This window comes from Girardinichthys multiradiatus, chromosome 13 (genome assembly GCF_021462225.1).
Source record: "Girardinichthys multiradiatus isolate DD_20200921_A chromosome 13, DD_fGirMul_XY1, whole genome shotgun sequence".
In the NCBI taxonomy this organism is placed as follows: domain Eukaryota; kingdom Metazoa; phylum Chordata; class Actinopteri; order Cyprinodontiformes; family Goodeidae; genus Girardinichthys; species Girardinichthys multiradiatus.
The window spans coordinates 36,339,190-36,600,183 of record NC_061806.1 but is presented as its reverse complement, the minus strand read 5'-3'; the positions used below and the strand labels follow the sequence as shown (position 1 = coordinate 36,600,183).

At 39.5% G+C, this 260,994-nt stretch overlaps 15 protein-coding genes, 2 long non-coding RNA genes and 1 pseudogene across 27 annotated transcripts in view; 11 read left to right on the top strand and 7 right to left on the bottom strand.

Moving 5' to 3' along the window:
- Positions 1-9,377: 9,377 nt before the first annotated feature.
- mrpl24 (mitochondrial ribosomal protein L24) lies at positions 9,378-16,385 on the bottom strand. Its single transcript, XM_047384360.1, has 6 exons — positions 16,229-16,385; positions 15,823-16,009; positions 14,365-14,460; positions 11,307-11,410; positions 10,705-10,835; positions 9,378-9,816 (listed from the first exon to the last, which is right to left on the bottom strand). Exons 2-6 carry the CDS (start codon positions 16,003-16,005, stop codon positions 9,680-9,682), a joined length of 651 nt encoding a protein of 216 aa, XP_047240316.1. The 5' UTR covers positions 16,006-16,009; positions 16,229-16,385; the 3' UTR covers positions 9,378-9,679.
- A 1,318-nt stretch (positions 16,386-17,703) lies between these two features.
- On the bottom strand, positions 17,704-27,100 carry hdgfl3 (HDGF like 3). The gene is made up of 6 exons (XM_047384575.1): positions 26,650-27,100; positions 22,258-22,334; positions 21,736-21,874; positions 20,877-21,035; positions 20,634-20,804; positions 17,704-19,223 (listed from the first exon to the last, which is right to left on the bottom strand). Exons 1-6 carry the CDS (start codon positions 26,734-26,736, stop codon positions 19,203-19,205), a joined length of 654 nt encoding a protein of 217 aa, XP_047240531.1. The 5' UTR covers positions 26,737-27,100; the 3' UTR covers positions 17,704-19,202.
- Positions 27,101-29,201: 2,101 nt separating this feature from the next.
- prcc (proline rich mitotic checkpoint control factor) lies at positions 29,202-36,531 on the top strand. Its single transcript, XM_047384318.1, has 7 exons — positions 29,202-29,969; positions 30,055-30,102; positions 31,018-31,506; positions 31,670-31,765; positions 31,894-32,040; positions 32,219-32,284; positions 35,203-36,531. The coding sequence occupies exons 1-7, from the start codon at positions 29,670-29,672 to the stop codon at positions 35,287-35,289; spliced, it is 1,233 nt and encodes a 410-aa protein (XP_047240274.1). The 5' UTR covers positions 29,202-29,669; the 3' UTR covers positions 35,290-36,531.
- Positions 36,532-37,315: 784 nt separating this feature from the next.
- On the bottom strand, positions 37,316-40,585 carry mrpl9 (mitochondrial ribosomal protein L9). Its single transcript, XM_047384319.1, has 7 exons — positions 40,316-40,585; positions 39,088-39,247; positions 38,875-38,999; positions 38,729-38,782; positions 38,492-38,593; positions 37,903-37,986; positions 37,316-37,644 (listed from the first exon to the last, which is right to left on the bottom strand). The coding sequence occupies exons 1-7, from the start codon at positions 40,394-40,396 to the stop codon at positions 37,393-37,395; spliced, it is 858 nt and encodes a 285-aa protein (XP_047240275.1). The 5' UTR covers positions 40,397-40,585; the 3' UTR covers positions 37,316-37,392.
- A 2,063-nt stretch (positions 40,586-42,648) lies between these two features.
- LOC124878865 (transmembrane protein 272-like) lies at positions 42,649-47,227 on the bottom strand. The gene is made up of 4 exons (XM_047383033.1): positions 45,077-47,227; positions 44,947-44,997; positions 44,683-44,874; positions 42,649-43,770 (listed from the first exon to the last, which is right to left on the bottom strand). Exons 1-4 carry the CDS (start codon positions 45,117-45,119, stop codon positions 43,514-43,516), a joined length of 543 nt encoding a protein of 180 aa, XP_047238989.1. The 5' UTR covers positions 45,120-47,227; the 3' UTR covers positions 42,649-43,513.
- A 145-nt stretch (positions 47,228-47,372) lies between these two features.
- Positions 47,373-62,391, bottom strand: LOC124878864 (1-phosphatidylinositol phosphodiesterase-like). 2 transcript variants are annotated; one of them, XM_047383032.1, is made up of 4 exons: positions 62,340-62,391; positions 54,410-54,486; positions 51,368-51,938; positions 47,373-47,998 (listed from the first exon to the last, which is right to left on the bottom strand). In XM_047383032.1, exons 2-4 carry the CDS (start codon positions 54,445-54,447, stop codon positions 47,642-47,644), a joined length of 966 nt encoding a protein of 321 aa, XP_047238988.1. In that variant the 5' UTR covers positions 54,448-54,486; positions 62,340-62,391; the 3' UTR covers positions 47,373-47,641. The 2 variants fall into 2 exon arrangements, with proteins under 2 accessions (XP_047238988.1, XP_047238987.1); XM_047383031.1 differs by lacking the exon at positions 62,340-62,391 and adding an exon at positions 54,821-54,981.
- A 1,776-nt stretch (positions 62,392-64,167) lies between these two features.
- rpz2 (rapunzel 2) lies at positions 64,168-66,682 on the top strand. Its single transcript, XM_047383696.1, has 2 exons — positions 64,168-64,322; positions 65,746-66,682. The coding sequence occupies exon 2, from the start codon at positions 65,773-65,775 to the stop codon at positions 66,457-66,459; it is 687 nt and encodes a 228-aa protein (XP_047239652.1). The 5' UTR covers positions 64,168-64,322; positions 65,746-65,772; the 3' UTR covers positions 66,460-66,682.
- On the bottom strand, positions 66,384-69,266 carry LOC124879253. Its single transcript, XR_007040984.1, has 2 exons — positions 69,129-69,266; positions 66,384-66,455 (listed from the first exon to the last, which is right to left on the bottom strand). It is a non-coding gene; the product is annotated as an uncharacterized LOC124879253 (long non-coding RNA).
- Positions 69,214-77,757, top strand: krit1 (KRIT1 ankyrin repeat containing). Its single transcript, XM_047383694.1, has 17 exons — positions 69,214-69,420; positions 71,770-71,939; positions 72,042-72,195; positions 72,271-72,363; positions 73,765-73,894; positions 73,985-74,228; positions 74,319-74,434; positions 74,558-74,701; positions 74,799-74,955; positions 75,064-75,171; positions 75,454-75,610; positions 75,780-75,931; positions 76,022-76,188; positions 76,301-76,388; positions 76,483-76,689; positions 76,769-76,885; positions 77,433-77,757. The coding sequence occupies exons 2-17, from the start codon at positions 71,838-71,840 to the stop codon at positions 77,520-77,522; spliced, it is 2,226 nt and encodes a 741-aa protein (XP_047239650.1). The 5' UTR covers positions 69,214-69,420; positions 71,770-71,837; the 3' UTR covers positions 77,523-77,757.
- A 3,539-nt stretch (positions 77,758-81,296) lies between these two features.
- On the top strand, positions 81,297-86,972 carry LOC124879251 (lanosterol 14-alpha demethylase). Its single transcript, XM_047383695.1, has 10 exons — positions 81,297-81,600; positions 81,682-81,780; positions 82,680-82,856; positions 82,941-83,067; positions 83,872-84,046; positions 84,173-84,292; positions 84,360-84,555; positions 85,551-85,646; positions 85,760-85,928; positions 86,012-86,972. The coding sequence occupies exons 1-10, from the start codon at positions 81,439-81,441 to the stop codon at positions 86,188-86,190; spliced, it is 1,500 nt and encodes a 499-aa protein (XP_047239651.1). The 5' UTR covers positions 81,297-81,438; the 3' UTR covers positions 86,191-86,972.
- Positions 86,973-88,017: 1,045 nt separating this feature from the next.
- On the bottom strand, positions 88,018-174,990 carry akap9 (A kinase (PRKA) anchor protein 9). 2 transcript variants are annotated; one of them, XM_047383692.1, is made up of 56 exons: positions 174,844-174,990; positions 174,328-174,612; positions 169,115-169,159; positions 168,515-168,577; positions 166,423-166,572; positions 164,955-165,110; positions 164,658-164,855; positions 161,787-164,579; positions 159,347-159,427; positions 154,248-154,395; positions 154,065-154,129; positions 153,853-153,973; positions 153,578-153,675; positions 153,215-153,320; positions 151,157-151,388; positions 148,189-148,249; positions 147,109-147,435; positions 146,552-146,821; positions 142,971-143,104; positions 142,652-142,830; positions 140,713-140,930; positions 133,673-133,835; positions 124,275-124,369; positions 123,310-123,427; positions 122,110-122,148; positions 120,368-120,600; positions 119,255-119,374; positions 116,882-116,902; positions 115,079-115,255; positions 114,521-114,625; positions 113,787-113,939; positions 112,898-112,984; positions 111,032-112,015; positions 109,825-109,959; positions 109,697-109,741; positions 109,469-109,609; positions 108,265-108,309; positions 106,938-108,158; positions 105,012-105,069; positions 104,668-104,789; positions 104,347-104,535; positions 101,181-101,351; positions 100,886-100,991; positions 99,409-99,601; positions 98,425-98,575; positions 97,989-98,333; positions 96,193-96,465; positions 95,878-96,110; positions 93,807-93,912; positions 93,421-93,615; positions 93,042-93,242; positions 92,711-92,943; positions 92,542-92,624; positions 92,299-92,446; positions 91,563-91,693; positions 88,018-88,556 (listed from the first exon to the last, which is right to left on the bottom strand). In XM_047383692.1, the coding sequence occupies exons 1-56, from the start codon at positions 174,940-174,942 to the stop codon at positions 88,513-88,515; spliced, it is 12,693 nt and encodes a 4,230-aa protein (XP_047239648.1). In that variant the 5' UTR covers positions 174,943-174,990; the 3' UTR covers positions 88,018-88,512. The 2 variants fall into 2 exon arrangements, with proteins under 2 accessions (XP_047239648.1, XP_047239649.1); XM_047383693.1 differs by having other exon boundaries at positions 95,878-96,107; positions 174,844-174,989.
- On the top strand, positions 162,038-178,228 carry LOC124879254. 2 transcript variants are annotated; one of them, XR_007040986.1, is made up of 5 exons: positions 162,038-162,172; positions 174,341-174,400; positions 174,483-174,512; positions 176,257-176,360; positions 177,383-178,228. It is a non-coding gene; the product is annotated as an uncharacterized LOC124879254 (long non-coding RNA). The 2 variants fall into 2 exon arrangements; XR_007040985.1 differs by lacking the exon at positions 174,483-174,512.
- Positions 178,229-197,970: 19,742 nt separating this feature from the next.
- LOC124879602 (transcription termination factor 1, mitochondrial) lies at positions 197,971-200,504 on the top strand. 2 transcript variants are annotated; one of them, XM_047384286.1, is made up of 2 exons: positions 197,971-198,099; positions 199,192-200,504. In XM_047384286.1, exon 2 carries the CDS (start codon positions 199,215-199,217, stop codon positions 200,352-200,354), a length of 1,140 nt encoding a protein of 379 aa, XP_047240242.1. In that variant the 5' UTR covers positions 197,971-198,099; positions 199,192-199,214; the 3' UTR covers positions 200,355-200,504. The 2 variants fall into 2 exon arrangements, with proteins under 2 accessions (XP_047240242.1, XP_047240244.1); XM_047384288.1 differs by having other exon boundaries at positions 197,984-198,028.
- Positions 200,505-202,182: 1,678 nt separating this feature from the next.
- On the top strand, positions 202,183-213,714 carry dus3l (dihydrouridine synthase 3-like (S. cerevisiae)). 3 transcript variants are annotated; one of them, XM_047384284.1, is made up of 17 exons: positions 202,184-202,471; positions 203,100-203,146; positions 203,242-203,347; positions 204,173-204,443; positions 204,540-204,891; positions 207,664-207,734; positions 207,839-207,934; positions 208,120-208,161; positions 208,627-208,779; positions 208,918-209,034; positions 210,708-210,773; positions 210,910-211,020; positions 211,428-211,524; positions 211,684-211,759; positions 212,820-213,008; positions 213,254-213,382; positions 213,474-213,714. In XM_047384284.1, the coding sequence occupies exons 3-17, from the start codon at positions 203,271-203,273 to the stop codon at positions 213,544-213,546; spliced, it is 1,920 nt and encodes a 639-aa protein (XP_047240240.1). In that variant the 5' UTR covers positions 202,184-202,471; positions 203,100-203,146; positions 203,242-203,270; the 3' UTR covers positions 213,547-213,714. The 3 variants fall into 3 exon arrangements, with proteins under 3 accessions (XP_047240241.1, XP_047240240.1, XP_047240239.1); XM_047384285.1 differs by lacking the exon at positions 203,100-203,146 and having other exon boundaries at positions 202,183-202,471; positions 204,543-204,891; XM_047384283.1 differs by lacking the exon at positions 203,100-203,146.
- Positions 213,715-214,981: 1,267 nt separating this feature from the next.
- On the top strand, positions 214,982-221,772 carry LOC124879664 (zona pellucida sperm-binding protein 4-like). Of its 4 annotated transcripts, none has more exons than XM_047384361.1 (12): positions 214,982-215,195; positions 216,667-217,074; positions 217,550-217,668; positions 217,788-218,139; positions 218,219-218,341; positions 218,428-218,597; positions 220,260-220,357; positions 220,446-220,600; positions 220,696-220,873; positions 220,948-221,083; positions 221,202-221,267; positions 221,344-221,772. In XM_047384361.1, the coding sequence occupies exons 1-12, from the start codon at positions 215,048-215,050 to the stop codon at positions 221,389-221,391; spliced, it is 2,001 nt and encodes a 666-aa protein (XP_047240317.1). In that variant the 5' UTR covers positions 214,982-215,047; the 3' UTR covers positions 221,392-221,772. The 4 variants fall into 4 exon arrangements, with proteins under 4 accessions (XP_047240317.1, XP_047240318.1, XP_047240319.1 ...); XM_047384362.1 differs by having other exon boundaries at positions 214,983-215,162; XM_047384363.1 differs by having other exon boundaries at positions 214,983-215,195; positions 221,202-221,225.
- A 547-nt stretch (positions 221,773-222,319) lies between these two features.
- On the top strand, positions 222,320-231,879 carry LOC124879653 (annotated as a pseudogene).
- Positions 231,880-236,022: 4,143 nt separating this feature from the next.
- Positions 236,023-245,994, top strand: LOC124878784 (cytosolic non-specific dipeptidase-like). 2 transcript variants are annotated; one of them, XM_047382888.1, is made up of 12 exons: positions 236,023-236,172; positions 237,360-237,437; positions 237,664-237,807; positions 238,067-238,229; positions 240,229-240,317; positions 243,399-243,599; positions 243,692-243,776; positions 243,877-244,037; positions 244,125-244,289; positions 245,002-245,143; positions 245,348-245,495; positions 245,642-245,994. In XM_047382888.1, the coding sequence occupies exons 2-12, from the start codon at positions 237,378-237,380 to the stop codon at positions 245,706-245,708; spliced, it is 1,425 nt and encodes a 474-aa protein (XP_047238844.1). In that variant the 5' UTR covers positions 236,023-236,172; positions 237,360-237,377; the 3' UTR covers positions 245,709-245,994. The 2 variants fall into 2 exon arrangements, with proteins under 2 accessions (XP_047238844.1, XP_047238845.1); XM_047382889.1 differs by lacking the exon at positions 236,023-236,172 and adding an exon at positions 236,296-236,448.
- Positions 245,995-247,452: 1,458 nt separating this feature from the next.
- Positions 247,453-260,994, top strand: part of recql4 (RecQ helicase-like 4) — a 20,487-nt gene continuing 6,945 nt past the window's right edge. The window contains exons 1-20 of the mRNA XM_047382885.1: positions 247,453-247,823; positions 247,941-247,974; positions 248,045-248,154; positions 248,792-248,935; positions 249,026-249,183; positions 249,330-250,320; positions 250,398-250,480; positions 252,263-252,362; positions 253,343-253,508; positions 255,991-256,101; positions 256,392-256,556; positions 256,649-256,741; positions 256,816-256,952; positions 257,042-257,125; positions 257,282-257,470; positions 258,520-258,702; positions 258,821-259,013; positions 259,849-260,042; positions 260,141-260,224; positions 260,843-260,980. Coding sequence (XP_047238841.1) covers positions 247,740-247,823; positions 247,941-247,974; positions 248,045-248,154; positions 248,792-248,935; positions 249,026-249,183; positions 249,330-250,320; positions 250,398-250,480; positions 252,263-252,362; positions 253,343-253,508; positions 255,991-256,101; positions 256,392-256,556; positions 256,649-256,741; positions 256,816-256,952; positions 257,042-257,125; positions 257,282-257,470; positions 258,520-258,702; positions 258,821-259,013; positions 259,849-260,042; positions 260,141-260,224; positions 260,843-260,980 — 3,441 coding nt within the window. The 5' untranslated portion in view covers positions 247,453-247,739. The remainder of the gene's footprint in view (positions 247,824-247,940; positions 247,975-248,044; positions 248,155-248,791; positions 248,936-249,025; positions 249,184-249,329; positions 250,321-250,397; positions 250,481-252,262; positions 252,363-253,342; positions 253,509-255,990; positions 256,102-256,391; positions 256,557-256,648; positions 256,742-256,815; positions 256,953-257,041; positions 257,126-257,281; positions 257,471-258,519; positions 258,703-258,820; positions 259,014-259,848; positions 260,043-260,140; positions 260,225-260,842; positions 260,981-260,994) is intronic.

The following is a 260,994-nucleotide window of genomic DNA, read 5'->3' as shown; positions in this document are numbered from 1 at the left end:
GGTTTCATGTTTCCATCTTGGACTCAGGCCTCAGTTTTAACATACATAGAATTGCTGAAGTAGTCTACTCTGACCTTTAAATGTTGCTAGAATAAAGGGTTTCCAATCTAAATAGGACAGAGAAAATCTTTCAGGCATCTGCAAATCATCCAAAATGCTGCTGCTAGAGTCCTGTCCAACATCAGGAAAATACAGGTCCTTCTCAAAATATTAGCATATTGTGATAAAGTTAATTATTTTCCGTAATATCATGATGAAAATTTAACATTCATATATTTTAGATTCATTGCACACTAACTGAAATATTTCAGGTCTTTTATTGTCTTAATACGGATGATTTTGGCATACAGCTCATGAAAACCCAAAATTCCTATCTCACAAAATTAGCATATCATTAAAAGGGTCTCTAAACAAGCTATGAACCTAATCATCTGAATCAACGAGTTAACTCTAAACACCAGCAAAAGATTCCTGAGGCCTTTAAAACTCCCAGCCTGGTTCATCACTCAAAACCCCAATCATGGGTAAGACTGCCGACCTGACTGCTGTCCAGAAGGCCACTATTGACACCCTCAAGCAAGATGGTAAGACACAGAAAGAAATTTCTGAACGAATAGGCTGTTCCCAGAGTGCTGTATCAAGGCACCTCAGTGGGAAGTCTGTGGGAAGGAAAAAGTGTGGCAGAAAACGCTGCACAACGAGAAGAGGTGACCGGACCCTGAGGAAGATTGTGGAGAAGGGCCGATTCCAGACCTTGGGGGACCTGCGGAAGCAGTGGACTGAGTCTGGAGTAGAAACATCCAGAGCCACCGTGCACAGGCGTGTGCAGGAAATGGGCTACAGGTGCCGCATTCCCCAGGTCAAGCCACTTTTGAACCAGAAACAGCGGCAGAAGCGCCTGACCTGGGCTACAGAGAAGCAGCACTGGACTGTTGCTCAGTGGTCCAAAGTACTTTTTTCGGATGAAAGCAAATTCTGCATGTCATTCGGAAATCAAGGTGCCAGAGTCTGGAGGAAGACTGGGGAGAAGGAAATGCCAAAATGCCAGAAGTCCAGTGTCAAGTACCCACAGTCAGTGATGGTCTGGGGTACAGTGTCAGCTGCTGGTGTTGGTCCACTGTGTTTTATCAAGATCAGGGTCAATGCAGCTAGCTATCAGGAGATTTTGGAGCACTTCATGCTTCCATCTGCTGAAAAGCTTTATGGAGATGAAGATTTCATTTTTCAGCACGACCTGGCACCTGCTCACAGTGCCAAAACCACTGGTAAATGGTTTACTGACCATGGTATCACTGTGCTCAATTGGCCTGCCAACTCTCCTGACCTGAACCCCATAGAGAATCTGTGGGATATTGTGAAGAGAACGTTGAGAGACTCAAGACCCAACACTCTGGATGAGCTAAAGGCTGCTATCGAAGCATCCTGGGCCTCCATAAGACCTCAGCAGTGCCACAGGCTGATTGCCTCCATGCCACGCCGCATTGAAGCAGTCATTTCTGCAAAAGGATTCCCGACCAAGTATTGAGTGCATAACTGTACATGATTATTTGAAGGTTGACGTTTTTTGTATTAAAAACACTTTTCTTTTATTGGTCGGATGAAATATGCTAATTTTGTGAGATAGGAATTTTGGGTTTTCATGAGCTGTATGCCACAATCATCCGTATTAAGACAATAAAAGACCTGAAATATTTCAGTTAGTGTGCAATGAATCTAAAATATATGAATGTTAAATTTTCATCATGACATTATGGAAAATAATGAACTTTATCACAATATGCTAATATTTTGAGAAGGACCTGTAGATCACACAACGCCAGTCCTTAAATCCATGCACTGGCTCATTTGTTTGTAAAAAAGAATGATTTTTAAACCTTGTTGATGATCTATAAGGTATTCAAGGGTGCTGGACCTAAATACATTTCAGTGTTACTGAGCAGATATAGACCAGGTAGATTCATCAGAGACCTGTTTATCCAGTGTCACCGGAGCCAGAAATAAATGGCTCCGGTGACACTGGACTCCATTCTGGAACAAACTCCATGAAAATGTGAGATGTGTTTTTCATCTCAGATTTTCAGGAAATTTGTTCCAGTGTTTAGCAGAACAAAACTCAATGCTGCTCAGGTGTGGAGCCAACTACCTGAACAGCTGAGATGTGCAGAACTACTGGCTTCTTCAAATCTGGACTGAAACATCAATGTTTACTGCAGCTTACCCATAAATGTAATTGTTTAATATGTTCATTTTGATCATTTCCATTATAACGTTACTTAATTTTAATGTGATTTTTACTATTGGTCTTTTGATGTGTCATGATTTGAAAGTGTTTGAGTTTTGTTTTGGGTCTTGAGTCTGATCATGATTGTCTTCCAGGTCGTGCTTTAGTTCATTCCTTTAAACTGTTCCGGTCATGGAGCATTTTAGTTCAGTTACTTTTACATTTATCTTTTGGTTTCATTGTCATGTTTTGCCTCTATTCTCAGCCTCTGCCTCCATAATCAGCTTCATTTGGTCCACCTGCCACATGCCAGTCAGTCTCCATGTTTTCACCTGTGCCATGCTCTTTATATGCCCTTCTGCTCTGTTTACCCTTTGCTGGAGTATGTCATTTGCTCATGCCAAGCATGTCCATGTCAATGCCTGCATCTGCTACCACCTGCCTCCTGTTAGTTTTCCTTTTTTATTATTTATTAAACATTTGTCACTTACCATGCTCCGTCGGCCTGCCAGTCTTTGTTAGGGTCCTACTCCAAGATCCACCCCTCTTTGACATGTGTTTTGTGTTTTTAAGGTATTTCTCTCATCTTTACTCCTTTATTTTGCAGTAAAGCACTTTGAATTACCCTATTTACAATGGTGCCTTGCCTTGGAACAATTTTTGTCTTTATTTAAAAGTTATTTAGGCAGGATAGCCACGTTGTAACCAACATCATAGTTTTCTTTGTCCACACTCACAAACACTAAAACATCCCTGGTAAACAACATTACGTATGAAAGGTTCTTTGTAACTAACCGATCGGACAGAGGGACAGCCAAGGGTTAGGAGGTCCTGAGAGCACAAGCTATAACTGCATTGTTTATGGCATATGAAAGGTGACAAGTATGATAGCAACAGAAATTGAAAGGAAGGTCATGGAGGTCATTAGTGTCAGATTTAATGTATATGACTCTCTATCATAGCCATTGCAGAAATAGAAGAAGGTTATTGACTGACGTTATTGTGGGCCTTGCAAGTGTTAATCCTCCTTACAGTTGTCCACATGTTGCCACATTACAACCACAACCTTCAATATATTTTGTTGTGATTTCATGTGATAGACCAACACAGAGAAGTGCATCACTGTGCAGTTGAACTAAAATGATACATGGTTTTATAACTAAATTTACAGATGAAAATCTGTTGCCTTCAGGAGTTGTGTGTAATTTAATCTATAAATTTTACGTATAATCCAGCAGTTTTGAGAAGGCCTCAGAGGTTTATAAAGGAATGTTGCTGAAAAAACGGCATCATGAAGACCAAGGAATACAGCAACAGAGTTCTGACTAAAGTCCAGTGTCCTAAAGCAGGTTTCTGTACTGCTGGGGAGTGTTCACCGGAGATCATGGATTGGAAAACACTCGTTAAGGAAATCAAAGACCACAGGAAACAAGAACAAACCCAACCAAGATGTTTATAGAACCAGAAAACAGAACATGACCAAAAGCAGATATAACACAAAACTTATGAACCCTATCGCTTTGTGTAGAGTATATTTGTGGTCTAACCTTTGGACCTGAAATTAAACTTCTCTTTTCCATTCAGAGAAAAAAATTAATGAACAAAAGACACGTCTGAAAGTTATTCAGCTATTTCTGAAGCCATGTTTCATTTCAGTCGTGTTCAGGCTGAACGTTTAGCTCTTTACTTTTAGGAATTGCATGCAGATTTGTGCATTTTCAGGGTTCGACTTGATTGTCTGCTGTGCCATCCAGTATGTTTATGTTACATTAAACACAGTGAAAAATAAGACTGGGAAAGTGTCTGCAGACAGTGAATGGGGCTTTGTGGTGGGTGTCCTTTGACTCAGCAGCATCTCTTGGCTCTGCACACCTGAAGAATCTCACACCCAGGTAACAGTCTGGGAAGGAAATGTCAGAGCTCAAAGATCAGGTGGAGATCAAAGGTCTTGCTTCCGACTTGGAGGAGCTGTGACAGTGACCTATATTGACTCCACAGGCAGCAGAATAAAAGAATACCTATGGTTGGAATTTCTTCTTTACAGAACTTGAAGAGAAACGTGAACTTAACATTTTTAAAAGAAGATTTTGTGAGCCAATAAAAGTTCTAAGCATAGCACAAAGAATAAGAAAATATGTGTTTGTTTGGTTGATTATTTATTGTAACAATGCTTCAAGTTATTCTTGAAATCCTCCATTGTAACTTCAACAAGATCACACTGCTGTACTTTCAGGTACTTTACTGGATAATGAAAGGGTGAACGGTTCTCGTGTTACTGCTTTTGATCAAAGATTTCAGAGCCTAGCTGTAATGGAAAAAGTTGGGTTTTGTCAGCTTCTTAAAGCCTGAGGTCATATTTTTTAACCACAAAAAGGTGAATTAATCCAAATACATTGGGGATCAGTTACTGCCTGAAGTGGTGAGGTTCAAGCATCTAGATTTTAATAAAGGATGAGCTGAGAAAAAAAAAAAAAAAAGCAAAGCTCTCGATTTAACAGTCTGTCAAAGTTCCTACCCGCTCCTGTGGTCATGAGATACGGAATATAACTGAAAGAACAATATCCTGGTTACAAGTGTCTGAATTCAGCACCCTAGGGTGGCTGGACTCAGGCTTGACATGAAGTGAGGAGCTCCATAATTCAAGCGGACCTCGTTGTGGAGCCACTGCTCCTCCACATCGAAAGGAGTCATTTCAGGTGTTTGGTCAGAATGTCTCCCTTTGGATATTTTCAGGAAGATCCCACTGGGAGGAGACCCTGGGACAGACCCACTAGAGAGACAAGATATCCATCAGGCATGGGAATGTCCTGAGATCCCTCAGAATGAGCTGGATATTGTTACTGGGACAGTGAAGGATGGTTGAATGGATGGGTGGATGAAGTTTTGTTGGGTGCAAAGGATTTATTAAGCATGCACACGTTCAGATCACAATAACAGTCAGTCATGAAAGGTCAAACTGTCACCAGACCTAAATCCTTCTTAAAACCTGTGAGGTGAGGTGAGGAGGAGCGAGCATGAAAGAGGACCTAAGATTCTGGAAGATGAAGAGAAACTGTCCAAAGAAAGATCCCAGATCTGATAATAAATGCTTTCTTTTCCAAAGGTCCCATGATTCATAGTTTAAAAAAAAAGATTTATAAAATAAACACATCTGTATGAATATCCATATTTCTTCTTCATAATTTACATTGTAATATTGGAACATTTCTTGTGAGCTATAAAAGTGAAATTATTAAAAAGCTTTTTCATGCTATTTATTGAGATCATATACAGACACATTTGATCAATTAGAATATTGTTAAAAAGTTCATTTATTTCAGTAACTCAGTTCACTAAGTGTAACATAATATAGATTAATTAAACACAAACTGATGTTTTCAAGCTTTTATTTCTGTTAATTATGATGATTTTCCGCTTACAGCTGATGAAACCATTTAAGATCAGAATATTACATCAAATATCAAAAACAATTTTAAACAGAAATTTGGGCTTAATGAAAGTATGTTTAATACCTGCTTTAAGGTTGTTATTTAAAAAAAAAAATACTGTCAACAATTGTCGTGAAAATTTAGATTTTACAATGGAATTAAAAGTTTGTACAAAATAAGTTTGTTTGATCATTCATGCCGCAATAAATTAGAGTCATATACAAAAATCCGCTTGCTGCAGACTAAGTTGACTAAACACAGTTAAATATGCAGACTCAGAGCTGCATACGGGCTAAAGTTACATTTTTCAGCAGCCTATAATCAGACTCTATCATTACACTGAAGCTGCAGCTTAGATCATGCGCCGACTTCAGCGCGCCACTCAAATTTAGTTTGAAACCGTCTTCAGATGTTCTGGAAGTCCAAGGTTTTTAAATCTGTGTTTTAAATGCATATCTTCCACCACTTTGTCAGTTCATTTTGACATAATCTGATGTTCTATAAGCAGTTTCTGCTTGTAAATTCAGCTGTTTTACATGCAGTCGTGCCCGCCAGGTGGGACTCATTAATGTATGTGGTCAAGGAGTGAATATGACTCAGCTAAACAGAAGCAGAGGCTCCAGCTTAATCTGTATGCATCCTTGATTCTGCTTGAGTCATGCAAGCAGTTTCATTTAACTGGATTACCAGAACTGCTGTCAACTCACCACAGGACAGAAATTATAAGATGGACAACTTAAGGCTAAAATCAGCGCTTTCTGTGAGCAAATGGAAAAAGAAAAGAGGAGACAAATGAAGTAATCCATCCATTTCACCATTACACCTCACCTAGCTGCAGACTCAAAACCATACAATGACAGCAGAGAAAACCAGCCTTAGACTCATTTTTCCTCCTATAAAGTTCAAAACCTCAAAAAATGTCCTGTTTCCGCTGACTGGCAGCTTTTATTCCCTCATAGACGCAGAGGAAACTGGTTCAGGAGGGGCGACTGTGGGAAAATCTGCAGCACTCATCCTACCACCAGGCCAAACCGACAACTCACCACGCTTTCTGCATTGCACTGACCAGAAATTAGGGTATAGGGATCCACTGTGAAATATCAACACAAATTTATGATCTGCAACATGTCAGTTTCTTCTGTTGATGAATGAAGCTATAGATGCTTCACCAGCTGAAGAGCTGGCATTAAAGTTACTTGGTTTCACAGTAAATCAATACCTGTGGTTGACCAGATGGAAAAAGAAACCTTCATAGACTGCTCCTTTCATACATTACACACACATCTTTAAATCACGTTGGAATAACTGGTTGTTTTATTCATACATATAAAGATAGTATTTATGGGAGTAATGGGTAAATGTGAAAATGTTGGCTTATTTATGAGCCTGTGTCCAAAATGTTTTATTTCTAGATGTCTGATTGAGATAAAATGGATGAATGGATGGAGCAAAGCAAAACAAAGAAGCAATGGTTCCTGCAAATGTTGATTATAACTCATTTTGTCTTCATGCTTCATGTTATTTTCTAATTAGAATTAAGATTTCTAAGTTTTAGCTCGGAAAGATCAAGTGGATTTTCCCATAAAGTCTTACGGTTCCCTTTAAAAATATTAACAACCCTTTTCACATTTTATCACATTAAAACCACAAACCTCTAGATATTTTCTTCAGGTTTTATGTGATTGGCCGACACAAAGTAAAGTTTAGGCTTCAGTCTAATTGAGGATTTCTGGCAAGACTTTAAAGCTGATGCTCTTCAATAAGATGGTTTTACAAATTATTAAATAAGGTGGCAAAATACACAAATATAAATGTTTTCCTTCTACTTTTTTAATATGGATGACTTTGTTTTGGCCCAAAACAAAAAATCCCAATAAAATAAATGTTTTGTGGTTGTTACGTCACAAAATGTGTAGTTTTGTCCAGTGGTATAAATACTTTTGCAAGGCACTTTAATTCTGAGTGGGAAGTCAAAGGTGTTTAATAAACCTCAAAATTCAATATGGCTGCTGCTAAAGTTATAAACCCTTTTATAAGCCCTACAGATGTTTTTTAACTTATTATATCAGTCATGCACCATAATAGTGAACATGCTGCTACAGTGTTTTTAATGCAGAATAGTTCTGCTGCAAATAAACTGTTAATTTCTGTAACTTTCACTGAGTTTGAAACTCTCTGCAGCCATACTGGATTTTAAACTCTGGGTTGCTCTAAAATTTTCCAAGTTTATTCCAGAAATTGAGTAGATGTACCTATGCAGTTGAAGTCTGAGAAACAATTATATTGAATTAAAGGAAGAAAAAAAAAAAAAAAGGAAAAACTAAAAATCTAGTAAAAATGGTGCCTTCTTGCTCAGTGCACCATAAGATTGTCAGGAAATTAGTTTTGTTGATTTTCTTGTGTTAATTGTGTTCTGTCAAAACTTTCACAGTGCCAGGTATGCTACAGGCAAAATAGTAAAGCATTTAGTTTAATTTAGACAAGCCTCTGTAATGAATAAATAAATACAAACAGTAAATATTCTGTACTAAATGCAACTGAAGGTGTTTTTAGGTAATGCCATCAATGAACAAACAGCTCAGCTGAAGCCAATTGTTTTTCTGCAGCCTCATTCCGTTCCTAAACTATTTTTACACTCATTGTGTTCATTTTCCACAGCTGGCAATACATTTGTAGATCAAGTCATACCTGCAAACGTTACCACGTTGCAGGTACAACCAGTGGTGCCAGACAGAAAAAGTCAAATGAGGTGAGTGAAGACTTTGTTGAAACAATCCAGTCTGTGTAGTCTTCTCCTCCCAGTTTCCAAGTCTTAGGTTTCCCAGACAGACTCATTTGTCTGATGGCTTTAAGTTTTGGAGAGCTGTGTCTGTCTAGGCCTTGGTAAAAATAAAAAAATAAGCCCATTTTCTGTCTCATAACTGATCCAAAACAGGCGGCACCTGTTTCCATTTCTGAAGCTGCCAACAGCAATAATAATAATCTAATTTTTTCTCATGGTACAGACTCAAGGATTCAACAGTTATTGCTGTTCTGTTAGTCTTGGCTATAAGATAATCGTATTCCTCACTGCCATCTGTTATAAGACATACAAAAGCTTAATGCTTGTTATGGTGACATTTTAAAACTCAGACTATAACACCATATAAAGGGTTGGTCGACGTGATCCACTTTTCAGCATCAGATATTTTATATTTAGGAGTTGAAATTTAAATATTTTGCTTGTTGGAAAACAGGCTAATTGAAGCTCGGGATCATGGATGGATGGAAAGATCGCGGGTCCCTTTCTGAGGTACACCAGTTAAACTGCTTGTTATTAAAAACATTAACTTAATGCATTTAGGAAGCCTCAACTTATTGGTCCTTTGGAGTTTTACTTTAACAATGAATTAGAAATTAAGGTGTTGCACTTTTAGCTTCAACCTTTTTGAGATTAGATCAGTTTTCAGCTCAAGCTCCGGCTGACCACCTTTAATATTGTTGTAAGACTTTTAGAGGAAACTTTTTGTTTCCAAATCAAGCAGACAGTAAATCTTTAGTCATTTTTGAAGGACGTTAATGTTTTTCTTTTGATCTAAATAAATTCCTTTAGCCTCTAAATGCAGCATCACATTCAATAGTCAAACTGATAATTCTACCCAAAACTTTAAGCTACATTGTCTGTGTACGTTTTCAACTAAAGAAAGAACTTCATAGTTCCTCTGTAAGCATGCACTTATTCACAAGTCTAATTTTGCACTTTGTTATTTAATAGATCTTTTTCTGCAAAACAATAAAACACAGGCCAGGCATTTATTCACATGATGACAAAAAATCCAAGTAATTCAGGAAACAAATGTTGTACACAGACAAGGTTCATGGATGAACTTAAATGCAACAACTGTATGTTTAAGTCTGTTTGGCCTCCTTCTGGGGTCTTCACACAGTTTCACACATTTCACCTGGACTAAGATTCCCAGCAGAGGGCGGTATGCTCAGCGTACCTGTAAGATCTGGACAGAACGAGGAGGCACATATCTGATGCTTATCTTTAGTACCAGTAGGACTTCTGGTGCCTCCTGTCCTCCTGAATACCCAGTTTCTCCATGACCTCCTCTTCCAGGGTTTTTAGAGATGGAACATAGGTTTTTTCGAGAGTGTCTTCAGGACTGGTGTCTTTGGGTCCATCTGTGTGGAAACAAAACAAAAAAATCCAGTTTCAAATGTTAGATTAATTTGTTTCAAAGTTCTCAGAGTGTTTGTATTCTTTAAACTTTTCCTATTTTGGAAAATATTACAAATTTTGATGGATCTTATGGGATTAACAAACACAAAGTAATGCATAATTGTGAAGTGGATGGAAATAGATGCAAGGTTTCAACATTTTATGATGTTCATTTGTATTCAGCCCCCTTTATTTTAATACCTCTAAATAAAATCCAGAGCAACTAACTGCCTTCAGACCTAACCCAATTAAAAAATACAGTCCAGCGGTGACCAACCTAAGAATGACAAGAAAAAGCTATTAGAAGTTGAGTTTGCCATGTAGGGCAGTGGTCTGCAGCCCTGGTCCTCAGGTCCCACTGTCATGTTCCAGCACACCTGATTTAACACGTTTCTGCAGAACGTGAAGGAATGCTGAGGAGGTAATGCAATCCTTTCAGTCAGGGGTGCTGGACAAGGGACACATCCAAAGCACACAGGACCCTGAGGAACTCTCTTAACACACCATCCCCAGTAAAACAAGGGGGCGGCAGAATGATGCTGTGGGGATTCTGCCACAGCCCGATGAGATAAAATCTAAATACAATACATAAAGGTTTGTTGGTATAACATGACAACATTTAGACTTTTTCCAATAGGGAATATGACTGCACAAATACACAAAAATATTTGGATCTATTCACAAAAACAAAAAAGTGACAACTCAAGACTAGTTTGACCAATTGCACTCCCTATGTGACTTTTAATTTGGGGGAAAAAAGGTTAACTTCATTAGGAAACTATCCAAATTTACTCTGTGTGTAGGAGATAAACCAGCTGGTTTTAATGTGACCCCCTCCTGCACCCCCTCACCTTTCCACTGCTGAGGCACAATGCCGTCTCGCCGTTCCACCACAGGTTTAGGGATGATTCGGCCCGTCCTGGTGGATACTCTTACCCTCTCGCCCTCTTCTGTGTACTTCCACTCAACCTGAGCGGGCTTCCTGGTGATCAATGATCAAAATGTTAACGACTGATGTGGACAGAGAAGATCTGCTCTAGCTGCTGAGTCATTAAACATAGGATTGCTTTAGAGAGACACATTTAAATTGGTATTATTTATTTTACCTGAAGTATTAAAATGCTACAGACAAAAAATGAAACAATACAGAAAGCAGAGCTAAGTAAGACATGACATTTTTATTGGTTGTTTTTAATGTTTGCTATGATGCTTTCTGCATGTCTTAACTTTATACAACATTTTACATCAAACCTCCCAATCATGCACTGTTTTTTTAGATATAGACAGTGCGTCTCTTTTTCAATCCCATACCTATGATCATATCAGGGGAAGAATTGTCTTAAACATTCTGCCACTACATTTTGCTAATCTAAGGAACACATTTCTTATGGTGCTCACATTGCTGGAAAAATGCTTGAAAATCAGTCCTGTTTTGTTCTTGTGTTTATTCTACCTGTCTGACGGGTCAATCAGGGCGACATCACGGACCAGCAAAGGAGCCTCACTGGCAATGTAGGTTCCACGGTAATCTCTGGTTTTCCCGATAAACCTGAAATGCTGCCACAGAAAAAAAAAAGCATTTTGCCAAACCTACTCAACTAATGAGGCTAAGAGCATCATTCAATCAGATATCTGGCTCCATCTAGTGGAGTGGAGGAGTTTTGCCACAAAAAAATAAATACTACTGAGTTTGTGGAGAAATGAAAGATCCAAAGACTGTTTATTTTCAAGCACTTTCTGAAGAAAAAAACTCAGTATTTAGTCATTAAAACATACAGCATATCTGCAACTCATCAACATGATTACATTTTAAAACACTCAAATATTAAAGCTCATTGAATTTTAATAGGGGTGAATTTAAGTCACAGTACAACAGGAAAATTAAAGCAATAAAATGCTAAGGTGCTTTTTTTTAAATCTTAAGTAGAAAACAATCTTCACAAAAAAACGAAACCCCCCTGTACTAGTGAAGGGACTCAAAGGTACAAAAATCTCTTTCATCAAAATTAAAATTAAAGAATTTGACTCCAGACTGAACAAAACATTGCTACTTACAGGCCATATGTCAAACAAAGGTTTAAATAAGATAATCCAAAACAAGGTCTGTAGTCTTATGTACAAAAAAATAGTAGAGAAAAAATGTTTTGTTTCCAATAATATGGCATTAATTTTATGCTAAATATAAAGTAAGTACAGAGCTGGACAACTTCTGCCAACTCAAAAAACACAAAATAAAAGGCAATAAAATGCTATATTTTGCACCTGGTGTGACATTGTTTGAACACTAGGTGGTGCTTCTTTAGAATCTAGCTCTGTTAATCTTTAAAGATGTTCATTTAACTGCATTAAGTAGTTTCAAAGTGTCTATGGCAAACTAGTACTAGTGGGGAAAAATTATGACCGCTATGAAGTGTCTAAATCAAATGCAGATTCAGCTTGCCATATATGACCACAGGGCTTGACTACTTTCCATTGTGTTAACATAAACTCTGTGGAGTGCTGCTTAAAAACAACCAATTGGGTCTTCAGCCTCCTGTGGGTCAGTACTACTAGCCATCCCTGCACTAGTTTGGCGTGGAGTGCTTTAGATTGTAGCTCAATGTGGTCGTTTTCAGTGGTTGAACCTCTTCTGGATGAGAGTGATGATCAACTGTCTGGGACCAAGGTATTCTTTGTCTGACTTCTTGAACAAAGCATTTTATTACAGTTCAGTTAAAATGTGTACTGTAACAGCAATAGTTTCTAACCTTGTAATATAAACCTATAAAAACCACAGAATTAAAGAATGAATACAACTCACATGACCTATAACCAACCCCCTACCTTCAGATCCTCCGCCTGCACTAAAGATCTCCGAGGAAGAGGTAAACAGGCTCTTTCAGCGCATGAAAACAAAGAAAGCTGGAGGACCTCATAACGTCTCCCCATCATGCCTGAAAGCCTGTGCAAATCAACTCGCTCCGATCTTCACCCGGATCTTCAACAAGTCACTGGAGAAATGTGAGGTCCCCTCCTGCCTCAAACGATCCACCATCATCCCGGTCCCCAAGAAACCCACCATCCTATGATTAAATGACTACAGGCCTGTAGCCCTGACGTCTGTGGTCATGAAATTCTTTGAGCGGCTGGTGTTGAAGCACCTGAAAGACATCACAGGCCCCCTGCTGGACCCCCTGCAACTTACTTACCGAGCAAACAGGTCGGCAGATGATGCTGTTAACTTAGGTCTACACTTCATCCTGCAACACCTCGACCGTCCAGGGACGTACACCAGGATCCTGTTTGTAGACTTCAGCTCAGCCTTCAACACCATCATACCAGACATCCTCCACCAGAAGCTCACCCAGCTCAACATCCCAGCCTCCACCTGTCAGTGGATCAACAGCTTCCTGACGGACCGACAGCAGCAGGTGAGACTGGGGAGCATCTTCTCCTGATCCAGATCAATAAGTACTGGTGCCCCCCAGGGGTGTGTTCTATCCCCACTCCTCTTCTCCCTGTACACACATGACTGCACCTCATCGGACTCGTCCGTGAAACTCCTTAAGTTTGCAGATGACACCACTGTCATTGGACTGATCCAGGATGGTGATGAGTCTGCATACAGACAGCAGGTGGATCGGCTGGTACACTGGTGCGGTCAGAACTACCTTGAACTGAACCCACTCAAGACTGTGGAAATGGTGGTGGACTTTCGGAGAACACCACCCCCATACACCCCCCTCACCATCCAGTGGGGATGGCGAGGGGTCCTCGGCTGTGGACCACTTCAGGTTCCAAGGAACCACCATCTCTGAGGACCTGAGATGGTCTTCGCACATAGACACTGTTCGAAAGAAGGTCCAGCAGAGACTGTACTTCCTGAGGCAACTCAAGAAGTTCAACCTTCCACAGGAGCTGCTGGTCATCTTCTACACTGCCATCATTCAATCTGTCGTGTCTTCATCCATCTCAGTGTGGTTTGGCTCATCCACAAAACAGGACAGGTCCAGACTGCAACGAATAATCAGGACTGCAGAGAGAATAATCAGGGCTGACCTTCCCTCCATCCAGGACTTATACAGGTCTAGGGTCAGGAAAAGAGCTGCTAAAATCTCTGCAGACCCCACACACCCTGCACATAAACTGTTTAGAGTTTTACCTTCAGGCCGCCTCTACAGAGCACTGTTTACTAAAACCAGCCGCCACAGAGACACTTTCTTCCCCCAGACTGTTTCCCTGTTGAACATTCAATAGAGTACAGAACAACAGCATACAGATGTTGCAAATGCACCTTTTTATATATGTATATTTAAGGACATAAAGATATATGCATAAATATATCTTATAATGTATATAAAAAAAAAACCTAAAACAAAAAAAACCCAGAGAGCAAAGTGTACCGGAATCAGATTCCTTGTTTGTATGTACGAACTTGGCAATAAAGCTGATTCTGAATCTATATGACTAAATGTTACAGGATCATCACGTCAGTGATGTCTTAAGAGAAAAAAATGAAATCACTCTCTTACGGTGTTCAGGCCTTCCAAGATGACCCAGTTTCTCTGTCTGAAGACTTGGGTCACCTTTCCCTGCTTCCCTTTGTCCTTCCCAGCAAGAATTTCAACCTGTTAAGAAAAACATTTTCAAACTATTTAACATTCATTACTTTCTTATAATACTGGTAAACCCAGATGTGTCCCAAAAGTAACTCTCAAGCTGGAATCACCAGGCTGTGTTGCATTAGCCTTCTGTCTTTTTTCCTTTAGGATAGTAAAGGTAGGAGAGCTTGGCTTAATGTCTTTTTAACCATATTTGGCATTTACAGTGCCATAAAAAATGTTTTCCTCCCTTACAGATTTCATCTGTTTTAGCTTTTTTTCACACACATTTTTAGATGGATAGATTTACATCACTGTGGAGGAATTTTGGCCCACTCTTCTTTACATAATTGTTTGTTTTAGTCAGCCACATTAGAGGCTTTTCAAGCATGAATTATCTGTTTAAAGACCTACCAAAGCATCTTGATTAGATTTAAATCCAAACTAGGCAAGCAGTCAAAATTTGGTGAACTTGCTGGTGTCTTTTAGATCACTACCCCGCTGCTTAACCCATGTTTACCAGGACTTAAGGTCAATCTATTATCATCCTTAAGGATTTGTGGTTTAGACCATAACTCATGGTTCCAACAGTTATGACAAGTTGTCCAGATCCAACGCAGCCCCAGACCATCACACTACCTTCTATGTTTTATTTGCAATTTTTTTTAATCTCCTTGATGTGTCATGTACTGTATGTGCCTTTAAGTAATTTCCATAAGCTGGGAAGGTTCACCGATATTATCCGTTTTCTCCCCCAGTTGATGATCAGATCAGGGCCCTATGATTTTACCAATGTGGAAAACGTGGACAGAAATCGGAGAAATTCAAAATAAAAATAGAATCTACTGTGTAATGCAGAAATGCTACGGTCCAGCACAGGTGTAATATGATCATAGCAATTGTTCTAGTCAAATGGCTTGCAGCTTCTGAATTGAGAAAATATCAAGTCCAAGAAAAAGGGGGATTTACAGTACCGTAATCCAAGCGAGAACTGAGAAGCATTAGTTGGACAAAACCTTTCCCTCACCACTGAGTTCTGTTTATCAAATTTAAAGGAACTGTCAAAGGTCACACCAATGTTTTCTGCAAATGAATGTGAATATGAATTAACAGACCAATGGCACCATCAATTACATTTACAAATCAGATTGCCCAAGTATAACAGAGAGTTCTAACTGTTTGATGAGATGGAGGTAAATTTGAGTATGCATGCATGCATATTCACATGCATGTACACATGTATGTACTGTATATTCCCATGTTTTGTGCTGTATTTTCAGTAAAATAAAACACTGTAGGAAAAAAGTCCAGCCAGCTCTCACATTAGACCATTAGAATGAGTCTGTGAAGACTTGATTATCCCTCCTGGATTCTGTGTCTGGTTCTCACCATGTCCCCCTTCAGTATGGTCCAGTCCTCTGGTTCCAGCGGCTCCACGAACACCTTCCTCCTCTTTTTTCCCGGAGGATTCCGCCTCTTAGCAGCCTCCGTCCACGGCCTGTTGGTGCCGTAACGGTAATCTTTGGGCACTACAACCCGGGCTGCCATCGAGAGGAGAGCGGTCAGCCTCATGGTGCTGTAGGAACCAAAGAAAGTAAAGCAATCTTTACCAAAGATATACAGACACACATACTAGGCTAACGTTAGCTCAATGGTAAACAGCCGTTAGCATTAGCTCTTAGCTACTCGCATCTATTTTGGCAAACACGTTACTGTAAAACCGCAGCCACTGCTTTTGTTTTATTGTAGAGGTGTGGGTTTCAAAGAAAAAATGGGTAGATTATAAGTTGCTTACCCTCTGTTGATGTCAATGTCACATGTAGCAGCAGCTCCGAGGTTGCTGTCTAGTTGTCGCGCCACCTGCTGGACAGGAGCGCCATTTCGTGACTTCACGCATGCGCAATTGCTGATTTGAACGTCAAAAGAAAAAGTGATCGATGCTGTTGAGCATCAATTCGTTTAAGTTTATATTCCGATTGGTGCATTTTTATCTTTAATTGCTTGATTCTTTTGAATTAAATTCAGTTTTTTGTTTCAACTACTAAGTACTTTTCTCCCTTCTAATTTTCTATTTTGTTGTACCTCTTGAACTGTGTCCCAAAAGTTCAGGTTAGGTTCCTTCAGACCAGAATGTTTTCCTCAAAGCTACTCCTTAGTTCAGAAATATAGAGAATGCAGATAACTCCTACATCTAGAATATAACCAGTTCTAACCCAAAATTCCTGCAGTGTCTTCAGTGTTCCTGTCTGCTTCATAGCATCCTCGCTAACCAATTTCAGTCCAGTCTTTTCTTCTGCTGTGGAGAAAATGTTCCTATTTTCTGCCATCACTGGGAAATGCAGTGTATATATAATGCTGTGAACTTGTTTTGCACTGTTGTCCTAATAACTGTACCAATAATCCGTATGATCATTTGTTACCTTTCTGCAAACCATGGCTTTAGGTGAAGGATGCCTATACATAAATGTCAGGTAAATCCACCTAGGACAGCTTAACTTTACTTCAGATTCCCTGTAATTGATAGATGAACGCTGAAACTAAACCAGAAGGTACTTCAACAAAGTACCTGTGGACTTTTGAAAGCCACTGTACATCTGAGTACTAAGGTCTAATATTGTTCTCCACAAATTTGGACAGAACTATGTAATGCTAACTAATAAATAAAGAGTTCAACCATAAAATTGGATTTATTTTTTAAACTTGGGGCTCAATTAATTACAAGACTACCTATGAAAAGATTACAAGTTAGCTAGCCATGATGGGTTGCTATGCTTAGGCTAAAAGACCCATAGAGAAAAAGACTTCAGTTTCTAAAACCTCTAATCAAATAAGCTAATAAAGACTGAAAGTTTCTGCTTCTAAGTATAACAGTAGGAACAGGTTGGTGGTTAAACACTGATGCCTTCACAAAACAGTGTAAATTCATCTGAACCTGATGGCAAACACAACTATGTCAGCTTGTTACTTTACCTAAAAAAGTAGCTCAGGTAACGAAGCCTTTGGGCCAAGGCTGTGCTGGAATGCCCTCTGCAAGGCAAATTGTGACAACGGTTTAGTTTCAAAGAAAAGCTTTAAAGTTCCTTTCATATACCTTAGACTTGAGATGACACTAGTTTGAAAAACTGTCCTTTTCAATGTTCCAGACGAGATGAAGGAGCAAGATTATCAGCAGTAGTTAGTTTGGAAAAAAACATGACTAGATAAATACCAGGAGAAAAGTTACCAACCTGTTTGTTAAATCTAATGATTGACATATTGACAGAAACAGCGTTTATTTTTGGTAATCAACATGTTTATTAAATTGACTGGCAACTACAATGGCAAACTAAGCAGCAGCTTAAGATGAATGTCAGCATCTAAAACAGAAAAAGCAAAACGCAAAAAATAAAATAAAATAAAAATTACACTTGCAAACAAAATTTACTCAATCTCCAGTAGAGGAAAGGATTTTATCAACTTTTTTTGTGGAACTTTCCCTTTTTTTATGACTAAGCCAGCGTTGGTAAACAGATGAAATTACACCGAAGCGATGAAAGAACAATCACATCCACTATTTGTATCACAGTGAAAACAATAAGACCACTGAAGTAAAATGACTCGTATTCCAGTTAAAAGGTTGGGTGAAAAAAGAAACAATACTTTTTTTTTTTTTTTTTTTTACAAATTCAACACACTAATAGTAACAATCGGATTTCTTAGAGAGAGAAAAAAAAATAATCAAATGTTAGCGTTTACAATTTCAGAGATACATTTCCGAAAGAGAAGATTCTATGCAGCTAATTTGTGAATGAAATGAATCTCAGTGACATGTTTGGGAAATGTAACTAGACATCGTATTTTGAGTTGTTGGTTTTGATGAGTTTCATTCAGATGATCGAGAAACTTTAAACACAGAAGGTGAGGAACACTTTCCACTCTTAGCATTTCAAGATCAAGCTGAGACAACCCTCAGGAATGTCTTTCTGCTTTCTACACCAGTCATCATCAGCTGAGTATGGACAAAGAGGCTAAATTAAACAGGGTTTGCATGTTCAATGTGTTTGGAAGCAAAGATGTCCACGTGTGGGAAAATGTACAAATTAGTCACAAACTTTGGTTGCCTCCAGTGACGCTTTCACCTCAAAGCAACAAGACCAGTGTTGCTAAAGATGTCAAGAGTGAACATTGGGAGAGAAAGTGCAACTCATCATGCATTCAATGACTGAAAGAAGGGCGGAACAGCAGGTTGATACAAACGGGGGTGAAATGGTTACAAATCAAATCTGAGTGTTGGTGAAAATTTGCTCTTTTATCTGTACATTACGTTTTAAAACCCATTAAACTGGAGTCATTCTCAAAGACATATTCGTGATTTAGATCTTTTGTGTTAAATGTAGTATATATTAAGTTTATTTTTTCCCTCAAACTGAAAAATGTTTTGACACCTATTATTCAGTCTTTCTAATTTTATAATTGCACTTGGAAATAAAAAATATATAAACACCAAAATCCTGTTTGTACACGAGCTTGAAAACGCTCAGTTCAATTCTTTGAAGTCTGATCAGTGAAGGTTTTATTTGTGGTTTTTTATTCTGGGATATATAATATCCCCAAAGTGGCAAATGGAAGTTTGTTTGTCTTTCAATACAAACATGTTTGTGTTTTTTTTTCCTCCAATAATTTGCTCATTAATTAAAACAGCTGAAATCTGGCATCCTACAAGTATTGATGTTGATGCCTGAAATCCGGAGAAAAGCATTGAGGGTTGTTGGTTTTCTTCTGAGTCGATGTTAAGCGCTGTCTGTCACAGGCTGCAGGGAGAAAAGGAAAGAGATTAGGGGTGTGGTTTTAACCTAAACACTGGAAAATGAATAAACGCCACACACACACACAAATGTAATGTCCTCAAATACTAAAATGAAAATATGATAAATGTGCTGACAGATGTCTTAGATTTATCATTGCTAGCTGTTCAATAGAGCTCCAGAGAAGGCTATTTGTGCAGTCTGGCTCTTTCCATTTTGACACATTTGGACCTGATTCTTATCTACCCCAAGTGGTTCTAGAATGGGATTAACGGCAGATCAGGAGAAAGTTTGTTGTAATAAATTCATCACCCAATTTTAGGTTTTGAATAATTTACTTCACAAAAAAGAGCCGCTTCTTAATCTCACAACAATAATTTATAGCTTTTTTATTTTATAAAACAGAAAACATACATAAGTAGGACTGAAACACATTTGCTCTCATTTACATTAAAATGTATTTATATTAAAACTGGGATATTTAGCTGTTGAACTGTTATAGTTAACCAGTTATTTTCACACACAGCAGAAAAAGACAACCATTTTTCCCCACTGCCTAAAATAAATCCAACAGTTTTCCTTAGCTATTTGCTAAATGACAGATTTTTTAGGAGAAATGTATTGCCACTTTCCCCTTTTTTTCAGTGAATGTTACATTGCTGAACATGGAATTCAGAAAAATGTAAAGGAAACCAGAATCCGGTGAGCTTCAAAACTCAGTGAGTAATTGCTACAAATAATTCCAATATTAACCTTAATAATTGTTACTACAATTGTTTCCCTTAATATTTGAGCAGCTCTGTCCTCATTTATGCATTAAAGCATCTGTGCCCAACTTTTATCTGATTTTTACTGAAAAAGCAGGACTTTCTATTTTGATGATTTAAACAAAATAAATAAATAAAATAAAATAATTGTTTTTCAGTATCTGAACTGCTCATCACCAGTCAAGAAGTGACTGAAATACTAATATAATTCTATCCTGGTTGTGCAACAGCTGTGTAACAATAGAAAAAGTCACAACATAGATTTTTCCTTGCTTTTACAGATCTGGAAGAACATGATTCAGTTCATTTAATGATGTGGCAGCTGAGACCCTCAAACCAATTTCTATAAGTCTGTAAAATTATACCAACTCTGACCAGACCAACTGCACCTATTTAAAGATGGTTACAAAGATGCATATTAATACCAGACTGGTAGTTTATGTTCTATCATAATATCAGCATGTTATATTCAATGAGGAAATCTTGGTACTATAGTCAGCACAAGTCCAACAACTTTGTGCTACTAATTGTAATTATCTATACATAATAGTTTGGTTTATCTGACTAATGGTATACAGTATCTAGACCACAGGTCCCAGAGAAAGTTCTAATAGTTCGATCATAACCATCATTAATGAACATGTTCCACCTTCTCTGCCGTTAGTTGACCCTCTGCTGGAGCGTTCTCCTGGCCTTCTGGTTTTGACTCGCTCTGCGAGGAAGGCGCTGTTGCCTTGCTTCCATCCACATCATTAAGCTTGGCCTCCATGTTGGACTTGTTCCCTTCTGCCTCTGTATCCTTTGGCCGCTTGGGGGATTCCTATGAAAGTGCAGCCAAGGGTCAGGACAGCCTAGGAGGAACCTAGGTGTGTCTGTTCAGGCTGAATCTCACCTCTGTGGACTCCTCTGCTTTTCGTTTAGCCCCTCCCCTCTCGTTCTTCTCGTCGATGACCAGGGTCCCTTCATCTTCGTCACTGCTGCCCTCGGCATTGGCTTTCTCCGAGCCGCCCGTGTCTCCAGCAGCTTCTGATGAGTTGTCCTTCTTTGCAGACTAAAAAGAGAAATTTTTGATGGGGAAAAACAATGAAAAAAAGTTCCCATTAATCCAAATAAAACAGGATAAAAAAGTATAAATTAATAGATTGTAATGTGAAAACAATGTAAACATGAAAATCTCCATAAAAACCAAGACTAGAGGTTAAAAAAGAGTGGTGTTTAATGTCTGTTGCACAAATCAGGATTACAGGCATAAACCAGGTTGATATTTTACCTAATAAGCAAAACCTTAAAACAACACAGACTTGTCGAGGTATTGGGGGCTGCACGACATGAAGAAAATATGCAACACAATGGTGGTAAAAAACAAAACATATTTTACTAAATAGTTTTAATGTCTGGCCCCAGATAGAGAGGAATTTGTAAAGCTACTGAAAAAGAAACAACCAATCATTATGTTCATCTCAACACTGGTTTATTGAAAACGTTGCATCTGCGTTTATTTTAATAAAAAAATAAAAAAATCTTGGCTGTAGTTTCGTAATAATTTCACCAGAACATTTCAAAGCTCTCCTACCGCTTTAAATAAAGCACCAGCAAATACATTACTGGCACAGAGAGCCTGAATGCTGGGTACTATTTAATGCACACTGAGCAGATCTTTGCTATATTGATATTCTGCACACTGACAACAACAAATTAGCAATATATGATGCAGCCCTAACAGGAACCTTTAATTCAGAGAGACTACCGACCTCATATCCTTCATGAGTGACAGTGGGGTTGTTCTCGATTTCCCAGAGTCCCTCACCAAAACCTTTCCTCTTATTGGGTTTTCCAAACTTCTCCTTGCATTCCTCATATGGGAAGAGATCCTTGGCCCCAAGGAAAGCCCTGTGATCATTGAACATTGGAGAGCAACAACCATGTGATTATAAGCACACAACAAATCATTTGAACAACGACAAAGCTATGCAAGCTACATATTTCATACACATGCTTTAAAAAGGACACTAAGTTATGTTCAAGGTTGATTTGATGCATTGTTTAATGAACGATTCTGCCAATTTGTATATAATTAGAGAAAAGAAGCAAAAGTTATCCAAAGCCTATTATTTAGAAGTTTTAAATACTGCATTTTTACAGTGGATATATTATTCCATTCTATGGACTGGCAAACTACACCATTACACACAAAAAAATAATGGAGGGTTTTAGGTTTCTGACATTTGTCCTGCACAGAAAAACTATTAAAAGGATAAAAACAAAATACTGACGTCTCATGTGTCCCGAAAAAGAACACTTGGTACTTGTTCGAGGGCGACTTCACGGCTCCTTCCGGTAACTCATCAATCTGGGAAACAAAACAGAAGCTCCCTATTAAGCAAATATGGTAATTCAAACAAAAATCTATAAGTTGGTCTCTCTCCATCAACCATGATGGAATATAATTGAGTTGCTGAACATCCTTTCTGGCCCTGTCAGTCTGCTGGCGTTAACAGTCTTTCAAAAGGGTACGGCAAAATTACAGAGGAGCAAAAACACCACCATGGTGATGGACAAGCATGGTGACCATTTGTTGCTGCCAGACGGGGCTTTTGGCATTCACCAGATAAGAGCCCTGTGAGCTGGTAGTTGGGGCAGGGCCCAAATTCTGTTGACATGGAGCTGATAAGACTGAGTAAAAGGAGAGAGAAGACACTGCCCAAAGTCACCGTTACGGGTGAAAGTAGAGAGTAATCTGTTTGCAATCCAATTTGTCTATAAGATTGGCAATAAGTAAAAATGGTCGATGTCTTTCTGCTTTGAGTTCACAGTATGCATAGAGCCCAGATCATGAGTAGTCTATCCAGATACTGAGGGGTGGGGGGGATAACAGGCATTATTTATCTCAACAACAAGATTTTATTGAAAAAGTTGCTTCTGGTTGGCATCTGCTGTGTTGGTCTGGAAACAATGGTAAGGCTCATTAAGAAACTACCAACTAACTCTTTGGATGCGCGTACCTCTTCTGTAATGAACTCTAAATCATTGCTTGTCAAACCTTTCGGATTCTGACCCACAAATTAACAGCAGAGGTGACTTGCAACCCCAAACAAGTTGAAATGTAACAATTATAACAAATGGAGCTTTAACATAATTTTTTGGGCAGTCATTTTCATTTCTTGAAACTATTAATCACATATTTGTACAATAACAAAGTGACACACAGAAGAACACCGGTCACAGTTTTGAGAACGACGGATCTAACTCTTGCATGGTCCACTGTTGGGACCCAGCCATGGATTTCAACATTAAACTCCGGTACGGACTTTTCTGGAACTTTCAAAAATAAATTGCATTTAACTGACTTCCAGCAACCGAGGAAAGGGGGGTAGCAGCGGACTTCCCGTGATGCCTCTGCCTGAATAAGAGCACCCCCTCTCCCACACCAGTGTTCATCGGGATAGGAGGGGGACAAAGCGCGCTAATGTCTTTTGCTGGCAAAAAGACAAACTCTTCAAACTGGATCCAAGAGTGTCATAAGATCACGCGATCATATGCAAAGTAAAGTATGAGTGAAGCACTGTTTGTGTACCCGGTGATTTCCTTCATAAAGAGGGGAAATTAAGGTATAAGCATTGCTGACTTTCTCTCCGAGCCCTGCAGAAGCAAACGGTGTTCGAGAGAAACCCCTGCAAAGACACGGTCTCCTAGTCTGGAAGGAAGACAGCAGAGACCGCATCATCGTGTTAACCCGTGTGTTCAGCGGACAGGACGGGCCGCCCAGCTACAGCTCCGGAGCGAATCCTTTTGTTCACAGAGTGAACGCACCTTCAAACCCCCGCAAAGCTACCGAGGTTAGCTGAAAGCTAACGGCTTGTTGACTGTGGACGTTTCTTCAAACTTCGCCCCTTGGACAACATCTCCTCACCATGGTCAGAGGTTAGGTTTGGGCAGATTAACAGTTAGGATGAAATGATCTGAACGTTTTCATTTTATGAAGTTTTGTTTTGTGAAACTCTGCTATGTTAGTGCTAGCAGGCTATCTGCAGCACACGTGCCCTGTTTGTGTGTTTTTAAGTTAAGTCAAACTTTACTTGAAGGGTGATTTTAAACACAGAAGATTGCTCATAACGCGCCATCTGCGCTTATGTATTTTAACCCTTATATTAACCAAGGTATTTCAAAGGTATGTGTTGATTCTGGTGCTAAGCTATTAGCTTCTTTTGTTAGCTCAACTGCTAACCGGTAGAGAACACGTGCTTGCTACTAAAGAGTATTTAACAGAAAGGTTGTTAGTTTTCAAGCTAGTGAATAATAATTCCTAAACATCATTTACTAAATTTGATAACTAAGTAAACACCATTAAGCCCAATTTCTCCAGAAAAATTTGGCTCTTTTCCAAAATACTCTCTTAATAATATTTCTTCAAATATTATTTCAATAAATAAAGGCAGCTAATTAGACACCGTTGAGAATTAGTCATCCAGAAGGTTGGTTTTACTCAGCAGATCATTATTTAAAACATTATTTTATTAAAATAATATTTTATCTGATCTTGCATTGTGAATGGTTGTCTAAACATTTGCCGGTTATTGCTTAAGTTGGTTCCAAGACTAACTTAACTTCATTTCCAGATTCTTCAAGATAATCCTTGGATCTCAAACATAAATATTACATGGTAATGTTGCATCACTCTTTTGGTCATGATTTTCAACCATCCTTAATCAACTTGTTTATATTGTACATAGCCCATTAATCTTCCTTATTCTTTAATTCTGCTTGGTAGTTTAGTTGGATTGTCTTAGCAAAGTAAAGAGTTTGTTGATTGAAAGATGTTTGGCTTTGAGTTGACTTATTTTTGTTAATAAATTCTTGTATTTTAAGAAATTGTGTGAATTCATTCCATGTGTGCAGAGTTTATGCTGTTCAATAATGTCAGAGCTCGTCTCACACCTTTCTATTCTGTCCTAATACCATCGCCTTACTGGGCTGGTATTCACAGGACAACCCTTAACAGACCGAAATATTATTTGATAAAATATTAATATTAAATAATATTCTCAGATTAATAATCACAACACCACCCATCTCATTACCTGATCCATCACATGAGTAGCATCTATCTACACTAACAACACTTTAGGAGTTTGGGTTGCATTGGAGTTAGCAGATAATGTAAAGAGTACACATGTGGGACCAACTTATTTGTTAAAAGTCAGAAATTTATCATATAGATTAGACCATCAAAAGACCTAATTACTTAGAGAATTAAACTGTGGACAAAATGGAAGTAGGATTGTAGTTTAAACAATTAAAGTTTTTTGCTCTCTCCTAGAAAAACTTGGCAGCAACATTGATTCTGATCAGTTTTGGAGTTCTTTTGTGTAAATTTGCTTATAAATAAATAACATCACCTTGGTCAACAAAACCTGCTCATTTATAGACTGCCATAGAAAAATATGACTCATCTTTTTTTTCCCCACTCTTTGTATATAAATGGCATTATTAACATCAGTTCCTACAATGTTTAACAAATAATCATGCATGTTCTCTTTTTACCACCTTAAATCAGAATGGTCCTGCTAATAACCTAATTATTTGTTTCAGGTGTGTTGAAGCAGGGACACCTGATTAATCCCCTTTGTTCATATTAGACATTTATAGGGGCTTTATCTGATCATGGGAGTTTCAAAAATTGTCAACAATATTAATCCTGGTACATTTTCTTCTGCAAAGTCAGAAAAATTAGAATGGCACAGCAGTGTATTACAATAAATGCGTTTTGAAAAGGGAGTCAATGGCACAAACATGGGGGAAGGGACAAAGAATTACATATTTCATTTAAAACGGGCAAGAAAAAAAATCATTAAAATGTAAAATTCCCTCAAACATGCTGGTCAAATTGGGTTCCACAGGCTTCAAAATTATAATAAAAACACACACACACGGATGTCCACTTTTGGATGTATCCCTGCCCCCAACACGTCTGAATCAACATAATTTCTCTCTTGGATTTAATAAAATATCTCTCTAAATGATAAACTAAAAAGACATTATGTGACAGATTATGTAAAAAAACAAAAAAAAACCAAAAAAAAAACATGAGAAGCAACATGTGACGCCAGGTGAGCACGTTTACAGACAGCAAACCATAAAAGTCTTAAGTCTTTATTGAAACAGCTATAAATAGAATAAAAAAACAACCACAGTGCATTAAATGAGAATATATGGCTTTTGGCGTTGTTGTAGCGTAGGTTCAGCTGTTAGCTAACGGTCAGCGGTTATCGGTTCGTGTGACATGACCGTCAGTCTGTGGCTAACGCGCTTCTCTCATTAACGGCTGCGAAAAGCTTAAAGTTGACGTTAGCCCCAACAGGCCACAAATGGACACGAAAGCGCTGCAAAACGAGCATTAAAAAGACGCTAGTGACAAAGACCGGTGTTAAATAAGATGACTGGATTTCTTATATGATGATGCGCCGGGGAAAAAAAGTGAAATCGCCAACTATTGGCTCTTTTCGTTACGCTAGCTAAAAACGGCGGAGCTAAGCTAACTCATGGTAGCTGCCTACTGTTAGGCCTCATGGGCGAACAAGTGGAAGGGAGCACGGCAGCAGCCGGACAGACAGGAGTTAGCAGCACACTCAACGCTGGAAGCTAAACAGGTAACGGCGGGAGCTTACCCTCGCAGGCCAGTGTGGATACCCCTTCATTTTAGCAAACACTAGGTCTCCGGGTTTGTATTCCTTTTGCCTGTTGGACCTCGGCATGATTTTGGATGAATATCTGAGATGTATTTGAATAAAAAAAATACTATTGTAGTTTTTTGTGGCTTAGTATCTTTTGCGGACACCTTCTGCGACAAAAACCAAAGCCGAGCGTCGATCACACATCCAAATAAACAAACCAGGCGCGGAAAATTTGGAGCGAAGACGCAGCGGGCGAATTTTTCTTCTTCTTTGGATTCAGAGCGACGAAAACAAACCACAGCCGAGAACTGTTTCTGCTCTAAGTAAATTTCCACACTTAGCACGGTATATCAACTACTGAGCAGAAACGCTGGCTCGCTGTCCGGACTATTTAGGTTTGAAATTGAAACCCGCTTTCCTCTACAGACGCGCCCCCCAGTATTTACATGGAATAAGAAAATAGCGCCCCTACTGGCCAGAACAAAACATCAAAGTAAATTGCTCAAATAAAAAAAATACTTTTACACTAAATCCATGGGTGACGCAGAAACTATACAAATCATCAACCGTTAGAGAATTATTTTGATTTTTTACACATTTGGGAAAAAAAAACTGTGCAATCAGTTTATAAATGATCTAAATCGACTCCACTTGAGTGTAATCTAATCTCAATATGAATACAGCTCTTCTGTGATGGCCTCAGAGGTATGTCAAGGAACATACACACACCAGGGACACACCAGACAGGTCGGGGATAACGTTGTGGTAGAAAAGTTCAAAGCAGGAATTGGTTATAAACAACATTTCAAGCTTTAAACATTTTGCAAATCACTGTTTAGTCTATTGTCCAAAAAGAAAAAGGGGCTATCGCACAACTGCAAACTTACTTAGACAAAACTGAACAAAGGAAAACAAATACAAAAACTGGTCAGAAAGGCTTACAGGAACCCTAAAGGAGCTGTAGGAACTTCTGGTCTGTACTGGTTGTGTTCTACATGTGACAGCAATTTATGGTATTCTCCACATTTCTGGACTAATGTGTAGATTGCAAATTGCAAGACAGAAGCATTTCCTGCCTAAGAAAACATCAAGACCTGGCTAAAATTTCCAAAAAACCTGTTTGGAAAATGTGCTCTAGTCTGATGTAACCTTGAACTTTTGGAGCGGATTTACAAAAGGTATGTTAAAGGGCATAAACAATATTGTGCTTCTTCAAAGGAACGTCATATCCACAGGGAAATATGGTGGCGGGAGCATCATGATTTGGGGTTGCTTTTGATCAAATAAACCTGTGTTTTTTGTCAAGGTGGATTAAATTATCCATTGTTCCAAATACCAGTTTCATCAAACCAAAGGACATTGCTAGACATATAGAATCAGAAATCTACAATCCTTGTCCCTGTGTGCATTTGCAAAATCCAATCTATCTTGTTACATTGCTTTTGGTATAACTGCTCCTTTCAGCACATGTTCACAGGACCTGCTTCACTGTAAATAAATTACCATGACATCCTCATCTGGGCTTTCCTAGTTTATTTTTAGAAAACAAAAAGAAATGTCTAAAAATTCTTACTTTCAATGTTTAACAAATAAATATTATTGTGGTTATCCTAACTGACCTGAATCACAAATGTTTAGTGCAATTTAATGTCAGACAGTGCCAAAAAGGTTCTCTTCCTATACAGTGTATGTAAATATATAATGTCAGTATGAGTCGGTCAGCAAGTCTTTATTTGTATATTTATTACCCCTCTTGATTCTGTTTAAAATACTGTTGGACATACATAAAACCTTTATTTTTATTTGTGAAAATATAAAACGAGCATTTAATGCCTTTTCAGAATGACCTCAACCATAGACTTTTTCAAAACTCAAATTCAAAATGTGAAACTCCTTTCTTATCTAAATTAATTAAAAACACGATATATTAAAAGCCCTTCAATTAATTTAGATGATATAACTTTAATGAAAAAATAGAATTCAGTTTCTCAGAAAATTTGAAGATTATATAAATCAGACAAAAAAAAAAAGACTTTTAATACAGAAATGTAGGCCTACTTAAAAGCATGTCCATTTACTAGATAGTATATGCTCCCAGTAGTTGTTTGGGACTCATTTCAGTGTGACAGGGAGGGGATCAGCCTGTGGCTCTGCTGAGGTCTTCAGCCACTTCTGACCATGGAAAAATGTGCCTCTTACTTGGGTAAAGGAGTTAAAGGACTGGTCGTTGCTCTCCTCCTCTCACATCAAAGTAAAAGTTGGATTCCCAGAGTCTGGAGGTTTTTTGTATAAAAAACCCTATTTTCTTCAGAGCAACTGAGTTTTCAGGTTTCCATCAGCTTAAAGCCATACACATTAAAAATAACAAACACTTAAAACATGTAACAATGTGTGTAATAAATATATACAACAAATGAGTTTTACTTTTTTAGTTGGATTACTGAAATAAATACAGATTTTGATAATCTAATATATTGAGAAGCACCTGTTATTTAGTTTTCAAACCTTTGTTGGTTCACAGCCGGACCCCTAGGGGGCACTACAGATTCGGTACGTCTGTAAATAGCAGAGGAAAAAGAAGACGGCGGTTGTCCTCAGTCAACGATTGATAGATGCGAATGTTTTGATGGAATCCAGGGAGTTATGAGCTCAGTTTATGGGCGCAGGGATACTTTAAAGTGACACAGTGTGTTATTTTTATTCAGTAGCAGCCATTACAGTTGAAATTATTTCATCCGGGTAAGAAACTGTGAGGAAATAGATAATGGTGGCCTAGCTAACACTAGCTAGCTCCGTGTTTCTAGTTAATCAGCTCATCTCGGGGTCCCGATTTAAATGCTCCATCTGCAGGTATTTTTTCACTGCGACTGTTTGAGCAAAGATAGCTGTACCTTTAAAACTGGGTTAGTCATCAGGAAATCAGTGTGTGGCTTCTCCAGACCAACTCAAGGAGACTTGTTCATCCATGTCCGCTAGTTCCTGCAGAGTACTAATCCTCGGTAACCTCAGCAAACATGTCTCTAGTCGCTTATGGTAGCAGTGATGAAAGTGACTCGGAGGAAACCTCGACCTCCAGCACAGCAAGTAGTAAACCAAGCGGAGGAGGGCTCTTCTCTTTCCTGCCTGCTCCTAAAGTATCTGGATCTGCAGCTAGAGGGAAGGAGGGAGCATCCAGGGCAACAAACTCTGCAGCAGAGGACAGCACAGTGAGGGAGGACCCCAGTCCATCTACAGGAGGGTTATCCGGTCTTCCTAAACCGAAGAAACGAACAGAGCCTGTCAAGATTACTGTGCCACAAGTCCGAAGACAGGATGTAAGTTAAATTAGACCCCTGGTCATATGTAGTACCACTTTGGTCTGAGCTGAGGTTGTAACTTATAATAATTTTTAATTTCCAGTCAGACTCAGATGATGATGAGCCGGCCACAAAGAAGCTACAAGCCCAGGTAGGACTGAGTCTCACTGAAGGCGATATAATCAATATATTCCTGAGAGGCTTTTCTTTCTCTTTCTCACAATAAATAAAGATTATATTTAGCTTGTCTGTATCTCCAACCCTTCCCTTCCAATATGCAGTGGTTTTTAAAAAGTATTTTATTACGTTATAGCAGCAAACTTAAATGTAGTTTATTAGGATTTTATGTTATAGGCCAAAACGGAGTTACACATAAAAAGTAGAAGTCATAAAGCAAATGGAGTCCACCTGTGTGTAATTTAATCTCAATATAAACCTAGCCATCCTGTGAAGATTTACGGGGTTTGTTAGGAACACAACAGACAGGTCATTGATAAAGTTTTGAAGAAGTTTAAAGCAGAGTTAGGTTATAAAACAACATCACAAACTTTGAACATCTCACAGAGTACTAATCAGTCCACCATTTGAAGCTGAAAGGAGTTGAAAACCTATCTAGACATGACCGTCCTCCTAAACTGACAGTTGGTGCAAGCATAGCATTAATCAGAGAAGTAGCCAAGAGGCTCATTGTAACTCTGGAGGAGCTCCAGATATTCAAGACTTGAAAACTGATAATTACAGATGCTCTCCATCCAATCTAACAGTTTTAGCTATTTTTCAAAGGAGAGTTGTCAACATTTAAAAACTTTAGATGTGGAAAGCTGGCAGAGGCACAAAAGGAAAAAAGGGGGAGTGCATACAAATGCATGCCACAATTTTCATGTTATATTTTGCTAAAGATTTTGAAAATCATCTGTCATTTTTCTCTGCTTCAGTTACATGCTATTTTGGGCTGCTCTTTTATATAAAATATTTCTAGTTTGTGGCTGTAGTGTCAGAACATGTGACAAAGTTTACGGGGTATGAATCTTCCCCATTTAACCCATTTCTCTGTTTCTCTCACAAGGGTGCAGGTTCAGGGTTGTCCTCCCTTCTCCCCAAACCCAAAAACCTAATGGTAAAGGAAACGGACAGACCATTGATTCCTCACACACTCACTAAACGTCAAGAACACAAAGCGCCCAAACCTGGAGCTCCTGCTCAAGGTCTGATCGGTTCCAGTGCGTCTCCCTCGGCCATCAAAGCCGCAGCCAAGTCAGCAGCCCTGCAGGTGGCGAAACAAATAGCAACAGATGACCAGGACAATGAGGAGGACATAACCCCTCAGAACTACTTTTCCCTGGAGGACAGCTCCCATCCTCTTCCTGTTGTCGACACGAGTGTGGATCTTGAGCCGACAGTCCCCACTGAACCCTTTCCTTCTGTGGCTGCAGATGAGCCAGGACAGTCAAATGCACCTCTGGACTTTGGGGGGAACCATGAGGGAGCGAGTGCATGGGAAGAGCAGTATAATCAGTATCAACAACCCATGGCTGGCCCAGAGGCTTTCCCGGAGGTAATACTAACTCCATACTTCTACTTATAGGAGCCAACTTGCTTCAAATGCAGAGTAATGCATCATGTGTTTAATTTGGTATTAGTAGAGTTAGTAGATTAGTAGAATCTGAGCCAAAATGTAACTAAAGCCAACACTTCAGCTGCCTTTTTTCCATTTAAAGGGATACTATAACGAGCAACCATACTACCAGGATCCTAACCCCGAGTTAGCAGAGGCCGAGGAGCCTGACAACTCAGCCATGTTTGATGATGAAGCGGTAAGAGGTTTTCTGAGTAGTAAATTGGTTCTATACCTGTGCCTTTTTTTCTATCCTTTTTTAAACCCATTTATGCTCCAGAATAAGTCTAAAATTAGCTAACTCCGTTTCATCTGCCTGCTCTGCAGTTTATGCGGCTGCAGGGGAAAAGAAACCGAGGCAAGGAGGAGGTGAAGTTCCTGGAGATTAAAGGGGACGACCAGCTGAGTGGGAACCAGCAGTGGATGACCAAGAGCATTTCGGAGGAAAAACAAACCCGCCAGTCGTACAGCAAGGTGAGCGTTAGCTGTATGTTTTGTATGAGCCGACAGGGTTGGCTAGTTTGCTGTCGGGTTGGTGCCTTCGGTTAAATTAATTATACCTGAGTATTTTAGTATTAAAATGGTAAGATAAACATATTAGAAATAAAAATGCATTTTAATCTAACTTTAGCGCTTTTTGATATCTCTGCAGCGAAGAGGAGAACAACCTACAGGACAACAGAGGCGAAAGCATCAGATAACATATCTCATTCACCAGGTGAGCAACCAGTGAGACGCTCAAAGCATTTAAATCCTGTGCCGAAAGCCGTTATACTTAACCTTTAATCAAAGATTTTTTTAGTGCACTGATCAGATTTTTACTGGCTGATACAGATTCAGGTTTCCTTTGAATTCTGACACAGTTTTCTTTTTTTTTAGGGCTTCAACACACACACACACACACACACAAAATAATTAGTAAGAACATTGATCAGTAAAGAAAGAAAATAGTGTCTTGTCAAAGTGTTTACATCTCTTCTCTCATTTCATATTCCTTTACCATGTTGGAGTGTATTTTACTGGGATTTTATATTCCACACCAGCACAACTGGTGTTTAATTGGGAAGGAAAAGGAAATGTAGTTTTCAAAAGTTTCAACTGTTTCAGAATTGAAACAACTTTGTTGTAGTTTCTTAATGACTTTATCACCTTACCACCTCTTTGCCTTCTTAGATTTTTTCATGCTGCATCAAACAAGTGTCAACAAATATATCGAAGGCCTGAATGCATATTTAAACAACTTTCCAGCATTTTAAGCCTTGCCACAGGTTGTCACTTTGATTTAGTTCCAGACTTTGACTGGGCCATTCTAACACATAATTATGCTGTGATCTGAAGCATTTCATTGTAGCTCTGGCCGTATGTTAACGGTCGTTGTGCTGCTGGAAGGTGAATCTCAGGCCCAGGCACAAGTTTTTAGCAGCCTCTAACAGCTCTTCTTCCAGGATTGTCATGTATTTAGTTCTATCCAACTTCCTGTCAACTCTGGACAGCTTACCCCTTGCCGAATAACACCATTCCCACACCATGATGCTGCCACCACCTTATTTCACTGTGGGGATGGTGTATTCAAGATGATGGGTAGTGTTAGTTTTTCTGCCACACATACAGGTCCTTCTCAAAATATTAGCATATTGTGATAAAGTTCATTATTTTCCATAATGTCATGATGAAAATTTAACATTCATATATTGTAGATTCATTGCACACTAACTGAAATATTTCAGGTCTTTTATTGTCTTAATACGGATGATTTTGGCATACAGCTCATGAAAACCCAAAATTCCTATCTCACAAAATTAGCATATCATTAAAAGGGTCTCTAAACGAGCTATGAACTTAATCATCTGAATCAACGAGTTAACTCTAAACACCTGCAAAAGATTCCTGAGGCCTTTAAAACTCCCAGCCTGGTTCATCACTCAAAATCCCAATCATGGGTAAGACTGCCGACCTGACTGCTGTCCAGAAGGCCACTATTGACACCCTCAAGCAAGAGGGTAAGACACAGAAAGAAATTTCTGTACGAATAGGCTGTTCCCAGAGTGCTGTATCAAAGCACCTCAGTGGGAAGTCTGTGGGAATGAAAAAGTGTGGCAGAAAACGCTACACAACGAGAAGAGGTGACCGGACCCTGAGGAAGATTTTGGAGAAGGGCCGATTCCAGATCTTGGGGGATCTGCGGAACCAGTGGACTGAGTCTGGAGTAGAAACATCCAGAGCCACCGTGCACAGGCGTGTGCAGGAAATGGGCTACAGGTGCCGCATTCCCCAGACCTGGGCTACAGAGAAGCAGCACTGGACTGTTGCTCAGTGGTCCAAAGTACTTTTTTCGGATGAAAGCAAATTCTGCATGTCATTCAGAAATCAAGGTGCCAGAGTCTGGAGGAAGACTGGGGAGAAGGAAATGCCAAAATGCCAGAAGTCCAGTGTCAAGTACCCACAGTCAGTGATGGTCTGGGGTGCCATGTCAGCTGCTGGTGTTGGTCCACTGTGTTTTATCAAGGGCAGGGTCAATACAGCTAGCTATCAGGAGATTTTGGAGCACTTCATGCTTCCATCTGCTGAAAAGCTTTATGGAGATGAAGATTTCATTTTTCAGCATGACCTGGCACCTGCTCACAGTGCCAAAACCACTGGTAAATGGTTTACTGACCATGGTATCACTGTGCTCAATATGGCCTGCCAACTCTCCTGACCTGAACCCCATAGAGAATCTGTGGGATATTGTGAAGAGAACGTTGAGAGACTCAAGACCCAACACTCTGGATGAGCTAAAGGCCGCTATCGAAGCATCCTGGGCCTCCATAAGACCTCAGCAGTGCCACAGGCTGATTGCCTCCATGCCACGCCGCATTGAAGCAGTCATTTCTGCAAAAGGATTCCCGACCAAGTATTGAGTGCATAACTGTACATGATTATTTGAAGGTTGACGTTTTTTGTATTAAAAATACTTTTATTTTATTGGTCGGATGAAATATGCTAATTTTGTGAGATAGGAATTTTGGGTTTTCATGAGCTGTATGCCACAATCATCCGTATTAAGACAATAAAAGACCTGAAATATTTCAGTTAGTGTGCAATGAATCTAAAATATATGAATGTTAAATTTTCATCATGACATTATGGAAAATAATTAACTTTATCACAATATGCTAATATTTTGAGAAGGACCTGTACTGTTTTACTGGTTGGTCAAAAAGTTCAGTTTTGGTCTTATCTAACCAGAACACCTTGTTTCACATGTTTGCTGTGTCCCCTACATTGGTTGTGACAGACTTCTGGTGGCTTTCTTCTTGCCACTCTTTCATAAAGGACGGATTTCTCAATTTCATGACAGATTTTCCTACCTGAGCTGAGGAGGATGGATACAGATGCTGCCAAACATTTCTGATCTTTATTTGTAAAAAGAATGTAAAACCATGTGAATTGTAGAAATTTGTTGCCAGGTTGTTGAGAGGGCTTGAGTACTTTAGCTTTACACTGTCCTTTAAATTGTGCCGAACTAAGCTGGTTGGACTCAGGCTGTCTTATTCTATTGTAAAAGACTCATACAGTTTAATAGATCAGTTAAACTTATTTAGTGCCTGAAACACAAACAGATCTTCTGAATTTCTTTTGTTTTTTTTCCCCCAGGCAAAGGAACGTGAGCTGGAGCTGAAGAACAGCTGGGCAGAAAACAGGCTGACCCGCCGTCAGACCCAGGCCAAATATGGTTTCTAGATCTTGTAGCTGTGGACTGCTGTGGCATACCGATACATTGTATCACAAATTACTGATCTTTCGCTTTACCCACTTCTTCTAGGAGCAAAATCAGTTTTTTTCCCTTCCTGCTCCTGCAACCTGCAAAGTCTTGAACTGATAATATTCTGTTTGATAAGGTGTTAACTCTGTCTGAATCCCAGTCACTCCTTTACAGTAAATATAAGCGCTATTCCTAAAGAGAAACCCAACCAGTGTTTTCAAGATACCAGAATCATAAATGTTTTTCTTTTGGACGTGTATAAAACATTCATGGCATTTTCTGAGTTTTGATTTCTTGTTTTTGTGGCAGCATGTTTGGTTCTGTAGGAATCCTTTCCCATATTTTTCGTAGTTATGATCTTAAGTTAGAAAGCTGCAATGTAAATTATTCACGGAATCAATAAAACATAAATGATGCTATAATGACGAGTCAGCAGAGAACCAACCAGGGGTTTGAATTTTATCATTTTCTTCACTGCAATAAAATTAAATGGTAGCATGATTTTTCACTGCTGCTGAATAATTTCCCATAAGGCACTGCTTATTTTTTTTCAAAAGGAGCTGCAAACATCTCAAGTTGCTTTATTTTGCTGGGAGTGTTAGAAATCTGTAACACTTCTTTTCTTTACTGCTCTATATTCTGCTCGACTTTCTTCTGTAGGCTTCAGTTGTTTTGGGCTCAATCTGAACCATTATAAATGCAGGAACGTTTGTTGGGAGAAAATCAGATGAACTAAAGTCGCCCATTCTGTCTAGCTTCGTTCTACTTTTCCTGATGGACACTGTGGCATTGTTTCTTCCTCCAGTCTTTACATTTTATGTGAATGACGAGCAGTTTTGTATATAACCCAACATTTTCCCCTGAAAGGCCAGATAAACCATATAATGTACTGGTTCTTGCCAGTAGGATAATGTTTCTTAACAAGATACAAGTAGGATTTCTTCAAAGACCTGTATATGTGAACTGATCCAACTCAACTCATTGTGTTGAACACATAAATATGTTGTATTGGCAGTCAAAGGGTGCATTTATAGCCAGGAATTTAAAGTTACAGAAGTAAAAATATGTATATATATATATATGTTTTCATGTGAAGCAGGATTACATTTAATTTTTTTAATTTGCATTTCAAAATTTCAAGTTGATATTTCACACCTCCCTTTTTTGTTTACTTTGTATGAGTGTGTCATTAAAATCCAATAAACTAGTTTTGAATTTTTCTCAGTTTTTTTTTTTTACCTTTGTAAAGTCTGTTTGCAGTTTCTTAATTTATGGCCACAATGAGGCTGATTACCCTGCTTTGTTACTGTTTACAGAACAATGATCCTGAAAAAATGGTTCTGAAAGGATAAATCAGATCAACTTCTGAAATGGCCACAAAATGCATGTAGTCAAGGTGAAACGTATTAAGGAACATTTAGTATTAGTGGGAGTATGTGTACAAATTAGAGCCTTTTTATACAGCAAAAAAAAAAAAAATACATCTCAGTGCAGCCAAGGTGGCACAGTTGGTAGTACTGGTGCCTTGCAGCAGGATGGTTCTGGGTTTGAATCCCAACATGGAATCTTTCTGCATAGAGTTTGCACGTTCTTCCCGTGCATGCTTGGGTTCTCCGCTTTCCTCCCACAGTCCAAGAATATGACTGTCAGGCCAATGAGTCTCTGTATAACCTCCCATAGTTAGGAGTGTGCATGGTTGTTCCTGTGTGTGTCGGTGCTTCCCTGTGATGGAATGATGACCTGTCCAGGGTGTACCCCGCCTCCCGCCCATTGACCGCTGGAGATAGGCACCAGCCCCCAGCAAGGACAAGCCAGTACAGAGGATGGATGGATATTGTATGATTAATCCACCCTTGGAAAGCCTAAAAGATATTGGATTAATGACCACAATGAATGGATATAAACTTCTGAACTGAACATTTCTTTTAGGGGAAATTCTCACTATAGTAGTAAGAAATAGGCTTTTATTTTTCACAATAAAGAACACATTAACTGACTCCAAAGTTGAATGAACATGAGCTCTCTGATTTATTCCACACAGCATTTTTGTTTACCGATACAAATACCATCACGGGAGTCCTTTACTTTTTATCTGAGTTTTCACTTGGTGGTGGCGTTGATCCTTGCTGGGTATGGCCAGGTGATGTCAAAGAGTCTTTACCATCGTGTGCTTGGTCTGCATCAGAAACGGCGTCCTCCTCGACGGCATCCTGTGAAGCGCGTTCGGCTGCCTCCAACTTCCGTTGCGCCTTCAGCTGCTTCTGGTAGATCGCAGACTGATCTTCGTGTGGTAACAGGGAAATGGGAATGCGAACTGTGTCCATTCCATTAACCTGGAAGACATTCATAGGCTAAGTAAGCACATCCACTGTTGGGTTTCTGTAAACTGGTGTATTTTTTTCAAGCACAAACGTCAACTACCCAGAACCTGCTGTAGTGACATAAAAAGTACAGAAAACCTTATTTTGCATGAAAGAATCCATTTGAAAGAATTGTAATAAAAATAAACTGTTTAGAAGTTGTTTTAAATGGATCTTTATGCAGATGAGTAAGAAGAACTCCATGTGAGGCACTGAGAGAGAAATACTTACTGTAACGTCACACCAGTAGTCGCCCAAGTCCTTTATTGGCTCAAACGGCAGACTCAATGCGTGAGGTGGAACAACAACTCCCAACTGAAGAGATGTTGTACAAACAAGGACAAATCATTTGCTTATATTCTCATTTGACAGTGTATTTTGTACACTGTTATCTAGTTCAAAATGGAAAAGACAAGAATATATAGTTCACGTAAGGCACATGTGTGCTGCTCTTCTTAAATCAGACAATGGGTACAGATACATACAGCCACCTGCCCTACTGTACAGTTGATGAAATACACATTTTTAAATTAATGGACAATAGACAAGGTAGGAATAATATATAACTGTATTTATTATGTTTATGTTTATCTCCATTTTGTCCTGTTGGCAAAAGCTGGTCGTACAAAGCAATAACAGTAAGGGCAGCATGTTGGACTTTTTTCCACCCGCTCTGAAATTAAAGATTATATTTTTCTAAATTTCTCAGCGTGAGAATATGCTGCTACAACAACAGATACGTTGAATAATTAATTAATATTTTCTTTTACACCAGCGCTGCCGTCTCCATGTACTGCAAACAAAACACAAGCAGACAAACCTTCTTCTCAAACTGTCTGCAGACAACTTCTTTGGTGAGTTGAAATTCATCACACGGCATTTTGTTGATATTTAGTTTGGAACGTTTAAGGAGCTCGACTGTCTGTGAAAACAAGAGGAAAGCTTTTAGTAAAAGCTGACAGCCATTAGTCTGTTATCCCTTTCACATCCCTGTGGTTGGGACCCCGGAGCAACGACAAGTCTGAGTAAATGAATTATTATTGCTAGATGAACTCACCAGTTGTCCTGTTCTGGTTTGTAATCTCTGATCTGGTTTGCCCTCACGCAAAAGCTGTGTTGAAACAAACAAAACGTGACAATGAATGGGTATATTTTCCTGTCCAACACCTGTGACAGAAATGAGTCAGTACGTCTAGTACGCACCCTCAGCTCCTCAGCAAACATCTGTTGATTCTCCGGTGACGGATACACCGCGAGGCCTTGGGCCAGCAGCTTATTTCGCCCAACAGACTTCCTCACACACACCGTATCGCCTCTCCCACCAAGTTCTGTTATTTCGAGCGCAAGAAGAAGGTTTTAATATAATTTGTGACTTTTCCTAAGTAAATTAACAACAAGGGGTCAGTAAATACTTACTTGCTACAGTTTGAGTCAGAATAAGCTCCATCTTCTCTTTGGGAGCATGTTTGGTGTCCTCGACCATCTTGTAGACTCTGTGTCTTCGGGGGTAAAGCCTTGGCGGACTGCCCACTTTGGACAAAGGGACCTGCCACCATCGCTCCACTACAACCGTGTGCTGTAGAGATTATTTAAATTAATTCAGCTGTCTTCTCATGAAAAAATACATTGGGGTTGCAAGATTACCTGGCAGAATGACACTAAACCGAACCGTGAATTTAAACCAGAAGAGAGTGTGGATAAATAAGAACTGAGATGATGAGAGAATGAAACAAAGTCAAGTGTTCCTAAACATTTTCCATTTCAAAATTCTGAACTTTTCCGGATTCAGATTTTTAATATCAGAATTTATTTTCAAACAATTACAAATATTTAATGCGATTTGGCGTATGGTGTTCAGGGTTTAGTATCACTGTGCTCTAAGCATTAAAAGCCCCGAAACATTCACACAATCCATGTGATAACCGACATTATTTGAGCTGAATTTTAGCTGAAATAATAATTTCATATTCTCATTATCTTGAGAAAACAATCTCTCAAGCCCACTTGATATGATAAAAGTTTCACAGTAGTTATTTTTAGATCAAAAGACCTCGTGATAAGATCTCAAACCATTTTTCTTCAGCAATATCAGTTTCACAATTTCATTATCTCAAGATCACAAGCTTGTTTTGTTCATAAACTCAGAATGTATTATTAGCTGCTTCATGATTTCTTAAAGATCTAACTAACGTATTTTGTGTAGGCGTGTTCATGTCACCATGGAGGTGTGAACAGAAGTGGACTTTTTATAATGCCTAATGGCACAGGCTATATTCTGTCCCAAAATGGTGGTCAAGGATGACTCCTAGGTCTTCAGGGAAGGTTTGTGATCAAGTACTGGAATTGGGGCAGGAATCAAAACATCAGGTAATGTCAGAGACGAAATTAAATTTATCTGAAAAATGTCAGGTAAAAGGAACACGATGAAGGAGAGTTGGAAAGAAAGTCAGTGTTTTTGAAGAAAAATCTTGAAAGACCTTCAGAAACCTGGAGCAATATTGATCCAGAACATTTCAGAAAAACTGTGGCTCAGGGATGGTTTCAGGCTTCTGCATGAATAGAGCCGACAAAAAGCAGTGGTTCCGCGGTGACAGCTGTTAGAGGTGTGATTGTATACCTTTAAAAAAACTAAAGTGGCACTAACCTGAGCAGGAGTCAGAGAGAAGCTCCTAGCAGCAGGATGTCTGAGCAGATCCTGAAGGACGAAGCGGCCGAAGCTCCACATTGTTGGATCAACACCGCAGCAGATCAGCGCTGCCAGCAACCTCACCGACCCAGATCCCTCAAAACTTCACCCGGGCCTCTGATCCAGAACCGACAACACAAATTCATCCAACAAGCTAAACTCTGCTAGCGACAGGCATGACTGCTCTCACTACCACAAACATGCGTCGGCTGTGTGATGTACAAGGCGTACAGCGTGTCTACCGCCACCTACCGTACTGGGGGATGTACTGCAGGTACTCAGTGAAAAAGAGTGACTGTATGTAGCCTGTTTCTGCAATATACAAGTCCTTCTCAAAATATTAGTATATTGTGATAAAGTTCATTATTTTCCATAATGTCATGATGAAAATTTAACATTCATATATTTTAGATTCATTGCACACTAACTGAAATATTTCAGGTCTTTTATTGTCTTAATACGGATGATTTTGGCATACAGCTCATGAAAACCCAAAATTCCTATCTCACAAAATTAGCATATCATTAAAAGGGTCTCTAAACGAGCTATGAACCTAATCATCTGAATCAACAAGTTAACTCTAAACACCTGCAAAAGATTCCTGAGGCCTTTAAAACTCCCAGCCTGGTTCATCACTCAAAACCCCAATCATGGGTAAGACTGCCGACCTGACTGCTGTCCAGAAGGCCACTATTGACACCCTCAAGCAAGAGGGTAAGACACAGATAGAAATTTCTGAACGAATAGGCTGTTCCCAGAGTGCTGTATCAAGGCACCTCAGTGGGAAGTCTGTGGGAAGGAAAAAGTGTGGCAGAAAACGCTGCATAACGAGAAGAGGTGACCGGACCCTGAGGAAGATTGTGGAGAAGGGCCGATTCCAGACCTTGGGGGACCTGCGGAAGCAGTGGACTGAGTCTGGAGTAGAAACATCCAGACCCACCGTGCACAGGTGTGTGCAGGAAATGGGCTACAGGTGCCGCATTCCCCAGGTCAAGCCACTTTTGAACCAGAAATAGCGGCAGAAGCGCCTGACCTGGGCTACAGAGAAGCAGCACTGGACTGTTGCTCAGTGGTCCAAAGTACTTTTTTCGGATGAAAGCAAATTCTGCATGTCATTCGGAAATCAAGGTGCCAGAGTCTGGAGGAAGACTGGGGAGAAGGAAATGCCAAAATGCCAGAAGTCCAGTGTCAAGTACCCACAGTCAGTGATGGTCTGGGGTGCCGTGTCAGCTGCTGGTGTTGGTCCACTGTGTTTTATCAAGGGCAGGGTCAATGCAGCTAGCTATCAGGAGATTTTGGAGCACATAATGCTTCCATCTGCTGAAAAGCTTTATGGAGATGAAGATTTCATTTTTCAGCACGACCTGGCACCTGCTCACAGTGCCAAAACCACTGGTAAATGGTTTACTGACCATGGTATCACTGTGCTCAATTGGCCTGCCAACTCTCCTGACCTGAACCCCATAGAGAATCTGTGGGATATTGTGAAGAGAACGTTGAGAGACTCAAGACCCAACACTCTGGATGAGCTAAAGGCCGCTATCGAAGCATCCTGGGCCTCCATAAGACCTCAGCAGTGCCACAGGCTGATTGCCTCCATGCCACGCCGCATTGAAGCAGTCATTTCTGCAAAAGGATTCCCAACCAAGTATTGAGTGCATAACTGTACATGATTATTTGAAGGTTGACGTTTTTTGTATTAAAAACACTTTTCTTTTATTGGTCGGATGAAATATGCAAATTTTGTGAGATAGGAATTTTGGGTTTTCATGAGCTGTATGCCACAATCATCCGTATTAAGACAATAAAAGACCTGAAATATTTCAGTTAGTGTGCAATGAATCTAAAATATATGAAGGTTAAATTTTCATCATGACATTATGGAAAATAATGAACTTTATCACAATATGCTAATATTTTGAGAAGGACCTGTATACCCTAATGATGTACTTATTGCAAGGTTTAAGGACGTTTTATGACCGAATTTGATCATTTATTGGACTCAAATTTAGAAGAGTTCCTTGTTAATTCTAATCTATGTTGACTGTGCAAATCAAAGGAATTTTTACCAATGTTACACACAAGGTCAGGGTTTCACAACAAAACATGCATGCATGGATAGATTTTTTTTATACTTATCTAGACCTGAAAAATACTTAAATTAAAAAGTTTCTCTATCTATCTGGGCAAAGGGCTATACTCTATTAAATACTTATTGTTTTTTTGTCATCATCATAAGGGCAGTTCAATCATATTCATTGAGAAAAATTATCCCCGTTATTCAACCTTTCTATTTTTCCATTTACAAAATCATATTTTAATGTTAGGAGTTGCTGCACACAATGTTAGAGGTATTATAGTACAGTGCTATAGTATTACAACACCTGAAAACTCCATCGCATTGAAACAGTAAGTGCATCAAGGAACAATATCAAGGGCAGTAAAGTCTACACAGGTTTCAAACACATTAAAGCAAAAACAAAAAATGAAATATATAATCAAAATGGAGAATTACAGGGATATTTTGAGCCATAGGAATAGAATCCCTTAAATGCAGTGTTAATCAGAGCCAATTTAGAGCTCAGAAAAAGCATGTTGCAAAAAGGAATCAATTTGTAATAAGGCTGTTATCGCTACAAGAAAATCAAGTTCATATCATAATACATAGAAAGTTCAGTCAGTCCTAACATAATATCAAAATATTCCTAATCACTTATATTTCAAATTCATACTGAATGTATGTGTTATTGCTGTACGTCCCATCTTCTTTTGGCTTCGAAATATTGAGTCTTTTGTTGGTATTAACAGGAAACGTGATCTAGCAGAGCTGTAATGTGGAGGAGATGTGGTAACTAATCAATTGGAGCACTGCACCACAACCTGCAAAGAATATCTGACACTGAGCTGCTGTGGGAGGTTGAAGCTATAAATCAAATATGAACTTTTTGCAAAACTCTCCTTTTCCTGTGAAACGAGCAGGAATAACAGGTAGGGTATAGTTGGGATTTCTGGCTGCAGCTACCAAGCATTTTTCTACATGTTGTGTAAGCTTCAATGATGTATAAAAAAAATCAAGGAACTGTCAGCACAATCTACACCATCATCAGTGTAAGAATCATCTCCTCAACCATTTTAAGCCATGTGCCTAAATTTAAATCACACATCCCCAGCTGCTGGTTCATGAAAACTTGTTGCACCATAGAAGCTTTTGTGGTTTGCTAACATGTGGCGTCCAGCAAATATAGTGGTGCAGAAGGTCAGCAGAGCGAAGCAGCAGGTGCAAACGAGAATCAGGGTCATGGCGACCCACATCAGCGTGGTTACAACAAACGCAAACAGGTAGGTTGTCTTGTGGCAGTATCGCTCCTTTCCAGAGTAGTTTGGAGCATAAACAGCATAAATCCATGAACTGCCTACAGGAAGAAAGCACAACAAGATAATATGTATAAGATTTTAATCAGGTGAAGGGTTAGAACCAAAGAAACACAATTACTTTACAAATTGTCATGCTATACATATTTCAAAGGTCTGAAACTAAAACAAAAGAAATGCATAAAAGGAGCAATTTCAAAAGAACAATGAATGTCTCCCTAAGTAAACATGAATCCTACGAAACTCGGAGCAATTAAACCAATAAAATACCTTAGGAATAGTTATATTTGCCATTTCTGCAGATTTAAAATCCACATTGAATACTGCTTTATATAAAATTAATTGAAGTATTTGGACCAAAAACAGTGCCTTTTGTCTTTACTGCATTCATCTGGAGAAATTTCTGAAACACTGACCCATCCACCTGATATCAAGAATGTACTGATACAGTGACTGTAATTCAGTGTTGTCTTGTAATGACCCAGAAATATAAAGTTTTGTGATAGCCTTGAGGAACCCTAAATATGTTTTTGTCATTAAATCTGAAGAAACGCAATAACTTAATAAACATTTAGGGATATATAAAATATTACAAATGAAACTCTTTGAGCATCTGAAATCCACTTAAGCAAGAAGCTTAAAAAAATTAGGCCTTTTAGTTCTAAAACATTAACTGTTGTTTTTGAACTGAACTGAAAGAGCACGTCCTTTTTCAAATCCACTCAGATTCCAAATTTAATACTTTGTGTTCTGTATTTCTTTTTAAACAGAATGAATAAAATTAAAATGGCTGCAGTTTGTATTTGCATTTTACACTATGTCTGAACTCCTCTACTAAGTGAATTATCGGTAAATACCATGACCTAATGCAAAGGTACTCCAGCATCTCTTTTAGCAAAATGCATAGAAAATCAGAAAGTGCTTTCATGCAAAGAGGTAAACATTTCTCGCACCTGCTATCAACCAGGCAAAACTGAAGATGTGCAGGACAGTCATGCAGGCCAAGCTCAGGATGTGAACGGCTCCATCTTGGTAGCCTCTGCTACTGTAGGTGAAAATCAGAGACAAGAGGCTGGTCGCTCCAAGCACGATCAGGTAAACAGGGACGTTGGGCTGCACGGGACAGTGATCGATATGCATGGCACCTGCACAGCAAATACAACAGTTACACCCATGACTGTTCAGAATTTAAGGTTTAAGTACAAAAGTTAACCCACCCAGTCCAATGGCTGCTATCATCAGCATCCACCAGATTATGTTCATCACAACTACAAAAAGAAAGAGGCAGAATGTTTAGTAACTTATATTTAAAATTAAAGGTTCTGAAGAAACAGAAGAATGCCTTACCAGTTGTTGCAATCAGTCCAGCACTTTGAGGTCTATTGTCCATCTTTAAAAATTAGATTTGAACCAACCAAAGTAGAAACTGCCGAGGCTGGGTTTTACTATTAAAGCTTCTTTTTTCTTCTAAATTAAGAGGTCTACATGAATTGCTCTTGACAAACTGACAACTTTGTCAACACTGTTTGCTGTTTAGGCAGGATGTGAAGTCATTTGGTTGAAGCAATTCAACCACTATTTTGCAACAGTCCCTGCTACTAAGAGGAAATAATGATAAAATCAGAAACTTTCGTCTGATGCAAACAATTAACAAGCAAAATACTGCCCTGTTTCAAGCCACCAACTCCTATGGAGGCCTTTCTTTCTATTGCAAATTTGGCTTTTTTTTTAACAGAAAGGCTCACAATTTATACATCAATATATTTTATCAAGATCACAACCACAGTGAACCCACAAGGTGCAATTTCCTGTTGTCTAAAACTCTCTGAAGAGTAGTTGGACACAAAAACCAGGCATGCTGCAGATGGTTGGACTGAAAAACTAAAAGTGAAAACAACTCTTATTTGGAAAATTTAGATTAAAAGTTGTATTTAACCCGGTTTTTACGTTTTTCAGTGTTTCTTGATGGGAGGTGTGGACCTATTTCAGCTTTTAAGAGAAGAGACAAGCACATACACCTACGGGTAACTTACAAAAGCCAATTAACTTAACATGCCTGTTTTTTTACTCTGGAAAGAAGCCAGAATATCTGGTAGAAACCCACATATGCACAGGGGGGAATATGCAAACTCCATGCAGAAAATATCTAGTGGGGGTCAAACCCACAACCTTCTAGCTAACAACTGCACAACTGTGCACAAAGTCACTAATTTGTACCTGTTATAAAATATAAAATAAAGAAAAAAATATGCTTACTATCCCTTTAAAGCCCATTCACTCTAAGCGAATAGGTCGGCAATGTTATAAGAGCCAAGACCAGGCCAAACATCTGCCTGGAACGTCATAGTACTGTCTGTATTTCAACTAAAATTAAGGATTTTTAGTACCCTCTGTCTTCTAAATCGGGTTTAAAATGTGCTAAAAAACTGTGACCATCGCAACTCTGAGCATCAAATAATTAAAAGACAGAAGCAGTGCCACCTAGTGTTGAGAAATGAGCACAAAAAAATACTGCAAAGGGTTTTGTATAACATCTCAGCTTCTTTCAGAACCACAACTAACAATAATGAAGGTGTTTGTCTGTCCTATAAACATGCTGAATAAGGATATGTTTTGCCCTCCAGTGTATTTCTAAAAAATGCTGTTTTTGTCTGGAAAACCAGTACATAATGACCACTAACATTATTTATGCCACCATATTTACCAGAAAACGTTGTTTATGTCTTTGCAGTAAAGTTTCTACGTTCCTGTAGTAGTTTTACATGAATAAACTTCAGCATAATTGAGATAGATCAACACAAAGTAGCGCATAGTCATAAAGCTGAAAGAACATGATGAATGATGTTTTTCTTCTTGCCTCTTTTCCACAGGAGATCGAATTAACTACAAGTGGAGTCTATTTAGCAGTTTGGTGCCTTCTTGTGACCGTTGGTTGCACTGGATTTTATTTACAGGTTGCAGAGTTAAGGGGACAGAAATGCACACCAAACCTTCCAGTTTTTTAATTTATAGAAAGATTTTCTAAACCATGTATCACTGTTCCTCCGCTTCACAGCATTGCACTTGTTTGTGCTGATGTATCATATAAAATCCTACTAAAAGACTTTGAATTTTTTGGTATTAATACTTTTTCAAAACATTATATTACTATACATAGATTTTTTGCACCAAAACAAAAAGCACAATTTAAAAACCTACATTTTGTTTTATTTGAATATTTTGGGATGTGTTATTTCTATTCACTAGTTGTAGGTTTTTGCTTTTTATTTTTTGCTACAGTTATTCAATGTTTATATCTTGTGAGTCTCTATTTGCCTACGCCTTATATTACCACATACAAAAGGACAAATAAAGGAATGTTCAATTTTATTGTACTTTGTTCTTTGATTATGTTAGACTGAGGTGAACTCAGATCACCTGTTGACACAGTCCCTTATCCTACCCCCAAACCAAAAAATCACGTAAGGTTTACTAGATGAGGTTATGTTTTCCAGCTATCAGGTTTGATTTTATTATTTGATGCATAGATTACTGTGATCACACAGATTATATCATGAACTTGAACTTTGACACCAGCGCTCACATTAATGTCTTCATTCACATGGCTAGATAAATAGATGTTAAGAAGAGCTAAAATCAGACATTGCTTAAGCAATTTCATTTATTTGTGAGAAGTCTTGTGTTTTTAAACATTTTTTTAAATAACAATTTCAGTCTTTTTAAAGGCTAGAAAAAAGAGGCATTTTTATCACAATATTTCCTTATTATGAAGTAAAATATTTCAGTTTTGCAAGTTTCATGTTCTTAACTTAGGCAAGTAATGATTAGTGAGTAGAAAACACGTTAAGCCTTGAATTTTTTGCTGAAAAGTCTAATTGTTTTCAAATTTCTGAGTTACAATGACAATATGAATCATTTCGTAGCAGCAAAATGTTTGATCATCTGCCTGAGTAAAAAAGTTGCATGCTCCAAATCTGGTTTGTTGGTTTTTACAACCTCTTTTAGTTGGAAATCAATGATCATTTGGATCATGGGAGCAGCTGGAAAGTCCATGCATATGATTCCAAAGCGCTGGTTCTGGTTGGCCTTGGCCTGCAGGTATTCGTACAGCTGTGGGTTGATGCCCTTTGCAACAGCTCTGGGGTGGGCGAACACACCAGCTCCACTGGCATAGGTAAGAAAAATCTGACCCATATTTCCTGATGGTGCAGCGTCCAGGTGTTTGTAGACACTTTGCCATTTCTCCTCCAAATTCAACAGTGTGGGTACCTGCAGGCAGCAGCAAACGTCTGTCACCTTAGCAATCATTCTGTTACCATTTTAGGGTTTTAAACATTATGACCCTGCATACAGATTATGTCAAAGGAACAGAGAGCAGCATACTAGTCCCTTCCAAAAGTATTCATACCTCTGTAATGTTTTTCACATTTTGTCAAGATAAAACCACAAACTTCAATGTATTTTACTGGGATTTTAACAAAAAGTAGAGCATATATGGAAGGTGGTTACTCTTATATTTCAAAATAACATCCAGTGCCACCAATGGCCTTTAGAAGTCACATACTTAGTAAATTGAGTCCTCCTGTGTGTGATTTAATCTCTGTAAATATGCAGCTGTTCACAGCTGTGAAGTCCTCAAAGGGCTTCTGTGAACAAGCAGCATCATGAAGACCAAGGAACATAACAGACAGGTCAGGGATAAGGTTATAGAGGTTTAATGCAGGGTTAAGTCATAAAAATATCCCAAACTTTAGACATCTCACAGAGCACTTTTCAATTCATTGTCTGAAACTAGAAAGAGTAGGACATAGCGGCAAACCTACTAAGATATGGCTGTTTGCCTAAATCAAGGCCAGATGAGGACAGCATGAGCAGAGAAGCAGCCATGAGGCCCAGGGTAAGTCTGGAGGAGCTGCAGAGATCCTTTATGAAAGAGGGGCAAGAAGAAAGCCTTTTGACAGAAACCCCTAAAAAGGCCAGTTTGCAGTTTGCCCTAGGCCATGTAGGGAACACAGCAAACATGTAGACGGACGTTCTCTGGTCAGATGAGACCAAAACAAAAGTTTTTGGCCAACATGAAAGAATTCTTGAAGTGGCAAAAACAAATTTTAGACATCACCCTGAACACACCATCTTAACAGTGAAGTATGGTGGTTGCAGCATCATGCTGTGGGGATGATTTTCTCCAGCAGGGACAGGGAAGCTGGCCAGATTTGATGGGAAGATGGATGGAGCTAAATACAGGCCAATACTGGAAGAAAACTTGCTAGAGGTTTAAAATTTGAGAATGGGGTGGAAGTTCACCTTTCAGTGGGACAATGACTCCAAACTTGCAGCTCAGCCCACACTAGAATGATTTACAGGTCCTTCTCAAAATATTAGCATATTGTGATAAAGTTCATTATTTTCCATAATATCATGATGAAAATTTAACATTCATATATTTTAGATTCATTGCACACTAACTGAAATATTTCAGGTCTTTTATTGTCTTAATACGGATGATTTTGGCATACAGCTCATGAAAACCCAAAATTCCTATCTCACAAAATTAGCATATCATTAAAAGGGTCTCTAAACGAGCTATGAACCTAATCATCTGAATCAACGAGTTAACTCTAAACACCTGCAAAAGATTCCTGAGGCCTTTAAAACTCCCAGCCTGGTTCATCACTCAAAATCCCAATCATGGGTAAGACTGCCGACCTGACTGCTGTCCAGAAGGCCACTATTGACACCCTCAAGCAAGAGGGTAAGACACAGAAAGAAATTTCTGAACGAATAGGCTGTTCCCAGAGTGCTGTATCAAGGCACCTCAGTGGGAAGTCTGTGGGAAAGAAAAAGTGTGGCAGAAAACGCTGCACAACGAGAAGAGGTGACCGGACCCTGAGGAAGATTGTGGAGAAGGGCCGATTCCAGACCTTGGGGGACCTGCGGAAGCAGTGGACTGAGTCTGGAGTAGAAACATCCAGAGCCACCGTGCACAGGCGTGTGCAGGAAATGGGCTACAGGTGCCGCATTCCCCAGGTCAAGCCACTTTTGAACCAGAAACAGCGGCAGAAGCGCCTGACCTGGGCTACAGAGAAGCAGCACTGGACTGTTGCTCAGTGGTCCAAAGTACTTTTTTCGGATGAAAGCAAATTCTGCATGTCATTCGGAAATCAAGGTGCCAGAGTCTGGAGGAAGACTGGGGAGAAGGAAATGCCAAAATGCCAGAAGTCCAGTGTCAAGTACCCACAGTCAGTGATGGTCTGGGGTGCCGTGTCAGCTGCTGGTGTTGGTCCACTGTGTTTTATCAAGGGCAGGGTCAATGCAGCTAGCTATCAGGAGATTTTGGAGCACTTCATGCTTCCATCTGCTGAAAAGCTTTATGGAGATGAAGATTTCATTTTTCAGCACGACCTGGCACCTGCTCACAGTGCCAAAACCACTGGTAAATGGTTTACTGACCATGGTATCACTGTGCTCAATTGGCCTGCCAACTCTCCTGACCTGAACCCCATAGAGAATCTGTGGGATATTGTGAAGAGAACGTTGAGAGACTCAAGACCCAACACTCTGGATGAGCTAAAGGCCGCTATCGAAGCATCCTGGGCCTCCATAAGACCTCAGCAGTGCCACAGGCTGATTGCCTCCATGCCACGCCGCATTGAAGCAGTCATTTCTGCAAAAGGATTCCTGACCAAGTATTGAGTGCATAACTGTACATGATTATTTGAAGGTTGACGTTTTTTGTATTAAAAACACTTTTCTTTTATTGGTCCGATGAAATATGCTAATTTTGTGAGATAGGAATTTTGGGTTTTCATGAGCTGTATGCCAAAATCATCTGTATTAAGACAATAAAAGACCTGAAATATTTCAGTTAGTGTGCAATGAATCTAAAATATATGAATGTTAAATTTTCATCATGACATTATGGAAAATAATGAACTTTATCACAATATGCTAATATTTTGAGAAGGACCTGTACATCAGGGGTCCAAAACTAGTCCTTGAGGACTGGTGTCCTACAACTTCTACATGTCTCAGGTTGAACACATCTATTTTAAATAATTAGGTCATAAGCCGAACACTGGAGCACTTCACTGCTAAAGACCTAATTTAGACATATTTATTTAAATACATTGGACCAGAGAAACATCTAAAAGTTGCAGGACTCCAGCCTTCGAAGACTGTCATTTGAGACCTCTGGTTTAGATCATAGCATAATCATATTCAGGGAGTGGCTCAGTCATTCCTGACCTAAATCCAGTTGGGAATCTGTAGCAATTACTATTGAAAATTGATGTGGTCCGATCCTCCATATTCAATTTGACAAAACTATTTTGCGAAGCAGAAGGAAATGCATAATTTTCCTTTGCCCTCACAATTACATTCTACGTTGTCTAGATCTACCACATAACATCCAGATAAAATGAGGTGAAAAGGTTTAAGGTGTGTGAAAACGTTTGCAAGGTCATGTAATGTTCTGGTTTCATGTGATTGAATTTGAATCCCACTGATCTGGATTTTTTTATCCTAACCTTTTGACTTTGGTTGAGCATTTTTCTATGTATTTTTCTATGTATCTGGAAAGCTACAGTTTGATTGTTGTTCAAGCCTCTAAACTAAAACAGAAACAAAACATTCTCATACCTTCCAGTCATCAGCTATATCCAGGGAACCATAGCGTATTCCCAAATCTGGCCCAGTGAAATCCTGCAGGATGATGAGCTTCCCTCGGGCCTCACCCATGGTCGGCACCAGTCGGCTGTGCCACAGCAGGTCCCAGTAAGCGTAGTGATGGATGCAGTCTACCACAGCACCGTATATGTTATTTGTCTCACTGAACTCCTCTTTTAGACGCATCAACACTGTCTCACTTGGGTATTCGTGCAGGAAATCAACCACGCCCTCTAGTACATGTCCAAAGTGAGCCCACTGATAAGACACCCCGTGGTGGATGGTGAGATTCCCATTGACGTGACGCACACGGACATCTAGAAAACGAACGCCGGCACGGAGCTGGGAGGCCAGGCTCCAGGTCTGACACTCTGCGTATACGCCGCCGTACAGGGACATGGTGTTGTGTGTTCCTGGCATAGTGATCGCAGACAATGGCTGATCATCGGGGATGCTGGCCATCCAGAACGGGTTCAAGAACTTCGGGTTTGGAGTGTCATCATAATCAGGTCTCTGAATTGCAGCAAAACTAAACCCAACGACTCTAAAAATAAGATATAATTAGTTTATTATACTGTGCAGGGAAGTACCAATGAAGTGATTAATGTAAAAATAATAGGACTCTGAAAATTAAACAAATACCAGGCAGAAAATGAACCTATGTTTTGGTTTTCTAAATACATGTTAATGTATGATCATTTTAGTCCATCCATCCATGTCTTTGAATCCCACAGTATTCCCAGGCTAGATGGGATATAGAAATCTCCAGTAGGACATTACCAGAAAACATCCAAAAGGGGATAACCAGAAGTGATCCCTATCAGATGCCTGAATTACCTCAGCTGACTCTTTTCACTGCCAAGAACTTGACACTTTACCCCAAGCTACCAAAAAGACGTAAAATCCTTCGGTTTTTTCCAAGGACAGAGCCCAGCTATCGTATTGGGGAGGCTCACTCTTGTTTGTTGTATCCGGGACATTTTAAGGTGGAAGGGATCAAACCATCCGGTGCCTGAAGAGATTCAAAGTGCTAACAAAAGGAATATAGTGCTGTTGTGCTGACAGACAGACAGATAGACAAACATGGTAATGTCCAGGTATCGTATTGTTCATGAAGGGGATGGGTACGGTGTCCCAGTGATAAATGGCTTTTGAAACTAAATGTGTGAATCAACCCCTAGAACAAAAGCAAAATACCTTTAGAAGATGCTGAAGCTGTAAGAAAGTGACACTATGAAAACAAGTTCTATACTGACATGGGCTGAAGGCCACTTAAAGTGGAAGAAGACAATTCTCTGAAAGTAAGTAAATAAGTAAGTAAGTAAGTAAAATTTCATTTATATAGCACCTCTCAAGACACAGATCACAAAGTGCTTCACAACACTAAAAGAAATTACAATTGGAATAATATATTTATTAAGCAATATGAAAAGCCAGAACATCCTCCCAACAGTACGAGATCGGCAGCATCATGTTGTGGGAGTGGTCTACTGTACTAGGGACCAGAGCACTCCACAAAAGTAGCAACATCTCAAAACAGCTAGGAAATTAAAGCTTGGACAGGATGACTACTTTTAAGGCTAGACTTAAAACTTTCCTTTTTGATAAATCTTATAGTTAGAGTGGCTTAGTTTATCAGGGAGGGAGCCTTCCTCCCTGATAAGTTATGGTTGAGGTGCAAACACACCTTCCATTTCTGCTACCTGTATGACCCCTTCTCTTTTCCAATGGTTATAATCAGTCTGACAGAGGGAGGTATCCCAATCCTTGTGGTTTTTAGTATAACAATGACCATCAGTGGGACCCTTTGTGGGGTTCCTTGAGACGACATTGTTGTAAATAAGCGCCGTTTAACTAAATAATCTGAACTGAAACTATCTGTGTAGTTATGCTGCTATAGGCTTAGGCTGCTGGAGGACATAATGACCACTTTCACCCTCTTCGCTACATTCTCACACTACTCTCCAATGTTGCATTATTTTCTGTTATTTCAGTTTTTAACTATGTTCTCTCTCTTTTCTCTTCCTAGAAGCTACACCTGGCCTGGCTCTGTGTCTACCTGTGACACCTTTCTGGAGAGGGGCATTGTCCAAGCTTCTGCTGGCAACAACTTAATGCTCACCCTCTACCGATGATCCACATGGCACTGTCTTTCAGTGTTCAACCCTTTCTCTCTCCTAGACATGGCTACTGACTGAGCTTTTACTGTAACAAACTCTATGTGCTCTCTTTCAGACTCTAACCTTGAAAACTGGCTCAGAGTTTATCTGTTCTTTCTTTCTAGATGAAGCCTCTAAAGGAGCTACATCCATTAACATTTACTTTTCCTTCCCATAGAAAGGACTCCTGGATCAGTGCTTCATTGTTCTCTTTGTGTCTCTGCTCTGTTCTCTCAAACCCCCAGGCGGTCGTGGCAGATGGCCGCTCGCACTGAGCCTGGTTCTGCTGGAGGTTTCTTCCTGTTAAAAGAGAGTTTTTCCTCTCCACTGTCGCTACATGCATGCTCAGTATGAGGGATTGCTGCAAAGTCAACGCCAGTGACTGTCCACTGTCTCTACATGCTCATCCAGGAGGAGTGACTGCTACAAGTCACTTACTGGACGCAATCTGCTGGGTTTCCTTAGATAGAAAAACTTTTTATCCAATTTGAATAAATAACTGAATCTGACTGCACTGTTCAATGGTTAGGATTAATTGGAATGTATGAACCTGACTGTTGTGAAGTGCCTTGAGACAACATGTGTTGTGAATTGGCGCTATATAAATAAACTGAATTGATTTGAATTGATGAACAAATGGATAAATAATACAGCCAAATTAGTTCCAAAGTGGACCATGGACAAGACAGTGTTTTGGAGTGGCCATTACAAAGCCCTGATCTCAGTCCCATAGTCTAACTATTAAAATAACTAACTACTAAAATAATATGTATCATAGACAGTTTGAACTTCCAGCTTGTGATTGTTTAAGTTTGTGTTCCCTGTGTCAGTGTGTGGCATGTTTAAATGTTCTCACCCCAGCAGGACCACCAGCTCTGGTAACAGCTTGTACATTTTCACTGATGTAGTTCCTTACGTGTGATTTTTCCAGTCCTAAAATCCAATGTCGGAAAAATATAATTAAATTATAGAAGCAGTGCCAGGTGCAATCTACTGTTAGTTTGTTCTTTTATTTTATCAAAAATAAAACAAACTAAATAAATGTTTAACATAAAGTTAACTAGCCTGAAACTATAAGGCACTTTCCCTTCATGGAAGTCTGTAAGGTATTATGAAAACCAAACAGTGGAAACAATTTGATTCCTGTTTAAAACAAGGTCAGCCTTTGCTCACCACTACTGATCACTTCAATAGCAGAACTAAACCCCCTAATCCCAAATAACTGAACCACCCCATGGAGCGCTGCTCAGTTCACTAAAGTTCATACCTGACACTACAGGGTCAGTCCAGTTGGTCCAGAACGGGTCCCAGTGGATGCTGCACGAAGCGAGCAGGACAGAGAGAAGGTCGGCCAAAATAATGACCAGAGAGTCAACCCGGGGTTTTATAGTGGGAAAAACCACGGCTGAGCTGAATGCTGCTGATCAGGGGGTGGGAGACCAGAGGGGAAAAATGCATGAAGGTGGGGGCTGAGGGGTCCACAAAAATTCTGTATTTATATGTACGATAATTTTAAAATTACACCTATGAAGCAGTTTAAAAAATTGACCAGTTTTTAGAATGAGCGGACTGGGCAGAGTCAAAACATGATCTGATACCTATAAGTCACATGTTTACTCAACCTGTCCATGGTGTAGCGTGGTTCTCACCTACTGGCTGCAGAGATTGGTTCCAGCACCTGAACATCTGGGAACATGATTAGACAGGTACAGAAATAGCTGGATATTTCTGTACCTCTGTAAATAGTCTCTACCAACAGACTATTTACACATCTACTGCGGCTGAGTGTTTTCCCACAAGATTTGTTTTATCATAATGCAAAAATGGAGGAATGTTGATAAGGTTTGGAATTACAGTGAATTGCAAAAACAATCTTACCTGTTGAACTTTTTCATGTTTTGTCACAATCACAAACTTCAGCGTATGGTTGGTCTATGTGATAGACCAACACAAAGTAGCACCTAGCTGTGGAGTGGAAGGAAAAGCAGTATTGCTGTTTTTGTTGTGCTGAAAGGAGAACTTCCAAGATGTCTCAGGTCTTTAAGATTCTCTAACATGTTTTCTTCCAGGTCTGCCATGTGTTTAGCTCCATCCCACTAACCACCAACTCTGACCAGCTCTCCTGTCTTGATTGATGAAAAGCATCCCCACATCATGATGCTGCCACCACCAGGTTTTATAGTGCGAATGATGTGTTCAGTTTAATTTGCAGTACAGTGTCTTGCATATCAGCCAAAAACCTAAACTGTGGTTACATCTCATCCATATGTTTGCTCTTCCTGAGCTACCATTGGCCCTTCTGGCTGCTTCTCTGATTAATACTCTCCTTAGCTGACTTTGATTTAGGTGGACAGACATGTCTCTGTAGGTTTGCTGTTGTTTCATGCTCTTTATATTTTGAGATGATGGATAGAACAGAGCTCTGTGAGATGTTTGCTTGGGATATCGTCTCAGAACCTAACTCAGCTTTAAACGTCTCCACAGCTTTCTCCGTGACCCATCTGCTGTGTTCCTCGGCCTTCATAAAGCTGTTTGTTTACTAAAGATCTTTAGCCAACCTCAGAGGCCTTCAGAGAACAGTTGCATTTATACCCAGATTCATTTACACAATTATGTTACCTCTAAAGCAAATTGGTTGAAATGGATTTTATTTAGGCGTACAAAACGAAGGGGGCTGCACAATTAAACACTATTTTTTGTTGATCACCTAAAATCCCATTAAAATACTTTGATGTTTATGGTTGTAACGCCACAAAACATGACAAAGTTCAGGCCTGTCGAATGTGCAAAGGTAAAGCATTCCATAACCTAGGGGCCTCAATACGGGAGGCTCAATCCCATCTAAGCTTCCGCTTCGAACTAGGAATGACCAGAAGCAGCTGGTCAACGGACCGACGTGACCAAGTGGGAGTGTAGTGGTGGAGAAGCTTAGTCAAAAAAGGTGGGGCAAGGCTGCGCAAAGCCTTAAAAACAAAAAAAAGGACTTTAATATGGACTCTAATGTACACAGGCAGCCAGTGGAGCGAAGCCAGAACAGGGGTAATGTGTTCCCTTTTACGCGTTCCTGTTAAAATGCATGCAGCAACATTTGAAACCAGCTGCAGGCGTGTAAGTGAGAACTGGTTAATTGCGAGATAGAGTCAATTACAGTAAACCAGCCGCAATGTAATGACTGCATGGATTACTGTTTCCAACTGTCGCCTTAAAAGAATAGATTTAGCCTTTGTTAGTTTTCTTAAATGGTAAAAACTAGACTTAATGGTGGCCCTGATTTGACAATCAAGTTTAAAATAACTGTCCATCTTAACATCAAGGTTCGTAACTGTGGACTTAATGAACATTGCCAGGGGGTCTAAATTACCAGGAGGGGTCTGACATGCTCCACTAGGTCCAAAGACAAGTACCTCAGTCTTTTTTTTCATTAAAATTAAGGAAATTTAAAGCCATCCAATGGAAGGAGATGCCATGTTTCCTAAAAATAGACCCCAGAGGAAGGAGGTACAGAGAAACAAGCAAAGGCCCTAAAATTGAGCCCTGGGGGACCCCACATGACAGAGGAGCAGAAGATGATTCAAACCTTCAACCTTTAAGGAAAATGTTCTGTCTGCCATATAGGTCCGAAGCCACTTCAAAATTGCAAAACCAATTTAATATCTATATATTTTATATATTTGAAAGGTTTGATGAGCCAAAAATAATAATAAAAAAACACTTGAATTTTTTATAAATTTGCAAGCCATCAGTTAGTTGCTCTGTGTTCTGTTCAATTCGTCACATTGAAATCTGGGCCCTACTGATTAAATCTGCAACATTCAACATAAATCAAATTGTAATTTTAATCATAGTGACACATACAACTACTGCCACAAAAAGAAAATAACACGACTCAATAATTGTTTTGGGGCAGGTTGTAATTTCACATTAGGTAGAACAATGGACAGGAGTAGTGTGTTTGCAGGTGTGTGTAGTATCTAGAAAAGCCAGCAGATGTTTTCCCTTTTCATCTCAGATCACCACCAAGGAAGTTAAATATTACACAACAGTCTCATCCATTTAAATAACACCATGTTTGATCAGTTGCCACAACAAGCTGACAGACTATGAGCTGCAAGCCTTATGGTTTGGATTAAAAATGTGAAAACACTAAGACAAACCACAAGATATAGAAATAAAACATTAAAGATTTTCAGTAAACATTATAGTATATTGTTCTTCTACTGCACACACTGCATTATTTTGGATACAGGTCCTTCTCAAAATATTAGCATATTGTGATAAAGTTCATTATTTTCCATAATGTAATGATGAAAATTTAACATTCATATATTTTAGATTCATTGCACACTAACTGAAATATTTCAGGTCTTTTATTGTCTTAATACGGATGATTTTGGCATACAGCTCATGAAAACCCAAAATTCCTATCTCACAAAATTAGCATATCATTAAAAGGGTCTCTAAACGAGCTATGAACCTAATCATCTGAATCAATGAGTTAACTCTAAACACCTGCAAAAGATTCCCGAGGCCTTTAAAACCCCAATCACGGGTAAGACTGTCGACCTGACTGCTGTCCAGAAGGCCACTATTGACACCCTCAAGCAAGAGGGTAAGACACAGAAAGAAATTTCTGAACGAATAGGCTGTTCCCAGAGTGCTGTATCAAGGCACCTCAGTGGGAAGTCTGTGGGAAGGTAAAAGTGTGGCAGAAAACGCTGCACAACGAGAAGAGGTGACCGGACCCTGAGGAAGATTGTGGAGAAGGGCCGATTCCAGACCTTGGAGGACCTGCGGAAGCAGTGGACTGAGTCTGGAGTAGAAACATCCAGAGCTACCGTGCACAGGCGTGTGCAGGAAATGGGCTACAGGTGCCGCATTCCCCAGGTCAAGCCACTTTTGAACCAGAAACAGCGGCAGAAGCGCCTGACCTGGGCTACAGAGAAGCAGCACTGGACTGTTGCTCAGTGGTCCAAAGTACTTTTTTCAGATGAAAGCAAATTCTGCATGTCATTCGGAAATCAAGGTGCCAGAGTCTGGAGGAAGACTGGGGAGAAGGAAATGCCAAAATGCCAGAAGTCCAGTGTCAAGTACCCACAGTCAGTGATGGTCTGGGGTGCCGTGTCAGCTGCTGGTGTTGGTCCACTGTGTTTTATCAAGGGCAGGGTCAATGCAGCTAGCTATTAGGAGATTTTGGAGCACTTCATGCTTCCATCTGCTGAAAAGCTTTATGGAGATGAAGATTTCACTTTTCAGCACGACCTGGCACCTGCTCACAGTGCCAAAACCACTGATAAATGGTTTACTGACCATGGTATCACTGTGCTCAATTGGCCTGCCAACTCTCCTGACCTGAACCCCATAGAGTATCTGTGGGATATTGTGAAGAGAACGTTGAGAGACTCAAGACCCAACACTCTGGATGAGCTAAAGGCTGCTATCGAAGCATCCTGGGCCTCCATAAGACCTCAGCAGTGCCACAGGCTGATTGCCTCCATGCCACGACGCATTGAAGCAGTCATTTCTGCCAAAGGATTCCCGACCAAGTATTGAGTGCATAACTGTACATGATTATTTGAAGGTTGACGTTTTTTGTATTAAAAACACTTTTCTTTTATTGGTCGGATGAAATATGCTAATTTTGTGAGATAGGAAATTTTGGGTTTTCATGAGCTGTATGCCACAATCATCCGTATTAAGACAATAAAAGACCTGAAATATTTCAGTTAGTATGCAATGAATCTAAAATATATGAAGGTTAAATTTTCATCATTACATTATGGAAAATAATGAACTTTATCACAATATGCTAATATTTTGAGAAGGATCTGTATATAATACTGATTATTTGCAGCATCTGCTCGTATGTCAGGTTTTTAACCCTAACCCTCCGCGAGGCAAACATAATGTTGTGCTGTCTATAAAATAACTGAATTGAATTAACTTCAGGATATTCTTTCCAAAATTAAAACTTAACTTTTGTGAGGTTGCATCTTGTTTTTTTAGTTTCCTAAAATGTAAATGCAAAAACATTTCTAAAATTGTTTACACAAAAAACACAATTTCCTTTTGAATAAAATGTTCATGAAAAAGAAGATCCAAGAATGCTAATAAAATTCCTAAAATAACAAGGAAAATGTACTGAAGAATCATTAAGAAAGTGAAGATTTAATAAAATAAAGAGTCCAAAACCTACAAAAACAAGAGATAGTCAGCAAGGAATCCGAACCACTGGGCAAAACAAGAAACATAAGTGGGATGCATGACGAGCCCAGAAACATGAGGGGAACCAACAGGAGAATCCAGCCACGGGCGATGTAAAGAGAAAGCATATATACACTGGGAGGAGTAGAGCAATGAATAGATGACTGCATGTACTGTAACTAAATAAGCTGTATCTGTGGAGCATGAACTGAGATACTGAGGAAGAATCGCTGAAAATAAAAATCATGTAAGCACCACAAATGAACACAGGAGAAAATAACTAAACAAGATATTCATAGCGGGTTGTGGGGAAGCTGATGCCTATCTCCAGCAGTGTATGGACAGGAGGCAGGGTTCACCCTGGACAAGTCACCAATCCATCGCAGGGCAACACAGAGACATACAGGACAAACAACCATGCACACACTCATTCACACCTAAGGGCAATTTAGAGAGACCAACTAACCTAATAGTCATGTTTTTGGACTGTGGGAGGAAGAGGGAGTACCCACAGAGAACCCACACATGCACAGGAAGAACATGCAAACTCCATGCAGAAAGACCCCTGGCCAGGAATTGAACCCAGGACCTTCTTGCGCCAAGGCAACAGTGCTACCAATTGTGCCACCTAAACAAGATAATCACAGAAAAATGAAGGGATTAGTAAACAAATGAGTAAACACGAGAATCTACAAAAATCTTTTCTAAAACATGCCATGCCCTGATTGCTTTCCAACCTGCATTTGAAATTAATTGTAAATTTCAACCATTTAGTAAATCTATTACGTCTTGGTTGGTTCAGCAACAAAGGTGCACTCATGCCTAAAGTTTTAGTTTTAAATGTTTTTATTATTTCCTTGATCAAGTTGTGACATTTTTTAATGCAAGTGATTTTCTAAAATGTGTTACATCCCCTGGCTTGGTCTAAGGGATATAAGGGACCAACATAAGTTTATAATTTTAGACAGCGAAATGAGGAGTCAAAAGGGCAGTTAAAGAGGTTTCTTTTCTGCTATTTTTAAGTTTATTTTCTGTTCAGACTGGTAAAAGCTTCAGGGAGAGTTCAGGCCAACATAACAAACCAAACACCCTGAGAAAAAAATAAAAGATAACTTACCTAACTCCAATAAAAACAAAATATACAAACCTACCTAACAAGCAGATAAACAGGAGAAAACTGGTGTTAAACAAAAGGCGGCTCAGAACAAATATACCAAGAGGCATTCAAGAATACACAACAAATAGGGGTGTATGGCAGTCAAGTGGCCAAAAGGCTTGGAGGGCAGCTTCACAGCCATTATATAGTGTGTAGGTAATTGCTAATTGGATTGAGACCCAAGAAGCAGCACCCAATCTTGGAGGAGGCGGAGCCTGGATCAGAACAAGGCAATTACTTCACTACCAAACAGAAACATCCACCTTGGGGATGTAACAAATGTTTTAACTATATAGTTTTATAAGCAGAGGATTTGTTTTGTTGCTTTTTTAGCTTTTTTTGAACTGTTGCCTTGCGTTATTCTCTCCAAATGCTCCAGCTTCCTCCACAGTCCAAAAACATGACTGCCAGATTAATCGGTTACTATAAATTTGTTTTAGGTATTAGTTGTTTATTCTGTGTGTCTCTGTGCTGCCCTGTGATGGACTAACGGCCTGTCCTAGGGGTATCCCGCCTCTCGCCCAATCACCGCTGGAGAAATGCACAAGCCCCCCTGCAACCCTGCAAGGATTTCATTTTTCTCTCTTTCAACAGAAAAACCCAGCCAGAGACTGCATTTGCAAATTAGCCAAGGGTTAGAATGCCTACGTGAAGGGCAAGAATTACTTTGAAACACTGGTTATGAGCTGTCCCTGATCAAATAAACCTAAATGAATGAATAAATGACATTACAGTAGGGCTCCTTATTGCTTTTCTCTGTCACACATACTGAAACAACACAATACCCACAAGGTCTAAAGTTGCTACATTTGAGTAAAGGCAAATCATGGGAAGAAAAAAGTACTTAACGCGAGCTCCATAGGAACAGAGATAAAAATGAGCTCTACAATAAACTGTCAATAAGGTCACCAAAGGTTTTAAAGAGCATAACCCAAGATGTACTTAAACATTATAGGTTTACGACTTTACAGAGAGCAAGAGAAAATGGTGCATCTAACCTTGCCATAATCGTGATTAATAAACCTGCTCTGAAGGTGGATAGAAGGAATAAACTCCTCAGAAAATATTTCAGGAGAAAGTACCACACAGATTATAGATGGCGGTAAAATGAGCTTCTGGATAATTAATAATAATCACCATTTTATTCAGCAATCAAAGGTTTTGTATTAAAAAAGATAAGTTTGGACTTATTTCAGGACGGTAGAGAAACTGCACAGACCAACCCATTCTTACAGTTTAAAAAAGTCACATCCACACAAAGCCTGCATATTACTGGTGTTGAGTGTAATTTGTTTTCAGCAGCACAATTTGACTTTTTGTGTGATTTACGAGTACGAGTAATTAGTAATGCTTTTGCGGGGGTCAGTAACAGCTTAAATACGGCAACACAAAATAATTTCAATAATATAAATGAATCAATCAACTCAACCTGTCTTTCCTTGATGCTGAAACTAGTGGGTTTGAAGAGGCTTTGAAGACGGAGGCTCATGCACCTGATGGAGAAGATTCTTCTGGTAACAAGTAGTTTCTTGAAGGGAATACGACTTAATCTTCAGTTTTCTTCCTTTAAGTGGCAGGTACTGATGCTCCAGGCTTTGATGGTTAAACAGGATCTTTGTTGCTATATGTCTCTGAAGACAGTAGTTTCCAGAGGCTGAAGAATTGAAGGAAACCCGGAGACATAAATGAGGTTGATTCAGGACTTCCAGAAGCCTGAAACTTACAGCAATCAGCTGTTCACCGATCAAGTTCACTTCTGTTGTCTGGATAAAAAGGCTTTAGATTAAATCAGATTCTTAATTTTGAGGCACAGTCCTTTCTGGGCTCACGGGTTGCTCCTCTTTTTAATACAGTCGATCAGTGGGGCTGTGTCTCTGTTCCTTTTCCATCCAAGCTTATCTTTTCCATCCAAGCATATCTTTTCCGTCCGATCTTGTTCGCTGGTCTTCTGCGAGGAAACAACCCCGTTTCTGCTCTCAGCATTGTTTTTATAGCGCTTGATGCCTTCACCGGTCAGGCCCTTATTAGGCTTCTTAGTTATTGCGCAACCTTTTCAGCTCAGCTTCTTGATTATTGCTCAATACTTTAGTCATGGTCATTGTGACCTACTGATTCTGCTTCTCAGCCTTGGAGATGCCAATAATAGCCACGCTGGTCTGCAGTCGCATCCTCCCGTCGCTGTCAGCATGCAGCTGGCTCTCATCACTCCTTGTCATCCTCAGTTCTTTCCCTAAACTGCTCAGTTTTAAACTTTACACAGTATTACACATTTCATTCTTCAGCTTTCAGCATTCACTTTAAAACACAGTTGCAAAACCATCACTTCATTCTTTTTATTCATGCTTTACAAATGATTAATGTTATATTTCTTTCATATATAGCTGATTGAGAATGTCAAACCTTAATGTTTTTTCCTCTAATTCTCAGTTCTTAACCACATTTCAATCATACATCTTTTAACTTGTTAATCAAAGATTACTAATTTTATTCAATACATGTGAAAGAATATAAAATCATCATACATCATTTCTTTGGATATACTTGTTTATATTTTTGTAAAAGATAAGACAGATCACATGTGGCAGATAATATGTGGCTCCACACAGGCCTCTCCAGCCTCTCAGCTCCAGAATATGAGAACATGCTTGTTTCTCTCCTCACTGCTTCTACTGTGTGTTTTAATAATTATTGCATGGATTACACAGAAGGATATAAGGATATTTATTGTAACTTTTATGGAGTTAACTGTGAGCAGTTACTAAATGTTGCATGGATTACATGGAAAGATCTCACCTTATTTTGACACATGGAAGCGCAGTTCGAAATACAACATAATGAACGATTTATTTTACATGCCAACAAATGCCGATGTAGAAATGTTCATGCACAAGAGCTGTTGAGGGAAACAAAATGAGAGAGATTTGGCTCATCCTAATGCTCTGTAACAGCATCTTCTGAAACTCATAATTAAAAATGACATCACTGCGATCCTGTGATTAAGCATGCACGCTAAAGTATGAGAAGATTTTTAATCTGCTGTAGGGTAGACGCAATGTATTTGTTAACTGGTTACCAAGTATGTTGTACTGTCATGACTCCTAACTACATATTTCCTTAGAACCTGGTCACCCAGTTTAGGTATGAGGATGAGGGAAATTTCAGTTAATAAGATGCAATGAAGAAGGTCAAATTGCCTGTGGTTAGAGCTCAAGTTCAACCAACGCTCTGCTGATGCCTATGAAGGAAGTCCTCCTCATCCAATCAGCACAGGACAACCCCCTAGTCACTTCCTGGTGTGTACACCCTTATTTGGCAATGAGGGGCTGGCTTTAGCTGACTAGTGTGGAAAATGGTGGAAAGGAGCGTCAGACGGCTGCTGTAGACGGACGGGACACAAACAGTTTTATCTCTGGTGAGTACACTAGACGGGCCTCTATGGCCTATTATCTCTGCCCTGAAGGATTTTAGGATCTTTGTGTGAAAGCAGAAGCCAGCTGGGGACTGATGGGAGCATGAGAGGTTTAGTCACGTTGACCAGCCCGGAAAATCAGGAAATGAGAGCTGGAAAACAAACACATCCAGAATATTCATTTAAAAAAATGCGACATACAACAGCTACCTGAGGCTGTTTTTAAGATGCTGAAGAAGTTTCATGAAACCTGTTAGCACTTATCTTGTTTCCAGTTTGGTTTGTGTTAATAGAAATGAAGACACACCCACTGTTGTTTCTGAGTTATTTTTCCAGCAGAACAAGATTGAGCGGGATGATTAATGCCAAAACTATGAGAGAGAACCAATACAACTTGATTTGCAATTGAGGTCCTAATAATTTGTCCCTGGCTGCTTTTTATTTAGTCATCATAAAAATATTAGACTGATTAAAAAAAAAAATCTCCCTCTTTATTTGCTTTATTTTATGGTTTCCTCTGAAAGCAAAACTAAGACACAAATGATACCAATATTTAAGTGGTGGGCTAAAACTTATGACAGCTACAGGTTTTTATGAAATTTTAGGGTAATTTATTTCTTTAAATGTACATGAAAGGTTGTGAGCTGGAATAAAAAAAAAGATTCATTTCAAAAACATCTTCATATACTAACATAAAATTCTCAATATATCTTTGACAAACGCTCTGCCTCTTTAGTAGTTAGAGCAACTTTTAGCAAGTTAAAAGCCCTTTATTCAGCTGTCTGTTACAGTAGAATATGATTTTGTTTAAAAACAACAAAGGATTTTCTGCTTTAAATGAAAATACTTTATTTTTTAGCATAAAAACTATAATATTCTTAAATGGAGATGAAAATAGTTTCCAATTTTTGACTTTGTCTTGACTTTGTGGGAGGCTATCAAATTATTCTCCAGGTCGTGCATCAAGCTCCTTGTTGTAAAAAATGTTGTAAAATAATTTAAGATCTGCCACATTTATCTGATTTATCATAATCAGATTTTTGTTTTTAAGAAACTAGAAGAAGGATCATTCTTTTCTATTGTTTTATGCCTCCATAAAATTATAAAAGCAAATTTCATACTTTTCACGACTTTGTGGGAAATCTGTACTAATAGTAAACCTACAAAATGATAAAAGGAAATTCTTCTAAGGACGTTTATTTTAAGTAAAGATTCCAATATTGCATTTTACATTGTTTCTGTAATATTGAAGAAAATATCTCACTCATTAGAAAACATTCACATTAAAATGAAATTGTCCTTTGCCCTGCATTCCAACACTAAATTGAAAAATTACATGAAGCAAATCAGAATTTAGACGTTCATCAAACAGCTTATGGATTTAGTTCAACGCTGTATAATGTAAGATTTTTTTTTTTTCTTGCAGAGTCAGTGTAGAAGAAGACTTGCAGTTATGGCTGATGCTCAACAAATTAAGAAAACTGCAGCCAAAGTGCTGTGTTGTGTGGAGAAGGTGTCTTCCTTCGCCTCCTCCATCGATCCCATTTTTGGCGTCGTCTCCTCTCTGGTTGGTGTGGCCAGAAAGGGCCTGACGGATGATGAGAGCCACGAACTGGACAAGGACTTCCAGGAAATCCATGCCAAACTGGAGAGCATCTCCGAGAAAAACCAGCAATGCCTGAAGAAGGTCCGCATTGATGAGGTGAATGAAACATACGGAAAGTACGAGGAGTACATCAAGCACCAGTACGATGCCTTCAACAAAATGGTGGCACAGGTGAAGAAAGACCCGGACTACAGCCAGAGGCACATGGGGACCTTTGAAAAGATTTACGAGAGGGACAAGTCAGATATGAGCCTGGATGTGTTCTACCGTGGAGTGATGGGCACAAAAATGCTGTTTGGAAGACCTCTGCTGGATGTGTACCTTGAGAACTGCGATGGAGACCATGCAGTTATGGAGCGTCGCTGCTCTCACATTGCACACCTCTTCCACATGGGCCTCATCGCACTGATGGGGTACACTGCTGTTACTGAGGACGATGAAGACGAGGTGCGTGAGAAGTGGGCCAAGAGGGTGCACGAAATCCAGGAGAAGATGCAGCAGGTTCTCAGTCAGTGTAAAAACAAGCCATCCTGAACAAAGACCAACAAAGAAAGGATGGTCTCTGGGTGTGCTACCAGCACAGAGAAGAGTCTGTAATCTCAGCAGGAAAAATAATCAGTTATGTAATATTTAAAAATATATATATATACATATATGACCAATATAACTGTATGCTGCTTGGTGTCACATCTCAATAAATGCTGATGTTTTCTACAATCTGTTCAAATAAATGAATAAATTATTATTGTTTAAGTTGTTCCGTATTGGCTTCTGGGTTATTTTCTCCAGTATAAAATCTGTAGACAGAAAATGCACATAAACCTGTTTGAGCTGGCTAAAACACTTAATCTGAAAGGATCCTGTTGAGTTCCCTCCCTAAAACCACTCTTCCTTTCTAACAAAGAGCTGATAAAACTCAGAAATGCATTCATCCATATGTTGTATAAAAACAGCTTTTGCTCAAAAGTGACTCCTAATCCAGCCATTGAATATAGTTAAAGAAAAACTGGTTGCAAAATATGGGAGGAACCAAAATACATGACTCATATTCTTAGTTTGGAGTTATTTTTCTGGTATTATTGAACATGTGATAATAGGCTGGAAGGATGTGCAACAATACAAGAAAAGTGTCATCGTGAGTTAATGTCAGGCTCAACTTCTATTTTTAAAGTTAATAAATTAATAATTGTTTTTATGTGGGTGTGTAAGCTATACGGAAACCCAAACTGCTCTTAGGTATGTGAGTTTTTAATAAGATGAAACTAGGCCTGGGCCTGTACAACATTCTCATTATATAAGCTTGAGTTAAAAACACCACGGTTTCATGATATCAAATAATTTAGATATCATTTTGATATTTTATTGTTACTTTGATACTGTTTAAGATTACAGTCTAACATAAAAATTAACACCTGCAGAATTTAATGTTAGATTTCAAGTGCTAATTGCGCAGAATATTACAACTTTGGCCCTTTCTACTCTTTATTTTAACGCTGACGGTATAACAAGCTGGTATTAGCTGGTTAAATAGTTGTGCTATCTGCACAGGCACCCGACCTGCAGTCAGCTGCTTAACAGACATGTTACTTCTCCAACTGGAGTTTCACAACAGTGCTGCCACCAACACTATCGTTGTGCATGGTTTTCATGACTGGAAATATTTCCAAACAGACAAATGCATCTTTGTTGTAAGCAAAAGAAAAGTCAAGGAGCACTCCTTTGGCCAGCTAACTGCCAGTGTCCAGTACCAGGTGGGGGAGGGGCATACCTACATTACTCTATGATCCATACTGCAGGAGAAATCTCTGTCTACTTCTGTGCTTTATCTGATCTCTCAGTAAAAACAATTTAAAACCATGAAAGGCTATGATGGAACATGTTAGTGGATACAGAACACATATCTATTTTTCTCAGGCTGAACAGGTACTACGTGGCTTTTTGTATTTTTTTTAGGTTCATTGAATACTACCCGTATTGGATAACCATGTGTGTCATAGCTGGGCCAGAAAATCAGTTTAAACTGCACATCACATCTAGAACCCATTTGGGTTCCTCACATGGGGCCATTACTGTATTTATAGTGCACAATCCCATTTGGGACCCACTTTTTCAGACCTATAAATGAATGCTCCGAAGCTCAGCTGTGTTTGATTAGAATCCAACTTAATATGCAAGGTTTCAACGTTTCGTTTGCTCTTAATAGACTAGAAGCAGGCGGCGCTGGTGGTGTAGGGGTGAAAGCGCGCGACCATATACAGAGGCTACAGTCCTCGAATGGCGGCTGTCCCGGGTTCGGGTCCTGGACCCGGTGACATTTACCGAATGTCTCCCCCTCTCTCTACCCCTCTTTCCTGTCTACCTACTGTCAAAAAATTGAAAAATAAAGGCCCCTAGTGCTGAAAAAATATCTTTAAAAAAAATAAAAAATATATTTAATAGACTAGAAGCTTCTGTGTCATCCTACTTTAAAAAATGAGGAACCAGTTGCTCCTTTATTATTTATTCATTTACCTTTCCACTTACAGATTAAGGTAGTTTACCTCCTGTTTTTTGTCTGTAGTGTTTGGTGGTTGCCTAGCAACTGTGCCAAGCTAAGTTAGCAACAGGCTAGTTTGAGGCTATTTTAGCTCTTTAGGGTAAGAAATAATAATAATAAAAAAAGGTATTCCAAACAAATAATTATCAGTCAGTCATTTTCTACCACTTATTCCATAGGGGGTCATGGGGAGCTAGTGCCAGCAGTCTATGGGCAAGAGGCCATGGACAGATCGCCAGTCCATCACAGAGCAACACACATACAACCATGCACACATTCATTCATACACCTAAGGGCAATTTAGAGAGACCAATTAACCTAACAGGCATGTCTTTGGACTGTGGGAGGAAGCCAGAGTACCTGGCGAGAACCTACACATGCACAGGGAGAACATGCAAACTCCATGCAGAAAGGGAATTGAACCCAGGACCTTCTTGTTGCAAGGCAACAGTGCTACCAACTGCACCACCATGCAGCCCTTATAAAAACACTTTTTTATTATTTTTACACAGTTCATTTTAATACGTTTAGAATCAATGTAGCGGAAAAGTGTTGCTTTTTTTTTTTAAAAACTACATGTTTCCTTTTTGGCCAAGAAAGACGTTAAATGTGAATGTTCCAGTGTTTTAACTAATAATCTGCGGTGGTTTTAGGGTTAAAAGAGTACCTCATCCTGCTGCACCGCCTCCACCTCACCACCAGAGGCCACTGTTGTACAAACCGCTGCTGCTGGCCGTCATGAAACGTAACGTGATCTCTCTCTGTTTGTGTCTGCACCCTTTCCCTCGGTGAAAAGGCCTACAACTGCTTCAAGCTCGCCAAAAACTCCGCTCTGTCCGGTCGGTAACCTGGAGTAGCTTCCTGGCCTCGACTTGCTTATTTAAACACACTGAAAGGCACCGGAGAGGCGAGGAGAAGGAGAAGCTCGGCCCGTTTTAGGCGCAGAATCGGCGGATTCGGTAAGTTTCAGCTGATTGAACTGCGGAAAACTGGGGGCGATGAGTGTAGCACCCCCTTGCTAAGAAGTAAGCTGATGGAGTTGAGAAATTGGACTTTATTTTTGGGTGACAAGAAAATATATGTAAACACGCTACATCTGACAGGACAGTATGTGTTCAAGAATAGAAAATATTTGTAAGAAAACAGTTTAAAGTTAACAGGCTGGTTTCCGGGGCGTGACCTTCCTTTGAACTTCAGTCGGTTTCTGTTACTGATGGTTATTTTCGTCTCCTTTGTGTTAATGTGTCATTAAATATTTAAAACCCGAAACGTCTAAATAAAAGCACAAAAAATGTTTATACTCTATGAGGTAGATTTTAGTGATTTATCAGCAAGAACTAAGGTAGTTTGTAGGTCGTTAAAAGCCTCAACGACTGTGTTGTGGTTGATATTAATTACGACATTTGACTCCATGTGATTTATGACTTTGCTTTAATACATTAAAGTAAATGTTTAAAGCAATAATTGCACCTGTTTCTGTATAATACATTCTCTTATACATGTTGTGCGAAATTACCCCTGATAAATGGTGGTTCATATGGTTTCCTGAAGGTTTCTCTTTGAACAGGATCACTTTTTGAAAATAATTCTCGGTCTAGTCAGTGAATCTAAACATTTTTAAATGTTTTTTACCACATATATAGTACCTTGCAAAAGTACTCCTCTGTAACCTTTTTTTTTTTTTTTTTTTTTACATTTTGTGGTATTACAGCTACAAACTTTAGTGGATTTCACTGGGATTTGATGTGATAGACCAACACAAAGTAGCATGTTAAAGACTATTTATTGCACTTTCATTTACTTTGGGATTTTACAGTAAAAAGGGCTGAATATTTTGGCCTTCACTGTTTTTTTTTTTTTATAACTGACACTGTCAGGTGTTATAAGGTCACAATACACCTTCAATGTCCAATCTTATTTTATTGAAAAACACTGAACAATACCCATGGAACAATACAAACTTGTTTTAACTGCACATGAGATAGTTCTATCACATATAAGTGAAAAGTTTAGAGCATTCCAGTTTCTTTAGTCGATTGCTGGATGAGATCAGTTTCATGTGTAGCATTGGCCTATTGCCGATTGATCGGCCAGCTGATCGATCTGTGCACCCCTAATATGAATACACACCACAGTTTTAACACCTGTATCAGTATTAATAAGGAAAAACATATATATTTTCCTTCCACTTCACAAATAAGAACTACTTTGTGTTTCTATTGCATCAAATCCCATCCATCCATTGTCTATTCCTGCTTATCTGTGCAGGCTTGCATGGGGGTAGGAAGCAATGTACACCTTAGACAGGTCGCCAGTCCTTTTCAGGGCAACACAGAGACACCCAAGACAAACAAACCAATATTCATTAGGCAATTTAGATCAACCGACCATGCATGCTTTTGGACTGTGGTAGCAAGCCGAACTACATGGAGAGAACCCACAGATGCACATGGAGAACATGCAGACTTGCATGCAGAAAGACCCAAGGCTTCTTACCCCAGGGCAACGGTACTAACAAGTGTCCTACAGAGCACAAGATCTCAAGAAAACACTTTAAGTTGTGCACAATTTCCAGCACCCCGAACAATTCCTTAAAAATAAATGTAACCAAGACATTTTTTACAACATTTTCACTTGTGGAAATGGATCATTATCTATGAACGTTTGAGCAGTAATATGTGACCTTCTCTGTCTCTGGGGGTATAAATGTGACATGACACAGAGGCACATTTGTCTTATCCACTCTTCAAAATGGGAAAAAACAAGAGAACATGTCATTCAAGCAAGGCAAATTTGTGTTGATCTTCACAGGTCAGAAAAGCAACAAAAAGCAGGGAAAAAAATAACTATCTTCAGTGGAAAAACAATAGCATCTTAAAATCACAACTAGAAAAAGGTGGAAATATTTTAGCGTAAATCTAACCCAGGAGCTGGGAAATGTATAGTCCTTTAAACCAGTTTCTTTTTGCTGAAGCTTGATTTAAAATGCTCTTTATAAGCATCACTCTTAAAGTTAATCTTAAGAAAAGGGAACAGAAACCAGATTTTGGCTAAAATTACGATCATAAATATTTATTTCTTGATGTGAATGTACATGGAGTAGATTCAGCAGTCATTAATGGTAACATGTAATTAAATTATGCAATAATTAAAAATTTCATCTCCCTAATAATCAGATTACAATATGACGAAGATAGTTGTCGATTGACAAATGAATCCATTGTTTTTTTTGTTTACCACTTTTATTAGGTTTTATCTAAATGTTTAATAAATTCTCTGCACAGTTTTGATGCTTTCTGTTGTTTCAGACATGCCTCTCCACAGTATTTGGCCTCCATGTTGGACGTTAACCTGCGTCTGAGGAAAACACGGCACAATGGGCAACGAGGACGGCTCAGAAGACGTGTATGTCGCTGTCATTCGTCCAAAGAATCAAGTCAGCTTGACTTCGAAGGAGTACAGGGCCAAAGCTTATGAGGTATGTTGAGAAATTGGCTAATTCTGCTTTTCTTGTCAAAGTTAAAGGATATAACTAAATGGTTTTTAACTGAATCGTTTTTTTCCTTTGGTTTCTGTGAAGATCCTGTTGAAAGAAGTACCTTTGGAAGGGAAGGAGAAGAAGCGGAAGAAAGTCCTTCTGGCGACAAAGATTAAACCAGGAGACAAATCTAAATCCATATTGGATTATGTTGATGAAACAATAAGACCAATCTCCAATAACCAAAGCTTCATAGGTGAGGTTGGGACATGTTTGCACAAAAACATGGTCTGAAACAACCTGAGATCATCTGAGGTGTTTTGCTTTGCAGGAAAGCGTGTGGTGCACATGAAGAATTTTCTTCTTGAAGGTGACAATGTAGGGAAAGAAGCCTCTCTTTTTGTGGTGCCAGTCAGCATTAAAGGTGAGAATAAAATAGCTTTTACTTAAATTTTTTTGGAAGACCTACAGTACCTTGACCTTTTTCACATTTTGTCCTGTTTCGACCACCAACCTCTGTGTATTTTACTGCGGTTTTATGAGATCGACCTACATAAGGTAGTGCATCATTTTGAAGTGGAAGGAAAGGAATACAGATTTTTAAAAAATGTATTAGAAATAAAAATCTTAAGTGTGGCTTCCATTGGTATTACCCCTGAGTACAGACCTTTCACTGATATTATTATTGAGATATGTCTCCATCAGATTTGCACATCTAGAGAACCAATTCTTTGCAAAGTCGCTCAGTCTCAGTCAGATTGGATGGAGAGTTTCTGTGAACATGAATTTTCAAGTCTTGGATTGGATTTGATCCGATTCTCAAGTGGAATTAGGTCTCGATTTTGACCAGGACATTCTGGAAAATGATTGGGCTTTGATCTCACCCATTCAATTCAAAAATACTTTATTAATCCCAAAGGGAAATTAAATGTTGTTGTAGCTCATTATGAGCTTGTTATTATTCCTTTCTACGGTCATTGTCCTGCTGGAAGGTGAACCTCCACTCCTGTCTTAAGGGTCTTGTAGCTTTTAAAATGTTTTCTTTCAGCATTTTGCTGTTTTAAGCCCCATCCATCTGCTATTCTGACCACCTTCCATGTAAATTGTAAGGACAAGCACCCCCACAGCATGATGGTTCCATCACCATGCTGTTTCATACATTTTTTTCGCAAAATCCGAAGGTTTCATGTATTGTCGGATAACAGATATGGTGGTGTGGGTGGAAAAACAGAGCAGTTATGAGGGGGAAAAGATAATAGAAAGAAACAACCAAACATTGCACAGAATAATTATTGACAGCTGTATCCAGTGTGTGCAGAGATTCTTTTATTTTTGATCAAATATCAGAAAACTCAAATACAACTAGAAGGTGAACCTTTGCTCCAGTCTTAAGCCTCTTACAGGTTTCCTTTGCCCCGTATTTCTCTACCCTCACTTTCACATCAGGTCTAACTAGCTTTCCTATCCCTGGTGAAGAAAGGTGTCCCCACAGCATTATGCTGCCACTGCCATGTTTCAAGGTGGACATGGTAGGTCCACATGACAAGTTAAAGTTATCCGCCATGCATTGAATTTCGCATTTAGGCCACAAAGATCAGTTTTTGTTTCATCTGAGAAGAGGACCTTCTTCCACATATTTGCTGTGTCCCCTACATGACTTGTGGCAAAATACAAATGGGACTTCTTATGGCCTTCTTTAAACAATGTTTTTTTTTTTCTTGCCACTTCCATAAAGGCCAAATTTGTAGAGTGCACATGACAAAATGGTAGACGACACTGTAGTTTTTGCTGCGCTGGCTCTAGACTAATGAGTCTTCCTGCACAGATAATAACAAGCCAATCCACAACTCTGGGAGCCCCAGCTTTTACTGTTTCCAAGACATCATGCGTGTCTGCAGTGAAACCAGCCCTCATTTCTGCTGCATCACTTCCAAGATGCTCCTGTCTTTAGATAAGTAAGGATGCCTCTGCATTATCCAGCTTTCTACACTGGGATGTGTTTCTGGGTAAAATTGGCTTGAGCCTTTCCTTCATTATCTCTGCAGATGGTTAGCAGAGCAGCACACTGTCCCTCACGCCATCCCCGCCCTGTTCAGACCGGCTCCTGTTGAGCGAGTCAAGACCAACGTGAACAACCCAGCCTACAGCAGCGAGGGAAAACTGAGCGACGAGGGTCTGCACATGGGTTACACCGCTCTGGAGATCAAGAGCAAAATGATGTCCCTGGAGAAGGCAGACCTGTGCATCCTGAATCCTCTGTTTGGCTCGGATCTGCAGTACACTAACCGGGTCAGGGATCTCATCACATAGAAGCCTGGTACTGTTTTCCTGCCAGCTTCTTTCTGTATTGGAACCTAAATAATCTCTCTCTTGTTCTAGGTGGATAAAGTCATCATAAACCCTTACTTTGGTCTCGGAGCACCAGACTACTCCAAGATTCAAATCCCCAAGAGGGATAAATGGCAGCATGGCCCCAACTGTGTGGCAGAAGACAAGTGAGGGTTTATTTGCTACATTAATAATAATAAAATTCACCACCAAATTTATCTTTCCAGGGCAAACCTGAATACTGTCCTCACTACGTTTCACCCATTTTTTCTATGTTTACCCTCATCCAGGGAGCACCAGTGGGTGGAGGACTTTCCTCTCCACCGCAGTGCCTGTGAAGGAGACACAGACTTGCTTTCTAAGCTCCTCGACAGCGGTTTCTCAGTCAAGCAGCTGGATAGCGATCACTGGGCTCCCATACACTATGCCTGCTGGTAGGTCAAGCTCACAGAGCATCTTTTCTAGTCTCTTGCTTTGTTGTGCTTTAAGGTGAATCATGCTGAAGTTTGACATGTTTTGGATTTATTTAAGGCACGGTAAAGTGGAGGCAACAAAAATATTACTGGAGAAAGGCAACTGTAATCCAAACCTGCTGAACGGCCAGCTCAGTTCACCTCTGCACTTTGCAGCCAGAGGAGGCCACGCTGAGATAGTGAAACTCCTACTGCTGCACACAGAGATCGATCGGGTATGAAGCTGCGGATTTGTCTCATAACAATGGTTTCTTCCTCTTCTCCTTCTATTGTTTTTATGTTTATTGTAAACCTAAATAGAAACTTCGGTTTTCTTTCTGCAGCACATAGAGGACCAGCAGAAGAGATCACCTCTCCAGGTGTGTGAGGAGAACAAACAGAATGAATGGGAGGAAACCATAGAACTTCTTCGGAAGGCTAACAGCAAACCAGTAAGTCACATACTCGCTACTTTTTTGTATAAAATTTGTTTTATAAGGGAAAATATCAGTTTTAAAAGCAACAACTATTACAAAATAATTTACATCCCTTGAACGTTTTCTCATTTTGTAAATTTACAATCACAGACTAATGTAACACTTACACAAAGTAATGCATCATTGTAATAGGACAAGTACACAAAGAATGATGCCTTCTTAGCCACTAGATGGTGCTGTTTCCTCAAACACAGTTTTAGGTCTGAAGTTTTACTCTTGGTTTTGTGTGTTCCCCAGTATGAGAAGGTGCGTATATACCGCATGGATGGCTCCTATCGCTCTGTGGAGCTGAAACATGGCAACAACACAACTGTGCAGCAGATAATGGAGGGCATGCGACTTTCTCAGGAGACCCAGCAGTACTTCACCATTTGGATTTGCTCAGAAAACCTCCGTAAGTCCCAATATTCATGTTTTGATAGCTCAGTCAATATAGAAAGCCAGATGTTTTCTCTTTAATATATTGATACGTATGCTAAAAAAGAAGTCCTATGTTCGTTTGAAATATTTTTAAGTGTTGACATGAACAGGTAGCGGAAAGATTGTGTGTGTTTGTATGTCAGACCTGCAGCTGAAGCCGTACCACAAGCCTCTGCAGCATCTGCGGATCTGGACGGAGATTGTGACAGACTTGACTGTGCTGGATCCTCAAAGGGAGACTCCTCAACTCTTCCTTCGCAGGGATGTCCGACTGCCTCTTGAAATAGAGAAGAAGGTACCTCACAGTTTGAGGGAAGCCTTTGTTTACAGCCTAGAGACACAACTTGTATGGAAATGTCTTGACCCTGCCACTGTTTGAAATAAGGTGGAAGATCCGCTCGCCATCCTTATCCTGTTTGATGAGGCACGCCACTGCCTACTGAAGGGCTACTTTCCTGCTCCGGACAGTAAACTGATAACTCTGGCCAGCCTCCTCTTGCAGATCATCTATGGCAACTATGAGAGCAAGAAGCACAAACAAGGCTTCCTCAAGTAAGATTGTTTCAGATGTTACAACCCATCACATGATCATCTAGTGTGTTACCGGTATTCAAAGGGAAATTATGGAACCTGGGACTCTAATTTAATTGTTTTACTTCAACAGTGAGGAAAATCTGAAATCAATAGTGCCGATATCAAAGGTGAAAAGCAAAGCATACCACTGGACCAACAGGATTCTGCATGAATACAAAGTACACGTTTTATTTATTTATTTCATTTTAGTCTGAAAATCTCATTCCTCCCTGATGTGGCCTGCTCCCTAACCCTCCACCTTTTTTCCCCCAGGCTCTGAGCACCAGCGAGGGAGTGAGCAAAGAGATGCACCACCTGCAAAGACTCTTCTTACAGAACTGCTGGGACATCACAACCTACGGAGCTGCTTTCTTCACCGGCCAGGTCTACACCAAGGCCAGCGCGAGCAACCACAAAGTTATCCGAGTGTACGTCGGGGTCAATACCAAGGGACTGCACCTCATGAACATGGAGACCAAGGTTTCTTTTCCATCATCAGATTTTGCAGTTTGCTTGTTTTGATACGGAGTTATGTTTAACTTCTTCTTTCCTGTCGCAGGTCCTTCTCATCAGTTTAGAGTATGGCACATTCATGTGGCAGCTCGGACATGCTGACCAGTACTTCCAGATCCACAGTGGGGACAACAAAATGAACTTCATTGTGCACACAAAACAGGTAACTGCTCCGGGGCATCAATATATTTAGCTGGATTTAGGTTTGAAATGTTGTATTTGTGTTTAAGGGTTTATGACTGAAACTTTTCAGAAATCACTGGTTGGTTTGTTTTGTTCTCAGCTGGTCTTCATCAGTAGTTCCTCAGACTTTACCTGAATGTCTTTCAGAGTTTTCCTTCCTTCCTCTCTTCAATCTGTACATCCCTCCATCCATTCATCAATAAGTGGGGAAATTTCACATGAAAAGTGTTTTGAACCCCTGATTAGAGCATTAAAAAACATGAAAAGGTAGTGAAAACCAGGTCACAATAAGAGAAAACCTTGAAGAACTTTGCTTAGGTCACCTGAAAAAATAAAATGGAAACACAAAAGTAACACAAGTTGAGTAGCTCAAGACCTTTAAAGTTATAGGCACAAAAATTAGATAAGACTTTATCCAGAAATGCCAGTCAAGGTTGAGGTGTTCTGTATTAAAAATGAAATCTGATCTTTAAAGATGAATAACTTTATCTTTAAAGTGACCTTCTTTATTTATTCTACTCTTCTAGGCTGGCCTTATTGTGAAGCTTTTAATGAAGCTCAGTGGACACATGACTCCAACTGATAAAGGCCCTACAGATAAATACGCCTACGGCTGAGGACATTTCAAGAAACCAGATCTGTCAAAAACCTGCAATCACATTCTTCAAACTGACCATCCCCAACTGACTGCAGTAATTCTGGGTGGAGAGGTGGGCTCTCCACAACGGCCTTATTTTCTACAGCATATTGCTACCTGTCCTGACTGATCTTTGTGTATTATACGAGTCCAGAATTTTGAATCTATGTAAATATGTTTTATTTAAAGTTTGTTTTAATAAACAGATATATGAAGATTTGTCTGTTTTACCACATCATCAATATAAAATAATGTTTTACTAGTAGATTATTCAGATAAAAGTATAACAACCTGTTTGATCTCAGCACTTGGGTCCATTCAGAGCATTTGTCGAGTTCTCAGGCCTTTACATTTGATTTCAAACGTAACAGTAAAGTCCATTATGAATTTACAGCAGACAGTTTTACAGAATGCAGGCTTTATATTAGGAACCTTCTAGAAACAAAAATAGGAAGCAAGGAAAAAAGACAAGTGGGACACAAGGAATGGATGAAGAAAATGTCACAGGCAGGGAAACATTGAATGAAAGAGGGACAGAAATAAGGGATGGGGAACACTAGGAAGAACACGAGAAGAAGGAAGGAAAGACGGAAGGAAGGAAGAACGCAAAAGGAAAGGATTCAAGGAAGGAAGGACAAAAGGGGTAAAAGATGGAAACAAGCAAAGATAATGTGGAAGGAAAGGCACAAGTAAAAATGGAGAGACGAGAGGAAGGAAGGACAGGAAAATAGTTCACAAGGAAGAAAAGATGGAAGACAGGTAAAAAGGGTGGGAAAAATTAAGGCACAAGGAAAAAATGAAGATGAGAGGAAAGAAAGAAGAACATATGGAAGGGAGAAAGGAAGAAAAGAAAGAGAAGCAAGCACAATGTGAGATGACAAGCAAGTAAAAATGGGCAGACATAATGGGAAGACAACAAATAGTAAATAAGTAAAAAAAAAACAAATCCAGACCTTGAGAATGGTAAAACTAGGTTGAAGACTTTTCCATACTGTGTTCGAACCCTGTGAAAATGCACAACTTAAGCTTTGGTACATGCACAATCATCCTTTGAAAAACAGAAAATGCAACTTGCTCCGGACATATTATGCACTGATTTCAGATCTATGGAAGGTAAAAAGACAGGGAGCCAGTAACATTACAGGAACCTCAGGAACATTACAAAGACGTAAATAGAAATAAACAACTAATGTTGTAATAAAACTTTCAAAGACTTTCATAAAGCACATATAATTACTGATACTAATAATTTAGCAGAGATCCTGGAACAGTCTGACCTTGGCCAGCCCCTTAACAACCACATGCATGAAGCACAAAAACACAAGTATAAGTGATCAATGAGTCTGCATAATAGATTATCTATAAACGCTGTCAGACAAGATACACTATATTGCCAAAAGTTTTTGTCTGTCCAGTTTAACATGTACATGAACTTTGATGACATCCTGTTCTTAATCTAAAAGGTCCAAGTTGTTGATGGACCCACCGTTGCCAGCAATAGCAACTTTAACTGTTCTGTAAACATCTTCCACAAGGTTTAGGAGTGTGGTGATAGTTAAATGAGAAAACCACCATTGCAGCGACAGCTCTAATTTATCCCGAAGGTGTTCAAGAAGGTTGATGTTAGGACTCTGTGCAGACCAGTGAAGTTTCTCCACACCAAACTCTATACATCTGCAGGCATGGAGGAGAATTCATTGATTTGGTGGTGTGACCCAGTACTTCTGACAATATGGTGTAGTTCACAGTTTTCAGTAACTTGATACAGAAGATTTACAAGACAATATTGAAAGTAGACTATGAGTGTTAAGAATGTAAAAACTGTGACCTTGGCATTTTCATGCTGCTTAATTCAAAGCTAACAGAAGACTAAATAATATGAAACCATGTCTCAGAGAAATGGCGGCAAAAATGCAATCCTGCGTGCTGGATGTGATGCTGTTTAAACTCTGAAGTTCCTGTTTTCCTAAAAGTGCATAATTAAACCCTGTCAAAGATGTGGAAAAAGTCTTAAATAAATGATCATTTATTGCAGCAGCATTTATTCGGCAAGGGAAAAAAATCAAATAGTTTTTTTATTTGTTAGATTTTTTTAATCAACAATGCCACTATTACTAGCGCATTATGTTATTCATATTTTGTACAACTAACGTTTGCTGACAGGTCGGCACTTAGTCTTCAACTATATCAGGTCGCAACGTAGAAATTTACAGAGAGAGGACATCTATCATACTCTACTCTCTTCAGCTCAGCCCACAAGTGTCCTATAAAATTTGAAGGTTGATTTTTGTGTTTGGTGGACCGTTTCTGAGATTGTTGTTCGTATTGTATTGTTTTGGATCATTATCCTGTTTGGGACTGCTGGTGAAACCCATCATACGTTTTCTATCAGAGGACACCAGAGTTTTATTGAAAAGTTTTTGGTATTTCAAAAGTTTTTGGTGCTGTATCCTCCAACAAGGTTCCTAGGGTCTTTGGGTGAGATTTAGGGCCACAGCATCATATATCCTCCACCTTACATAGCAGTTGGTATGGGGCTCAATCTTAGTCTTATATAGAGTAGCACAATATGTGAAATCACAGTTGCCATTGCAATATCAATGTGAGCAACACCACAATTGCAATGGTCATTTAATGCAATATTTAGTAGGCTATAATATTTCAGGTGCAATGCATCAAAACTGACCATGACTCCAGAGTTGGGTGACCTAGATGGCAGGTAGAGATGATGTTTACCGGTTGATATGATTAGGTGGTGACGCTCTGATGACCCCTTATGTGGCAGTTGTCCAACACTGAGGTTTGGAGATTTGGCTCAGGGGTAACAAGTTAAACCTGGGTCCTCAACCAGCCTGGTAGCCAGTTGCTAAAAGCAATGGGTCGCTGCCATATATACACCCCAGTGATACCCAAATCAACATTTACCAACTAATAGTTCCTAGGAACTCTGATTACAATCAGATTATTATTTCTTAACATGTAATAGTCCCCCTCTCACATGTCACATTTCAGTAAAACTAATGGTTTGCTTTTTAAAAGATTTCTACTGCAAGTTTATGCTATTAAAATAAAAGGTGATTCATATTAAGGCTAAATATACATTTTTACCAAAGGAGAAAATAAATGCTTATCGTGCTGTATATCTGAGCAAAAGCAAACAGAGAACCCAAAATGTTTTGAGAAATGTTTTCTGTTATTTAAAACAATGTTAGAGTTGTTAATAAACCAATTTGTTAGCTAACAAAATGGTTAAAGTTTATTATGGATAACAATATCCAACCTTTACAACATTGGATATTATTGTTGATAGTTTTTTTCTGTTTAAAAAATGCTTCGCGTATTATTTTTTTTAATTATGAAATTGTTTATTTTTTAAAGACTAATACCATGACGTACACAGTAATAATTTAACATGAAACTAGCGTATTTGATTAAATAATTTGAAAACTAAACTTGTTTCAGGAAATGTTGGTTACCTTTGTGGTTCGGCAGAATAAGGCGGGACTATTAACCAATTTATTTACCGAACTTATAGCGATGGGCGGGTTTTTACGCGTCAACTGAAAACACTTATTAAAGAAAAGTTAATAAAAAGTCAATAGAGCCGACGCTAGCATGACCTCATATAGCAAGACATCACTTCAGGTATCAACAACCAATCACAGCTACAGCTGCTTGACTGACACGTGTCCAGCAGCCAATCAAAAACCGCAAACGGTCAGGCGGGGGCGGAACTGGACGTGACCGGTAGAAACGGTCCATACTGAGAAGACCTTCGGATCAGCTGGATGGCGATAAGACTCAGACGTTAGAGTTCTTCTTGGTTGTTTCTACATCGGCTCTCGGAGTGTGAAGGAAGCCTTTTTGCGCTGCGGTTGCTGCTGGGGACCTGAAAAATGTCGACGCACTTGTACCAGATGACCACCAAGCTGTTCGGGGTCACTGTGGGTAAAATGAACGAGAACTTTACCTCCCTGGTTCTGGCAGCCTCGGTTTTCACTCTGACTGTGGGTTATTTCTCCAAACGGCTGCTCAAGGAGTCTGCAGACAGAGACGTGGTAATTCACCTCTGTGTTAAATATTAACTGTTTGGATGTTCTACTCTAAGTTTGACAATTGTTTATGTTTTCTTGTACCAGAAATATCCACCCTACATTCCCTCCAGCATCCCTTTCCTTGGACATGCCATTGCTTTTGGAAAAAGTCCAATTGAATTTCTAGAAAATGCATATGAAAAAGTAAGTATTTATTGATCCTGGATCTTTAAAATCTATACTAGCTGTTTTGAGTCTTCTGTAATGCCAGACTAAACAGGTTTGATTTTTTTTAGAGTATTTTCATGGTAAACTTTGGTGTAAACATGTAATACAGTGTTAAAAGCTTTTACATTTTATGTTACAACTTCAAACTTAAACTTTTTTTATTGAGATTTTATGTGATGGACAAATCTAAAGCAACACATCATTGTGGTTTGAAAGGAAACTAATACATGGTTTTCAATTTATTTTACAAATCCAATTTTAAACATATGGCATGCATTTGTGTTGAGCCTCCCCGGTTGGATTCAGGATTGGACTTTGCGCCATCTTAAAACACAAATGTGCTCCCATCAAAACCATCCCCTTGAAGTTGTGGTTGTATGTTCAGAGTTGTCATCCTCCTGGTTGGTGAACCTTCACCTCAGTTCTAAGTCCCCAGCCTCTAACAGGTTTGCTTCCATAATTGTCCTGTCCATAAGCATAAGCAGCGGAAAGGCAGTTTGAAGCTCCTCAAAAGCAAAGCTCAACATAAAACCACCTGTATAAATCGTGCAAAAAGGTGCATTTGGGCTGTAGATGTATTTTTACAAGTGCTATTAATAGCGACAGGAAATAAAAAGGGGCTTGAACTTGAGCCTTGGAGGACTCATTTTAAATTTTTCAGAATGGACTTATATGCAAAACACTATTTCTTCTACATGATGGTACTATGTACCCAACCAAAAGGCAGACTCAGTTTCAACCGAGACATTATAATCAACTAACAATTACATCAGTTTTCTTTCCGATTCGAGATTCTTTGCAAAAGTAAAATGTTTGAATAATGAATTTTCTTTTATCTCCTGAGCGTTGTTTCACCCCCTGCTTATCTCCTGCAGTATGGTCCCGTGTTCAGTTTCACCATGGTGGGGAAAACCTTCACCTACTTGTTGGGCAGTGAAGCAGCCACACTAATGTTCAACAGCAAGAACGAAGACCTGAACGCAGAAGACGTCTACTCCAAACTGACAACCCCAGTGTTCGGAAAAGGAGTAGCCTATGATGTCCCAAACCCTGTGAGTTTATATAAAATGCTTTAGAGGAAAAATGCAACTGGAGTTTAGATAAAATCATAAACCCACTTTTGTATTCTGTTGCAGATTTTTCTGGAGCAGAAAAAGATATTGAAAACTGGACTGAACATTGCTCATTTTAAGCAGCATGTCAAGTTAATCGAGGCAGAAACCATTGAGTATTTTAAGAGATGGGGAGACAGTGGAGAGAGAGGTAAACTGGTTTAATTGTTTAAGATCTATTTTACAGCTATGTGTTCGATACAAACCTGTAGACTGAGCTCCTATGGAGTCTGGGGAAAAGAAAACTGAGTATGAAAACATTTTAGTTTCTAGGCTTTCATCTTTATAATTTAAAATATATAATCTGAATTTTTAACAAGATATTTATATTGATATATATTAAAATAGCATGTATGCCTGTAGAGCCAACTGAGTAAAGTATGGTGTCATCTGCATAATGGTAAACCTTAGCTGTGACAAAATAATACCACTTTTATTCAGAAAAAGAAAAGATAACATGGGGGCCTAAAACTAGACCTGAGGGACTCCTTTTAAAATTCTTCAACACCTGGACCCAAAGATGATTTGGCTCATCACAGCTTGAGTATTTAATCAAACGTTTGGTTTGTTTTGGCATTTGGTTTAGTGACTGGAAAGCCAGGGGAGATGAAAACAGATTCATTTGAGCTCGAGACCCTGTTAGATCATGATTTTTAAACGGCACCTGTGGCTCCTAAATTGGGTCTGTGTTAGATGCCAAGCAAATCATTGAAATAGCTAGTTTGAATTTTCACAGAGTTAAGGTACCAAAATTCACATGCTGTGATTTAAGGAGTCTGTATTTAGCGTAGGATAGTTCAGTCCAGATTTAACAAGTCTAGGTGTGATAGATTTGTCTGAGTCTGAAAAGTTGTTGAATTTTCAAGAAGACAACATATAGGAGCTTTGCAGAAAACGTATTCTTTTTACATAAAACGTAGCAGCTTCTAACCCTCTGAACTCTTCATGTCTTAAGACTTATTTGAGGCTTTGTCTGAGCTGATCATCTTGACAGCCAGCAACTGCCTGCATGGGAAGGAGATCCGCAGCATGCTGAACGAACAAGTGGCTCAGCTCTATGCCGACTTGGACGGAGGGTTCAGCCACGCTGCTTGGCTCCTGCCCACCTGGGTGCCCCTTCCAAGTTTCAGGTAGGGTTTAGTTGCAGTTAGTGTTTTAACCACCTCTGAGGTTTTGGTTTAAAATGCAAAGAGCCTGAGAGACAGCGCTTAAACCTGCTTTGTAATGATTGCAATCTGTTGTTATTTTGGTTTTAGGAAACGAGACAAAGCTCACAGAGAGATCAAGAACATCTTCTACAAGGTGATTGAGAAACGTAGGAAATCAGGAGAGACAGCAGACGACATCCTGCAGACCCTCATTGATGCTAGTTACAAGTGAGTCGTCGTCATTATCAAACAACAAGTTAAACAAAACAAATTTTACATTGTTTCTTTTCTGCAGAGATGGACGGCCACTGACTGATGATGAAATCGCAGGGATGCTGATTGGTCTCCTCCTTGCAGGTCAGCACACGTCGTCTACAACCAGCGCATGGATGGGGTTCTTCCTGGCCCGGGACAAAGCTCTGCAGGATCGCTGCTACGCCGAGCAGAAAGCTGTTTGTGGACAAGATCTGCCGCCGCTTGACTTTGATCAGGTCAGAGGCTTAGAAGGTGTGCTGAACAGATCCAGTAAAGACTAAATATTTGAAGATACATCTGAGCATCACATTTTGCTTCTAATAATACAGACAATTATTTTTAAAATGATTATTTTTCTATTATTATTACTAAGAGAAAAACCCTTGTTAACCCAACTGTGATTAAACACATTTTTGTTTAAGTTTCACTATCAACATCCAGATCTGATTACTGGCGGACCTGCCAGAAATAACTTAAACAGAATCTGTCTGCCAACGTGATGTAGGCTGCACTAACTCTAGAAAAAGATGAGAAACAAAGTCACTGACATCCATCAGTTCGGAAAGGGTTACAAAGCCATTCCTAAGGCTTTCATACTCCAGTGAACAACAGTGACAGTTATTCACAAAAAACATGAAACAGTGGTGAACCTTCCCAGGAGTAGTCAGCTTACCAGCATTACACTAAAAGCGCATCAACGACTCATCCAAGAGAACTCAGTGACATCTACAGCAGGAGTCCCCATCCCTCAGACCAGACCCCTGATATTGTTACCGACCGGATGTGGAAGGTGACGGGGGAATTAACCCCACTTGTGTCGCCCCTCACCACTCTCTCCTCCATGCTGGCTCACATGGTTGTCTTCCCACTTCCTGTCACTGCGTATCTTACTACTTGTCAGGTGCCCCAGTAGAGGCATACAGATGTTTCTGGGTTGTCAAAATAAAACCGCTCACAAACTCTACTTGTATAAACCGTGTAAATTGATTTCTCAATAAATGGACCGGTATCAATAGAGCTATGATCCGATACCCGTCCAGGGCCCTATGTTTGGCAACCCTCGGATCTAAAGCACTGTAGGCCTTACTTTTCTCATTGAAGCTCAGTGTTGATGATTCAGCAATAAGAGACTTGGCCGAGATGTCATCAATGGGATAGTTAAAGGCCAAAATCACCGCTGACCAAAAAAAGCACCGGGGCCGGTCTCACAGTTCTTTACTCTGTTTTTCAGCTGAAGGACCTGAACTTGTTGGAACGCTGTCTGAAGGAGACCCTGAGACTCCGCCCACCTATAATGACCATGATGAGAATGGCTCGCACATCTCAGGTGAATTTAGGATTCACATATTATCTATGTTTCTTTTGGCTTTGCTCTCTACGTGTTTTCATTACTTCCAAACTCAGTTTAAAGAATGTTAAAGCCAAAACGTGTCCCCTCAGACTGCTGCGGGATACACCATCCCCGTTGGGCACCAAGTCTGCGTGTCCCCGACCGTCAACCACCGTCTGCATGACACCTGGGTGGAGAGGATGGAGTTCAACCCTGAGCGCTACCTCAACGACAACCCTGCTGCAGGGGAGAAGTTTGCTTACATCCCGTTTGGTGGCGGTAAGAGGAGCCACCGTGATGATTTTAACACCAACCACTCATTTGATGAGTCTGTAACCCTCACTGTTCTCTATCATTTTAAGGGCGCCACCGCTGCATCGGGGAGAACTTCGCCTACATCCAGATCAAGACCATCTGGTCCACGTTGCTGCGCATGTACGAGTTCCACCTGGTGGACGGATATTTCCCCACAATCAACTACACGACGATGATTCACACCCCGCATAATTCAATCATCAGATACAAGAGGAGGAAGCAGTGAGATGCAGGGCAGATAATGAGGAAACTATAGACTTTCATGAACTTGCAATGTTTTTGTTTTTAATGGAAGCTCTGGCAGCCTGGGACTTAAATTGAAGAAAATGCAGATGTATGCACTCTGAATGCTCCCAATGTCAACCCTGTTTTAGGTCTGAAGACTGTTCATAATCAGAATGACAGCATAACCGCATCATTTTAGATGCTTTCTGTGTAAAACACACAAAGCCCCAGCTTTAAAACTCATGTGAGTTTTCATAAAGGGAAATCAATGTGCCCTACAATGGGAGGACAAGTTTATTGACTTTTATTAAGAGAGTCTGAATATAAATGTTTTCCTTAACTGTTTCTCTGCAATCTCTTACTCTGTGAAATCTGAAAAATCAGTCAAACATCCACTTATTTGATTAAAAAAACATGTAAACAAGAGTTAGGTTGATGCATACTTCACACCTCTATTCATACTTTGCTTTAATCTGTACTTCTGTTGGTCCACCCTTCCTGTTTTTCTAAGAACACAGGAAAATTGTAACTACAGTGCCTTGCTAAAGTATTTACACCCCTTGAACTTGTTCTCATTTTGTCACATCTCAACCCCAGACTTCTATATATTCTGTTTAGATTTTTTGTATTAAACCAACACAAAGTAACATATAATTGGTGAATGGAAAGAAAATAATCAATGTTTGTTCTTTGCAAAAAAAATATTTTTAATTGTGTGGTGCTTGTATGTAATCAGACCATTTTAATCTTTTACACCTAAATAAAATCCAGTCCAATACATAATTTTCCTTCCACGTCATAATTATGCAGTCCATTTCAATTCATCACAGAAAATCGCAATAAAATGCATTGAAGTTTGTGGATTTTACTTGTTAAAATGTGGAAATGTTCAATGGTGTAAATGTTTCTGCAGCTGTTTTCATACCTTTGGTCTCACAAAGTACAGTTTTTAAGTTCTCATGTTCTCATTCTGCACCAGGAACCTCGGTTTTCTGCCCAGACGACTGCATTTAAATCTCATCACTGGTATAAATTTAAAGTCTTAAATTACAGTAATAAAGGACTAAGATTTTAGTGCAACATTCATTTGTTGAAAGGGAGAAAATGGGAATATGAACTATTTCAACTCAATTCAGTTTTTGCTCTTGGCACACTTTAATGTTTTGGATCATAATTTTTTAGACAAGGACAACCTGAGTAAATACAAAGATCAGTTTTCAAATTTTAATTTTATTTAAAGGAAAAAAGCTATCCGGTTGAAAATATAATAGTTTAAGCAATGAATCAAATTACTTCCAGAACTATAGAGTTAATATTCACTTAAATAGAGCTCGTCTGACAGGAGGAAGTAGGCTAAAAGATCTCAAAAGGCAACATGTTCCCCAGTCTAAAGTAGTTTAGATTTAGGGGAAAGTTGATTTTTCGCATGGGGCAGGGTGCTTTGGATTGATTCTTTAATAAATGAATTGAAAACAGCATTTTTTTTGTTTCCACTCAGGTTCTCTGATATTGAAATTACTTTGATGTTCTGAAACATTTTATTTGGAGAGAAAAGCAAACAGCAGAAGACACCTGTAATAAGAGGTTAATATTGTTTCACAACACTATACTGTAAATGCATGTATCACTATCTCAAAAACATTCCTAATATACCTTCGCAGGAAGGTCTTTAGCACACAGGCAGCTTAGTTGAGAGTTATCTGTAAGAAGGTTTCATCGTTTTCAAATCTACAGTAAATCTTGTTTTATCATTTTTTTAAAATAATCTGAGTATTCAAAAGTCGTAAAAAAAATCCACATAACTAAAACAAAATAACTCCAAGAAATCTTTGAAATAATGCAGTCCTCTTTATTTCAGTTTGACAAAATACCCCGAAAATTGAAAGCTCCTACGCTTTACAAAAATACGTTCTCTACAAATGTCTCCCTTTAGTCTGCCCGGTCTAAACAAAACACAGTGTAGTGAAGAACATCCAATAGCAGCCTCCTTAACAGTAAACCCAAACATTCTCAACACAACGCCGCTCCACCCACGCAACAACAAACATATAAATTAATCACAAAATGTCTTTAAATTAGCATCAGACAAATATACATGATTGAAGATCATCCACAACAAAGAGGCAGATTAAATTACAAACATTGCTGTGTTTCAAGTGTCAGCGACACAAAGCCTGGGTACAACATGTCGTACGCGAATATAAAAATGTGTTTTGGTCCACGTTGAGAGACATAGTCCACAGCAGGATGATAGAAAACAGCAGAGCGCTCCGCACGAGAAAAGGCAACTGAGTTTCTTCAAGCCAAAGCAGTTTGTCAGCATTTATCTTCTCAAGCCAAAGTGCAACTGAGTGTATGAAGAAGCACCTGAGGGAGTAAACAGACGACCAATGGAAATCTGGTTTAAGATGCAGTATTACAAGATTTATCTGGTCAGAAGTTAACATACAGGTCCTTCTCAAAATATTAGCATATTGTGATAAAGTTCATTATTTTCCATAATGTCATGATGAAAATTTAACATTCATATATTTTAGATTCATTGCACACTAACTGAAATATTTCAGGTCTTTTATTGTCTTAATACGGATGATTGTGGCATACAGCTCATGAAAACCCAAAATTCCTATCTCACAAAATTAGCATATTTCATCCGACCAAAAAAAGAAAAGTGTTTTAATACAAAAAACATCAACCTTCAAATAATCATGTACAGTTATGCACTCAATACTTGGTCGGGAATCCTTTTGCAGAAATGACTGCTTCAATGCGGCGTGGCATGGAGGCAATCAGCCTGTGGCACTGCTGAGGTCTTATGGAGGCCCAGGATGCTTCGATAGCGGCCTTTAGCTCATCCAGAGTGTTGGGTCTTGAGTCTCTCAACGTTCTCTTCACAATATCCCACAGATTCTCTATGGGGTTCAGGTCAGGAGAGTTGGCAGGCCAATTGAGCACAGTGATACCATGGTCAGTAAACCATTTACCAGTGGTTTTGGCACTGTGAGCAGGTGCCAGGTCATGCTGAAAAATGAAATCTTCATCTCCATAAAGCTTTTCAGCAGATGGAAGCATGAAGTGCTCCAAAATCTCCTGACAGCTAGCTGCATTGACCCTGCCCTTAATAAAACACAGTGGACCAACACCAGCAGCTGACACGGCACCCCAGACCATCACTGACTGTGGGTACTTGACACTGGACTTCTGGCATTTTGGCATTTCCTTCTCCCCAGTCTTCCTCCAGACTCTGGCACCTTGATTTCCGAATGACATGCAGAATTTGCTTTCATCTGAAAAAAGTACTTTGGACCACTGAGCAACAGTCCAGTGCTGCTTCTCTGTAGCCCAGGTCAGGCGCTTCTGCCGCTGTTTCTGGTTCAAAAGTGGCTTGACCTGGGGAATGCGGCACCTGTAGCCCATTTCCTGCACACGCCTGTGCACGGTGGCTCTGGATGTTTCTACTCCAGACTCAGTCCACTGCTTCCGCAGGTCCCCCAAGGTCTGGAATCGGCCCTTCTCCACAATCTTCCTCAGGGTCCGGTCATCTCTTCTCGTTGTGCAGCGTTTTCTGCCACACTTTTTCCTTCCTACAGACTTCCCACTGAGGTGCCTTGATACAGCACTCTGGGAACAGCCTATTCATTCAGAAATTTCTTTCTGTGTCTTACCCTCTTGCTTGAGGGTGTCAATAGTGGCCTTCTGGACAGCAGTCAGGTCGGCAGTCTTACCCATGATTGGGGTTTTGAGTGATGAACCAGGCTGGGAGTTTTAAAGGCCTCAGGAATCTTTTGCAGGTGTTTAGAGTTAACTCGTTGATTCAGATGATTAGGTTCATAGCTCGTTTAGAGACCCTTTTAATGATATGCTAATTTTGTGAGATAGGAATTTTGGGTTTTCATGAGCTGTATGCCAAAATCATCCGTATTAAGACAATAAAAAACCTTAAATATTTCAGTTAGTGTGCAATGAATCTAAAATATATGAATGTTAAATTTTCATCATTACATTATGGAAAATAATGAACTTTATCACAATATGCTAATATTTTGAGAAGGACCTGCATATTATCATTGACAGTTTCTAGAAAGCTTTTTAAAATTTAACGTTAATGTATCACCTAACTATGCATCAAAATAATAATAATATATATATATTTGAATAAAAGTTAAATAAACAAATATATATGTATTTTTTCCTTTAGTCAAAGCCAAGGAAGCCACAAAAAAAAGAGGCTGAAGAGTCGCATGCGGCTCTGGAGCCGCGGTTTGCCGATCCCCGGGTCAGGATGTTCTGAATCACCAATGTCAATCTCCACAGTAAAGTGTATTTACCTTCAACAAGGACTGAGTGTGTGCCGACCCGACCCATGCAAACATGACACCTTTAAGCTTGATGGCAGTTTGCAGCTGCCCATATTTTCAAGCCAAGGTCAGATGAAAAAATTATCAAGCTGTTTGGCCGTAGCGACAAGAAGTGTGTTTGGAAGAGACAAAGTGAGGCTGTAACAACACTATACTTACTGTCAAACATGGTGGTGGCAGTATCATGCTGTGGGGCACACAGAAATTGCCTTCAAACTCTACAACTGCGCCACAAATCAACAGCTAGATGATTAAAACATGGCCACAGCTGAGTGTTACAACAGGTCAATGATCCTAAACACTCACCAGAACTGGTTTTGGACCGGATAAACCAAGCTAAACTTAGGCGCCTGGATTGACCCCGACCTCAACCCTAATGAAAATGTCAGGACCATGTTTAAAAGCCATGTCTGTGGCAAGAAATATCACTACTGTCTCTATAAGGTGAGTGGTCAGTTATTCAGCCAGAATTATGGCAGAAGGTTGTTGATATGTGGAGATCTGCTGTGGGATTTTCTTTTTACTCCATTTTAAAATGTATCTTGTTATTGGTGAAGAGAAGCTGAAAGTTAAAACTTAAATATATCAAAATGTAATCTTCACAAAGTGCATTTTTGTATAATCTTGAAATCCATTTTTTCAGCATAACCATAAGAAATCTGAACTTTTACAGCAATGAACAAAATGATACCAGAAGCTAGTAGATGGTTTCAAGCGTGGTTTCGCTGCAACTTGATGAGGGACATTTATCAGAGAGACGAAATAAAGAATAAATTTAAACATTTTCATACAATTCTTGTTTTAAAAATTATTAAAGTAGTTTTTTCCCCATTACCAGTCTACCCCAGAAAAAACAAAACAAGACCAAACAAAGAAAATAAACAAATCAGTACAGTTAAATTATTTAAAGCCCAAACCCAATATGATTTTAACGTCTAGGTGTATGGTATGTGTGGTATTTAAAATGTTAACCAGCTTTTCTGTACATGAGGTCAAACTGTGACCTGTATATTACCTGACGTCACACTTCCCAGCCTCCTCTGTAGAGCCTCCAGCCTGGAGATGTAGTCGGTAAGTGCTCGGTCGGGGTCGTAGCTCTGCAGGTGTGAACAGGTGAGAGCTCCGTGATCCGCCGCCATGTGAAACCTGCACAAACAAACAACAAACACTTGACTAACCTTATAATTTTGTATTTGAAAGTTAACTGGTCAAACACATCCCAGCAAGGGAGTAGAGGGGAAAAGTCTTTGCGTATGGGGTTTCACAAAAAAACTTACATGTATTTTTATTAAGATTTTATCTACTAGACCAACACAAAGTAGGGAATAATAGTGAATCGGAGGGAAAATAACACATTATTTAAAAAACTTTGGCATAGACTTGAAATAAGTCTTATTTACTCATTTACTCCTAAAGTTACATGATTATTAAACAGAGTCCCTCTGTATGTGATTTAATCTCAGAATAAATCCAGCTGTTCTGTGAAGGTCTCAGAGGTTTGTTAGAGAACCAGTGAACAAACAACATCATGAAGACCAAAGAACACAGCAGACAGGTCAGGGATGAAGTGCTGGAGAAGTTTAAAGCAGGGTTAGGTTACACATTTCAGGGAGAGTTAATGATGTGTTTTTGTAACATGTATTGAGCCCGTCACCCACAATCCCTGTATTACACAAGGTACAAAAGTGATATCAAGTCTGTTTTCCATCTTATTTAGTTACTTAATTGTGTGAAAACATCAAAAGTTAAACCTGTGGTGTGAGCAAGAGACACCCGATCGTGGAGATTCTCGTCCACTTCTTCCTCTGCTGCTGGAGACTCCTCCTCCTCCTCCTCCTCCGTCTCTGTACACATCCACACTACCTGGGTGAAGATATCCAGAGTGTCTCACGTCTGAACCTGAAAGAGATAAAAGAAAAACAATGAATTTATCCTAAAATGACTGCAGGAGAGCACCAAAACCACCTGATTTTATTTGCTTGTATTTATCTGACCTGTTCCGTTCTTGCTGATGCCACAGGAGACCGTGGAGCTCATCCCCGTCGCCTTGTGCCATCGCTTTACAAGGAAACGCATTCTATATGTGAAACCCCCCCCCAAACATTTGGTTAATGCTTTCACTTCCTTTAAATGTCTACAATCGTGAGGCTACAAGCAGCCCACCTGGAGAGGGCGATGGATACTCGGACGGCTGAGCGGAAGCGAGTTAATCCCCGGTGGCGGTGGCTGAAGGACTCCAGGCTGGAAAGCGAAGGTCGGCCACCCATCCTGGACAGGAGCGACAGAGTGGCTTCCTCACACTCCTGAAAACCGCCAAGCAGTAACAGCAGATACTTCTTCTGGTAGATCAATGCTTTCCTAAAACTTTCGGCCCTTAGGTACTTCCCGTACATTCTCTGAGGACGGCAAGAGAAGAGAAGATGAGTCACAAACATGCTAAAAAGCTACTTCTGATAAAAGCTGTCACAGCAGCCTGCCAGCATGTTGGGCTCACTTTCAGTGCAGAATTGTCAGCCTCAGGCCCGGTTATCTCTCGCAGTGTGTCAGACCTGATTTCTCCCCTGAGACGGGCCAACTGGGACTGGGACAGATGTAAAGCTTTTTCCAGATGGAGCTTCTCTTGGGTCCAAGCTTCCCGTTCCTTAGAAAGGAGCATCCCTGCAGAGTCTGCTTTTGACACATCTCTCTTGCTGGGCTGCAGAGGAAAATAAAAATATTCAGTTGAATTCATAGAAGAGCCAAATTTCTGTGCTTTTCTTTGCCTATCCTTTATATTTAATATTTACCCACAGAAACCTGTCATTTTGAGTTACAGCTAAATAACCCTGTATGATTTCTGTTGATCAGAACATGTAATCCTGCAATGCCCCTACGTTGTCGCCCGATCCCGCTCCAGCCTGCCGATTGCGCCGCAGCTCCCCCTCCAAGCGTAGCGTGTGGTTCCTCAGATCGTTCTTCTCCTCGGTCAGACGGCTCACAAACCCCGTTAGCTCTGCGTTCTGCCTCAGCAGCCGCTCCATCAGGTTGTTGGAGGAGCTGGAGGAGCCTCCTGCCATCAGGGAAACACTCTGAGGGAGACAGATGATGAGCTGTCACAACCGAGATCCACAGATGCTGTTTTGAAAACACCGACAGCTGACTACAGCTCGTTCTCCCTCGCATATCCGCCTTCAAATATCTTGATTTGTGCCATTTACTCATTTACAATAAGCAGAAGCAACATTCTGAGATGACTTGACGAGAGGAAACAATAACTGACCTCTGAGATGGAGGGTAACCCTGGGGATTGCTGCAGCATGTTGATGACCTCATCAACACTGGATTGAACCCATGAGAGCTCCTCGCTGTCAACCTCCGCGGTCGACCTGCAAAGATCATCATAGTTAATAAATCACTGAAATTTAATCAAATAAATCTATTTTAGCAAAAGGCTACCAAAAAAAAACCAAACAGAAATACGTTCTGAGCTGCACAAAAATGACGAACTGATCGAATCTGATTGAGCAAACGACAAAAAAGATCAAATCAAGATTAAACCTGCTCATCACTTATTACAGGGTGTGTCTACCAACTAGGAGATGTATTTTATTTAGTCAGACGTGATCAAAGCAAACCAGTACAGTTCTTACGTTTCCTTCAAGTTTGGAAACAAATCTTAAATAAAAACTAAAATAAGCCACTTATTGTTTGAGTTAACTGTTCAGTTGGACTAATCTGTGAAGAATAGGACTGCACTCACTGTCCAGGGAACATTCAGCCAAATATTAGTTGTACTGCATTTACTTTTTATATCTTGTGTGTATAAGTTTAAATCATGTGTTTTTATCATAGTTGTTTTTATCATAGTGATAAGAAATAAAAACAAATTTGTTCAAACTATGCAGAGTTCTGACACATTTTCCATTTAACAATTTTATATTTTTCCAGATTCACTTTTCTAGATGTTTCTGGCAGAATTTACACCATGCATAAGATTACCGTATAACACATCTATGTAGTTGAGGTTTATTATCTGTATGTTCCACAAATAATGAACCAACACCATGCTGAAGCTGGCTTTGGATTAGGCAGGATGGTAAAAAACGATTTACCTTTTTTCTTGGATTTGGGCAAACGTTAATAAGCACCATTTCAAAATCTATGAAACAAAATCTATAAAACAAAATAAAAAAATTAATGTTATAATTACCCAAAACCAGAACCAATTTAGAGACCCCGGTTAGTTTAAAAGTGATCCAAGAGGGTCTAGAAGCAACTCAAGCAGTAAAATGGTCCTTATTTGCTTTTTGAATAAGTTTGAATTTATTCTGTCAAAATCTCAAAACCCAAACCATTAATGAGTTGGACAAAAACCAAAGTTCTGACATGGAGAATCAAAAATAAAAGACATATGATCATAAATCTATGTAAAAAGTAAATTTAAAAAAATGAAATAATCAATTTTGTCTTCGAATACAATGCAACGCAATAAGGATTAAGTCTGGAAGTTTTATTTTTCTGTACTTTTAACAAACCAACTATAATCAAATCTATTAAAGCCGTAGTTAAGAATTTCTACTACATGACAAATCAATAATTTATTTAATTGAGACCAATTCATTGTTATTGCAATAATTACAGCAACCTGCACATTTATTGGCTTCCCTGGTAAAGGTGTGTAAAAAGCTTTAAAATAAAATTAATCTTTCACTACAGTAGCTTAATCTTACACTGAAAATGGTAAAGAAAAAACTTTAATTTAAGGTATGAATGAATTCAGTGAGAAATAAATCCCACATTAAGCAGTAATTCATCTTTATTACAGATTGTTTTAAAATAGTTTTAAGTTGTTCAGGAACTCATAGTTTGTGACTAGAATACTACGAGTTCCTGTTTTCCTTTGGCATAAATATGATGTGACAGGGGCCCTGTTTTTTACCAGTCTTCAAAATGGGAAAAACAAGAGAACATGACATTCAAGTAAAGCTGATGTTACTTGATCTTCACAAGGGCTACCAGAAAATGGCCCAAATTTTCCCAAATCTACAGTCAGTCGGAGCAATAATAATAAAAAAAAAAAAAGTAAAACAGCTGGAAGTATGACAAGCCAGGCTGGACGAGGACACTAGTTTGTCTCACCACCACACAGTCAGGAGAAGGTCAAGAAGGTAAAGATAAAACTTCTCCACAGGTCGTCGTTAGGGACCTGCATTAAAGAGTGGCATCAAATCTCCATAAGAACCATTTATTTTAAGGGAGAGGCCACTCTTTAGGATCGTCATCGCTGTATAAGAAACAGTCTCCTTAATGGACCAAAGGTCTGACACCTCAGTCGTGGCCGTATTGATTACCTGCCCAGAGCCTTGCTGGCCATGCAGCGGATCTTTGAAGAAACAAGGTGGAGCTTCTCTACAATCCTGTCGACTGTGCGCCATGGACCGTGGTGTGGTCCGCCAGGGAGATCTGCTGGGGAACCCTCCATTTGAGGTGATGCGCTGGTGCTCGCTGACTGAGCGTTCCCACTCTTCTGCTGGAGAACCCAGTCTTTGGTTCGATCGTTGTGCTCGCTGGGCCCGACAGCCTGCTGTCCGGACAACAAGAATAGCTCTAATTGACCCGGCAGCATTGATCAGACACCAGGTACTGAATCTAACGCTGTTACTCACACTCTGAGGTCCACTCTCCTTCCTCGCTCCTAACTGGTGCATCCTCTCCTCCAGTCTCTCCTTCTCTTCCTCCAGACTCTTCCTCTTCTCCAGCTCTCCGTCCAGCTGCTGTTGGACCTTTGACATTTGCACCATCAGCCTTTCAAGATGGGCTCGTGCCTCCTGAAGCCCGTCCTGATCTCGTCTGGACTTCTGATTTGCTAGTGTCAGCTCCTCTTCGATTCGTACCACTTCGAGCCGCTGGGCCTCCACCTGACCGAGAAGATGGACCACCTGGAGATGGAAGAAAAACAGATGGAACAAGATGTTCCTCACCTCTACCAACAAGGTCTAAATCTTTGTTTCTGCCTTTAAAGAAGCAGTGTGGAAGATGTTAGAGGAAATAGTTGCAGAAAGTTACCAAGAAGACTCATCGCTAACTGTTCAGTAGCTTATACAGTGTTTTTGCCCCTAAATCTTTTGACATGACTTTTTATAACATTTCTGACAAACAGATACTCTAAAATGTCTCCAATCAGCAACAATATTATAAAATCAATTATTTTTTACATACATAGTATTACTTAAAGACATGCCTGATTAAAAAATTTAAAAAGGGGGATAAATGACACAAAAATCTTAAATAGTGATTTTATTTCCACAATTAAATTTAATCTACTTTTTGCTGTTTTAATGTGACCAAAAATCCCGCATAACAAAAGCTAACCTGGACCTTGCTGACATCTGTATTTCTGTTTAAATGACCTTATAGCAAGCTGATTAGAGCCCCTATAAACATATTTTTTGCAGACATTATGCAGTAAGTTATGTAGTAAAAAGAGCATGCTTCATAAGTGGTGTTAACATATTGGGGAAGCTTTGGACTTAATGCTGCTTTTTACAAGACAAACTGGAAACAGGCCCAGCTCCCTGCAGTGTAATAAAATGCTGCTCCTAGAACGAAAGCTGCAAACCTAGAAGCCTTTAACCATCAAAACTGAAAGATTGGACCAAGTTCTGTCTGCACCTCTGTTCTGTTTGTAGTGTGTGGGATGCTGCTGCAGGCAGGGAGTGAGACCAGATGTAGGAACAGCAGAAACAAGCAGAGAAATGAAGCGACACCTTCCATGCATGCAGGTTTGCTAAAACAGCGCCACAGATTTTACTTAGAATTTGGCCGAGTGACAATGTTGGTGGGCTGACGTGTTTAAACAGAATCGAGTATTGAAGAGGAACTTCTACATTTATGCACAATTAGTCCTAATGGGACACATTTCAGTCAGAATTTCAAATTCATTTTGCTTCATGAAGGTAAAAACAGGAAATTACATGGATGAGAGCCACTATGAAGGGAATTTAACCAATTTAAAATATAGTTTATGACAGGAAAGACTTAAAAATTCAAAAATAAGATGGCAAAGCCAAGCTGTAAATGTCAAGAAGGACATAATAATTTGCTAATTGGACCATGACATCACAGACTGTATTTCAGAAACAAATTTAAATAAAGAACGAACAAGAATTAGTTCATGTTAGGAGAAACTAATTCAGTTTTAACCCATGTAAACTGAACTTAGAACCAGTTCTGGTTTAATGGGAGCTTTGTATCTGAGCCATGCATTCTAACTGATAAAAAATAAAACATCTCAAGGCTCTAATATTTGAAATGTACTTTTAAATCAAATGGAAATTCACAAATGAAAAACAAAAAGAGACCCACTCCTGGTTGCATCAGGAGAGAGGAGGTGTTTAGAGGAGGAGAGGAGCTGCATTTTTGGAGCAATTCTTTCAAGTAAAGAAAACAACAAGCATCTCACCTGTGTGTGTTTGTCGTCCAGCTCCCTCTGCAGTCTTTCCAGCAGACTTCCCTCCGCTTCAGGCTCCCTCCCGTCCTCGTGGGCGCTCTCCTCATTGGAGGGCGCGCCGTCGGAGAAGACGCCAGTTCGCAGCTCCCTCTCTCTCCCCAAAGCAGAGCTCATCTCCAGGACTTTCGCTCGCTCAGTCTCCAGCTGGACCTGGACTTCCTGCAGGCGTCTGTGTAGGCCGAGGCGATCCTCCTCTGCTTGCTGGGAGAGCTGAGAGGAGGCCTGCTGCTCCTGTTGAAGGCTCTGAGTCAGTCGGTCTACGTGAGCCTTCTGCTCAACTAGAGCCAGCTGCAGGTCCTGAAGGAGAACATCAAAACTCTCCTTAAAACAAAAGTTTTACATTGAAACGAGATGTCTGTCGCACATTGAAGATGCTCTGTTGTTTTACCTCCAGTTCCTCTCGTTTGCTCTCCTTATCTCTACCAGATTGACACCTCTCCTTCTCCACTGTCCACTGAAGATCTCTGCTTCTCTTCCTCTCCTCCGTCAGCTGATCATTCAGAACATCCACCTCTACAGCTTTCTGGGAAACCTCCGCCCTGTTGACACATGTACACCATCTTAATGATGAGAATCCATCTGGCTTCAGCTTTTATTCACTTCTATTTACAAGCCAAAAATGGTTTTTTACCTATAAATCTTGTAGAACTTCATGTACTTTCTCTTTCCACAGACTAACATGCAGAAAACGGCTCACTACGTTCACACTTCACGACTTAGTTATAATGCAAACGACAACTAAACTGAATAAAGCTGTTTAATAATATTAACTGATTTTTTTTCTCATGTCGTTGCCACCTTAGAGCTTAATTTGACAAAAAAACTTGAGGTTTTCTAAAACAGCAAAAATACGTAATTTAACTTTTATCTTGAGTTCTTCTTCTTTATCAATGTTCTAAAAAGCAATTCAGCAATCTGAGAACTTTGCACTGGTGTAACCTCATCCAGGACATGAAAAGTCTCTGAACTGAAGGTGAAACGTCTTTATAAAACAAGCGAAGAAGTCCAGCTGCCTTCTACTTAAACACTTAGGAGATAACTTTGCAGTTTAATGCATGAATGACACCATCAGGGCGAAACCATCTGAAACTTTTTAGGTGGGAGCCAGATGTTTAAGTAGTGATGTGTTGCAGATCTGAAGAACGATCAACACTAAAGACGATTCATCCATCTATGAAAGATTATTCCATCCTACCTTATCAATATTTATCTTTAGAAATGTCAACTGAATTATTCACATCCAAGTTATATATATTTATTTCTTGCTTGACCTTCGGATAACTCTAGCTTGGCAGAACAAAACGACGCATTGAAACAAACCTGAACCATCTCAGATACTAAAACAAAAACTCATTTCTGCTTCATGTCCAACCTGAGTGTGTCCAGTTCTTTCAGGTGTTTGTGTTGAGCTTTAAGCGTCGTCTCCAACTCCAGTTTTGTCTGTGAAAGTTCAGCTTTCAGCTCCTCCAAGATCAATCTGTCTGCCTCAGCTGCTCCATCAGTGGCTCCTCCTCTCTGCTCCTTCGCGCTACGATCAGCAGCTAAAGACAGACCAGGCTGTGCGCCTAAACGATAAAAAAAACAGACTGGTGTCAACATTAGCACTTTATCTTATTTATACAAATAAGGTGGGTTTAAAATTGAAAAAACTTTAAATTTGTGCTTTTTTAGTCATAAATAGATATTTTGAAACTAAATAAAATATATATGTACAGTGGGTCAAATAAATGTGAAAAGGTCAGGTTTTAGTGACATATTTTGTGAAGCTCAACTGAAAAACAGATGTGAGGAAAATTTGAAAAAGAGAAAAAGCTGAAATAATTTTGTAGCATAAATGTGCACACCTTTAAATTAAGACTTGGTTCAAACACCTATTTATTCAGTTTTAGCATTCAGTCTTCTTCTGTTCACACCTGTCAACAATTATAGTGAATCCGATAAATTTAAATTGAAAAAAAGAAAATTCAGGTGCTCTAGGAGGATTTCCTCGAGTTTTTTTCTTCATCTGCATCCTTTAGCTAAACCAAAAGATGTTTGGATCAAAATGCTCTCATTTAACAAAGGTATCAGTCAGGAGAACCACACAAAAAACATCCACAGCACTAGGTGTTTACCACGGCACAGTAAAGACAGTCATCAGTCGCTGCAGAAAATATGGGACAACAGTGACAGACCGGACAACCTCTACATTTCTCCAGAACTGATGAGAGCACGATGTGGAAACTGACCAGGGAGTGTACTGAGGGGCAGACAGAAACACTGCAGAAGCTGCAGGCCTTTCTGGAGGTGCTGGTTGTGTTCAACACATCACCATGGTCTCCTGTATTCTCTGTGTGTCTGGAGTAAGGATTATTCTTCCAAAGAAACATCTGGGCAAGGGGAGAATCTTCTAAAAGCCTGTGGCAGAATGTGTTATGATGCGAGGATCCAAACTGGACCTCTTTGGCCACAACTCCAGAAGGTATGTGTGGCGTAAAGTTCCAAATAACCATCAGTTTGAAGCCAAAACCGTCAGAACTAATTCTCACAATCGAATACATTTGGACTTTTATTATGAGAACTTTTATATAAGGTAGAGTGGGCAAACATTGCTAAGCCAAGATCTGGGATGTTGATAGACGACTAAATCCTGAAATTGAACTTAAAAGGTATAAATCTACCAGTGGGCATATTTATAAAACCTGATTATTACACCTTTTTAATATTTTTCTGCCTTCAGCTAAATTGAACGGGATGAATGTTCAATTCCTTTCTTAAGTCTCAAAAAGCTGCAGATTTAACAGGACTGCCCACACCTTTCAGATCCAGGAAAAGATCAAACATGTTTCAATGTTTATTGGCTGATTTACTTTGATGAAGCTGCTCCAGTTGACCCCGGAGCTGACGAATCTCAGAGATGAGACTTGACCTATCTGCGATGTGGAGCGACCCCATGGCCTCCCTGTGGTGAGCGTCCTGCATCAGGATCACACAATCATCAAGTTAATAACCAGTTCAATCAGCAACAAGTGAAGCTAACAGAGAACAGCTCCAACTAAACTTTATTTCAATTATTAATTAAGTCAGATAAATTATATTATGAAAGCCTTTTGTCCTCCTTTGCACACCTGCCAACTTTCAAATATCTAATAAAAAGTTTCACACCTGTTCAGCCAGTCGGCGTTCCAGCAGATTGAGGTGAACGATTGCGTCGCTGGTTTCTAGCAGGTCCAGCTGGCTGTAGAGGGCGCTCTTCAGCACGCTCCTCTCCCTCACAAACACCTGCCGCACTGCATCCAGCAGCTCCGCGCGCCAGTCCGCGCCGCCGCCTGACGTCTGCGTGACGTTACAGACACACGCGATATGAACTCAGAGATAGAACAGGACGTTTTCACTGTTTTCTGTAGAACAATACGTCACTAAAAGACTTATTTTTGGTGAAAATCCGAATGAGACAAAAGCAGCATTGGTGAGAAAAAACAATTTTCAACGTAGAAATGTTTGCATAAAACTTTACCAATATTGACTGTTTTTTCATTCTGGTCTGAGACTGGAGATTCAGATACTTTTTGCTTCATTTTTTATTTAACATAAAACCAAATGACATAATCACAAGTAACATTTAACTTTTCAATACCCTTTGCCCTCGTGTTAAAAGACTCAGATGTGTCCCTCTGTAAGTAAATTCTTAAATTGAATTTAAGGTTTTAAAATTTGCAGTCACTTACTTTCTGCACCTTAACTTTATTATTCAATCTTTCCTCCTATTTTACTAGAAATGTTTTCACTGCAGCAAGTTACAGACACATGAAGAGATGAACAGAGAGATGTTTCCTCAGTTTTAGTATCAAAAACATGTTTCATGGAGTGGAAAGAGGATTTGTTAACATATTCTGCAAAATCTCAATCCATTCCTGACTTATTTATATTTTCTAAAAAACTAAATATCTAAATAATCTAAAATCAGACACGTTGTTATTTTCTGGCCCTTGGGGAGAAACATATTTCTGAGTTTTGTTTTTGACCTTAAGTTCTACTATCAGTTACCGTTTGGTTTCTCTTCATTTTTACCCCCTCCACAAAAAATGAGTAAAACAAAACACATTAATATAAAGTCTAAAAATTAACTCACATCATTGAAACTTACACTAAACTTTGAAATATTGTTTGCCCTTGCATTAAGATGCTAGAGGAGCAGCCCCATTGCGAAAGAAAAACTTAAACTCTCAAAAGTGAGAGTTTAGGTTTTAAGCTCTACAGGTCCTTCTCAAACAATTAGCATATTGTGATAAAGTTCATTATTTTCCATAATGTCATGATGAAAATTTAACATTCATATATTTTAGATTCATTGCACACTAACTGAAATATTTCAGGTCTTTATTGTCTTAATATGGATGATTTTGGCATACAGCTCATGAAAACCCAAAATTCCTATCTCACAAAATTAGCATATTTCATCCGACCAATAAAAGAAAAGTGTTTTTAATACAAAAAACGTCAACCTTCAAATAATCATGTACAGTTATGCACTCAATACTTGGTCGGGAATCCTTTTGCAGAAATGACTGCTTCAATGCGGCGTGGCATGGAGGCAATCAGCCTGTGGCACTGCTGAGGTCTTATGGAGGCCCAGGATGCTTCGATAGCGGCCTTTAGCTCATCCAGAGTGTTGGGTCTTGAGTCTCTCAACGTTCTCTTCACAATATCCCACAGATTCTCTATGGGGTTCAGGTCAGGAGAGTTGGCAGGCCAATTGAGCACAGTGATACCATGGTCAGTAAACCATTTACCAGTGGTTTTGGCACTGTGAGCAGGTGCCAGGTCGTGCTGAAAAATGAAATCTTCATCTCCATAAAGCTTTTCAGCAGATGGAAGCATGAAGTGCTCCAAAATCTCCTGATAGCTAGCTGCATTGACCCTGCCCTTGATAAAACACAGTGGACCAACACCAGCAGCTGACACGGCACCCCAGACCATCACTGACTGTGGGTACTTGACACTGGACTTCTGGCATTTTGGCATTTCCTTCTCCCCAGTCTTCCTCCAGACTCTGGCACCTTGATTTCCGAATGACATGCAGAATTTGCTTTCATCCGAAAAAAGTACTTTGGACCACTGAGCAACAGTCCAGTGCTGCTTCTCTGTAGCCCAGGTCTGGCGCTTCTGCCGCTGTTTCTGGTTCAAAAGTGGCTTGACCTGGGGAATGCGGCACCTGTAGCCCATTTCCTGCACACGCCTGTGCACGGTGGCTCTGGATGTTTCTACTCCAGACTCAGTCCACTGCTTCCGCAGGTCCCCCAAGGTCTGGAATCGGCCCTTCTCCACAATCTTCCTCAGTGTCCGGTCACCTCTTCTCGTTGTGCAGCGTTTTCTGCCACACCTTTTCCTTCCCACAGACTTCCCACTGAGGTGCCTTGATACAGCACTCTGGGAACAGCCTATTCGTTACAGAAATGTCTTTCTGTGTCTTACCCTCTTGCTTGAGGGTGTCAATAGTGGCCTTCTGGACAGCAGTCAGGTCGGCAGTCTTACCCATGATTGGGGTTTTGAGTGATGAACCAGGCTGGGAGTTTTAAAGGCCTCAGGAATCTTTTGCAGGTGTTTAGAGTTAACTCATTGATTCAGATGATTAGGTTCATAGCTCGTTTAGAGACCCTTTTAATGATATGCTAATTTTGTGAGATAGGAATTTTGGGTTTTCATGAGCTGTATGCCAAAATCATCCGTATTAAGACAATAAAAGACCTGAAATATTTCAGTTAGTGTGCAATGAATCTAAAATATATGAATGTTAAATTTTCATCATTACATTATGGAAAATAATGAACTTTATCACAATATGCTAATATTTTGAGAAGGACCTGTAAGGTGGCTAATTAATGTTTTAAATTTTGCATTTAGGTCAGTATTTGCAGAGCTCCTTAATTGTGGAAAGATAATCTATTATCGCAAAATTTTTATTATTATCACAGGTTTTTTATTACATATTTTCTTTTTTTAAAGACACTTATGCATGATTAAATCTAATACAATAATGCTATGCTAATATGAGTTACACAGAAAATATCAGAGACAACACATTTGTATTAAAAAAGACTTTTAAACCAACACTGTGATCCTTAAAGACTAAACTTTATTTTAAAAATACGTCAGACATAAAGATTTGAATAAAAAAAGTGAAAAAGCATGAATGCAAAATAAAACTTTAAAAAATAAAACATTAATTGTTTAAGATTTCTGACCGATCCTCCTCCTGTAAACTTTGTGGCTTCTGACTGGTTGAGCTTTGACAAACTGCTGCTGTATTTAGTGTTTAGGTTTCCTGTACCTGTGATTGGCTGTGTGTCTGCAACTGGGTGATGAGGCCTTTGAGAGACTGAACCGTCGCCAGCAGGGCGTCTCTCTCCTTCACCCAACCTTCCACGTTGAACTGGCCGCCCTGCTCTCCTTCAGAGAGCGGCAGCTCAGACAGGGACAGAACCTGCATCCCTTCCTGGTGCACCTCGCGGAGCAACGTCTAGTCAGAAAGTCCCAAAAAGAAAATTTACTTTATGGATCCTCAATAACATGTTTTAAGATCTGTTTAACAAGGGTACAGCATGCAACAGAATCAAAGCAAAATGTAATTTATTATAAACAACATTTTTACTTTTATCCGGTCAGGCAGAGGATCATCGGTTTCTCTCCTGGCGCCCTCTGGAGTCGTCCTGAATTCCTGCTGCAAGCTCGGGAGATCAAATCCGGTCCTCTGGCTGTAGTCTGAACTACTGTCTGCAAGACAGAAAACAAATCCACAAAATAAAATAATATTTCCACTGAACAGTAACTTTAAATGCGCTAAACTGAAGGATAAAGACGGGCAACAACAGGACAAAAAGCAGACCTGAAAACCAATCATGGCTTTAATGTATAGTTGTGTATCTTGATGTTTTTAAGGGGTACACTTATTGGCTGATTTTATGAGTTTCATGGGCTGAATGTGATGTTTCTCACCACTGGTGTAGCCATCTTTAAACTGTGATGCAGGACGATCTTGTCTTGACGGAGGCACCTATAAAAAACGAGAGCAGGTCAAACACATTTGCCTTGTGTTGCTAATGGACAGAAAAATATGTTAAAACAATCAAAGAAAAGTTTTTATTCCCCTTGAGCTTTTCTACAGGTCCTTCTCAAAATATTAGCATATTGTGATAAAGTTCATTATTTTCCATAATGTCATGAGGAAAATTTAACATTCATATATTTTAGATTCATTGCACACTAACTGAAATATTTCAAGTCTTTTATTGTCTTAATACGGATGATTTTGGCATACAGCTCATGAAAACCCAAAATTCCTATCTCACAAAATTAGCATATCATTAAAAGGGTCTCTAAACGAGCTATGAACCTAATCATCTGAATCAACGAGTTAACTCTAAACACCTGCAAAAGATTCCTGAGGCCTTTAAAACTCCCAGCCTGGTTCATCACTCAAAACCCCAATCATGGGTAAGACTGCCGACCTGACTGCTGTCCAGAAGGCCACTATTGACACCCTCAAGCAAGAGGGTAAGACACAGAAAGAAATTTCTGAACGAATAGGCTGTTCCCAGAGTGCTGTATCAAGGCACCTCAGTGGGAAGTCTGTGGGAAGGAAAAAGTGTGGCAGAAAACGCTGCACAACGAGAAGAGGTGACCGGACCCTGAGGAAGATTGTGGAGAAGGGCCGATTCCAGACCTTGGGGACCTGCGGAAGCAGTGGACTGAGTCTGGAGTAGAAACATCCAGAGCCACCGTGCACAGGCGTGTGCAGGAAATGGGCTACAGGTGCCGCATTCCCCAGGTCAAGCCACTTTTGAACCAGAAACATCGGCAGAAGCGCCTGACCTGGGCTACAGAGAAGCAGCACTGGACTGTTGCTCAGTGGTCCAAAGTACTTTTTTCGGATGAAAGCAAATTCTCCATGTCATTCGGAAATCAAGGTGCCAGAGTCTGGAGGAAGACTGGGGAGAAGGAAATGCCAAAATGCCAGAAGTCCAGTGTCAAGTACCCACAGTCAGTGATGGTGTGGGGTGCCGTGTCAGCTGCTGGTGTTGGTCCACTGTGTTTTATCAAGGGCAGGGTCAATGCAGCTAGCTATCAGGAGATTTTGGAACACTTCATGCTTCCATCTGCTGAAAAGCTTTATGGAGATGAAGATTTCATTTTTCAGCACGACCTGGCACCTGCTCACAGTGCCAAAACCACTGGTAAATGGTTTACTGACCATGGTATCACTGTGCTCAATTGGCCTGCCAACTCTCCTGACCTGAACCCCATAGAGAATCTGTGGGATATTGTGAAGAGAACGTTGAGAGACTCAAGACCCAACACTCCGGATGAGCTAAAGGCCGCTATCAAAGCATCCTGGGCCTCCATAAGACCTCAGCAGTGCCACAGGCTGATTGCCTCCATGCCACGCCGCATTGAAGCAGTCATTTCTGCAAAAGGATTCCCGACCAAGTATTGAGTGCATAACTGTACATGATTATTTGAAGGTTGACGTTTTTTGTATTAAAAACACTTTTCTTTTATTGGTCGGATGAAATATGCTAATTTTGTGAGATAGGAATTTTGGGTTTTCATGAGCTGTATGCCCAAATCATCCGTATTAAGACAATAAAAGACCTGAAATATTTCAGTTAGTGTGCAATGAATCTAAAATATATGAATGTAAAATTTTCATCATGATATTATGGAAAATAATGAACTTTATCACAATATGCTAATATTTTGAGAAGGACCTGTATATATTCTCATGTTACAGCCACAAACTTCAGGGCTTTTATAGTGATTTTACCTGACAGACCAACAAAAACTAGTGCATAATTACTGGTTGTAATGTGAAATATGAGGTTGTGAACAGAACAAACACGTTCCTCTGTTTCTTGGACTCACCTCAGTGGAGCACAGTTTGTCAATGACAGCCTTCAGGCCTTTACACTCGTCTTCCAGGGCTTGTGTGTCTCTGCGAAGGTTCTCACTCTCTGAAATGTGCCTAGCCTCCATATCGAGGATCTCTGCCGCGTGGAGCTCCTGCATCTGGATGATCTTCTCCTGAAACTCTCCGATCACTTCCTCGATTTGCTCCTTGGCGGCGGACTGGCTGAGATCGGTCATTTGGAAGGGTTCGGTTTGCGTGAAGGAGTCTGTTGTAGCATCATGATGCTGGTCTGAGCTGCTGTTCACCTGAGGCCTCTGGTGAGGACTTGGTGAGGACTTGGTGGAAGGGCCAGAGTTTTTCCGGGAGAGGGATGGCTTCTCTTTGGCAGCACCTCCCTTCGCAGCTGGCTGTTTGCCTCCTTTCCTTTTGGGCTGTGAGGTGGATGTTAAGGAGCCAGAGAAGGCAGGCTGAGGAGATAGAGATGGGGAGGGAGAAGGAGAGGGCGATGGAGGAACAGATTCTGATGTCTTCATCAAAGCTGTCTGCGCCTCTTGCAGCTCCTCTTTAAGCCTTGAAATAGAGAGCTCTTGGATTCGAAGCTCCTCAAGGAGTTTCTCATTTTGCTGTTTGTAGCTTCTGAGCTCTTCTTTGGTGACATCCACATTCCTTCTCATCTCCTGAAGCTCCTCTCTGACCTCAGAGAGAGACACTTCACAAGTTTGAACGTCCTCTTGGAGTTTCTCATTATGCTGTTGATATTTAGTAAGTTCTTCTTTGGAAACGTCCACATTCCTTCTCATCTCCTGAAGCTCCTCTCTGACCTCAGAGAGAGACACTTCACGAGTTTGAACGTCCTCTTGGAGTTTCTCATTATGCTGTTGATATTTAGTAAGTTCTTCTTTGGAAACGTCCACATACCTTCTCATCTCCTGAAGCTCCTCTCTGACCTCAGAGAGAGACACTTCACGAGTTTGAACGTCCTCTTGGAGTTTCTCATTATGCTGTTGATATTTAGTAAGTTCTTCTTTGGAAACGTCCACATACCTTCTCATCTCCTGGAACTCCTCTCTGAGTTTAGAAAGCGAGACCTCACGATCTTGGATGTCCTCTTGAAGTTTCTCATGATGCTTCCTGGACAGATTTAGTTCTTCTTTGGTGGAAGCAGCTTCTCGTTTGGCCTCCTCGAGCTCCTGGAGGAGCCCGGTCATGTCAGCTCCATCTTCTGCAGCTTTTACCTGAAGGAGGGTTGGGCAAGGCATCAAATCAAATGCGAAATTCAGTCAAGGCTGATGAATAATTATTCCGAGCCCAGGAATTAAAGCAAAAACATGAGAAACTCACTTGGAAAAGTTCTCCTTTTAGGTGAGCAATGGTCATTTCCCGCTCCTGAAAACAAAGTTTAAACAAATTAACCAGCAGATGTTTCTTTTCATGCAGTTTTTAAACTTTTATTACACCTTTATTTGGACAGCAGTTGGGTCTTTCTATGGGTTTTCCACGAATCATGAAACAACAATGGCTTCTGGTTCATCAGTTGCTTTTAATTGGGCTAATTAACAACTTTTAACACATTAAGATTAACTTAGATCAGCTTTGTTTTACAATCTACACCACAGGACAGGATTGTTACTAAATATTATTTATTTAAAGGACAATTTGTTATCTTTGAAACCTTAATTTAGTTTTTTGGAAATAAACAAAATGCATCTAAACTATTTGTGGTTTCAAAAACGCTTTTTCATTTCAAAATGCTGATTTAAATTTGTGTATGGGGGGCCAAAGGGTCATTTCTCATTTTTGTATTAATACCTCCATCTATTGTCCTCAGTAATTCAAAAACAAAAAAAAATACTAGTGGCAGGTACTGAGCTTGTGATGTGGCAAATAAAAAATAAAAAAAGGAATTTAATTAGAAATCAAGGTAAATAAAATAATCTCTTTTTAGAAATTCAGGGTTTCATCTTTTAGAAAACGGAATAAAGAGAATGTTTTCAGCAATTATCCAATCCTGAAAACTGAAAACAAGCATATTAAGCAGAAACCATAGGCATTAAAGTGCTAATAAACAAAAATAAGGTTCCATACACAATGTGAGAGATTTAAATCACACACAGGATTTTCTAATAATGATAAAATAATGTTGAAGCACTTGAATGAACTTTATTCTAAAATAACCAAGGCCTATATTTTTATTTTACACAATGACTACATCTCATTTATAAAGAGCAGACAGCGTCTACTTCATTTATACAATGAAAGGTGTTCATCAGAGTTACTCGGCAATTATGAAGTTAATGTGTGAGTTCTGCAGCTGCTTTTAAGTTATTATTGTTATCATAAACCGTCTGCTTTAATCAATCAGCCTCCAGATGCACACAGGAAACGTTCCTGATCTCAGCGAACACTAGGCATGAAGATGAATCTTCAGCATTATAATTTCTCAAATCCTAACTTTTTTATTCTAAAATTTCTCAGAATTTCACCTAAAAGAAGTGTACTTTTGCAGTGTGAGATTTCTGCAGATTTTGCATGACCTCCTGTTTACCTGCAGCAGCTCCTGCAGTTTATCCAAACTCTCCCTGCAGCTGCTCAGCTCCTCCTTGGCAGAAGCCGCCTCAGTCTGAGCCTCAATCAGTCTCCCTTCAAGCTCAGACATCTTCGTCTCTTCCTCAGCACTTGTTGACATCTGCAGTTGAAAACATCTTAAATATAAAATTTCACGCTTCCTTTTAAGACAAATATAATCTGTGAGGGATAAAGTTGGTTCCCTTACTGTTTGAAGTTGGTCCTGGAGTCTCTCCACGGTCACAGTTTTTTCCTGGGAATAAAGGTTCAGGTTTGTCACTCTAAAAACCACCGATAGTATGAAAGCTGCTGAATTAAACATGTAGCACCACATACATGGAGTTCCTGTTTGAGTCTGCTGCAGCTCTCCTGGAAGCTCTGCAGATGCTCTTTGGTGACGGAGGCCTCCTCTCTGACCTCCTGCAGCTCTTGAAGAAGCTCTGACACGTCCTGCTGCTCAGCAGAGGAGGCCTGATAAGGAGGTCACATTTATCAGAGATGAACAAGTCAATTCAGGCTGAGACTTAATCACAGTGACCACAATGAAGTTTTATTGGTTAAATATAAATATTAGATCTGGAAAGAAGCTCAGCTATTTTTCGCTGTTTTTGAGGCATCTGGATAAACTTAAATCAGGTCTATTTCAAATTCTCTAACACTTTTTAAATGTGGACTGGATCATCCAACACTGTATACTGATATTTGAAGCACAGTATTTGATCCGTGATACCTTTACTCTGCTCATTAAAAATAAAATAAAATGCTTTGAAATCACAGATTCAATGTAAATTACACTGAGTGTATATTTATCTGAGGATTCGGTCAGTAACTCAAAAACTGTAACAATCAATACAATTGGACGAAAACAGATAAATGATGAAGCCAATCAAAAGAAATGACCTGTTTTAAATGTAAAATCAATCTAAAAATCTCTTTCTTTGTCAGAAATTCAAATTTTGATCTTTTAAGTTGATCCAACAAGGAGCTCAAACTAAACGTTTTTTCCACACATTTATTATTTCTTTTTTAAAGTATTTTTGTTCTATCAGAATACTTTCAGTTATTCCAAACTTAATGAATATGTTTTTCTTCTTTTCTCTAATTACAAGTTTAAATTTGTCACTGGTATAAATAAACACCGTATAATTAATCTGCACCATTGATCACTTTTTTCTTTAAACTCGCTATAATGGCGCTACAAATCCCTGCCAAAGTAATTTTGTGGACTGGACAAAATGTAATAAGGAGCTGGGTTGTTGCATTTTTTATGTAGCACAAGTACAATACAGAAGAAAAAGCCAATCTATGTGTTAAAAAATATTTTTTTCTTACATTTCCAGTCAGTTTTTGTACATATCTTTGTCAGCGCCCTTCAAAAAACCAACAGTAGTTTGCACATGTTTATCTTTGTCAGAAAATATGAATTTTGAAGGTTAATGATGAAAAGGGATTTCCTTACACTGTTGTAGCACTGACATTATTGTAAATCCATATATTTGGAGATCACAGGACACGTCAGGGTGGTGTAATTTATGATTCTCACCTCCACAGACGGTGCTGTTCTTTGGTGCGACCCGGCCTTCATCTGACTGAGGAGATCCATGAGCACAGCCAGCCTCCTCTCATACTCTAGCACCTCCTCCTCGGAGCTGGAAAGCAGCTGCTTCTGGAGTTCCTGGTCTTTCTGCATCCCACTCAGTCCAGCCTCCAGGTCCCGAAGCTTCTGTGTGAGATGTACCACCTTCCCTCTAGGCGCCTGTTTGGTCTGACTCATACTGCTGAAATCCATTTGTGGGATACCAAAGTCACCAAACTCATGCACTGCTGATGCAGGGTGTTTCTGCAGCTCCTGCTGTTGTTTTGAACTTTCAGACCTCATCTGCTGCTGCTGCTGGAAGGCTTCCAGTGTAGCCTGGCTAACCAGAGCTTCAGCCACTTTCTCCCTCAGATTTTCCTCCAGAGTGGACACCTTCAGTAGACAGCGATTCATCTCAGAGTCCTTCTCATCGACCAAGTCCTCAAGCTCCTGGATTCGGAGCCCTAACTCCTCCAGTCTGGATGCAGCACTCTGCTCTAAAGCCTGAACTTCAGCCTGCAGAACCACAAGACCCGCAGTTTTTTCCCTTAGAGCTTCTTCAAGCTCACTTTCTGCGCTGTCCAGATTTTCAGTTTCAGCTAAGGCTTCTGCACTCTGCTTCAAGCGCAGGTACGTCTCCAGATGTTTACCATGCTCCGCTTTCAGCGCGTCCAGCTCTTTGGTGGCTACGTCCATCTTTTGCTTCATTTTGTCGTACTCCTCTTTGGTTGGTCCCCATGCGCTGCTCTCCAGCTCTCCTTTAGCGTCCTCCTCCTCTTCTGCGGGCTGTTTTTGCTCAATATTGGCCAGTTCCTGTTGCAGTTTCTCTATTACTGCATTCAGCTGGTCCAGCTCTTCTTCTTTATCCTTCTTTAGGCGGTCTTGCTCACTCCGCAGACACTCTACCTGGGACTCCAGCTCTTTAATCTGCTCCTCCCTTGCATCAATTGCCTGAAGGAACAAGAAACACAGATTAATATCACATGACAGTATTAGACTTCATGAGACCATGGCTGTCCCACGATGCGATTAAACCTCTGAGTCACTGCTCTACTTTGAAACATTTTTTCATTTAAAAATCTTTACAGATGCACCGAACAGGATATTGATCTCCAACCTGTGGTTGATGACCTCCAGATACAGATTTTAGAACTAGCCTTTCTGCTGAGAGCAGTCTTAAAAAAATTATATTAGGATCAGAGGCAATTTTCCACATGTGTAAAATGTTGTTTCTGTTTAATATTTTACAGGAAATGTCCACATTCTGAATATTGCTTTAGTGAACTACTGTTTATTGTGCTGCAGTGTGTCCCTTATTTAATAGTAAAATAGTTGACAGCCCTACTTTGACTTCATTTTTAAATACCTCATTGATACCAAAATTAGCCAACTTACAATCGTTTTCCATCTGTAACAACCTCTACACTAAAGAGTGTTAGTAGAACAACTTTCTAGAAACTGAATTGGATTCCTAGCAGCTGGTCACCGATCAGGGCCGATCAGGGTTAAAATGGACGATCCCTGCCACTAGCCAGTTTCTCAGTGCATCTATAAAAAATGTTCAAATCAGTTAACACACTAAGGACTCAGAGGTTTAATAAACCACCTCACATGAGCAAACCACCTCAAGACACAAGATGATGTTATGGATCTGTTCACCAAAACAAAATAAGAAAAATGAAACCTTAAAAAAAAAAAAAAAAAAAAAGAGAGCCATGGGGAGCAAAATAAAATAAAACAGGAGCCAAGAAACACACACAGACGCATGTCTACGGAGCAATGAGCATACGAAAAAGGACTCTGGCTCTATTTTGTATGTGCATGTTGGGTTACCTTGTTGTCAGAGGCTGTTTCCATGTATTGAAGCTTAGAGATCTGTTCATTAAGAAGAGCTATTTCCTTGTCCCTCTCCTCCATCACCTTCAAGAGTCAGAGATTGTAATGCAATGGCTATTAATGAACACATCATGTTTATCCACTCAAAGTCTTTCTGCTGGAATACTGGACATTTGTAGCCTGAGAAAGTGGAAATGTCATTGCAATGAGCTTTGCAAAGCAAAAATAATTAAAGATATGCAAAATATAGTTAGAAGAGGAGGGAATATCCTGTGGAGAAAAGGTAATTTTTCACATTTGTCATCCCAAGTGACGATGCTGGTTTAAGTCACCAAGTTATTTCCATACAACAAAAATGGTTTTTTATTATTGCTAGGCAATGTTGGTCAAGACGTTAAATTTAAAAGGGTTAAAACAAACTTCTTATGTATTTTAATGTCTTTAGAGAGTAGTGGCATTTATCATATATTGAGAGGTGAAGTACTTGATCTTTAAAATAAATCCCTAAAATACAGTGTCTTGCAGAATTATTCATACCCCCTGAACTTTTACACATTTTGTCCCGTTATTTGGGACTGGGGCAAAGGTTAATCTTCCTGTAGGACAACAGATCTACAATAACAGCCAGAGGTGCAATAGAAGCGTTTAGATCAATGCATATTTATGTGTTAGACTGAGAAAAAGTGTACAGTCTCAAACTTGATAATCATGCACTACTTTGTGTTTGTCCATCACATAAAATCCCAACAAAATACACTGAAGGTCACGGTCATAATGTGACAAAACAGGAAATAGTTGAAGGGGTTTAAATACTTATGTAAGACACTGTAAATATTTTTTTAGGTTTTATCTCCCCTTGATAAATTAATGTAAGGAGTGTGCTTACCTGAAGCATACTGTCCCTCGTTTCTACGAATTGCTGCTGGCTGCTGATCTCCTTTCTCTGGATCTCCAGCTGCATGTGAAGCTGCTGCACCTCCTCGCTCTTATTCTCCAGCTCCTCCCTGAACTGCTCCAGCTGCTCCTCCAAGTTACAGATCTACGGCGAGAGATGAAACAGAAAGAGAGCGTTAGAAAACACATCAAAAGACTGTGGAGAATGTGGATTTCCTTATCGGTCCCAGTCCTCGCACCTGACTGTGACAACATTTCATCCATAGTGTGGTTAAACAAGTGGATACAAGAAAAAGTGTCAGAACTATAAATAATGTAAAACTAGCTTCAGCAGATGAACAGTGTTTAAAAGGCCAAGTCAATTTTCTAGAGTCAAATAATCTGGGTTCTCAGTTGTGTTTCTACTAATTTGTTTCAAATATAAATACAAAATGTGACGATGAATTTATGGCCACATCCTCAATGGGCAGGCTTTGAAGATGGAGAAAAAGATAGACTGATGAATGGATGGATGAGCAGGTGGAAAGGTGGATGGATGGACGGACGGATAAATGGTTGTTTGGATGTCATGAGGATCAAAATATGTTGAACTTCTATTGAAACTACATCCAAAAACAAAGAACTTTTCACTAGAAGACACTTAACACATGTGATTAGTTGCTCCCCTGGATTTAAATTGACTCAGGAAGACATTTAATAAATCTGATACAAAGTTTTCTTTCTTACCTCTTTCTCTTTCCTCTCCAGAGCTTCTCTCTCCGTCTGCAGCTGAGCCTCCAATGTGGAGTGTCTCGTCTCAGTGATGGATGCATGCTGCTTCTTTTGTTCAACCTGCGACACACATGAAAGAAACTATGTGGCTCAGCGGTTTTCTTAAAGTGTGCATGGAAATGCATCAAAGAAGAATCTCTTGCAACAATCTAACTGATCTGCAGGAACTCAAGATACAATTGTAAGCAGTTTGCAGCAAAATCCAACTAATTAATCTTCTGTGCTGCTGTATGGTCCACTCCCCACAGCCATCTATAAACACTGGGGGGCAATCTTCTAGCCTATAACTCAGCGACAGCAGCCTGTCAGGGCAGCAGAAGTAGACCCACCCACACATTGTTCTAACTCTCAATTATTCCAGCTCTCCTCCTGTTTCTCCTCTAACTGTCACCTCATTTACATGCTCCCCCCCCCACACACACACACACACACACACTCTGCCATGCTCCACCGCTAACATTCAGACTCTCAGATGCTGCCTCCAACCTTAATCTCCGTTTTCCCCCTCCTAACCTTCTCCAGGGACTCAGCGCTGGCCAGCAGGGCCTGCTCCAGCTCGCGGATGCGGCCCTCCAGCTTTTCAATCTCTTCGTCGCGCTCTCCCAACTCACGACGCAGCTGCTCGGAGCCGAGCAGCAGCTCACTGCACCAATCTGCCTTCTCCTTCAGCTGGGTGTTTAGCTGCTCCACCTGGTAAGAAGGTGAGAGAGAGGGAGTGAGACGATAAAACAGAGGAGGAGAATTGTTTGACGAGATTTACTCTCACATCCAACTCGCTACAGCATAGCTGATGCATGTGCAGTTAGCAGGAAGGTCAGCTGATCCACCTGAGAAAGGAGACGGTGGGGGTTGGTGTGAGAAAACGTGCAAGGACAGAGGCAGGGATAGAGACTTCAAACCACAGAGAAGTTAACAAACCAGGAGCAACTGAGGGAGAAATTATCCACCTGTGAAAGCAAAGAAGATCAATATAGAGGAGGAGATGTTGACAGATGGTAGGGGATGACGAGGATGACCTTACAAATATATAGGAATATTTTTTTAATGATACCTAACATAGTATTTGGTTGATTTAAACCTGATCTTATTTGATCTAGTCGTTATAACTGACTGACTTTTATAATATGCGTATTTCTGTGTTATCTATGCAGCGATATTTATTAAAATATATGGTGACGGGATTTTACATACATGCATGTTTAATCTAAAACTTTGTTTATTTAGCTCTTTCTTTGTGTGTCTACATTTTTTCAGTGTTTTCATACGGGACCCAGAAAGTATTTTCTCTTTTCATTGATATACCGTTCATCTAACTATAAAAACGTTCAGGTAGAGCAGAATAACAACCTTAGTTGTCTGTGATTATCTGTTTTAGTGATTATATATTTAGGCAACAATGCTTCTGTGAGTTAGATTACTAATAGTGACCTTAAATGGCCTTTACAATTATTGATTATTTCTTCACGGCCTATTTTTATTGAATATGTTTCCAATTCTCCATTTGGGGCCTCTCAACTCTTCTGCAGGACAGATTATGACCCCTGATCAAACCAAATAACTGAATGACCTCTGCTCATTTAACCACATTTTCTCACTCAGACTATGAGCAGATTGCAGAAAATTACTTTTAATCATCAAAGCAGGTGCAAACCTCCATAACGCAGGTATGAAATGATGCACGGATGATACAAAGTAGTACAAACGAGACTGTTCCATGTTGTACTTAAACAATGTTTAATAAAAGTCCACAGCTACAACAGTATGAACTGTGAAAAGGGTGAAATCAGCCCAATTATCTCACACAGGTTAATGAACAAGGATGCAAATATATGTTTAAATACTGCTTTTTTCCAATTGATTTGCTTTTTTCACAGTCCAAGGACTAAGGAAAGTGAGAAGTTTCTATCTTCTAAGACTGCTTCTTTTATTTGTTGGGAGACAAATAAAATGTAGTCAAAGAAAAAGGAAAACATTGACAGCTTCCTCATTTATGCATAGAGACAACAGTGTAAAACTGTGAAGTCTACAGATGGCTCCTGAGTAACTTAACTTTTACCCAAGTTGTACAAAGTTGCACAAAGTGGATAACAACCGAAAAAAATTAATGTATAATAGGCAAATATTTTGGCCTTTTTTGTGTGTTTAAGGGGGTAAATATTTTGCAGGACAAGAGGGTGAAGAGGAGCGATCTTTCTTACTCTTAAAGCTAAGGTAGACAAAACAGGAAGGAGGGGAAACAATGGAAGTAAGGAAGCTGGATCACTACAAATGCACTAAATGTTTGCAGAGGAGATCAGATGCAGCTAAAAGCAGTACCTTTAGGATTACTCCATCCACCTGCAAAACCCACAGGAGAAAGGAAGCAGAGGCAGAATGGACCACAGGATGGAGAGTTTAAGGGCATGAGGGAAGCAGAGGAAGAAAAAGCACTTAGTGATGGAAAATGCTACAGAAATCTGTAGATTACAAACACTGTGAAACGGAAAATTCTTATATTTAATATTTAACTCTGAGACTAAAGCAGTGGTAAAAAACTAGAATATTAAAAAGACTAAATAAAAATCAGTCAACACAAATCAAAGCTGCAACAGCACATTAATCTAAATCTGAGGGAAATAAACAGCCTGTCGGTCTTTGCAGATGGTTCAGGACAAACACTAAAAGATGGTGAAAAAAAAGCCAGAACCTTCAAAAAAAAATTCACGATAAACGACGAAGTAATAAGAAAAGGAATTAGATCAGATTTTTAGTTTTCGAAATGCAGATTACATTTGCTTTTGACATTAGAGTAGAAAATTAGTTGGATGCAACTGCTTTTCTTCACTAGAAACAAAGAAGGAGTTAAACTTCACCTGCAAATCAGACTGCAGAGTGCAATAATTTAATCTTTTAGGGTGAGGACATAATTAATGACTCAACGCTTTTTCTCCTCACTTTCAGATACTATTCGTCTGTCGTAGGCCAAAAGTTACTAAATTAGTCATTAAATACACGAGAAATACAATAAAAAAAAATGGAAATACATACCTTTTTTAAAAAAAATCACTTTACATATATATTTACTTAAACATATATTGTTAAATGGGTCAATATTTAAATGTGAAAACAATTCTTTAAAATGTTAAAATTTCCATTTTATTTTAAAAGCATATACATTTATTCAAATGTATTTATTTATTTTATGTAATTATTTCATAGCCCTATTATGCAACACATTGTGAATTCAAGTCTTATCCATCAGAGTCAGTGGGCGGGGCTAATATAGACATTCACAAGGTGATTGGTGTGCAGTTTAGATACTGTGAAGGTGAACTAATCGGATGCTAGGGTCCGCAGAAGCCTTAATGACAATTAAAATTATATTAATTAGGAAGTATGACATAACAGTTTATGCTAATGCAGGGGTTCCCAAACATTTCAGCCTGTGACCCCCAAAATAACAACACCAGAGACTGGCGACCCACGAAAAATACAAATAAGTATTCACTCTTTATTTATTTAATACACAAATATAGTTTTATAATTTAAGGGTATGTTTAATTGTTTAATGATGTATTAAATAAATAAATAAATAAATGGTACAATAAAATTATTTAGCAAGACATTTAATGGTACATTTCTCCAGTTCATTCCCTCCATACACCTCAGAGGTCACATCGCAGTGATTCTGAAAATCCCCACCCCCCCCCCCCCCCCCCCCCCCCCCCGGGGGATCTTGACCCCCACTTTGTGAACCCCTGGGCTAATGTATGTTTCAATCACCTTATTGGTTCTAAAATACTACTTAATGCCTTTTAAACTCTGCAAATTCTATTTTGAAGTTCGATTAAAGAAATAGGCCCAAACTGTGGCTTCACACAGACTGTAAGTGCCTTTGAAATTATAGACATAACACTCACTAACCGCTGGTTTAGGGTATATTTTTCATTTCTAGAACCTGGCTCCAAGGACAAAACAAAAAACAAGTCACATTGTCCTGAAAAAGATCAGACAAGTGAAAATTGGAAAAGAAAAGCAACCAAAGTCTATAGAATGCCTTTCTGAAAACAGTGAAAACAGTAAAACCTCAATATTCCTTTGGGCTCTGAGATGCCTACAAAAAACAGCACTGATCCCTAATAAATTCCTGAATACAAAATCCAGCCTGTTAAGAAAATAAACACTCCCTTCTGTTCACCACCAAGCTGCTACCGTTGCCTCTCTACTGCTGGTAGCATAATACACTTTAATGTGGTTTTTAGCTTTTTAAGATAAAAGCTTAATCTGCTGAGATTACGCAAAAAGCTAAAGATGGCTAAATGCAACAAAACAGCAAAGCTGAAAATGACAAATGGAATTACAGAGCGGGGTCACAATCTTCTATAACCTTTTATCGTTTATATACAAATATCCATGCTTCGATGCATAAAAATAATATAAATGAAAAACGATATCACCTTGGCTAAGTTTGAGATCATCTTGTATTTGATTAAATTAAACCAGCCATTACACAACTTAGAAACTACAAGCGCACAAAAGAACAAACTATCTCTCCATCTCCTGCCAAGAGCTCCCACTATTTGGTGTCGTTTTTAGGCCACCACTCCTATTGTTTTGCTGTCAGACTACACTGCAGCCACCACTAAGAAAGATCAGTATCTCTCCTAGATCCCAGACTCTGGCAGAGAAAGCGAGCTGTTCTCCTGTTACCTCTTTGTTTCTTTGCTCAGAACCAATCTGAAGCTTCTGCGGGTTCTTCAGCTGCTGTTCCAGTTTCTGGATCTCCTGCTGGAAAAAGTCTCTCTCGTGTTCTCGATCCACAGCTTGCTCCTGAACACCAGAAGCAACAAAAAAGCAGTAGATACAAGAATGAGGAAACCATTTTGTAGCAAACAAAAGAGCTGAATAATTGTGATGTCGGCTTAGTTCAACACAATCCAGAAGCGTCGAGCTAAAGAAATGTCCTGATTGTAACATGATTCCTTAAATTGTCTGGACCAATGACAGAAAGTCTTTATTTAGTACTGTACTATACATCCAACTAAAAAGATGACTAACTGCGCCATTAATACTTTAACTAGAAATTGAAATGTGCAAACGTGCTGGAGGTTTCTTCTTGTTACAGGAGAGTTTTGCCTTGAGGCGACGCCTGTTGTCAATTGCTGCTATAAAATGAATTGAATTCAACTTTTGCATAACTTAATACATGTCTATTTTCATACATGAGGTATGAAGGAGACCTACTGTTGTCTTAAACGGCATTAAAACAATACATAATATCACTTCATACTTTCAGCTTCGTGCTCGGCTGTTACGCTTGCTTGTTTCTTTTTTTTTTGTATACATTCCTCAATTTCAGTCATGGAAATGATTATAACAATCATGAGCTACAAGGACAAAGACAAAAGGTGAAGTTGTGTAGGTGTGTAGCTGTTTTGGGTTAATAAAACTATTCCTGGGAAATAATTTTCAGAGCTATTTTTGCCTGCTGTGGAGGAATGATCCTGTTTGGTCAGTTTAGTTGGCCCGATCAAGGACCTGCCATTGTTTTCAATAAGGTTTGTTAAAATTTTTATTTCTAAGGAAGTATTTTATTTTAGGTAAAAATGGCCACCTACTGGGAAGCATGTGTTGTATAGATCAAAGTGAAGGTCTAAATACATTTTCTACAGACCTTTATTGCAAACCAGCTCTGGAACTGGAAAATCTTTTAAAAACAAGGAACTAAAATATAAGCTTCAACTCTACTGTAAAATAATGGAACAAAATAATTATTTTCAGATGGATCTGACTCTAATCGAGGCACTTTTCCATGTCGCTTACGTCAAGAAACTTCTTGTTCTTCTCCAGCTGTTTCTCCAGGGCCTGAATCTGCTGTTGAAGGTCTCCAGTCTCTGTCTTCTGAGAGTGCTCCAGCTCAATCACTCTGTTCACCTGCTCCTCCAGCTCATCCTCCAGTTGCTTCACCTGCTTTAGGAGATCCGTGTTCTCCTTCTCAGCTTGCCGCTGAACCTCCACCTTCTCTTTCATTAGCTTCTCAGTTTCCTCTAGCAGGTCTGCACAACATTGTGGAAGAGGATGGAAAGTCCCTTATTAATACCAGGTGGCTAGTTTGTTACTGAGACATTCTTGTTTGATTTTGACACAGAGATTAAGATCTGAGATGGAACTGAGGAGTCTGAAGCTTGGTGACATTTAATCAGATATAATCCAACTTTTGCTTTTTGAAATTATCCACTTCCGTCTGATCTAACACTTTTCTAAATACTGATCTTTTCTTCACTATGATCTGAATAAATGGCAAATCAGACTCTTCCAACATCTCAACCAAGTTCCCAACAAAAAACCCAGTTACCAATCGTTAATCCCCCCATCATTTCCAGCATCTCTTTGCCCATTGCTGCCACCAGTCAAAATTTCACACTGGATCAAACCCCACAGGATTAGTGCAGAAGTGACAGGGTGACAGAGTGCAAATGACAGGTCAGACACACACAGTTTATGCATTGCAATATCCATGCCTACTAAGCTTTTACAGGCAGGGGAGAGTTCCTCCTAAACAACCAATCATTTCAGTCAGAGAAATTCTGCAAACACAGCATGAATACTTACAAAACTATAGCTGACAACAGGTACTTATAAGGTACTTCGCAAAATTATTCATACCCCTTTAACTTTTTTCACATTTTGTCACATTGCAACTGCAAACTTAATTTATTTTATTGGGAATTTAGGTGACAGATTAGGGCTGCAAAATATTTGGAAAACATAAAATTGCGATATTATCTTGATTGTTATTAACACACATTTTCCTCACTACTCACTTTCTCCATTACTTCAGATTTACCATCTTGGGCGCTAAGATCTATACCAAGCGTGGGCATAAAAGGCAATAAAACTCTATCCCACTACCAAATATACTATTGGCAAGCAGACCCTAGATGCATTGCACGTTAAATAAATGAACTGATCAAATATTGCTTCCAAGAAGTCCTTTGTAATTAAGATACTGCACACATTTAAAATGATGACAGCTATGATTGGATATATTGTGCAGTCCTTTGACAGACCAGCACAATAACTGCATAATAAGAGTTTAGCATGCATTTTTATTATTTAATATTTTAGTTAGGGGTATCAGAGTAAAGGGGGTTGAATAACAATGTATTTTAGTGTTTTATTCCTAAATTGTTTTGAAAACCATAAACAAATTTGCTTAAAACTACATAAAAGCTTCATATTGTAATATGACTAAATGTGGAAAAGCTATGGTGTTATGGATAATTCTGCAAAGCAATGTACAAATGCCTGGAGATCGGTTTTATCATGCTAAAATGGGTGCCAACACTGACTCCGGGACATTAAACAGGACAAAGATCCGTCAAAACAAAAAGCTGCAGCAGAGGTTAGTGATTGTTCTGAGTATGTTGAGCCAATAAGCAAGCAAGGTTCAAGCTGTGTCGGTGAGTTGCTGGATCAGGGTTAGAGAGATACACCATCAGTCAGCCAGACAATTTATGAGGACATACAGAGACATGACTGAGCCATGCTCAAAGTGGACACACCTGCTTCAGGTGCTGCAACCATTGCAGCTTCAACTAGGCCTACAGGAGGATGAGAAAGCACACAAGAATTTAACATGCTCTTGTTTCTTTTGGCATGAACAGGAAAACTATAATATATAGAATGGGAAAGGTGAAGGAGGGAAGGCAGTTTTCTTTCTATATCCTATAAACTGCAGAAAAAAAAGTGATGTGAGGGGAAAAATATTAAAGAAGCCTGTGTTTTTAATTTTAAATGAAGAATACTTACCATTTATGAGAAAATATAAGGAAGTACAGTAATACCCTTTATATATTAGCATATATATATGTTGGATCATATATCAGAACGTCATAGTAATTCCTCTATATATATATATCTATATATATAAACTAAGAATGACGTTCTAATATATGATCCAAGAAACTAGAGTAAAGGTAAATTCTGGAAGAGCAAACTGTTCCAGAAAAGGAAAAGGATGGTTGCACTTGAAACTAACACTAACTCCGGGTGAATGATTCACAGCCTTAGACTATAATTCAACAAACAATATACATTACTGTAAGTAACCAACTCCTGATCTTGTCCTAAAGCTGAGTAAACAAATATCCCTTTCCTCAAACTCCCTATTGCATATTTTTGTGGAGAAACCTTGTATACAAAGCGCGTCCACACTCATACTCACAGGTGTTAAGCTTCAGGTGTTGACAGATACACAGATGTTTTATATTGGGCTGCACCTCTCACTAAGTACATTTTACATTCATAAATACCGTGTGCTATTTTGTAAAAAAAAAAAAAAACAGCTGCAGGTGTATAAGCAAGCAGGGTGTAATCTTTTATTCTCTTCATCCTTCTTTCTCTCCTCCACTCTTTCCTTCTTTTCTCCCCTTTTTCCCTTTTGCCCCATCTCTCTCTTTTTCAAGCTTCTGTTTTCCTTCTCATTTCAGTCCCCGTGTCCGTAACAATTGAAATATTCCCAAAACGTTTATAATAAAGTTGATTTTATAAATATCAAGCAGAGCTTTAAAGTATTAACTGTGATGCTCCGCCTGTGAAAATAAATCTGTTGGCTAATTTCTTGGCACTCCGACAACAATTCTGAGCGATACTCTGCCGGACAGGAAACGGTAAAAAAAAAAAAAAACAAATATCCCTGAAGGCAAAAAAGCACAAACTTCCTCATTGATTTTTCCCCCCTCTTCCCTTGAGGTGATACGTACAAAGCTCACGTGGCCCCGCCTCTTCCCTCATGGCCTCCTGTTGCCGTGACACCAGCTCACGCTCCTCGAGCATCTGAAGCCGTTCCTGCTCCAACTCGTGCAGCCGGCTTCCTGTTACCTGAGTGGAAAATTTAAAATCGAGAGATGAGATTTGCTCTTGTTGGCATGTGGTCTAATTCTCCAAAACAATCCCATATCTTACTGCTTGAAAAATCCAAAGCAGGTGTATTTACAATCTAAGTGCCAAATTTGACAAGATCAGGGGTGCTATTTTTTTAAATGTTCAATTAAGAAAGATGCCTGCTGTCTAAATCTTTGATCCATTAAATAAGGCTTTCATTCCCAACTCAGTCGGACAATCCTCTTCCTTGCTTTCTTTCCATACTTTCTGTCCATGTCTTTCCCTCATTCCATTATGGTTTTGCACATTGTGATCATGCTTGGGTTTGTTTATCTGCTTTCCCTTAGCGCAGGATCAAAGCCTGACATTCCGGCTCAGCAGTGTTTGACACCAGCTGGAATTGTTTTTATCGTCTTAAATGGAAATGCATAATTGTATCAAATAATGGGGCATTTGTGTATAATTCTATCAAGAAATAATGTTATGTTTAGAGCTCCCAACCATTTTTTAAGAACAGATCTCTTCAGTGGGGTGGGTAAGTTAGTTTTTTAATTTTATGTATAAATACAAAGTTTTTTTTCCCCAGTCAAAATATGTGAGTAAAAGTAAAAGCAAAAGCCCAGAGAACCGTCAAAATAGCTTTTAAGGTGGCATTACTTACTTGCTTACTACTATCGTACTAGTTTTCTCTTACAAGTCTGAGCAAAGTGTTCTGTTATGCATTTACTCAAATCTTGGAATCTTGCTAAGAATGTCAGCAGCAAAACATCTACCTTTAATGTTTTGACAAGTCATTTGCTTTCACAGAGAGAAGAAATTATGTTTCCTCCTCCCTGGAACTCACCTGCAGCTCTTGCTCGAGGCTCAGCTGGAGCTCTTCCTTCTGGCGCAACTGCTCCTCTAGTGCAGCTCGTTCACCCGTGTAGCCATCTATGAGACCTGCAAAAGAAGTATAAGCTTAGAACGAAAGCAGCACTTCATGCATATCCAAAAAAAACCTTCAATGTTTTTGTTCTTCTACCTTCTTTGTTACAGGCACCCAATAAAAGGATTGAGAATAATTGTTTGAATGCTTTACAGAATTTGCACCATAATGACCTTATTTCTCTTTGTTAATCTCTTACCCCAAGTTTTCAGCAGCTAACTTTTTCTGCATGCTTTGTGCTATTAACCATTCAACTAGTAAAATATTCAGCTCATTTACAGCACAGACTCCACAACTTATGCTACATATACCCTTTAGGTCCTAAAGGTATACAATTTTAAAAATGTTTAAGTTTTATGGCATTTTTGACAAATTTCTCTTAAATATAATGGCTGCTATCATTACAAACAAGGTCTGATTAAAGCGATTGACATCATCCCTCCGCTAATATTCACAACTTCTTTATTATTAGTAGGGCAGAAGTAATGAATCAGTTTAATCATGATTAATTGATTATTGAAATACCCATCAACTAATTTAGTAATATATGTTTATATGTATATAAACTCTAAAACATGGCATTTGCTGAAAGAGCATCCCACTCAGAGCAGTAATTAGGCCAAAGCTGTACAAAAAATATATATATTACAGACCAAAAGTTTGGACACACATTCTCATTCAAAGAGTTTTCTTTATTTTCATGACTATTAATATTGTAGCTTCACACTGAAGGCATCAAAACTATGAATTAACACATGTGGAATTATATACTGAACAAAAAAGTGTGAAACAACTGAAAATATGTCTTATATTCTAGGTTCTTCAAAGTAGCCACCTTTTGCTTTGATTACTGCTCCGCACACTCTTGGCATTCTGTTGATGAGCTTCAAGAGGTAGTCACCTGAAATGGTTTTCACTTCACAGGTGTGCCCTGTCAGGTTTAATAAGTGGGATTTCAAGTCTTATAAATGGGGTTGGGACCATCAGTTGTGTTGTGCAGGAGGTGGATACAGTACACAGCTGATAGTCCTACTGAATAGACTGTTAGAATTTGTATTATGGCAAGAAAAAAGCAGATAAGTAAAGAAAAACGAGTGGCCATCATTACTTTAAGAAATAAAGGTGAGTCAGTCCGAACAATTGGGAAAACTTTGAAAGTGTCCCCAAGTGCAGTCCCAAAAACCATCAAGCGCTACAAAGAAACTGGCTCACATGAGGACCGCCAGAGAAAAGGAAGACCAAGAGTCTGCAGACGATAAGTTCATCCAAGTCACCAGCCTCAGAAATCGCAGGTTAACAGCAGCTCAGATTAGAGAACAGGTCAATGCCACACAGAGTTCTAGCAGCAGACACATCTCTAGAACAACTGTTAAGAGGAGACTGTGTGAATCAGGCCTTCATGGTAAAATAGATGCTAGGAAATCACTGCTGAGGACAGGCAACAAGCAGAAGAGACTTGTTTGGGCTAAAGAACACAAGGAATGGACATTAGACCAGTGGAAATCTGTGCTTTGGTCTGATGAGTCCAAGTTTGAGATCTTTGGTTCCAACTACCGTGTCTTTGTGCGGCGCAGAAGAGGTGAACGGATGGACTCTACATGACTGGTTCCCATCCTGAAGCATGGAGGAGGAGGTGTGATGGTGTGGGGGTGCTTTGCTGGTGACACTGTTGGGGATTTATTCAAAATTGAAGGCATACTGAACCAGCATGGCTACCACAGCATCTTGCAGTGGCATGCTGTTCCATCCGGTTTGCGTTTAGTTGGACCATCATTTATTTTTCAACAGGACAATGACCCCAAACACACCTCCAGGCTGTGTAAGGGCTATTTGACCTAGAAGGAGAGTGATGGGTGCTGCGCCAGATAACCTGGCCTCCACAGTCACCGGACCTGAACCCAATCGAGATGGTTTGGGATGAGCTGGACCGCAGAGTGAAGGCAAAAGGGCCAACAAGTGCTAAGCATCTCTGGGAACTCCTTCAAGACTGTTGGAAAACCATTTCAGGTGACTACCTCTTGAAGCTCATCAACAGAATACCAAGAGTGTGCGGAGCAGTAATCAAAGCAAAAGGTGGCTACTTTGAAGAACCTAGAATATAAGACATATTTTCAGTTGTTTCACACTTTTTTGTTCAGTATATAATTCCACATGTGTTAATTCATAGTTTTGATGCCTTCAGTGTGAAGCTACAATATTCATAGTCATGAAAACAAAGAAAACTCTTTGAATGAGAAGGTGTGTCCAAACCTTTGGTCTGTACTGTACATTTGAAATTTAAGATAAAAAAAAACCTTCTTTGTAAATATGCTCTATCCAGAACTCCTCAAGTGGCATATAGCTTTAGCTATACCTGGTTGAAATTCTGGAAAAATCTGCTATTAAGCACCTTTTGCTATCCGATTATTATTCGATTAATCATAAAAATAGTCGACAGATTAATGGATTAGCAAAATAATTGTTAGTTGTAGCCCTAATTATTAGCATGTATAAGCATACTTCTTAACTTTAGCACAGTAGAAAAAGTTACCTACTGATAGCTAACATGCTGATGTTAGCATGTTTGCCAACATTAGCATTTTAGATAGGGCTGCACGGTGGCGCAGTTGGTAGCACTGTTGCCTTGCAGCAAGAAGGTCCAGGGTTTGATTCCCTGCCGGGGTCTTTCTGCATGGAGTTTGCATGTTCTCCCTGTGCATGTGTGGGTTCTCACCGGGTACTCCGGCTTCCTCCCACAGTCCAAAGACATGCCAGTTAGGTTAAGTGGTCTCTCTAAATTGCCCCTTAGGTGAGTGTGCGTGTGGTTGTTTGTGCGTTACCCTGCGATGGACTGGCAACATGTCCAGGGTGTACCCTGCCTCTAGCCCATAGACTGCTGGAGATAGGCACCACTATGGAATAAGCGGTAGAAAATGACTGACTGACTGACTGAGCATTTTAGATAATGCTGGCAAGTATGATGCTATTAGCATAGCAGTTAGTGTTAGCTGCTCTTATCCAACACTCTTCCATTTGTACTCGTACTCGTCGTCTTCCGCTTTATCCGGGACCGGGTCGCGGGGGCAGCAGACTCAGCAGAGACGCCCAGACGTCCCTCTCTCCAGACACCTCCTCCAGCTCCTCCAGGGGGAGCCCAAGGCGTTCCCAGGCCAGGTGAGAGACATAGTCCCTCCAGCGTGTCCTGGGTCGTCCCCTGGGCCTCCTCCCGGTGGGACGTGCCTGGAACACCTCCCAAGGAAGGCGTCTAGGAGGCATCCGGTATAGATGCCCGAGCCACCTCAACTGGCTCCTCTCGATGTGGAGAAGCAGCGGCTCTACTCCGAGCCCCTCCCGGATGGCCGAGCTCCCCACCCTATCTCTAAGGGAGTGCCCGGCCACCCATCGGAGGAAGCTCATTTCAGCCGCTTGTATCCGGGATCTCGTTCTTTCGGTCATGACCCAAAGTTCATGGCCATAGGTGAGGGTAGGAATGTAGACCGACCGGTAAATTGAGAGCTTTGCTTTTCGGCTCAGCTCTCTCTTCACCACAACGGACCACCACAGTGCATGCTGTAGGTCTTGGCTAGATGGGGCCAGCAGGACCATGTCATCTGCAAAAAGAAGAGACGAAATCCTCTGGTCCTCAAACCAGACCCCCTCCGGCCCTTGGCTGCGCCTAGAAATCCTGTCCATAAAAGTTATGAACAGGACCGGTGACAAAGGGCAGCCCTGCCGGAGTCCAACATGCACCGGGAACAGGTCCGACTTAGTGCCGGCAATGCGAACCAAACTCCTGCTCCGCTTGTACAGAGACCGGATGGCCCCTAGTAAAGAGCCACCGATTCCATACTCCTGGATCACCCCCCACAGGCCATCATGAGGGACACAGTCGAATGCTTTCTCCAGGTCCACAAAACACATGTGGACTGGTTGGGCAAACTCCCATGAACCCTCGAGTACCCTGTAGAGGGTATAGAGCTGGTCCAGTGTCCCACGGCCGGGACGAAAACCACACTGCTCCTCCTGAAGCCGGGGTTCGACTATTGGCTGGACTCTCCTCTATAATACCCTGGCGTAGGCCTTACCAGGGAGGCTGAGGAGTGTGATACCCCTGTAGTTGGAACACACCCTCCGGTCACCCTTCTTATGAAGGGGGACCACCACCCCAGTCTGCCAATCCAGAGGCACTGTCCCCGACCGCCACGCAATGTTGAACAGGCGTGTCAACCATGGATCTCATCCAACCCCGAAGCCTTGCCACCGCGGAGCTTTTTAACCACCTCGGTGACTTCAGCCTGGGTGATGAAAGAGTCCAACCCCGAGTCCCCAGCCTCTGTTTCCACCAGGGAATGCGTGATGGCAGGATTGAGGAGATCCTCGAAATACTCCTCCCACCGGCCGATAATGTCCCCAGTCGAGGTCAGCAGCTCCCCACCCCCACTGTAAACAGTGTTGGCGAAGCACTGCTTCCCCCTCCTGAGGTGCCGGACGGTTTGCCAGAATCGCTTCGGGGCCAACCGGTAGTCCTTCTCCATGGCCTCACCGAACTCCTCCCAGGTCCGAGTTTTTGCCTCTGCCTCTGCCACCGCCCGGGCCGTGGCACACTTGGCCCCACGGTACCCGTCAACCGCCTCAGGAGTCCCACAAGCCAACCACAGCCATTTGTATGTTAGCATTTTCAACTTATTTAAAGCTACATTTAATTTTTAGGCCTTTCACTACTGGTTCTGGTGCTTGACAGTTTGAATCTTTTCTACTACATCTAACACTTCAGCAGCAGATATTAAATAGGCTAGCACTGTGCTTTAACAGGTTTTTACAGTAGTAGTTTTCTCTTCCAATGTTTCTGCTATTAAGTACTTTTCAACAAAGTGGTGAACTGCTTCACATCCTTTGAGCATTAAGCATTCACTGTATTTTCCACAGAAATGTGATTCTTCTAGCTCATTTAGGTGTCCTTGAGGTTGCGATCCAGACTAATTAATGCTTATCAACAGGGTACAATATCCAAGATTACCAACAACACATGAGTGAAGACAAAAAACTGTGCACATATATTTATATTATATTGTAGATATGTTTATACTGTTTAATTTGTATTGTATTGCACCGACTACGCCAAAACAAATTCCTTGTATGTCCAAAAACGTACTTGGCAATAAAGCTTTTCTGATTCTGATTCTGATTCTGAAAACATGATGTGGATGCATGCTCAGTCAATCAAACAAGCAAGAGTGAATGTTTGACCCATTTTGCTTTACATCCAAGTTGCAAGCACAATGAAATGCTCTATAAGTACTGTACTACTACATCACAGGTCAGCAAGCATTAACCTCTTTGTTGGAAATCAGTTCAAAGATAAACGAAAAAGGTATGGATGCTGCATGAGATGGCTGAGAAACCCTATTCATTCTTTCACTCTGTACTCTAACTTTGGAATAATGTACCTAGGAAAGGAAAATAATACACGATTTTCAAAATGCTTTGGAAATAAAAATCAAAAAAGGAATGGGGGCAATTGTATTCAGGCCCCTTTACTTTGATTTGCACACATAAAATACAGGTCAACCAGCTGCCTTCAAAAGTCATCTAATAAGTAAATTGAGTTCACCTTTGTGTAATAAGGTGTAAAACAAAATCCAACACCTGTTTAACATCTGTACTGCTCAAAACTCTTCATCTGAAAATGGAAAGAGTTTGACACATTCGCAAACCTACCAACACATAGTCATCTATCTAAAACTGACAGGTTGGGAAAGTAGAGAGTTAAATAGTGAAGTAGCCATGGGTCAGTGGTAACTTTGGAAGAGCTGCAGAGATACAAAGCTTAAATGAGGGAATCTGTTGACAGGACAATTATAAGTTGTGATATGGTCACCCTTATGGTCAATCTGACAGAGAGAGGTAACCCAATCCTTGTGGTTTTTAGTATAACAATGGCCATCAGTGGGCTCTAGATGGACAAACTGTCTACTTTTAAGGCTAGGCTTAAAACTTTCCTTTTTGATAAAGCTTATAGTTAGAGTGGCTTAGGTTATCCTGAGCTATCTCTGAAGTTATGCTGCTATAGGCTTAGGCTGCTGGAGGACATAATGACCCCTTTCACCCTCTTTGCTACATTCTCACACTACTCTCCAATTTTGCATTATTTGCTGTTATTTCAGCTTTTAACTTTGTTCTCTCTTTTCTCTTCCTAGAAGCTACACCTGGCCTGACTCTGTATCTACCTGTGACACCTTTCTGGAGAGGGGAATCGTCCGAGCTTCTGCTGGCAACAACTTAATGCTCACCCTCTACCGATGATCCACATAGCCCTGTCTTTCAGTGTTTAACCCTTTCTCTCTCCTAGACATGGCGATTGACTGAGCTTTTACTGTGACAAACTCTATGTGCTCTCTTTCAGACTCTAACCTTCAAAACTGGCTCGGAGTTTATCTGTTCTTTCTTTCTAGATGAAACAACTAAAGGAGCTCCATCCATTAACATTTACTTTTCCTTCCCATAGAAATTACTCCTGGATCAGTGCTTCTTTGTTCTTTTTGTGTCTCTGCTCTGTTCTCTCAAACCCCCAGTCGGTCGTGGCAGATGGCCGCTCACACTGAGCCTGGTTCTGGTTCTGCTGGAGGTCTCTTCCTGTTAAAAGGGAGTTTTTCCTCTTCACTGTCGCTACATGCATGCTCAGTATGAGGGATTGCTGCAAAGTTAACGCCAGTGACTGTCCACTGTCTCTACATGCTCATCCAGGAGGAGGGAATGCTGCAAGTCCCTGACTGGATGCAATCTGCTGGGTTTCTTTATTTAGAAAAACTTTTTATCCAATTTGAATAAATAACTGAATCTGACGGCACTGCTCAATGATTAGGATTAATTGGAATGTATGTACCTGACTTTTGTGAAGTGCCTTGGACGACATGTGTTGTGAATTGGCGCTATATAAATACACTGAATTGAATTGATATCCACAAATCTGGCCTTCACGGAAGAAAGCCATTAGAAAACCACAAGAAGTCCCGTTAACAGTTTGCAACAAGCCAGATAGGAGACCCAGCAAATATGTGGAAGCAGGATGCTCTGGTTAGAAGAGACCAAACTGAAACGTTCTGGCCAATGTGTAAAACGCTATGTGTGGAAGGAAGGCTAACACTGCACATCGCCCTGAAAACAAAATCCCAAACGTGAAAGGTGGTGGTGGCAGCATCATGCAGTGGGAATGCTTTTCTTGAGCATGAAGCTGATCTGAGTTAAGGGGAAGATGGATTGAACTAAACACAGTAAAACCCTGGAGGCTGCAAGAAACTTAAGATGGGGGTAGAAATTCACCTTCCAGCAGGTAAACCATCCTAAACATACAGGCAGAGTTAAGACAGAATGATTTATATCAGGGGTGTCCAAAGTCGGTCCTTGAGTGCCGTTGTCCTGCATGTTTTAGGTGTTTCCCTTCTTTAACATAGCTGATTCAGGTGATTGCAGTTCAGCAAAAGCTTGTTAATCAGCAATCAATGGAAATCAGGAATGCTAAACAGGGAAACTAAAATATGCAAGACACCGTTCCTTGAGGACAGACTTTGGACACTCTTGATTTAGGTCAAAGCATATTCTTGTGTTATAATGGCCAGGTAAAGCTTTAGACCTAGATATAATTGAGAATCTCTGGCAAGACTTCAAAATGGATGTTCACACACGCTGTTCGTTCAGTCTCATAAAATCCCAAAGGAGTATACAGATTTATTCGGCTATAATGTGACAAAAAGGGAAACAGTTTCAAGGGGTATGAATACTTTTGCAAGGCACTGTAAATGCCAATGGTCCCACAACAGGACACAAAACCTTATGCAAAGTTTGGCTAAGGAGAGATCTTTGTAATACTCAGCTGTCAGATGCAAGTAATTCAAGACTGAAAAAACATCATCCAACAGCTGCAGAGAGCAGTGTCAGAAAACTACAACTGTACTTTAGTAACAGTATGGTTTTCCAGCTACAGTATCTGATTATCATATGTTTTAATCAAATATGAGCAGGTCATGTTTGTGACATTTAATACATTCCATCTGTCAGAAAAAGGATCTTCTTTCAAGGCTGAAACTAATAGAAAACCAGTTTGAAAATGCCACACCCTGGAGTTTTTACCTGGATCTTCCAACACAATAGAGCAGATATTTCTCTTTCAGCTCACTGTACAACAAGTCCAGTAGATATCCAACATTCCCAACCAGTTAATGAAGAAACAAAACATGATGTTCAAACCAGTTTTCATTTCACAGTAAGATCACGTTTACATAATGGGTGTAGCATTATTTAAAGGGATAGTGTCTAAGGACATTCATTTATTCCACAAAACACCACAATGACAATTTAAAACGGTGCTAATGCAAAATAATATTTTCAACTAAAGTCACAGTCTTTTACTCTTATTAAACAGCTTTCTGTTTTGTAGATGTACAAAGCTATTTTATGACAACAAACATTTGGTGCTCCTCTAAAAGATTACCGAGCATAAACAGAGAAACAGGATCCCTGTCTTGTAAAGGATCATCTAAGATAAGAAAGGGCCATAAACTCATTGCTGCTAAGTGTTTCTACAAAGCGAACGAGAAGTAAATTATTCTTGTCCTGTTGGATAACCACAATTCAATTCAATTCAATTCAAAGATACTTTATTGATCCCCGAGGGGAAATTCGAATGATTTAAGACAAAAGAGGAAAGTGTATGAGATGGGCCTGGTGTACACATTTGACCTCTTATGGACCAGCCGCTACCGACATGAATTGAACAGTTTACCTCTTACCAACAACAAATGCACGTAATTAATGGCTAATTCCTAATTACCTTAAAGAATATACATTTTTGTCTCACAAAAGGCCCAGTTGTTGTTGCAATGATGCAGGAGGTTCTCTGATTTATCTTTGTTTGATCAGGGGTCATAATCTGTTATATTTCATAGGAACTAACTATACAAAACTGGGTTCAAAACAGCACAATTTATGGAAATAGGATGCAATATAAAAGCTTTAGAAAATATCATATTTAATCTGATTATATGAGATTTCAATATTTTTATGATTATTTATTTTCAGAATTTCCCCAAATAATTAATTCTAAGTGTAATAAACCGATATTCAATAGGAAATAAATGGTAGCAGGGAATGGAGGAAATGCCATCACGTGGGTGTAAGAAATACTGTTACAAATTAACTTGTAGTCATGGAAGCTGAATATTCTTCAAGAGTCCTATGAGAATTTCATGTATTTTTGACCCCAATAAAAGCTGTCCGATGCCAGATACAAAGCCTTCTTAGTACACATTGAAAATTATCTTATATAAAAATAAAAATCGAACCCTCAGCGCGGTGGAGTTCCAGAGCCAGCTGCTCCCGGGCTCGAGCCTCCTCCGTCACCCTCTCCTGCAGCTCCTCCTGCTTCTGCAGCAGGTCTGTGATCTCCTGGTTGTGGCGGAAGGACTCGCGCATCAGTTCAGTCTGGGTCATCCGGGCATGCTCCAGCTACAAGGAGAAACGGAGGAAATAGTGTTGAACAAGATGGGAATTTTGTGACCAGAAGGACTTTATCTTTGCAGCTGTCACAGTGTAATATTTTAGGCAAATAGTGTCCGACTGAATGTTTTTCTATCAATTTAATGGTTCAGTGAGGGTTGAGTCATGTTAAATTGTTTGACAGTGGCAGCTTTTACTGTGACTAACTCTATGTGCTCTCTTTCAGACTCTAACCTTCAAAACTGGCTCAGAGTTTATCTGTTCTTTCTTTCTAGATGAAACGACTAAAGGAGCTACATCCATTAACATTTACTTTTCCTTCCCATTGAAAGTACTCCTGGATCAGTGCTTCTGTGTTCTTTTTGTGTCTCTGTTCTGTTCTCTCAAACCCCCAGTCAGTCGTGGCAAATGGCCGCTCACACTGAGCCTGGTTCTGCTGGAGGTTTCTTCCTGTTAAAAGGGAGTTTTTCCTCTCCACTGTCGCTACATGCATGCTCAGTATGAAGGATTGCTGCAAAGTCAACGCCAGTGACTTTCCACTGTCTCTACATGCTCATCCAGGAGGAGTGAATGCTGCAAGTCACTGACTGGATGCAATCTGCTGGGTTTCCTTAGATAGAAAAACTTTTTATCCAATTTGAATAAATAACTAACTGACTGCACTGTTCAATGGTTAGGATTAATTGGAATGTATGTACCTGACTTTTGTGAAGCGCCTTGAGATGACATGTGTTGTGAATTGGCGCTATTTAAATAAAACTGAATTGAATTGAATTGAACTTACAGGGATGATCTTTATCCAGGTCCCTTTGAAATGTCCCTGTCGGACAATTAGGTGTAGGAAGAATAACCTCGTCTTTTTTGCTTGCGATGTATGCAAATATACGTTTGTCAATGTTTGTTAAAACACGTGTAAGACTCAAATTCCCTTCATCCACCTTGGACATATCTCCAATGTGGCTTAGTAACTTTCTTTAAGTGGTTTCTCCTTCATAACCAACCCAGCTCCAAAACCAAAGTGAGGATCCACAAAGACCTCCAACGACCTGGGCCAGAACCAACCACTGCTGGTCTCAGGGTTGCCATCCTGCTGAAATAACAGTTGCTTAATCTGATGTTTCCCCATAAACTGAGCTGAGAAACAGGACAGGAGAAGAACAGTTGGTTCTGTGAGAGAGAAGAGCCTGATTTCGGACCATAGAAAGGCACTAAATTCTGAGATTCTGATAAATTCTTTCTAAATCTTAAATTTAATCTGTTTAATCAGTATCTTGAATGTTTATTCCCAAATCATGAAACTTCCCTTTTGAGCCTGTAGTTATTTGCAGGTTTTTGCTTAATTAAATAATTAGAAAATAGATTTTAGTTAAAGTAATTATTTTTCCACAGATCATCAGTTCCAGTAGATTTGTCTTAAAATCATTACTTTAAATGTTTATTTTACTGTTGGTCATAAATTAATCTTAATCCTAAGAAATATGCAGATGAAAACAGACCTAATCACACAACAGCAATAAACGTATTAATCTAAAATGTTTCTAAACAAGAATGTTTGGAAAACAAGTTTCTGTATGTTGTAACTGCACAAGTTTTATAAACATTTTTTTCTCGCTTTAAATTAGTTACAGCAAAAAAAGAGGTTAAAGCTTCTATGATAATCAGGCGGCAACACTGCCAAAAAAATGCAGCTTAGTCTAAAAACTAACATGCTGATGTAACAGCTTTGCAGTAAAATACGTTAGCTATATTAGCACTATAAAACCTGTCAGTCAGGTGACAGAGGCAACGTTTTTCCTTATAAAAACACTTGGAAATCATTGCGTTAGACCGGCATAAACCGCCCGTGCACTCAGACTCATTTTCCATAGATTTTCATATCTCTCTGAGCAAAGGTCTTATTGTGATGATGTGGGAACTGGTGAAGTGGTAATGTGAACCTGCCACAAAGGAGAAGTCATATGATCTTTCACCTAATGAGTCAGGAGAGCCGCCGCTACTCCGTGCTGCTGTGTGCCTACATGGAAAGACATTCAGCTTACATCACATCTGCATGTTTGGACCTGAGCTGCAGAAAACAGGCTATAAAATTAACCCATGGAACGTCCAGACTCGCAGGTTAAAAATTCACAAACTCTCATTCTATTCATAATTTAAAAAGCACATTTGTGGGCTGACGGATGTCAACTTACTGTATATGGAGGAGTGGGCAGGGAGATTTTAGATATGACTTTGAGAACGTGACCATTAGTCCTGTGATTGACATGTGAGATCTGAGTCTGGACCACCACTGCGTTTCTCGAATTCAAGGTGCTGCACAGTGGGAAGGGTCGAGGAAGGGGTACGCGGGATTCCACCTCGTACACATCTTGGTCCTCCCCCTCCAGCCACGTGCTGCTCTGCATGCTCGAGTTCCAGTATGAGCGATAGGAATCCATGGCAGGCAAAACTTCCAGCCTTATTTCGTTTCCTATCCAGATTCATGAAAAGACTCTTCCGTCTCATACGATCCTTTAGGCTTAGCAGGTCCACTGCAAGTAGCAATAAAGTCCAGTGGGAAATGAACCAGTGATATATGTTGTGGATGGCTCCCAGCAACAGTCTCTATGTGTTTTGCACACACATGGAGGAAGAGTAAACATTGTTTGAAGAAGGTGACATTCACGTCATCTCAATCACATGCAGCTCCAGGTAAGCTTCGAGAATAGAAATCTTTCAGGAAACAGAAGAGTTTTTATAGTCCTGCAATAAAGTGTCATCCTCTGCAGCAGGTTGAAATCAGATCCAGGTCCAGCAACCTAAAATCCACTCCTGAATACAACAGAAAGTGGGTAAACATAAAAGCGAGCATTTCTTCCCTTCGTTTTCCGTGTGTAGACCTCCGCTTCTCGCTCCGTGTTGTCTGTGACCTTCTTTCTTCAGAGTGAAACCATATTACGCCGCTCAGTAAAGCTCACACCCCCTCTGCTCTCCTTTCTCTCTGCTCCCTCACTCACTCTCTGGAGATTCATTAACAATACCCTGACGCTGTAGCAGCCCCAACCTGCATGGGAGCCTCTCAGGGGCCCCTTCTAATTGACTGGTCCAGACATCAACCGGTTGAGGGTGTAATGACAGCGCTCAGATTGGAAAGTCACTCACTCAGTCTTTCCTTTCTACTTCCTTCAAAGAATCCTTGCAAAACATATTCACACAAACTATAATGTTACTAGAATCTATCTGCTTATCCTTGAAAGTTTAAAAACATGTAACTGTGAGCCTTTAGAAGAGGGTGCTTTTCTCTACTTCCTACTCTAAACACACAGCAGGATCCTTCTCAGAAAAAGTGGGAGGAGACATCAGGTGTGGCTTCAATTCTTCTTAAGTCCAGTGGACAGGGTAGATTTGCAAACAGATCGAGCACACAAATAACCACAGAAAACACACGCCCATTTTTCAGAAAGCTGTCAAACCAGACATTCTTCCCACTGAAGCAGCAAAAATAACCATTTAAGAAGGGTTAAGACAGAGTGACGTGCTGCCTCTCAGTCTGCTGTCAAATGAGCAATTTCTATCTCGCACTGGTAGGTAAAGGCAGTGAGCAATCAGGGAACAAACACCTACCAAAGGGCAAATAATTTACAAGCCACGGCTCAACAAAGACACCTAACATTCCTGATCTGGCTTGTTACATCGGTCTCTGTTAACGACTTGATGATTCAACAACAGTCAAGACAAATGTACAGGAGATCAATAGCAACAGGAAATTATTGAAGGAACCATTAGAGTCTCAGTTGATCAGACATTTATTGTGCTTTCAAGGATGTGTACTTAGAGAAGATCTGCTGGTTGTAATCACCTATTAACAAGGGGACTATTCTTCAAATAAATGTTTTCTGATTGCAGAAGTTATTGAGTTATATAAAAAGATTTTAAGGCTTTTTATAAACTGTTAATCTTTGTGACATATAAAAGTCGAAATCATCTGAAATTTTCAATATTGTATAAGAACTGTGTGACCTGAAATAAAATACACCAAAGAAATGTGTGAGTGTGTGTACTAAGGACAAATGTAGTGCTTGCAAATGTATTAGGTTTGACCTTTAACCTACAAGAACTGTTTCTCGTAGTCCGTTCATGCAGGAAGTATCCAGGCAATCTCCACGAAATCAACTATTTTATTACCTCGACAAGTCAAAATACATTTAGTTTGTCAATACGTGTCAAAATGTTCCTACATGAATGTAGGGTTGAGCAGTTATCATATCGCTCTATTACTATCGGAAAAACATGTTTTAATATTAACATATTTGCAGTAGAATCACACTATTTAATGTAACTTGTACACTGAAATAGCCTTGTTGATAATGATGTTTTTACAGAGCAGTATTTGTTTTGCATGGCTCTGGCTGTTTTAGATATATATTTTTTTATTTTTACTTTTATGGTTGCTGCAGTAAAATACCACAAAATATTTAGGCTTAAGTCCAAATAGCCTATTTTGGCATGAAAGATTTTATTTTGCTTATGTAAAAAATGTTATAGCTTTAATCATTAAATAAATTTTTGAAGTTAAAAACAGCTGTAGTCAAGAGCGTATATTTTATCTAGTGATAGAATGTTGATATTTTTGGTCTCTCAAGTTTAAAGAATGTGGCTTAGGAACAAAATTTTAACTCATTTCAATTACTGGCTGTCACATTAATCCAAGTCTGCCTCCGATTGGCTGATCAGCCTTCCTGACGTCTCCTTCCCAGGAAGCTTCGCCTACAAAGGAATAAGTGCTGGGTTCCAACTCAGACAGAAAAAGCACAGACTACCGAATACAAAGTGGTTCTGAATCTAAAGTCGGAAACCAACAAGACATCCAACCCCTCGGACCAATAGTGGCCAGAGTGACCTCTAGGCAGACAACTGCTGAAAAGCTGGTTATCCCTGTAGCAGAGAATTAGAAAGGGAGCTGACAGAATCACAGAAGCAGAAATTCAAGTTGGTTCTGAAAAAGTAAACTGTTGCATCTGACCCTGTTAGTTTTATCCCAGGCAGTTCTGGAGTTGAACACTGACACATTTAAAGTAGTTCCAGGACTTTGAATTCATTCTCCTTTTAAATTTCCCTTCTAAGATAAATAATGAGAACACATCAAAATTAGGATGTAAATTCCTTTTTGGTAGACTCTTGGTATATACCAGACTTTCCCCAGGTCAATTTCTATTTTGAGGCTTCAATTCCCTACTTTAAGCCTACAGCTGAAAATGCACAAGAAAATTAATAAAATATTTAGTAAACAGACCTTATTTGGATTAATAATAAATTGATTAATTACCAGTTCCTGCTAAGTTTTCTTATTACTCACACTACACAAAGATGACTAAAAATACTGTTCAATAAATTAGGTATCAACTCTTCATGTAGATGATACCTAAACAGCAGCAACGCTTTGTTTCACGTCTTTAAAGCTATTTTTAGACCATCAAGACACAACCCATTTTAGCGTGAATAATGCATGAATTCCAGCCAGAGGGAGAGATGAGTTGTGCAGCCAGTTACTGTAACACGCTCAATGGCCTAGTTAAACTGGCCCTGTCTCTGTGGGCTGACACAGTACACAGCGGGAGCGCTACATGGACACCCTGCGGGGGTGGAGCTGCTCAGCGAGTCCGGACCAGGATAGGCTGCTCGGCAAACACAAAAAGCTCTGTGTAAATACTGCTCGTATCTACAGGCAACCACTGGGAATGAGGCAGCTCTTTTGTGTGTGAATTCTAGACACATTCTGCCATCTCATCCCCATTATGTCTCCCAATGAACAGGCGCAGAAACCCACGGGTGGGGGGTTAATAGTGTTTAGAGTTCTTTTAAATGTTTTGAAAGCATGAATGTCTCACTAGAGCTTTCTGTTTACTGACAACTTAGAAGCACAGACACATAAGAACATATAAGCAGACCTTGTAGCGGTTTGTTTATTTGGGCTTTTATGCTGTTAAATAAATTCTTTACACTCTACAAGCCAACTTGTTAGTATATTAATTTATATGAAAAGAAACCAAAAAAAATAGGCCCCTCCACATTATGGTTCCCCAAAAACCAAGAATCCTTTTGTCCCTTTACACCATCTAAGTCAATCAGGTGAAATCACTGGCTGTGTGTGCTTTCAAAGCATGCAGCTAGAATTCTGGAATCAAAGGGGAGTGGCCTACGACTCCCTGCATTCAGCCAATAAATATGTATAAAATGTGTGTGAACTCTAAATGCATTCTGCACTTTGAATACAGATACAAACTTGTCCATCGCAACGTGTTCATCTGCATCAGATTCAGCTGATCAGTGTATTAATCAGATTAGCCACAAAGTGGGGGACAATCAGGTGTCTGCTCAGTTTGCACCAGTAGACTCAAGGTGTTGTCTTAGCTTTGTCATATATCACTACGTCACATTATTCCCTAGTCCAGTTTGAACCTTTCTGCTCATAACAGGCCTGTTACTGCCTCGCCAGGTGGATAAAGGTGAAACAGGTGTGGGTCAACTTCAAACCCCCCATTCTTAGTTGACACCTTCCAGCTGATAGTGACGCACATAAAAAGACTTTTAACATTTAGACACTCAAAGTTTTGGCTGATTCCTCAACATAAAACTGCATCAGCTCCTTAGAGCAAGATTTGTCCTATGGTGTACAGCAATCAAAGGGTTTACCACAGATTCTCAAGCAGACACCGATCTGAACTAGGACTACGTTGCCACATTTAAACACATCGCTGTTGCTTTACTTGTGTTCTTCAAATTCTTGTCATGCTTTCCAGTGATTTAGTTTAAACTTGTAGAGGAGAGACAAATTAAATGACCTCTCCATTCAGTAATGTATGAGCAAAACTCAACAATATGAATTCTGACACAAATAATGGGTTTATACCTGGTTAGTTGTGTCTGTGATGGTCATCAACATCTTCTCCACAGCTATCTGAAGTCTTCCGCTGATGCCCAGAAAATATTCCTCGTTCCAGAGCTGTGATTCTGCCCCAAGGAGCAGCCTGTCCATCATCTGTCGGGACATCTCCAGACCCTCTTCAACCTCCAACTTACCAGACCAGAGCCTTGTGTTGGCACCAGTTTCCCTGCTCTGGCAAGTTTCTGTGGAATCAGACAACAGAAATCTGTTTTATTTGTATGAATGTCTTCATATTGTGACTTTCTTAAAACCTTCTTGCAGAGGTGTACATCAAACTCCCAAAACCACAATGACAAAATCATGTTTATTGCGTAAATGAAAGGGAATACAGGCTAATCAAGTCACAGATCAAGGTTTCACAGGAATATTTATGTATAGCTCATAAACTGGATGGACCAGAATGCAAATATGTGCTAATCATTACTGTTGAACAAGGGACACGTCACCTGGTTTAAATGAGAAATCCACATTTAGCTATTTACTTTCTTATTTTCATAAAACATCACAACAAGAGGAGGAGGGTTAACAGCTAAGCTGCACAGGCTGTCAGATTAGAGACTGAAAACAGAGCAGAACCATAAAGAAGTAGATGCTTTATAATGGCTGGCTTGTGCAGGTATTCATAAAATTAGTTATATATGTATATAAAACTTGCAAGAGATTTGCAATCATCTTAAACAATACAAATGTAAAAGACAAAGTAAGTTGAAGTAATTTGGTAGTTGATTACAGTTGATGTGCATTAGTTGTTGCAGAGGCACTGAGTTTATTGACGTGGACACCCGCTCCAATGGTTCTCTTCTGTATACAATGTTTTGTTTCAACAGGAAAATTGCTGCTAAACTATATCTCAAATGTATTTCCATGAAAACACAGATTACATAAACTGTCACCTGGACTGCATATACAAATGCAGACATATAATTCAACAAGGAATTTTAATTTGCATGAATGTATATGATTAAATCAGCTGTGACACGTGTTTAATCTACCAGTGAATGCACTGTGGAATAACACAGTACTGCTTATGGTGAAAACTTTAATGATTTTAAAGGATTAAAGCATTAATATCTTTTTAAATAGCCATTTATTATAAATTAATGTGGGTACAGGGAGGGAGAGAGAGATTTAAACACTGGAATCCACACAATTAATCCAGAATTAATTTGCTCCAGCAGCAGATTGATCTGCTAACATTTTCTAAAAGCTGGCTGTACTTTTTTGTTAATAGAAGCAGGAATTGTTTTAGTGTTGGAGGAACAATAAATTAGTTAGCTTGATAAAATGAGACACTGTATTTTACTTTCATGATGCAATTTGTGTGAAATGGGAAATAAAAAAAATTATCTGTCCGCTGTCTTATTTGCATGTAAATGTGTTGAGTTTGTTTGTTATAACACAACACATGCCTGCAGAAACTGACTCATTATGTGGTTTTTATGGAGAAGAAAACAGAAAGACATCACGGTATCCCAGTTTATCCATTACGATTACAAGATAATATCTGGAACAACGTTGCTGAGATTTCAGTGATAATTGCCAGCAACACAGTCTGAACTCAGTGGTTGCTATATTTAATATTTAACATGTTATTCGTATGTGGTTTAAATCAGATTATCTGTTACAACCGAAACATTTGTGGTCATCCAGTTTATTTTATTAGTCAAAAACCTGATTGGGAATTAGAATCTCTCAGTTTACAGCACGTTTAGATCCGGTTGTGTTAAAATGGACAACAAATGAACATTTTAGAGTAATGCAGAGGTGCACCGCCCACTGCATGTATAATTAATTTTCCGGCATCCAGCCATCTAGAAGATCTTAAGTTGGATTCTCCTAACTGTCTTACCAATAAGCAGCAGAGGGTTAACCCAAATATTTTCTGAAGCTTGATGTTACTTGCCTGCATCGTCACTGTGGCAGGTTTCTGCCTGTGTGGTTGACTCAGGAGGCTGCACTCCAGCTGACGCTTCAAGCAATCTTTGCATGTGGAGGCCTAAAGTTTCCTCAGCAGCAGCGGTTGTCTTCAGTACATCTACAAGCACTTGGCTGAGCTTTTTGTTGGCTTCACAGGGCAAGTTTCTGAAAACACAATGAAATATTGTGGGAATAAAATGCATGTTAGCCGGTTTATTTGATTAAGATTGTTGTAAACATGTGGTCCAGCATATGTGCAAAACGTTTACGTCATTCAGAATAATTTTGTATAAATGCCGCTATACCTTTCAGTATCTTTATCTGAAGACTCCCCATCATCCTGCTTTGATATTTTGAGTCTTCCAGTTACAGGTGTGTGATCTGAATCTTCCTCTCCTTCCCCATCTTGCTTCTCATCATCGTCTCTCTTCTTTAAGGCCTGGACGGGGAGCAGAGAGAACACAGACAGCAGCCCCGTCATTTCAAAGTTTCAGCATAACAAACAGGCTTCTGAAAACTGAACTGCATTGGAAACCGCAACATTGCGTGCGCGAACATTAGTAAAAGTAGATTCAAAGAAGCCACAGCAGCGCATGGGCAGAAACACTGCCTGCTTATGAGCACAACGACACAATTTAACTCCCTCAGCGACCAGAGAAACACTAGTATCTTTGTGCTGCTATGGCAACAGGTGCACCTGAGGGAAAGAGACAGACATAGATAAGAGCTCCCCCTGGTGGAAATGCAGCCAAAATGCATCTTATCCTGCTACATATTTCATTTGTTGCTCAGAGGAGGTATCGATCAGGCATTTTCTGTAAAAACACCTGAAGTAGACAATAGGAACAGTAAAACAAAACCAAAAGGCTAAAATATGTACAAAATTCCAATAAGAGCTAGCGATTTAACAAGAGGATTAAACTATATTTGGATGGTTCCAAAAATGACAATTTTACCTGCATCATTAATGATGAAGCCCATATTGTACACTACATGTGTAAAATGTTTAATGCACTCCTTTTTTAATGGACTGCTCAAAAGACAGGCCCAGCGCCTGCACACTGTATGTAGACTAAGATTAAGTTACCTAAATTTACTGGAGACAAAACGTTTTCTCATGTTAGCTAGAATCAACAAGTCAAAAGTATTTGCGGCCTGAAAATATATAATAAAAAAATTATAATAAATCACAAAAATATGTATTTTGAATTGTTTTACCTGCCTAATAATAAAACTAAGTATGCAATATTTTGATCAAACAAATGAAGTAATTCAATTTTTTGAATTTATGAAAGTAGATTTTTCAGTTAAGAAAAGAAAAAAAATCACTGACTAGATTTGGTTTTATTCACTAAGAATTTAAATAGAAAAGCAAGGCTATTGAAAAACGAATACAGGCATCAGCCACTTGAATGCTCATTCTTGAAGTGACGGGAGTCAGGAGACTTACAAAATCAGTCCAGGGGCCGCAAGTGGCCCCCCTGCCTCACTTTGAACACCCCTGCCTTATTATAATCAGGTCACTGTTGTGACATTTGAGTCACATTTATGAAAATTTAGTTGCAGTGTATCTGGCTTCTCTAAGTTGCAGCACAAACGAACAATTTCTCACAACGAAATCTCAACATTAATTAGACTGGGTCTTAGTTAGACTCAGCTCAGGAACCTGAGCTTCAGGGAGGGGAGCTGTTTCAGGGGGCTTATCAGTCAACCAGAAGCTGTTCTGGGATAATGCAAAAGAGATGCGGCACATTGGACAGTCAATAATAAAAATACTATTACTTTTCCTAAACCATTTTTTTAATAGTAGAGAGAGACCAAAAATATCAACAACACAGAGTTTCAAACAGGTAAACAACCTACTGAATAAAAAACACATTAACCAATATTTACGTTGAGAGCCAAGCACAGGAAATTAGAACAATATACAGGTCCTTCTAAAAAAATTAGCATATTGTGATAAAGTTCATTATTTTCCATAATGTCATGATGAAAATTTAACATTCATATATTTTAGATTCAATGCACACTAACTGAAATATTTCAGGTCTTTTATTGTCTTAATATGGATGATTTTGGCATACAGCTCATGAAAACCCAAAATTCCTATCTCACAAAATTAGCATATTTCATCCGACCAATAAAAGAAAAGTGTTTTTAATACAAAAAACGTCAACCTTCAAATAATCATGTACAGTTATGCACTCAATACTTGGTCGGGAATCCTTTTGCAGAAATAACTGCTTCAATGCGGCGTGGCATGGAGGCAATCAGCCTGTGGCACTGCTGAGGTCTTATGGAGGCCCAGGATGCTTCGATAGCGGCCTTTAGCTCATCCAGAGTGTTGGGTCTTGAGTCTCTCAACGTTCTCTTCACAATATCCCACAGATTCTCTATGGGGTTCAGGTCAGGAGAGTTGGCAGACCAATTGAGCACAGTGATACCATGGTCAGTAAACCATTTACCAGTGGTTTTGGCACTGTGAGCAGGTGCCAGGTCATGCTGAAAAATGAAATCTTCATCTCCATAAAGCTTTTCAGCAGATGGAAGCATGAAGTGCTCCAAAATCTCCTGATAGCTAGCTGCATTGACCCTGCCCTTGATAAAACACAGTGGACCAACACCAGCAGCTGACACGGCACCCCAGACCATCACTGACTGTGGGTACTTGACACTGGACTTCTGGCATTTTGGCATTTCCTTCTCCCCAGTCTTCCTCCAGACTCTGGCACCTTGATTTCCGAATGACATGCAGAATTTGCTTTCATCCGAAAAAAGTACTTTGGACCACTGAGCAACAGTCCAGTGCTGCTTCTCTGTAGCCCAGGTCTGGGGAATGCGGCGCCTGTAGCCCATTTCCTGCACACGCCTGTGCACGGTGGCTCTGGATGTTTCTACTCCAGACTCAGTCCACTGCTTCCGCAGGTCCCCCAAGGTCTGGAATCGGCCCTTCTCCACAATCTTCCTCAGGGTCCGGTCACCTCTTCTCGTTGTGCAGCGTTTTGTGCCACACTTTTTCCTTCCCACAGACTTCCCACTGAGGTGCCTTGTTACAGCACTCTGGGAACATCCTATTCGTTCAGAAATTTCTTTCTGTGTCTTACCCTCTTGCTTGAGGGTGTCAATAGTGGCCTTCTGGACAGCAGTCAGGTCGGCAGTCTTACCCATGATTGGGGTTTTGAGTGATGAACCAGGCTGGGAGTTTTAAAAGCCTCAGGAATCTTTTGCAGGTGTTTAGAGTTAACTCGTTGATTCAGATGATTAGGTTCATAGCTCGTTTAGAGACCCTTTTAATGATATGCTAATTTTGTGAGATAGGAATTTTGGGTTTTCATGAGCTGTATGCCAAAATCATCCGTATTAAGACAATAAAAGACCTGAAATATTTCAGTTAGTGTGCAATGAATCTAAAATATATGAATGTTAAATTTTCATCATTACATTATGGAAAATAATGAACTTTATCACAATATGCTAATTTTTTTAGAAGGACCTGTACAGCATGTAAATATTCTACTCTTTATTAGTATTATTATTTAACAAAACTTAATCCTCGGCAGTAGTAAATGTAACGATGACGTAAAAAAGGTGTGCATCAATTTAAATACAATGTAATGGGTTAATTTAAATCATCAAAATAAAACTTTTAGAAATATTTAATTATTTTGTATATAAACATATATTGCATTTTGATTCAGTGGTATCAACCAAGTGAATTGGTTGATTGCGTTATCAACCAATTCACTGCAGGTGAAATCTGAAAAAGGATTGTGAACTGAAGCCAGTCCAATAGATTTGATAATTAATGACAGATGTTGTGAAGGAATCTGTTACATGTGGACTGGGTAGACTGTAAAACACATTTAAGCGACAAAGCCTGACTGACCTGCTCAAATTTAGTTTTCTGCAGCTCCACCTTTAGCTTTCTGATCTCAGTGTTCCTCTCTTCCAGTTCCCGTTCCAATTTTTCTCTCTCCGGTTCCTCTAACCAGACGCCCGCAGGCGGGGAAGCCCTTGGAGTCTGCTCCTCCACCTCCCCATCGACTTCCTCGTCATCCATCTGGGTCTGCATGGAGGTGCTTGTCTGGCTGGCACTTTTTTTGATTCGAGCCAGCTCAGTCTGCTGAGCGAACTCCACAGACATCTGAACTATGGCCTGTCAGGAAACAGGGACCCAAAATATGCTCTTTAGATTTTATTTGTGCGATTAAATACAATAAAGGTTAACAAGTGCTAAAAAATGCTTTTGGGTGGTTATTTTGTTACTATGACCCTGTATGTGCAGTTTTTGTTCAAAGATGTAAGCAAAAAGAAGTCTACAAACCAAAATTTGTCCACAAAAAACAAGAAAATGTATATTTATATGTAAATTCTCTCTTATTATTCAAACAAAACCTTTGCAGGTTAGATGCAACATTTGTATTAGAAATAAGCAGTTACTACCTTTGCAACTTCCTCCTCCACCATCTCCTGATGCAGCCTCTCCTCCACGAGGACCTGTCCAGCTGCCCCGAGGCTCTCCATGGAGCTTCCAGCCCCGTTTACACCATTGAGATCCAGCTTTATCTCTCCTCTGTCTTCCCAGTGCTCCCTCTCTTCTCTAAGTCTTCTGAGCTCACTGCTGTGCTGCTCTTTGAGAGCAGCCACCTCTTGGTTGTATTTGTGGTGCAGAGCATTCCTGAGCGCCTGCAGCTGCGCCGTCAGGCCAGATAACCTGGCAGAGTGGCGCAACCCTTCGCTTCCCTCTGAAACACCGTCCTCAGTCTGTTCCTGAGGAGAGATGGCGGGAAAAAAAGCATGATTATGTGGTGTGTAGGAGCAGATATCGACAATAAGCTTTTCTTCAAATAAAGAGTTGCTCCTTATTGGTGCCAAATCCAAAGCAACCAATCAGAACTGATAAATATTGTAGCTTACTTCTTTCCAGGCGTCCAGAAATAATAAAAAGTATACAGGTGTCTTAAATTACATAGCAACATTTTCAGCCAACACATTAATCTCCATCTCTCTCCTCTCTCTTTGAAAGTAATTTATAACCTCTAGAATATCTTACCACAGCTTTTCAGCTTTTTATTCTTTCCGTTCATCTTCATCCCTCTTCTGTTTGTCTCTCTAAACTCTGTGCAGATATGGTGGCTTTAAAATATAAGCTGTCAGAATGGAGGGACTGACTAAATGACAGCATAAGAGAGGGGATAGAAGTTAGAGAGCCGAGTGCGAGCATCGGCTTAAATGGAGCGCGGCTCATTCACGCAGGTCAGAATCCTCCTTTCATGCAACCTCCAAGACTGGAATAAGTCCGCCTGGTGAGAACAGTGTTATATAACGTCTGATCCTTTTAATCATTAGATATAGGTCCACTCATGATGTTGCCTGTGGAGTTTCAGTGGGCTCTGGATTTAGGGCACATTTTAGCCTAAAGGCTGGAACTCCTCCCTCACCATCAACCCTTAACTGTCATTGCATCTTAATGCATGTCCCTGTCTCAGCGTGTATTAAGAGTTGAAACTGTAAGAGCCAGACCTTTAGTTCCTCTCTGCGTTCCTCCATCCCCTCACAGCTGGACTCTGAAGCGCTGGACAAGCTGCGAAACAAACGAGCACAACAATTAACATTCATTTCTGGGATTAACTTTAAAAGGAAACATCTACCAAAATGTTAAACATGCGCTGATGTGGGACAACTGAGGTTTTTAAGGCAGTAAATGCAAACAAAATTGCTATCAAGATTTCTTCCCATTGTATCTCAAAATTCAATACATTTCCAGTCAATTTTTCACACTTCTCAGTGCTTTATTGCCAGTGTTTAAAATATAAACACTAACATCTCCAGTGAAGTTATAGCAGATTTTTCTATAGCGATCAGGCCTTACATATAGACCACAAATTCCACACTTTCTAGATAAAGTTCCCAGTCCTTTTTAGACCATATTTAAAGTATTGATACAAAGGTTTACAGTAAATTTATAAGTTATATTTCTATTACTGCCAGGTTTTAAAAATGTACCCTCCAAAACACCCCAAACTGAACAATGGGGCAGAAAATAACGAGTAACGAACAAGTTATACAGAAAAGATTATGCATTCATACCTACTGGGTAGAAACACTAGTTAAACTTATACCCTACAGGTTATAGGTCAAAATAAACCCCCCATATTATACCATATTCCTGCATAATGTTACTAGTAGATGATCAAATATTTAGTTTATTAAAATAGTGCCATGACGTGCAAAATAGGCAAAAAACCTGAAATGATGGTATAAAAAGAGTCCATTATGAAGAAAATAATTATAATTTTGTCATATTTAGCATTGAACGCAGAAATAAAGAAAAGCCCAAAACTAATTTTTAATAAATGGGACATTAGGCTCCAAAGACATGCCTGTTAGGTTAATTGGTCTCTCTAAATTGCCCTTAGGTGTATGAATGAGTGTGTGCATGGTTGTTTGTGTGTTGCCCTGCGATGGACTGGCAACCTGTCTAGGTTGTACCCCGCCTCTCGCCCATAGACTGCTGGAGATAGGCACCAGCTCCCCCATGACCCACTATGGAATAAGTGGTAGAAAATGACTGACTGACTGACATTAGGCAAATTGTTTTCCAAAAAAACAAACAAACAAACAAACAAACAAAAAAAAAAACACAAAGCACCAAGCATAGTGTAATACTAGCCACCACTGAGCTTATTAAACTTGGTCTTCAACAATCGTTTACCAGATTTTTAGAAACTATATAAATTTGGTTTGGCTTATTATGATTGTCCTGACAGGTAAATAACACTTATTACTTTATAATTACAAAATGAAACAGTGGAGGGCAGCAGGGCACCACAGTTACGTTGAAATCAGAGGCAATGGGAAAAGCTAGTTTATCCGTTTTTATGCAGTGTTATATTATTCATAAAATTTACTCAACAGAATGACAGTAATGATTATAATGATTGTCACTGGGCTTCAGCAGACTCAATGGTTTATTTAATTAATCAGGCTATTTATTTCTTTTTCTTTTGCATAATTATGAGAAGAAGTCAAATGACTTCTTTCTACTCAAAAAAAAAAGGATTTGCCTGATGTTTTTCTTTTTGTTGTAAAACAAAAGAAAAACATCAAATACATTTGTGGTTCAAAAATTTCACAATAAAACAACTTGTATACAACATAGTGTTAGGACACATAATGAGTACAAGGCAAACAATTGTTTGCTCTAAATTTCGTTAAGATTTGCTTCGAAGGAGCCCACCTTTCTTGCCGTCTTTAAACATGATGTTAGAAACAAAATATGGAGAAATAATATACGCAACACGTAGTTTCTTTCAGATAAAAGGCGTAACTCTTTAATATTGAGCTACAAAGAAACTTTTCAATGACTGGTATTGAAAAACAACAGATATGGCAACAGAGAAATTAATAGAGAAACTTCAAATGCTGTAAACTACTGTGGGGAATGTTGTAGTTCCTGTTATGTTGTTTGATTCATTTTTTTGGCACATTTTTTGGATCATTTGTCCCTGCAGAACGAGATTAATAAAAAAAACGTTTTTTTTTACAGGACCAATGTCTTTTTAGGATCACAACTGTAAGAACTTTTATGTTTTTTGGCATGTTTAAACTTCCTCATGTGTGCTGTATTTAAGTTCTGTGATGAGCTGCAGCCATCTTGGCCAGGGCACACTTATAAATGAGACACAAATAAAAAACAGATAAGGTCATTTTTGGGGGGCTTAAAGAGTAAATAAAAATGATTTAAATAATTGCTTCTACTTGATCAATGGATAGATTGTAACTCAGGTAAACATGTGGGAAGATTGGACCAGTGTTCAATTAAAATCTGCACCAAAACTGTGTAGACGCGTAAAAACCTTCCTAAAATATTCACCTTTTTTTCCATTGGCATGTTTAACTTTTATATGCAGGAATTCATGCATATCCCAACCCATGAGGGAAAAAACATTAGCCTTTCAATTCGGATCAGGAAGATATCTAAAGAGGTTCAGTAGGCTCTTTCTTCATAAATGAAAGCTGGACCACTGAAATTTCAGTAGTTGGGCTCTGTTGTTTCTGAACTGGGTTACTGGGTAGATGGTACTTGCTATAGAGAAAGGGAAGTGGATAGTAGCATCTGAAGTCTATCATGATCTCAGTCCTTTTACCGTTCTCTCAACATCGGCAAGCAGTCAAGCTCAACCTTCAAAGGGAGTCCCTAAATGAGGCGGTAAAAGTTACAAATCTCAACATGAGACGGTCAATTTTTACAAAATACTACTTGAGCATTTTTTACATTCATTTTCGAGATATTTTGATCGTCTTGTCACTAAAATAAAGTTAAAGATGAGATGAGATTTAAAAATGTACCGACTTTTAGAACATTAGCTGTAAGCTATGGTTTTAATCTACTAAACAGAGATTCAGAGTATATATAGTTCATTTATAATAAAAAAATATGTCCGTAATAAAGAGAAAACTGAATGTTTTCTGTTTTCAGGAAGTTCACCTGTAGTACGTTTGAGCTCCTGTGGTCTCCTGCAGTCGCTGCTGCAGCACAAACAGCTCCGTAGCGTAGCGCTCCTCCGTCTCTGCGGCCTGCTGCTGGTAGTGGCCCCTGAGGCGCTCCATTTCCTGTCGGTGGCTCTCCTCCAGCTGGAGCTGCTTCACCTGAGCCTCAGCCTTCAGCCTCTGGAGCTCCACTGAAGCCGAGGCAGATTCCCCAGACTGCTCCCCTAGATCTAATAATATAGTAATAAAACTGCTGAGTTAGCGCAATTAAATAAAATACAGAAGATTCAACATAGAAAAAAAAACTGCAAATTAATAGGTAATGAATCAAGAAAAGGAAATAATAGCAGTAAATACATAACAGATAAGATGACATTTTAAAGCTTTGGGAACTTGTTAGTTTTAATTGAGAATCTGTGGTGGAATACAATCTAATGCACACTTCAATTTTCTGACAAGACAACCAAAACAATACCAACAAGCAGCTCAAGGTCTGCAGCGCTTAAAACACAAGACAGTAAAGTATTGAGAAAAAAACCAAAGAACAGGACTGAGAAAATGCCACATCTGTGCACAATGGAACAATATTCCCAGCTACTCAGAGCTGGAAGTCCAGGATTTTTGGTATCCTGAAGGTGAAATTTCTGGGTCCAGCTGGATCATCACTGTAACGGCACCTGAACTCAACAGCTCTGGATTAGGTTAAGAGTTCAGAGATATGATAAAAAAGAACTGTAAAATTTACTAAATAATAAAAAAATAACTCATTTTTTTCATGAACGGTATTTCTATCATTTAAAGTATTTACATAAGCATTGGCTAATAGCATTGTTTTACTTAAAACACTAATTAATTGGTTTTGCTTTGAATTAACTGAGGATTCCTATACGAGGAATGCACACAGGTCCAACAAACAACAGATACCGCTACCAGGGCCAATGCATAACATAGGAAGTATTTATAATATTATGACAATGATTAGAAAAGAAATCTGCATATGTAGGTCAGGCAACATTCAGTGAGTCTAAATGAAGTTAATAAAACATTAAAGTATATTAAAGCCAGAACTGAATTGTGTAAAATGCCCCATTTAGGTTTCACAGATCTGTTAGCTGAAAGCTTAAGTTAAAAAAGTATCATCAGTATCAATAATTTTTCTCTGAGCAGAGTTCAGGTTTTCTTAAGTACGGCTACTAAAAGAAAGCCCAACTTTGTCAAACCTACAGTACTTCTGCTTGTTTCAGCTTGGTGAAAGTAGACATGTATAACATATCAAATTGCAATCACAACTGCATCTTCGGTGTGTGCAAAATCACAGTTACAAAGGGCTGCTTGGATGCAATATTTATCTACCTTGCATTTCAACAGTGAAGGGAAACAGTTCATAATGTTGCAGCATGTGATACTTTAGAACACGTACTTTAACCGCTAGTCCAATCAAGGATTTTTTTGCACATGTCAAAACATTCTGTGATGGTTGTCACAACTAAGAAACCCAACACATATTGGCATTGATGAACCACTGCAACAAAATTTACCCGAATGTCGTACCATTAATAACAACACTTATTCTCATACTAAAGTATGCTGATGCTCTGTCTGCACTGATGAAGATTCCCTGACCTCAGCACCCAGAATGCTTGGAGTGGTTGAAACAGCAGTGGGGTGGGCTCTATTTCTGATTAATTCAGCTAATAATGATTTAACCACTTGGATGTACTGTGTTTACAGTATTGCATTTTCAACCCAAGATGGTCAGGGGATCATTAAGTACAGAAACAAATTCAAGAAGAGACGTTGACATGACACCAAAAGCAATAACGGTCTAGATGCAGTAGCATACATTAATGTTTACATCCTTCGTCCCAGTACAAATGCAATATTCAAACCTAGTGTGCATAATAAACACTTCAAAGACATCAAGAGTTGATGTTTCACATAATGAGCTTTGTTTGTTAAAACCCACATAAAACACCTTTTTTTGATACGTCAACATACGTATGTGGTAAAATAAGAAAAAGAGTGACAGCAGCTTTAGAGAGATGAACAGATTTACCTCTGCTTGAAGAAAGGCTTATTGAGGCAAGCTGTACATTCAGGTCAGACACCTGCTTCTCACTGTTGATCTTCAATTCATCATAGGCCATCTGCAGTTCACTTATCTGGGAATCAGTACATTAAATAAATCATACTTTGTCTAAGATACAATCAGATTTAGCAGTTATATGAAAAAATAAACATAATGTTCCTAATTTTACTTCAGAATATAGAAATGCTTTTCCCATGGACACAATAACTTGACACATGGAAACAGAATGTGCTTGTTTGGTGCGTTTGAAACATGTAAGCAAATACAGTAAGTAATCAAACCCATGTGGTGTAAAAGTTGAAGACTTTCTATAAATCTGTGTAGTTTTACCTTATTCCCATCAGATCTCAGCAGAGCTTGGAGCTGAGAAAGACGTTCATGTTCATGCTGAATTCTCTCAGTCACCTGCCAAAGATTGCTGTATAACTCTAGAACAATAAAAGATTAAAATAAGAAAAAAAACATGTATCTGAGTGAACATGAATGCAAAACATAAACGGATAAATTGCATTTTGTAGTAGTTTATCTAATTTACAGTCCCTCTTTCATTAGAAACATGTTTTGTTGCTTGTTTAAAAACAAGTTGTAACTAAATAAAAGTGTACCTCTAGCCTCCTGAACAATGGAGGTGGATTCACTAGCTGCTGGCCCTTCCTCTGAAATAAGCGGCAGGCCTGCTGTGTTGACACGCTCCAAAAACTCTTTGCCAAAAATCTTTTGAAAAGACTGAGACCCGACCAGACAGACAGTGTCAGGGTTAATAAAAATGTGGGAAAAATGTAAATAAAAATTGGTATTCTCATTAGTTTAAAATTACCCGAATTATCTCACTGCATTCTTCTGAAACGGCTTCTATCATGTACTTGGAGATTTTTCTGCCACCTGAGAAAGCACAAAATGAGCAACCTACATTCAGACACTCAAGAGATTTACCACAAACACAAATAAATTTAAAAAATCCTTGCAGATCAGTGGCATTTTGTAGTAACGGCAGCTTTACCCTGGCCGCTCTGGTGTCTCAGGTCCTGCAGTTTCAGGTCCAGAGAGCGCGTGCAGGTGTCCGTCTCTTCCTGTAGCAGCTCCAGCTGAGCGGCGTGGATCTGAGACAGGCTGATACGCTGAGCTTCCATCTGCAGCCTCCACTCATCCTTCACACATGAAGAGGAGATCACAGATTAAAACAGACTAACCAAAAGCAAAGCATGTCCAACTACATGCACAGAAATGTAATTATCCTGTCTTATAAATAACAGAAAGTTGTAAAATAAATCATATCTACCTTACGTCTAACCACACATTAAATTATGGAGCATCCATTTGCTAATAAGAGGAATTACAAGATTAAACAACATAAATCCAACAATTTAATTTCTACAACAGAGACGTGGCTCGGAACCATCTGTGCTCCAGATGAGAGCTCTGCTATTATCACTCAAGGATGAAAACAACAAAAAGCACAACACAAGGCTTCTTTCCATGATGATGCATAATGCATTAGCACAAATTTGCGATTCTGTAAGCTTTGATATTACAAGCTTTAAAGTGCACTCTACATCCTAATTAGGCTGTATTTTAAAACGCAGTGTTATGATGTGATCACTCCATACAGACTCCTCCATCTGACAGCGTGGAGGAGACTCTTTTCTGACTAGCAGCTCAGAGGTTGGTGATTAAATAAAACATGCAGATGAGAGAAGGTCATCGGAGAACAAACAGATGGATGGCGGCCGTGTGGCAACTCTTCGCGGTTACACACAACCACTACTAAAAGCAGAATTATTTCCATTAAAACCTTTGTAGAAAAGATAAGGTCTAATAAAAGAGGAAATGCAATGTCTTGCAAATGATTCAACAAACTGGGCTTGCAGTGAATGCATCTTGTTTTCCCCATTTTTATTTAATTACAACATTTGACAATGTGTTAAATTGTTAACCATAAAAAACAAACCAAATTAAAGCTGCAAGCAGCCTTGAAGGCCCTCACACCTTCGTGCAACTCGGCCTCTGCAGCGCCGCGGGAGCCTGGCATCGCCTACTCCACGCCACCGACGATCACGCCGCTCAGTTGTGCACATCAACAGTAGGCAGCAGTGTAAGCAGGCTGTCATACAATCTTCGGTGAAGCCGAGTACTGCTCTGGTGAGAAGCATTAAAAATGGAGCTGAAATCTCACCCTCCTGATGAAAGCTGCACTCACTTGTTTATTAGTGGGCGGCCCTGAAATTATGTCTTAAACTGACTGTGACAACATGTTCAGCATTGATCCATGATGATGTATACTACATTTGAAGTGGATCCGATGATGTATGAGGGAGATAGAGCACTTGAAATGTCGTAGGGGCGCTGTTGATCCAAATTCCAATATAATCCAATAGAGCTGTTTGTGGGCTTACAAAGATCAGCCATATTCAGTTTGGAGTAAATTGGACCTTCCTGATGGAAGCTACACTCGTTTGTTTCTTAGTGGACGTGGCTAAAGTGATGTCATCAATTGACTGTGTCAACATGTCCATCATTAACTCACGATCATGTATACTACATTTCAAGTGGATCCGATGATGTATGAGGGAGATAGAGCAGTTGAAATATCCTAGGGGGCATCATTGATCCAAATTCCAATGTAATCCAATAGAGTTGTTTAGGGGCTGACAAAGATCAACCATATTCAGTTTGGAGCAAATCGGACGATGCATGTGTAATTTAGAGGCAAACGTATGGCCATGGCGTGACATCAGACTTCACCACGCCGCCATGGCCACACCCTGAAGCCAAACCTGTCAGTACTAGAGACTAAGTTAGACCATTGTGTTATCTGTCATTGGAGACAGTTTCATGTTGATTAGGTGAAGGAGATCAAATATGGCCCACACTAAATGAAACATTACACTTCCTGTTCTCAGGGGGCGGGGCTTCGATGATGTCAGCATTTGACCATTGAATATTGATCAAGGTGTCATCTGGATCAATCCCAGAGAGTTTCATGAGTCTGTGATTTTCCTTGTAGGAGCTATATCAATTTCGTCTTTTATGGCGAGAACTCATATTTTGAGGCGAGGCCACGCCCACACGTTTCATGTATCAAAAAGCTTCTGATAACCTTTGATCCCCAATGCCTTAACAGTATACTGATTGCTTTTCAAGTCTCCAAGTCAAAAGCTGTAGGAGGAGTTCGCTCAGATATACGGTCTAGAAACTACCAAAAAATGGCAACTTCAATCCAAAATGGCCGACTTCCTGTTGGGTTTGGACCAATGCTCAAAGAGAATGTTTTGTAGGTCCTGACAAGTTACATATGTGTACCAAATTTTAGATTTCTCGGTCAAAGCATGGCTTGGGGCTATGTTTTTTTTTATTTTCTAGGCGGCGCTGTGGGCGAATTAGGCCACGCCCACCAAATATGTCATCAGATCTCTGTTGGGGACTGGACTAGGATCAATCACATTGAATTTGGTGCAGATCAGATGATGTATGTGGAAATTAAAGCCAAACGTATGACCATGACGTAACGTCCAACTTCGTCACGCCACCACGGCCACGTCCTTTTATAAAAAGTCACTGTGCTTCAAACAAAGTTAGACCCACTAGTTATCTGTCACCTGACATAGTTTGAAGTGGATTGAATGTAGACAGGCAGATAGCCACCTTTCCAAGTAAAAAAAGTGACTTCCTGTTCCCAGGGGCGTGGCTTTGATGATGTCGGCATATGACCCCATAGGATCTTCGGGAACCCAAAGGTCCTCCTTCATGTCAACTTTGGTGTGATTTGGCGTTTCTTTGGGAAAGTTATTGCATTTTTTCACTTTGGGCGCGAACGCCGTTTTCGTGCCCCGGCCACGCCCCCTAAACATGGCCAAAAACTCACGATTTTGATCACTTTTAATCCCTCAGGCCTTAAATGCATATTGACCAAATATGAAGCCGATAGCTCAAAATCCCGAGGAGGAGTTCGTTAAAGTTCGAGGTGATTAAAAGTGAAAAACTGGCAAAAATTGGCCTTTGACCCAAAATGGCCGACTTCCTGTGCGTTTTAGGGCATACCCCCAAGAGACTTTTTTTTTGGTTTGAGGAGCTCTACCTGTGTGCCAAATTTCAGATCTCTACGACTTACGGTTCGGCCTATCTCACTTTAGGGGGCGCTGTAGAGCCGTTTGGCCACGCCCACTGACAACGACATTAAAGAACAAGAATTTCACACGGGGGACAATTTTGGGTAAAATCTGGTGAGTTTTCGTGCATGGCAAAGTCCCCAAATTGCCCCACAAAGACGCAACGGAAAAAAGAAGAAAGAAAGAATAAGAAATCCTACGATTACAATAGACCCTTGCAGTTTTCCTGCTCGGGCCTAAAAATGACTTTCCGTGCTGTAAAAAAGTAGTTGTTCTGTTTTTGTCACACTTAAATGATCATCCAAGAAGTTAAAGACAATCTGAGTAAATAGAAAAAAGCTGTTTTCAAATTATTACATTTGTTAGGGAAAAAAAAGCTATCCAACTCAACATAGCACTATGTGAAAAACCAGTTGTCTCCTAGACATAATAACTAGTTCTGCCAACATTGGTGGCTTGTGATAACTGGAAATAAGTCTTTTATGACTATGGAGGAGTTTTGGCCCACTCTGGATGATTTTTAAGTATTAATGGACTTTTTAAGGTTATGCTACATCTCAAATTGATTTAAATTCAGATTTTCACTAGGCCAATCAAAAGCCTTCATTTTGTTTTGTCGTTGTTAGCCATTCAGTGTCGGACTTGCTGATGTGCTTCGGATCTATTATCCTGCTGTATGACCCAAGAGTGCTCAGGGGTTAAGGTCACAAACTTATTCTTCTTCAGGATTTTCTGCTAGGGAGCAGAATTTATGGCTCCAACTATTACAACAAGCAGTCCTGGTCCTGAAAATGCAAAGCAGCCCCCAGAACATCACGCTACCAAAACAATGTTTGACTGTTCCTATGCTGTTCTTATTCTGAAATGCTGTTAGTTTTTACATCAGACTTTTTTTGTTCTCTTGTCCTGACTGAAAACTTTGCAAAGGGTAAAAAATGAACAATATGAAAATAGAACCAGGACAGCTGAGGTTTATTTCCATTCAGTCAGATTCTTTATATGTGATGGCAGGTGAATATATTCAAGAAGACTTAATGGTGAGAATGAATCAAAATGTTGCGCAACAATGTATTAGTTTAAGGGTGTGAATACTTATGCCACAAGCTTTTAGCCATCTTTGTTTATCAGTTCAATAATACAGGTGGAAAAATATCTGAAATGATTTTTTTTGTCTTATTTTAAAAAAGGGGTTTGTAGACTTTTTATATCCAATGTAGCAACCCTGAATTTAGCCCTAAAAACTAGATAAATACATATGGTCAAACTACCTTTTTTTGTTGAAAATGTTGACTTTTTTCTATGATTTAATTTAAGTCAATGAGCTCATTTTGTGTTCGTTTAGTAAAAGCACCATGCAAGATTCATTTATTTGATTTCACAATTTCTGACCTTATGCCGTTTGAGTCCAGGTGAAAGCAACTTGTCTTTATTGTTAACAGCTTGTCATTTTCTGCTAGATTAGAAAGTGTCAGAGTAAGCAAAAGAAAGTTATTAAAGTAAACTTGCTTAAAAATTACTTTGCCCTCTTTACTGATTAAACAGGGAGGGAATCTCTCTTACTTTGGCAGCAGCCCTGTGAAAAATCGTCTTCTGCTTCACCCTGAGGTCGTGTTGAACCTGTGATTTCATGTCATTTTATTCCATTTTTATCTTCCTCACAGCATTGCTCCGTTCTTTTACGCTTCTCTCAAATTCTTTGGCTCCTTTGATGCCTCCTCCGATGCAATTAAATTGATGTTTGTAGCCTTGCAGAACAGAAAACTCTCCAATTAAACTCTCCTTTTTGCACTCAATTAAAAACTCTGTTGATGCACCTAAAATTGTCATGAGGGGCCATGAGCACAGTTCACACAAAGCAGCAAATATTTCTGAGCGAGTTTGAAACATTCCTTACAGTAGAGCCACCAAGTATCAACCTTTGCTGTGCACCGAATGATGCATCAAAGCAACTTAAAGACAAAGAGAGCAGGATGTGAGTTTAAGAGACATTTACATGCTCAGAGGTCTCTTCCTCCTCTTCTGCTCCTTGACACTCGACACGCTCCGTGTGGCAGCCTATCCCCTGTCTGCTAACCTATATAAGGAAGCAGAAGAAAAATATTTTTATCACTAATAAAACAAATAGAACAGAGATACCATCTCCAATATATAGTACCTCACAAAGAATTCATAAGCCTGTAACGTTTTCACATTTTTCTCCGTATTTAAATGGGATTTTGTATGATAGGCCAACAAAAAGCAATGAAATGTGGAAGACACATTTGCCATGGTTTTCTTTATTTTTTTACAAATAAAAATCTAAAAAGGGTGGTGTAGGTATGTGTTCAGCCCTCTGAGTCACTGCTTTGTAGAACCACCTTTTGCTACAATTAGAGCTGCAGGTCCTCTGGGAAATATCTCTACCAGCTTTACAAAACTGAAGGCTGAATTTTGTTCTTACCGATTCTTCTGTGCAGAACATTTGCTACTGATTCTCAATAAGATATATGTCTGGACTTTGATAAGGCCATTCTAAAACATAAATATGCTTCGAACTAAACCATATCACTGTAGCTCTGACTGGATGTTTAGTGTTTTTCTGCTGGAAGGTGAACCTCTGCTCCAGTCAGAAGTCTTCTAAAGCCTCTAAGAAGTTTTCTTCCAGGATTGTCTTGTATTTGTCTCCTTTAATCTTCTCATCAACTCTGACCAGCTTCCCTGTTGCTCCTGAAGAAAAGTATCCCCACAGCATGATGCTGCCACCACCATGTTTCACAGCCGGGACAGAGTCTTCAGGGTGATGTTTCACATATTTTGTGGCTCATCAGCAAATATGTGCAAATGCCATGTTTGAGGAGTCTGAGCTGAGGATCTCTGCAGCTCACCCGGCTGCTTCCATTGATTAAGCTTTCCTCGCCCAGCCTGTCTGTAGTATAGGTGGACACCCATGTCTTTGTGGGTTTGCAACTATGCCATGCTCGTTCTATTTTCTGATGATGGAACAGTGCTCTGAGACGTTCAAAGCTTCTGATTTTATCGTTTAACCTAACGCTGCTTTAAACGTCTCCATAGCATCTCCCTGACCTGTCTGCTGTGTTCCTTGTTCTTCACGGTGCTCTTTGTTCACTGATGTTCTCTAACAAACCTCCGAGGCCTTCAGAGAACAACGGGATTTATACTGAGATTATGTTACTCACAGTTGGAACTCTTTGCTAACTGGTTGACTATTTGAAGTTAATCTGTTGCAATGAATTTTATTTAGGCGTATCAGAGTATAAGGACCTTAATGTTTCAGATTTGCATTCGTTAAACAAAATGCGAGAACATCATTGTTTTCCTTCAACACATTTATGCATCACTTTATATTTGTCTATCACATTAAATCCCAGAAAAAAACATTAAAGTTTGTGGCTGGAATGTGAGAAAACATTAAATAGTTTAAAGGTGTATGAATATTTTAGCAAGAAGCTAGAAATTCAAACAAAACAAGACAATGATGGACAGAAAAGATAAAATGCACCATTACGGATCACTTTCTGAGACAGAGCAGAAGTTAACTCTACCACCATTAAATTCCTCTTAAATCCACTGAGGATCAAAACTAAAACTAGTTTTAAACCACAGAAGAAGACGAATTTCAAAGAGGGCCAACTTTTTAACGGCATCCAGCTACAAAACAGCTTTTGGCCCTGAAAGTTAGATCCTGTTTCAGGTACGGCTTTTCCAACCCAGGAGGTGACTAAAGCATCACGAAGCACAGAGGTGAGATGGCAGACAAACATTGTATATGATCTTTTTTGCCTTGTGTGTGTGTTTGTGGCACAGCTGAGGGGTAACATGGACACAAAGTGACTGGGTTGAAATGGCTTCTCACCTCAAACCCTTCACTCCCTGCAGGATGGAAAGAAACTAGAATGTACACATCTCTACACAATGGCAACGATTCAAAGCTATAAGCAGACTCGTTTCATCTGTTCTCAGCTGTTGCTCAGTTTGAGGGTGAGCAGTGTCAAGAGAAAGCCGGGCATATAAAAAATACATAAAAGAAACAGTACAAAGCTTGTTTTCATGTAGAGTCCTCACACATGACTTTTACATGCAGGCTTGTACTGTATGTGGCTGCAGAAATACAAAAATGCGTCTCTAAAGGCAGCATTCTGATTCTGCCTTCTAAATGCTATCTTTCAAAGCAAGCCTCCAGGCTCTCAGGCTCAGGCAATTTACAATCAACATTGTTGCTCACTGAAGAGAAAATCTGTCAAAACTGAAATGCTCATATTCTTTTCAAAAATAGAGAAACAATCAATGCCAGACCTGGCTCTGAATTCACTCTTCAGATGTCTAATAATGCTATAAACTCAAATAATTCAAATGGATTCTGTTTCCACAGATGTTGTATGTGTTCAGACTTCAAAGAACAAAAGACAAAAGAGCAGAAAGATGTGAGAGCTCACTGCTTTGTTGATGTAGTCTCTGTCTCCGTCTCCCTGGTACCCATCAGCGGAGTCCTCCTTACCGGCCCTCTCTGGTGAACGTGACATAACTCGGCTCTGCGTCTGAGGCAGCATCTCCTCCTCTGCAGCACTTTTAGCTCTCTCTTCCTCCTCCTTTAGTCGCTCGTCTCTGTCGTCTGAAGCAGCAGAGCCGGCTTTGCGCTCCTGCTTCGACCTGTGGCGTCTTTTGCGCCTGCTTGACCCTGAGGATGCCGGCTTGTGCGGGAGGGATCGTCCCTCAACAGGTCCCTCCCCTGAGGAGTGCGCTGCTGCCGGAGACGGAGTGTGCACGAGCCTGTGGAGCTCCAGAGTCTGCAGAACGCCGTCTCTCTCTGCTTCAGCTGCCCGTAAGCGAGCCTGTAGAGCTTTTATCTCCTCTTGTAGAGACTGAATCTGATTGTGATGATCCTCCGAAGACGAAACTGCTTCAACAGTTTGCTCTTCCACCTCAAGTGTTTTCTTCTGCTCACTCTTTTCCAGTTGCTTTAAAAGGCTTTTGTTTTTGGCAATGACCTCTGAGTTTCCTTCCCTGGCTTTGACCAGATCTTCTTCCAACTGCCTCACTTTGGTCTCTGTAACCATCAACTGCCCTGTAACGTCAGAGAGCCTGTCAGCGAGGTTCTTCTTCTCACTCAAAGTAACATCAAGCTTCTCCATCGCATCCCTCACAGCGTGCCCTTTGCTTTTCGCCTCCTCCGTTTCGATATCCCTGTTCTGCTCCTGGAGCTCTCGGATCTCTGACAGAAGGCGTGCAATCTTCGCCTCGAATTCGAGCGTGTCCCTGAGCGACCTCTCTTCGAGCTGCGTCTTCGCCTCTGCGAGACACGTGTACTCGTCTTTGAGCTCCTGGTAGTTTACCTCGAAATTCTTCTCCGCAAAAGAGAAAGTGGTCTTCTGCTTCTCGATCTCCTCGCAAAGCTCAACAAGCTGCTGCTGGAATTGATTTTTCTGTACTGTGAGTTTCTCCATTATCAAACGTCTTGACTCCATCTCTTCTCTTAAAGTATTATTAGACTTAATCAAGGTCTCCTTTTCCTGCTCATTCACCTTCAGTTTCTGTTCTCTTTCATTTTTCTGGTTTTCCAGAACCTCTGTCTGTTTCAGTAACAACTGCATTTCATTTTGCATTCTAACTCGTTCTTGGCCACCTTTTTTAAGTTCCTCGAGTTCAACCTGAAGCTCCTGGAGCTGCTGAACCAGCTGATCTGCTTTAGAGCTTTGCAAAGTGAGCTTCAGATCTTCTTTGAGCCCGTGAATCTGGTGCAGAAGTTCATTCCTTTCTGAAGCGTAACTCGTCTTCTCTTTCTGTAACAAATCCAGCTGCTGAGCATAAGTAACATGCAGCTCATCCAAAGCCTTCTCATGCCTAACAGCGGCTTCGTTGAGGAGGTTCTCTGTCTTCAGGAAGCTCTCTCTCTGCAGGTCCTCTCTGAGATTTGTTAGCTCTTCCTCGTGGCTGAACAGGAGCTGCGTCCTGAGACGTTCCAGCTCTGCTTCCTGCGACTCTGCCATTCGGTCTAGGACCGCGTCTTTCTCTCTTTCAAGCATTTCCAGCTTAATCTTGTAATTGGTGATTTCAGATTCGTGTTTGGTTTCTGCTTCTAGTGCAGCTTCCTGAGCAGCTGACAGCTCGTTCCTCAGGGTGTGGATGGTCTCCTGGAGGCGCTGCAGGTCACCCTGGGTAGTTTCTTGAGAGGTAAGCCTGGTGGAGACCTGCTCCACTTCTTGCCTTGCAGCACTTAGATCATGAAGAAGATCCTTAATCTTGACCTGCAGCTTTGACTTCTCTTGGACGACTTGACTCAGCTCATGTCTGGCTTCATTGCAAGTTGCTTCAGATTGCTCTAAAGCGACCAGCAGTTCCCTTATTCTTGCATTCAGAGTTTCAACCTCTCCTTTGCTGAGATTTGAACTTTGAGATAGATGATCTGCTTTTAGAAGCTCAACCTCAACCTGATGTTGCTCAGTCATTTGCTGCATTCTTGCTGCATGCTGCAGATTGAGCTCATGCTTCATCTGGACTATCTGCTGGCCGTACATTTCATCCAGCTCGGCCCTGAGAAGTTCAAGCTTCCTCAAGGTCTCTTCCTGCATTCTTTGGATGGTGTCGCTCTCTGACATGCTTCCCCTGTGGCAGCGTTTTTGTAGATCTTCTACTGTGCCCATGAGCTGCTTGATTTCATTGGAAGACATTTTTTCTTTATGTCTGAAGGTTGCGAGGTCACCCTTACAGCTTTCTAACTCCTTTTGTTCTTTTTCTAGCTCTAATTTATAACTCTCAATTTGACCTTTACAGCTTAATAATTCTGATTTTGTGCTTCCTAACTCATCCAGACATTTTTCAAGGTCAGATTCCTTTAAAGCAACTTCTAGCTGAAGCTCATGCAGATGTTTTTCTGAGTTTTTCAGCTCATCTTTTAACTGGATAAGAGAAGAGTCACGTTCAGAAATGACCCTATCCTTCTCTGCAATAATTAGGTCTTTCTCAGCAGAGTCATTAATGATCTTTTCTTCTCTAGTCCTTCCTGCACGAACAAGTTCTTGTCTGAGCAGGGTCAATGACTGCTCATGTTCTTTAATTATTGCAGTTTGTTCTGAAATAAACTGATGTTTATCTTTCATTGTTTGTGCAAACTCTTCCTCCGCTTTCCTTCGTGACTCCTCTTGACTCAAAATAACCTTCTCTTGTTCGGCAGTCAGAAGCTCCTTTTCGTTTATCCTTTGTGCAAATGACTCCTCTGATCTTCTCCCTGACTAAAGAGACATTTGGGTTGAGATTTACACACAATTGTTGTAACAAACCTCAAACCATTAAAGTGTGGCAGTTCTCACCATCTCCACCTCACTGAGCTTCTGCTGGAGGTGACTGATGAGCTGCAGCTGTTTCCTGCTTTTCTCCTCCTGCTCTCTGACCTCCACGCTCATCTCCTCCAGTTGCTGCTGGTACTGAACAAGCTGCTGTCTCGCCTGCAGGAGATCTACTGCTGTGCTGCTGTGGCTGGTGTTCCTCAGCGCCTCGCCGGCCTGCAGCTATGATGGGCAGTCACAATATGGGATGATAACAGTTTAATTACAGGTCACTCCAAGTTTATAAAAAAAAAAAAATCTACGTCTAAAAACAGTTCCCACCTGCTGGAACTGGATCTGAAGTTCCTGGCTTTTTTCGGTCAGTGCCAAGAACTCTTTCATGATCTCGTCTTTCTCCTTGCGAGCCTGCTGAAGGTTGGATGTGAGTTGGGTGATGATTCCATCTCGCTGCTTCAGTGCAGCTTCAAAGTCCTGCAGCTGCACATTTAATGTGGGTTTTAATACAGTGACCTGCACAAGCCAGCATCATTTATTGCACCACTCATACACTTATAAAGAGATGCATCAACAAAAAAAAAATGTTAAAACATTTTGAAAGAGTTAAATAAAACAGCTTTAGGAAAAAAGATAAAAACAGAGTAAACAGAACAATCTTCATTCCTTTAAAACCACTGGAACAGAACAGAACAGAATACAATAGAATAGAACACAACAGGATAGGATAGAATGATCTTTTATTGCCCCTCCATGGGGAAAGTCAACTTTATCAGCAGCAAAATGAAATGATGGTGCAAAAAAATGACCAAATTAACAAGAAAATCAAATGCAAAACAATTCAACTCTCAGTGCTTCAAGTTTCAAGTTAGAATGTGAAGGCCTTTAAAGAGACAGTTCAGAGTTTTTCAAGTGAGGCCCTACTAAAAGGTTATAAACCACTTATATTTTACCTACAGTAGCTAGCCAACCTGCCGTTTTTATCTAGTATAAATTGCAGATTAGTTGGTCTGAGATCAAAATGAAAATCTCAAAAGGGTCAGAGCGATTAATATTATATGATCCTTTAAACAGTTGTCATGTTTTGCATTGAATAGTTACTAACACATAAACCAAAGATGATTAACGCAGGAGATCCAGGTAGGAGGCGGTGCGCTACCAAAAACCTGAAAGGTTTGTACTGTCTCACATTAAAGTTCAGCTGTGTAAAAATCAAAAACACTGCAGCAGTTTGAAGTTTTCTGCTTTTCACACAGGAAGATCATTGATGGCGCACGGCGTCCTAACCCTAGTTGTTGCGTGATCAATCATCAGCTTCTGTGTCAATTATATCCAGCGCACATGTTAAAACAGCTCATACATGCAACCACGTAAACCATTTTGATGTTTTTAGAACTGGATGTAAGATATCAGCTGCTTATATTCCTTCAGCAGAACCTAATTTCAAACATCCTGATCTGTCTCTTTGAGGATACAGAATGAATTTTAACTTTTAAAACAATCTAAAATAAGTCTTGAATCTCCATTTTCATTTGAAAACAAACAGCTTTTTGTTAGTGTGGGTACAATTCGTATTCTTGACATCTGCTTTTATTTCTCTTCTAACTGGTATTCTATCTCAGTCTTTATTTGTACATTGTTTTAAAGCATAATAACTGATTACCATGCTTATTATTGGCTGTTATAACCTTTTTTTTGTTACGCCATTAAACACTTTAAAAATGCCCTCTTGACGTCACAACAAACTGTTTAACGGTGAATCTCTGAGCCATTTCACAAGTAATACAACTTTCACCTGCTGCATGCCTTCAGCACCGAAGGCAGACCTGATTTCCTCAAGTTCTTGACTCAGCTCCTCCAGAGCTTGGGTCTTAGCCGCAAGAGCATCCTCCATTTCTTGCACCGTACGTCCCTCTGTCTGCTCCTGCAGGGTCTCCACCTCCTCCTAAGTAGAAACAATATAAGAGCTTAGACAGCGTTTAAAGGATTCAGTGAAAAAAAGAATTCAAAGAAGTTAGACACCACCAAAGAGCAAAAGCTATTTTGTAAGAGGAGCCCAAAGTTGGAGAGCATGCTAAAAACGGGTCATTATTTCCAGATAATGTTTACGCTTCAGATCAGGAAGCTACAGGAATTGAAAATAATTACATGAAAGAGCAGTCTGGCCGATAAGGGCTGAGCTGCAGCTTACTGCTCAAAGTAAAAATAATACATGGTTTTCAAATCTTTTCACAAATTAAAATCTGGAAAAAGTGGTGTGAATTTGTGTGGCACCTAATTAGTAAATAGAGTCAGCCTGTGTGTAATTAGATTCTCAGTATAAATACAGCTTCCTGTGAAGGTCTTGGAGCTTTGCTAGAGAATATTAGTGATCAAACAGCATCATGAAGACCAAGGGACTCAGCAGATAGGTCAGGGAGAATCTCTGAAGCATGGTTAGATGATAAAACTAAAGTTTTGAACATCTCATTGAGCACTGTTTAATCCGTCCGAAAATGGAAAAAATCTATCTAAACTGAGCTGGGTAAGGACAGCATTAACCAGAAATGCAGCCAAGAGGCCTATGGCTACTCTGGAGGAGCTGCAGTGATCCAGAGCTCATCCGGCCTTAATGGATAAGTAGTACGAACAAAGTTATTGAAGAAAAGCCATAAGACGTCTGGTTTGCAACTGTCCAAAAGCAATGTAAGGGACATAGATTTGTGAAAAAAGGTCCTCTGGTCAGATGAGAACGAAATGAAACATAATGTATGAAAGAAAACAAACACTATACATCAACCTGACCACACCATCTGCAAGGAGAAACAGGCTTTCCTAACCAGGGAAAGAAAAGCTGGTCAGATCTGGTTCTGGAAGAGGGACAGAGTTAAACACAAGATATCCAGGAATAATAAAAAAAAAAAAAAAACAAAAGAAACACGAGACTGGGGCAGAATATTCCCTAGCAGCAGGAAAACTACTCTAAACATGCAGCCAGAGCTGCTATGGAATTCATGAAATGGACCAGTCAAAGTCCAGGCCTAAATCCAATTGAGAATCTGTGTCAAGACTGATGTTCACAGACACTACATCCTGTGTCACAGTTTTAGCTGTTTTCAAAAGAAGAATTGGCAAAAGAAATAAGCCTCTAAATGTGCAAAGCTGGTAGAGGCATTCCTCAAAAGACTTATAACTGATATGAAGTGGTTTTTACTGACTCTGAAATTAAAATTCAAACCACATATTCCAAATTTCTATTTGAAAAATTGTGAAAACCAACCAACCAACCTTTCACCTCACTGTTATACATTACTTTGGGCAGGTGAAATAAAATCCAAATAAAATGCAATTTGTGACAGAAACCTGACAAAAAGTGGAAATACTTCTACTTCTTATTAAAGAAAGATTTAAAGACTTCAGGAGGAAAAACTGCATTTGCAAATGTTTTCATACTTTTGGATATAAAGCTTTTATACTTTGATTTATCTTGTAACATTAATGGTTATAAAAACTTTTAGAAAAGCAGAAAATATGCAAAGCGTTGTTTATCTGTAATGAAAACATAGACATAAAAGCTCCTTCAAGAAAAATCTTTTATAAAACGTTGTTTTCTCTCCTCAAAGCAGACACTAAACCTCTCGCCATCCATACTCCCTCATTACTCCTCTTACAAATAACTCAAACTTCTATAATGTCACAAACCCCCTGCTCCATCCTGACCTTTGCGGGCATTTGTCCTTTTTAAAGACAGTGATATCACTTCATCACCAACAGAACAGGTACATAAAACATCCAGGTATAAATGGGCAGCGAGAAACAGACGTGGTTAGTGGAAATCATGCTTAAGATGTTAAGCACTGGGTTTGTTAGCGAAGCAAAAGCAGAGCTGCTTGATTAGATTACTATACCCAGATAAAATCCTTTGAAGGCATCATTAGGTTCTCTGACATCTCATCGTGGCACCCATTTACCTGTTAATTCATAACGTGTTGGGTTAAACACTAAGAACTAGAAGGCCTAAATCATTTCAGAAACCATCTTTGAGCACCTTTGTTGTGGTTAAAGACTGTTTCATACAGATTCACATTCTATAATTCAAAATAATTATAATAAAATGTGGTTTTTACCCAAATAAAATAAATAAACCGACATTAAAATGACAAGTCATAAGATTTTATCTTGGTATTGGAATTTATTTTAAATGTACTCTTTCCTAAAGAAAGAAAAAAAAAGTGTCAAAGACAAAGGTATTCATTATAACTAGAAAACTACATATTTATTTTCCTTATACAGTAAATGTTTCATCAATAAAGAGACCTAACTCGGTAACATCAAAGCAAACTTTCTTCAGCTTGTCAGTAAATAATTCACAGTTATTGCTTTTTAAAGCACAGATCCAAATCCCCAACAATTAAATGTGCATTAACAGTCTTAGGCATCTTCAAACAACAAGGCAGAGGTTACCTGATACCATTAAAAAAAAGATGTGAAATTTATGTCACACTCACCTCTGAGGAGTAGTCTTCTGCTGTGGTGGATACTTCGCTTTCAGGCTGCAAGAGAAAAAGAAACCACATTAATACCAAATAAGATAAGCGTAAATGAATAAAATGTAGGACTTTAATCATGAATGAGAGAAATTAATCAAATCAGATGAGGTAAAAAGACAGCGGTCCAATAATGCAGCTACTTCCCCTGAAGCTGTCTGGCATCTTTTAAGACCTAGAGGAATTTATTGCCATTTAGAACAAAACCCTGAACATTAACCCAGAAAATGTAGTTTTATTTGTTACGTGAGCAACATCAGTTTATAATCTGTGATTTAACAAAGACATTGGATTTAAAACATTTGTGCTCTTGCACGTCACCCCTCCAGGACATTTTAGAACTCCGGAAGTACGGGAGCATCTCATTAAATTAAAATATCATTTAAAAAGTTTTTTATTTTAGTACTCGTCTTCCGCAGCAGACTCAGCAGAGACACCCAGACGTTCCTCTCCTCAGACACCTCCTCCAGCTCCTCCAGGGGGAGCCCAAGGCGTTCCCAGGCCAGCCGAGAGACATAGTCCCTCCAGCGTGTCCTGGGCCGTCCCCTGGGCCTCCTCCCGGTGGGACGTGCCAGGAACACCTCCCGAGTAAGGCATCCAGGAGGCATCCGGTATAGATGCCCGAGCCACCTCAACTGGCTTCTCTCGATGTGGAGGAGCAGCGGCTCTACTCCGAGCTCCTCCCGGATGGCTGAGCTCCTCACCCTATCTCTAAGGGAGTGCCCGGCCACCCTACGGAGGAAGCTCATTTCAGCCGCTTGTATCCGGGATCTCGTTCTTTCGGTCATGACCCAAAGTTCATGGCCATAGGTGAGGGTAGGAACATAGACCGACCGGTAAATCGAGAGCTTCTCTTTTCGGCTCAGCTCTCTCTTCACCACAACGGACCGGCACAGAGTCCCCATTACTGTGTAATTTAATTCAAAAGGGGACCATATAAATAGTATAGATTAATTACACACAAAGAGATTTATTCCAAGCATTTGTTTCTGTTTTTTGTTTTTTGAGGATTACACCCAATAAACACCACAAAACAGATTTCTCCGAAAATTATAATATTGCAGAAGATTAAATAAAAATCAATTAGGGCATACACAATCAGTCAGACTGTTGGCTTGCCCACTCTCCACAAGGAGGGTAACCCACAAAAGATCACTCTTAAAGAAGCTGGCTTTTCAGAATGCTGTATCCAAGCATATTCATGGAAAGTTGAATGGAAGGAAAAAGTGTGCTAGAAAAGGTGCTGAAGAAGAAAGGCGAACTGCAGCCTTGATAGGATTCTGAAGCAAAGGCGCTTTAAGAGTTTGGGGGAGATGTACAAGGCTTAGAGTGCAGCTGGAGTCAGAGCTTCAACAGCCACCACACACAGACAGTCCCAGGGCATTCCAGGACTACAACTGTGGCATTAAATTGTCAAAACACAACTGAACGAGAGACAACATCAGAAGCGCTTTAGCTGGGCTAAGGAGAAAAAGAACAGAATGGCTGCTTAGTGGTCCAAATCCCTGTTTTCAAATCTATGTACATTTTACTTTTTATTTTTAAGTCAATATCCCAGAGTCTGGAGGAAGAGTGGAGAGGACCAGAATCCGGGATGCTTGAGGTCCAGTGTGAAGTTTCCACAGTCACTGATAATTTGGGGAGCCATGTCGTCTGCTGCTGATGCCAGTGAAAATATTGTACAGTGCCTGGACACACTTTTTAGTATACTGACATTTCTTAATTAAAAATCTATATTTGAAATGCATCTGATCTAATATTCTCATTTTCACTGAATTTTGCATTTTCTTTTGCTATGACCCCTAATCACCAGAATTAGCAGAAATAAAAACTTGAAATATAAAGTGTGTGTAATAAATCTATGAAACACACAGGTTTCACTTTTTCATTTAATTATAGAAATAAATTAACATTTCAGTGATATTCTAAATGATGAAGATACACCTACATATGAGAAAACCACTCAGGAAGGTGTCCCTGAGTTAATACACAGATACCTTCAAACAGCTTTCAAAATTCTAAAAATTGCAAAGACTGATTTTGTTGCATTTTCCTTTCATTCTCCAAGAGCAGCATGTCGGGTTGGTTTAAGAATATCTTTTTGCAAAACTGTGCAAGGTAAACCTGGCATGCTTTACTTGTATGCAATGCAGAAAAGCACTTATTCAGGCAGCTGTAGTTCACAATTTTTCACACAGTGTTCTGCAAAACAGACGATCTGGGTCCCTCTCAAGGTAAAAACAAAAACACCTTATGTAAAAGGAAACATAATGATGCAGTCCATCAACCTTTAGGTGTTCTGATATGCGCTGCAAGGGCTTTAGAAATCGGTCACACAGACTGACACATCCCTACCAGTTTGAAGGCAGTTGTCTGTCTCCATGGCAGCCAAGTAGTTTTATGTGTTCATGGAGAAGAGTGGCAACACGGCCGAGCAAAAGCTACTGAGAGTGCTTGAAAGGTGGAACAAACTGTACAAGAAATCTCAGCTCTGCATGTGTACCACATTTGATTTTTCAAAAACAAAGCCTGGTAAATATGGCCAATATTATGCATCATATTAATAACCTTTTTAAAGTCAGCTGTCATTCAAGGAAGATTTCTGTCCTGATTAGGAGTTCAGTTTCTAAAGATGTCACTATATTTCATTTATATTTTATGTGGGATTTCTAAATGAATAAACTGAACTCTTTATCAGGACAGAAATTATCCTTGAATGACAATTTACTTTAGAAATATTACTAATATGATGAATAATATTTGCCATATTTACCAGGCTTTATTTTTGAAAAATGTATATCTGAATATACAGAAAAAATAAAATGGCAAGAAATTCACTGGTATTAAAAAAAGAAAGGAAAAATACAGTTAAAGAAAAAATATATGATTTGAAAATTTGTGCTTTAAATAAAAATAGTGTATTCAAATAGAAATATATATTTCTATCTGATTAATTGTTCAATTTTGAATACATCTCTTATTTTGATTATTTTGTTGGATTTAGTGGTGCACTAATTTATATTTATAGCTAATTCTTGACCTAGTAATTATTTTATTGAGTCATTTATTTATTTCTGTATGTATTATTAATTATGGTAGGAAGCCTACTAATTATGGACGTCAGGATCCTGTGAGGGAAACAAGACTACTGCTGAGCTTCACAGACCCTCTTCTTTGCTTTCTTCTAATATCCTCTTTTATCCTGACTAGCCCACTAACACATGCATACTCAAATTTATCCTATATAGACTTGCTTAGCTTGCTTCACACCCACATAGCCCGACCACGCAGCCAAACAAACAAACAACCCTAACAGTTATGTCAGTTTTACCCACCCTGTTTCCTCGTATAAAACATCTCTTATGCACTATTTGACATTGTGAAACTTGGTGACCAATGGGGCATTTTGCAGGTATTTCTATGTGAATTCATGGAAATAGATCTCCCCAAACATGCAATCTCCAAGTGCTGTGAAACAATTAACAATCACAGCCTATCTTCATGCGCAAGGCTTGCAAAAATGTATTATAAATAATATAAATATAGACTTTTGGGCATTCCAATTTTTCCAGCCTTCACAGTGATTGTTTGCTTTGAAAGAGAGAATGCATTGCCTGCTGCTCTGAGCTCTGTGTATCCTGGGAGAGCTGTACAGCTGTAACACCAGCCATTAAATTTTGCAATGTTCACAGCAAAGCACCACGTTTTTTGTAGGAGAAAAACAACTCTTTTTAAGTTTTGTCCACACATGATTATTATGGAATTGCACCACAATACGTAACAAGCCAACAAGTTGTATCAAAACAGAGAGTAAACATGCTAACGTTAGCGCTTACGTTAGGTACATTTATGGTGATGTGGTTGTCAGGAAAACACAAGATTAAAACTTGTCTATTAATCTGTAAATACATGAAGATGACACTGATATACAACCATTTATAGAAAGTTGCTGGTTTAATGTCAATATTTGTAGGATCCTTTATTTATAAGTAAAAAACGACATCTTAAATCTCTGTGCTTATATATTATTGTGTTATGTTATAGTTTTTAAAAAAGAAAACAGATGTGTTGGCAGGTCAAAGCTCTACAAACAATTAGAGCTTAGAAAACATCTACACACTTCTGATCCTGCATCTCAGTTGCTGGTAGCCTGGTTTTTATTACTTCTCTCTAGACAGTTGTTTATAACTATAAATAATTTAAAATATATATATTTTTCACAAACTATAATTATCTTATAACCAAGTGACTTGCTGCAATATCCTTTTGACTTTTTCAGTAATCAGAACATTAACTTAAAAAGTAAAGTTTTTTGAGTCGATATTTCTAAATGAAGACTCGGAGGAATTTGCATTTAGCATTTAACCAGAGCATCTATTATGCATAGGGTTAGGCTCTAAAGGGAATGCATCATGGAGTGGATCAATTGCCAACATTTTTGATTTGTTCAAATACATCTTTTGTAGAAGAATGATGTTTTTACATTTTGGCATGTCACAACCACTAACGTCAATGTATTTGGGATTTTATGCACAAAGCAGTGAATAATCATGAAGTAGAAGGAAAATTATATATGATTTATCAAATCTTTAAAATAAATAAATTAATTAATTAAAATCTGAAAAGTGTGGCATGCATTTATCTTCAGCCTCTGTGCACCAATACCTCAGAAAACCACAATCTCTACCAGTTTTGCACATCTAGACACTCATTTTTTGTACATTTTTCTTTGCAAAACAAATCGAGCTTGGCCATATTAGATGAAGAGCACCTGTGAACATCAATGCTTAATTTCTCAATTACACTTAGGTCTGGACTTTGACTGGGCCATTCTAATATGACTATGATATGGTATCAGATTTAAAGGGGCTGAACATAAATGCATGGCACACTTTTCAGACTTCTATCAGTAAAGATATATAAAAAACATATTTAATTTTCTGTCAGCATCATTACTATGCAGTCCTTGGTATTGGTCTAACATATTAAGTTCTAATAAAATGCATTAAAGTTTGGTTATAACAAAACATGGAAATGCTTAAGGAGTATGAATACTTTGCAAAGCAAACCAGCAAAGTTTGACAGTTTTAGAATAACCACAGTTGGCACTTCAAAGTTATGCAGAGAAAGCTTGTATTGCTGTAGTGAGTCATGCATGAAATAAATGTGTGTACCTCTATCTTATAGGTCTGGTCATGCCTGATCGTCTCTCCGCTCTTCAGCGTCTTGGTGAAGGTAAACTCTGTGGTGGGTGTTTCTCCACTTCCTTTATGTGATTTATCTAGTCTTTCACCCTGAACCTCCTCTCTTTCTCCTTCTTCACCCACAGACGGATCCGGCTCGACCTCGACCCGTCCCTGTGAGTCTCCCTCAGAATCCTCGGAGGGCTTCTTTTTCTTCTTCTTTTTCTGTTTCTTCTGGGAGTCCGCATGAGCTTTTCTTTGACGGTACTCAGCCAGCTGCAGCGAGAAGAAGTCAGATATGTAGAGTTAAAGTCAGAAGGGATTTGAAGGAAGAAAGAAATGCAAAAGATTTTCATATGCTTAACAATTCAGTTTTTTACTACACAGTTTCTGCCTTCATTCAGAAGCTTATCTGACCCATATGTTTGGTCAAGATCCACTTCTATCATTCCCAAAATCTCTACCAAAAAATGCTTCTAGCAAAAAATAAAACACATATGGACTTACTCTGAATCGACACAGTTTGGTGATAGTCAAGCGAAACATTTTATTTCCCAAATAGGCGTCCTGCCCTGTTACAAATGAGTCCTCCCTCCCTGTGTCCATATGACCCAACACATGCCTCTTACTGCAACAGGTGCTAATCCCGACTAAAGGGATTGCTTTTTCAAACTACAGTGTCCACTATCTGTGAAAACAGTTATGCTTTCTAGACTGGAAATCTTTGATATTTGGCACCAAAAGACAAAGTTGTATTTGCATCCAACTGGTAACATGAACATATTTACTGATGATGAAAATATTTTCCACTTTGGTCTGTTTAATAAGAAGTGGATATTTTCCTTCATATAAGGGTCATTTTAATCTTTGTAATAGAATTACTCCATGTGTTACACATCTAGAAAAATAAATATCATCCAAAAGAAGGATCATCTTTTTCAAATTTTTATTTAACAAAGAACTCGAATAATGTGAAACTCAAGTATATCAGACAAAAGAAGGTTTTGAAAATGAAAAACTTTTCATTTATATAGGAAAACAAAAATGATTGATCAAGCACATGTGCTCCATGATACATTAACATAGATTCAAAAATGTTTTTCAGCTGATGTCAAATGCTGCTGAGCTGGATATCACAAAATGATCCTCCTCTGAGGGAAAGCTCAAAACCAAACTCAAGCATGGTTTTAATGTGCAAAAAGATAATAGAAGGGGTGAAAGGGAATTAAAAAGGACTTCTGCTAAATGACACAGCTTATAAAGCAGGCGTATGCAATGGATCAGGCAGCAGTTATATTTCCAGGCTGAAGATTTGAATAATATGGCAGGAAAGGACTGCAGATCTCATCAAATTTCACCCAATAATTCTGAATAAAACTGTGGCTCGATGACAAGACTCGATGTCTAAAAGTCTCTGAATACGAGTGTTTGGGGCAACAAGTCTTTGAGACTCTCCCCTCTGGCAGGAGGCTGCGGTCCATCCGGACCAAAACCTCACGCCACAAGAACAGTTTTTTCCCATCTGCCACCAGCCTTGTTAACAAAGCCCGGAAACCACCCTGACACTCTCCCTTTCCCCGACACCCCCCCCCTTTTTTGCTGACAGGACACCTGTAACTTGTAACTCTATGCGTTACATTAACGCTCAGCATGGACTCCTGCTTTACTTACACTGCCATACTTGCACAATGATCACCTGCACTGTTGTATTGCTCTTGCATCTTATACTGCTCTATATTTACTCTCACTCACTCAAAACTGTGCACATATATTTATATTATATTGTAGATATGTTTATACTGTTTAATTTGTACTGTATTGCACCGACTACGCCAAAACAAATTCCTTGTATGTCCAAAAACGTACTTGGCAATAAAGCTTTTCTGATTCTGATTCTGATTCTCCATCTCAACGACACAGCACGCCTTGCCTGGAGAGAACCACCGGTTCACATCAGTAACCTGTTCATCTTGTTCACCCACTGTAACAAGGACAGCAATTTGAGGGTCAAGGGTCAGTTTCAGGTCAGTACCCTTTTTCAGCTTGGGAAAACTTCCTTCAAGAAATGTGTTAAAGCGGGGCATGTTCAAAATGAGGATTTAGGTGACCTCATCACTGCCACACCTGTCACAGCGAGGACATAAATCCAGGTAAAACCTAGCCAACCCACAACATGAGTGAAAAACTTTAACTTGTAATAAAAACAATGATTATCAACAAACATATTTAAAAAAGGTCATTTCTTAATGTAGTTAAAGCAGATGACAAAAACAATAAATGCTTGTTTCCCTGGAGAATAAAACATTTGTAATACAGTTCGTAACTGAACTTTTATGTTTGCTGTGTTCTTTGTCTTTCATAAAGCAGATTTCTTTCAATTAATCACCATCAGGGACATGAAGACCCAAATTTAACAGTCTGTGGGGCTACCGAAACATTATCCTATCACAACATGATCAGCACAGTCGGCAAGAGCCACAGGTCCTTCTGCCATAGACCGTTTTTATGCCACACTAGTGCCCGGTCACCTGTCTATAAAATGCCCCTCCAAATGCTCCATATGACCGACAGCAGACATCTGACACCTTCAGGGACAGGTGCACCTCCGATGCTTCTGTGTGTTTCTTCAGAGGGACAGATGGTTAATAGCAGCCAAGGCAGGAGCATGTGCCAATTAAATTAACAGCATCAGCTGGCAGTACGGCAAAACACCCAACCTGAAGGTAGTTTAATTCAGAACAAGATGCTTAAAGCAGATTTTTAGGTCAGTTAACATAATAAAACAACATCTGGACCAATCCTCAGCTCCCCTCAAAAAAATTCAAGTCAGGTCATCAACCAAAAAGAAAAATGATTCATAGTATTTTTGATAGCTAGCTTGTTCATTAATGTAAGAAATTTAAAATAAAATAACACACAAAGACAACAACTGAATATTTACAGAAGCTTGTAATTCTTCAAAGATCAGAAGAAAGGTCATCTTTTTGTTTATTTAGGCACTAGTGACCTTTATTTTCCTCGGCTTTTTTCAAAACTGTGCTGACAGGCAATGGGGTGGAGAGGAGGATGACATGCGGTAAACATCAATGGGCCGGGACTCGAACCAGTGACAGCCACGTTGAGGGCGGTAACTCCTGCACCACCAACACGCTCGAAGAAGGGAAATCTTTATGGGAAAAAGTGTTTCTGAGCTCCCATTGCACCTGAATGACCACTGTAGCTTCCAAACAATGTTTACAGAAAACAGAAATATCAGTTTTTATTTTAAAGTCTTTAACATTTATTGTGTTTTACCGACACTGTGGCCGCGAACGTTCAGGTAACATAACACGTCTAGGTAGGAAAAGAAATAAAGAAAAGGTGAAGATGAATGAAATACTTGAAAAGAGACTCTAATTGTTTAGTGATTTTACACCAAAGGAAAGAATACCATTTTAAACTGAGTGGCCCAACTTTAAAACTGTATTTTTTAATCACAAACCTTGACAGCTACCTGGCAGAAACTCCATAGCATGTTATTTTACACAATTTGTTTAACACATGTCCAACTATTCATGCAGTCAAGGACTGAAAAATCTGATACTTTTTTGCTCTTAAATGCATCAAAACTAGAAACTCCCACTTCTGTCGGTCTATAAATGCATCAACAAGCAGCCTGTTCTTTGAAGCACTTTGTTCTGAGTTTGGTATGAATCAAATAAAAGTTGGGGACATTTTGCTTTTGATGCATGAAGGGGGTGACTGTGTAATCCCTCCATGTTTTGTTGAATTCAAAACTACTACTTTGATCGAGGAACCTGCACCCAGAAGCATTATTTAAAGTTTTGTTTTTTTTTATGGTCAGTGCTTGTTACATTTAATTACTGAATTAAAAACCAAATTTACACTTGAAGTTTGGAAGAATGAAATAAATGAAAACCCGCTGGTAGGACCTCAAAGTAAAACAGAAATCTGTATAGGCCAATGAAAGCCTAATCGGTGCATTTCTGCTTATAACATCAATACCAATACTTTGCCAGTACAGTAAGATCAGTAAGATGCCCTCCAGAAGAAAACGCATAGCCATAGTTTCCCTGTTTCCTCTGGTATGAGAACCAGAGGAAGGAAAAGAATGAGTAGGATGTCAGGTTGAACGGCACATAATTCACTAACAATACTAATTCTACAAAAGTATGCTTTAGTTCTTTAATTATATACAAAAAACAAGTTGAACAAATTCATTAACACTACTTTAAGGTATTTCATCATGTGTTTCTTTGCCTACTTTGGTATACCATAGTAACTGACTTTTGTTTTGTGTCACGTTTTACCAGTAAATTCACCCATTACTTTCCAATAATCCAAAACTGGGTCACAGAGATAATGGGTCCAGGGGGAATGACCAGAAATCCCTCCCCTGATGAAATGTCATTTGATTTGCGGCTCTCAGGCCAGAGTTCTGGTTCTGCCTCAGGGTCTCCTACCAGTAAGATGTGCCTGAAATACCTACGAAGGGAGGTGTCCAGGAGGTATGTGGGTGGCTCTCCTCTACTCTCATTTCTACTTCTCATTTCAGTCAGTCTGTTCAACAAACCCAGCACCATAAAGTGGTGGACAGGTCTAAATACCCCTATCATACTGGAGACTATGCTGGCCAGAGTTTGCCCCCTCTTTTGGGACAAACTGACCTTAAATGATGAGTCAGACTGACAGCAATTTGAGGAGTTTGATGGAAAAAACACCTCAGAAAAATGGCAAACCTCAAGCAGTGTTTAAGACTTGGATTCTGGGGCTCAGCCCAAGAAGCAATAGCAAGCAGTTCTATCCCAGGCCCATCACTTATGGGGAGGGATACGGAGTGTGGGTGCATTGTGTGGCAGGTAAGAGTGGGTCTTGGGCAAACTGGTTCCCAGGATCAACCTGGGTTTATTGACCAGTAATCTTAAAGTAAAAACAGGCCTTCCTAAAAAGCTTCCTCAATGATAATGTGATGAAGTTTTAATAATACCACAAAACCTAACCTGGAGTTTGGAAAATTTACTTGGTAATCTTCTCAGTTATTCCCTGAAAGGTGACAGCATAAACTAAATAATGAAAACCTGATGAACCATCAGCAAACATTGTGAGCCATTAGTATCTCTCAGTTAGGTGTACTTAACTGCTCAAACTAAGACAAGTGTCACAGAGCTTATGCACAACCTACAACAGCACCTTAAACCCCTATGGAAGTACGCAGTGTTTGATGATGTGATACAAAAGGTCAGAAGCTGACATGACAGAGCTGAGAGTAGGTGTCATGGTCATGTTCTCACCTACTATTCACAGCTTAAAAAGCTCAAAGGGCTCTTGATCTGAGCCTCCGCAGCTCCTCACATGACCCGCCCTCGTCCAAATATACCCAGTTATCTGTATTTTAAGAGGAGCTTTATCTATTTAACACCTGAGCACAGAAAACAATTAAATCGACTGATGATCCAACAGGATTGGAGCATCACTGAGCTACAATGACGAGAAAGAGGCAACCTTCGGTTCTGACTTGGTAAGAGGAGCACATAAGCAACATTGAACCTGCCAGCAGGAATCACCCAGAGTTTTGCCTTTTGCTGAGCTGCTTAGCACTGCAAGCTGCCCTATTTGGCTTGGCTGCTGGCTGAGCATATGGAGACTCAAAGCCTGGGTAGCTGCAGCACCATCTGGGTAAACAGAGACTATGTAGGTGTACCACAATCTGCTGTCTAAAACCATGTGACAGGTCTTTTCTGCATATCTGAGGCTCAGGGTGAAAGAAAAACAAAGATTATAAAGAGTGGCCTGTTTTATTCTTTTGCAGAAGGTGGAAGCAACTATATATGTTGGGAATTTTAATATTATGATTATTAAAATAAGTGTAATGATTGGTCCATTAACAGTAATGTCTTAAGTTAGCAAAGTATTCAGTTTTTGTGAATTGGTCAAAACAGTGCATTCATTTTGTGTTAAATTTATCCACAAATACATTTTTATTAAATGTAAGACAGTAGTCTGTTTATGCAAACATAATCAGCATGTGATTTTTAAATACACATAATATTTAAGGAAGAAAAAAAAAACATAGATTCAGAGATGTTTTTCATTTTGGGCTCCACCTGTGACTCCTAGACACAAAAAAGCACTTGGAAAAAAATGCCAGAAAAATTAAGCATCAACAGATTTTTTTCTATTTTCAGGAGCTTTTGAAATTTTGAATTTCTTCAAAACCATAAAACAGGAAAAGTAGATTTCACCCCTCCATCTGATATGTGCAAGCTTGTCAGAAATTAGCAGCAACATTCATACAGCTGAATTATGATTTGTTTTTGTGCTAAGTCATTTGTAAATAAAATTGCTTTATGGTCCCTTGAGCTTAAAAATTTTTTTTAATGACAATGTCAATTTTGTTTATGATTATGTTTATTTATGGATGCCAGTATTAACTTCAGTTCCCACTGCACATAACAAACATTCACATATTACCAAGTGATTAAATTATCTCCAAACACACACAGGCACACAAAAAGCACAATGCTGAATTTTTGCAAATGCTAATTTTTCTGGGAAGGTGTCCAAACTCGGAGGAGTCAAATATTAGTAGCAACACTAATTTTGATTAATAAAAATTTCAATTTCAAAATTTGATTTATTCCATCCCATAAATCCAAAATGACAGATTAAAAGTACTTAAGAAACCTGCGCATAAGGTAACAAAATAAGAAAACATCACATTTTAGAAAGGAATTTAAACAGCAGGACAAAAAAATTAAACATCAAATTGCAGTGGTGGTGTGTTCAAGAGCTGTTTTAGAATGGGAGTGAGTGGTGGAAATAAATGTACAAGGGAGGGATGGTTTTATGAAGTTCAAAAGACTTAAAAATAATGACAAAGGAAGGATAAAAGGGAGGAAAGGAAGGACAGAGGGAAAGAGGGAAAGACACAAGCAAAATAAAAAGACTTGTCTTTGTTGACTGCAATATTCAGGTTGTGCATTAAATCACCATTGTGTATTACAAATAAATAAATTGATTGCCCTTGTGTTTAATTAATTCTTAAGAGAAATATAGCTGAAAACAAGATTAAGGAAAAACAGCAGATTCCTGCAGATTAAGGGGAACTCCACATTCTCACAAGTCAGCAGCATTGTGTCAGTCAACACTAAGAAACCTGAGATTAAACAGGTTTCAGCCTCACCAACATCTTCCTGTTAACAATAACAGAAATCCTCTTTACCTCACCTGCTTCCTCACCTACACCGCAGGTCAGGCGTCCACATGGGCAGCAACATCAACAAGACCAATAAATACAACTGGAAGGCTCGCAGGAGTCCCGTCTCCTCTGTGACCACTCAGCCTGACGTTCACACTAACTTTCATTTTGTCGCAATAACAACATATTGCGTCATTTTTTATCCATACATTGTTTCTATGAAGCCATGAATCTATTAGTATGAAATACCCACAGTGTATCAGGTCACATCCCTAGTCAAAAATAGCATAGGATAATAAACTCTAAGGGCTCCTTTTACAGCAGTAAAAATCTATTGAAATACAGGGTGGAGATGTACAATATGTGTGTGCAAATAAACATTGTTTAACAGAACAAAATAAAGGAGAAAAAAACTAAATGTACCAAGAATCTGGGAACAAGTGAGAAATACAACCAGCATAAATTTGCCAAAGGCTGCGGTTAAAGACTCCTTCCTCTCCCCACAAACAGGTGCTGAGTGCAGAGAGAAACAGAGAATGTCTTTACAAGAAGCTTCTCTTTCAATGAACTCAAGCAGAAAGACCAATGCCGTGCACAACATCCACTCAACGGGGAGATAACTTTAAAAAGCAGAACCTTGCTTGGGTCTGTCTTCAATAAATGTGTTGCAGTTTTCATGTTGCAAACAGAACAAGCTGGCAAAATGGGAACCGTGTTGCTGGAGTGAATGACCAGCGTTTAAAACGTTGTAAATTCACAGGATTACTCTCTGTCCTCACCTCTACTGACATTAACCTTTTTGAGAACAACAAGTCTGGCTCCATGTTGCACACGCATTAAAACAGCAAAACTGAAGGACCAATTTATATGGAAAATTTTATCCCCACAGTCCTTTTAATGTTATGATATGAACTCATTATTTATCACCCAGGTGTACGAGTGATTCGTTTCAGGCTCTTTTAGTTTTCCTGTAACTTACTGTTGTGGAAGCTTAAAGCTTTGTTTGTTAGATTAAAAGTATTATTGTTTTTGCCATCATAATATGAATTCTGTGTATTCTTTGTTCTGTGCATAAGGAAACAGGCCTGTCTGGGAACAGATTAGAGAAATGTTCTTGGCGTGAGGAATGATTGATGGGCTTGTTAGTGCAGTTCAGCCAGGAAATCTCATGACTGCAGCCAGGTCACTGTGACATTGGAATTCAGCATCCAGATTAGAGGGTGACACGGGAGTGGATTTTCTCTCCTGTCCCATCCCGCTCCCACAGAAAAAGGTCTTGTCTCATCCCAATCCCAGGCCAGCATAACAAAAAAAATCCTGTGCCGTCCCACTCCTGGTAAATTGACTCCCACTCCCATCCCGCTCCCATTCAGAACGACTCCCACTCCTGTGCCACTCCCATTTTTGTTTTCTTCAGTCTTTTGGCAATTTGTTTCTTTGAAGGACCAGTTAGGTCCCTGTTTTTAGCTGTAGCAAAGGCCAGTTAAAGTAAAAAGAATAATAATGAAGAAATAATAAAATATCAAACAAGGAAACAGACCATGCCTATCTTAGTTGAATAAACAAAATGTACATAGTTGTATTTTACTCATTTATTAAGTGACTGTTTCCTTTGAATAATGACATTACTTTTATGTTTTAAGTTGCTGAAACGAAAGAAAAATGCACCTAACAAGAGAACTGTACTTGTTGAACAAAAGGACAAAAAGGCATTACCTTCACAATTTAGAAACTGTACCTCAATGGTTCACAGCCCTGGTCCTCAGGGACCCATTCTCTGCAAGTTTTAGATGTGTGTCTGCTCCAGAACACCTGATTTAAATTCTAACATGACCTCCTATACAGGCATCAAGAATGGAGGGTCAAAATGGACAAAATTAAAACAATAAAATCATCATTAAATAAATAAATGTTGTTAATGTCCCATAAGTGAAGTAAATGTAACATGAAAGAAATGTAACATTAAATGTGCCATTAAATTAAAGGTACCATTTATTTATTTAATATATCATTAGAAACAATAAATGTACCATTATATCATGAAAAGAACTATTATGCAATTAAATATGCCACTGAATAATTAAGTATAATTTTAAAGACGACATGATGTAATTAGTGGTACACTTAATATTTAATGATGTATTAAATAAATTGTACATTTAATGGTACATTCAATTTTTTTCTATTTCACAACATATTTATTTAATATCTTCCCTTGATGAAGCCTTTCTACGGAGTCCGCGAGGGGACATGGGGGAATTGTTTTCTCTTTTGTGTCCCCACGCAATAGTCTTTGCGTTATTTCGCAATACTTTGTGTGATAGTTTCCAAACCAGATAACTGCAAAAATGAAACAAACACTACACCCGTTTTGAGATTTATTGAGTTTTATTTTGAAATCGGCCTTAAATAAAATGATCTTCAATCAGACTAAAAGACAGTTTTTATCCACAAGCTGTCAAACAAACTACTGAACTCTGGACCATAAAACTGCACGAAACCACATCTGTGACACTTTATTTCCTTATTACTGCTGCATGATGTGTACTTTTTTTTTGTACGCCATTAGTGTTTTTGTTTTTATCATGATTTGAACGGTTCTTCTTATCCTAAGCATTTTATCGCATTGGTAACTGCGTGTTAACCTGCATATGACAAATAAACCATATCAATCACATATCAGTGTTTGTTTTATGAGCAGTTTGTCATCTGTGCTGCTGTTCCAAAATGCTGAACGCAAAAAAAAAAGTACCTTACCTCTTAAATCTTTAGCGCACATGCAGCAGTTTTGTTGGTCAGATGAGACTTGACACATGTTGGTACTTTTGGTTTGATGAATGAAGAGATGCAGGGCTGATTTAATCCAGAATCTGTCCCACAAGTGTCCCTTAATCACTGGTGAACTTGATTACAACTAAACACGTTTTACAAGCAGCAGACTGCGTGTTAACACCGCTACATTCAACTCTCCTGAAGTTCAGTAATATTTGCGACTTTCCTGTCAGCTCTATGAGTTTAATAGATAAGTCTTTACTTCTGACTTTACGTTACAAATCCAATTTTACCACGTCCAGTTCTCCACTTGCGTTTGCTTCCTCCATTCTGAACGCAGGTGGAAAACATCGAGCAGAAGCACTGTTGGCTTGTGGGTCTTGTAGTTCGTTTGACTCGCATTATAGTATAGGCTTCTTGGAAAAACAACTACACAATGGCGGCGTCAATCCAAGTTTTTTTTTCTTAAAGTTTATAACAAAGTCTCAGTTTTACATTTCCAAAGACAATTGATCCTAGTTTATTTCCCCTCCTATTGGTTAGCTCCCGCTCCCGTCTGCTCCCGTTCATTTTTTATCCTGTACCGTCCCAATCACGTGATCTTTACTGATGCTGTCTCCCGTCCCGCGGGAATCTCGTGACCCGTGGGACTCCCGAAAAAATGTCAGCCTCTAATCCAGATAAGTGATGAAATTGTTATTGTAAACTGTCACGTAGGCCAACCTGATCTTTTCCAGATGTTTGTATTGCTGGAACTGTGCTTCAGTATCAATGTTGTGAGTGCCAAAATGTGGGTAAGTGAAAGGGTACATCTGATTGGTCAAAAAGTCTCACATACACAACAATGATATGACTGTTGTATATACAGGGGTTGGACAATGAAACTGAAACACCTGGTTTTAGACCACAATAATGTATTAGTATGGTGTAGGGCCTCCTTTTGTGTCCAATACAGCATCAATTCATCCTGGGAATGACATCTACAAGTCCTGCACAGTGGTCAGAGGGATTTTAAGCCATTCTTCTTACAAGATAGTGGCCAGGTCACTACGTGATACTGGTGGAGGAAAACGTTTCTTGACTCGCTCCTCCAAAACACCCCAAAGTGGCTCAATAATATTTAGATCTGGTGACTGTGCAGGCCATGGGAGATGTTCAACTTCACTTTCATGTTCATCAAACCAATCTTTCACCAGTCTTGCTGTGTGTATTGGTGCATTGTCATCCTGATACACGGCACCGCCTTCAGGATACAATGTTTGAACCATTGGATGCACATGGTCCTCAAGAATGGTTCGGTAGTCCTTGGCAGTGATGCGCCCATCTAGCACAAGGATTGGGCCAAGGGAATGCCATGATATGGCAGCCCAAACCATCACTGATCCACCCCCATGCTTCACTCTGGGCATGCAACAGTCTGGGTGGTACGCTTCTTTGGGGCTTCTCCACACCGTAACTCTCCCGGATGTGGGGAAAACAGTAAAGGTGGACTCATCAGAGAACAATATATGTTTCACATTGTCCACAGCCCAAGATTTGCGCTCCTTGCACCATTGAAACCGACGTTTGGCATTGGCATGATCGACCAAAGGTTTGACTATATCAGCCCGGCCGTGTATATTGACCCTGTGGAGCTCCCGACGGACAGTTCTGGTGGAAACAGGAGAGTTGAGGTGCACATTTAATTCTGCCGTGATTTAGGCAGCCGTGGTTTTATGTTTTTTGGATACAATCCGGGTTAGCACCTGAACATCCCTTTCAGACAGCTTCCTCTTGCGTCCACAGTTAATCCTGTTGGATGTGGTTCGTCCTTCTTGGTGGTATGCTGACATTACCCTGGATACCATGGCTCTTGATACATCACAAAGACTTGCTGTCTTGGTCACAGATGCGCCAGCAAGACGTGCACCAACAATTTGTCCTCTTTTGAACTCTGATATGTCACCCATAATGTTGTGTGCATTTCAATATTTTGAGCAAAACTGTGCTCTTACCCTGCTAATTGAACCTTCACACTCTGCTCTTACTGGTGCAATGTGCAATCAATGAAGACTGGCTACCAGGCTGGTCCAATTTAGCCATGAAACCTCCCACACTAAAATGACAGGTGTTTCAGTTTCATTGTCCAACCCCTGTATTTCTTGACTCATGAAAGGGATTTTGGGATACTTTGGGATTTTGTATGAAGATGTTATTCAGAGATGTGTTCTGAATAAAAGGTCCCCCGCGTCGGCTCTTGAGAGGAAACCAGTTGTCTCTTCATCATTTTTAAATTAGTAAACTTTCTTCTCCCATATTGTCTACAACAAAATACACCAACCTGAGCAATTCCTGGGCCATCAAAATGTTTCTAGAGTTGAAAAGTTATGTTTTATCACCAACCAGGCACATCTCCTTGGAAAGGTATCCACATCCCTAAAACTTTTTCACAATTTGCCACGTTACAACAACCAACTCTGACGTGTTTTATTAGGATTTTATATGATAGACCAACACAAAGTAGTGCATAATTGTCAAGTGGGAGGAAAGGGATACTTTTTCATATTGTGAATGCATTTGTATCAAGGTCCCTTAGTCAATACTGAACAGAGAACAGAAAACAAAAAACAACATAGCTGCAATACAACTATATGGGTTTGGGTAATATTCCTACCTTTTGTCCATTCTTTAAACAAAAGCTTCAGTTCAGTTAGATTGGATGTAGTGTGTCTGTGAACATGCATTTCTAAGTACTGCCACCGATTCTCATTTGGCTTTAGGTCCTGCCTTTGACTAGGCCATTCTAACACATGAAAATGTTTTGATCTAAGCCTTTCCATTGTAGCTCTGGCTGTATATTTGTTTACGTCTCTGTCCTGCTGGAAGGTGAACTTTTGTCCCAGAGGTTTTAGCTCCATCTGTCTTTCTATCAGCTCTCACCAGCTTCTCTGTCTCTGCTGGTGAAAAGCAATCCCATAGCATGATGCTGCCACTGCCATGTTTGAACCTGTGAAAGCTGTGTTTTGAGACATGCAGGGTTAGTTTCCCTCCACAAGAAAACGTGTCATATGTTGGCCACAACATTTCATTTTGGTCTCATTTTGGCCAGAGCACCTTCTTAATGTGTTTGTTTTGTCCTCTAGATGGTTTGAACTGAACTGAACTGAACTTCTTTAGGCTTTCTTTCAACAATAACCTTCTTCTTGTTCCTCATTCATAAAGGCAAGGGGTCTTATTTATAAAAGCGGCATACACACAAAACGGGGCCTGAAACTGGCGTACGTCCCTTTCCAAGCAAAGGTTGTGATCTATAACAAAGAAACTAGATGGGTGAATGTGCAGTCCGTCAACACTCCCTTTCCTCTCCACGATGATCACCAGGGTGACGTGTACCACAGATTAACACATGAATTATGAAAAGGTAATGCTGCACGGTGGATGCATGGCACTGCTGGAAGGCCTTGCAAATAGGAGAAAGAGGAAGGATTGTCTTTTGAGGGATCAGCTAGACTTCCTGACCCATGATGATGACTGGCTAATATGCCAATTTAGACCTGCTAGATCATTGCTCTTGGATCTGTGTGCTGAACTGGGTCCAGTATTGGAGAGACGGACCTGCCAGAACCACGCCAGGTATGTGTTTAACATAATCAACAATTAATTGGCTTTGCCTGAAGCCACTTTTAGGAACAACATTATTCTATGAAATTATCCATAGGTCTGGGATGTCACAGCCAGCTCTAAGAGCAAGAATACCTGCTATCCTGCTAGCCTTGTTAATACGACCAGTTGATACATCAGATTTCCATACACGGTGGCCACCAAACATGATATTTTGCCGACTCTTCACTTCACTCACCAAAACCAGGATTTCTGCCTCAGTGAAAGTGCGATTCTTTGCTTTTTTCTCCATGGTTGCCACTGTTAACCATGAAATAACACTGATCAGCTGGCTCATTTAAATACCCATTGACATTTATGAGGTGCTTTGTATTGACCATTTATGGTTGAATGTGGGTTTGTAGAGGCCAGAACATGAGGTGGAACCTTGTAGCAAACGTTGAGCTGTGATTTATAAAGAAGAAATTGCTTGCTGGTGTGTGCGCATGGTTTATAAGTCTGGATTTTCTTTGGCGTACATCATTTTCGGCTTTTAGGGGTACGTACACTTTTAGTATAAATTCCAAGCAACGTTTTATAAATGAGACCCCAGAGCTTTGACTGCAAAGCTGATAGTTACCATGTCAACAGTATCTCATACACAGTCTGAAGATCTCTACAGCTCCTCCAGAGGTACCCTCTTGGCTGAGTAATGATATCCTCCTCGACTTCTTAGTATGGATAAATGACAATGTCTTGGTAAGTTTACCATTGTTCCATACTCTTTCCCATGTTCAGATGATGGATTTAACAGAGCTCTGTGAGATGTTCAAATCTTGAAATATTGTTTTATAACCTAACCGTGCTTCAAACCTCTCTAAAACTAATCTTCTCAATGATTCCCTACCGCTTGTCAATCCATGATGATGTGAATACTTCTGCCAGGCACTGTTAAACTTGGCGTCTTTCAAATCATTACAGTCAAATTGTTTCCGATCAAATCCAATTGAAGCAGCACAGAATGACAGAGCTCAAGTATTCATTATTATTTTGAGCTTGTGCTACTACATCATAAAAGTAAACCCCTCCAGAGTCAATTAAGCCAATTAATCAGCTACGTAATCTGTGCCAGTTATAGTTTGGTTGTCGCACAAAGACATGCAGGGCACATCCAGCTGAGTGATTAAGGCCTTAGTTAAGAAGATCAGCTGTCCTAAAACCGGCAAGAGTACCTGACAGAGAAACTGACCTTTTAGGCTACCTGAATCCTGAGAAAGATTACTTTTAATGGAAAGATGCTCTATCAAAATGTCCTACTCTATCTGGAGTTTTAATGTGGTCGTTATTGAGATTTCGACTGCTGGATGAATGTTTGGACTGACCATAAAAGGATCTATATGAAGAAAAGAGAAAAGACACTAAGGAAAAGACATTAAAAGTATAATCTATATCATAGATCACATGGAAGATTAAAGCTGATTAAATCTGTATCTAAGCTGTCTCTGGAAGGAATCTATAAGAGATAGTAAAATACTTGTCAACATGCTTGATTCTTAAGTGAAACAGAAAATGTTACAAGATTCTAAGAGCCTGGAACAATACTATGGCAACAGCAGCCCACAATTTCCACTTTGGCTATTGTCTGGAGTGACTCAAAAGCTCATACCTGCTTCTGCACAACGCATGAATGACAGTTTACACTTCAGTCAGACATCAGCACAAACTCGTCTTTTGCTAAATTCAAAACATCCATCATTCAGTCACCAAATCTGCTTGTTAGAGAGGAAAAGCACAGGCCACGCCTTCATCTCCTAATCAACATTCAGATAAAACCCTGCATCAATTCTGAAACAAAAGAAAGAAAGACTCACTGTATAATTTAGATCAGAAATCTCCATACTTTTAGAAAAGCAGGGACTTCAATCTTTATCGGACTTTTATCTAAGGCCTGCAAGGTCTCATCTGACTACCACCGCAAATAATAACACCCTTGATTTCTTTACTGCATGTGAAGACATGGTGACATAGCACTGTGAGGAAAAAAACTGCAGAAGACTAGCCTACAGCAGCAAAGAGCCTTTTATAAGCCAAAATACCAGAGTATAAACCAGGGAGATGGTCTCTGCAAACTGGGTTAACCTAAAAGCTGAAGAATTAAATTAAGTAAGAACTCAGCACGTTCAAACAGCGGGTTGTATGCTTTTCTGCAGCATCAGGTTGGGAAATGTTTCGACAAAGGTTGCTTATCTTTTTGTCTGACAGAATTCACTGTGATTTTCTTCTTATGTGTTGTGAATCACAATCAGCAGCAGCTTTCCAGCAGCTCTACACTCGACCAGGCATGAGATGGTATGAGATTAACCTTGAATAAAACCGCCAAGGTTTCTAACTATTTGAACAATGATTTTAAATGTTTAACATGATCTAATTCATATTATTTTGAAACATAAAGCAGCAATCATTCCCTCATGCTGCTAAAATAATGCAACACATTGAATAATGCAGTTATATTTATGTAACCTTTCTAATTATTAACTACTATTTGAATCCTGATTGTTAAACTGAAGAAAAATATGTGACAAACACCCACTAAATTCAGTTTTTCGTGCTTATTTTGCTGAATAATTTTGAGGTTCTGCTCTTTACTGCATATCCCAAGCATACCATACTGATTACCCGGTTAATTGGTTGGGAAGCCAGTCTGCAGTCCGTACCTTAACAGACATGCAACAGTGTCACCTTTTTGAAAGCAGTGGGTGATGATGCTTTGGTTTCCATTCAACAGCAGCCAATAATTTGTTTGACCATGTTCAGCCTCATTTCAGCCAGCTGATCTGCAGTGTGCAGCAACAACTCTGCCAATGACTACACGCACCAGTCACAACTTTGTGTTCACATTAAACAGAGGCAGGACTGTTAAATCTACCTCTGTAATCACAAGGCTGTAACACATACTTTTGGGTGTAATATCATCTTTATCCATTAATTATCTGTGTAATGCAGATGTATCAAATGGTGCAGCCGGTATCAACTGATATGCCAGTCTCGCAGCTCTTAAGAGGTTCTGATTTAGTCTTTCTGGACACATATTGACAGAAGTGATACATGAGATCTTTGGCTACAGAGACAGAACAAGGATAGACAGCATCTCAAACCTAAATGAGCTGGATTCTGGTTTCAGCTACTGGTTTTGGGGTGAAAATCAATAGATTGACAGGTAAATATAAACTCTAGTCTATTCTTAGCAATGCGATGCTTAATGGGCTGCCTTAGCCACAGTATAGGGCCTCTCCTGGCATGTTCCTGTTGATTAAACCAATATAAGACATGTCTGGCAGGTGAAGCAGTGTTTCATCTAGCTGGTGAGGATATACCCTGTAAATCCTGTTACACCAGCCTGTGAGTCTCACTTCAGGTGCCGTTTATAAGCCCTAAATAATGATGCTACAGCTAGATGTGTGAGTGAATGAGTACACAATGCCTGCACACTCCCATAGTTACAGAAACGAAAAAGAGAGCTGTGTAGGGAAAGAAATGTCAGATATGCAGCATGACAAAGGCAGCCTTGGCTAGCAGTAGCAGCAGCTAACCCCCTCCTTCCTCCCTCTCAGCTGTCACACAGACCAGGGCGCATGACAGCTGAGAAGGTGGTATGAAGTAGGGTGGGGGTTCAAAACAGCTGACGGATATAACCACAGAAAAACAAGTCCTCCGGAGCAATCTGCTGTAACTTTGGAGCAGTGAGTGCAGGTTAGGGAGTTTTGAATCCTACCTTAGCCTTGCCGGCCTCTAGCTTCTTCTGCCTCTCCTCGTCCTCCATTCCCGCTGTCTTCGAGGCTGAAACAAGAAGAAAACTGCTTCATAAGAAATGTCCCCGAGGGAAAAACGTCTTACAGCCAAAAGCCCAGTCTCCAACGGCTTGGCTCGCAATCACTAGCTATCTCCTTGATTGTAGTCCGCCGCCATATTTTCCACGTAAACATGAGACTCAACTGTGATGACGTCGAGTAGGTGCACTCATAGCCACGCCCACTGGTATTTTGCCGGAGTGCCTGTATGGCAAGTAGTTTTATATTTTAATAATATGACAGGGTCTTGACAGGGCATGCTGCCACCCACACTGACCGGCACCTGGGTAGTATGGCTATTTGCCCAGGGCACAACTGTGTAAGAGGGTGGCACAGGCGCTGCAAATTAATGACATTGAGGTTGATAAATGATTATTCATTCGATTAAGTGCAAAATAAATGAAAAGGCCACTTCACTCTTTAAGAATCTGGACTCCATTTTAAACATATAGACTGGTCATACTTGACTGGATTATTCTACACTGAGCAAGGATACTTGAAAACGAGAAAATTATTTTATTTTATTTGTGAAAACACAAAGGAGCCATTTTTACGCTTTTTTGGTACCAAGACAACCATAGACCTGGAAAATCTAAAATCGCACCGTATTGGTAGGTGAAATCGACCGGGAATAATTCTGTACTATTCCAGATTAAAACAGAGATTGGGTTTGTGAAACCTTTCAGTAAAAATAAACAAACTAGAGATTCTTACTTTTCCTTAAGAAAAACCAGAAAAACAAGAAACACACCTTGTCCGTTGCCATTCATGCCATAACTGTTAGACCCCAGGTAAAGGTGTTTTAAATCTTTTATCATGGCAACACAATATACCGAACAAAATTACAGAGGTCCAGTTGAGGTATGCAAGACAATGATCCAAAGCACACCAGCAAGTCCACCTCTAAATTGCACCCAAAAAAATTAAAAAAAAATCAAACATTTTAGAGTGGCCTAGTCAAAGTCTGGACCCAAATTTAATTCCAATACTTTGACGTGACCTTAAATAGGCTGTTCATGCTCCAAAAGTGTCCAATATGGCCAAATTAAAGCAATATTGGAAGGTAGACTATGCCAAAACTACTCCATTAATGACGAAGACACAGTCAGGTATCACAAAGGCTTGATGACAGTTGTTGGTGCCAAGATTGACACAACCGGTAATTAGGTTAAGATGCAGTTACTTTACATACAGATGCAGGTATATTGAAATATCTTTTTATCTTAAATTTAAGTGAAAAAAAAATCACATTTTCAATTTACTCAGGTTGTCTTTGATGTTAAAATTCGTTTGATGATCTAAAACATGTAAGTATGACAAAAAAAAAGCGAAAACAGCTGAAATCCATCCATACCCATACAAGGGTACTCCTTTTTCTCTGCACTATATGTACACCTAGAAATACTATTTATCAATACTTTTGTGTACGTCCCATTTTAACAAATGTGGAGGCACATGCACGTCTGTTTGTTGGTACCCATGTAGATTGGTGATTAAACTGGTACCAATTGATTTTTAAATACTCTGATTTCTCTCTCTTTTTCCTTGATCTTATTGGTTTGGAGAAAAAAAAAATTAAAATGCAGAAGCAATGTGAACATTAAATAATCATCAATCATATCAACATTCAGCCATTTTTGGCATAAATCATATAATTAGCAACATTGCTGATTGATGATTACGACAAATTTGACCGCAGTATTTACAGAAAGAATTTCTCTGCCTAGTTACTATGGCAATGGAAGGAGAGGCTGCCAGAGCTGTCCCAGTTAGGCTTTCTCTTTGGACACGATCTTATTTTAATGTTAGCTGGTAATAAATGACTCATCCATCACCTCACATTTTGCATAAAGACATATAAATGGACTACTCTGAGCTCCTTTGTGATAAAAAAATGAGCAACATTCTTCCCAAAGAAGGGAATAATAAAGATGTTATGGCTAAACAGGCTGCAGGTAACGTGAGAGACTGGCATCAGTTTCTACAACAGATGGGAGAAATAAAGGAAAAGACGATCAGTATTTTCTCTGACTGACTCCAAATTAGATTAAAGATAAAACCCCTTTATATTAATCAGATTATGTTTTACAATTCAAGCCATGTTTTATTCTTTTAAAGGTAATGTTGAGAGATGTGGGGTGCAGAGAAAATGTATGGAAAAATTATAAGAAATCATTCCTGAAACCAGCATTCCTGAAACATGGTGGTTATTTTTACTAATATAAGCCACAGTTAACCTACTTATGTACATTCAGAAGGTCAGGTTACTTGATATATTTTTAAATTGAATAAAGCACTCTGCTACTATTTTATTTCTCAATGATTCCTTGCTGAGGTAGGATAGAAAATTACGCATACCAGTCATTAGAACAAAATCATAATATCTGTGCTAGTTTTGATTGGATCATTTACATGGTTTATATTGTTGCAACCCCAAAAACATATAAAAATACTAATATCTCCCTGGTAAACTTATGGTTAAAAATGAATTTGAATTTTGAATTCAGTTAGACGTTTGTCTTTCGATTGTGCTCCACACATTTCTGTTTTGAAACATACCTGCAGCAGCCGAAGTGGCAGCAGGAAAGAATGCTCTGTGTCTTCTGCTGATGGGCGCTGAACAGCTTATAGTCTGGCAGATGTTGAATTCCACCCATCGTCTTTTGGACATTTTTTTATTGACGCTGTCCTACCTGAGAACACCTGCTGCTTGAGCAACAGCTTCTGAAAGCAGTCACCAGCGTCTGAAAGTTTCTGCGCTTCTTAAATTATTCATTCGCTCTGGTTGTGTACTGTGTCTACAGTTACCCAAGCAACTTGGCAGAGTGGACCACAACAAATGGATTCAGACAGGAGTCGATCTAATATTAAAAACTCAGCCACCCACACATCCATGCATGATCTATTTAACTATTTTTTTTTAATTCAGAGAAAGCAAGAAAAAATATTAGACTTTACATTAATGTTTACAATTCTTTCTTTTGAAAGAAATCAGATCAGAAATCAGAAATCAGAAAAGCTTTATTGCCAAGTACGTTTTTGGACATACAAGGAATTTGTTTTGGCGTAGTCGGTGCAATACAATACAAATTAAACAGTATAAACATATCTACAATATAATATAAATATATGTGCACAGTTTTAAGTGAGTGAGAGTAAATATAGAGCAGTATAAGATGCAAGAGCAATAAACTTGTCAATATAACACTGAGAGAGTTGAATTAAACTCGTTTTAGATTTTGGCCCTACTAAAAATATGCATACAATTCAATTTAAACTATGGCCAGTATCAAATTTCCAGATTCTATTTCACATTATTTGGTAGGTAAACAACTTATTGACCTCTTGAAACTATGAATCATCGAAAGCTGATTACAAAGCTAGAGAGACACATGCTGTTAGAGCAACAACATATTCTTGGATAAAAAGTTACTTAAATAATAGATATAATTCCGTCCAGATGAATAATGCTGATGCTGATTTACTCAGGCTTACCTGTGGGGTTCTACAAGGTTCTGTACTAAGTTCCACATTTCTGAAAATTGAAAATGCGTTGATAGTGATAATCGACTAGACATTGTGTTGGAAGCCTCATATAAACAATTTAAAAAGTGAAATGTCCAAAAAATATTATGTGAAACCAATTTTAGAAGAAACATTTTATATACACGCTACCCCCCACCCCCCAGTCTTACTGAATGTCATAGTCATTATGACACTATGACTCAGTACTGCATTAATGATACATAAAGCATACAACAATCTCCTTCAAAGCAGTGGTTTTAAATTGATGAAAAAATTTATGATCCTACAGGAAAATGTGTGTTTTTAAAAGAAATAGGTTTACATCTGTTATTGGGGTAAAGGTGTGGAACGGGTGAGGATTTAAGATGATCTTGTTCACAATGTAAATAAAGAAAAATTTACAAAAACAGTAGAATTTTCTACTACTGTAGAACAAAAGTGAGGTTTGAATACTATTGCTTGAAAAACAATGTATTGTCCAAATTAATTCCTATTCGTTGAGTTAGTCTGTGAAAAGCTAAAGGCTGCCATTTATGTTGATTAAAAAAAAGTTTAGTGTATGTCTTTTTCTGTAATTCCTATTGAATTTGAAATTCTGCCTCAGTTCAATGCTGTCTCATTTCAGTAAAACTGAGAACACATTTACTAAATCAACATTTTATGGGATTCTTGTATGTTTTTTCTCTCACCAGTCAATACATATTGTGATTTTTTATGTTGAAATAAAGTTTAGGTCCAACGTTTGTCAGATCACAAAAGAAAATAACTAGGAATAGTTCTTTGGTTTTGTTTTTATGGCCTTTGATTGAGCTCATATTCTCAATTTGTCGTAGAACACATGAAAAAAGGTCCTAATCACACTTCAGCTTTACATCACATGTGACTGAAAGAAGCAGGACTGTTATTCAGTTCCAGGGGAAACAGGTTTTGAACACATGTGTGAAAATATTGGACACTGCGTGAACTGTTCAGACACAATATGCAGTTTGCTTGCCTAGCAGTGCAGAAGAGGTTGCGACTGAGACATTTGGTCACTTCAGTATTAGAGCAGCAAAGTGAAAGCTTAATGAAGCTATCTTTCAATGTCCTGTAAAATATTCATAAGTGGTGGGACTCATCAGTAAGAGAGGCTGTTGAATTGATAGGTTTTTCAGCTGCAAGCTGCAACACAATTCTTTCTAATTTGGCTGAAATAAACTGAGCTATGAATACCTAAACGTAAGGCTTCAGCGTTGCTTCTCTGAAATCATAAATCAATTCAAATTTGTTTAAAAATCTCATGAAGTTTTGTAACTTTATACTTTATATTTTATAACTTTTTATTTGATTTAATGCAAAACCCATTCAGATAAATCTTTTAGCCTCATATTCCTTTATGGAAAATGTAGGGTTTCAACAAATAAAACATGAGAGAAATTTCAGATGGATCCATAAATAACACATAGAAATTGGCACAGACTGATTTAATTCAAAATAATAAAGTACACCCTCTTAATTCTAGTTACTTATGTATCAGTACATAATAAAGATAATTCCTGGTGTAAAAGATATACAACATTCCACATTGTCATTATTTAACAAGAAGATATTTAAAAAATTGAAAAGCTTTGTGTGAACAAAATAACCTCTTCATTTAGTAGCAGGTAGAGCCACAATTAGCATGATTAGTATGATTTCAACAGGGCCACTACTCTTTTAAAACATATATTCAGTTCAGTTCAGCTCTCTTCACGTCTGGACACAGGGTTTCAATCAGATTGATGTCTGGACTTTTGACTGGACTATTAACCAGAAGAAAGCATTGTGCAAACATGGAATAGAAGAACATGTGTGTATCAGAAAAATATATAAGTCCCACTTACTGCCCCACGTCAACGTTTAGTTTTTTTTTTTGCATGGCACAGATGTTTCTTTTTTTTAAATTTTTTTTTATTGTATTATAATTTATCTTAGTTATGACAATTATTTATTAGTTGTTTACTGTTTGGCATGACTGGGTGGGCTTAAACCACTGACCTTACTTTTAACCAAACAAGCACATCCTTAGAGTTTTTAGGATGGCTCTATTTGCAGTTTAATGGGGTATCACTGCAGACTATTAAGAGGGTGCATTAATTAATTACACACATTTATAATCTTTCTTTAATTTGTCATTATTAAATATTGTTTATTCTTTCAGATTCGTTTAATAGTCAAGCTTTTTGGAGGGCCACTTCACCCTCAATTTAATCTGGCTGCTCCCAAATCGTATGAATATTGGAAGGGTGCACTTAATTTTTCCATAAACTAGTCTTTTCAGTGTGACCTAATTTTTACTTAATAAATATTGTGAGAGTTGGGTCTGTGTGATTTTCAAAGCCTTAAATATATTTTGAAGCTGATGAAGATCAGATTATCCGAAAAAGCTGTAAAACTGAACATTAACAAAGCTGTATGTTTGCAGTGGAGATCTGGGGTATCATACAAAAGAGTCAAAATACAAATTATGATATAAAATGTTAAAGAAATAATTATTTAAGCCTTTGTTGTAAAGAACAAACTATTTACTTCAGGGGTTAACGCCATCTTGTTTAGACGTTTTGTTTAGTGAAGAGACAGAATCATAATAAGTGTACAAGAGTCGCTTTACTAGCGTCCGCAGTCAAGCATTGAGTCTCTAAAGCGGAAGTCTTTGCTTCCACCTGCTGGCGGAAACGATAAACAGAGAAACAGGTTTAAACTCCGAAACGCTAGGTGGCGACAGCCCTGACGTCTGCTTGTCATTTCTAACGTGAGTTCCTCCAAGTTCTCGCCTCCTCTGAGGTGTTCAAAAGATTTAAGTGCAGCGAAAAACGGAACATGGTATGTTTGTTTTAGATTTTAACAGGATCCCCAAGCTGTTAAGTATTACGTTGTTGTTAAATCTGACACTTTATACACAATCAAAAGGGGTTGAATAAGCCAGCAGTAGCCGATGAAAGTCATGCTAACAACAAGCCGATGGTTTTGTTTTGAATTTAACTTTTACAGTATGTGGTTTGAAATTCAGATTTTTGAATAAAACCTGAAGTAATTTTACTTTGTCTGAGTTTGGGTTTAGATCGTTAAGCTTTTACTGGTTTAACTTACTTCCGCTTTCTAGGTGGGTAGATTTGGGTACTTCTATGAAATTAATTTCCCAAACTCTCTAAATTATATTTATCTAACAGCCGAAAATCATTATAAAAATCATTCTTATGAGTTTAACATTAAACATTAGTTGCTGATAAACTTGTGCTCATTTGTATTTTTCATTTTTTTACTAAATATAATTGGCAAATTATCCTCTACATTAGGTTAGGGATTGAGCTAGACTTCTTGTTGCCTTTTTTCAGCACAGGCTTTTTTTCTTGCTGCTCTTTCATAAAGGTCAGATTTTTGTGGACTGCATGACCAGAAGTTGTCATCAGCAGATTCTCACACCTGAACAGTGGATCTCTGCAGCTCCTCCAGATAGGCTCGCTGTCCTTGCTTGAGGATGGCTATGTCTACTAGGTTTCTAGTAGATGTGCCATAATCTCTTAAGATTCTGAATTGAACAAAGCTGTGTAAAATATTATAAGCCTGCCATATTGTTCACAACCTAATCCTGCATAAATCACATACATACATTTGAGGTTGTAATGTGTCAGAATGTGGAAAGAGTTGTAAAGGTATGATGTTTGGAAAGTAATTGTAAATTATAATTTGCTATTAATTACTGTACATGTACATAAGTAAATTTAAAATTTAGGTAAATTAAAAGTGAACCACTTTAGTAGGTTGGTAGTGTTTTGGTTTAAGCAGCTGAACAGAAAAGGATAAATGATTATTAAATTAGATGATTCACTCTAAATGGTACTACTCTTTATTAACTTGCACCATTTAGAACCAAGGAACATGATAACATATATTGTTGTTTTTTTTTTTAAATAGATCTCAGGTTCTCTTCAGGAAAAATGGCAGCAGTTTCTGGGATAAGGGCCCTTATGAAGGTCCCTCATTTGCTCATTCTGCAGCAGAGCTTTAGGCTTACTCCGTTACAGCTGGCTTCAACCAGGCATTGCAGTGGCAGTAATGGACTTAAGCTGCCATCAGACACGGAGAACAAATCTCTGCTTGAGAACCTCAGTCTCTTGGGCGTGGACGTAAAGATGGTGCGCCAGCGTCAGCCAGGGGTGCTTCGTAAAGCCTTCACCAATGAGATGGGCCTTGCTCAGTTCCTGCAAGAAAAAGGCGCCAGCCACAAAATAATCGCCAGCATCGTATCCCGTTATCCTCGGGCCATCACCCGTTCAGTGGAACACTTGGAGCAGCGCTGGCAGTTGTGGAGGAACGTCTTCAACACAGACGCTGAGATTGTCAGCATCCTGGGCCGCTCGCCCGAGTCTTTCTTCCGTTCCAGTGATAATGAGAACTTGGAGAAGAACATAGCTTTTTTAATCTCGTTGGGATTAAACTCAAAAGATCTTCATCGCCTGCTGACCACAGCACCACGGACGTTCTCCAACAGCCTGGAGCTCAACAAGCAGATGGTGGAGTTTCTTGAGGACATCTGTCATGAGCTGGGTGGAGATGATCCTGAACAGTTTGCTAAAAGTGTAATATCTAAAAACCTCTATATTCTCATCAGAAGTACTAAAAGAGTCAAGGCCAACATTGACAACATGAAAACTTTTCTGAAGTTAAGTGATGCCGAACTGCTTGCTCTTCTTCAGGGCCATGGAGCAGATATTTTGGACCTCTCCAATGAGTATCTGAAGAAAAATTTTAAGAACATTGAGCAGAAGATTATTTTACTGGGCTGCAAGAAAGATGACATGAAAAAGCTAATAATAAACTACCCCATGATTCTCTACATCGGGCCGTCCACTCTGAACTCCAAACTGGACTGCCTTCTAAAAGGAGGCATAACAATAAAGCAAATCTTGGAGAAACCCAAAGTCCTTGACTACAGCACACAGAACATTACAGAGCGACTGAAGGAGCTGCAGAGAGTTGGATATGACTTTGAGAAAAACGGGATCAACATCCTGGACTCTAGCTGGAAACGATTTGCAGCAAAGATAGAAAAACTTTCTGACCTTCCTGAGGAGTGAATGCAGCAGAATTTACTGTGATAAAAGATGTTTGTGGATACTGCTCTCCCTCGATGTACAGGTCACCCTCATTTATTTGCATCCCTGGTGAAGATGTGTAAAACATCATAAAATAAATGCATTCTTTATTGAATTAGCATAATTTCAAAACTTCGTCCTCTAATTTCAGTACATTAAAAAAGGTTTAATGTTAAGAAGTAATTATTGTTTTAAAAATCACAAGTTGCAAAATTAACAGTTCTTTTAAGATAAATCCAACTGAAGCAGTGTAAAGTTTTTTTTAACGTTGAACTGAATTTCTGGAGGAACTTTTAATTAGCATAACATACTGATTTCCTGGAGGGTAAATACGGTGTGACAGAAAACTGGCCGAGAATCAATACTTGCCACCACACAAAGTGAGGATGATGGTAAAAGATATTAAAACATCTTCCAGACTAATTATTAGCACAGCAAAAAGTGACATCTTGAGGTGACCAAGTCTCCGTGGCAACCATTAGATGCCATTTATATATCTACGTGTTGTTTGGCAGACATGCAAAGAAAAAAGCTGTTTTACTAAACATTACTGGGGCATTAACTATTATTGTGCTTTGATCAGATGAAACTAGGATTTCAAGTGAAACAAATGATGAATATGTGTAAAACTGTTAAGTATGGCGGATGATCTGTGATGCTGTGGGCCAGTTTCTTCTCCAAAGATCCTGGGAACCTTGTTGGAGTGCACAGCATCATGAACTAGGAGGTTTTAAATGAAAATCTGATGGTATCTGCCAGAAAGCTAAAGTTGGGTTATCATTAGATCTTTCAACAGGATCAAGATCCAGAACATGGCCAAACAACACATTCATCTAATGACAAATGTGTTTCTATGAGGCATTTTATTATTATTTCTGTGTTTTCAATAGGGTTGAAATGATTATTCTGTAACATTAAATCCATAAGTTATGGTCTTGGTCATTTTTTGTCTCTAGATCAGTAATTTCTGAAACTAAAAGGAAGGCTGCCGTGTTGGATAGGTTACAAAGATTCAGTTAATTCTGACGCAAACCTGGTAAAATGGTCTTTACAGGCATTAGAGGCTCTAACTAGTGACTAGTAACTACTGACTTTGACCGTGCCCAAAGAATTTATCATCCCTGGGCCTTTGAGCCGTTCCCAGGTAACTGTTGTTATTGACTCATAAAAATATGCATTAATTTGTAACAACTGATTATGTAATTTTTGTACATGTTGTGGTTTGACTGACTGACTGACAGTGAATTTTAATTCTGGTGCAGTTTGGACATTGCCAGCCTTGCTGCCCCTTGTCAAGAAACATATTTTATGATGTTCATTATCTCAGAACCATAGAAAGGAGGGGGTCTAGTTTGGGAACCCCAGGGTCTCATCATTGCTTTTTTACGGGTGATTTGATTTTGACTGTAGTAAAGTCATACCAGAGGAGGTTAAGATTTATTGGAAGGAGGACTGAGATTCTCCAGAAATCGTTTTAGTTGTAATTTAGAGACCCAGTATGGTTCTGGACCCTGTCTATTCAACTAAGGACCAGGAATATGGACGTACTAACATCTCTTTTAAGGTCATGGGATAACATCTGCAGATGTCCTCCCTAAACAAAAGCTCCAAACATACCTTAAAGGTGTTCCAAATGATTGCAAAGCCCAGATGTAGGAGAAACATGAACTTAGTATCTTCACTTGTTTCTATTTCTGTTAAAAACTATTTAAAGGTGTTTTGTTTAATATAAATGTAGTCATACATTGACAGAAAGCAAGAACTTCATTTCCGTTCACATACGGAACCAATCTTTAGATGTCCACCCCGGGGATTATTAGACGGTTGCACAACCGTTACCACACGGTGATGTTGAGATTTAAGTGCAGTGTATGCACGATAGAGGGTAAAATAAAATAGGCAGCTGTTGCTGTACCGATTTCCTTTGCAGTTATACCTTCTTACGAGACAATTTAATCTGTTTTTGAGCAATAAATAAACAGCTAGCTTGTGGGAAAAGTGCGCTTGAAGTTATTAGCTTGTTAGCAGAGTTCATAATTAACTAGTGCTGGAGCAGATCATGTTACTCTAACTGTTTTGACAACTAGATAAAGAAACAGGTAAGTGAGAGAGTTCGTAGACTGTTAAGCTGAACAATTTTACACATAAAGTTCCTGTAGTTTTGACTGTGTTTAAGGGGTTTTATAACGGAGTGGGGTTTGCTACAAAAACAAAGAGCAGGTTTGACGTGCTCAAATTCAAGATAAATAACCAAAAATCAAATATAGCTAGTAGAGTGGAAATGAAGAAATGTTTAAAAACACACAAAGAACTATTACGTAGAAATGTTGCATTAAACTATAGGGTTACCGTCAGGATCCACTTAAATGTAACAGGCTTAAAAATCCAACTTTACATTTATATCACTAGATTATTATGTGTATCTGCATAATAATACCCGATTGACTTGAAGTTAGCTTTGAGGTTTGACTTCGTTATCATTTTGTAAACAGATTCTGAGAAAACTTGGAAATAGCTTTTTTATGTTACAACCAGAAAAACGTAAGCATATCTTTTTTTTTTTTTTAAAGTACCTCAAATTAATAATTAGGCTCCTAATTATGAAGAGGAAGGAATCTGATACGTGGTTAAACATTTTCAAACGATAAAAAAATTCAGTTCAACCAGTTGCCTTCAGAAGTCATGTAAACAGTAAATGGAGTCCGTTTGTGTCTAATTGAATCTCAGGATAAATCCAGCTGTTCTGTGAAGGCCTCAGAGGTTTGCCATATGAAGTAAAATCATAATTATTACATCACATCTATGTACCACTTAGTTTTCTAACAGTGCTTTCAGTTTTAACTGTTGATCTTCTGTTGAAATGTTTCAGAGTAAGGATAAGAAGCCTTTTACTGGATAATGGAGGCATTACCGGAAGAAACTACAGAAAGAGCAACACATGTAGTTGTAAAAGGTGAAGCTGCCATCAAACAAGAGTAAGTAACTTTCATTAAAACTGGACACTGTTCAGTGTTCATCACAGGGCAACACAGTGACACACAAGGCCAAACTATCATGCAAGCACACACTTATAATCTAAGGCAATTTAGTGTAATCGAGTGAATAGTTGTGGTTTTAGACTGTGGGAGGAAGCCAGAGCACCAGGACAGGACCAATGCATGCACGGGGCAGAACATGCTAACTCCATGCAGAAAGAGCCCAGACTGGCATTTGAACCCAGGACCTTCTGCTGCAAGGCAACAGTGCTGTCACCAACGCCACCTTGCAGCTCGTATTGTATTCCTACCAGCCATGTTAAATCATCCTGTCTGCTTCATGTGTTTATTTGTTGAACTTCATCTGGATGAGTTTTAATGAGCAGACCACATTTTGTCTCTGAGCTGCAGTGTACTCCTGAGGGTGCTAAACACTCCCTTCCCTACACTACACACTGCCTTTGTCTGCTGAAGCCAACAGAGCTGTCAGCAGAAGCATCCATCCATCCATTCATTCTTCTTTTCTTACTTTTGCAGGTTGAACTTTTAAGAAGAAGTAATAAGTTTTGACCTGGAATGTTTTTTGAAATCCCGTTTAAAGTGGGAGTTACATAAATTCTGGGGATTACAAGTGTTGTGTTTTGTCATAGTAAAAAAAAAACAACCCACAATCATATAAAGATGCATAAAGTAATTCAATTATTATAACATTTTTAAAGATGTCCTTTTTATTGTCCATTTCTGACAGATTTTTTTACAATCTTGCATTAGAGCACCGTACAAAAGGATTTATAAAAATCTTTTTCTTTTTTCATTATTTTCCAGATTTCTCACAACCAAAGATGCATTTCATGGCTTCCTGGACTCAGAACGGCTGGGCTCCAAAGCAGAGAAGGCCGGTGAAAATGACACACTAAAAGAGAAAATGGATCCCTCTGTGGAAGAACCTGAAGTTAAAAAACCCAAACTGGACCCCGAAGATGTGAAAAAAGCAGAGAAACCAGATAAGAAAAGATTTCGGGGACAGAATAAGTCGAGGCCACACACAAAGCCTACCACTTATGAAGAAAAGCGACTGTGTTCATCAGTCATTCAGGTAGAAAGTTGTTACTGGTTTGTAAGTTGCTGCATACTATACTTTCAGATTCCTGCTAAAGATTTATTATTCTCATGACTTTTCTAACTCTTCTAGAAGAACGGTGAATGCAAGTTTGGGGACAAATGCAGCTTTTACCATGATGTGGCAGAGTACATGGCCTCCAAGCCTGCTGACATTGGGGAAGGTTGTTACCTCTATGACACATTTGGAAAGTGTGAATATGGGCTTGCCTGCCGCTTCGCTAAGGCGCACACCACTGCTGACTTTAAAACCATGGAGAAGGCAGTCCTGGTTAAAGCTTACGAAGACAAGACTATGGTGAAGAACAGTTTGAGCAAGGACCTCCAGTATCGTCTCAGGAAGCGTTCTGTCACATTCAAAAAGTCAGAGGAGTACCTGAAAACACTTTGTAACAACAAAGATAAAAAGGAACATCAGGGGAACGGTAAGAGACAGATTCATTATGGTTAGAATCACCAAAGTCTTTATAAAGTCAAGGTTTCTGCATTTTCCACAAACTAAACTCAACGGTCTCATCAACCTTCTCGACAACATGGATGTGCGTGGGGGCAGCTATGTAGTTTTTTAGCATAACAAGACGTCACTTTAAGCAATGCATTGAACTAAAGCAGCTTTCTGCAAAGCCAGAGGGTTTTGTGTAGAGTTTTGAATGATGGACTTGGCAACCGTGTGTGGAATGAGACATGGCTCGTTAAATGCAAAAGCACTTAGCCAGGTGTACGTTCAGTGAAAAAGAAAACGGAGTGCATAAAGTTAATGGCAGCCGTAGTTCAGCAAATGACTCCTTTCAGAAAAAACTAATATTAACACTGACACACTGTGTTAGCGGTGGCAAGGCTTCGGGGTTGGATGAGATCCGCCCTGAGTACCTCAAGTCTCTGGATGTTGTAGGGCTGTCATGGTTGACACGCCTCTTCAACATTGCGTGGAGGTCAGGGGACAGTGCCTCTGGATTGGCAGACTGGGGTGGTGGTCCCCCTTCATAAGAAGGGTGACCGGAGGGTGTGTTCCAACTACAGGGGGATCACACTCCTCAGCCTCCCTGGTAAGGCTTACGCCAGGGTATTGGAGAGGAGAGTCCGGCCGATAGTCGAACCTCGGCTTCAGGAGGAGCAGTGTGGTTTTCGTCCCGGCCGTGGAACACTGGGCCAGCTATACACCCTCTACAGGGTACTCGAGGGTTCATATGAAGTTGCCCGACCAGTCCACATGTGTTTTGTGGACCTGGAGAAGGCATTCGACTGTGTCCCTCGTGATGCCCTGTGGGGGGTGCTCCAGGAGAATGGAATCGGGGGCCCTTTATTAGGGGCCATCCGGTCCCTGTACGAGCGGAGCAGGAGTTTGGTCCGCATCGCCGGCACTAAGTCGGACCTGTTCCCAGTGCATGTTGGACTCCGGCAGGGCTGCCCTTTGTCACCGGTCCTGTTCAAAACTTTTATGGACAGGATTTCTAGACGCAGCCAAGGACCGGAGTGGGTCTGGTTTGAGGACCAGTGGATTTCATCTCTTCTTTTTGCGGATGATGTGGTCCTGCTGGCCCCCTCTAGCCAAGACCTACAGCATGCGCTGTGGCGGTTCGCAGCCGAGTGTGAAGCGGCTGGGATGAGGATCAGCTCCTCCAAGTCCGAGGCCATGGTACTCGACCTGAAAAGGGTGGCTTGTCCTCTTCAGGTTGGACGGGAGTTCCTGCCTCAAGTGGAGGAGTTTAAGTATCTCGGGGTCTTGTTCACGAGTGAGGGAAGAATGGAGCGGGAGATCGACAGACGGATCGGTGCGGCTGCCACAGTAATGGGGGCGCTGTGCCGGTCCGTTGTGGTGAAGAGAGAGCTGAGCCGAAAAGCAAAGCTCTCGATTTACCGGTCGGTCTACGTTCCTACCCTCACCTATGGCCATGAACTTTGGGTCATGACCGAAAGAACGAGATCCCGGATACAAGCGGCTGAAATGAGCTTCCTCAGGGTGGCCGGGCACTCCCTTAGAGATAGGGTGAGGAGCTCGGCCATCCGGGAGGAGCTCGGAGTAGAGCCGCTGCTCCTCCACATCGAGAGGAGCCAGTTGAGGTGGCTCGGGCATCTATACCGGATGCCTCCTGGACGCCTTCCTCGGGAGGTGTTCCAGGCACGTCCCACCGGGAGGAGGCCCAGGGGACGGCCCAGGACACGCTGGAGGGACTATGTCTCTCGGCTGGCCTGGGAATGCCTTGGACTTCCCCTGGAGGAGTTGGAGGAAGTGTCTGGAGAGAGGGACGTCTGGGCGTCTCTGCTGAGTCTGCTGCCCCCGCAACCCGGTCCCGGATAAAGCGGAGGACAACGAGACGACGCTGTGTTAGGTGAACTTTCTGTGTTGGAACAAAAAATAAAGTGAGTACACGTAGCTAATCACATTAGAAGCTTATTCAACAGGTATGTCTTGGAAACTGATGCAGCTAAACACAGAAGCACTGGGCCAGGTGTGCTTTCTATGAGAAGGAAAAACAAGGTCACATATTTCTGTACTCCGACAGAGAGACACAAACTCAGCTTTCTGCTTCGAAGAAAAGCAAAGAGATTACAAAAAAGAAGAACTACCTCATGCAGCTTTTTAATAAACGAGAAAAATCAGAACACAAAGTTGATGGCAGTAATAATTATAAATAATACATAAATGGAGAGAATCTGGAGAAATTAAAGGTAAGGAAAACTGGTCTGAATGTTATTGTTTGATTAAATCTGTCAAAGTTTTGGTTATATTTCCTCACATTCTAAATCCAGTGTTTACAGGTTTCTAAACCTTAATAACAGCAGCAACCAACCAGTTGCTGTGAGCAAAAACAAAAGTGTGTTCTTTTATTTTAGAGAGCTCCTCTGTTTTTTAAAACTTTAAAAATTAGAACTTTTCATTTGTTAAGAAGAACCTGTTCAATTTAGACTTGTTCTAGTGCAACATCTACTGGCTATTTGTCCTAAAGAGACAGAATCCTCTAAAGCTCACAATCTAAAAGTGGCTGCATCAAAGAAGAGTTGAGTGCAGATCTCAGATCCACTTCACAAACTAAGACATGACATTTTGACTCAAATCATTCAATGAAAATACGCTGAAGATAAACGAAACAGACTCTTTGCAAAATAATTATAAAGTTTCATCAACTTTACAGTATGGGTTTCTCCAAACATGTAAACAAATTTAAATGTAATAATTAGTTTTTTTATTTATGCAGGTGATGTTTGTACAGCGGAGGCATCTGCAGGCCCAAAAGAAGAAAAGCAGCATGTTTCTCCTGAAGAACCGGTACAGCCTTTTACACTCTTAATCACCCTATGTCTCTTTTGAGTCTGTTATTCCTTTTTTTTTTTTTTTAAAGCCGTGTATAAAAGTGTTTGCCCTGTAACTAGCTCCCCACCAGCCCGGATATTCAGCCTCCAGTAAAGACTTTAGGCCCTCTAACTGATGCCGATGTTGTCAAACTGCGGCCGTGTGAAAAGAAAAAGGTACATATCAGCCAAACTCTTTCCTCCAAAGTTCTTCTTTAAAGTAAATAACAAAGCTATCTTTCCAGAAGTATTTGTAAAACCCAGCAGAACCATTAATACACATATAAAAAGATAGAATTATTTCAAGTTGCTGCAAAGTTGTGTGGCTTAATTTCTTTAACGTTTATGTCTGTTTGTTCAAGGTGGACTTCCGAGACAAGCTCTATCTTGCTCCTCTAACAACCGTAAGTAAGAACAGATGGAGAACAGTCCTCCTTCCAGGAGAAGTGTTTTAATGTAGTTTAGTTTTGTTACAACAAACTTTAATGTCTTTTATGGGGATTTCATGTGATAGACAGACAGAGTAGTGCATAATTGTGAAGTAGAAGGAAAAAAATAAGTTTAAAAAAATCTTCTTGTAGTAAAAATCAGAAAAGCGTAGTATGGCCATTCACCTCTTTTACTCTGATACATCCTAATAAAATCCATTTCAACTGATAACAGCCTGAAGCCACCAGATTAGCAAATAGAGTCCTCCTGTTTGTCACCTAACTTCAGCATAAATACACCTGGTCTGTGGAGGCCTCAGAGATTTATAAAACAATGTTCCAAGCCTGAACACGTCACAAAGAACTGTTAAGTCCATCATCTGAAAATGGAAAGAGTTGTTTAGATCATTGTTTAGACCCAATTTTGTTTTATCTTGTCAGTGTGGGAACCTGCCTTTCCGTCGTGTGTGCAAGCGCTTCGGTGCAGACATCACCTGCGGGGAGATGGCCATGTGCACGAATCTGCTGCAGGGGCATCAGTCAGAGTGGGCTCTCCTGAAGAGGCATGAGAGTGAAGATCTGTTTGGTGTTCAGGTGAGGGTGTTTCTTTGATGTTATTGTGAGCCTTTGCTGACACATCCAGGTGGGAGTTCAAGTGTCTGTTTCTGTGAATGGATGGTTTGTGTGCGAGCGAGGCTGGATGTTATACTGAAGTCTGATCCGTTGCTCCAGGTTGAAGGCTGTTTCCCTGATACCATGACGAGGTGTGCAGAGCTCATCAACAATTACACCGATGTTGATTTTGTGGATATCAACTCTGGATGCCCCATTGATCTTGTTTACAAGAAGGTAAACTCTTATTTCACCTCTCTCAATTTAATTTTAGCTTTTAAATTTTTATATTCTCTCACTTTGAAAATTGTCATCCGGTTTCGTAAAGTCGATTTCTAGCAGCCATTGGGTGAGAGGCGGGGTAAACCCTGGACAAGTCGCTAGTCTATCACAGGCCAACACTGAGACATACAGGACAGACAACCATACACACAGACTCACACTTAATTGTCTTTAGGGCTACTATCTTGCAAGCTTTAGGTGGATCCTTTCTCCAACACACCTGAATCAGATGGCTGAATTTCCTCAGCATGTCCTTCAGCTCTGCAGAGCCCTGGTAAGGAGTCAATCATTTGATTCAGGAGCTTCTGAGGACTGGACTCAGGCACTGGAGGACTGGTCCGTAGAGGTGGTGGATGACAGAATCCAAATAGAGGCTCTCCAAAAAAAAGGCAGGAGGACTAAGCTTGCGTATGAAGACACGAGACTGTAGTTGCTGCCAAAGATTCTTCAACAAAGTGTTGAGCAAACCTGTGGATACTTGTGTACATATTTGTTTTTTTTATAAATTAGCATAAATTTCCATCAAACTCTTCCACTTCTAGGGAATTTTGTAATGAATGTTGAGGCTGCAACATATAGGGAGTACACCCCTCAAATCTTTGTTAATATTTTCTTATATTTGAAGATATAACACTTTACTACAATGTAAAGTAGTCAGTGTACAGCTTTTATAACAAGTGTAAATTTGCAGTCCCATCAAAATAGCACATACCCATTAATGTTTATACAGCTGGGATCAACAGTGAGTATTTCCCTAACTGAAAATAGCCAAATTGTGCCCAATTAGCCATTTTTCTTCCCCAGTGTCACGTGACTCGTTAGTGTTGCAAGACCTCAGGTGTGAATGAAGAGCAGGTGTGTTAATTTTGATGTTATTGTTCTCACATTTTCTCATACTGGTCACTAGACGTTCAACATGGTGAAGAACCTTCTGTGGATCTGAAAAAAAAAATTGTTGCTTCATATAAAAGTGGTCTAGGCTACAAGAAGATTGCAAACAACCTGAAACTGAGCTGCAGCACAGTGGCCAAGACCATTTAACAGGACAGGTTCCTCTCTGAACAGGCCTCGCCATGGTCGAACAAAGAGATTGAGCACACATGCTCAGTGTAATATCCAGAGGTAGTCTTTAGTGCTGCTAGCATTGCTGCAGAGGTTGAAGAGGGGGGATTGGGGTCAGCCTGCTCAGTGCTCCAGACGTTTCGCTCCCTGAAGGAAGCTGCTTCTAAAGGTGATGCACAAGAAAACCTGCAGCTTTTTTTTATCGTCTGTACTGTAGCCTTTCAAATGCTTGCTTATTAGAAACTTGCATAAATGTTATATACAGGCTAAGAACTAGAAATTCAAATAAAGAAGATTCTGTTGATATGAAGGATCTCTTAAAGTAAATATAACCACCTTCCTAACAGTTAAAATCACAATGGACTGGCTTTTGTCCTAAAATGGAAGTTTAAAAAGCTGGGAGACTGAGCTTAAACACAATAAAACACTTTTATACAGTTCATTTGATAAAAAACCTATCTTCAGATGGGTTTCGTGTAGAGCACAAACTGCAGTTTATGGCAGAAACTATTAAACCTCATCTTAAAGCCCATTGATAGTTGGTTTTATTTGCTCTCCCTTGTCAGGGTGGAGGATGTGGCTTGATGACCAGAACCAGAAAATTTGAACAGATCATCAAAGGAATGAATTCTGTAAGTACAGAGTTATATTTTGAGGAGATTTGTTGCTTGTTAGCAGGAAGAAGTGATTTTAAAATGAACGCCATTAAGAAGCAATTTACATTTGGCTGAGTCTGGGTGAAAATGTTGTTCTTGTTTCCTCCTGAAGGTCCTTGATGTCCCTTTAACCGTCAAGATCCGCACTGGTGTTCAGGAGAAGTCCAACGTCGCTCACAAACTTATCGGAGAAATGAAGAACTGGGGCGTCTCCATGATCACAGTGAGTCTCGCCTTAAATGGAAGCACGGATAAATGAGGTGTATCTAAGGAGTGTGAAAAACAGCCTGAGCCAGTGTGACAATAACATTTTTGAGGGTGAAGATCATAATAAATTTCCAGGTTGAAAGAAGTTCAAAGATAAATGACATTTCTTAGGAATTAATATTGTAATATTGTAGTAATAATGTATAATGTAGTTCATTTGTTACTTACGAAAGTGGAGTATAAGCAAGTTTTTGTTATGTAAGTTCTGTGTTATCTTCCTAAATTCTCATGTGGTGATTTTTCATCGTTAAAAACATGTCTTTTCACTTATGCATCACATTTTTCTTCTCCACCTCTGTGTTTGTGCCTTATTTTTATAGACATTCTGCATATAGGAGTCATAATGATGCTGTTGTCTTACAGCTACATGGCAGATCCAGGGAGCAGCGCTACACAAAGTTAGCTGACTGGGACTATATCAGCACATGTGCCAAGCTGGCCTGCCCCGTTCCCCTCTTTGGTGCGTTCATTTGTCAAAAAGACAGCTGGTTTTATTTTTGTATTTCTGTTTTAGAAGACTCAGAACTGTGTGTTGACACAAAGGCTGTAAACATATTTTTAGATTTCAGGATGTGGTTTAATCGGAGTTAACTGATGTAACTTGTTTTTGTTGGTCCAGGTAATGGAGACATTCTGTCTTATGAGGACGCCATGAAAGCGAGAGAGACTGGTGTTTCTGGTGTCATGATTGCAAGGTTGGAATTGTTTACATACTTTGACGGGAAAGTAATGGGAGCCACTGAATAACTGGATTTATAGTCACTCATATCCTAATTTTACTGTTTTTATTTTTATTTTAAGATTTCAGAAAGAGAAAGGAGGAAATATTTGTACATAGCGCTAGAACCAGGCACAGCGTACAAGTGCAAATACCTTATATCTGTTAAGCATGGAGGTGGAGGAGTGATGATTGGGGCTTATTTTGCAACCACAGCAGTTTTGCACCCTGCCTTAAAGTCGACCATGAACTCCTCTGAATACCTGAAGTATTCTGGATTCAAATGTGAGGAAATGTCTCGGCCCAAACTGGGATCTATAAGCAATGAACCAAGGTTTAGAAGAAATTTACCAAACTGCTTCATGTCAGAGACTTCACGTTAATGCTGCTGAAGCTATTAAATCATGGGGAGTACTTAGTTTTTTTTTTTTTACATATGACTTTTCAATTTTGGTAAAATATTTCAAAATAAAAAAATGAACCTGCATTGATTTATGAGTTTTTGTTGTCTTCAGGTTTGATTTAAATAGTTGTTGAACTTGATAAAAGATAATTTTATGTCCTGATGCATAAAACCTTAGAATTAAAATATGGCGTACTTTTTTTATGCGACTGTATGCTTTGCAGAAACACTATTAGCCTTCTGTGTTTCACTGAAAGGAAAATGTATGATATAACTGATGAAACTGCTGTGTGAATTTAGACATAAACGTCTTGAGTGCCTTCAGAGGTTCTTTTTTAATGGATTTAAGCACCAGATTGGTCTCATTTAAACTGAACTAAATTGAAACTTTACATTCAGTATTACTACTACTACTAATGCATTTATTAAAAGGTATTGGTACAAAAGAGGACAGGTTTAAAGGATGACATCAATCCTCGTTTGGATTTCTGAGTGTACTCAAAAAAATTCAGATAAGCCAAATTTGAAAGTATTATTTATGGGTAAAACTACAAATGTAAAAACACTTGTTTAATTTATGATTATTCTTCAGAAATCTATGTATTATTTTTATTTAATGTTGTGTTTTTCTCAGGGGTGCCCTCATCAAGCCTTGGATCTTCACCGAGATAAAGGAGAGCCGACACTGGGACATCTCGTCCAGCGAGCGCCTCGATATCCTCAAGAGTTTCACCAACTTTGGCCTGGAGCACTGGGGCTCGGACACTCGAGGTGTGGAGAAGACCCGTAACTTCATGCTGGAGTGGCTCTCTTTTATGTGCAGGTCTGGATCATCATGCTTCTCAAAATATTACATGTTTTTACCTCTATTGAACTAGTGATATTCATGCCTGTTGATATCTTAGTGAAATAATCATGATAAAAGCTCCTTGGTGCGTACATCTGTGATGGGAGGTTCTTATTGGTTCCTAAACGCATCAATCTGAATCAGTCTGAATTGTTGTCTGTCACATTGAATACCCATCAAACAGTCCATTAGTGAGAAATCTGCTCTCGTATCTCCCTTAGATATATTCCAGTGGGCCTGTTGGAGCGAGTGCCTCAGAAGATCAATGAGAGGCCTCCATATTACATGGGCAGAAACTACTTGGAGTCCCTGATGGCCAGTCAAAATGTTGAGGACTGGATAAGGATCAGGTAAGGAAAACACTTCAACTGTCAGAACATTTAATTAAGTGACGTGTTAAGTGTCAAATTGTTATAAAAATCTTCTTTATCATCTTTTCAGTGAAATGCTACTCGGACCGGTCCCGAAGACTTTCAACTTTTTACCTAAACACAAAGCTAATTCCTACAAGTGATTTTTCTTTATTTGACGCTAACAGAAGAATCAGTTTTTTAGTTTTTTTATTGGTTATAGAAAACAAGATTAAGAAGAAAATATGTTGTTTTATAAAATAAGAAGATGACTACAAATCTGTTAAATTTATTTTGTGGAGCAGAATAAAGGAGTAATGATCAACATAAAACTGTTTCACTGAATGTCTTTCTGTTTATTTGGCTTTGTTCTTTTTGACGGCGTTTTAGAATGAAAATATGTAATATCACACCATAATCCCTGAGGAAAATATTAGCTTATGTTTTTGTGATACAAATTCTCATTACACGGTTGAATTTATATGTATTTATGTTCATGGAGGCTTTTTCAGGTATATTTTGGCTAAATAATAATACATTTATCCTAGGTAGATTGAGAAATATGAATAAAATCTAAGAACATTTGAATTTCCTGCTTCTTGAATATACAAACATTGTCTTGTGGTGCGTCATAATTATGAGATGCAAAGTTAGAATTATGAATTTAAAGGTAATTTTGACTTTGTCATATCATAAATATGATTTTTATGTTATACCAATAACCTTGCTTACAAGTTTGTGATTGATAATTTGATCATTTATTCTCATAATCTGAGAATAATGTATATATTACAGGTTTCCTTTTTCAATTTCAATTCAATTCAGTTTATTTATATAGCGCCAATTCACAACAATGCAAACATCTTTTAGAAGCTCTTTATATAATTTTGTTATTTAATTTCTCATAGTTTGAGCTTTGAATTTTAATTTTCAATGTGTGTATGTGTATATATATATATATATATATATATATAAATATATATAATTTTTACTCTTCTTGGCTGAATGTTAAATGTGACTCAACATTTTTTACTTTAACTTATAATTTTAAAATCTATAATAATTTTGGAAATCATTTTGGAAAGGCCTTAATTCAGTTCAATTCAAAAATCCTTTATTCTTCTCAAAGGGAAATTAAATAATTATAATAATTGTGATTTTGAACTGTCTTGTAATTTTTAAAATGATCTAATAATTTTGAATGTATATCATTATTTTGTCTCTAGTCTCAATTGTGACATTTTATGCCATAACGTTTAAACTCAAGGTTATGCATTTTTATCACAATTTTGGACCACTATTTTTACCTTTAAACTTAAGTGTAGGGCTTTTACCTCATAATTGTAACTTTAAATCACAGACTTTAAAAGTCTGCCTTTTAGCATTATGATTGTATATCATAATTATGACTTTAAAAATTTAAAAGAAGCCATGTAGCATTTTCTTTCATTTAAATGGTAGATATGGGTTTCCCCTTATTTTCCTTTACCGTAACTTCCCCTTAAAGAGCTGAAATTGTCATCATAATGCTTTATTTTCAGTTGTCTGTGTCCACGGCCTTCAGGAGGAGGTTCTTGGCATCCAGGTTTAACTAATTAACTAAAATCAGCAGCACACCTTGAGGCCTCTCTCTGTATTGAGCTGAAGAACTTTGATTTCGGATCCATGGCTTGGCAGCAGGTTCAGCTGAAGCTGGTTCTGATTGGGACTCTGCTGCTGGTTTTGGTTCGGGGATGGGAGCGGGTCAACGAGAGTCAGCTTATCCAGTTTTATGAGACTGGTGAGTTTAGTGAACCGGCCAGCCTTACTGCAGGTAAACTGGGATCTTAGAACAGTTGGTGAATCTAGAAGAGCTTTACATTTACTGAACTATGCTAATCTTTAAAATTAGAGATAATTTCAGCTTTTTATAACAATCTCAAACAATTTCATTTTTATTAGCTTCATCAATTGCAAATAAACCTTAACACGTGGGTTGAATTGTGTTTTCTTGTATATTATTTTCAATGTTTAATACTTTCTAAAGTTCCAGTTTTTCCTACAAAATATATTCATAAACAATGACTTAATCTACTTTTGTGTGGGTTGAAGCCAGCAAATGTCTCAATGTACTGTACAGTATATGCACTCAAGACTTGGTAGGGGGGGTGCTTGTTTTGCACGAATTGTTACATCAATGCATCGTGGCACGAATGAGATCAGCCTGTGGCTCTGGTAAGATGCTAAGGAAGCCATGGTTGCTTTAATTGCAAGGCTTTGCTTCACAATCCCATCAAGGTTACCCATGTTGGTTGTGCACCTTTTTAAATCGCACGTTTCTGGATACAGCATTCTGTAAACAGTTGGTATCTTTAGCAATGTCCTCTTCACATTTTGAATTTAATTCCTGAAATAAATAAGCTCTTCTGTGAAGGTAAGAAGCACCAGTGGGGCTTAGCTGGTTCCTAAATGGTGAAGAAAATGGGCCCTTATCGGAAAATGTCCTGCTTAAAACCTAAAGGGCCAGTTAATATGCTCCCTTAGTGTACTTTGCAGATGAGATTATCCAATCTATTTTGGTCCCTTGTGCAAATTCTAGCGCTAACTTGTACTAACAATTGAGATGTTCGCCTTTCTCAAAACAGATTTGCTGCCTGCGACACCCTGTAATATCATCGGGAAAATAAGTGGGGACACTAGATACAAGGATCTACCTGGGCTGCACAACAAAAAATGACATTAATGGGCTGAGCTTTAAAGTTTAAGCACAGTTATTTGGCAGTGCTTCTGCTTTTTTTTTTTTTTTTTTTGGGTAGAGTTGGGTAGTGAATGAAGACCGTCAAGAAAATTTGTGAAATGATTGCACCAGCTTAATGTCAGCACTAAAATGCTTGGCATCACTCAGGGAATCTATAAAAGTATTTCCAGAGATGCCTAAATCCTTTTCATAAAGCAACAAAACTGTTGTAGACCTGTTGGTATGAGCCACATAGCTTCTGGGACCAATATTCAGACATCAGATTAAAAGAAATATTGGGCAATTTAAAGTTAAGATGATAACTTTAAATCTAACCTGAACAATAAATAACTTGCATTTTGTGCATGGACCCCAGAATATCTGATTAAATGGAAACCCGCCGGTGCTGAGCTTGGATGGTTGCATTGAAATATTCACCTTTTAGATGGTTGTGATGCACCTGAGGCAGCAGCAGAGTTGTCTAATCAATCATCTATATGGTGTATTGTCAAAATATGATTGAGTGCAGTTAGTAATAATCTCCATTAACCCCAACCCTCTCTTGCAGATGCAAAAATTTACAAGGATGCTGAAAATGTTGCCGTCAATGAAACGTCTTCTGTTGATGCACTTCATATGTTTCACCGTCCGAAACCTGTCCACCCTTTTTCTCCTGATGAAGACCTCGACTATGATAACCACTACAAAGATGAACTTCCTGATGAAGAAGTTGAGGATTTTGCAACCAGTGAAGTTGTTTTTTCTTACACTGACGACGTGGAGGAAAGAGATTCCAGTCCAACAAAATGGGCTGACGATAAGAAAAGTGAATTTCATGTTGAGTTTGTAGGTCCCCTTCCAAAGAGCTGGGTTGGCTGCAGTGGTTCAACTTCAGAGGAGATGAACGTGGTCTGCACTGAAGATGGCTTCCAAATCACTTTACCACCAGGAAAACTAAGTAACATCCAAGTTGTTGGTATGAAACACGGTTAACTATATTAACTAGAGATGCATATTAGAATATTGTGGCTGATTTCTAATCTCTGGTTTTCATTAAGCTTTGAGCTAGGATACAGATTCTGGCCCATTTCAGATTTCTCTTGAAGGACTATAGTGTAAGAACAGTGTTCAAAGTATTTTTTTCTGACCTTACCCCCATGAGCATCTTAAACATCTCATTGTTGATTAGCATTACTAAAACAGTCCCAATAAAATCACTAGAGTCAGAATCCGTAACTTCGGGTGTTAAGGGCTGATGTTCTGCAACTCTTGGATTCATCTCCCCGAACTGACCGCCACCTCCTGGCTGAACTTTCTCCTTAGCATGCAATCAAGTTCTGTTAATGACTTGACTGTTCAGAGACTCATCTAAAAGTCTGGTCACTCTGAGTTTGGAGTTTATGTAAAGTTTGCCAGATTTTCACTTCTTTTTTTTTTTTTTTTTTTCCCAGGCTGGAAGAATATTTCTGTGGAGGATGCTCCGAAGTACTGCGATTATCACATGAACCTCCTCAAGAACGTCTTGACTGTGGACTTCACTGGGTGCAATGTAAGGGAAGATGAGGAAGATGTAAGTTGTTGAGAAATGAATGGTATCCGTCTCTCTCTGCAGCATGCCTTCGTACTAATAACTGGAACTAGATTAAATAATTTTTTTTTTTTCACATGACTGATTTTACATAACTTCAGATCTACAGTCTGCAGCTGTCCTTCAGAGTCTCTGGCCGTCACCAAGAGTTGACTGCATTTTGTGTTGAAAGTACCAAGTTTGATCCTGGCCTGTTGCCTCGTACTTTTGACAAACACATGAGATGCGACAAACTAACCAACCGTCCACCAGCTGTAGTCCATGCCAAACCTTCAAGGTGCCCGCTCAGAACCACCAAACCCCCAGTGACACATGGAAAACCAGTGACCTTGACACCAAGAAGGTGGATTCTTAGAACTGCTAGACCTCCACCTACAACTGGTAAACCAGTGACTTCTCCCCCAGTAAAAGGGCTTTACAGGATCGCAACTTCAGCTGCGCCGCAGCATCACAGTGGGTTTGTACTCCATCTAGTTGAGATGGATGTTTCTTTTAGCATATAGTCACAAGTGAGACCTTTTCTCTTCTTCAGACTGTGCTGTTCATGTTGAAGAACGAATTTCCTGCGGCCGCTTTGGAACATCTCCCTCCGACTGTGAGAAGAAGGGATGCTGTATGGATCTATTTAAACATAGCTGCTACTACCCGCTTGATGGTAAGACTTTCTTAGAAAAATAAATCTCATATCTAAACAATTTTCTTTAAACGGATTTTCATATTTTTATGTCCTGCTTACTTTAGAATGCACTGTGGATCAACACGCCGTTTTTGCCATTCGCCATGACTGTGCAGCCATTCCAGTTGACCCCAGAAAAATTATCTCTGGGGGGCCACACTGTAAACCAGCTATTGTTAATGACAAGGTCGCCGTCTTTAAGATCAAACTTGATGATTGTGGAGTTCGCTCCTATGTAAGTTCTGTTTTTATTTTGTGCAATTTGATACCTCAAACAAATTTGGACTAATCTATAGTAGGATATGTCTGTGTAATGCTTTTTATTAAAGTAACAAATTTGCTCAAATCCTTTTTTAAAGTTTTACAGGTGTGTTGAGTAACGTTTGACAATCTGTGATTCCAATTGCTAGAATAGATGGATGGATTGATTTTTATTTTGCTGTAAGATGTCAGAGAGGGGGAAAACAAAATCTTGATTACAAAGATTTCTGACATTCTTGAGGGGGTGGGTGGAAAATCGAAGGCATAGTTAAAAGGAAAAAGTGCAGAGCAGAATTTGAATCAATTCTGCCACGTGAAAGTGATGGGCCAAAAACCAATGAGTTTCCATGGAAAAACTAAGATTTCTAGAAGAGCATAGAAACCATTTGTCTGTAAAACACCACTAAGTTGTTTGCAACCACAATTTACCCAATATTTCAAAGACTTCTTGGATCCTTGACAAAATGGTACTTTTCTGTTCTCTTAATAGAGGTTGGTGAACCAGAGACCTCCCAAACGTGTGCAAATATGCACAATTGGCCCTCTCTACCATAATATGTTAGGCTACTTTGTGCTTCAGACAGCCTCAACTATAGGTCCTTCTCAAAAGATTAGCATATTGTGATAAAGTTCATTATTTTCCATAATGTCATGATGAAAATTTAACATTCGTATATTTTAGATTTATTGCACACTAACTGAAATATTTCAGGTCTTTTATTGTCTTAATACGGATGATTTTGGCATACAGCTCATGAAAACCCAAAATTCCTATCTCACAAAATTAGCATATTTCATCCGACCAATAAAAGAAAAGTGTTTTTAATACAAAAAACGTCAACCTTCAAATAATCATGTACAGTTATGCACTCAATACTTGGTCAGGAATCCTTTGGCAGAAATGACTGCTTCAATGCGGCGTGGCATGGAGGCAATCAGCCTGTGGCACTGCTGAGGTCTTATGGAGGCCCTGGATGCTTCGATAGCGGCCTTTTGCTCATCCAGAGTGTTGGGTCTTGAGTCTCTCAACGTTCTCTTCACAATATCCCACAGATTCTCTATGGGGTTCAGGTCAGGAGAGTTGGCAGGCCAATTGAGCACAGTGATACCATGGTCAGTAAACCATTTACCAGTGGTTTTGGCACTGTGAGCAGGTGCCAGGTCGTGCTGAAAAATGAAATCTTCATCTCCATAAAGCTTTTCAGCAGATGGAAGCATGAAGTGCTCCAAAATCTCCTGATAGCTAGCTGCATTGACCCTGCCCTTGATAAAACACAGTGGACCAACACCAGCAGCTGACACGGCACCCCAGACCATCACTGACTGTGGGTACTTGACACTGGACTTCTGGCATTTTGGCATTTCCTTCTCCCCAGTCTTCCTCCAGACTCTGGCACCTTGATTTCCGAATGACATGCAGAATTTGCTTTCATCCGAAAAAAGTACTTTGGACCACTGAGTTGAAGTAGGATAGTTTGATGGTTAAATCTACCTGCACTTAAGAACTCTGAATTGTGTTTTTGTTTTTAAAATGTATTGTTCGTCTGTTCTGTGTAAACTGTTTTCAACATGCAGACCGTACTTTAAAAATGTTGCTTTACACAATATTCCTAACTACTGCACTGTCCCCGGACAGGAAGTTGGTGATATGAAGACCTACATGATTGAAGTTCATATTGTTGTCAGTGCGCTCAACCTCAAGTATGGGATAATTACGAGGAATGATCCCCTCAGGTTGGTGTTTTTAAAAAGCTTAATAGTGATTAAAATTAAAGGATAATCTGGCTTTACAGGCATTTTATTTGACTTGTGTTGGCCTTAGGTTCTTGATCGAATGTCGCTACATGAAACATGGAGGTGTTGTCGCTGAACAGTCTATAGCCAGCATTGGCTACATGGTCAAGGCCTCAACTTCCAATCTTCCTTCATCAATCATCTCCAGTGGCAGACATTCTGTTCAGTTGAAAATCGCCAAAGGTTTGAAGATTGGATTTTTATTTTTTGGGAAAACATCTGAACGCTGACACACAGACTGTGAAAGTCTCAAGTTTTCTTTTGTGTAATCTGAACAGATCGCAGCTATTCAAGTTACTATCCCACCTACCATCAACCCCTGCAGCTGCTCCTCGGCCATCCTGTGTACCTTGAATTGAGCCTAAGATCTTCTAAACCAGAAGCGGTCCTGCTTGTTAACTACTGCTTGGCTTATCCTCGTTCAGCAAAGAACGCCTTGGTGCTAATTCATGAAGGGTACGCAGAGATCTCTAGAACAGTTGCATGGCTGTTCAGATTCAATTTCAGCACACTGAATTTTTGTTTCTTAGGTGTGCCAATCCCAACGATCCAACTGTGTCCATCCTTGAAGTCAATGACCTCCCTCAAAATCGCCATCAGAGGCGCTTTTCAGTGAAAGCTTTCCAGTTTATGGATCAAAGAACAAACTTGTACCTGAATGAAGAAGTGAGTGAGATTTTTCTTTTTTTTTAATATATACATTTCTGGTTTCTGCTTTTCCTCCAGATTCATATGTATTGTACAGTAAGGTATATTATATGATAAATGTACCGTTTCCCCACAGATTTACTTCATGTGTTCAACAGAGGTTTGTATGCCGATAGAAAAGCCTTGTTGCTTTGATGGGAAAGTGAGTCTGTGAAACCTGTAAAAATCTGATATTTATTAAAATGTTTTTAACTTCTTTTTTTTCCCCCTCTTTCTAGGGACCAAACTGGTTTGTGGACAAACTTGGATTAAACGCAAATAATTGACTAAAGAAATCTAATGTTTTAAATTCAAAACTCTTGGTGTATACATTTAAAAAGACATCCATGATGGGTTTCCACTAAACTTGGATGATTTGCAAGTCTAACCACTAGATTTAGAAGATAAATGTTTTTTATGGGTCCACACCAGTGAGCAGTAAAGTTTAATGTTGAGGGGAATGTATTTAGAGCTCCGAAGAATATAGTTCCTCTATGCTTGTATAACAGATGGAATAAGATCATTTAAGAACTGTAATCTATGTTTTCTGATTGAATCTTGATGGTCTGTCTTGTCTCTGCAGTGGAGTGTGTTAATACATGAATCATGATTTTGAAGGAAAACATGCAAATCTTATTAAAGCTTGAAAATACAACATTTTTACACTACAGGGGCAAAATCCTAACTACCCTCCATTTTCTTTCAATTTTATTTAAGATTTCGCTTATGAATCTTGCAAAGTAGCTTTTAGTCAACAGTAAACTACGGATCAATAGTTCTTGAGACTTTGTGCAGGTCTTCTGAAGTTTTTTGTAGTTTGGATGCTTAAAGAATAAAATGTGGACAAACTCGAAACAAAATGTGGGGCTTAAAATAAAACTGCCACAGCCCATGAACAGTATTCAAAAGTCGGGTAAAAGGAAAAAAAATCCTTTGATTTACAGCATCAATGCATTAGAATATCACTGAAAGTTTGAATTTTTTTATGAATGAAGGTAAAATCAAACCCATATAGTGATGAATTCTTTGAAGTTGGACTATCAAAAAGACCAATTAACTGAATAGAAATGTCCACCTACTGAAAAATGTACCCATGTTCTGTACATTATATGTATGTTCATATACAGTGTATGGATGCAGAAATTCATGTTTTATGAATTTCTGCATCAATTTGGTGTGGCGTAGAGGCGAGCAGCCTGTGGTTCTGCTGAGGTTTTCAAGAAGCCCAGGTTGCTTCAATGGCAGCCTTCAGCTTGTCTGCATTCAAAGGGTCCAGTGTCTCTCATTTTCCTCTTGACAATACTCCAAAGATTCTCTATAAGTTTTGGGTCAGGCCGGTTTGCTGGACAGTGGAGCACAGCGATATCATGGTCCTTCAAGCAGGTATTGGCACTTTTTATTAGTGTTGGCACCAAGCCCTGCTGGAAAATGAAATCTGGATCTAAATTTCCTGGGAGACATCTGTGCTGACTTCTGATTTGATAAAACATATTGGATGAACCAATGATGAAGCTCCCCAAATCATCAGTGACTGTGGAATCTTCATTCTAGGGCTGAAGCGGCTTGGATTCTGTAACTCCTCATTCTTCAGCCACAATCTGGGACCTTGATTTCTAAATGAAAAGCAAACTAACTTGATCTGAACCACTGAGCAACGTTGCACGTCGACATTCATCTTAGCCCAGGTGAGATGCTTCTGACATCTGTAGTTCAGGAGTAGGTTACCAGAAGGTATGTGAGAGTTGTAGTCCATGTCCTTGATACATCGGTGAGTGGTGGATTTTGAAGATCTGACTCCAGCTGCAGAATGGTTGATGCCCCATGTGAATGTTCCTTTAGCTCTTCAACAAACTCTGCTTCACAATCAAGTCTTTGGCCATCCCTTTTGCTTGGTGATTTGTTTTTCTGAAACACTTTTTCCTTCCACCTAACTTTAACATTGTCATTATCAGCAGTCTGTGATCTGCCAGGGTCTTGAGGATTTACTTTTTGTTGTTTGACCTTCTGGTAGATTGTGTAGGCCATAAAATGCTGAAAAGATGTCATATGAGAGATGTAATCATCAAAATTACTCTAAATGCTTGAAATAATGGATGTAATTAACTTGCTGAAGATATTCTAATTTGAGATGCAGCTATACAGATAGGTTGGATAGATGTAGATATAGGATGGATAGATGTAAGATAAATATAGATGTGTATCGAGCAAGAGAGAACATTCTCAGCATCATTCTTTGCTCTTTGGCTACAGACATTGTATAACCTCCTCCACTGACCTGTATTTATGCATTATTACATTAATCAGGAAAGGCTCATTGAGATTTAAAATCTCATTTACAAGGGTGACCTGTATTAACCCAACAAAGCTTTCAGTTCACTTTAGTGCTTTGTGTCTGTTACATGGGATGAGTCACATGTGAGCATAATTGTGCAAATGTTGATGCAGGAAATCTGTTTAGTGAAATGTATTGCCTGTAAAATTTTTATTCTTCTTCTGGATCTTACCCAAACACAGTGGGTTTTTTAAACGCATATTTTTCTTAATTTTCTAACGTGATTTGATGTGACACATTTGCAACAAATATAAAAACTGTTCTAATTGTTTCTGGTGTTTAAGTGCATGACAGTGGAGCTTTAAAGCAGCAGAGGGCAAGTTTGCTGGAGGGTGTTGCCTTTGTTTGAGGGTGTTGAACACTTCAGCTCCTGATTCTGGCAAAAATGTCTCACCTTCCAGCACTTTTTAAGTATGTGGATGAACACCAGGACCTTTATGTGCAGGTGAGATTGATAAAATTGATTCAGATGTGCTGCAGTGTGGTGTCATTCTCTATTCAGGAGGATTAATTAGATGTACTTGTTAACTTTAATTATGCAATAAGCATAAAATCAATTCACTTAACAGTAGCTTCAGTGACTTAGCTGTTAGCTGTTGCTGCATTTCGACATGACTTTTATGCTTACCTAAAGTAAACCTTTGGTTGTCACAACAAAATAAAATTTGCATGAGCAATTATGTGATATGGTATTAGAAGATGTTTGAATTTTTACCACCCCAGCGACTGGCAGAATGGGTCAGTGTCCAGAGTGTGTCGTCCTGGCCCGAGAAGCGTGGGGAGATCAAGAGGATGATGGAGATGGCAGCGAAAGACATCGAGAAGCTGGGGGGGACGGTGGAGCTGGTGGACAATGGCACACAAAAGGTGTGTTTATTTCACTTTTATTGGTCAAAGCACAAAATTATATCTAAACTATATTCATTCATGTAGCTTCCCTCTGGTGAGGAGATCCCTCTACCTCCCATCCTCCTGGGCTGTTTGGGCTCGGACCTGGCCAAGAAGACTGTGTGTATTTACGGTCACCTGGATGTCCAGCCTGCTCAAATGAAGGACGGCTGGGACACGGAGCCTTTCACTCTGGTAGAAAAAGACGGTAAGAACAAGAGCTTTGTGCTTTTGTCCAGGCTAGAACTGCATTGTCTTGAAAACTTCACTAGTCAGGTTGAACCACTTTTAGGAGTTGAGTACAAGTGAAGCATTTAATTCAGTGAACTGGATGATGATAGATCTTCTACACTGCTATTCACCCTTCCCACCTTGGATAAGTACAACACGGATGATTGGTTTCTGTTATTGAACCCTCAGGTCAAACTGACATGCATCCGGCAAAGAAAACATCTTAAGATTACTGAAACTAGGGCCTGTCCAGGAAGGACAGTGGGGGAACCATTATCTTTTCAGAAGAAATTTAGTCATAGAAAAACCTTGAATGATCCTGTTTGGCAATCCCTTAAACATTTGAAATCAAATGGCAATGCCACATAAGCAGAACTCTTGTATTTGTTTTATACTACACCCTGTGCAATACAAAAGAGCAAATTAGGTCAGGGAGTTGTCTGGCAGATACAACACGCCCTTCCAGTGCTGTGCTTACCAGAGAGCTGGTTTGATTTAATCTATGTTAGAGCTGCATATTCTCAGTTTGACAGCATCATTTTACAGTAAGATGTGCAACGGGAGAAAATCAGAAGTACAGGTCCTTCTCAAAATATTAGCATATTGTAATAAAGTTCATTATTTTCCATAATGTAATGATGAAAATTTAACATTCATATATTTTAGATTCATTGCACACTAACTGAAATATTTCAGGTCTTTTATTGTCTTAATACAGATGATTTTGGCATACAGCTCATGAAAACCCAAAATTCCTATCTCACAAAATTAGCATATTTCATCCGACCAATAAAAGAAAAGTGTTTTTAATACAAAAAACGTCAACCTTCAAATAATCATGTACAGTTATGCACTCAATACTTGGTCGGGAATCCTTTGCAGAAATGACTGCTTCAATGCGGCGTGGCATGGAGGCAATCAGCCTGTGGCACTGCTGAGGTCTTATGGAGGCCCAGGATGCTTCGATAGCGGCCTTTAGCTCATCCAGAGTGTTGGGTCTTGAGTCTCTCAACGTTCTCTTCACAATATCCCACAGATTCTCTATGTGGTTCAGGTCAGGAGAGTTGGCAGGCCAATTGAGCACAGTGATACCATGGTCAGTAAACCATTTACCAGTGGTTTTGGCACTGTGAGCAGGTGCCAGGTCATGCTGAAAAATGAAATCTTCATCTCCATAAAGCTTTTCAGCAGATGGAAGCATGAAGTGCTCCAAAATCTCCTGATAGCTAGCTGCATTGACCCTGCCCTTGATAAAACACAGTGGACCAACACCAGCAGCTGACACGGCACCCCAGACCATCACTGACTGTGGGCACTTGACACTGGACTTCTGGCATTTTGGCGTTTCCTTTTCCCCAGTCTTCCTCCAGACTCTGGCACCTTGATTTCCAAATGACATGCAGAATTTGCTTTCATCCGAAAAAAGTACTTTGGACCACTGAGCAACAGTCCAGTGCTGCTTCTCTGTAGCCCAGGTCAGGCGCTTCTGCCGCTGTTTCTGGTTCAAAAGTGGCTTGACCTGGGGAATGTGGCACCTGTAGCCCATTTCCTGCACACGCCTGTGCACGGTGGCTCTGGATGTTTCTACTCCAGACTCAGTCCACTGCTTCCGCAGGTCCCCCAAGGTCTGGAATCGGCCCTTCTCCACAATCTTCCTCAGGGTCCGGTCACCTCTTCTCGTTGTGCAGCGTTTTCTGCCACACTTTTTCCTTCCCACAGACTTCCCACTGAGGTGCCTTGATACAGCACTCTGGGAACAGCCTATTCGTTCAGAAATTTCTTTCTGTGTCTTACCCTCTTGCTTGAGGGTGTCAATAGTGGCCTTCTGGACAGCAGTCAGGTCGGCAGTCTTACCCATGATTGGGGTTTTGAGTGATGAACCAGGCTGGGAGTTTTAAAGGCCTCAGGAATCTTTTGCAGGTGTTTAGAGTTAACTCGTTGATTCAGATGATTAGGTTCATAGCTCGTTTAGAGACCTTTTTAATGATATGCTAATTTTGTGAGATAGGAATTTTGGGTTTTCATGAGCTGTATGCCAAAATCATCCATATTAAGACAATAAAAGACCTGAAATAGTTCAGTTAGTGTGCAATGAATCTAAAATATATGAATGTTAAATTTTCATCATGACATTATGGAAAATAATGAACTTAATCACAATATGCTAATATTCTGAGAAGGACCTGTAAACAAGAGGGAAAGGTCTGTTCTTTGAGATACGTTAACAACATGCATTATTTGTATTAAATGTCTTGGGTTTAAAGTATTTGTTTAAAAATTTATAAAAGACTGAGTAATTTGAAAGTGTGTAAAACGGAGTTATTTTTGTAGGTAAACTCTATGGAAGAGGATCCACTGATGATAAGGGTCCAGTGTTGGCCTGGTTTAACTGCATTGAGGCCTATCAAAAGATCCAGCAGGTAAATGCATTGTTGACATTTTACAGTATCTCTTAATTGTATTGCCTAAACGTGTTTATGGTTTTCATCAAAGACTCCCCCCCCTCAAACAAAAGTGAGAAGAAACTATAAATACTCATAGATTGATAAAAACTACAGTGGGGAGAACAAGTATTTGATACACTGCCAATTTTGTAGGTTTTCCCACTTGCAAAGCATTTAGAAGTCTTTAATTTTAATCATAGGTACTCTTCAACTGTGAGTGACAGAATCTAAAACAAAACATCACATTGTGTGATTTATTTATTTATTTTTTAGTAATTCATTTGCATTTTATTGCGTGACACGTATTTGATACACCAGAAAAACAAGACTTGGAGATGAGCTCATTGCAATGGGCATGGTGGCTGAGCATAGGTTCTTGTGGCTCAGCCTCAAAAAGCAACAGGAAACCCCCTAAACATGAGTTGAGGTTGGGTGCTCTGGGTTACTTAAAACCTAAAAACCGGTTCAAACGTTTTCTTTGCTGACATTTTTCGCAGCAATGAAATTGTATTTTCTAATCAACATTGCCTTCCATTTGTGAGAAAAGAAAAACATATTTTGAGTGCACATCAAACTGTTTAGTGCAGGTTGCTATCATCTGACCATAATTCAGAATAAAGGGCTACAGGAACATACAATATGTTTTCCTTTTGTAAGTTGTACTGTAAAATGGGTTTTACCCTCTGTGGTGCACATTTCCATTCAGTTCAAAAATACTTTATTAATCCCAAAAGGAAATTAAATGTTGTTGAAGATCATATTATGCGGGTTTCTTCAAAGAGCTGTTGTAGACACTAAAATAGTGTTTGACCTTTGCCTGTTTCTCTTAAAATCTACAATCACCTCCTTTTTGTTTTATTCACGTTTAAAATGAGATGATTGTTTCCACACAGTGCCACAAAGCGGTCCACCACCTTCCTGTACTCAGCTTCTTGTCCATCTCTGATCCACCCCACAACTGCAGAATCATCTGAGTATTTCTGCAGATGACAGGAGTCTGTCTTGTACTGGAAGTCTGAGGTGTACAGAGTGAAAAGGAATAGTGAGAGTACAGTCCCCTGTGGTGCTCCTGCGCTGCTGACTACCTGGTTAGGCTCACAAACCTTCATGCTCACAAACTGTGGTCTGTTTGTCAGGTAGTCTTTGATCCAGGAGATTGTTGAGGCCTCAACCTGAGTCTTCTGGAGTTTCTGACAAAGCAAATCAGGTTGGATTGTGTTAAATTCACTGGAGAAATCTAAGAACATGATCCTCACAGTGCTGCTGGTTTTGTCCAGATGACAGTGGGTTTGTTGAAGCAGGTGTATGATGGCATCTTCAACTCCAACTCCACAGCGATAAGCAAACTGAAGGAGGTCCTGATGGTTTACTGTTTTCTTACTCAGGTGGGCCAACAGGAGTCTCTCTAGGACCTTCATGATGTAGGATGAGAGGGTAACAGGTCTATAGTCATTAAGAATTGATGGATGAGTTTTCTTTGGTACCGGAACAAGACAGGAGGTCTTCCACAACGCTAGAACTTTCTTCTGGGCCAGGCTAAGGTTGAAGAAGTGCTGCAGTTGTTTATTCACCTGACTTCTTGAGACACACAGGTGGAAGGGGGAGGCAAAGGGAGCATCAACAGCTTCTGATTTGGTTGAAGGCAAACATGTAGAAGCAGAAGGGTCCATGGCTGAGGTGGAAGATAATATAATATAATAATTCAGAAAAATATACTACTGATTTCTTTTTTTTTTTTTTGGTCACTTGCAAACCAGCTGTCACATGGTTTAGTGCATTGCGTTTTTGTCATACAGTCCACACCCATGGGGAGATGTTTTTTGCCATTCAGTGGATGTAACCCCAGAATCCTTAAGAAATTAAGCTTAGAAGTGTGTTTTTTGGCTTGCAGGAGCTACCCATCAACATAAAGTTCTGCTTTGAAGGGATGGAGGAATCAGATTCTGAAGGATTGGATGAACTAGTGTTTTCTCGAAAAGATTCGTTTTTCAAAAACGTGGATTATGTCTGCATCTCAGACAACTACTGGCTGGGCAAGACCAAACCGTGCATCACCTATGGCCTGAGAGGAATCTGCTGTTTTTTCATAGAGGTGAAGTGTTGCTGCTACATTTTAACCTAAATACTGAAGTGTACTGTTAAACTAAAGGCCTTTGTTGTTTTAAATGTCCTAAACATACCAGTCCCCTGAATGGGCAAACATTTGTACACAATTACAAACAAATATTTGTCACTGAATTTTGAACTATTGTGTTTAGAAAAAAAAAAACAAGCTTATTTAATGTGGGGTTTATGTTTACAACTTTGGAGTACATCTTAGTGATGCTTTTTATTGTTTCATGTAAAGGTTGAGTGCAGCGGGAAAGACCTACACTCAGGCGTGTTTGGCGGCTCCATCTATGAGGCCATGACTGATCTCATTGCACTCATGAGTAAGTAGAGATTATTGCTGAACTGACAAATGACTGATTCTCCCATTGTTTTAAGCTTTAACTATGAGTTTTTTTGTCTTCCTTCCCAGGCTCTCTGGTTGACAGGAAGGGAAAGATCTTGATTCCTGGGATGTATGACAGCGTGGCTCCTCTTTCAGAAGAGGAGAAAAAGCTGTACGAGAAGATTGATTTTGACCTGTGTGAGTACTGAAAAGATGTTGGAGTTGAAAAGCTGCTGCATGACACTAAAGTAAGAACAATTCCTCTAATAACTGTTGTGAATGAGTTGCTTTACTAAGAACCACTTAGACTTTGCTCTTTTTTTTCCATTGTAGGAGCAAATCCTGATGCATCGCTGGAGGTATCCATCTCTATCTCTGCACGGCATAGAGGGAGCTTTCTCTGATACAGGATTCATGACCGTTATCCCCCACAAGGTCACTGGCAAGTTCTCAGTTCGCCTTGTCCCTGATATGGACCCCAAAGTTGTGGAAAACCAGGTAGACAAAATTGCCTTCAACTGGAAACCAACAGATTGCCGCAGCAGTTGTGATTTTAAAAATAAAAAAGGTTTCTTCAAATGAAATTTTAAATGTTGACTTGATAAACATCTGTCCTTTTTTTGGATTGAAGAATATAACAAGTTTCAGCTACATTTTCCCTGGTTAAGATTAACATTTTGAGATTGAAGTATTTTAACAATTCTGGTGTGCAATCAGTTTTCAAAATTAATAAAAACATGTCAGAGTTTCAAATAAAGTAATCACAGGAAGCTTTATAACTTTGTAAAAACAGTGTTTCTAAATAGAGCTTTTATGCTTGCTGTTGCTTTTGTCAATTCTCAACAGCAAAACAAGAAAATGGATCACTTTGAAAATGCGATCTTTATTTAACCAAGTTTAATGAATGGGTGCTGCTTTTGAGTGAAGGTCTTTGGATGTTTGTGATCCTATTTGCTCTCTATGGTACATAGAAAACAAAATACTTTGTTTTAACAATAACTTTCAATCGTAAGAATATTTTAAAGGGCAGTGAAAATGTCGTCCTAAAACTGCCTGTGCTGTAGGGCCAAATTTGTACCATTGTTGGGCCGCACAAAATCATTACAGTGGCTGCAATTGGCCCTCGGCCCGCATTTTGGCCACCCCCTCAAGTCCCAGCCCTGTCGACCTTTAATGCATGTTTTCCCCAGTCTGTCCACCCGTTTCCTAGTCGGTTGACTTGCAGGATAGAGGCCACTAGTGCCCCAAAAATAAAAATGAAATTAACAAATTTGCTTTTAAACGTTGACTCTTATTTTTAAAATGTTTTTTTCATTTTATTTATAAGGTGATCAGCCATGTGCAAAATAAATTTGCTGAATTGGGAAGTCCTAATAAAATGAAGGTGTACAGCTTCGGCGAAGGGGCCAAAGCCTGCGTGTCTGACTTCAACCACCCACACTACATCGCTGGTCGAAAAGCAATTAAGACAGGTATATAGTTTTTATTTCAAAATCTGCTGTTTATTTGCTTAAAAACTTACATTTTACACAAAATGGTATAAAACTATGAAACCTGATGAGGTTTTTTGAAAGGAGGAGAAAATAATTTGAGCTGTGCCATAAACCGATAAAAAATGGTATACAGTATGCTAGTGTAGTAAATATACAAAGAAATAAAAACTGTTAAATGCGTCTTCATATTTGAACATAATTGCAATTACAGTTTTATTTAAATCTCACTTGACTTTTCAGCTGATTTTAGATGTAAGAAACAGTTAAGTGAATATTTTCTGTTTATTTGATATTGTTTTTCTTCCTTCTTTGCTGTATTTGAAGTTTATGGCATTGAGCCGGACCTGACTCGTGAGGGCAGTAGCATTCCTGTTACACTGACCTTCCAGGAGGTGACAGGCCGGAACGTCATGCTGCTCCCTGTTGGCTCCTCAGATGATGGCGCTCACTCCCAAAATGAAAAAATTAATAGGTTTGTCATTGTATAGTTTGAATACTATTTAAATATTAAAGAAAACATGAAACATTTGTTGAGTTTGTCATAAAATCTTATTCTATATCCCAATTTTCAGATCAAACTATATTCAGGGAATCAAGATGCTGGGTGCATACTTCCACAAGGTTTCTCAGTTGGAATGAACTGCTGGTCATACTCAGTCTTAATGCTACAATTGATTTGGTGCAGTTTACTTCCCTCGTGTGTTTTTTTGCACACTTCTGAAAGGTATTTTTCCTTCATACCCTATGTTCTCATGTTTAATTAATAACAAACATTTACTGTTGACAAAAAGAATGGCATATTTGATATGCTTAGTGTTAACAGTAGCATTCAAATGTCTCTGAGGCATCTATATATTAGCGTCATGTTTAATTGATTTGTTTTTCTGTTAATAGATTGTTTTCCCCACATTAAAATGCTGTTTTTTTCCATTTCATTAAAGAACCATGTTTACCATGCAGAGTCTAAGTTGTGTTTTGACTGAAAGACAAAACCTTTTTTCCCTGGAACTTAATTTTCAGTTGCATTCTATTTTTCAGCATTAAAACTAATGTTTTTGTCACGGCAATTATACTTTAACTGCCATGTGGCCACTCTGAAGTCCTGCAAAGTTAGAGATCCGATAATCCACACCTACATTACAGTCTGTAATCACTCTGAAATAGAAATATAGTCACTACAGAATCTGACTAAAATCATCATATTCATAGATTTAAAAAAAAAATAAGGCTGTATGGTGTGTCCTAGAGAAACATTGACCTATAATATGTGATATTTACACAGAATTTAGCTTATTTTAGTAATGTATTTGAATGTAAGCACTATAAATTACTGACATTCATCATTAACTGGTATTAAATGTTTGCTAACAAATTTCAATTACTCCTGTTTAATTTAGTTACCAAAAATACCAAAGTTAGCAACATGAACATTCATCCAGCAGTCCCTAGATTTTAAATCCAAAGTTTTCTTTGTGTCGCTAAACATAAAATTTGACTTTGGCTTGAGGTGTTTCTTCTTCAATCTCTCGTTGGTTGTGGGCAGAAAGCCTTTATTTAAAATCTGTTATATTTACAGTTAAAGAAAATTTTGAGGAAGAGATGAATGTAAAAAGTTCTTTAAAATTTTATGCTGAAAAAAATGAAATGCAAAGAAAGCTCTGTTCACAAAACCACTTAAAAGGTCAGGGTAAATGATAAAAGTACTTATACTCTATGAGGACATATTTCCAGGGTAACTTTCTAACCTGGTAATTTGTTTTATCTTGGTAAATGCAGTGAAGATCCCAGAGGGTAAAGAATGACGCCAGAAATCTACACTGCTCCCTGGAAAATGTTCCAGCAGTAAAAAAACAAAACAAAGTCCTATAAGATGTTTCCACTAGGCTACACTGAACCTGCCCTGGGCTGTTAGAATGCCTTTTGAATGCAGTGATGTTTATGTAAATTATTCTGCTGACACTGAGACAGTTGGGTTTTTTTTAATAGGCAAGCTATGCCACTTCTCTCAAAAAAACAAAACTAAAGGTGCACTACAAACAAAATAGGTCTTCTATAACTGGTTAGTAATTTCCAGCTACCCAGCAGGATGCTTTTTTGTTTTTTCCAAACACAACAATTAGCCTCCGTCTTTTCAGCAGCCTCGGTAATCTGCAGAGAATGTACAGCACATCTGACCCTGTTCTATTTAAAGAGCAATGACACCTCTGATAAAACTACATATTGCTGAAATCTGTTTTGTCTTAGTACAGTTTAACAAGATGCAGCAAATATGTGGGAAAGGCACCAAATAAATCATGTGAAATAATAAGATGCACTACAGCACTGGAAATGTTTTAAATCTTCTGAACATGCGTTTCAAACCGATCATTGGTGGTGCATCGCCTTCATTCTCCCTTTCCCGTGTAAAAATTAATCGGCTTGTGTATGAATGGTTTGCGTAAACTGCTAACCCATTTTTGAAATATTTGATGTCTGAAAGTGTATAACTGGCTGTATTTACAGTATTTCATTAATGTGCTTTTAGTTTTAATATGGATGATTTTCTCCTGTGAGATGCTGCAGAGAAATTTAAATATGTTTATTTAATAGACAATGAACCAGAGCAGCAGGATATCAGGAAAACATAGTGTCCAGTAATGTTGTGATAAAATAACTTGCGATAAATTAATACTGAACTAAATGGTGTTGTCTTTTGGGTGTTCATTAACAAAACACCATTGTTAATGAAACGATATGAATGAAGAGGGAAATGTTAAAAATGTATCCAAACCAACCTAGCCCCATGTGAAAATGTAATCGCCCCACTAGATGGTTCAGAAATGAACTGTAGTTAACCACATGGTGCAGTTCAGTATTTTCTTAGTCACACCCTGACCTGATTACTGACAGACCTGCACAATCAAGAAATCACTTAAATAGAAACTTGGAACAGATGTGAACCTTCCTAGGAGTGGTCAACCTACCAAAATTACTCCCAGAGAGAATCATCGAGTCATCCGGGAGATCACAAAAGAACCCGCAACAACATCTAAAGCAATGCAGGCCTTACTTGCCACAGTTAAGGTCAGTTTTCATGATTCGGCAATAAAGACACTGGACATAAATTGCATCAATGCTGGTATTAGTGTGATGGTTTGGCTTTGCTTTTTCAAGACATGGACAACTTGCTGTATTTAAGGGAACCATGAATTTAGCTCTCAAGAAAATCTAGAAGGAGAATGCCTTCGTTTTGACCTTAAACTCAAGAAAAAATGATTTATGCAGCTGGACAATGATCCAAAGCAAAATGGTAAGACAAAAAACAAATGGCTCAAAAAGAGCACAGAATGTTTTATTCTATTTCAGAGGTTATTGAGTGGCCTAGTCAAAATTTAGACTTATGTAACTGTGGAATGACCTTTAATAGGCCATTCATGCCCATAAACCCTCCAAAGTGACAGAATCAAAACAATTATTTTTGGGGGGTCACAATTTCCCCAAAGCAATGTATGAATAATTACAAACTATTACAAAAGCTTGATGGTGCTTGTTGCCACATATGGTGGCAAAAACCCAGTCATTAGGTTTAGAGAACAATTATATTTTTTATAGATCTATATAATATATTATATAGGTTGGTTTTGATGTTTCCAGCTTTTTTTTCCTTAAATTCAATAATTTAAAAACTGCTTTCTGTACTCTTCAAATGAAGTTCATTGTGTCTATGTACAATATAGTCTTCAGGTTCTTTTGTTTTTAGACACGCAATTTTTTTGTCTCTAATGACACCTGACTTGATTCAACTGAAAACTTTCGTCTTCATCAGATGGTATGTGACAAGTCACAAAAGAACATAAAGACTTCTGTGCTTTCTGTTATGCAGGTTATAATGATCAACATTTCTTCTGCATAACAGCTCTGGAAAAACACCTCCATCTTAGCAGAAAAGACACTGGATCATCTGTTTTATTTTATTTTTTTAACAATAATATTAATCTAAATGACAAGATTTTGCTTTAAATTACGTACCGTCTAAGACGTAGGTCTGGGGGAGCTCTTAGTATTACACTGACTTTACTTTTTCTGACTTAATTGTTTACACTAGTCACAATCTGTAATAGCTGAGCTTCGTTTGTTCAAGGAGCACTTTCATACGCATGTTATTTGACACATGTTGCTACATATTTTGCATTTATTTATTAAAAAAACAAAAACAAAAAACAAAAAAACCCCACATATGTGTCGATGGCACGCGGAAAGCGTCTATCACGTGAGAAGTGTCACATGTAGACGTCAGCATAAACAACGGAAGCCATAAACGAAAACCACAGGGAAAAGAGAAAAGTGTCAGGAGCTGCACCCCACCCGGTGAGTCCAGATTGTACGTAAACGGTGTCGCCATATTGTGAGTGGCATTTTATGTCCAGACAAAAAGTTGCTCAATCCAACTACGAGTTATGTTAGGCTTGGTGACTTTGCGCTCTTTTGTTTCACATTTGATCGCTGATTGAACAAAAAATTAAACATATTTTCCAAAACTTCAATCTGCTTGGTGTATGTATTTAAGAGTTATTTTCATTCAAACAAGAAGCTTGTTTCTAGTTGAAAATGACATGGCTACATTTTTGACAAATATCTTTTTATTTACACTTAAACAAAAAAAATTCTACAGCTTTACATATATAATTTATTTAAAAAAAATACTCTTTACTTGTTAGTTACCAACGGAAAAGCCTTAATTGTCTTTGTATTTGCACTTTGGTTTTCCAAGTATGTAAACTCATATAAACAACTATATTGGCATTGACTAATAAGATAAAAGGGTTTCACATCCACCCCCTTTATTTTTTTTACCATAATGTTTGGACTACAGTTTGATCATCCATCCATGCCTATCTGCAGGGGTCATTGAGCAAAATGCTGGACCCCTGACAGGTCGTGAGTTCATCACATGAGAACACTTTATTAATTACTTTCCAGTGGTTAGGTTAATCAAATGTTATGCCATTTTATGCACACTGGTTCATATTTGTTGTTCTGCCGTCTTATTAGTTTTGGTCTCAGTGGTCACAATCATAACCTCAGCGTTTATTTATTCGGGCAAAATCGCCACAAAGAATGAACGTATTGCTTTTTATTGTGTGGCGAAATCGCCACTCACAATATGGCGGACGAGCTTCCGTAGGGTTTAAACGGGACGCCGAAGCTGCAGCTACTCCTCTATGCACGGGAATACTTATACACTGAAAACTGTTTTGCTTGTACAGGTAATATCGACAAGCTCCTTTAAAGCCGATAAATTGTCAGGAATTGCACCTTCTCTTTAGCTGTTTAACTGTTTAAATACTAGCCTGCCTGGAAATGAAAGAGCTCTAAGTGTGCTAACATCTGTTCCGTTAGCCTGGATGTCTGACGGGTTCCATCATTACCGGGGAAGTAGAAGTTACCAGTTCAGTTTAAGATTCATTTCCCACCTGTTTTAAACACCTTTGTGTTTTACCAAAGGCTTTGTGGTCCGAATACACGCCGTGATATTTCCATAGGTAATGATAGCAATGTGGCAACTTATCAGCTCGTTGTTATGAGAGTTAGTTTCAGTTCTGGAGGGGGAAAGCGTTAAATGTATATTGCTCTGCAATGCTTTCATTTCTTACATTTTGAACTTTAGCACCTCAGGGTTACAATTACAACTTAAATGAATTTTATTTGACATTTGATGTGATGGACCAGCATACAGTAGTAAATATTTGTGAAATGGAAGGAAAATGATCCATGTTTTTCAAAATGTTTTGCAAAGAAATATCTTTTAGGGTAGATTAATTGGATTTAGGTCTGGGCTTTGACTGGGCCGTTCTGACACGAGAATGCTTTGGTCCAAACACTCGGTTATAGCTCTGGATGTATGTTAATGGTTTTTCTGCTAAAAGGTGAACCTCTGTCCCAGTCTGAAGTCGTTTGACAGCTTCTCTTCCAAGATTGCTCTGTGTTTTTGCTTCAAATTTGATGTTCATGCTTGAGAACAGCATGTTCAAAGGTTGCAATATTGTTTTATAACTCTTAACTTCTGAAGTCAATTTGTTTTGTTTATTTTCCTTCCACTTTACAATTAAGTGCTTTCTCTTGGTCTATCACACAAAACCCCTCTAAAATACACTGAAGGTCTTGGTTGTAACATGAAATAATGGGAAATAGTTCAAGACGTATGAATATTTTTACAAGGTACTATGCGCACTAATTTTATGCTTCACATGGAAAGCAGGAGGGGAAGTTTCTACCATTTTATTTGATTCAACCTTAAAACATGAGCCTTTTTTTTCTTTACATTTACCTTCTCACATGACTTGGGCAGTTTGTGCAAATTCAGCAGGTTTGTAGGGGGTGTGGTCATTGTCGCCTATATAACTAATCCAGGTCAGAGTTTGATTCATACCATTCTGCCTTGTTAACCCCTCAGCTCCTGTTATTCTGAAAAATGGCTCACCTACCAGCGCTTTTCAAGTATGTGGACGAAAACCAGGACCTGTATGTGAAGGTATGATAAGTTCAGGTTGATATGAAGCTGATTTGGTAATCCGGCCTTTATAATTCTTAGTTTTCATATAAGTTTCTGTATGAAATGGCATTTATTCTCACTGTAGCTCTTTCGCTTTAAATGAGCTGAAACCAGATGTTAAGTTTTGTTGACGCCTAACTCTCCAGTGGCGAGTTTTCTTCTTATGAAAAGCCTCTGAGTAGCCATGTGTTTTTCTACTACCCAGCGCCTGGCAGAATGGGTCGGGGTCCAGAGTGTGTCTGCATGGGCCGAGAAGCGCGGCGAGATCAAGAAGATGATGGAAATGGCTGGCAAAGACATCGAGAGGCTGGGGGGGACAGTGGAGCTGGTGGACATCGGCAAACAAAAGGTGAATATTTCGGGTGCTTTTGGTGAATATCAGTAATTTATGTTAGGTAACTCTAAATCAGTATTTTCTATATCTCAATAATGCATACAATATCTATCTTGTTGGTTATGAGAAATACATCCAATATGATACAAAAAATGTTGATATCTTTCTAGTCAGGATATCTTTCAAAGATAATTTCCTTTTTGTTAAAAGCATCCAATAAACAGTGCAATTATTAATCATTAATTTGATTTATTTTCAATATTTTGTCCTGCAGCTTCCCTCTGGTGAGGAGATCCCTCTCCCTCCCATCATCCTGGGCCATTTGGGCTCAGACCCGGCCAAGAAGACGGTGTGTATTTACGGTCACTTGGATGTCCAGCCTGCTCTGCTCGAGGACGGCTGGGACACGGAGCCTTTCACTCTGGTAGAAAAAGACGGTAAGAGCAAGAGCTTTGTGCTTTTGTCCAGGCTAGAACTACATTGTCTTATCTTGAAAACTTCACTAGTCAGGTTAAACCATTTTTGGGAGTTGAGCACAGGTGAAGCATTTAATTCAGAGGTAAGAGCAGAGCGGCGTCGTCTTCAGGTTTGACAGTGTTTTGAAACTGAATCCGGAAAGTCAGCGGGCTTGAAATGAAACCGCTTTACTGGAAGTCAAGGGCATAGTCTGGAAACCTATCTAAAGGTATAAGACTAAAAGCTGTATTCTAAGGTGTCTGTTTTCAGTCGAGCCACTTCTGCTTCATTTAGCAGACATGTAATATCTTATCTGAATGATATAAAGTATCTGAATGTCCTAATGATGTGCTCCGAACACAGTATTATCATTATTACACCATCAACTGTTACTGAAGCGTAAGATGTTTGCAGCTTAACTGTTTTTCACTTCTGAAGTGAAAGAATGTCTGTAAAGATCAAGGTGGCTGTTTTTATTATAGTTTCTCAAACATAACTTTACATTGGATTATCTCTGTGCTTTTATCAGCCCTTGTATGTGTAATCATATCATAAGTGGTTGCACGTATTCAAAGTCCATTCCAGTTAATTTATTTTCTGAGCAGAGCTGCAGTTTCTTATCTGGAAACATCACAGGTCAGTTTTAGTTGATTTTAAGAATTCAGAGCTGGTGAAGCTTTTATTTAAATGATAGCAGATGGTACAGTGCTATAATATATCTCTCCCCGCAGTGGGCGAGGTTGAACATCCGGCTCCATCCTCAGACTGTTTTGATAAATTGTTCTTCTCCTTTCCTGTAAATGTCTGGATTTAGTACCGTAGTGATGTACGTTTTTTAGGTTGGATATTTGGCAGATATCCACTCTGTGGTTTATTAAAGGCAGCGATGACTCTTCATAGTGTGCTGTCACAGCGATGGCGGCTAGCTGGACTCGGTATAATCGCTCCTGAATGCATTGATTTGCTTAGGGACCGTCAACAAATTTCCAGTTGGATAAAACTTCCAGGTCATCTGACCCAAAGACTCCGAATTAAGGCTGAATTGTGTTACCATTCTGGACCAATGAGACACCGTGGTTTTTATCCATCTCTTGCTTTATATTCATATTATTATGGATAATATGGATTTGTTGATGGTCGCTAAGCGAAGGGAGGAAAGGAGAAGGACGATCCAATCAAAACAGTTTGAGGGTAGAGTCGGACATCTGACTCTCTACACGACCCAGTCCCATTCCGTGATCCGCAGCCGGTGTTTATTGGAAATTTTCTCTCACTCTTTATTCCAAAAAAATGTTTTACTTCAGCCACATTGGAGGGTTTTTGACCATAAACCATTTGCCTAAGGTCATACCACGACATCTCAACTGGATTGAAGTCCAGACAGTGATTTGATTACTCTAGAGCCTTATTTTCTGGGCTTTCTGTTGTGCTCTGAAAACTGGTCTTACAGCATAACACAAGTCAGGAATAGATGGCCTGGATATTCTCCTCCAAAATATTCAGGCAGAGCACAAAATGCATGGTCCTATCAATTATGGCAAGTCATCCAGGTCCTGCAGCAACAAAGCAGCCCCAGAACATCATATGACCTGATGTGAAACCATGGTAAAATGTCTCCAATGCTTTCTAAAATAATTTTAGCATTTCAGCTAATGCCGTAACACAAAGTCTTTTGTGTGTTCTGTGGTAATAATCAGCTGACTGAAAGTAACACATCCACTTCCTTCTGTTTCATTCCAACATGCTCAGCTCTCTTCAGTTCAGCCTTTAGCTTCTCTCTGTTACTACATTTATGCAGTCAAAAAGACATCTCAACAGGAACAAAGGATGCCCTGCTGGTTGTGCAATGATTCCATCAATCATGAAATGCATTTATAATTTTTTGCAATGGCCTTTATGTTTTGTGAAGTTAATCTACTGTCACATTTCAGGAAGCAATGAAAAAGGTACAAATAGAAAATAAAGACTGTCTCTTTGTAGGTAAACTCTATGGAAGAGGATCCACTGATGACAAGGGCCCAGTGTTGGCCTGGTTTAACTGCATTGAGGCCTATCAAAAGATCAAGCAGGTACAGTTTTTACTTTAACATAAATCAGATTTGTCTGTGCTTGTTTGGAGGGGGGAGGGAGTGGGTCATGCTTTTAAGACTGATTCTAACAAAGTTTGAGGTTTTCTGACCTCAAACTGCTGACCCACATCTTCCTCTGTTCCCAACATGTTTTCTGTGAGGGACCAACACAAAGTAGTGCATACTTTTAAAGTGTAAAGAGGGTTAAATCTGATCATCCTGTTGTATTCTTTGGTCTTCATGAAGCTGCCTGTTCACTAATGTTCTTTAATAACCTCTGAGGCCTTCACAGATCAGCTGTAAAATACTCGTATTACATTTCACTGGATGTTTTGGGGGTTTCAGAGTGAGGCGGTAGAAAAAAGTTTATAAAACCAGGTATCCTTTTTTTTTTGTCCGCTTTACAATTGTGCAAAGTTGGAAAAAGCTCTATTAGTATTGTTCTTTTGCAAGGTACAAGATGCAAAGTCATACAAACGGAAGCAAAACAACAGCTGGAGAGCAGATGATCTTACATCCACCTTTCATTGTAAGCTCTAGCCTAATAAAGACAGTCAGTTTAGTTGAATCCAGCTGACGATCTCTTCCGTGTTGCTGATCACCCTATCAGACAGTTCTGATCTCTTTCTTACCTTGTTTTCTCCATTTGAAAAAAAAAAAAACCTCCTGAATGTGACATTGTGAGTTTGGTGTGGCACTGTGGTGACTAAGTATCAGCTATGGCCAGAATTTACTGGGTGTAATGTTGTTTGAATGCCAAGGTGAAAACAAACAGGTCTGGTAGTTTATGTTTGCAGGAACACAAGATGTTTTCCGGGACCATGATCTGATCTCTGCATGCACAAGCTTCAAGTGAACATCTATTGCATAGCATTGCTTTAGATTTGACGACAAACATGTATTTACATGTTTAGGTATTCTTGTAGTAGCAAACATATTTTAAGTGTAGTTTACATGCCATGCAGAAAGTTAGGTGAACAAAAACTCTAGGTTTGCTTAATTTCTACAGTTGCTAACCACCCTAACTCCCAATGTCCAAATGTTATGTAAGGCAACTTAAATCTAGCTGAGTGCAGGTATCAATTCTTCAATCCATACACTGCCATCGTCTGGGCAACCAGTGTAAAATCGCAAACAATTTATTTATATTTTTACTTTAAACCCTTTTAGACGGCATTCAGGCAGAAATTAAGAATATTTCATCGGTCCTTCTATATTACAACTCCCTTACAGGTAGTATAAAAATAAAGATATATCAAGTAACAAATAAGGAAGTGAAATGAGAAAATAATTTATAAAAAAAGAAAAAACTGAAAATTGGCACATGTGCCAATGAAGCCCCTTAAACGTTCTGGTTCAGCCAATAACCTTTAAAAGTCACATAATTAGTAGAATGAAGTCCACCTGTGTGCTATCTAAGTGATTTGTCAGTATAAGCACACCTTTTATGAAATGACCCTGAGGCTTCACACCTGACCTGTGTATGTCTACCTGTGACTTGGGTGGAGGGTCGCCATTCTAGCAGGACAATGACCCGAAAACATACTGCTAAAGCAACACTCCAGTGGTTGTAGGGGGAACATTTCAATATGTTGGAATGGCCTAGTCAAAGTCCAGACTTCAAACCAACTGAGAATCTGTGGTTAGACTTGAAGATCGCTGTTCACTCATCTGTTATTGGATTTCTTTATAACAGGCATGATGTTTTATAATTTGATAATGCTACAGGTCAGGCTGTAATCAGGTCTGAGTGTGGCTGATGAAATTAAGCACAGCTTTACAAAAAAGGTTGTTAATCACAGTTAATTAATAAGGTTTTTTTTTTTTTGGTTTTTTTTACATATAACCCGGTTCCCATTATAAATAAAATCATAAACCTCAGTTTTTTTTGTCAGATTAACATGTGTCTGATTATCAAAAATAAAATAAACCTATCTGTATGGAGGGAAATGTTTTTTCACCGCAATATATAACAACACAAACACTAACATAAACACTGTAAACTAATTTTCTTGCAAAACTATCGGCTGTCCCTTGAGAAATAACTTAGGAGTGTGGACTGCAGCTCCTAAATCAGTGTTAATCCTATCCTATAACAGGTGTTCTTTAGTTTTAAAGATCCCAGGTCCCAAGCCTTGGTTTAATCATTCAGTGAAACCTGGATATGTACCATTGTTGTCACATGCATTTTAAGACCTTTGACCAGTGTGAGCAACAATAAGAGCTCTAAAGTGATCCAAAGCACATATTAACACAGAGAAAATCCACTTCTTAGAAGAATCCAAGTAAATTTGGAAAACGTTCTGTTATTAAAGTGTCTTTGTAACCTTTAACTATCCCTGGCTCAGTTGTTTAGTCAACTGAAAACCTTTTTAGATAAAAAAATTCCTCTGTTGGGTTTTAAATAACCTTATAGCACAGAAATGCGCCGCTGAGGGTTTTTAATCACATCCTCCTGGCTACAGAATCACGGGACCATGTTATCCTGGTACTTCTAGATTTAACAGCTGCCTTCGACACAGTGGCTCACAATATTTCAATATCTTGTTTGGAACATGCTGGTACTGGACTGGAGGGGTTCGGATTGCACCTGGCAGTGAGACCTTTCTGTGCTGGTCTAGCACTGCAGACCTCAGTTAGGGTCAGTGTTTATGATTCAGCAACAGGAAAGGGACTGGGCAAAAACTGCATCCATTAGAGAGATCCAAGGTGAAAACCACTGTTGACCAAAAATAGCTTAAAGGCCCGTCACATTTCCCAGAAAACATCTTAAGAATCTCCAAGACTTTTGGAAAATTATTCTGTGGACTGTCAGCATTAAAGTGGGAAGGTGTGTGCCTGTTACATGAAGCGAACACAGCATTTTAGGAAAAGAACTGTGCATCAGCAGTCAAACATGGTGGTGGTGGTGTGATGGTCTGGACTTGTTTTGCTGCCTTGAGAGTTGGACAACTTACCATAATTAATGGAACTACGAATCCTGCTCTCAATGTCCGGCCATCGGTTTGTGACCTAAAGAAGAAATCTGTAAGGTGACCCAATAATGTTTCACAGTACCATGTGTTTTTATCTTTGCCTCAGGATCTTCCCATCAACATCAAGTTCTGCTTCGAAGGGATGGAGGAATCTGGGTCTGAGGGCCTGGACGACCTGGTGTTTTCCCGAAAAGATTCGTTTTTCAAAGACGTGGATTATGTCTGCATCTCAGACAACTACTGGCTGGGGAAGACTAAACCGTGCATCACCTACGGCCTGAGAGGAATCTGCTATTTCTTCATGGAGGTAAATTTGCCTGATTAGTAGTAAAACAAGCAGCTTTTTATCTGAGGTGCTGAGGTTTTTACAGATTTACTATATTCTTATTTGATTTGCAGGTTGAGTGCGGCGACAAAGACCTACACTCAGGTGTCTTTGGCGGCTCAGTTCATGAGGCCATGACTGATCTCATTGCACTCATGGGTAAGTGAGCATTATTGCTGAACTGACAGATTATAAGTTTTCTATTTATTTCTTTTTTTGGTTCGTTGTGTTAACATTGCTCCTCTGTCTTCCTATACAGGCTCTCTGGTCGACAGAAGGGGAAAGATTTTGATTCCTGGGATGTATGACAGCGTGGCTCCTCTCACAGAAGAGGAGAAAAAGCTGTACGAGAAGATCGATTTCGACTTGTGTGAGTACTGCAAAGATGTGGGAGTTGGAAAGCTGCTGCATGATAGCAAGGCAAGTAAAGAATGTTTCATTATACTTACTGCTGAAAATGTTTTGCATTAGTCAGAGTCACTTACGCTTAGCTTTCTTTTATTACAGGAACAAATCCTGATGCACCGCTGGAGGTACCCATCTCTTTCTCTGCATGGCATTGAGGGAGCTTTTTCTGAAGCTGGAGCCAAGACTGTCATCCCCCGCAAGGTCATTGGCAAGTTCTCCATCCGCCTCGTCCCTGACATGGACCCCAAAGTTGTGGAGAAGCAGGTAAATGCTAAAATGTGTTGGAGGCTTTCATTTGAAAAGATCACCATCACAATATGGTGAAGAGGGCACATGTGTTTGATAGCAGATGGATTTATTTTAGTGCAATATTTAATAGTTGTAGTATCATTAATATTGCAAAGACAAGCCAGCCATGTCTAATGAGAACATGGATATAATAATGCAAAGTTTTTAATAATATGCTGTGATTGATTTTTAGAAAATTGCTAAGAAGAGAGGCTAAAGTAAACTTTAAAGATAAAACCTATCCCTTTCAATTTTACCTTCCGCTTGCCAACTTTCAATTTTTCCTTCTTTTAATTGTTTCTTCTTGTCTTCCTTTCCTTCCCTACCTTCTCACCTGCTTTCCTTCCTTTCCTCATCCCTTTCTACCTGCCTGCTTAGTTTTTCCTTTCTTTTTCTTCTGTCGCTTCTTCTTGTCTTATTTCCTTTCCTCATTTCCTTCTTCCTCCCTTCTTTGCTTTTTTCTTGCCTTCTTTGCCTTTTTTATGTTTTCCCTTTTCCTTATTTCCTTCCTATCTTCCTTTCTTCTGTCCAGTCTTGCTTTTCTAGCTGAGTGAAGGGGTGGGTAGGTGGGACAAACTTCCAGAGGTCACCAATGGTCAATCAGACCACCCAACTTCTTCAAATCAAACAAAATTGGTGTCAGTCAATCAATTAAAAGTTTCTGTTTACTATTTGTATTATTGTTAAGGTGGTCGGCTATGTGCAGAAGAGGTTTGCTGATCTGGGAAGTCCCAACAAACTAAAAATAACGATGGGCCACGGGGCCAAAGCCTGGGTGTCTGACTTCAACCATCCTCACTACATGGCTGGTCGAAAGGCCATGAAGACAGGTCTGTTCAAAGCTTTATATCCATTCAGGTTCCTAAACATATCAAGCCATAGAAGTGATTACAGCTTTACCCACTGTGGGTATTTTGTGTGAAATTCAGCTCTGGTGGTCGCATAGTATATAAAAAATAATGCAGGTAGTGGAATATTTTACTTCTGTGTTCATATGGACTGTTGTCTTTCTCTCACTTCTTGATGTGGTCTAGTCTTCGGGGTGGAACCGGACCTGACTCGTGAGGGCGGCAGCATTCCGGTCACCCTGACCTTCCAGGAGGTAACGGGCCGGAACGTCATGCTGCTTCCTGTTGGATCCTCGGATGATGGAGCTCACTCCCAAAATGAAAAAATCAACAGGTCTGTCTCTTCTTTCATTTAAAGAATAAAGTATAATCGCAAGAAATTTAAGAAGTAAAAGGTAAAGTAAATAGAAAAAATTTTGTTTTATCATCATGCATAATTTGGATCATCTTGTTATTCTTTTTTTTTTTTTTTTTTTTCAGATCAAACTACATCCAAGGAATCAAGATGCTGGGTGCCTACTTCCATGAAGTTTCACAGCTAGAATGAACTGATCAACTCCTAAATAACATCCATCCTCAGTGGCACAATCTTTTTAGTACAGTTTTTACTTTATAAATAAAAGTGCTTTCTGAAGACTTCTGACAATAAACAGGTTTTTCCTTTCTTACTCTGTGTTCCCCTGCTTAATTAAAAGCTGAATCTTTCAGATGTATTTAAGGTATTGGTGATGAGCTTACACAACTAGTTCCGATTTTCTAACATTTTCTGTTGGTGGTTATGAAAATGTTGTAATTTTTAAAGTCTGATTATAGAATAAATGGAGATTATTTCAGTTGCTGTGGACTTTAATTTGCCATCCTACGTGGGGGAATGGATTGTTGTCTTTGTAACCCACGAATTTGCAGTATATGGGTGCATATAATAGTGACTATTTATAAATTAGTTTTTTAGATAATAAACATTACTTGTTGTGAGACTGTACACTTCAGATCTGCAGAACTGTAAGCAGGTTAGTTTAGTTATAATTTCCCCTCGGGGATCAATAAAGTATCTTTGAATTGAATTGAATTGAATTGAATTGAATTAGACAGCGGGGCTAATTCAATTCCAAGTCCAATCATGCTAATTTGTGCATTTGCTCTGTTTATTTTATGCTTTTTAAAAGTAAATATATGAATAAAACAAAAGAAATGCAGTTTACAATGAAAAGCCTCCAAAATATGTAAATAAAAACTCTTTAAATCTCTTATCGGTCTGGAAAAAAGAAGGTACCCTCTCTCTCATTTATAAACACACAGCAGATTCTTCACCATTTTTTCAAACAAAAACCGCTGAAATTGAAACGTAGTTTGTGGAAAAATTAAGCTCATTACACAATTCAACTGCTTGAAGTACCTCATTTAGCAGCAGTTATTAAAATCTGTTTATACAGTATTGTCTCATTGTTTTCATAAGTTTTATTGGGGCCATCCTTTAGATTTCCGCTTCACATTTGACTACAGTGCAAAGCAACAGCGGTGTTCATTGTAAACTTAATCACTTCAAGGTACCCAAGTTCTGTGGGTACAAAGCAAGCCCATATCATCACTCTTCCACTGCCATGCTTGACATGTTTCTTTTTGCCAAACGTGGTGCTTTTTTAAATTTGATGTATATGTATTTACAATCTTTATAAATATCTAATATATATATATATATATATATATATATATATATATATATATATATATATATATATATATATATAATAACGTGGAGCTTCTAACTAGATCATTCCTTAACATTTAACATTCTTTATTAATCCTGTAGATTTTTATTATCAATTAAACTTTTCTGTAGGACTTGAAAAATATTTATCCGATTTTGTGGAGGGATCCAAAGCACATCAGCACAGACACAAAAATACAAAAAACAAAACAAAATGAGGGTTTTTGATTGGCCTAGTCAAAGTCTACACTGAAATCCATTTGAGATGTTGTAGCATAACCTTGAATATAGCGTAACACAATTATGTTAGAGATTCGATCAACATTGTCCTAATTTTAAAATGTCGATTAAATGATCATGATAGACCCTTTCACAAGAATGCGCTTCACAATAAAGCTCTCGCTTTTATTTTGAAATTCCCACCTTGTAAAACCTTTAACAACGTCTCAGTTCCACTCAAAATGATCGTTTTTTGTCAGTATTATGTGCATGCACCCCCACGTTCACTGAAAGCTGCTTTTATTTTGAAACTAATCAGTGGGAAAATCTTAAATTGGTCGTAGGTTTACTAGGATCGGGGGATTCAGGAACAAACTTGGCAACACAAGCGCGGGAAAACCTGAACGACAAACAGCGCTTCCGCTTTGACCAGAACAGTCTGTCAAGCAGTAAAGACGTTTGATTAAAAATAAAATTGCAGCCCGCCGGAATCTGTTGTAACTAGAAATCGATGGCAAGTAACCAGGCCTTCTCAGTTTTGGAAAAAATGAAACCAGTAACGGCGCGCCAGGTTGCTAGCTTTAGCCTGAAATAAATCCTGGAAACCATCACGATCATGAAGTGACTTGCTGGTCCTGCCCTGTGGTCAACATGGATCGCTACAACGAAGTGAAACAGCTGCTGAAAAGCTGGGAACACTTGTTTGTCCAGCAGCACCAGAGGAAACCCAATAAGGTGATTTAAAACGAACACAACCGCATAAAGACACGATGTTTTCTCTCACTACAACGACTGTTTCAGAACCAGTTTGTTCTTTTCATAAAGATTGAGCAGAACTTTCTCATTTTCTAGGAGGACATTGATCAGGCTCCAGAAGAGACTAAAGGTGGGTGTGACTCATCTCATTGACGCAAAAAAACATATATTTTTAAGAAGATCCGTATGTGTCTTTGCAGGGCTGTATAAGGAGTACAGGAATTTAAAACAGGCTAAAGTCAACTGCAATGATTCATCCAGCGGCCATAGACGGGCTACAGCCTCAGCAGATATCAACCCGACTCATAAGGTCCTGAAGAAAAGCATGTTACTTTAAATGTATACTTACCCTACAGCTTAGATGTCATCATCAGAGGGAGGTCTGCTTACAGTGGCAGTGCCCTGAAAAAGGATTCATATCTCTAAACCACAAGAGATATTATTGAGATATTTAATGTGAAAGACCAATGCACAGTGTTGCATAAATATAATACATAGAAAGGTATGGCCACAAAAAGAAAGCAGCGCACACCCACAGCATAATGCTGCCACCACCATGTTTTACTATGGAGGTATAGTGTTAGTTTTCCACCAAAATGTTGTACATTTAGGTCAAAAAGCTTAGTTTTGATCTCATCTGACCACTGCCGACCTTCGTCATATTTGTCATGTCCTCTGCATGTCTTTGGGCAAGCTTTGAACGAAGCGTCTTGTGTCTTTCAACATTTTCTATTCATGCCAATCTCCCTTAAAGGCTGGATTTGAGCAGTGCACAACTAACATTTGTCCTGTACAAAGGAGTATGAATACTTTTGCAAGGCTCTGTAGACTGTTCAGCATAGCTTCTTCCTTATTTTTAGTCTGTTTTTGTGGTATAAAAAGTTTGCTATAATTCACAGCTTCTAAATCAGTTGGATTATATATTTTCTGCCTTTATTTTGCTTCAGGAATTGGATTGTTGGGGCGCCCATCTGAATCGCAAAGCAATGCCGGCGTCTGCTCCAACACTGACGTCCCAGGAAAAAGATGGTCTCATGGCTTCATCACAGTATTATGGTCTGAAGCTTAAAAACAACCTTACTCTCAGTAAGGTATGAATCACAAAAACAGGCTTAAGCTCAGTTGTTAATAAAAGAGAAGATATATTATTCCTGTGGTTTGTTTTTCTCTCATGTCCGTAGGAGAAACCAGTTTCACTGAAGAAATCTCATCGTACGGGTCGAGTTCCTCTGAACTCTTTAAAAGATGATCAGCCAGTACAGAAGAACAGCCTCAGTTTATGTGCTGCCGCTGCCAAGACCTCCGCTGGAGATCAAGAACAGGGGCTCCTCTCACCAAGGTACCCCAAACTATTTTCCATCCATCCATCCATCCATCCATCCATCCATCAATTAATTAATTTTAGGATTTATAGCCCCTACAGTAATCATATATTAACTGTTTGCTTTAAACCTCTTTCTGTTATTTGTTTTTTACTTCTTCCAGTGAGATGAAGCCCCCTTTCAGGTCATTGGCCTCTAAAAGTCTCCATGCAGTGGAGCCTGAAGAGCACTTTAAACCATTTAAACCTGAATCTGACCTCGGAGATGCTGTTAACAGTTGCGGCAATAATTGTTCTGTTAATGATAGTCATAGCAACGGTATTGGTTCTCAGTTTCAGATCGTTAAAACTTCTTCTGCAGCCAGATCCTGCCCTCTGTTATCGTCTTCATCCCCACATGGTAACGCTGAAAGCACAGGAAAGGAAAACGAAGGTGCAGGAGATGAAGAAGATTCTCCCTCAGAAAGTCCAATTAGGAGTGTTGACCGTGGCGCTTCAGTTGTTTTCCAACGGAGCCCGCCTTTTCTTGGTGGATCACGAGGAAGGTTAGTTAAACGGCCCTCTGTTGCCAACAGACTGAGCTTCGTCGACAGGAATTGGTTGGAGAGGTGTCAGGTGTTCGGAGAGCTGGAAGCTGAGGAGATCCCCGGAGGAGGAAACCAGGAAACACAAGTGAAAAAACTACAGGAGAAGGAAGTAACTGAAGGAAGAGCTGAAACAGATTTGGAGGGTGAAAAAAGACAGTCAGAAGACTTTGGACACGAAGAAAAGTTGGCAAATCCTTTGAGGGATAATGTTGTCGCTGCAACAAATGATGCTGAACAAGATACTGGAAAAAGTAAAAGAGAGGAAGCTGGGGAAATAGAAAGAGGACAATCACAGCTCTCTCCACCAGATGATAACAATGAAGATACTCTGAAATCAGAAGGTACAAAGAAGAGGGGGCGAAAGAGGCGGAGGGAGGGGCACGACACGGTGGGATGTATCACAGAAAAGGACGGAGCAAAAAAGAGGCGAAGGAATAATAAAAACAAAGCAGAGAGCTCGGCTTTAAGCCCTAATTCAGTGGATGGAGGAGAAGGGAAGAAAAAGAAAACCAAAAGAAAAGATCTTGTGGAGGAGGATGAGAAGGAAGCAAGCAAGGCAGCCAAAAAGGTACAGTTAAATTTGATTCATAGACCACGCCTGTGGGTTTAATGTTGATCATTTAATGTGTTGTAATCTCTGTTTAGGCTCCTCTGGAGAACCTTTTAGGAGAAATTCAGGAGGAGTTTAGAGCTAATCGGGGTTATAAGACGCCGCCTGTCAAAGTCAGGTGGGTACACAGACGCAGCCTTACCCGGAGGATGGTTTAAATATAGTCTTGCAAAAGTATTTACACCCATTAAAGCTTTTCATGTTTTTCCACCTTGGAACCACAAAATTCCCTGGATTTTATTGTGATTTTATGTGATAGACCAAAAAAGAAGAGCACATAAATGTGAAGTAGGAGGAAAGGGATGGTTGTTCCATGGTTTTGGTCAGAGTGGATGGAGGGTGTCTGTCTAAACCAGAGTTCTGTAACCTGGTGCTCCTGGGTCACATCAAAAATCAAGAATCTTTATTGTCATTATGGAGCCATAAAAACATTTCTGTCGAGACCCTCGGTTCAGAATGTGCATATATAGAACACAGACAAAATTAAAAACACGGAGATTAAGAGATAAAAATTAAAAGGCACACCAGGAGGAAAACTGGAGTACTTATAGCAGCTGAAAAACATCCCTAAAGAGAAGTATGAAATATGTACATGGGGATGTAGCATGATGCATTTACATGAAGCATTTACATAGAGCATCTTATGAACAGTCATTGGTCATGAAATAAACAGTATTTATTTCTGTTTGTTCTGGATTTAATGCAACTGAACCACCTTCCTGATGGTAGTGGGATGAACAGCTCATAGCCTGGGTGGGTGGGATCTGTGGCAATGCATCTGGCCTTCTTCTGGACTCGTGTGGCATTAACTGAGTCCAGGTGTGGCAGACGGCAACCCACAATCCCCTGTGCTGTCTTTACCACCTCTGCTAAATCTTTCCTCTCCTGTGCCCCTCCCTGTGTTCAGGATGAGGTTATTCCTGGTGTACCACTGTGTCAGGTTGTGAACCTCTCCCCCATATTGAGTCTCATCATTGTTTGATATGAGACCCACCATGGTAATATCGTCGGCAAACTTTATGGTCATGTTTGTGTCGTGGATGGCCGAGCAGCCATGTGTGAAGAGGGTAGGGCTGAGAACACAACCCTGCGGTGTGCCGGTGTTGAGGGTCAGTGGGGCAGATATGAGTTTCGCTATCCTCACCACAAAATGAGAAATGTTTAATCATAAGGAATTTTTTGTAACATCTGCATAGGATATCTACAACAGAATTACACCAATGGTACACGTGTGGTGTATCGCAGCTCTAGAGAAAATGTTATTCTGTAGGAACGGGGGTAAAAATGGCTTTTTGAAATGAAAAGCGTCCTGACCTCTGGTTCTAACCTTTTTTTCTTAGGTCTGCTATATGTTCAGACTTGTCAGTCTGCTGGAAGCTGAACCTTACAGCAGCCTCTTACCAGGGGTTGCCCTACATTTAATTATAGCTGCATGTCACCAAAATATTGCTGTAGCAATACAATGACAAATAAACCTCCTTATGTCATCATCTCCATCCATCCTCCTTTCAGCAATGGTTTTCTTCTTGTTGCTCCTCTATAAGGGTCAGATTTGTGGACAGTTGTCTCGTCAACAGATACTCTCACCTGAACTGTGGATATCTGCAGCAGATATTTAGGGGAATTAGAGTAAAGGGTGCTGAGTAGAAGTGCATGCCACACTTTTCAGCTTTTTATTGATTAAAACACCCCCAAAAAAGTGCAACATTTTTCTTTCACTTTGCAGTTTTGCAGCCCTTTTGCACTGGTCTATCACATGCATAACTCAAAATAAAAAAGAAGATAAAGTCCATGATTGTAACCTGACAAACGTCAGCAACCTAATGTGGTGTGAGCGCTTTTGTCAAGGCATTTGATCACTGCTTACATCTTTGCTTAATTGTCTTTGATATTTTAAAAGAGCAACTAAAGGTGCAGAGGGGAACTTTGTGAAGATAAACCTGAAGAAGAAATCTCATGTGAAAGGATATGCTTTAAGGGGACTTGCTTTGCGCAAACAGGTATGATTTCCCTGTTAGTAACTGTGTTTGTCGTTGTGTGTATTGATAAATATTATTACACACTGATGTGTCTCAAGGTTAGTTCAACAGAAACTGTAAAACAGTTAATGGCATTTACCCATCGAGCTCCAGACTTACTGGCTCCCCTGGTGAACCTTTAAAGGATATTAAGCTTTTATTGCTGTAAGTTTATGTCTAAATCTCAAATTTAGAAAATTTACCATTTAATTTTTGTATTTTGTTTTATTCAATTAAGAAAAAAAGTCTAGTGTTAAGAAATATTTTAGTTTAATAAAATCACTGGTTCCAGGTTTAACTGCAAACCATCACTTCCTTAAAACATACCTAACCGAAGCTTTGTTTTTTATTTCATACTTTAATTTTTTTCCCTCAGAGTGTAAATGTGGCCAGTTTCTCTTAGCAGTTCTTCAAAATGGGAAAGACTAGAGAACATGACCATCCAAGTGAGGCAGGTGTGGTAAAGCAGGAAATTAATACTCTCCAAAGCTGCAGCAAAGAATAGCATCTTGGGGTCAAAAGGTCTCCATAACAACCACTAGACTGTTATTTTCTAATGCCAACTGGTAGTTCAGGTGGCATGGCAAAAAAAAAAAACCCAACTGTTTTCTATCTCACCATTTACAAAAAGTAAACGTTCGGGGTTTACTAAATCCTACTGGGACCTTGGTTGTTCTGTCAGATGAGATTAAGGTCCAGCTTTTCCGCAACAAACACTCCTGTTGGGTTTGGTGGAGGATCTTTGATGTTGTGGGTCGGTCAAGGAAATTTATTTAAAAATAAAATATGTTTTAAAGAGAAAAACAGTTATCATTGTGTCTTTCAGGTGGATAATGAGCTAAAACAAATGGCTCAGCGAATACAGAAGTGGTTCCCCTGACACCTCAATCATTTCATCGTGATTAACCAAAAAGTCAGATATGATTTTCATCTCACAAATCATCCCTGTGTGTGTGTTGCAGCTGTACATGCAGAAGTTTCAGCTGAAAGGGGAGCGTTTCGGTGGAGGCGGTGGATATTTTGGCAGAGGACGGAGGGGTGGCTTCAGAGGGGGGCTGAGTCGGCAGGGTGACACCTGTTACAAGTGTGGAGGGACCGGACACTGGGCCGTGGAGTGCAAAGGACGAGGTGACACAGGATAAATAATATATATGTTGATGTGTTTGCTTGGTAGGAAGGAAGATGTGGGATGTCGGATCATCCAGAACGGGTTAGGGTTAGAAGGTAGAAGGTGCAGATTTATATGGTTGTTTTTCCATAAAATAATTATTTATTTTCACTATTAACAAGATACATTTTATAGATGGTTCCTGCTCAGTCTGGAAAAGTATGGAAAACAAAAACATTAGTATGGAAAAATATCTGTACAGGTCCTTCTCAAAATATTAGCATATTGTGATAAAGTTCATTATTTTCCATAATGTCATGATGAAAATTTAACATTCATATATTTTAGATTCATTGCACACTAACTGAAATATTTCAGGTCTTTTATTGTCTTAATACGGATGATTTTGGCATACAGCTCATGAAAACCCAAAATTCCTATCTCACAAAATTAGCATATCATTAAAAGGGTCTCTAAACGAGCTATGAACCTAATCATCTGAATCAACGAGTTAACTCTAAACACCTGCAAAAGATTCCTGAGGCCTTTAAAACTCCCAGCCTGGTTCATCACTCAAAACCCCAATCATGGGTAAGACTGCCGACCTGACTGCTGTCCAGAAGGCCACTATTGACACCCTCAAGCAAGAGGGTAAGACACAGAAAGACATTTCTGAACGAATAGGCTGTTCCCAGAGTGCTGTATCAAGGCACCTCAGTGGGAAGTCTGTGGGAAGGAAAAACTGTGGCAGAAAACGCTGCACAACGAGAAGAGGTGACCGGACCCTGAGGAAGATTGTGGAGAAAGGCCGATTCCAGACCTTGGGGGACCTGCGGAAGCAGTGGACTGAGTCTGGAGTAGAAACATCCAGAGCCACCGTGCACAGGTGTGTGCAGGAAATGGGCTACAGGTGCCGCATTCCCCAGGTCAAGCCACTTTTGAACTAGAAACAGCGGCAGAAGCGCCTGACCTGGGCTACAGAGAAGCAGCACTGGACTGTTGCTCAGTGGTCCAAAGTACTTTTTTCAGATGAAAGCAAATTCTGCATGTCATTCGGAAATCAAGGTGCCAGAGTCTGGAGGAAGACTGGGGAGAAGGAAATGCCAAAATGCCAGAAGTCCAGTGTCAAGTACCCACAGTCAGTGATGGTCTGGGGTGCCGTGTCAGCTGCTGGTGTTGGTCCACTGTGTTTTATCAAGGGCAGGGTCAATGCAGCTAGCTATCAGGAGATTTTGGAGCACTTCATGCTTCCATCTGCTGAAAAGCTTTATGGAGATGAAGATTTCATTTTTCAGCACGACCTGGCACCTGCTCACAGTGCCAAAACCACTGGTAAATGGTTTACTGACCATGGTATCACTGTGCTCAATTGGCCTGCCAACTCTCCTGACCTGAACCCCATAGAGAATCTGTGGGATATTGTGAAGAGAACGTTGAGAGACTCAAGACCAAACACTCTGGATGAGCTAAAGGCCGCTATCGAAGCATCCTGGGCCTCCATAAGACCTCAGCAGTGCCACAGGCTGATTGCCTCCATGCCACGCCGCATTGAAGCAGTCATTTCTGCAAAAGGATTCCTGACCAAGTATTGAGTGCATAACTGTACATGATTATTTGAAGGTTGACGTTTTTTGTATTAAAAACACTTTTCTTTTATTGGTTGGATGAAATATGCTAATTTTGTGAGATAGAAATTTTGGGTTTTCATGAGCTGTATGCCAAAATCATCCGTATTAAGACAATAAAAGACCTGAAATATTTCAGTTAGTGTGCAATGAATCTAAAATATATGAATGTTAAATTTTCATCATGACATTATGGAAAATAATGAACTTTATCACAATATGCTAATTTTTTTTAGAAGGACCTGTATTTCCAGAAATTATTCTCTATCATTCCTTCAGTCCTTTTTTTGTTTCCTTCCTTTCTTCCTTGTCCTCTTACTTCTTTTTGTCCTCGTCTTTCCTTCCTTCTATCTTTGTGACCCATCTCTTTTCCTTCTGATCATACTTATGTCCTTTTGTCTTTCTCCTCTGTCCTTTCTTCCTTTTCTTTATCCTTCCTTGTGTTTCTCCTCTTTTTTCTCCCTAATCCTATATGACCTTACTTCCTACCTGCTTGTGTCCCTCTTTCTTTCCTTCCATGTGTCCTTTCTTCTTACCTGATACCCTTCTTAATCCTAACCCTATCCTTCCTTCCTTGTCAGAATTATCTGCCATAAATTCATGGTTAACTTTATATTTGACAATAAACACAGGACTTAGAACTGTGGAAAGTTGAGTCTGGAATACTTCAGGTTACTTGCGTAACCCTGGTTCTAAGAGTAGCTTGAGTGAGACGTCTCACCATGAAATAAGCAGATGGGGTGTTTTCCATAGTGAGACATCGAAACTAAGCCTACATCTCTTTTTCTACATCTATGGTAGTTAGTGTCAGTCTGCTGCTGATACCTGAGATCTAAGTACAGTCCAGCATCATTTTTTTCCTGGCTTTATTTCGTAGCCCCTCCACCACCTGTTTCTAAGGATCAGCCTGCGGAAGAGGAACCGTTTGAACTGCCCACCCTTGAAGACGTTGCCAGGGCAACTGGAACGCTGCAACCTCAGCCATTGGGTGCGTTTATTAAACCCATCTTTCTGTTTTGTATCCGGGCAGAAGAGTATAAAATGTTTTTATTTCCAAACATTATTTGTTGTTCTGTTTTCAACATAATAAATATCAAAATTTCTACGCAAATAAGGTGCTAAAATAACAGGATTTTCAAGATGTCTTTCAGAATAAAAGCCAGTGGTCCATCTGTCCTTCCCTCTTTCCGTCCATGTGGTCTTCGTTTGGTCATTGGTTCATCTGTTCTTTCATTTCTTTGTCCATCCATCCATCCATCCATCCATCCATCCATCCAGCATCTCCTCGTGTCAGCACAGGACCAGACCAACAGGAAAGAGGAGCAGACAGCGGGCACACAGACGAGATGTTGTTAAACGTAATCCGACCCGACTATGAGCGACCCGCTCCTCCACCACCGATGGAACCTCTTTATCCCCTCACAGAGGACGGAAAAGTCCAGGGTAAGCCCTGCAAACAGCATTCAGGAAATAGAAAAAAAGTCAATTTTAATGTAAATGCACATGAATGTCTGTCTTGTAATGCTTGTGTTCAGAAACCCCTGCTGAAGTCTATGCAGCTCTGAGAGAACTTGGCTATCAGTCGTTTAGACCCGGGCAGGAGAAGGCCATCATGAGGATCCTGACAGGTAGCCAGACCCTTTAAATTTCTGCACACATCTCTTCATGAGCATGCTCTACATGTTTGCATCTTTATCATCAGGACTCTCCACCCTGGTGGTGCTATCCACTGGAATGGGTAAATCACTGTGCTATCAGCTGCCAGCTTACCTATACGCACAGCGATCAAAATGCATCACTCTGGTCATTTCACCTCTAGTTTCTTTAATGGATGATCAGGTAAAAACTTTGATCCTTGTGTGGGTAAAAATTAAACGTACAGTCTCAAACGCCCGTGCAGTTGTAAATATGTATTTGTGTGTGTTTAGCTGTCAGGCCTGCCTACCAAGTTAAAGGCTGCCTGCATCCACTCCAACATGACGATGAAGCAGAGAGAAGCTGCTGTAGAAAAGGTAACACACACACATGAAAAACAGACCGACACACACTAGGAGTCGCTTTCTCTATATTATTAAAAACTCAGTGATAGGTCTATTGGTATATTAAATTAGCTAAAGCGAGTGTCTAGTGACATTTAAAGCGTCAGTTGATTTTGTTTTTCTCTCCAGGTGAAGTCTGGCCAGGTTTGTGTGCTGCTTCTCTCTCCAGAGGCTTTGGTCGGTGGAGGAGGTTCAGGTTCAGGATGTCTGCCCTCTGCTCAGGAGCTCCCTCCTGTGGCTTTCGCCTGTATAGACGAGGCTCACTGTGTGTCTGAGTGGTCACACAACTTCAGACCCTGCTACTTGAGGCTTTGTAAGGTGGGTTGTGATAGTATGATAAAACTGTGTTTTTGACATGCATCAAACAAGGTGGATGTGGTTTGCTCTTTTTTGCTAACATGTAAGGAGCAGCAGTTAAATTAATAAAACAGTTGGAGTTGGAGATACCATCTGATTTGCCACTAGAGTGAAGGGCGAGTTCACAGTTTTTAATGACTCTGGACTGCCTTAGTTAGCTTTATTTCAAAATCAAAAACACTTAAACTGGTCAAAACTGGACCCAATTATTCCAGACAAAAAAAAAGGTATTTCCTAAATCACATTTTATGGTTTCTGTGATCTTTCATTCTGCTGATGACAACACAAAGAGTGCCTTTGCAGGGTAAAAAAACTGAGGTGAGCTTCACTCTTTTTCAGCTTCTAAGCTTGACCAGCTCTAAAGGGATCTACTTTCTAAATAATACACTGAAATCGTCTTTATCTTTTGTGTTTAAAAATTGAACACATTTCCACAAAACAGTTTAGCCTTTCGATGTTGAATTGAACTTGATCAAGGAAATGAAATATTTGTCCATGTCCCGTGTCACAAGATGATATTTAAATTCACTTTGAGAATGTATATAATAATGTAGAGGCCTGCATGTCTTATCCAACTATTAATCGATTAATTGAAAAAAATAGTCAACAGATTAATCGATTAATTGAAAAAATAGTCAACAGATTAATCGATTAATTGAAAAAATAGTCAACAGATTGATCGATTAGCAACATTTTCATTAGTTGCAGCCCTAGTTCCAGCTGTATTCTGAATCTCATCATTCTTACAAGGAGTTGCTATCTTTCTAGTTTTATGTGGTGTGATAAAATAGGGCTGGGAAAAAATAGGAAAGCAATAAGTTGTGTTATTTCTGCTGAATATTTCAAAGATATCTGCAGATTTGTGCCAGTTTACCCCTAAAAATAAATGGTTTTAAATTCATTTCAGACAGATTACAATTCATTCATTCTTGTTCAAAATTTGGAACTAAATGTTTGATATGTTGTGCATAATGTGATCAATTATTTTAGATTAACACGTTTGCTTGTAGGTACTCCGGGAGCGCCTCGGAGTGAAGTGTTTGCTGGGACTCACAGCTACAGCCACTTTGTCCACTGCACTGGACATCGCTCAGCATTTGGAGATCAGAGATAAAGACGGAATAGCTGTGAGATCTGCAGCTGTGCCTCCGAACCTGAACCTATCAGTGTCCATGGATAAGGAAAAAGACGAGGTCTGATGGGGCGCTGACCCTTCTCAGTTCAAAGTGTGAATTTGGTCTTCTTATCTGAAACATGTGCAGTAGTTTTACTTTCTTTATTTGTGTTAATAAAAAAAAAAATGTTTTTCAGGCTTTAGTTTCTTTGCTGAAAGGAGATCGGTTTGGCTGTTTGGACTCCATCATAGTCTACTGCACCAGACGAGAGGAGACTGTTCGAGTGGCTGCACTGCTGAGGACCTGCCTGCAGGGGGTGGTGTTGAAAGAAAACACCCAATTCAGCCAGACACAGAACAACCCAGTTGGACAGAAAAAGAAGGAACTGGGTAAAAAGAGCAGCCATAATGGTGTTCAGGAACAAAACTTTGGCCCTGTCCCAATACCCACACTACACCTACGCCCCTCTATGAAGTGTGTACGTTGTACAAGTGCATGTAGGGGTTGAAGTGTGCAAGTTACAAGCGTTCAAAACTGGAGAATTGGTACAGTAGCGGTTACATCATCAACTTGCACCCCTGCGACGTAAATGCAACATCAAAAAGGGTGGTAACCGGTGCTGTTTTCGCAGTCTTGCTGCTAAAAAAATATTTTAAAACTGCAACAAGCTATTGTTTTGAAGAGAAGAAAGTGCAGGAAGCGAAGGAGGCTTATACACCAGACTCTCGCCGCACCAGTGTTTGTTTGAAAGGTAACTTCAGTGTTATGGCCTACTGACTGCCCAGACTCACCCTGAACCCAGTGGTATCTTACAATGTTGAGCCTGAAAACCAGTAAAAAAATATATTTGTCAGCTTTCTAAAATTTACGCGGTTGTTATTATTCTGATTTGATGGCTGATTATTACATTGACGGTTGTGATTGGTTTTTGCTCAGAACGTCATCTACAGCAGTGAATTGTGGGTAATATACTTTGGCGAAGTCCGCTTAGATGTGGGCTTCGCCGAAGTGTGGATTGAGGGCACAAAGGGGGCGGGGCTAAGGACCACTCTAAAGAATTGGGACACTCTACGCACTCGAACCCATCAACTGGAACGTGCAATTCAGGGACGCAAGGGTGGAAGTGCGAGTATTGGGACAGGGCCTTTGACTATCTAATGTCTCAGAGATTCAGCTTTTGTCTTTTTCTTAAATTTTGTAAAAAATTTTTCTTTTAACATTCAGCTCGGAAGAAGATCCGTAAACCCCTGAAATGGCAGGCTGAGGCGTACCATGCCGGCCTGTCTGGGTCGGAGCGCCGTCGCGTCCAGAACAACTTCATGTGTGGGGAGCTCAGAATCGTAGTGGCCACTGTGGCGTTCGGGATGGGACTGGACAAATCTGACGTTCGTGGTATCATCCACTACAACATGCCAAAGGTGGGACGCGACCTCTCATGTTGCAGCGTGTCTCTCATGCTGAAGATTTCAACATATATTTATTCATAATGTTCCTTCTTTTTAACATGATTTTTCAGAGCTTTGAGAGCTACGTTCAGGAAATTGGGAGGGCCGGGAGAGATGGAGAACCAGCTCACTGCCACCTCTTCCTGGACCCTGAGGTAAAACCTTATCTGTCTATATAAGAAGACAGTAATCTAATCTAGTTGTTATAGTTTCTCAAAATTATGAGCAAGTTTCCGTCCATCTACTTATTATCTTCCGCTTGTTTCGGGGTCAGACAGCGGGGCCAGCAGGAGTAAGGAAGCTCAAACATCTCTTTCCACAGCTAACACTTCTGAGAGAACCTCTGGTTGTTCCCAGGCCAGCTGAGAGACATAGTCCAGTGTGTCCTGGATCTTCCTCGGGGTCTCCTCCCAGTTGGACATGCCTGAAACACCTCTCTAGGGAGGCGTCCGAGGACATCCTTACCAGATGGCCGTGCCTCCCCCGCTGGCTCCTCGTGCAAAGGAGCAGCGGCTCTACTCCGAATCCCTCCTAGATAGCCAAGCTTCTCACCTTATCTCTAAGGCAGAGCCTTAAGAAAATTGTTTTTAGATGCTATATATACATGAGATGATATTAGTGGGTTAACTATTCAGACTATCTGCTCCAGAATGATTGACGCCATCCGAGGTTTTGAGACCAGGAATCTTTCCAAACAGTTAATTTTAGGGCGTAAAAGCTTTCAACTGACATGTTAGAATTGATGTACTATCTGAATTTGTGTGGGATTTCAGGGTTTGGACCTCCATGAGCTCCGTCGCCACATCTACGCAGACACTGTGGACTACTATATAATCAAAAAACTGGTGCAGAGAGTTTTCCCTGCATGTAAATGTAAGAAGATACACCAAAAACAGCAGGACCTCTGGAAGGTGACCTTCTTTCT

Excerpts from the sequence above, each read along its gene's own strand:
- mrpl9 (XM_047384319.1), bottom strand. The coding sequence starts at position 40,396 with ATGTGGAGCTTCGGCCGCTTCGTCCTTCAGGATCTGCTCAGACATCCT. Across the intron at positions 39,248-40,315 it reads TCTCTCTGACTCCTGCTCAG|CACACGGTTGTAGTGGAGCG; the intron begins GTTAGTGCCACT and ends TAATCTCTACAG. Across the intron at positions 37,987-38,491 it reads GCAGACAGTTTGAGAAGAAG|TTGGGAGTTGTTGTTCCACC; the intron begins GTTTGTCTGCTT and ends ACATCTCTTCAG.
- LOC124879251 (XM_047383695.1), top strand. The coding sequence starts at position 81,439 with ATGTCGACGCACTTGTACCAGATGACCACCAAGCTGTTCGGGGTCACT. Across the intron at positions 83,068-83,871 it reads GGGAGACAGTGGAGAGAGAG|ACTTATTTGAGGCTTTGTCT; the intron begins GTAAACTGGTTT and ends TCATGTCTTAAG. Across the intron at positions 85,647-85,759 it reads GAATGGCTCGCACATCTCAG|ACTGCTGCGGGATACACCAT; the intron begins GTGAATTTAGGA and ends GTGTCCCCTCAG.
- LOC124878865 (XM_047383033.1), bottom strand. The coding sequence starts at position 45,119 with ATGGACAATAGACCTCAAAGTGCTGGACTGATTGCAACAACTG. Across the intron at positions 44,998-45,076 it reads TGGACTGATTGCAACAACTG|TTGTGATGAACATAATCTGG; the intron begins GTAAGGCATTCT and ends TTCTTTTTGTAG. Across the intron at positions 43,771-44,682 it reads TTTTGCCTGGTTGATAGCAG|GCAGTTCATGGATTTATGCT; the intron begins GTGCGAGAAATG and ends TTCTTCCTGTAG.
- mrpl24 (XM_047384360.1), bottom strand. The coding sequence starts at position 16,005 with ATGAGGCTGACCGCTCTCCTCTCGATGGCAGCCCGGGTTGTAGTGCCC. Across the intron at positions 11,411-14,364 it reads TCTTGGAAGGCCTGAACACC|CATTTCAGGTTTATCGGGAA; the intron begins GTAAGAGAGTGA and ends TTTCTGTGGCAG. Across the intron at positions 9,817-10,704 it reads TGTGCCTCAGCAGTGGAAAG|ATGGACCCAAAGACACCAGT; the intron begins GTGAGGGGGTGC and ends GTTTCCACACAG.
- LOC124878784 (XM_047382888.1), top strand. The coding sequence starts at position 237,378 with ATGGCTCACCTACCAGCGCTTTTCAAGTATGTGGACGAAAACCAGGAC. Across the intron at positions 238,230-240,228 it reads CACTCTGGTAGAAAAAGACG|GTAAACTCTATGGAAGAGGA; the intron begins GTAAGAGCAAGA and ends GTCTCTTTGTAG. Across the intron at positions 243,777-243,876 it reads TGATCTCATTGCACTCATGG|GCTCTCTGGTCGACAGAAGG; the intron begins GTAAGTGAGCAT and ends CTTCCTATACAG.
- prcc (XM_047384318.1), top strand. The coding sequence starts at position 29,670 with ATGTCTCTAGTCGCTTATGGTAGCAGTGATGAAAGTGACTCGGAGGAA. Across the intron at positions 31,766-31,893 it reads CCATGTTTGATGATGAAGCG|TTTATGCGGCTGCAGGGGAA; the intron begins GTAAGAGGTTTT and ends CCTGCTCTGCAG. Across the intron at positions 32,041-32,218 it reads CCCGCCAGTCGTACAGCAAG|CGAAGAGGAGAACAACCTAC; the intron begins GTGAGCGTTAGC and ends ATATCTCTGCAG.
- LOC124879602 (XM_047384286.1), top strand. The coding sequence starts at position 199,215 with ATGGCAGCAGTTTCTGGGATAAGGGCCCTTATGAAGGTCCCTCATTTG.
- LOC124878864 (XM_047383032.1), bottom strand. The coding sequence starts at position 54,447 with ATGTACAAGCTGTTACCAGAGCTGGTGGTCCTGCTGGG. Across the intron at positions 51,939-54,409 it reads GAGCTGGTGGTCCTGCTGGG|AGTCGTTGGGTTTAGTTTTG; the intron begins GTGAGAACATTT and ends TCTTATTTTTAG. Across the intron at positions 47,999-51,367 it reads ATATAGCTGATGACTGGAAG|GTACCCACACTGTTGAATTT; the intron begins GTATGAGAATGT and ends TGCTGCCTGCAG.
- rpz2 (XM_047383696.1), top strand. The coding sequence starts at position 65,773 with ATGGCTGATGCTCAACAAATTAAGAAAACTGCAGCCAAAGTGCTGTGT.
- krit1 (XM_047383694.1), top strand. The coding sequence starts at position 71,838 with ATGGGCAACGAGGACGGCTCAGAAGACGTGTATGTCGCTGTCATTCGT. Across the intron at positions 74,435-74,557 it reads AACTGTGTGGCAGAAGACAA|GGAGCACCAGTGGGTGGAGG; the intron begins GTGAGGGTTTAT and ends ACCCTCATCCAG. Across the intron at positions 74,956-75,063 it reads TGCACACAGAGATCGATCGG|CACATAGAGGACCAGCAGAA; the intron begins GTATGAAGCTGC and ends TTCTTTCTGCAG.
- dus3l (XM_047384283.1), top strand. The coding sequence starts at position 203,271 with ATGGAGGCATTACCGGAAGAAACTACAGAAAGAGCAACACATGTAGTT. Across the intron at positions 207,935-208,119 it reads GGCCGTGTGAAAAGAAAAAG|GTGGACTTCCGAGACAAGCT; the intron begins GTACATATCAGC and ends TGTTTGTTCAAG. Across the intron at positions 211,021-211,427 it reads GGGGCGTCTCCATGATCACA|CTACATGGCAGATCCAGGGA; the intron begins GTGAGTCTCGCC and ends GTTGTCTTACAG.
- akap9 (XM_047383692.1), bottom strand. The coding sequence starts at position 174,942 with ATGGACACAGGGAGGGAGGACTCATTTGTAACAGGGCAGGACGCCTAT. Across the intron at positions 166,573-168,514 it reads CTTCAAAGGATTTTATCTGG|GAGGAGGTGGAGACCCTGCA; the intron begins GTATAGTAATCT and ends GTTTCTACTTAG. Across the intron at positions 143,105-146,551 it reads AGAAAACTAAATTTGAGCAG|GCCTTAAAGAAGAGAGACGA; the intron begins GTCAGTCAGGCT and ends CTCCCCGTCCAG.
- hdgfl3 (XM_047384575.1), bottom strand. The coding sequence starts at position 26,736 with ATGCCGAGGTCCAACAGGCAAAAGGAATACAAACCCGGAGACCTAGTG. Across the intron at positions 22,335-26,649 it reads ATCCACACTGGCCTGCGAGG|ATTGATGAGTTACCGGAAGG; the intron begins GTAAGCTCCCGC and ends TTTGTTTCCCAG. Across the intron at positions 21,875-22,257 it reads TTTTTCGGGACACATGAGAC|GGCTTTCCTTGGGGCCAAGG; the intron begins GTCAGTATTTTG and ends CAATGATCACAG.
- LOC124879664 (XM_047384361.1), top strand. The coding sequence starts at position 215,048 with ATGGCTTGGCAGCAGGTTCAGCTGAAGCTGGTTCTGATTGGGACTCTG. Across the intron at positions 218,342-218,427 it reads CTGCTACTACCCGCTTGATG|AATGCACTGTGGATCAACAC; the intron begins GTAAGACTTTCT and ends TGCTTACTTTAG. Across the intron at positions 220,358-220,445 it reads ACGAGGAATGATCCCCTCAG|GTTCTTGATCGAATGTCGCT; the intron begins GTTGGTGTTTTT and ends TGTTGGCCTTAG.